Raw genomic sequence first — 288,358 nt, forward strand, 5'->3', positions numbered from 1 at the left:
TTGAGGGACTCCATGATGGTTTGGAGAGGTATATTTGTGAACCAACTGATTGAGTAAATCTAACTAAAGGTTTCACATGACCACCTAGCCCAAGAGCGGAGGTCTATAGTAGAGGAAAACATTCATAAAAGGCAGAGCCCCCACTCTTTCTGGAATCTCTTTGTGACTGGATCACTTATAAATAACTTATGGTATATATTTATTTAAAGGAAATGGTGCAGGGCGCTTTTTTATATAATTGCACATGCACTTATTTTTGATATTGTGTATAGTTTTGTAAGGAAAATCTTTAATTTCTGAGACCAAGGAGAGAAAATTTGTTTTTTTCTGATTTAACCTTGCTGGAGGCAATGCCTTATTTCTGATGTATATATCTGATACAATAAGCCTTTGCGGTTTACAACATTTCGTGGGGAATTCTTTTCTTTGGAAGAAATGTGTATTCTGCAACTGTTGGAAGAAAGGACTCATGCTAATCTCCTGTTAATTAGACCCTTTCATATGTGAGGGTCATAGGAAGATGTAATTAGACTTGCTGTCAGATGTCCACTGTGTCCAAATTAAGATGCAGGATATCACAGCAAGGTTTTAAGATATCATAAATAGAAATAATATTGTTACCTTTGCAATGCATGTAAATCTATGTTTTGGTAAACAGGTTACATCCTGATTTTAAAAATAGCTGGTAAGGCTGTGTCGAAAATAGTATAAAAAGGGAGCCCTTGTAAACTAAAATGTATCATTCTGATGTTCCATTTGACCTGACCACTGATACCTTTAATCAGTGGAACTGTCCTTGTCAGGACACTTGAGCAATAAACATCACTCAGCTTCAAGACCCTGCTTGACAACTTCTTTAATATTGCTGTAATCCTGTGACCTACAGATTAGACCCTAAATCTAATCCGTCCTCCGGCTGTGTTCTGAGGTTTGGACCCAGCTCTCCAGTACCACTGCTCTGGCCAGCAGCTGGCCAGTGTTATAGGCCAGGGGGATCCATCCACAGCACCGTGATCCTTACTAAGCTGTTAGGGGTACCAGCCCAAGTGTACCAGCATGGGAGTACACTAGCAGCGACAGTTACCCAGAAGGAACGTGGTTCTGGGCGTCATAAAGGAGCCCAGTGGTGGCAGCATTATAAGCCCCTCCTACTGCGGAAAGAGGGGCATATTCAGAATAACAAAAAGGGACGGTGGCAAAGTAAGCCCAGCATAGGTGGTGCATCCTGTAATACAGAATATAGTATTTCCTGTACCGTCCTGTAATACAGACTATAGTATTCCTTGTACCATCCTGTAATACAGAATATAGTATTCCCTGTACCATCGTATCCATCCTGTAATACAGAATGTAGTATTCCCTCTACCATCCTATCCATCCTATAATACAGAATATAGTATTCCCTGTACCATCCTGTAATACAGAATATAGTATTCCCTGTACATCCTGTAATACAGAATATAGTATTCCCTGTACATCCTGTAATACAGAATATAGTATTCCCTGTACCATCCTATAATACAGAATGTAGTATTCCCTGTACCATCCTGTACATCCTGTAATACAGAATATAGTATTCCCTGTACCATCCTATAATACAGAATGTAGTATTGCCTGTACCATCCTATCCATCCTATAATACAGAATATAGTATTCCCTGTACCATCCTATCCATCCTGTAATACAGAATATAGTATTCCCTGTACCATCCTATAATACAGAATGTAGTATTCCCTGTACCATCCTGTAATACAGAATATAGTATTCCCTGTACATCCTGTAATACAGAATATAGTATTCCCTGTACCATCCTATAATACAGAATGTAGTATTCCCTGTACCATCCTGTACATCCTGTAATACAGAATATAGTATTCCCTGTACCATCCTATAATACAGAATGTAGTATTGCCTGTACCATCCTATCCATCCTATAATACAGAATATAGTATTCCCTGTACCATCCTATCCATCCTGTAATACAGAATGTAGTATTCCCTGTACCATCCTATCCATCCTGTAATACAGAATGTAGTATTCCCTGTACCATCCTATCCATCCTGTAATACAGAATATAGTATTCCCCGTACCATCCTTTCCATCCTGTATTACAGAATGTAGTATTCCCTGTACCATCCTATCCATCCTGTAATACAGAATGTAGTATTCCCTGTACCATCCTATCCATCCTGTAATACAGAATGTAGTATTCCCTGTACCATCATATCCATCCAGTAATACAGAATATAGTATTCCCTGTACTATCCTATCCATTCTGTAATACAGAATATAGTATTCCCTGTACTATCCTATCCATCTTGTAATACAAAATATAGTATTCCCTGTACCATCCTATCCATCCTGTAATACAGAATATAGTATTCCCTGTACCATCCTGTAATCCAGAATATAGTATTCCCTGTACCATCCTATCCATCCTATAATACAGAATGTAGTATTCCATGTATCATCCTATCCATCCTGTAATACAGAATGTAGTATTCCCTGAACCATCCTATCCATCCTGTAATACAGAATAAAGTATTTCCTGTACCATAATGTACATCCTGTAATACAGAATATAGTATTCCCTGTACCATCCTGTAATACAGAATATAGTATTCCCTGTACCATCCTGTACATCCTGTAATACAGAATATAGTATTCCCTGTTCCATCCTATCCATCCTGTAATACAGAATATAGTATTCCCTGTACCATCCTATCCATCCTGTAATACAGAATATAGTATTCCCTGTACCATCCTGTAATACAGAATATAGTATTCCCTGTACCATCCTGTACATCCTGTAATACAGAATATAGTATTCCCTGTACCATCCTGTACATCCTGTAATACAGAATATAGTATTCCCTGTACCATCCTGTACATCCTGTAATACAGAATATAGTATTCCCTGTATCAACCTATCCATCCTGTAATACAGAATATAGCATTCCCTGTTCTATCCTATCCATCCTATAATACAGAATGTAGTATTCCCTGTATCATCCTATCCATCCTGTAATACAGAATGTAGTATTCCCTGTACCATCCTATCCATCCTATAATACAGAATGTAGTATTCCCTGTATCATCCTATCCATCCTGTAATACAGAATGTAGTATTCCCTGTACCATCCTATCCATCCTGTAATACAGAATATAGTATTCCCTGTACCATCCTATCCATCCTGTAATACAGAATATAGTATTCCCTGTACCATCCTGTAATACAGAATATAGTATTCCCTGTACCATCCTATCCATCCTATAATACAGAATGTAGTATTCCCTGTATCAACCTATCCATCCTGTAATACAGAATATAGCATTCCCTGTTCCATCCTATCCATCCTGTAATACAGAATATAGTATTCCCTGTACCATCCTGTAATACAGAATATAGTATTCCCTGTACCATCCTATCCATCCTATAATACAGAATGTAGTATTCCCTGTACCATCCTATCCATCCTGTAATACAGAATATAGTATTCCCTGTACCATCCTATCCATCCTGTAATACAGAATATAGTATTCCCTGTACCATCCTATCCATCCTGTAATACAGAATATAGTATTCCCTGTACCATCCTGTAATACAGAATATAGTATTCCCTGTACCATCCTATCCATCCTATAATACAGAATGTAGTATTCCCTGTATCATCCTATCCATCCTGTAATACAGAATGTAGTATTCCCTGTACCATCCTATCCATCCTGTAATACAGAATATAGTATTCCCTGTACCATCCTGTACATCCTGTAATACAGAATATAGTATTCCCTGTACCATCCTGTAATACAGAATATAGTAATCCCTGTACCATCCTGTAATACAGAATATAGTATTCCCTGTTCCATCCTATCCATCCTGTAATACAGAATATAGTATTCCCTGTACCATCCTGTACATCCTGTAATACAGAATGTAGTATTCCCTGTACCATCCTGTAATACAGAATATAGTATTCCCTGTACCATCCTATCCATCCTGTAATACAGAATATAGTATTCCCTGTACCATCCTATAATACAGAATGTAGTATTCCCTGTACCATCCTGTAATACAGAATATAGTATTCCCTGTACATCCTGTAATACAGAATATAGTATTCCCTGTACCATCCTATAATACAGAATGTAGTATTCCCTGTACCATCCTGTACATCCTGTAATACAGAATATAGTATTCCCTGTACCATCCTATAATACAGAATGTAGTATTGCCTGTACCATCCTATCCATCCTATAATACAGAATATAGTATTCCCTGTACCATCCTATCCATCCTGTAATACAGAATGTAGTATTCCCTGTACCATCCTATCCATCCTGTAATACAGAATGTAGTATTCCCTGTACCATCCTATCCATCCTGTAATACAGAATATAGTATTCCCCGTACCATCCTTTCCATCCTGTATTACAGAATGTAGTATTCCCTGTACCATCCTATCCATCCTGTAATACAGAATGTAGTATTCCCTGTACCATCCTATCCATCCTGTAATACAGAATGTAGTATTCCCTGTACCATCATATCCATCCAGTAATACAGAATATAGTATTCCCTGTACTATCCTATCCATTCTGTAATACAGAATATAGTATTCCCTGTACTATCCTATCCATCTTGTAATACAGAATATAGTATTCCCTGTACCATCCTATCCATCCTGTAATACAGAATATAGTATTCCCTGTACCATCCTGTAATCCAGAATATAGTATTCCCTGTACCATCCTATCCATCCTATAATACAGAATGTAGTATTCCATGTATCATCCTATCCATCCTGTAATACAGAATGTAGTATTCCCTGTACCATCCTATCCATCCTGTAATACAGAATAAAGTATTTCCTGTACCATAATGTACATCCTGTAATACAGAATATAGTATTCCCTGTACCATCCTGTAATACAGAATATAGTATTCCCTGTACCATCCTGTACATCCTGTAATACAGAATATAGTATTCCCTGTTCCATCCTATCCATCCTGTAATACAGAATATAGTATTCCCTGTACCATCCTATCCATCCTGTAATACAGAATATAGTATTCCCTGTACCATCCTGTAATACAGAATATAGTATTCCCTGTACCATCCTGTACATCCTGTAATACAGAATATAGTATTCCCTGTACCATCCTGTACATCCTGTAATACAGAATATAGTATTCCCTGTACCATCCTGTACATCCTGTAATACAGAATATAGTATTCCCTGTTCCATCCTATCCATTCTGTAATACAGAATATAGTATTCCCTGTACCATCCTATCCATCCTATAATACAGAATGTAGTATTCCCTGTATCAACCTATCCATCCTGTAATACAGAATATAGCATTCCCTGTTCTATCCTATCCATCCTATAATACAGAATGTAGTATTCCCTGTATCATCCTATCCATCCTGTAATACAGAATGTAGTATTCCCTGTACCATCCTATCCATCCTATAATACAGAATGTAGTATTCCCTGTATCATCCTATCCATCCTGTAATACAGAATGTAGTATTCCCTGTACCATCCTATCCATCCTGTAATACAGAATATAGTATTCCCTGTACCATCCTATCCATCCTGTAATACAGAATATAGTATTCCCTGTACCATCCTGTAATACAGAATATAGTATTCCCTGTACCATCCTATCCATCCTATAATACAGAATGTAGTATTCCCTGTATCAACCTATCCATCCTGTAATACAGAATATAGCATTCCCTGTTCCATCCTATCCATCCTGTAATACAGAATATAGTATTCCCTGTACCATCCTGTAATACAGAATATAGTATTCCCTGTACCATCCTATCCATCCTATAATACAGAATGTAGTATTCCCTGTACCATCCTATCCATCCTGTAATACAGAATATAGTATTCCCTGTACCATCCTATCCATCCTGTAATACAGAATATAGTATTCCCTGTACCATCCTATCCATCCTGTAATACAGAATATAGTATTCCCTGTACCATCCTGTAATACAGAATATAGTATTCCCTGTACCATCCTATCCATCCTATAATACAGAATGTAGTATTCCCTGTATCATCCTATCCATCCTGTAATACAGAATGTAGTATTCCCTGTACCATCCTATCCATCCTGTAATACAGAATATAGTATTCCCTGTACCATCCTGTACATCCTGTAATACAGAATATAGTATTCCCTGTACCATCCTGTAATACAGAATATAGTAATCCCTGTACCATCCTGTAATACAGAATATAGTATTCCCTGTTCCATCCTATCCATCCTGTAATACAGAATATAGTATTCCCTGTACCATCCTGTACATCCTGTAATACAGAATATAGTATTCCCTGTACCATCCTATCCATCCTGTAATACAGAATATAGTATTCCCTGTACCATTCTATACATACTGTAACACAGAATATAGTATTCCCTGTACCATCCTATCCATCCTGTAATACAGAATATAGTATTCCCTGTACCATCCTATCCATCCTGTAATACAGAATGTAGTATTCCCTGTACCATCCTATCCATCCTGTAATACAGAATATAGTATTCCCTGAACCATCCTATCCATCCTGTAATACAGAATATAGTATTCCCTGAACCATCCTATCCATCCTGTAATACAGAATATAGTATTCCCTGTACCATCCTGTAATACAGAATATAGTATTCCCTGTACTATCCTATCCATTCTGTAATACAGAATATAGTATTTCCTGTACCATCCTATCCATCCTGTAATACAGAATATAGTATTCCCTGTACCATCCTATCCATCCTGTAATACAGAATATAGTATTCCCTGTACCATCCTGTACATCCTGTAATACAGAATATAGTATTCCCTGTACCATCCTATCCATCCTGTAATACAGAATATAGTATTCCCTGTACCATCCTGTACATCCTGTAATACAGAATATAGTATTCCCTGTACCGTCCTATAATACAGAATATAGTATTCCCTGTACCGTCCTATAATACAGAATATAGTATTCCCTGTACCATCCTATCCACCCTATAATACAGAATATAGTATTCCCTGTACCATCCTATCCATCCTGTAATACAGAATATAGTATTCCCTGTACCATCCTATCCATCCTATAATACAGAATATAGTATTCCCTGTACCATCCTATCCATCCTGTAATACAGAATATAGTATTCCCTCTACCATCCTGTAATACAGAATATAGTATTCCCTGTACCATCCTATCCATCCTATAATACAGAATATAGTATTCCCTGTACCATCCTATCCATCCTGTAATACAGAATATAGTATTCCCTGTACCATCCTATCCATCCTGTAATACAGAATATAGTATTCCCTCTACCATCCTGTAATACAGAATATAGTATTCCCTGTACCATCCTATCCATCCTATAATACAGAATATAGTATTCCCTGTACCATCCTATCCATCCTATAATACAGAATATAGTATTCCCTGTACCATCCTATCCATCCTATAATACAGAATATAGTATTCCCTGTACCATCCTATCCATCCTGTAATACAGAATATAGTATTCCCTCTACCATCCTGTAATACAGAATATAGTATTCCCTGTACCATCCTATCCATCCTATAATACAGAATATAGTATTCCCCGTACCATCCTTTCCATCCTGTAATACAGAATGTAGTATTCCCTGTACCATCCTATCCATCCTGTAATACAGAATGTAGTATTCCCTGTACCATCCTATCCATCCTGTAATACAGAATGTAGTATTCCCTGTACCATCATATCCATCCAGTAATACAGAATATAGTATTCCCTGTACTATCCTATCCATTCTGTAATACAGAATATAGTATTCCCTGTACTATCCTATCCATCTTGTAATACAGAATATAGTATTCCCTGTACCATCCTATCCATCCTGTAATACAGAATATAGTATTCCCTGTACCATCCTGTAATACAGAATATAGTAATCCCTGTACCATCCTGTAATACAGAATATAGTATTCCCTGTTCCATCCTATCCATCCTGTAATACAGAATATAGTATTCCCTGTACCATCCTGTACATCCTGTAATACAGAATATAGTATTCCCTGTACCATCCTATCCATCCTGTAATACAGAATATAGTATTCCCTGTACCATTCTATACATACTGTAACACAGAATATAGTATTCCCTGTACCATCCTATCCATCCTGTAATACAGAATATAGTATTCCCTGTACCATCCTATCCATCCTGTAATACAGAATGTAGTATTCCCTGTACCATCCTATCCATCCTGTAATACAGAATATAGTATTCCCTGAACCATCCTATCCATCCTGTAATACAGAATATAGTATTCCCTGAACCATCCTATCCATCCTGTAATACAGAATATAGTATTCCCTGTACCATCCTGTAATACAGAATATAGTATTCCCTGTACTATCCTATCCATTCTGTAATACAGAATATAGTATTTCCTGTACCATCCTATCCATCCTGTAATACAGAATATAGTATTCCCTGTACCATCCTATCCATCCTGTAATACAGAATATAGTATTCCCTGTACCATCCTGTACATCCTGTAATACAGAATATAGTATTCCCTGTACCATCCTATCCATCCTGTAATACAGAATATAGTATTCCCTGTACCATCCTGTACATCCTGTAATACAGAATATAGTATTCCCTGTACCGTCCTATAATACAGAATATAGTATTCCCTGTACCGTCCTATAATACAGAATATAGTATTCCCTGTACCATCCTATCCATCCTATAATACAGAATATAGTATTCCCTGTACCATCCTATCCATCCTGTAATACAGAATATAGTATTCCCTGTACCATCCTATCCATCCTATAATACAGAATATAGTATTCCCTGTACCATCCTATCCATCCTGTAATACAGAATATAGTATTCCCTCTACCATCCTGTAATACAGAATATAGTATTCCCTGTACCATCCTATCCATCCTATAATACAGAATATAGTATTCCCTGTACCATCCTATCCATCCTGTAATACAGAATATAGTATTCCCTGTACCATCCTATCCATCCTGTAATACAGAATATAGTATTCCCTCTACCATCCTGTAATACAGAATATAGTATTCCCTGTACCATCCTATCCATCCTATAATACAGAATATAGTATTCCCTGTACCATCCTATCCATCCTATAATACAGAATATAGTATTCCCTGTACCATCCTATCCATCCTATAATACAGAATATAGTATTCCCTGTACCATCCTATCCATCCTGTAATACAGAATATAGTATTCCCTCTACCATCCTGTAATACAGAATATAGTATTCCCTGTACCATCCTATCCATCCTATAATACAGAATATAGTATTCCCCGTACCATCCTTTCCATCCTGTAATACAGAATGTAGTATTCCCTGTACCATCCTATCCATCCTGTAATACAGAATGTAGTATTCCCTGTACCATCCTATCCATCCTGTAATACAGAATGTAGTATTCCCTGTACCATCATATCCATCCAGTAATACAGAATATAGTATTCCCTGTACTATCCTATCCATTCTGTAATACAGAATATAGTATTCCCTGTACTATCCTATCCATCTTGTAATACAGAATATAGTATTCCCTGTACCATCCTATCCATCCTGTAATACAGAATATAGTATTCCCTGTACCATCCTGTAATCCAGAATATAGTATTCCCTGTACCATCCTATCCATCCTATAATACAGAATGTAGTATTCCATGTATCATCCTATCCATCCTGTAATACAGAATGTAGTATTCCCTGTACCATCCTATCCATCCTGTAATACAGAATAAAGTATTTCCTGTACCATAATGTACATCCTGTAATACAGAATATAGTATTCCCTGTACCATCCTGTAATACAGAATATAGTATTCCCTGTACCATCCTGTACATCCTGTAATACAGAATATAGTATTCCCTGTTCCATCCTATCCATCCTGTAATACAGAATATAGTATTCCCTGTACCATCCTATCCATCCTGTAATACAGAATATAGTATTCCCTGTACCATCCTGTAATACAGAATATAGTATTCCCTGTACCATCCTGTACATCCTGTAATACAGAATATAGTATTCCCTGTACCATCCTGTACATCCTGTAATACAGAATATAGTATTCCCTGTACCATCCTGTACATCCTGTAATACAGAATATAGTATTCCCTGTTCCATCCTATCCATTCTGTAATACAGAATATAGTATTCCCTGTACCATCCTATCCATCCTATAATACAGAATGTAGTATTCCCTGTATCAACCTATCCATCCTGTAATACAGAATATAGCATTCCCTGTTCTATCCTATCCATCCTATAATACAGAATGTAGTATTCCCTGTATCATCCTATCCATCCTGTAATACAGAATGTAGTATTCCCTGTACCATCCTATCCATCCTATAATACAGAATGTAGTATTCCCTGTATCATCCTATCCATCCTGTAATACAGAATGTAGTATTCCCTGTACCATCCTATCCATCCTGTAATACAGAATATAGTATTCCCTGTACCATCCTATCCATCCTGTAATACAGAATATAGTATTCCCTGTACCATCCTGTAATACAGAATATAGTATTCCCTGTACCATCCTATCCATCCTATAATACAGAATGTAGTATTCCCTGTATCAACCTATCCATCCTGTAATACAGAATATAGCATTCCCTGTTCCATCCTATCCATCCTGTAATACAGAATATAGTATTCCCTGTACCATCCTGTAATACAGAATATAGTATTCCCTGTACCATCCTATCCATCCTATAATACAGAATGTAGTATTCCCTGTACCATCCTATCCATCCTGTAATACAGAATATAGTATTCCCTGTACCATCCTATCCATCCTGTAATACAGAATATAGTGTTCCCTGTACCATCCTATCCATCCTGTAATACAGAATATAGTATTCCCTGTACCATCCTGTAATACAGAATATAGTATTCCCTGTACCATCCTATCCATCCTATAATACAGAATGTAGTATTCCCTGTATCATCCTATCCATCCTGTAATACAGAATGTAGTATTCCCTGTACCATCCTATCCATCCTGTAATACAGAATATAGTATTCCCTGTACCATCCTGTACATCCTGTAATACAGAATATAGTATTCCCTGTACCATCCTGTAATACAGAATATAGTAATCCCTGTACCATCCTGTAATACAGAATATAGTATTCCCTGTTCCATCCTATCCATCCTGTAATACAGAATATAGTATTCCCTGTACCATCCTGTACATCCTGTAATACAGAATATAGTATTCCCTGTACCATCCTATCCATCCTGTAATACAGAATGTAGTATTCCCTGTACCATCCTATCCATCCTGTAATACAGAATATAGTATTCCCTGAACCATCCTATCCATCCTGTAATACAGAATATAGTATTCCCTGAACCATCCTATCCATCCTGTAATACAGAATATAGTATTCCCTGTACCATCCTGTAATACAGAATATAGTATTCCCTGTACTATCCTATCCATTCTGTAATACAGAATATAGTATTTCCTGTACCATCCTATCCATCCTGTAATACAGAATATAGTATTCCCTGTACCATCCTATCCATCCTGTAATACAGAATATAGTATTCCCTGTACCATCCTGTACATCCTGTAATACAGAATATAGTATTCCCTGTACCATCCTATCCATCCTGTAATACAGAATATAGTATTCCCTGTACCATCCTGTACATCCTGTAATACAGAATATAGTATTCCCTGTACCGTCCTATAATACAGAATATAGTATTCCCTGTACCGTCCTATAATACAGAATATAGTATTCCCTGTACCATCCTATCCATCCTATAATACAGAATATAGTATTCCCTGTACCATCCTATCCATCCTGTAATACAGAATATAGTATTCCCTGTACCATCCTATCCATCCTATAATACAGAATATAGTATTCCCTGTACCATCCTATCCATCCTGTAATACAGAATATAGTATTCCCTCTACCATCCTGTAATACAGAATATAGTATTCCCTGTACCATCCTATCCATCCTATAATACAGAATATAGTATTCCCTGTACCATCCTATCCATCCTGTAATACAGAATATAGTATTCCCTGTACCATCCTATCCATCCTATAATACAGAATATAGTATTCCCTGTACCATCCTATCCATCCTGTAATACAGAATATAGTATTCCCTCTACCATCCTGTAATACAGAATATAGTATTCCCTGTACCATCCTATCCATCCTGTAATACAGAATATAGTATTCCCTGTACCATCCTATCCATCCTGTAATACAGAATATAGTATTCCCTGTACCATCCTGTAATACAGAATATAGTATTCCCTGTACCATCCTATCCATCCTATAATACAGAATATAGTATTCCCTGTACCATCCTATCCATCCTATAATACAGAATATAGTATTCCCTGTACCATCCTATCCATCCTGTAATACAGAATATAGTATTCCCTGTACCATCCTGTAATACAGACTATAGTATTCCCTGTACCATCCTATCCATCCTGTAATACAGAATATAGTATTCCCTGTACCATCCTGTAATACAGAATATAGTATTCCCTGTACCATCCTATTCATCCTATAATACAGAATATAGTATTCCCTGTACCATCCTATCCATCCTATAATACAGAATACAGTATTCCCTGTACCATCCTGTAATACAGAATATAGTATATAGTATATATTTATAACGTCTTACAGGCACAGTCCATGTGACTATGTAATATATTAGCAGATTTGGGGAGGGGTCGCTGGTTACACCCTTGGTGTTGGGTTACGGCAGAGCAGGGTGCACAGATCAGACCTCTGTGTAATATGAGTCAGTTAATGGATGATGTAGAATGAGGAAGCTGTTACTGGTGGGTTGTTCCCTCCTCTCCTCTGTGTCACCAGGAAGTACAGAGTGTAATATACAGAGGGAGAGATACATTGTATTACTCTGACACTATGCTGCCCCTGCGCCAACTGCTGGCCCACCGAGCCCAGGTAATACTGACCACACACACACACACACACACACACACACACACACACACACACTGACTGCACACACACAAACTGACTGCACACACACACACACACACACACTGACTGCACACACACACACACACACACACTGACTGCACACACACACACACACACACACACACACACACACACACACTGACTGCACACACACACACACACACACTGACTGCACACACACACACTGACTGCACACACACACACACACACACACACACACACACTGACTGCACACACACACACACACACACACACACACACACATATACACCATGTACCTACCTAGACCTGCCATATACAGCACTTAAGGCAAGAGATTGAGTTTAGTATTTTCTTCTTGAGCCAGAACAGTTTTACTTGTGATAAAGGTTTTGTGTCAGCTGTAAATCACATTTGCAACAATTTTATACATTTGATTAGTAATTATTGTCTGCAACACATATACATTATCCACAGGGCCTGCAGACTCTGAGGGATATAAGTGATGTAGGACACTTATAGATATATATGGATATAGGTGATGGAGAACACTTATAGATATATATAGATATAGGACACATATAGATATATATGGATATAGGTGATGTAGGACACATATAAATATATATGGATATAGGTGATGTAGGACACATATAGACATATATGGATATAGTTGATACAGGACACATTGATATATATGAATATAGGTGATGTAGGACACATAGATATATATATATATATATATATATATATATATATATATATATATATATATATATGGATATAGGTGATGTAGGACACATATAGATATATATGGATATAGGTGATGTAGGACACATATAGATATATATGGATATAGGTGATGTAGGACACATATAGACATATGGATATAGGTGATGTACGACACATATAGATATATATGGATATAGGTGATGTAGGACACATAGACATATGGATATAGGTGATGTAGGACACATATAGACATATGGATATAGGTGATGTACGACACATATAGATATATATGGATATAGGTGATGTAGGACACATATAGATATATATGGATATAGGTGATGTACGACACATATAGATATATATGGATATAGGTGATGGAGAACACTTATAGATATATATGGATATTAGGACACATATAGACATATATGGATACAGGACACACACATATATATATATATATATATATATATAATCACAGAGAACTGGGATAATCTGATACTCTGTCGTTCTAGGTCTCCCGTTTTATCCGTTATGTCTCCGATTCCCAGACTCCTTTCCGTATAAAACATCTGGATCATCTGGTGCTGACTGTGCACAGTATAGAGAAGACTGTCAGCTTCTATACACGCGTGCTGGGCATGGAGGTCATCACCTTCAAGGTATAGGCAGATCGCTGGGAATCTGTGTGACCTGATGGGATAAAATCTGTTGCTATTGTCTATGATTTGTCAGGAGGCTCAGTGCTCCAAGCGCCGGACAGCGGGCAAACCAGGACATACATAGAACAGGGACGTACACTCAGTGGTCACTTTATTAGTAGGTACACCTCTATAGTACTGGCTAGGACCCCCTCCCCCTAGAACAGGCTGAACTCTGTTAGTGGATTCAACAAGGAGCCATTCCCTAGAGATTTTGGTCCATGCTGACTTGTTACATCACACAGTTGCTGAGGATTCATTGGCACCATGTTCATCTGTGACTCTCCCGTTCCACTACACCCCAAACAAGCTCTAATGATTAGGATCTGGTGTCTGTGGAGGAGATTGGGGTACACTGAACTCATCCTCATGTTCATCTTGGGATGACGTGTGCTCTGTGACAATATGCGTTATCCTGTCGGAAGTAGCCGCTAGATGGTCAGACTATGGGCATAAAGGCATGCACATGGTCAGCAACAATGCTCAGGTAGGCTGTGGCATTTCAACAATGATTAATCGGTCTTAAGGGGCCTAATGTGTGCCACAAAAACATTCCCCGCACCATCACACCACCACCAGCATACACCGCTGACACAAGGCAAGAGGGATCCTTGGATTCACACTGTTTGCTCCAAATTCTGACCCTACCACCTGCATGTTACAGCAGAAATTGAAATTAGTCAGACCAGGTGACGTTTTCTCAATCTCAACTTTCCAGTTTTGGTGAGCCGGTGCCCACCATATCCTCAGTTTGACAGGAGTGGAGCCCGGTGTGGTCTTCTGCTGCTGTGGCCCATCCACATCATGATTCCATGTGCTGTGCATTCAAAGATGCTCTTCGGCGTACCACTGTTGTAAGACATGGTTATTTTAGTTACTGTCGCCTTCCTGTCTGCTTAAACTAATCTGGCCATTCTCCTCTGACACCTCTAATTAACAAGGCGTTTTCACCCACAGAACTGATGCTCACTGGATGTATTGTACTTTCCTCACTATTATCTGCAATCTCTGGAGACTTTTGTGCATTAATGTCCCAGGAGATCAGCAGTCTCTGAGATAATTTAAACCATCTTGTCTGGCCCCAACAATCACTCCACAGTCAAAGCCACTTACATTACAATTCTTCTACATTCTACTGATTGGTCTGAACAACAACTGAACCTCTTGACCATGTCTGCATGATATTATGCATTGATTTGCTGCCACATGATTGGCTGATTAGATATTTGCATTTTGCATGTTGTACCTAATAACGTGGCCACTGAGATTTGAAGGGGTGGTGTTGTTGTGGGTGAAGGTGAGAAATTTGAATTGGATTATGGAGGATACAGGAGAAAGTGTAGGTATTTTGTACAGTGATGTGGAGCGGTGGAAGAGAAAGATCAGTCGTGCAGCAGCATTTAGGATGGATTAAAACCATGATGGAAGGGTGATGGAGAGGTTAGGAGGGGGTGGCAGTAGTCTTTGTGGGAGACAATGAGAGAATGGTAAGAAAAGAGTATATTCTAGCAATATGTAGAAGGTAGAGTTGACAGGACTGGGAGAGAGACTGAATGTGAGGAATAAAGCAGTTGGTAGAGTCAAGGGTGACACAAAGGCTTGGGAGACTGAGAAAATGCTGGTGTTGATGGTGAGAGGGATTTGACGGGAGGTTGGAAGAGTAACCAGAGGTTGGATCAAGAGATGTTTTATGTTAGGTTTGGTGAGATGAGCACTTGTTTAAGGAGAATTGGAACACGAGGCATGCAGTGTGGGAGTAGCAGTGGAGAAGTGAGGTGGACAAGAGTCAAGGTGGCAGGTTGTAGGTTGAGATGATGGGATGAGTACAGAGACTACATCCTCAGTTACTGGGAAGAATAAACTGATGGGAGGATTGGGGAGTGTAAGAGAAGGTGGGTGGGGTATGCAGTATCTGGTATGAGGAAATATCTTCTCAGATGGTTAATTTTTTTCCTTTGAATTAGGTGGGAACAACATAGGCTGTAATGGAATTGATTGGGGGAGGTGCAGAGAAGCAAGCTGAAAGTGGCAGAGAGGTGTCTGGGGTTAGAAGACTGGTTGGATATTGTAGAAGTGAAGTATGTTTGACAAGTGACAGGGCCGTGTTGTAAGATGAAAGGATGAATTTATAGTAAGGGTTAGGAAGTCGGCTTTGGTGTGAAATTTCCTGCAGTGTTCCTCAGCAAATCGAGAGGACTTTTGATGTGTCATGGTTGAGGTTTGAATGTTGGAGACTATATGTTGTAGCTGGAGCTGCATTGTCTAGGGCTGAAGTGAATGTTTTGTTGTGGAATGTGGTAGCTAGATTGGGACAGGATAGTCATGGGAGAGAGTAGATTTAGAAAAATCAGAAGTGGATGGGGTTGAGAGTATTTTGGTATCATTATGTGTGTGTGTGTGGATTAGGGTACAAGGGATAAGTATGACGTAAGGTGTGGCTGAAGGAAGCTGGAGAAACGAGATGGAGCAGAAGCTGGATAAGACAAAGTCAAGGGAGTGTCCATCACTGTGGGTGGAAGATGAAGTCAACTGGGAGTGACAATGAAAAGGGGAATAAAATAAGTTTGGTGACAGCAGAGACATTGGGGTTGTCAATGGGAGCCAGACAGCATTGTTGTCAAGGAATTTGGAAAGCGGTCTTGGTGTGGGGGCAGTAAAGGTCACAACACGAAGGTGGAGAGGAGAGAATAGATGTATGATGTGGACTTCAACGGAACAAAGGAAGAGGAGTCCCTGGGGTCTGACTCGGCAGGTGCAGCATAAAGAAAGCAGGATGGGGTGGCTGCTCGGTCAGTTTGTTGGTTTCCAGGTTGGGGAGTGTGTCTAACGGGGGGGGTCTAGGAGGGGTATGTAGGGTAAAAGGTGGTAAACCAGGTTCTGTAATGACAAGGGGGTTATTCGAATTTAAATGTGGTGTTGTGAAAAGAAACATTCCAACATACAGGCACATGGTAGTCATGACTATATTTTATATTTGTATATGTACCTTGAGATATAGGGGCCACGGTCTGTGTGACTGATGGAGGGCGGTCTGTGCGCTGTGTGACTGATGGAGGGCGGTCTGTACGCTGTGTGACTGATGGAGGATGGACTGTGCGCTGTGTGACTGATGGAGGGTGGACTGTGCACTGTGTGACTGATGGAGGGTGGACTGTACGCTGTGTGACTGATGGAGGGCGGTCTGTGCGCTGTGTGACTGATGGAGGGCGGTCTGTGCGCTGTGTGACTGATGGAGGATGGACTGTGCGCTGTGTGACTGATGGAGGGTGGACTGTGTGCTGTGTGACTGATGGAGGGTGGTCTGTGCGCTGTGTGACTGATGGAGGATGGACTGTGCGCTGTGTGACTGATGGAGGGTGGACTGTGCACTGTGTGACTGATGGAGGGTGGACTGTACGCTGTGTGACTGATGGAGGGCGGTCTGTGCGCTGTGTGACTGATGGAGGGTGGTCTGTGCACTGTGTGACTGATGGAGGGCGGTCTGTGCACTGTGTGACTGATGGAGGGTGGTCTGTGCACTGTGTGACTGATGGAGGGTGGTCTGTGCACTGTGTGACTGATGGAGGGTGGTCTGTGCACTGTGTGACTGATGGAGGGTGGTCTGTGCACTGTGTGACTGATGGAGGGTGGTCTGTGCGCTGTGTGACTGATGGAGGGTGGTCTGTGCACTGTGTGACTGATGGAGGGTGGTCTGTGCACTGTGTGACTGATGGAGGGTGGACTGTGCGCTGTGTGACTGATGGAGGGCGGTCTGTGCGCTGTGTGACTGATGGAGGGTGGACTGTGCGCTGTGTGACTGATGGAGGGCGGTCTGTGCGCTGTGTGACTGATGGAGGGTGGACTGTGCACTGTGTGACTGATGGAGGGTGGTCTGTGCACTGTGTGACTGATGGAGGGTGGTCTGTGCACTGTGTGACTGATGGAGGGTGGACTGTGCGCTGTGTGACTGATGGAGGGCGGTCTGTGCGCTGTGTGACTGATGGAGGATGGACTGTGCACTGTGTGACTGATGGAGGGTGGACTGTGCGCTGTGTGACTGATGGAGGGCGGTCTGTGCGCTGTGTGACTGATGGAGGGTGGACTGTGCGCTGTGTGACTGATGGAGGGCGGTCTGTGCGCTGTGTGACTGATGGAGGGCGGTCTGTGCGCTGTGTGACTGATGGAGGATGGACTGTGCGCTGTGTGACTGATGGAGGGCGGTCTGTGCGCTGTGTGACTGATGGAGGATGGACTGTGCGCTGTGTGACTGATGGAGGGTGGACTGTGCACTGTGTGACTGATGGAGGGCGGTCTGTGCGCTGTGTGACTGATGGAGGGTGGACTGTGCGCTGTGTGACTGATGAAGGGCGGTCTGTGCGCTGTGTGACTGATGGAGGGCGGTCTGTGCGCTGTGTGACTGATGGAGGGTGGACTGTGCGCTGTGTGACTGATGGAGGGCGGTCTGTGCGCTGTGTGACTGATGGAGGGCGGTCTGTGCGCTGTGTGACTGATGGAGGATGGACTGTGCGCTGTGTGACTGATGGAGGGCGGTCTGTGCGCTGTGTGACTGATGGAGGATGGACTGTGCGCTGTGTGACTGATGGAGGATGGACTGTGCACTGTGTGACTGATGGAGGATGGACTGTGCGCTGTGTGACTGATGGAGGGTGGTCTGTGCGCTGTGTGACTGATGGAGGGCGGTCTGTGCGCTGTGTGACTGATGGAGGGCGGTCTGTGCACTGTGTGACTGATGGAGGGTGGTCTGTGCACTGTGTGACTGATGGAGGGTGGTCTGTGCGCTGTGTGACTGATGGAGGGCGGTCTGTACGCTGTGTGACTGATGGAGGGCGGTCTGTGCGCTGTGTGACTGATGGAGGGCGGTCTGTGCGCTGTGTGACTGATGGAGGGCGGTCTGTACGCTGTGTGACTGATGGAGGGCGGTCTGTGCGCTGTGTGACTGATGGAGGGCGGTCTGTGCACTGTGTGACTGATGGAGGATGGACTGTGCGCTGTGTGACTGATGGAGGATGGACTGTGCGCTGTGTGACTGATGGAGGGTGGACTGTGCGCTGTGTGACTGATGGAGGGTGGACTGTGCGCTGTGTGACTGATGGAGGATGGACTGTGCGCTGTGTGACTGATGGAGGGTGGTCTGTGCGCTGTGTGACTGATGGAGGGCGGTTTGTGCGCTGTGTGACTGATGGAGGGTGGTCTGTGCCCTCTGTGACTGATGGAGGGTGGTCTGTGCGCTGTGTGACTGATGGAGGGCGGTCTGTGCGCTGTGTGACTGATGGAGGGCGTTTTGTGCGCTGTGTGACTGATGGAGGGCGGTCTGTGTGACTGATGGAGGGCGTTTTGTGCGCTGTGTGACTGATGGAGGGTGGTCTGTACGCTGTGTGACTGATGGAGGGTGGTCTGTATGCTGTGTGACTGATGGAGGGTGGACTGTGCACTCTGTGACTGATGGAGGGTGGTCTGTGTGACTGATGGAGGGTGGTCTGTGCGCTGTGTGACTGATGGAGGGTGGACTGTGCACTGTGTGACTGATGGAGGGCGGTCTGTGTGACTGATGGAGGGTGGTCTGTGCGCTGTGTGACTGATGGAGGGTGGTCTGTGCGCTGTGTGACTGATGGAGGGTGGTCTGTGCGCTGTGTGACTGATGGAGGGTGGACTGTGTGCTGTGTGACTGATGGAGGGTGGTCTGTGCGCTGTGTGACTGATGGAGGATGGACTGTGCGCTGTGTGACTGATGGAGGGTGGACTGTGCACTGTGTGACTGATGGAGGGTGGACTGTACGCTGTGTGACTGATGGAGGGCGGTCTGTGCGCTGTGTGACTGATGGAGGATGGTCTGTGCACTGTGTGACTGATGGAGGGTGGTCTGTGCACTGTGTGACTGATGGAGGGTGGACTGTGCGCTGTGTGACTGATGGAGGGCGGTCTGTGCGCTGTGTGACTGATGGAGGGTGGACTGTGCGCTGTGTGACTGATGGAGGGCGGTCTGTGCGCTGTGTGACTGATGGAGGGTGGACTGTGCACTGTGTGACTGATGGAGGGTGGTCTGTGCACTGTGTGACTGATGGAGGGTGGTCTGTGCACTGTGTGACTGATGGAGGGTGGACTGTGCGCTGTGTGACTGATGGAGGGCGGTCTGTGCGCTGTGTGACTGATGGAGGATGGACTGTGCACTGTGTGACTGATGGAGGGTGGACTGTGCGCTGTGTGACTGATGGAGGGCGGTCTGTGCGCTGTGTGACTGATGGAGGGTGGACTGTGCGCTGTGTGACTGATGGAGGGCGGTCTGTGCGCTGTGTGACTGATGGAGGGCGGTCTGTGCGCTGTGTGACTGATGGAGGATGGACTGTGCGCTGTGTGACTGATGGAGGGCGGTCTGTGCGCTGTGTGACTGATGGAGGATGGACTGTGCGCTGTGTGACTGATGGAGGATGGACTGTGCGCTGTGTGACTGATGGAGGATGGACTGTGCGCTGTGTGACTGATGGAGGGTGGTCTGTGCGCTGTGTGACTGATGGAGGGCGGTCTGTACGCTGTGTGACTGATGGAGGGCGGTCTGTGTGACTGATGGAGGATGGACTGTGCGCTGTGTGACTGATGGAGGATGGACTGTGCGCTGTGTGACTGATGGAGGGTGGTCTGTGCGCTGTGTGACTGATGGAGGGCGGTCTGTGCACTGTGTGACTGATGGAGGGCGGTCTGTGCGCTGTGTGACTGATGGAGGGCGGTCTGTGCGCTGTGTGACTGATGGAGGGCGGTCTGTGCGCTGTGTGACTGATGGAGGGCGGTCTGTACGCTGTGTGACTGATGGAGGGCGGTCTGTGCGCTGTGTGACTGATGGAGGGCGGTCTGTGCGCTGTGTGACTGATGGAGGGCGGTCTGTGCGCTGTGTGACTGATGGAGGGTGGACTGTGCACTGTGTGACTTATGGAGGGCGGTCTGTGCGCTGTGTGACTGATGGAGGGCGGTTTGTGCGCTGTGTGACTGATGGAGGGTGGTCTGTGCGCTGTGTGACTGATGGAGGGCGGTCTGTGCGCTGTGTGACTGATGGAGGGTGGTCTGTGCGCTGTGTGACTGATGGAGGGTGGTCTGTGCACTCTGTGACTGATGGAGGGTGGTCTGTGCGCTGTGTGACTGATGGAGGGCGGTCTGTGCGCTGTGTGACTGATGGAGGGCGTTTTGTGCGCTGTGTGACTGATGGAGGGTGGTCTGTACGCTGTGTGACTGATGGAGGGTGGTCTGTATGCTGTGTGACTGATGGAGGGTGGACTGTGCGCTGTGTGACTGATGGAGGGCGGTCTGTGTGACTGATGGAGGGTGGTCTGTGCGCTGTGTGACTGATGGAGGGCGGTCTGTGTGACTGATGGAGGGTGGTCTGTGCGCTGTGTGACTGATGGAGGGTGGTCTGTGCACTGTGTGACTGATGGAGGGCGGTCTGTGTGACTGATGGAGGGTGGTCTGTGCGCTGTGTGACTGATGGAGGGTGGTCTGTGCGCTGTGTGACTGATGGAGGGTGGACTGTGCACTGTGTGACTGATGGAGGGCGGTCTGTGCGCTGTGTGACTGATGGAGGGCGGTCTGTGCGCTGTGTGACTGATGGAGGGTGGTCTGTACGCTGTGTGACTGATGGAGGGCGGTCTGTGCGCTGTGTGACTGATGGAGGATGGACTGTGCACTGTGTGACTGATGGAGGGTGGACTGTGCGCTGTGTGACTGATGGAGGGCGGTCTGTGCGCTGTGTGACTGATGGAGGGCGGTCTGTGCGCTGTGTGACTGATGGAGGGCGGTCTGTGCGCTGTGTGACTGATGGAGGGTGGTCTGTACGCTGTGTGACTGATGGAGGGCGGTCTGTGCGCTGTGTGACTGATGGAGGATGGACTGTGCACTGTGTGACTGATGGAGGGTGGACTGTGCGCTGTGTGACTGATGGAGGGCGGTCTGTGCGCTGTGTGACTGATGGAGGGCGGTCTGTGCGCTGTGTGACTGATGGAGGGTGGTCTGTGCGCTGTGTGACTGATGGAGGGCGGTTTGTGCGCTGTGTGACTGATGGAGGGCGGTCTGTGCCCTCTGTGACTGATGGAGGGTGGACTGTGCACTGTGTGACTGATGGAGGATGGACTGTGCGCTGTGTGACTGATGGAGGGTGGTCTGTGCGCTGTGTGACTGATGGAGGGCGGTCTGTGCCCTCTGTGACTGATGGAGGGTGGACTGTGCACTGTGTGACTGATGGAGGATGGACTGTGCGCTGTGTGACTGATGGAGGGTGGTCTGTGCGCTGTGTGACTGATGGAGGGCGTTTTGTGCGCTGTGTGACTGATGGAGGGTGGTCTGTGTGACTGATGGAGGGCGTTTTGTGCGCTGTGTGACTGATGGAGGGTGGTCTGTACGCTGTGTGACTGATGGAGGGTGGTCTGTGCGCTGTGTGACTGATGGAGGGTGGACTGTGCACTCTGTGACTGATGGAGGGTGGTCTGTGTGACTGATGGAGGGTGGTCTGTGCGCTGTGTGACTGATGGAGGGCGGTCTGTACGCTGTGTGACTGATGGAGGGTGGTCTGTGCGCTGTGTGACTGATGGAGGGTGGTCTGTACGCTGTGTGACTGATGGAGGGCGGTCTGTGCACTGTGTGACTGATGGAGGGTGGTCTGTGCGCTGTGTGACTGATGGAGGGCGGTCTGTGCGCTGTGTGACTGATGGAGGGTGGACTGTGCACTGTGTGACTGATGGAGGGTGGACTGTGCGCTGTGTGACTGATGGAGGGTGGTCTGTGCGCTGTGTGACTGATGGAGGGTGGACTGTGCGCTGTGTGACTGATGGAGGGTGGTCTGTGCACTGTGTGACTGATGGAGGATGGACTGTGCGCTGTGTGACTGATGGAGGGTGGTCTGTGCACTGTGTGACTGATGGAGGGTGGTCTGTGCGCTGTGTGACTGATGGAGGGCGGTCTGTGCGCTGTGTGACTGATGGAGGGTGGTCTGTGCTCTGTGTGACTGATGGAGGGCGGTCTGTACGCTGTGTGACTGATGGAGGGCGGTCTGTACGCTGTGTGACTGATGGAGGGCGGTCTGTACGCTGTGTGACTGATGGAGGGCGGTCTGTGCACTGTGTGACTGATGGAGGGTGGTCTGTGCACTGTGTGACTGATGGAGGGCGGTCTGTGCACTGTGTGACTGATGGAGGGTGGTCTGTGCACTGTGTGACTGATGGAGGGTGGACTGTGCACCGTGTGACTGATGGAGGGCGGTCTGTGCACTGTGTGACTGATGGAGGGCGGTCTGTGCGCTGTGTGACTGATGGAGGGCGGTCTGTACGCTGTGTGACTGATGGAGGGTGGACTGTGCACTCTGTGACTGATGGAGGGTGGTCTGTGTGACTGAAGGGAATGCTCTCTGTGCCAGGTGAATGAGGTAACAGCTTAATGACAGATAGATTGGGGAACATGATCATCTAGCCAGTTAATACCATCATGAAATAACGCTGTTGATATTTAATTCATTTCAGGGGGACAGAAAGGCCCTGAGCTTTGGAATACAGAAGATTAACCTCCATGAGGTTGGTAAGGAGTTTGAGCCCAAGGCCCGGCGTCCGTCGCCGGGGTCAGCTGACCTGTGTCTAATCACAGAGACCCCGCTGCAGACTGTCCTACAACACCTGCAGGTTTGTGCCCTTCCTGCATGCAGACAACGTGGTACATAATATTAATCTGCACACACAGTGTACTGGTGACATCACTATACTGTCTGCTATTCACTAAGCTATAGACACGGTCAGTGACTGCTGATAGTTGCAGTTCACCACCTTAAATTAGGCTAGTTAGAAATAAAACAAATATCTCCAAAATTTCGCTACAATATTCTTATTTTCCTTTACTTATGAAGCTGACATATTGCACAGCGCTGTACATTGAGGAGATTATAATACAAATAAATAATGTACAAAGACCTGAAACAGTCAGAGATGTGGGGAACACACAGGGGCTCAAAAACTGTTGTGTCATCGGCGCAAAAAGTATATCTTGATCCTCAATGTGCCGCTAATAAGTTCAGCAAATGGAAGCTATTCATGGGTAAATAGTCTGTTTTCAGTAGTAACATAATATCAAGGAATATAGGGAAAAAGTTGTTCCAGGAAATGTGGTCCAAAGCGTGTTAGAAGCCAGATGTAGAAGCCTTGATTGTAAAAGCAGTAATAGCCGCGGCTAACACAAGTGCGCACGCGACAATGCAGGGCTAGAAAAGCTGTTCACTGTTTCCAGGGTTAGAATGTCTCCATGGCAGCCGAACTGGCACTTTAAGAGAGTGTAAGTGTTGATACCAACGCGTTTCGCTGTGCAGCTTCGTCATTAATCATCTTAAAACATTTCCTGGAACAACTTTTTCCCTATAAGGATTATTCCTCGATATTCTGTTACTACTGAAAACAGACTATTTACCCATGAATAGCCTCCATTTATCAGTGGGACATTGAGGCGCTTGATAAACCTCTTGCCACTTTTTACCTATTCGAACTTTTGCAGTTATACTGATCTATATATCTGTGTATAAAGTACTGAACTATCTATGCAAAGATCTGAATAAGATATTATATATGCACATATGGGATATGGTCTATGAATGTCTACTTAGGCTGCTATCGCAATAGCTGTGTTGTATCCAAAATACACCACTACAAGTGCATTGTCATAATAAATTGTATTGATGGTTCATATCTCTAACTCATATGTTAATTAGACATAGATGACTGACAGAGAAAAGTTATGTAAATCTACTACGTTTCATTCTTCCACTCCGACATGGTGACTCCACTGAAGGAGGATTTTTGCCTTTTTAAAGTCAATACACTGAGTACTACAATGTACTGGACTAAATCCTTATACATGAAATTCTGTCTGAAATTGCCCCCTGAAAACTCAGAAACATGTATGCTGCGGTTTCATAGATGGCTTGTTAACAAGTGTTTATTGTTGGCAATTTATGGTACAATGAAAACAATCATTGCAGTCTACTGTTTTCATGGTTACCAGTGTTGGTATGGAAGGTCAGTTCTCCATAAAAGACGAGCAATCTACACCTTGGCAATCGAGTAATAATTTATTTAATTGAATCAATAATAAATTGATACTGTGATAAAGCAGGAAAAACATGTAAATATAACACTCTCACTCTGCAAAAGAACTTCAGTCTTATACCAACTCTAAGGCGGTCCTTGAGTCTGTACTGAGGCCCGTTCTGTGTCTCTGTGTTGTCCATCAGCAGAGAAGTGCAGTATCACAAAGCTTCAGCCACAGAACTATCCCTCATGTAATAGAGTCACAATGACCCCTCACGATCATGTTTAATTTAAGAAATATAAGAGACTTAACTGAGCTGTAGTTTACAAGAAAAGTTTAACTGAATAAAGGGATGGTGTGAAGGTCACAGGAGCTTACACTCAGACAACATAATCAGCCCAGCTTGGTGCGCTCCTACATTGTGGAGGTGGCTCTTAGAAGGGGGAAGGGGACGTGCGTGGAATATACTGCTGCATAACCAAAGCATTCTGCACAGCTCATCAGGCACACTTCGTAATGATCTCCAGTGTGGTTCCGAGTTTCCAAAAGATGATTTCAGGCAGACATCCTATTTCCAGAACCAATTTGTAACACCCAACGTGATTTTAATTTAGCAACACAACCTGGTCATATAGACTCAATAATCTCTGCATTAGAACTGGTAGTAACAGGCTGTGTCATCCTCCATGTGTCATTGTACTGCTGAGCTTACAGCTTTTTCTGCTTTCTCTCAGATCTGTGGCGTCCCAGTAGAAGAAGGACCGGTGCCTCGGACAGGAGCAGTGGGGGAGATACACTCGGTTTATTTCCGAGATCCAGACCACAATCTAATAGAAATTTCAAACTACTTAGCTGATCCCAGTAATAAACCCTAATGAGTTGTATCACTGATCATATATGTACAACTAGATAAACCCTAATCAGCTGCGTCACTGACGGTATACGTATGACTCGATAAACCCTAATCAGCTGCGTCACTGACGGTATACGTATGACTCGATAAACCCTAATCAGCTGCGTCACTGACGGTATACGTATGACTCGATAAAAAAAAAACAGACCCTCCTCCTATCTTGCACTGTAGACTGTAAAGGAAATTTATAGATTTGTAAATTTTTGCACGAGTTGTAAAAAAAATTGTTTTTAAAATTTTTTGAAAGAAATAACGGTGTCCTGCCTCATGTATACTCTCCATTCTAAGGTTATGTTACACGATATTGGTAAACTCAGAAGAGATCACAGTAAGGAGTCGGAAAGTCTTTACATGAAGTGCTCAGGATTAACAGGAGTCCTACATTCATTGCACCTAGATTGTGACCTGGGGGTAAACGTATCAATCAGCAGTTGTTTAAAACGACAATTAAAAGGCAAAATCCAATGGGCTTTAACAAATTGCCTTTTTTAAAAATGATGGCTAACGGCCGACTGATACATTGAGCTCCTGCTCTTCATCCAATGGCCACATTACCCAGCCCCATGTGGCTCAGCTCAGCATGTCTGTTCTGTTTGGCCACTTTTAGAAAAGCGGTGGGAATCGTTTTTACGATTACCACAGTTCCGATATGGACAATCCCTGCAAAAAGAGACTTACCTTCAATCCGACGCTGGAGATCACCGATGGGAGCACCATGCTGACAGCCAGTGATTCCCATTTGATCCAATTGACTTAAAGCAGCAATGTGGGGACCCCTAAGGTTAAGTGTTTAAACACTCAACCAGACATCGACGCTTTAAATTTGTATTGACAAACGCCGCGATGACATCAGTCTACAGCGCTGAACACTTCTCCAGTCGGCATCCCTGGCTGTCAGCATGGTGCTTCCATCAGAGATCTCCAGCGTCAGATTGAAGGTAAGTCCGTTTAATTTGCATTCAGTTTTTCACTATTTCGGATTCTTTTTGCAGGGATTGTCCATGTCGGAATTGTGGCAATAGGTAAAACGTTCCCAACCCTAGAAAAGGGTCCTGTTGCTCCGGATTTGGGCCAAGGAACAGAATTCGCTCTCAAAGCCCTGGAAATACAGAGCATCGGATTAAACAACTAGTGACCTGAAATTGTACTTTTCATGTCTATTATACACACTATGAGTAAGACCCTTCACTATACAATTAATACCTGGAATCTTTGGTTGGACCAGATACGTTTCTAATACAGATTGGTTGAAGTGAATTGTCGCTCTCAGAGGAACCTGCGCTCATCCATGGTCTGTGGTGGAAGTGTAGACGCACCTACAGCAGTCACAGCTCCCAGCGTCACCATACAGTATTCTGTGCATTGTAGAAGAGGCTCCATGTTATTTATTACTGTGTATGGAGTTCAACAGAGACATAAACGTGTGCAGAGTTCTCCAATGATTAGAACCAGAACAGTAACAGTGGAGGGCACTGAAAAACCTGTATGTGGCGCTGTATATAGATGTAGGAGAAGAACGCTGTGGTATCTTCATGATACATAATGTTTTACCTTTAGATCTGTTATGCCCAGGGGTATTTGTCCACATGTCCGTCCTCTGTTCCTTCTTCATGGTTTGCAGACATGTTGGGACATCAATGCAAAACGTCTTCCACAGCGCCCATCTGAACGGCGAACCACGGCCGCACTGTGCGCCACTTTCACCCATTGTTGGTGCATTAAAGGTTCTTTTTGTGTAAGGATTAATAATCCCTGTGCAGAGCTCCTGTATGTGTGTACTGAGTTTAGGAGAATGAGGATCTCCAGCTCGAGGGATATAACCCCGGCCAGAAACTGTAACACAGGGAAGACGGGGCAGCAGGAAGTCAGTGAGGAACATGGGGTGAGATTATATTCATCTACCCTGAAATATACCTACAACCTGTATCAGGAGATAACATGAAACATTGTAAATCATTTATTTATCCTTAGAAAGTCACATTGATGTGGTGTAATAGGCAGCGGAGGTTATCAGACATAAAACACCAGCTGGGAGCGTTGAGAGAGAACAGAATATTTAAAGTTTTTTCTCTAAAAAAAATGTTCTATGAATTCAGTGACACGTTTATTGTATGTCTGAGAATTGTGTTTAGTCCTCTCACATCCTCAGTCATTGTGGCCGAGACCTTCCATGTCAGACAATACATCTTACACTCCCTCCCCCCGATCTGCAGAACTGGGCACAGGTAGGCAAACCAACGGCCCTCCAGTCGCTGTGGGACTACAAGTTCCAGCAAACAGGTTGCTCTATTTCTCACACAGCAATTTGAAACTAATTGTCCTGGCAGAAGCCTTAGAAAAGAGGACACATCTCAGCTCATCATACACTTTGTATTGTACAACGCTGCTTGGTCCCAGCATTCAGCAGGAAGACGAAAAATAGAGATACAAAAAATCAGCTTCACAAAAGCGAGAACGATAAATGTGTATAAATACACCGTCTACCAGAACGTCCAGGGGGGCTGCCGCAGCTCGAAGGTGGGCATGCTGCTGACGTTGACCGGGATGGAGATGATGGCCCAGGGCAGCCCGTGTTGCTCCAGGGAACGCTGTATCATGTACCTGGATGGAGAGAGAAGGAAATGAAGCCACTGTCAGGGACAATACTGTTCAGATCTAAACCTAGAGACCAGGAAGTAATCACTGAGACTTCAACGTGAGTCACAAAGCCCAAACAGAGGACAGATTGCAGCAGATTCCACGGAGCAGAACGACATTGTGCTTAATGCACCACTGGGCTGACTGTTAAGGGATTGCCAGTCGGAGAACAATATTACAGTTTATGAAAGTTAAAGAGTAACAAGTAATGTGTAATCCACACTGCGCGGCTTGCAGTGATCCCACATAGTAGCTATACATGGGAGGGGTGTATTAGATGGGTGTCATTCTAAGTGCCTCACAGACAATAAGAGGACTAGTGAAGTGGTGTAAATGGGAGGAGGAATTAGCAGACAAGCTACAGAAGTACTGTGAGTTCAGGGAAGGTATATTCCAGGCAGGATAAAACTGTGGATAGCTCCATACAGTAAATATAGTACAGGAAGCCAGTACAAGGGCCGGTTATAAGTGTGGGAGACCTGTAGCTTCGTCTCTAAGTAATAATGGATACTATTCGGCACATTGTTATAAAAAACGAAAACCCATCAAATTCAGAACTTGTTTAAAATAAGAATAACTTGTTTCAGTCTAATGATCCCACTTCAGAAAGATGCTCATTGTACAGAACAGAAAGGTAAGGTAGATTTGTACCGCAGCATCGCATTGGGAACGGTAACATATGAAACACAAGTGCTTTGAGTGATGATTTGTGACACACATACAAGCTTCATTTTATATCTCTATAAGAGCCACCAGTGCCAAGCCTGCACGTACCCGTCTCTTCCGAGCAGGAAGAGGGCTGGGATTTCCGCCGTCCTCCCTGTGTTATCCTGGATCATCTCCACGTACATGCTGTCATTGTCCGATGCACTGTCAGCAATAATTACTGCTCTTCCGCCATGTTCTTGAATCACCCGCGTCTTGGACAGGAAGGAACAACCTCTATTAACAGACAATAAAAAGTAACTGAGCAAGGGGCCTGCGTGTGCAGAAGTATCCTATGGATCAAATCATACGGCTCTACTTATCTTTCCAGGGTAAGTGTACAAAAAGCGTTTAATAAACATCTTTGTGCTCCATGCATTGATATATGTTGGCAAGCTAAGAATGTCCCCCAAAGAACATTAATATATATGTAAGTTAGTGTATTACGGAGCTGAATAATATAATTATGAAAAATATAATATACAAAGTGAAATAACTGGAGTGATGTTTATAAGAAACTACACATGATCCTATGTGCTTTCTGAGCTGGGCGGAGTCATGTTAAGGGGGAGGAGCTTCTCGATCCTACCAGGCAGAGTGTGAGTGACAGCTAGACAGTAGTGCTGTGCAGAAATACACTGTGCTGATTGGGCGATTCAGTTGTAGGGGTTGGGGCTGGTCACTGTTGTGTATAACACTAGGCGACTGCAGAATCACTAGTGAGCGGAGTGGTCAGAAATCTCACCGGCTGAGACCAGAAAGGTTCTTGTAGCGATACAATGACCCTGCGTTCACAGGGATTCTACATCCATATGAGAGAAGGGCATCACCTGGTAACACTGACCACAGAACTCTGCCTATATCCAACTACAGAACATGAGGTGTTCATTGAAAGTACTAGCAGCTCTTAGGAATAAGGGTACGAGAGCTCTGAGGAAGCACAGACACCACTTTGGTCCTTTCTGAAAATGTCTGTGCGGCATCGGTCAGCCGCTGTGACCTCGTATGACCTCACAATAACTGTTCCCATACGGCTACAAATGTTACAGACATAAAACCTTCCAGATTGTCCCATATGGAGAACCGTTTGTCTGGTTAATTAAGCCATTGTCGTTAGCTGATGGGAAAGCACAGGAGTTAAAGCTTTGTATCCAGAATCTAATTATAAAAGCAGAAATGTTACACTTTCCCCAATTGTTCGGTTTCCATAGAGACAGGAAGAACGTGTAATGTCAGAACAACGGTCTAAAATGTCAAACGCTTCCTCTTAACCTGCTAAATGTTTATCATCGTTAGTTCATTGATATGACCTGAAAGAAACGGATTACAAACCATGGACTGGCTGTACGTGCGCTGTGTGATCAGCCAGCGATGAGGACTTACCCCCTCTCCACCAGTGCGATCTGCCCCTGGATAAATGCCCCATTACTCAGCTCACTGCAGGCCTCAGGGGGATCAGCAGGAACCAGGTGGATCTGGTCATATCTCTGACTCTAGGAGGAACAGACACATGGTGAGATCACAGATCTCTAGGGTCAGATCACTACCAGATCTACGTCTCGCCAGACAAAACTGCTCACCATAATCCCCTCGCTTACATTTATACTACGCCGAGACCCCCAAGAACCAGAGACAGGATAGGATCCCACAAATATAGTGGGGGAACTACTGTTACAGTGGTATAAACCAGACTGGATCCTGGCAATACGGCTCATTTACCAACATCGTGTCTAGGTGCAAAACATTGCACTAAACCACAGCAATCAGTCTGTTTTAATTGTGTAACTTGCACCAGACAGCTACAAGGTTACTGCTGATTGGCTGCTGTGGTTCAGGGCAAATTTGGCACCTAAATGCAATGTTATCAAATCTCTCAGGATAGTGCAAAGTATGTATTACTTCTGAGCTCTGATTTACTCCTTTATTAGGAACCTCGCTCTTCCCTGGTTATCAGCACATAAAGAACTAACCAAATATCAGCTATAACAGTGATACATGATGGAAGTACACACATAACAGCTATAATACATCATCAACATTTATTTATATAGCGCCAGCAGATTCCGTAGCACTTTACAATTGGGAACAAACAGTAATAAAACAATACTGAGTAATACAGACAGACAGAGGTAAGAGGGACCTGCTCAGAAGCTTACAATCTATGGGACAATGGTTTTATACACAAGGGTAACTGCTACATCATATTAAATATTTGTCCAGTTAGAATGCAAAGGTTACAAAGTATTTAGTGGGCTGTATGTTCAGTCACACAACTATGTTGGTCAGAGGGTTGTTGTCTTGTGTTAGCTGTGTAGAGGGTGGTAATAGGGTAACCTAGGGAGATTAAGAGGGTGGTAGAGGAATACTATAAGCTTGTCTGAAGAGGTGGGTTTTCCGAGAACGCTTGAAGGTTTGAAGACTAGAGGAAAGTCTTATTGTGCGAGGGCGGGAATTCCACAAAGTGGGTTAAGCCCGAAAAATGTCCTGTAACCGGGAATGGGAAAAAGTGATGAGAGTGGAAGAGAGTCGCAGATCTTGTGCAGAACGGAGGTGTCGAGTTGGGAGATATTTTGAGAGAACTGAGGAGATGTATGTCGGTGCAATTTTCTTGAGGGCCTTGTATGTTAGTAGAAGAATTTTATATTGGATTCGTTGAAAAACAGGCAACCAATGTAGAGACTGACAGAGTGACTCAGCAGATGTAAAATGATTTGCAAGGAAAATCAATCTAGCCACTGCGTGCAAAATAGATTGTAGGGGCTCGAGTCTGATTTTGGGAAGGAGGGAATAGTCGATGCGGGAGATGATGAGTGCAGGAATGAAAGTTTTTGCAGTGTCTTCTGTCAGATATGTGCGTATTCTGTAACTGTTTTTTAGATGTATGTAACATGATGTAAATATAGAGTTGATGTGGGGAACAAAGGATAGTTGCGAGTCAAGGATTACACCTTGGCAGCGAGCTTGCGTGGTGGGATTTATGGTCATGTTATCAACAGAAATAGAAATATCAGGCAGGATGCTTCTATTATCGGGTAGGAATATTAATAATTCTGTTTTTGAAAGATTGAGTTTGAGTTGGCGAGAAGACATCCAAGATGAAATGGCAGAAAGACAGTCAGTAACGGGAGACAACACAGATGGTGAAAGATCAGGAGAGGATAGATTTGTGTATCATCCGCATAGAGATAATACTGAAATCCAAAGGAGCTTATTAGTTTTCCAAGAGAAGTGGTGTAGATAGAGAATAGCAGAGGAACCTAGGACTGAGCCTTGTGGTCTCCAACTGATAAAGGAAGCGGAGCAGAGGTGGATCCAGAGAAATTAACACTGAAAGAGCGATTAGATAGGTAGGATGAGAACCAGGATAGGACAGTGTCTTGAAGACCTAGGGATTGTAGCGTCTATATGAGGAGAGAGTGGTCAACAGTGTTGAATGCAGCAGAGAGATCCAGGAGAATTAGAAGAGAGTAATCACCTTTAGTTTTAGCTGTGATCAGATCATTGACAAACTTGATCAGTGCAGTCTCTGTGGAGTGTTGAGAGAGAAAGCCTCATTGATGAGGATCCAAGAGGTTGTTTGCAGAAAGAAAACGTGTGATGCGAGTGTAGGCAATTCTCTAGAGAAGCTTGGAGGGGGACGGGAGCTGAGAGATGGGGCGGTAATTTGAGAGAGTGTTTAGGTCAGAATTTTGTTTTTTCAGAATAGGAGTAATCACTGCATGCTGAATAGTGATGGAAAGATACCAGTAGAGAGAGTGAGAGATTACAGATTTTAGTTGAAGGTGGAATGAGCACAGGAGACAGGGACCTACTAATTTGTGAGGGTATGGGATCAAGAGGACAGGAGGTAGAGTAGGAAAAAAAGAAGAGATTAGAAACTTCCTCTTCATTTGTGGGATCAAATGAAGAGAGAGTGTCAGGGGGAGCTGGGAAGGAATTGAGCCGATTGCTTGTCGAGGGAGATGATACCATTTCTATTCTGATCTTGTCAATCTTGTCCTTGAAATAGGAAGCAAGATCCTGGACACTAATGTTAGTCGGAGGGTTTGGGGTGGGAGGATTGTGAAGAGATTTAAATGTGTTAATGAGGCGTTTGGGGTTAGAAGCCTGAGCATAGATGAGAGAGTGGAAGTAGGTTTGTTTAGCAGTGTCCAGAGCATTTCGATAGGAGGGGTAGATAGAAGTATATGTAAAGAAGTCATTAGAGGTGCGAGATTTACGCCAGTGACGTTCAGCTTTACGAGAAAGTTTTTGTAGATTTCGTGTTACTGTAGTGTGCCACGGTTGACGGAGAAGTCTACATGGAGTATGAAGAGTCACTGAAGCCGCTTGATCAAGGGCAGTTGATAGGGTTTGGTGAAAATGAGGTACTGCCTGATCAGGGGAGGAGAATGTAGAAATTGGGGAGAGAAGGTGTTGGAGAGAAGTGGAAACTGTTGAAGATCAATAGAGTTGATATTCCTGCGGCTATGAGGAGGCTTGGAAGAGTTTGACAGCAGGGAGAGTAAAGAACTGGGAGTGAGTAACTAATAAGGTGATGATCCGAGAGGGGGAAAGAAGTGTTAAAGAAATTAGAAACTGAGCATAGTCTAGAGAAAACAAGATCAAGACAGTGGCCGTCCTGATAAATAGTGGATTCAATACATACCCACAACAGCACATAGTGACACATGGAAGAAGTACACATACACCCGCTATATACTGAAGACATTGCTTCCACCTTCATTAATAGGTAACAGAAGTGTGTATTGAATGACCTGTACTTACAAACACCCCTCCGAAGTCCTTGGCTGGGGTGGCAGTGAATATGTAGCTAATGTCACCGGGGCTCAGCACTTGGAAATACAGGTATTCCTGGAAACGGAGACCTGGGGATATATACAGGGGAAGCACATGTAAAGAAGCGCACACTGGTTCATCTACACCCACCTCCCTCCAAAACAACAGCAATAATCGAGGTTACAGTATGTTCATGTGTACACCCTTCCTGCCCCAGCATGGCTCCCAGCACTGTGCCAGCTGTTATACCTACCCCAGACCAGCAGGGGGAGTGACAGCAGCAGGGTCAGCAGGCAGCACCCCCACACTCTGCTTCCCATGGCTCCCAGCACTGTGCCAGCTGTTATACCTACCCCAGACCAGCAGGGGGTGTGACAGCAGCAGGGTCAGCAGGCAGCACCCCCACACTCTGCTCCCCATGGCTCCTAGCACTGTGCCAGCTGTTATACCTACCCCAGGCCAGCAGGGGGCGTGACAGCAGCAGGGTCAGCAGGCAGAGCCTCCACACTCTGCTCCCCATGGCTCCCAACACTGTGCCAGCTGTTATACCTACCCCAGACCAGCAGGGGGTGTGACAGCAGCAGGGTCAGCAGGCAGCACCCCCACACTCTGCTTCCCATGGCTCCCAGCACTGTGCCAGCTGTTATACCTACCCCAGACCAGCAGGGGGTGTGACAGCAGCAGGGTCAGCAGGCAGAGCCTCCACACTCTGCTCCCCATGGCTCCCAGCACTGTGCCAGCTTATACCTACCCCAGACCAGCAGGGGGTGTGACAGCAGGCAGCACCCCCACACTCTGCTCCCCATGGCTCCCAGCACTGTGCCAGCTGTTATACCTACCCCAGACCAGCAGGGGGTGTGACAGCAGCAGGGTCAGCAGGCAGAGCCTCCACACTCTGCTCCCCATGGCTCCCAGCACTGTGTGGACATCAGGACCCTCCTCAGTACCACTAGCAGCTGGCTCAGGAATCAGGTCCCTCCTCCCTGCCTTCTATTGGTGGAGAGTGTGATTGGCCCAATGCAGCGTCAATCATCCTTCTTTACCGTAGTAGTCTTAATAGAAGCGCAATTACCGCATTATACGCAAGCTGGATCCGACCTGTGTAATGAATGGAGAACAGAGATACTGGGAACCCTGTGTCTCTCTCAGTACCAGAGAGTAACGAGCTCGTACCCTTCACAGGAGCTTATAATACCGGCGTATCTCCACTTAGAGGCCCGTATTAAATTAATATTATGAAATGAATAACTGTACCAATATGGCGACCTACGGCTTCACTATAGTCTTTGTATCCAGCTGACCAATAGGAGAGAAGAGAGGTAACGTCATCTCCAATCAGAGGAGGGGGAGGAGTTATGGAGCGCAGGTCTGGTACTCCATAGTGACGGTTTATGGTAGCTGACCAATAGGAAGTGACAGATTAACTCAGTGACCAATCATTGATTCTCTCCTGGCATCGAGGCGTGACCCGCAGGGCCTTGTCTCCATGGTAACAGCGTATTGCTACGCCCAGCGTCAGTTGACGGTTGGAAGGTTCCGGAAGGTTCCTTGCGGTGCATTGTGGTGCATTGTGGGAGTTGTAGAGCCGGCTCTGATCCCAGACATCAGCCAAGATGATGGTGAGTGAGAGAATCCGCCGCCATCCTGCCGGTCCCCTCATCCCCCGGGCCCGGTGCACCCCCTACATCCTCCCCGGGCCTGTACTGGTGGTGTCTGGCTGGGAGAGGCCGCATCCGGGCTCTGGATGGGGGACACACGTGTGACCCTGGGAAGGCTGCACAATGCCGGATGCTGGACGGTACCCCCATGTTGGGGAGTCACCCCTGGTACTGTGTGCTGGGAGTACCCTCATATAGGGCGGTCACCCTGATACTGTGTGCTGGGGGTACCCTCATATAGGGCAGTCACCCTGGTACTGTTTGCTGGGGGTACCCTCATATAGGGCAGTCACCCCTGGTGCTGGGGGTACCCTCATATAGGGCAGTCACCCTGGTACTGTGTGCTGGGGGTACCCTCATATAGGGCAGTCACCCTGGTACTGTGTGCTGGGGGTACCCTCATATAGGGCGGTCACCCCTGGTGCTGGGGGTACCCTCATATAGGGCAGTCACCCCTGGTGCTGGGGGTACCCTCATATAGGGCAGTCACCCTGGTACTGTTTGCTGGGGGTACCCTCATATAGGGCAGTCACCCCTGGTGCTGGGGGTACCCTCATATAGGGCAGTCACCCTGGTACTGTGTGCTGGGGGTACCCTCATATAGGGCAGTCACCCTGGTACTGTGTGCTGGGGGTACCCTCATATAGGGCGGTCACCCTGATACTGTGTGCTGGGGGTACCCTCATATAGGGCAGTCACCCCTGGTGCTGGGGGTACCCTCATATAGGGCAGTCACCCCTGGTGCTGGGGGTACCCTCATATAGGGCAGTCACCCTGGTACTGTTTGCTGGGGGTACCCTCATATAGGGCAGTCACCCTGATACTGTGTGCTGGGGGTACCCTCATATAGGGCAGTCACCCCTGGTGCTGGGGGTACCCTCATATAGGGCAGTCACCCCTGGTGCTGGGGGTACCCTCATATAGGGCAGTCACCCCTGGTGCTGGGGGTACCCTCATATAGGGCAGTCACCCCTGGTGCTGGGGGTACCCTCATATAGGGCAGTCACCCTGGTACTGTGTGCTGGGGGTTCCCCCATATAGGGCAGTCACCCTGGTACTGTGTGCTGGGGGTACCCTCATATAGGGCAGTCACCCTGATACTGTGTGCTGGGGGTACCCTCATATAGGGCAGTCACCCCTGGTGCTGGGGGTACCCTCATATAGGGCAGTCACCCTGGTACTGTGTGCTGGGGGTACCCTCATATAGGGCAGTCACCCTGGTACTGTGTGCTGGGGGTACCCTCATATAGGGCAGTCACCCCTGGTGCTGGGGGTACCCTCATATAGGGCAGTCACCCTGGTACTGTGTGCACCCTCATATAGGGGAGTCACCCTGGTACTGTGTGCACCCTCATATAGGGGAGTCACCCTGGTACTGTGTGCACCCTCATATAGGGCAGTCACCCTGGTACTGTGTGCACCCTCATATAGGGCAGTCACCCTGGTACTGTGTGCACCCTCATATAGGGCAGTCACCCTGGTACTGTGTGCACCCTCATATAGGGCAGTCACCCTGGTACTGTGTGCACCCTCATATAGGGCATTCACCCTGGTACTGTGTGCCTGGGGTACCCCCATGTTGGGGAGTCACCCCTGGTACTGTGTGCTGGGGGTGCCCTCATATAGGGCGGTCACCCCTGGTGCTGGGGGTGCCCTCATATAGGGCGGTCACCCCTGGTACTGTGTGCTGGGGGTACCCTCATATAGGGCAGTCACCCTGATACTGTGTGCTGGGGGTACCCTCATGTTGGGGAGTCACCCTGGTACTGTGTGCTGGGGGTACCCTCATGTTGGGGAGTCACCCTGGTACTGTGTGCTGGGGGTACCCTCATATAGGGCAGTCACCCTGATACTGTGTGCTGGGGGTACCCTCATATAGGGCAGTCACCCTGATACTGTGTGCTGGGGGTACACTGTTATACTGGGGGATAGTTATCTCATAACGGCCCGTATTCTTTGTGTTACCCCCATTGTGTATACACTGCGACCCATCTTATACCCCATATAGGGGAGTCACCCCGATACCTTGTTACCCCTCTTGTGTATATACTGTGACATCTTACACACGATATAAGGAGGTGTTACCCTAATGCTATGTGTTGCCCGTATTGTGTATATACAATATGTATATACAATGCTTATACAGGGTGCCACCCTCCCTGGGTACAGTATGTGTGTATATATAATGCTTATTTTGGATAGGTACTTTCCAATTACAATATGTATATATGAAGGTTTTTGCAGGTTGTGCCCCCTCTCCCTGTTTATAAAGGATGTGTGTATATAGTGCATCTACCTGGTACTATGTGTGTTGGCGCGTGCATACTAATATCATCCGCAAACTTAAATGTATAGATGTAATAATCTGGTGCCATCGCTTTGATTCCATTCGGGACACTATGCGTATGAAGTTTGTACCCATGTTTGTGGGTTAAGGGGTAATGATAGTGGCAGGGTGATGATGATGATGAAGGGGATGTGTTGATAGAGGAGGAGGCTGATGGGTACGAGAGAGCATAGAGCATCGATTTGAAATGGGTTTAATGTCTGTAAGAGGGTTGAGCTGTGTGTTTAGGTGAGAGGGGTGTGTGATACACTATTTATTAATGGATACCATTTAAAAGAAAACAAACAGTCTTGTTTCTAAATTTGCTGGTTTGTACTTTGGGGTAATTCAATTGACCGCGTTACTGCACGAAAGTAACGTGGCCTGTGCACTATTATCGATACCATTAATACAGTAATTTCAATGCCAGGTTTTTGCTCGTGGCAAAGCAGTGTAAAAATTACCATATTAACGGTAATAGGTTTAGCGCGGGTTACTCTAGGGGAATTGAATTCCCCCCTTTAGGGGCATATTCAATTGTTGGCGTTACACAGAAAAGTAATGCGGCGTGCGCACTATTACCGTTATTATGGTACCTTTTTAATGCTGGATGTCAACTCGCAGCTCGGGGAGTTGCGAGCGGAAATCCGGCTTAAAATTACTGTAATAACGGTAATATTTTTAACGGCGCGGGAAACGCCAACAATTGAATATGCCCCTTAGAGTTTAAATAACTTAGTCATGCCCACGTCAGTGTTAATGGTCAAGAATTTAGATTGTAAGCTCCATGGGGCAGTAAATGATTGATTATTCTCTTGACAGCGTGGCATAATATGTTGACGCTAAATGACCATAATATAATTGTTTCAAGATCTTATCATCGTAGACCCTTTTCCTATGTACAGCAGACTATGAAAGGGGAGAGCAGGTATAAGCTTCCACATAGCAAATGGAACAACTTCAGTTCTCATGGCATAGAAACTTTTACAAATGTGTTTGACTGTGTGTAATGATGACAGATCCAGTGCATGGTATGTAATAGTGGCTGAGCTGTGTAGTTGGTAGATCTGATTAGTTTTCCTATCCCTTATTGATGTTTTATTTGCAGTCCACACCAGTTATCCTGCTCAAAGAGGGCACAGACACCTCTCAGGGGATCCCTCAGCTTGTGAGCAACATCAATGCTTGTCAGGTGATTGCAGAAGCCGTGCGCACGACCCTGGGTCCTCGCGGAATGGATAAACTGATCGTAGATGACAGAGGTCAGTGATATGTGTAATATATGTCTTATATGAGAGCTACTGCTAACAGCCAGGTCTGCAAAGTTCCCATAGCTGGAAAAGTGTGATGTGTGTGTACTTCATATAGAGCTGTGTTCCAACTCAATGTATACAACGACAGGAACTGGAAATCCCAACACACACACACACACTTGTATCTAGACTGAAAAGTTTGGATGATTACTGGAAAATCACACAGTGGTGTATACTGATCTGTCAGTTCAGGCTCTCGGTTAAAGAGGATAGATGGACACGCTTGGAACAAGTACGCTGCTGTACTCAGTAGATTAACATCTCTAACGCACTCTGTATAAGACAACACTTTGCCTATCAACAAGCAACTATATTTTTCTCTGTATAAATCTGTTATATGTATTAACTTCATGTCCTGTGGAATAATCTGTCTTGTAGCTCTTAACACGTGTAATGTTCTTTGATTGTAGGTAAAGCCACTATTTCAAATGACGGTGCCACCATTCTGAAGCTCCTCGATGTTGTACATCCTGCGGCAAAGACCTTGGTGGACATTGCGAAGTCTCAGGATGCAGAGGTAGAGCCTGAATGTGTATTTGTATAGCAGGAGCAGCCGTCTCCCTCTAGGATTACTTCCAGAGATTTGAGTGCTTTCAATTAAAATGAATCTGAATGGTTTGTCAGTCCTGCATGATGGTGTATGCTATGGAGTGCAAGTAGCAAATCGCTGTCCCAGCATGCACTGCTGCCAGACCACATAGGGTGGTACCGCACCCTGATCAGACTCTTCAGTGTCAGTGGTTAAATTATACACACTTACCTTTCCATTCGGAACCACTAAACTAGGGATATTTCTCCACTTACCCAGCTGTGAGTGGATGCCCCTAATACCCAGGGTTCTGCTATGGTTATGGGCTCTTGGGCAGATGAGATATACATGGATGTCTTGTCTTTCCAGGTGGGTGATGGAACCACCTCTGTAACGCTCCTTGCAGCTGAATTAATGAAACAGGTGAAGTCTTACGTGGAGGAAGGGGTTCATCCCCAGATCATCATCCGGGCTTTCTCCACCGCCACTCAACTTGTGAGTACCTGCACCACTATAGACTGTATCATGTAATGTGTCCTTTCTGCATACTCCTCACTCTAACCTACCCCCCCCCCCTCCTCAAAACACTGCTTGTATTGCATGCAGCCCAGGGTTTCATATCTCCTATTTATTTCCAGGCGGTCAGTAAAATTAAAGAAATTGCCGTCACAGTGAAGAAAGAGGATAAGGAGTGAGTATTGCTTATAATGCAGGTGTAAGAATCAGAGATATATGTGCTGCATCTTTATGTTTAATAATTGTTGCGTAGAGAACAGCGTGGTCTGCTGGTGAAGTGCGCGGCCACCGCCCTGAGCTCCAAGCTCATCGCTATGCAGAAAGACTTCTTCGCCAAGATGGTAGTGGATGCTGTGTGTATGTTAGATGATCTGCTGCAACTCAAGAATATTGGGATCAAGAAAGTCCAGGGAGGTGCTCTAGAGGTGAGTGCTGTCGGCCCCAGTGTATCTATGGTGCTCCTCTCACACCCGCGGCTGCTACTGACGCTCTTTCCCTGCAGGAATCTCACCTGGTGGCTGGAGTCGCCTTCAAGAAAACCTTCTCTTACGCTGGGTTTGAGATGCAGCCCAAGAAATACGAATCCCCTAAGATCGCTCTGCTGAATGTGGAGCTGGAGCTGAAGGCTGAGAAGGACAATGCGGAGGTCCGGGTCAACAACGTGACGGTGAGAAATAAATTCATCATTGTATATAATGTGTGTCCATCACAGGGTGTCCTAATATGTCTCTGCATCACAGGAGTATCAGGCCATCGTAGATGCCGAGTGGAACATCCTCTATGACAAACTTGAGAAGATTTCTAAGTCTGGCGCCAAAGTTGTTCTCTCCAAGCTGCCCATCGGGGATGTGGCCACACAGTTCTTTGCTGACCGGGACATGTTCTGTGCTGGCAGAGTACCTGAAGAAGACCTCAAGAGGACCATGATGGTAGGAAAGGAGTAATGTTATTGTGAGTTAGTATGGGCAGAGCTGGGGCAGGAGTTTGTCTGGTCCTATGGCACTAATTGTATGCACATGTTGTAGTGTAGGTCTCCAGTTTATTATCTGACCCTTTACATGCAGGTTGTGTGTTAGTGGTTTTCTATGTCATTATTATTATTTGTTTATTTTTATATTTTTAATGCAAGTTGTTAAACCCTTACCCATATAATAGTTGAATGTGTTCCCTTATCTATAAAGCCGCAGGGACACTTTGTGCACTTGAGTTCTGTAACTGTGCTGAACACATGATCAGTGTCGCTAAGTACTGTAATTTGTGTTACATGACTGGACGGTCCGGCCAAGGTATAATCTTGTGCAGAGTCCCTGATGTGTACATTTTTTCTTTTTGCAATATAAAAGAACGTGACTAAAGATGGCCATAAGCCACTGTGAGCACTGCCTGTACCCAGTTTTATTTGCGGTTTAAGCATAAAGTATGTGAATATAACTGACATATCCTGTAATGTGTTCGGCTGGTCACTTTGCTGTGTGTGTGGTTAATTCTTCCTGCTGTTCCTTCTCAGGCCTGCGGGGGCTCTATCCAGACCAGCGTTAACTCTCTGACCCATGATGTGCTGGGACAGTGCGCTGTCTTTGAGGAGAGCCAGGTTGGAGGAGAAAGGTGAGCTCTATAATGACATAACTAACATACATTGAGACTGGGCTTGTTCCTAAAATGGTGATAATCTCCTAATAGATGTTTTGGATGGGGGTTTGTCTTGGAGCAGCCAGTGTTTGACAACCCTTGTTGAGGGGATCTTGAAGGCTTTAAAGCAGTGGTTCCCAAACTGTGTGTCTGGGCTCCCTGGGGTGCCTCGGCAATCTCACAAGGGTGCCTCAGCCAGGGCCAGTGGTAAGCAAGACAGGGGACTACTTGGTAATTCTTTTGGCTTAGGGGTGCCTTGAAAAAATTATGGAGGCCCTAAGGGTGCCTTGAACTGAAAAACTTTGGCATCCACTGCTTTAAAGGAAATAATATTTCCTTTCTGCTGCTATTAAGTATGTTACCTTTCAGTATTAGGCTCCACCATCTCCTGTAAGGTATGGTGTCTGGCTGTTGGGGTCAGTCTGTTTCAGTGTTGACTTGTTCTTTATTTACTGCTCATTAAAGGGATTATCTCATACTAGTCAGGTGGTCAATTCTTCTTTTCTGTACTCCCTGCAGGTTTAACTTCTTTACTGGCTGCCCAAAGGCCAAGACCTGCACCATCATACTGCGAGGTGGTGCTGAGCAGTTCATGGAGGAGACTGAGCGATCTCTGCATGATGCCATCATGATTGTGCGGAGAGCCATCAAGGTATGACCGGTTCCTTCAAAAACTCATTCAGAATGCTGAATCTTGTTGGAAATGTGTGTTCCCAAATGGGTCCGATGATTTGCATTAACGCTGGATTTGTCTCTCTAGAACGACTCTGTTGTTGCCGGTGGTGGAGCCATAGAAATGGAACTTTCCAAGTACCTGAGGGATTACTCCAGGACAATCCCTGGCAAGCAGCAGCTTCTTATTGGCTCCTACGCAAAAGCCCTTGAGATCATCCCCAGGCAGCTCTGTGACAATGCTGGGTTCGATGCCACCAACATCCTGAACAAGCTGAGAGCGAAACATGCCCAGGTGAGCAGTGTGTCTCATGACTAGTTTCCCCCATGTTCTATCACACCCCTGTCACATGGTCTTCTGGCCAAACCAGATGACATAGCCTCCTGTGTGCTGGATAGCTGGACACCGCTGCACTCTACCCCACATCAGAGTGTGCAGCAGACATTGTATACTGTCCTGTGCGAGGTGTTTGTAACTGTTTTCTGAGGTTTATCTTTCTCTTCTCTGCTGGAGAACATTTAATGTGACCTCAGAAAGGACACACACATTACATGTGATTGGGGACATGGAGACCTTTTAGTTACACAGCAGCATTAGTCTAGCAGCAGACATCTGCTTGGTCATCTTTCCGTAGGCGATCTGCAAATCCATTACCCTTCTTTCTTGTCCAAAGATAGTCAGTGTAATGTGACTGGGAAAGCAGTAAAGTTGTAGACTGCACCGATAGACCTAATGTCCTCCTTGTGCCTCTGCTGTTTACCTCCCGGTGATAACCATATGTATCTACCATTCTAATGCTGGGAATGTTTTCAGGGTGGGACGTGGTATGGCGTGGATGTCAACAATGAAGACATAGCTGATAATTTTGAAGCCTTTGTGTGGGAACCGTCCATTGTGAGGATCAACGCTTTGACTGCAGCCTCAGAAGCCGCCTGTCTCATCCTGTCTGTAGATGAGACTATCAAGAACCCTCGCTCCACAGTAGATGGCGCTCCGGCTGGTCGGGGCAGGGGTAGACCGCACCAGCACTAAGCCAGCCTGACGTCGGGTCCTAACATGTTTTCGTCACTTGAGTACTGATGTAAGAGAAACTGTGGGGGGTGATCTGCAGCGGGGATTACACCATGACTGGGCTGTGTATTGAGTTTAGCGAGGGAAATACCCACAAAAGTCTGGGGATAATGGTCGCACTTTGCCAGTAATGACCATGATGACTACGGTTCAGATGCTGCTTCTTGTGAGTGAGGGTTAGAGGAGCGGACTGATCAGTGGTCTCCTCCAGCTGTAGGACCACGTCTTTACTGGTATCATCCTCGCACTGTGCTGTTGTTTTCCTGAAGGGGGGATGTCCCTGGTTTTGTTACTGTATTTATTTTCTCCGAACAAAAGCATCTAAACAACAATAAAACGCACTTCACTGAATGGACTGTGTTTATTGGTCGTCTGCTAGATAAAAAGCAGACGTCATATACTGGGATGGGGTTCGCTCTACCAACCCTCTTAGCTACTCGTTGGAATGTTATGTCTTGTATAGGTTACAGCAGAGCCCCAGTAGTCTTCCTAATACATTATATAGCATCATCTCTAGGATATTGTATAGAAGCTATTGTCTTCTACAGTGGCCCATTGTCCACTTTACCTCCCAGGGTACAGAAAACATACCCCTGCCCTCATAACTCATTCCCAGCCATCGCTGCTGAGTGTTGTGCAGATGTTCATTCAGTTTTCATTACAAAGAAATCTGTATGAACTACTCCTTATCCGTACTCGGCATCTACTCTGCTCGCTCTCATTATATGGGTATTTCTTAACCTTCAAAGGGAGCTGGTGTATTAGATAATATACAGGGAAATATTCACAAGAGAGAGCTGGTCTGGGTTTTCCCCGTGTATGAGTGGTGATCCCACACCATCTAGTATTGGGGAAAATAAAAGTACATAATTAGTGCCTAGTGTGATAAAATGCCCCACAGTTACATAACCAATAAGGAGATCATCAGCGTTTGTTGGTAAGGACACCACAGATCATCGTACAGATGTCCTACATGAATACAGTAAGCATACGAAGATGTGGGTACAATTAAGCATAAAATTGGAGAACTAAAAGAATGTGTGAGAACAATTTTACAGCTCGCACAGTTACAGGTGTGAGTAAACAGCATATCACAGATATAATTCAGCATAAGATATGATAGCCATAGGGTAGGAAGGCTGAGAGTGGGCTGCGAGGTATAGGGTAGGAAGGCTGAGAGTGGGCAGCGAGGTATAGGGTAGGAAGGCTGAGAGTGGGCTGCGAGGTATAGGGTAGGAAGGCTGAGAGTGGGCAGCGAGGTATAGGGTAGACCCTGCACATCAGCGCTTACATTCTAGAGGGAGGTAATAATGAGATTGGGAGAAATCTTGGACTGGAATGTATGCATACTAGAGGTGGGGGGAGCAAACAGACGATGGGGCAGGTAGAGGGTGAAGGGGAAGTCAATTGGGATGGGGTAGACAAATGGAACTTTTAAGGGAGCGCTTAATCTCAGTTGAATGGATTATCAGTGATGTGCTGAGAGAGAGCTGCTAAGTCCACTTGTGTGACTGCTAGTAAGGACATGGTTACATGTGTCGGACAGAGCCATGATAGGGGGAGGGGTGGAAGGTAACCGGAAAGTCTAAGGGGTAAATTTACTAAAACTCGTGTGTGATGGTCTAAAAACCACCAAACATCGCCGGTGGTTTAGTGCTTCATACCGGCGCATACATTATAGGACGGTTTAAGGCTGTGATGTAAAATGGGTGGCGGATTGCAAACATCTAAACCGCCATCAAAAAGACAGTGGGGTTTTTTAATGCCAGCTTCTCATTGGCTTGATAGCTCAAGGTGGCTGTTTGAGTCATCCTGCCAGTCAGAGCATAAGGGAAAGCACCATTCACATATAAATAATGGGGGTAATCATTGATAAAGGGTCAAAATTCATTTCTAATGAACTTATGGGGCAAATTTTATTTTTCTTTGTATGAAGTTAGTGTATTATATTATGGATGCACTATGTAATGCCACATTGTGCATCATAAATAATTATATTCACCAATCAAATAATATTGTCCAGTTAATATAATTATAGATTCATATTTCGCCTATGATATAATACAATAACAGAAAAAACCTGTCCGTTTCATCAAACCGCCCTTTAGTAAATCTATCCCTGAGAGTGATTATAGTGGGAGGAGCACAGAGTAGTGATGTAATGTTCTAATACATGTGTCAAATGCACCTTTTATATGATACAAAGTCATTGTACATCTATATTATTCCTGAAGGGTAGGTTTTGTGTGTCCTGAGACGTCCAGGAGGGTGTTTGGAGTAGTATTTTCACATTGCGCATGTAATTGTACATTGTGTGGGTTAGTGGGATTATTCGCTCACACATACAGGCAGCTAAATACTGCTGGAGGCAGGCTCTTATGTAGCTGGGAGTACCAAAGTGGGACACTTACTCTAATGAACATCTGTTGATGCACTTGACGGTGATAAATGGTTATCCTCTATATATGTAAACCAGCTGACTGTCAGGTGTAATAGGCTCTGTCTCTTATATAATGAGAGCAAACACAATTTTCTCGCACACCAGTTGGAGAACACTACTCACCTTGGGGTATAGAGGGTGCTGTGGGAGTAAAGGTACTAAAGACTTGTCTAGCCTGCTCTCCTCATCTCTATGCACCCTCCAGCCGGAAGTACTGGTTTTGTAAAGGTGCCTATGAGTATGGCACGATTTAGTCCAGCTCTTTATTATTATTATTATTTTTTTTTTGTAGGTTTTTAGCAGTTCGAGTGAATTTTACTGAGGCAATCGCCTACTAAACGGAGAGCGCCCATGGTGCTTTATTGCCACCTTCCCCTTAAAAAAATGTAGGGCTCTTGGAAAAAGGGTCACCTGGCACTATAAGTGTGCACAGAACCCAGCCACTTCCAGGGAGGGTGTAGCATGCTTCGGGAGCCCTTGTACCAGTGGAGGCAAAGCTTCCAGCGGTCGTTGTACAGCCTGTATTCCGGTATCGGGAGAAGTTTTGGGTGTCAGAAACAGGTAGTGAGGCATATGGCTGGTGGGGAGCTGTCACCGAAGCGCAGTCCCCACCAGCCTTCTGTGTGACTTGTGTCATTATGTGTTTTTACATCTGTTGGGCACCATTTACAGTGACACAGTGACAGGCACCGCAGGCTTACACAGCTTCCCTGGGAGTGAGAATTTATAGATATTGAGGAATTTGCATTTCTATATATCGATCAGTGTGATTGTGTTTTTTCATTAGTGTCCTACCTTTGAACACATAGCAGAGTACATTTAGTTTCCACATTATAGCCGATAGACAATCTTTTATACACTTTATGGTCAAAAGTATTTGGCCACAGCTGTTAATTATTGAATTGAGGTGTATGAAGCACCAGCCATGCAGTCTCCATTTGCAAACATTTGTGATACAAAATGGGTCGTTCTGAGCTCAGTGACTACAAGCGTGGTACTGTGATAGGATATCACCTTTACAATAAGATGGTTTGTCAAATTTCATATCTGCTTGATGTTCCACGGTCAACTGTAAGTAATATTAGAAAGTGGAAGCGTTTAGGAACAGCAACTCTAACAGCTAATGCGCATGGTACGTAAAAGCTGCCAAGCTGAAGAGTTCCGAGCATCCACTGGCACTAATTTAAGCACAAAAACGGTGTTGCGGGAGCTTAATAGAATGGGTTTACATGACCGCATACCAAGTCATGTTGGACAATACTATGCTTCCAACTTTGTGGCAACAGTTTGGGGAAGGCCGTTTTCTATTCCAACATGACTGTGCCCCAGTGCGCAAAGCCTACAAAGACATTGTTTGATGTGTTTGGTGTGGAAGAACTTGATTGGCCCCCACGGAGTGCTGACCTTAACCCCATTGACCACTTTTGGGATAACTGGAACGGAGATTGCGAGCCAGACCTTCTCGTCCAACATCAATCAGTGCCTGATTTCATAAATGCTCTACAGAATGAATGGGCACAAATTCCAACAGAAACACGCCAGCATCTTGTGGAGCCTTCCAAGAAGAGAGGAAGCTGTTATCGCCGCAAAAGGGGGACCAACTCTATATTAAAGTATATGTATTTGAATACAATGTCATTAAAGTCCCTGTTGGTGTAATGGTCATGTGTCCGAATACTTTTAATACTTTTGTCCATATATTGAGTAAATATAGTATAGGGGAAGGCAGGGTTGGATAGGACGCCGTTCTGCATCAATGCCAAACGAAAAACGAACCTCATAACGCTTTGCTTCCCCCACCGGACATGTCGGTGGTGAGAGCTCATCAGCTGCTCTTTTGGTAGCGGTGCGTCTGTTCGACCTCAGACCCCTGGGTAAAGGGTGTAGTGTCCAGGGGGGTATGTTCTGGACCTTGTGGGACGCCTCCAAGGTGCTTCATGTCTACACCTCCTCCCAGGAAGAGGGGGTCAGGAGGGAGCCTCTTCATGGATTTGTATAATCTCTTCGGGTTATAGTTCTGTTTACACAGGGGCAGAGAGGTCGGGGTTACTACTCTCATCTCTTCCTGGTGCAGAATCTGGTCATGTTCTTCAGGCCTATTCTAAACCTGAAGGCTTTTTACACCCACCTGAGGGTGCCCAGTTTTCGTCTGGAATCCATTCGTTCTGTGATCAACTCCATGGAAAGTGGGCGAGTTCCTAGCTTCATTGGACATCAAGGATGCATATATCCACATACCCATCTGGGTCACCAGAACCTTTTGTGGTAGGACAGGACCATTTTTAATTCAGGGATCTTTCCTTTGGCCTGGCCACTGCACTGAGGGTATTCACAAAGTTTATGGCAGTCATGGCAGCACAGTTACATCTACAGGGGGTGACAATCTTACCTTACCTGGACGATCTGGGAAACACGGAGTCGATATCTCTTCTCCAGTCTCATTTGCGCATGACCATGGACACCTTACAATCTCACTGCTGGGTAATGAACTTCAGGAAGTCACGTTTGGTACCTACCCAGCGCATTGTGTTCCTGGGGTTGTTCAACACCATTTCTGAATGGGTGTTTCTGCCTCCAGACAAGATTTGGAAACTTCAACATCAACATCAGGAGAGGACCTTACTGTTTCTCAAACACGTTTCAGTGCTTCAGTGTATAAAACTGATGGGACGCATGGTGTTGTCTTTTTGAAGCAGTTTAGTTTGCTCACTTTCATTTTCGCAAGTTCCAGTAGGAGATCCTTGCAAAGTGGTCCAGATTGGACCCTCGCTTGGCAGGTCAGTTCTTACGGTTGTCTGCTACACGCCTTTCCTTACTCTGGTGGCTGCGGATGGAAAACCTTAGCCAGGGACGTCCCATTTCGGTTTGGAATTGAACGGTGGTGACCACGGACAAGAGTCTCTCAGGCTGGGGTGCAGTCACTCTCCATCTCCGATGTGAAAGGACTTGGACATGGGCGGAAGCAAGGTTGCCCATAAATGTTCTGGAGCTGAGGGCAGTTTTCAGTGCTCTGCTTCAGGCACAGGCTTATCTACAACATTGGTTGATCCAAAATCAATCGGACAATGCCACGTCCGTAGCATACATAAATCATCAAGAAGGACCATGTTGTTCTCTTGACATGAAAGAAGTGTCTAAAATCATGAAATGGGCGGAACAGTAGGTTCAAGCCATTTCAGCTGTATTCATTCCAGTTGTGGAAAATTGGGAGGCCAACTACTTAATTCGGCATACCCTCCATACAGGAGAATGGTCTCTACACCTGGAGGTGTTCGCGCAGATAGTTCACTGGTGGGGTCAGCCAGAAATCAACATGATGGTGTCACGACTAGCAGGAACCTGAGGCCTACTTATTGGTATTTACACTGCTAAACAATGAGGCGCGGTGTTTAAACGTGTCTCTGGTCTTCGCCAGGGACCCCCGCAAGGGAGTTTGGAGTTAGCTGTAGACACACGCAGGTCGCGGCCCTCGTAGTTAGCCACCAGTGAAGTAATAGGTGAATAAGTGAGGACAAGCAATCCGAGGTCAGGCCGTGCAAACAGAAAGGTACAACAGGGTCAGACAGGAGCGTAGTCGGGAAGCCGTAGGTCAAGCCAGGAAATCTATAAATGCCAGAAGGAGATCCAAATGGGGAGGTCAGGGAAAGCCAAGTCTCGAGCAGTAGAGTCAGTCAGGATGCTTGGGAGCAAATAGGAACGCTGGAGCATAAGGAGACCTTGCTACTCTGGCACCAGAATGGCGCCAGAGCCTCCTTTAAATAGACAGTGCTGCTCTCTCATTGGTGGCAGTAAATAGGATGGCAGAACAGTTGATTGCCGAACAGCCAGTGTCCCATTGGCTAGCAACGACGGCGTTCACCAGGAAGAAGAGATGTGTCCATTTGCTAGGCAACGGGACGCAATGGCATTGCCACAGAGGAAGGCGTCTTTCCCTGGCATCGGGTAAATGTGCGGGGACGGCGCCTGACAGATGGCCTTTCAGCTGAACCACAAGGTAGACAAGTACTGTGCCAGGACCCAAGATCCTCAGGCGTTCTTAGTGGACGCCATGACTGTTCACTGGAACTTCAGGTTGGTATTCCTATTCCCTCCAACTGATGTTGCCCCGGGCATTGAAAAGGGTAAGGTGCGAAAATGTTCCAATGATTCTTTTAGCGCCAGAATGGCCGAGGAGGTCCTTGGTATACAGATCTTCTCGCCTTGTCCGTGGATCCACCTTGGCGTCTTTCTCTCAGGGAGAACCTTCTCGACCAAGGTCTGTTCTTCCATCAGGACCTGGCACGCTTGGCTTTGAAGGCTCGGAGGTTGAATCTTTGATTTTCCAGAAAAATCTTTTTCCGGAAAGTGTTATTCAAGCTATGATCAAGGCTAGAAAACCGACATCTTCCAACAATTATCATCATATTTGGAAGTCTTACAAGAAAAAGGTGTCAACCTCTTCCTTATGGTTGTCCAGTGTGTTTGCGTTGCTTCAGGACAAGCTGGGCAAGGTATTGTGTCTGGTGTCTCTTAAATTCCAGCTGTCAGCATTGTCTGTGCATTTCCAGAGGCGACTGGCTCTGTTTCAGACGTGCACATGTTTCTTCAGGGGGTCCTCCATGTTCAACCACCCTTTATTCCGCTGGTGGCAACAAGGGTTCTTAATTTGGTTCTCACGGCTCTTCAGAAGTCACCTTTTGAACCAATGGAATATGTTTTGTTAAAACTTCTTTCTTGGAAGGTATATTTTTTTGCTGGCTATTTCTTTGGCATGGCGTGTTTTGGGGTTGGAGGCTCTGTCCTGTCACTTCCCTTTTCTGGTCTTCCATGATGGCCGTGTGGTTCTCTGTACTAAGTCTTCCTTTCAACCGAAGGTGGTCTCTAAGTTCCACATTGAAATTGTTCTTTTTCGGTGTTATGACAGGATTAACATGCTAGCAGCCAGGATTCAGTTCTGTTGTTGAATGAGGTCAGAGATTTAAGAATTTATGTGAACCATACGGCTTCTGTTTGGAAGACGGACAGTCTTCTGGTGTTGTATGACGTTCGTAAGTGTGGCTGGCCAGCCACAAACCAAACGATAGCCAGGCCTATATCTCTGAAGCATCTCCAGTGCCTGAAGGCCTTACTGCTCAATCAGCCAGGTCAGTAAGCGCTTCCTGGGGAGCGCAACATGGGGCCTTGGTTGAGCAGTTGTGTAGGGCAGCTACTTGGTCTTCTGTCCATACATTCACCAGATTTTACCGTCTTCATGTCTGCACTTCCAAATACGCCAGTTTTGGTCGTAAATTTTATGGTGAGCAATGTTCCCCAACTGGTGTGATAGAGAAAATAAGATTTTTGTACTTACCGTAAAAACTCTTTCTTTGAACACAGTTGCGGGACACTGCGCTCCCACTCCTTTGTTGTTCTGTTGAATGTTCTGTTGGTTGTGTTTCGCCCTCTTGCAGCTTTGTCAGTTAAATAAACTGAGTACTTTTGGGCTATAGGGGGCATAGAGGCGAGAGGAGCAGGCTAGACAAGTCTTTAGTGACTTTACTCCCACAGCGCCCTCTAAACCCCAAGGTGAGCAGTGTCCCCCAACTGTGTTAAGAGAGAGAGATTTTTGGTACGTACAAAAATCCTATTATATCACTTTGAAAATGCTCTGATTTATGGAATACTTTTCAGCATTTGCTTACAATTTTCGTTTTTTGGTTCATTTAATTTGCTTTTTAGTTGATGTGGTTGTTCACGTTAAAATGTAACTGCAGGAGGAACCCTTCCCCTACACCCAAGTAACACTGCTCCATAGAGCTCTCTTGTAGTGTTATGGATGGGTGCAATAATGCTTATGTTGGGTTTTTACCCATCGTGCTCTAGGGCACAGTAAAAGGGGTGGGGTATGGGTTGCCGATGCTGACTATACCGACACAGAGGACACCTACAATAAAAAAAACATTGAATGAAAAAACGACAGCTAGAATGACAGAATTGCCTGAAAAACGACTGTGCAGATCTCCGGCACCACTGTGTGATGTCAGTGCGCCCTTCAATTTAAAGCGGCAATGTCGGGACCCCATTTTAAACAGTGTCCCTGCGAGGTTCCGACATTGCCTTTTTAAATTTAAAGGCATATGTATGTAAATTTCTAATGTCTGTACCTCTCCCACGTTTTGTGGTGTCCGTACGTCACTCAATTGGTAATTTGGTGCTTCTAACAGTAAAACAATAGTAGCTGTCTCCTGCATTGATGTGTTCTTTTTACCAACCTTCATATACTGTTCACACAGAACTTTAATGATAGCATCACAAATCTCGGGTATTATCAAAGCCAGAGCTTGAGGTGAAATTGCTGTGCTGTATTTGAGATCTGCCAGAAACCTTCCTGTGGCCAAAATTCAGAGGGTAGCAACCAGTCTCTACTCTGCAGATATCGGTCTCCTTAAATGGTTGTCCTCCTTCTGTGTTAGGCAGAGGAGTGAGTAGTTGGAGCAGTTCCTGGAATGTGGGTTCATTCATTCACATGAAATTCCTGAAGTCATCAGGGTCCCGTATCTCCTGCACCAGGGGCATCTGAGAGAGTGAGTCTCTCCTCTGGAACCAGTCTTTGGTCCAACAAGACCGATTCTTTCTCCTTTCCCTTTGGGTCTATACTTCAGTCTTCTTGCCATAGTGACTGGCAAAAGACCAGTAGCTTGCTGTTCTTCAACAGTATCCATAATAGTAAAATAAATTGTTGTGTGGTTGTGAGCAAATGTACACTGTACACAACTATGTGTTACAGAATGAATGAAGAAGATGTGTTTTCTTCTCCTTTTAAAGAGTTTTTGAGTGGTTCTTAATGAACATGTTTGGCCCATTATTTAAACTTCTTGGGGATATCACTGCAGGGATCACATATGTCGTTTCAGTGTGTACGTAATCCAAATCTTTTAACACGACAATATGGCAGTGAAAAGTCGCTGCCCAGACTGTCCGTCTTTCGTTATTCATTTAAAACGTGTCTAGTGTGTATGCATGAATCGCCCAAGCGATCAGACTACATTGGTCGAAAAAATTCTTCAGTGTGTACCTAGCCTCAAGGACATCCTAGATTAGTACAAACCCCACCAGGGTGCAAGATTCAAAGAACCCCAAGGACTTGGCAACACTGGGCAGTCTGCTGTTACTACTAACCAGGGTGTGATTGTCAGAGCTCTTGTTTATAAAAGAAATACGTTTTTATTCCATGACTTTCATTTAAGGAAAATACAAAGGGGGATATTGAATGATGTTGGATTTATGGAACCAGGGCATTCAAGGTTTAATACCCTTTGTTACATCATGAATGCAGTAGAGATATGGGGAGCTTTCTTACTTAAGTTGATCTCAAAGATGAATACCACTACCATTACATCAGAAATGTCTCAGGATCTTGCTATTCAACTATTATTTCCAATCAGTGAGTCTTCCTCTCAGACTGGCAACAGCTTTGAGAACCCTTAAGAAAGTACTGGTGGTAATTGCAAAGATAAGACAAGAATTGCTACTATGGCCCTATCTGTATGATATTCTGATAAAGGCAAGAACCAGACAGGAGGACTCCAAGCTACAGCATGGGTCATACAAGTTTATACCAGGAACAGCATGATTGGATTATTGATATAGAAAAGAGTCCTTTACAACCATCTCAGAAACTGAAATTTCTAGGAATTTGTCTAGATATATTTACTTTCTTGTCGTTAGAAAGAAGTCAAAGGTTGATTCAAGAGGTGTTGTTCCTGCAGGCTACTCCCTGCAGAAATGTTTACATAAAGCTTTGTGTAAGATGTCGAAGACATACATCAATTGATTCCATTGCGAAGGGAAGGAAGGTAAAATCTGCAATGGTGGTCGAGGAAAGACACACTGACCAGAACAAAAGTTTTTTCAGATCACCATCGGGTGATCATTACTACAGATGGCTGGTAGACCGGATGGGTCAGATGTGATCACCTGACAGCTTGTGGATTATGAACGGAACATACAGCCATGAAATAGCTGAGAAATGTTGGCAGTATGTCTTCAGTTCTAGGAAACCATTACAAGATAGGTCAGAATTCATTCAGACAAATCGGTCAGTAATCGCATATGTCATTCATCAATGATGGGAGTAGTCTGACCATTGTTATAAAGGGCAAAGAGTAGCCTGAAGGTATTACCAGCAGCCCACATAACCGACTTACACAATATCAAACAGATCAGAAAGGACAGAGTAAAAGTAATTGTTTTCTTGTCCATTTTGGCCAAAGAGACCATGGCTTGCAGAGGTAATTCAATGTCACAACCATGGTATCTCCCTTTGTGTCCTCGAACCTCCGTCAACACGGTTAAATATTACATCTGCCATCCTTGCAATTTATGACATGGTTACTGAACAGAGACTACGGGAGTGACAAGGTGTTTCAATCAAGGTAATCCCCACTTTATTAAAGACAGGAAAACAACCTACTTCCAAGGTGTATTGATCTGTTTGGACAATTTTCAGTAACTATCCTTACTTTGGAAGTTGTCTTCTTAGTTGCGATTACACCAGAATGCAGAGTGTCAGAACTGCAATCTCTATGGGCAGAAGAACATTTCCTTAAGATGTTGCAGGATAAGGTAGTTCTTAGGACAAATCCTGCTTTCCATCCCAAAGTACTATAAGACTTTCATGTACATCAGGATATTTTTCCTTCCCTTCTCCCAAGGTCAAAATGTCCACAAAGGAAGAGAGATTTCTTTGTCTGGGCTTTGTTATGGAAATACACTTTTATGGACTGGACTAAAGGGCATAGAAGGACAAAGCAACTCTTTATACTATGGGCTAAATTGTGTATCCAGGAGGCTTACATTGTCAGGAAGATTCAGATTCTATTACAGTACTGTTAGGACCCCTTCCAGTCGGTACAACACAACCCGGAGTCTACTCTGCCAGTCAGGTGTTCACTGGAGCCCCTAGTAGTGGGGACAGACTGGGCTGCAGACTGACAGAGGGTCGTGAAGTGTGTACCGGCTGGGGAGAACCCAGGTAAACGAAGTGAAGTCCAAGCAGAGGTCAAGGGCCGCCAGCAGATAGAAATTCCAATAAACAGGCCGAGGTCAAGGGTCACGAGCAGACAGGAAGGTCGGTAAACACGCCAGAGGTCAGGGTCACGAGATACACAGGCAAGGTCCAAATCCAGGCAAAGGGTCATACACGGGTAATCAGCAGAATATTCAACGGGCAGGAACAAGGCACAGAGCAGGTCAGCAGACTGGCAACAGCAGCTATAACCCGCAATGAGGCAGCAGACCTCACTGCCTTAAGTACCCAGATGGACCAATCAGGGCTTGCCCCTGGACAGTGCACACTTGCAGGCTAATTGCCTGCTACACTAGACACCAATCAGGGCTTAGCCCTGTCATACACACCTGAATCTAATAATTACAATATGCGCGTGCGCGCTGGAGTAGCGTCCGGCCGTTGTCCAGCAACGGTCGGGAGTTGAGGGGAAGTGATGTCCCGGTCGTCATGGGGACGCCGGGGAGGACAGGAAGCGAGCCGCGGCTCGTGACAAGTACATTGGACTAGAACAATGGCAGCATCTTGGGCAGTGATGACTCAAGTGAAAGGGAACATTAACCCCTTCTTATCTGATGCCATTGGAGGAAACACAAATAACAGTGAGAATTTGTCTGTCTTATCAGTATAGTAGTACTTGGTCTTGATCTCGCACAGGTGCCAGATTTTGGGACAGCATTGTGTACCTGTTCCTGCTAATTTCTTACTTTTGGATTTCTAATGAATGTGAACACATAGCCAGCTGTCCCAGAACAGAATTATATAGTAACGGATGTCTGTGTCATATGTTAGTTATTAGCCCAAAGTTCACCAAAAGAGCAAAGTGAATATGCCCATGGTTTTAGATAGTGTCACAGACTATGCTAGGGGCCTGATCGGCAAACAAACCTTTACATAGACCATTATCAACATCTGGCAAAAAGGTACATTGCTACGAGTAAATAAGATTTTACAGCATTCATTCATCAAGCGTTTCTCCCAATATTCTCCGCACATATTAAGACACTGTATGCACCACTTCAGTAAGCAGTTATTTGCTTGTCTGTATTTAACATGTACTCTTATTCAAAACCCAGGTACACTGAATTTTATAGCTCACTGATCAGACAAATGATCATGAAGTGGTTAGTTCAGCTACTGACCATACATTATGAGACTTTAGTTCCACAGCGGCTGGAGAGCCAGAGATTGCCTATGTCCACTGTAGATTGTCTTACACAGAGTCTTGGAGCAGTATGTGTACCTGTGGACTCCAGGTAGATGCATATTCCCTTGTGGGACATGTTAAGAGTAACAGTTGGGAGTTTAGTAATCTGTCTCCAGGCTGGGATAGTGCTCATCACTACACATCTGAATAGGACGTTCCTCTTCTTAATCTGTATAGTGCCATGTTCACATCTTATTAACCTGTATTCTCATGGGAAGAAGATGAACATAAATGTATCAACTTTTATTAAATTCAAGAAAACTTTTTATCAGAGGGGTTGACAATTCAGTGGATAGCTCTTGGAGGTACAAGAAATGAGCTACATCCTTGCAATGATTAATAGAACCTTAGTAATAATAATAATGTGCCATTGGTTATCAGCGTCACTCTGGATGCTTGAAGAAAACACTTGTCATAAGAATACAGCAATCATTTAACTTGTTCAAATATGAAAATGAGTACTTGGGACAGTAATACCTAGAATAATGTTGTCTTTTTGGCAATAAAAATAAAATGAGCCCATCACGTTAAATTAGCAAAGAAGTTGCACTCTCCCCTCCCCACTAAATACAGACTGCATCTGTTACCAGCCATGTGATCTACAATGGCACCACTAATATTATATAACTTTTCTTCCCTGGTACACTAAATATAACTAACAAGGTCATCTAGTTCTGTAGCTGTTATTCTCTGACTTGTTTATATGGAAGAGTCACCCAGCTCTTGATGAATAAATCCTTGCTTATTGGAGTAATTAGGGAGTCACACCAGTTGAAAATCTATAGTTCACTGCTTATTGACAAGAAGAGGGAGTAACTCCAGTTCTGGAGCTATGACTCGCTACTTATTGACAATATGAGGGAGTAACTCCAGTTCTGGAGCTATGACTCGCTGCTTATTGACAATATGAGGGAGTAACTCCAGTTCTGGAGCTATGACTCGCTGCTTATTGACAATATGAGGGAGTAACTCCAGTTCTGGAGCTATGACTCGCTACTTATTGACAATATGAGGGAGTAACTCCAGTTCTGGAGCTATGACTCGCTGCTTATTGACAATATGAGGGAGTAACTCCAGTTCTGGAGCTATGACTCGCTGCTTATTGACAATATGAGGGAGTAACTCCAGTTCTGGAGCTATGACTCACTGCTTATTGACAAGAAGAGGGAGTAACTCCAGTTCTGGAGCTATGACTCGCTACTTATTGACAATATGAGGGAGTAACTCCAGTTCTGGAGCTATGACTCGCTGCTTATTGACAATATGAGGGAGTAACTCCAGTTCTGGAGCTATGACTCGCTGCTTATTGACAAGAAGAGGGAGTAACTCCAGTTCTGGAGCTATGACTCACTGCTTATTGACAAGAAGAGGGAGTAACTCCAGTTCTGGAGCTATGACTCGCTGCTTATTGACAAGAAGAGGGAGTAACTCCAGTTCTGGAGCTATGACTCGCTACTTATTGACAATATGAGGGAGTAACTCCAGTTCTGGAGCTATGACTCGCTGCTTATTGACAAGAAGAGGGAGTAACTCCAGTTCTGGAGCTATGACTCACTGCTTATTGACAATATGAGGGAGTAACTCCAGTTCTGGAGCTATGACTCGCTACTTATTGACAATATGAGGGAGTAACTCCAGTTCTGGAGCTATGACTCGCTACTTATTGACAATATGAGGGAGTAAGTCCAGTTCTGGAGCTATGACTCGCTGCTTATTGACAATATGAGGGAGTAACTCCAGTTCTGGAGCTATGACTCGCTACTTATTGACAATATGAGGGAGTAACTCCAGTTCTGGAGCTATGACTTGCTGCTTATTGACAATATGAGGGAGTAACTCCAGTTCTGGAGCTATGACTCGCTACTTATTGACAATATGAGGGAGTAACTCCAGTTCTGGAGCTATGACTCGCTACTTATTGACAATATGAGGGAGTAACTCCAGTTCTGGAGCTATGACTTGCTGCTTATTGACAATATGAGGGAGTAACTCCAGTTCTGGAGCTATGACTCGCTACTTATTGACAATATGAGGGAGTAACTCCAGTTCTGGAGCTATGACTCGCTGCTTATTGACAAGAAGAGGGAGTAACTCCAGTTCTGGAGCTATGACTCGCTACTTATTGACAATATGAGGGAGTAACTCCAGTTCTGGAGCTATGACTCGCTACTTATTGACAATATGAGGGAGTAACTCCAGTTCTGGAGCTATGACTCGCTGCTTATTGACAATATGAGGGAGTAACTCTCTGCTTATTGAGATTAGAGGAGTTAATCCGAAATGTAGGTAAATTCTACAGCTCCCTACTTTTACAACAAATAATAAATATATGATCTTCAGTCTGTAAACTGGGGGACTCCTTTTTGTACCCCAGCTTCTTTGCCTTATCTAAAATATCTTTTGATTTGACATAGAGCACTCTATATAAAAATAAAGATAATATCCGCTATGTGACCTCTAATCTCTATATAGTAATATGTTTATAAATGATTTAGCTCTATAACTAGGGTAGTGCAGTAATAATGTGTGACTTGGAACTGTCTACTGTCTTAACTAAACCAAATGCTGACAACCCCCCCCCCACACCCACACACCCACACACTCACACCCACCCACACCCACACCCCCCCCCCCCCCCCCCACACACACACACACACACACACACACACACACACACACACACACACACACACACACACACACACACTAGGGCTCCCATTCTTAAACGGAAGTCTGGGACACTATTGTTACATGCAATATTCCCACGATTCTGCTAACTGCAGTATATCAGCTGCAGGAATTCATTCCCAATAACTTCTATGAGTCATAGTGATGACGACACCACTGTCGGTATCGTCAGACTTTTGTTTTCTCCTTTAGACAGATGCTATCACATGGCAATGGATTAGGAGGTAACTTGGACCCGCCGGCTTCACCCACAGGTTGTGGTGTAAAAGTGACTCCTCTACAGTGGTTGTTTTCTCATTTTAGTGTCTTTCAAAATATTATAATGGTCCCAAGAGGCTGAATCCTTAAAGGATTTGAGGCAACCATTGTTCCAGGTAGTCTAGGACTGTGGATTGTTACTGTTACAGGTCGCTTGGGAACTCCAAAAACATGGGAATACAATGGGGTCTTGGATATCTCTGATATGCAAAGTGAGACCTTAGCCCCAGTAAGATATATACTGGTCTACAATACCACAGACCCACAGAAAGGTGATCATTCCAAGGAAGCAAAAATAATATAACAGTAACCAATCTGGAGGCACAGGCACATTATTCCTGGAGCATTTATCAGTAGATACCTGCACCATCGTCCCACGGAGGAGCCCACAGTATAACCGCACACCCGGCAAAGCAAACAGTGCTAATGGGATTTCATTTAATACAGACTGAATTTGCCAAAATCAGATGTGCAATGAAAATGTGATTTTTAAGCATCAACTTTGGGAATTTCAACTCAAGTCCCTGCAGTATATCATAGAATGTTATCCCGCTCACACTCATCAGTCATGGCATGACATACGGGTTTTGGATTAATATTAAAGGGTATTTAACAGTATATTTTATCATTACATGACATACCCCTGACTACAGATGTATATGGTGCTGCCACTTTAAAGGGAATATTGTTCTTTGTACACTTCTCGCATGCTGTCCACCTACAGCCATTAATACCACGGTGAGCTGCCACTTAGTAGTAGGTTGATGGGATCAATTAATTATATGAGTTGAAACACAACCCAAACTCAGAAACAATACTGTATATATTGTATGTCAACTAAATCCCATTTTGTAATGTGCAAGTGGTGTTCACAGGAATGATGTGGCCCAGGGCCACAGATGTCACAAACCGCCCTTAACAAAACCCTCCATGAACAAGTTATGGATGTGCGTATAATGTGTTGAGATGTCTACAGCAAGGGAACGGGGATATAGTTACTATGGATTATAGCTCAGTTATGTGTAGACCAGTTATGAGAACTGTCCCCCATTATACAGAAAGACCAATCTCTGAGCAGTGCTGGAATATTACTGTACAGTCCAGGAATTAATTCCAGTGTAAGACAAGGGACCAAGCTTCTTTTACATTTCTACTCTAAGAGCCTAATAATTCTAATCATGTGCCAAGTTTACCATTTACCCGGTTCAAATCCTCACCGATACAATCTGTAGACTAGACTAATAGGGTCAATGTAGAGTCACATCATAAAAGACCAAGAATATTAAGGTTATTGGGTTAAAAAGTGCCATACAATTTCCAGTGTATGCTATTACATAACTTTAGACTCTTCCTACCCTCACATAACATTTCTCCTTTCATACAACACTTGACCATGGGAACTTTGGTCAAGGTCAATGAAGGTAGATGACAACTTGGTGGTAACCGAAGACTACCTTGGGGCCGACAAATAGACGAAACACATCTCTCATCCCCTTATACTCCAGTAACTGTTGGAAATAAAGTGCTTGTTATCTAGTGGTGCTGTCGCACCTCCGGCATAAACTAAAACTAATCCTATTTATGTGTTTGCCATTAACAAACCTGGGCATCCAGAGTCCATGGGTTTTATATAGAGAAAATAATGTGAATATAAAGAAAGATGTCAGTGGAGTATCAGTGTCTCTTATGGCAACCTGATTGAATGAGGTCCTTTCCATTCATGTCCGTGGACGAGATCTCGACAAAAGTCCTTATGGGACAATGCTCCGTAATGGCTTAACTGACACAGTCTGTAATGTAGCCGCCTACTCAAGGCTGGTGGCTCTTCGTGGACGTATCAATCTCTTGTGTGCGATATGTTGAATGAAATAACTGCCGACGTGCGTTATTGCCTTTCCAAAGACATTGTTGCTTATTCAAGGAACTTCACACGGTGAACAGAGAGGGCGATTCAGTCTTTACTTATCACCAATGACAAGAGTTCCTCGGTATATTACTCTGAACATAATTTAATAGTTTTACCTGTTGGCTTCCAATGATGCTGTATTTTTAAAATAATAGTATATATATATTTATCTTTAAAATATTGATATATATTAATTAAATATTAATATACAGATCTATATGCATATCTCACTTGACAGAAACACAAATATTAGGGTCCACACAGACATCCTATGCCGTGCTTCGTATTCTGGCGCAGCTCGGCAGACCACCAGGGCGGCATTTCTTGGCTATCGCAATGAATCCACATAGAACATAAAGAATAAGAAATTGAACAAAGAACCCTGGAGTTTGTTGTTACAGTCCGGCATTGATGGAGGGGCCCTGCTTTCCTCCATTTCGTTACCATTGTAAGGCCTTCCAGAAAAACTCTTGGATACGGATATTTGGCAATAGGTCTTGGTGGCACTTCCCATGGGGAGACGACACGGTTAAATCTGGGTATCGGACGAGACCTCAAGATCACAAAGAACAGTGTCTGGTTCATATAAAATGGGGTTAGCAGCCTTCCTCCACCTTAATGTGTAATATCTTGGAGAACCCTGGCCTCTTCTTAAGAGCCTGAAAAACAAGACATATCAGTCATGCTTGTACACCCCACAATATCGAGTGCCGTAAAGTGTTCTCCAGTAATGTCACCACAATGGATGGATATATTGTACCACCAGCTTCCTCATCAACTACCTGCCACCAGCATCAGGACATGGTAAAGCAGCTTCTAACCTAGTGATTAAGAGACAGAAGTCTTGTGCTTTTATCTGCAGATATCTGGTAAGACATCAACACTTACAAGGTGCTTCCGCTAATCGGAAGATACTAACTGTAAGCCGTGAGAGCGCCATTATAAACTGGCATTTACACTGCTCTGTGATACCATATGCTTGCATGTGAGATCTCTGGACTACAATATACTAATTACAATAACAAACTATTCCGCTATATATGTTCTGTGATACAATATGTCCTGCAGCACTATGTACTGGTCTGATATGCGATATGTAATATTTTTACCCCTGTATATTGCTCTGATATATACTTGGGTATAGGGGTGTTCTACTTACACCCTTATGCCCTTCCCTGAGACTTGTGATCACAGTGGTAATGGAGTAATCTGAATGAGACTTCTGAGCAGTACCTGTATATATAGAATTACACCTTATTTGTCCGTTAAAAAATACTGTTGGTATCAACAAACTATTTATGGTAAATATGGGACTCTGGGAATAGGATTCTGGGACTATAATGGTTCTGACCAATCTGATGGTCCGGTGGCCGGATATAAACATAAGAAGAGGCCGGACAGTTCTTTCAGACTCTGTCACTACCTCTGTGTCACCCGACACTTGCTGCACTTCACGTTTTCCACGTGTCGCCTGCTTGAGCCTATAGACAACCAGAGTGATTTACCGGACATTGCAATAATAAGAAATACGATACAATAACTACCTGCAGCTTATTGACCATTTCCTCAAACAGCTTCCGAGCCTCGGTGCTACTCGGGTCCTTAAAGTAATCTGCAATTCCAACCTGCACAACGATGGATTTCAGATTGCGACATACACCTATAGGAGAAGATACAGGGCCATGAAGCATGATTCCCATCCTTTATGTTAGCGAAACTGATGCCATTCCCACCTGAGAGCAATACTCACTGTTAAAATGCAGAAGAGCCTTTGGAGTCACCGGGGTGGACGTTAAAACCAACATCTCCAGCCCTTTCAGACCCTCCCGGCAGACCTCCGCTGCCACCTCCTGGTTGATCTCCGTCACGTGATCAAGCTCCAGCACCTGTAGCCGCATACAGTTCCGAGCTGTAGGGGGCACACAAATAGCAGTGAGAAGTGGGGATCCATACATGGAAACGTGCTACATATAGATCATCATCCATATTATGAAACTGGACTGTTGTGGGATGGACACAAAATCTGGTTGGGTATCTCCTACATTGTGGACCTTTATCTGCCATGTTCTTTCTGGAGCATTTATTCCATATAGTCTGTCGACATATAACAACATTATTGCATCACATGAAGGTCATGTGTGTCAATGTTACATAGATAAAAACATGGCTTCTGTAGAACCTGAATCACATCCCTAAGATCGAGGAGTAAATTATAGCTGTATCCTGAGCGTGAAGTGTATGACATGAGAGTGGTGCAACTCAGAGCAAATATTTATTAACATTTCCATTGGTTCGGATTTCCCTATCAGAGGGTGTCTTATATTATCAGATATTATGGAGAGAAGATCACAGATTGGTTAGGACACTAGTACAATATGTGCAAAATACAGATTTAATATCGTCATTGCCAGTTAGGACTTCACACTAATAGCCAGGTAATGTCTCTCTATCCAGACTGGACTGGACATGTGACAGACTTACATCACAGATAGCTCTTATGATGTCACTCACATTTACCAGCTGTCTAGTGAGCAAGTGTGTACTGTATATATTCACTGTCTATTTCTGCCACTGCTAGATCTAACATCACAGTCTAAGGTAAGATTCATTTATATCTCAATAATTATATTTATAACCAACTTCATAACATTTTGCAAGATATATGAAAAGATTTAAAGTTAACTGTGATGTTCATGCTTAAATTCTTCTATTGTCAAGGAGATAAACATAATCTGTTAGCAATATGATGAAACCAGAATGACATCCTAATAGTAATCTGGGTTGTTTTACATCAGAATTCACACTTGCAAAGCACGATGGGTGATTTGCAACAGTATCACTAAAAGTTCTTATAATAATATGAGATAGTCAATTATTAAAGATGTAAAATTACTAGTCTTATCTCATTTCTAATAACATTAATCATTTCTTTAAAATGTGGATAATTAAAGGACAATCCCATATCAAACAAACGTACGTATTGGATGTATAAACTTTGTTTCATACAGGAGTCAATCCTTCTACATGAGCAGCCTCTCTCTGTCTGTGTGTGTATGTGTGTTAGGGATTTAGACTGTAAGCTCCAGTGTGGCAGTGACTGATGTAAATGAGTACAATGCTGTGAAATTAGTGGCGCTATATAAATAGCTGATGATGATTATTATCCCAGATCTGATAATCTCTAACCTGTTATACAGTTGGGAGAATGTGGAATATTTAGCAACCAGTCCATTACCTAATGAAGAAAGCCCTTGCACCCCACAGCCAGCTCCCCCGACGCCCAGCGCCCTGAGGTGAGGCCAGCACCGTCCAATCATTTGCAGACAGCGGTTACTGAAACGCGTGGGCTGCTGGCTGTGAAGAGAGAGAATAGAACAGTGCAGGATTATTACTTGTTTCTATACCCAAAAAATGAGGATCTGACAGGGAAATGTAAGGTGATTTTCAATGCTTCTAGCAACCAAAGAGGATACCAATGGGATGTATATTAACCCGTCTTTAACAAGACAAGTACAAAATAAAAGCTCAATTTGAATTCAGTGGTGTTCTCAGGGTAGTTCTGCAGTCAACATGCTGCATATAATCTCTATAATCTGCAATGTGATAAAGGATTTATACTACTTTAACAACTGCCAACTCCATCATTTCTTCCAGTCTGTTAAACACAGTGCGCTGCATGAAGGATATATGATGGCATGATGAAACGGGAAATTCTGTATAGATCAAACCAGCATATTATATAATTGTAGATACATGCCACAATAATTATATACACCACACACAGCCCTCATTATGATGCTGTGGTTCAGACATAAGGCTGCATAGAAGGGGAATATAAGCAATGTGATCCCAGGCCGTTATATTGTGGGCAGATCTGTGTCATTACAATACTATGGTAGCAGCAGATACATTGTCAATTAGCAGGACCATCTCACATGTACGTTCAGATACAGCGATCTGTGCTCTCTTACCAAGGATGCAATGGTGCCACCTGGAGGGAGATGATGTCTCTGCAGCCAGCTCCGAGAGCCCATATGACTTCATGGCCCACAGGATCAGTTGCACTTCTATATGTGTCAAGAAGAAGATGGTTTATTAACCTTTATATAGTGCCTCCATATTATGTAGTGCTTAACAGAGAATATTACATCATTCACATTAGTCCCTTCCCCATTACAGCCGACGGTCTAAATTATCTTACACACAAAGACACACACATTCTAGGGCTGCGAGACAACAATGCTAACCACTGTGCCAGCCCATAACATAATATGTTATATGAGTAGAGCACAAGTCTAGTGTCACCACATAACATAATATGTTATACAAGTTAACCCGTGCATGATACTCATGCATTCTAGTCAAATCAAGCTACTTAAGGTGTTAAAAAAGGTTCTTGTCATGCATTTGGGCCTAGCCCAGGCCTCCTCAGGGGAAGAGCGTTACTTCCCGATGCAAGCGCCCTTTTTTAACGTGGTTTTGTCCACATGTCACCACCTCATCCTTTTTCTCCATCACCTCATCCATCATCTTCATCGCCACATCCTTCATCAAGCTACTTAAGGTGTTAAAAACTCCCCACTGTCATCCCCGGCAACCACCAACCACTCCCAACTGTCACTTCTCCTTCAAGAAATATACAGGTCAGTGTATAACTCTGCCCAGCAGGTGGCGCTGCAGCTTGGTTTTGTTTTTTTCCACACACGCCACTAGGCATTTATATAGTAGATGAGTAGAGCACAAGTCTAGTGTCACCACATAACATAATAGGTTATATGAGTAGAGCACAAGTCTAGTGTCACCATATAACATAATATGTTATATGAGTATAGCACAAGTCTAGTGTCATCACATAACATAATATGTTATATGAGTAGAGCACAAGTCTAGTGTCACCACATAACATAATAGGTTATATGAGTAGAGCACAAGTCTAGTGTCACCATATAACATAATATGTTATATGAGTATAGCACAAGTCTAGTGTCATCACATAACATAATATGTTATATGAGTAGAGCACAAGTCTAGTGTCACCATATAACATAATATGTTATATGAGTAGTGCACAAGTCTAGTGTCACCACGTAACATAATATGTTATATGAGTAGTACACAAGTCTAGTGTCACCACATAACATAATATGTTATATGAGTAGTACACAAGTCTAGTGTCACCATATAACATAATATGTTATACGAGTAGATCTGGCAGTGCGCAGTGTAATTGGTGCATTGCCCAGCAGTTATTCCATGATCCCCCACTGTTCACCATGCTGGCAGTACCTGTATGTTACAGCTTGCAGGGATCGGCAATAGCAGCTAGCCAGCCATAGGGATCGGTCAGTCAGGATGTTAGGACAGTGGGATATTCGCAGTATTAGCAGGTTCCTCCCTGTTGCTTTGAGTAGAGATTCCAGGCCGGCTTCAAGACAGCCCCTAGTTAGAAGACATAAATATATCTATGTAGAGTCTTATCATAGGGTACATACACTGTTACTCTGAGAAAAGGAAAAAATAATGAGTGGAAACTGAACTTTGCGATAACAAAGGTGCTCCCATCCCAAGTTTCATACAACAGTGCACTGACATATCGCATACATAAGGGAAGGGTGGGAGAGTTCACATTGCCAGACACACTCTATTACCCCAGATGTTATAAATACTTTATGTATGTTAATAATATACAGGTGGGTGGGAGTGCAGAGCGATTTCCAAATCATACACAGTATGAAATCTACTCCATGTAATATACTCCACTCAAAGCAGAATAACCTTACTAGGAAAACTCCAGGAATGGAGGATGGTGATTGTGGTGTTGGGGGGGTGAAGCGATGATACAATAATGATAACAGGAGGGAGGTGAAAGGCTGATGATGTGGAGGCCGCTCATGCTGAATGGAGAGAAGGGGTCCTGGTGTAAGTTTCAGAAATATGAAGATATTGGATGTAATAATGGTAGCTAGTCTTTCTTATAAAAGAAAGTATAGCAACCTGCAAGACAGTGAAGATGATAATAGACTATTAAGGAGGATGATGGATCTGGGAGAGGTTACAAAGTTAGGTAGAACAGGAAATGATGGATAAACAACAAGGCATGGGGCGGGATGGGTTACAATGTGGAATATGAAGATGAAGAAGGGTCTGGAAATCCATTCCAGGAGCAGGTGGTGGAACAGGGGTCTCACCTTGTGCTTTTCATGTACTCCTCCTTGGTTTCTTTCTTCCCTCTTTGCCGGGGTTTGAGGTTCTGCAGGGTCAGAGAATGAGTTTGTGTGCACCACTGTGATAGGGTGATCAGAAACTGCAGAGGAGAACAGGACAACATGAGCAAGGGGCAGCCAGTGGGGGACATGTAATGTCCAGGATCGGAGGTCCTGTAAATGTATTCAGACAATGGTCAGGACAGGCAGCTAGAATTATTGTCACAATAAGCTGGAAGTCAAACTTACTGGGCCCTCTGTGAAGTGAGGAATCTGGCATGGTCACTTTAAGAAATCAGTCCAGAACAAAAAAATTACAATAATTGTCCCCCCATAACAATTGGATTGTTAGGTCCAGGGTCAAATTTTGGTGGAAGCTCAGTATTAGGACTAATATCACGACTACTTAAGCAACAAGAAACTAATTTAAGCTTGAGGTTAGTTTGTTTCTGTTTTTGAATTAGACTCCGACCATCAGATCACCTTTGTAGAGCACCTCAAAGAGGAGGTTCTTCCTCGGACATCATAGGGCTAAGATGGAAGCTTTTTCTCCTTTCCTAACCATGAAGTCGAATTTTGGTCCTGGGACAAATGCCCCCTTTGTACTTGCTCTCGTGTAGACAGGTGGAAACAACTTAAGAGCAGGGATGTGTACAGATGCAAACAGTTAATCCTCCTCTGGAGATCAAGTGAGAATTCATGTTGATCCTTTCAGGGAGTCTGAAAGGTTTTGGTGTTAGAGGTTCCAGTGACATACACCGCATTGTTCTAGGTCAAGCCTTCATATAAAACAATTCAGGGGACATTATCTCAAAAAGGATGTGAAGACCCCCCCTAAATTAAAAGAGTATGCCGCTTCTCCAGGGCTAAGGATTACAGGGCTAAGTGACACATGGAAAAAATTCACCAATTATTTTCCACACGTAGTAAACTTCCATAATGAGTTAAAGCACACACGGTCCTCCAGGGCAGGTGAATAAGTTCTCATACTGGGAGATCCTGACTGTCAGTTTTAGGGTCACACAAAATGACATTTGCCCTGGGCCCACAATTTCAGAGGGGTCAAAGGACCAAGACTTCCTACTGCTCTTATAAAATGATTGACACATGAGCAGACAGCTGAGCTGTATATTCAAGGTGAGGCCAAAGTAAACTTTATTCTTTTAATACATCATAATATCCTGCTGGCTCTGACTTCAGCTTCCTGGCATTGCATGCTATTACTATGTCAATTATATGTGGATCTTTCTCCATCATAATAGGATTCCACCTAAGTTGTAAGCAGCATGTATATTTTAGCCCTAAATAATCCTACATTTAGCCATACTGCTGCCTAAATCCCTACATCCCATTGTGAGGATTGGACTCTATTACATCACATCATTTTGTGCCATATGGGAATACAAAGAAAACGCTAGTAATTCAAACTTCTGCATCATTTAGAAATAAAGTCCCAAGACAGAACCCCGGGTACATCACTTATAACCTTTATTCAGTTAGGATATGAACCATTGACAACTGCTCTATGGACACAATCTTTTAGCCAGTTTTCTATACAATTACATACAGTTGTATACAAATGTTTGGCACCTTGGTCAAACCCTAAATTTGAAGTTAACACAACCTCTGCAGGGTACACAATTAAACATGACACATTTTGGTAAATTCAGGGCACAATTACTATTTATTTGCTGCATCACTATTGTGATTTGTACCCAGAGTCTGGCTTGTGTGCCTGTTCTAGTGTTCCAGTTGCTTTTCTAGTCAAGGGTGGTATGAGTGCGAAACACAGTGTAACTTTGGGTAGAAAAGGTGGAAAGGGGGCAGCCCAAATAATACAGAATTGAATGCAAACTGGGCATGAGTCAGGAGCCTGCCCAAACCCCAAGAATGTGACTTGTATGGGGAGCAGGGAAAGCCTGCCAGTTCCACGCAGCTAAAGAAATCACAGGCAGTCTGCAATGGAGAAGATTGTCACCTTCGCTGGTAGAGATGTGCCACGTGTAGTGGGGGAGGTGCTGAAGGATGGGGTGCCGTTGAGAGGCAGCCACATATGGACACAAGCAGGTGAGACCCTGCTATCGGCTGGGCATCACCTTGGACTGAGTACAGTACAGGAAGTCCCACAAGCCCGTTACTTACAGCCCTGCAGATCCAACTGCTTCTGTAACATTGAATTGAGCTAGTCAGAAGATGAAGAGAAAAGGACGCAAGAGATGACTGATACTCTTCATGCTACCACCCATTCTTTATAGAAGAAGACAGCACAAAATACAAGTAACAGAGAACAGTTTCTCATCTCTAAGTACAATACTAATAAGTACAAAAACAAGTCCTAACAACCCAGCTGTGTACTCCCTGGGTTTGGAATTTTTAAGAAGAGGAGGAATGAAGAAATTTAGAAAATGTTGCCATTTTTTGGGGCTGTGGTGAAAAAGAGGACTTCAGGGGGGAAAAAATAAAGCAGAAGCTTGTGACATACTCCTTGCGAAATGTAAAGGAATCGCCAAAGTATTTCACACCTTTTACTACAAATTTATCAGAGCCACCCCTCCAGACTCTACATTTCAGGGCAAATTGCGTAATGATGCTAAGCTCCCCAAACTCATCTCTACCCAGAAAGACCTGCTTGAAACAAATATTACATTCCAAGAAATGAATGCCAGTATGTGCATGCTTATAAATACCCAGGTGGGATGGCCTTAGCTCTGAGTATTATAAGATTCTACAACAGATGTTGCTCCAACATTACTAACGCTCTACCATACAATCCACAGTTCTCGGTCATCTTGTCAAGCTTTATTGAGACATACATGATTATTAACCCAAACCCAGGTAAAGATCTTAAGTTAGCAACACAATGCCACCCAATCCGCTTCTCATCCTTGAATGGCAAAAGTTATGGCCACAATGCTCTGGTCTATTCTTATTGCTCTTCTCAACTGCATTTGATGCAGAAGTTATTGACTTTGTTAAATACCTTTGTTATACTCTCACCACTTCCTGATTGGTCAGTGGATGACTACAACCATGGTGGAGTTGACTAGAGGAACACATCAGGACTGCCCCATTTCGCTTTTTAACCTTGCATTGGACCTCATCAGTCATTTGTCAGTGTTATTCTTCTATACATCTGCAACCCAAAGTTGTCTCCCTTAAATGGTGAGGATTGAGGAGTTCGGTTTTATCTCAGGATTTTTTGTAAACTTTGATAAGTCTCTTGCAATGTTCCTGAAGAAAGGAATGCATGCATCCGTCCGGGCCAAAAGATGTCCCACTCAAGTGGGCTGTTATTATAATCAAGTCCATTCATACTATTACCAAGGAGCTAGGGGTCGTCTCCAGTTTTCCTATATGGGCAGGACAAATATTTTAATTGTTTAATTTCAAATGTTTCTATTAAATGCTAAGGGAGTTAACTCCCCCAACAAAAGACGGCTTGCCCTCTCCACCTTCCACAATGATAGAGTAGATGTGGTTGCGGTACAGGAAACACATATTTCCTCACAAGCTCCACCTCTCTTTAGAGACAGCAGATACACAACCTGCTATACTGCTAATGGTCCTTTTAAATGAAATGGTGTTGCCATTGTATTTCATGCAAAACTTTCCTTCCCCTTAAAAGCTAATATGGAGGATAAAAATGGTATTGTCACGGTCATCTGTATTTCTCGATCCGATTCTGGACCCTTTGGCCTAGCTGGAGCAGGACTGAAACAGAACCTAGCGGCCTGGATGATCTCTCTGCTCATGTAAAGTCCTCAGAGTAGCACAAGGAGTATAGGAATATAAGGACCGGAGTCTTTGCCTGAGTACTGGACTGGAACTGTTCGTGGGAACTCAATCCCGGCTCCTGTGGCCAAGCACATGGGACTGGAACACACTAATAAGAACTCGGATAGGAAACACACGGAAACTCAGAACAGAGTGAACTGGAACTGGAGACAGGGAATAGGAACTCAGAACCGTGACACGGAATGGCGAACTCAGGACTGTGTGGCAGGTACGGACCTGGAACCCATACACAGATACATGGAACTGGAAATAAGCCCTATAGACTAAGAACCAGCTGTAGCAACAGAACAGGTGATACTGGTAAAGCCACTGGTACTGCAGAATAGATACTGGATGGTGCAAAGTTCTTACTGAGGTGAATGTAGAATATTGCAGGAATATGAGCAGCTTGGAAGTGCAGAGTACTTGCAGAATGATGAACTCCGGATAATGCAGGATGCTTGGAAGAAGATATGCTCTTCAGAATGCAGGATATTTGCAAAGTGATATGTAGATGGTAAAGCAGGATGTACACTAAAGAGGATCACTTTGTAAACACAGGGAATCAGGAACAGTGCAGGAACAACTGGAACCTGCAGCCTAGAATTATCCTCAGGAGAGAAGTGTACTGTTCTGGCAAGGAACAGATCTCAGCAGCAGATTTAAATAGGGTGTCCCAAACAACTATTGGCTGCACAGTTCATGTGATCACAGCTGCTGAGTCTGGTTGGTCTGGAATGATCAACTGACTGCATCCAAGATGGCCACGCCCGTGCAGCAGAACAAACAGTATGTGTTTGTTTACAAACGGATATGTGATAGACAGGATCGCTGCAGGCGTCCAAGAGGGACCCGGGTAGCTGTGATATGACAGCGGCGGATGAGGTAAATGCGGCTAAGACCCTGATGTGTGACAGGTAGGTTCTTAATATTCACAGGCCCACTAGAGGACAAATGGGTGACCACCATATTGTTATATGCACCAACTTATAGACAAATTCTCTTTCTTAGACAAGTCTGTGAGAAAATAAAAAAGTTGAGGACAGGCAACTTAATCCTCTTTGGAGATTTAAATCTTGTCTTAGACCCGAAAATTGACAGATAACATTCCTCTAAAATTCAGACATCTAGCAATGAAACAGGCCCCTCCACAGCATTTTGGAAACTTTAAGCAGTATATGGCCTTTATGATGTTTAGTGGGTCTCTGCCCCTCAAGACTGATATTACACTTTTTTCTGTAGCTCCACAATTCTTATTCACGATTTGATCTCATCCTTTCTGACTAATGGATACTCCAACATACTAAATTTATTAAGATTCCCCGGATTACGTGGTAAGGCCACGTGCCTCTAGAGTGAATATGGGATCTTAAACAGTAAAATACCTCCACGGCCTAGGTGACTCCCAAATTATATACTAACTTCACCAGAGGCCAAAATGGCAATGAGTGAGGCTTTAACTTTATTTAAACCAACTAACCAATCTTTAATTATTGATGTTCCCTGAAGGCTGTACTAAGACGTATAGCTATACAAACTGCTTCCATATTGAAAAAACTCCATGCTAAAACACAAGCTGATCTAGAGGCCATACTCACTCAATCATTAAAGCCATTTAAATCTCTTAAATGAGAGACAAACTCAATCAGAAATCAGTGTTCTTGTCACACATGCAAGCAGCTTTAAATTGTCTACACCAAAAATTATTCCATGTCACAGGTAACTGGGCTAGGAGGTTATCAGCTTGTAAAATCAGGGGATGTTAAACCAAAAATAGGATAAAATATTTCATTAACCAACAAAGTACAAAATGTATAACCCATCAGACATCGACAACGCTTTTGCTAATTAATATGCCCAACTCTATTATCTAAGTCTTCCTATTGTCTACCTAGAATACCTAGACCTACCATCCCATGACACTATCTATGTACTCCTGAAAGACTTAAACTTTCCCATTCTAAACCAAGAGTGCCTTGAGTCACTAATGGATCCAGCAAGAAATCAAAGACATAATCAAAAGAACTCCCCAAAGACAAGGTCCTTGCCCAGATAGTTATATCAACAATTTCTATATCTTTATCACGTTTAGGGAAGAGCTTGCCCCAAATTTAACCAAACTTTTCCATAAAAAGGGTACCTTCCCAAAAAAAATGTTAGAGGCTCAAACACTCACAATACCAATTCCTCCGCCCAGACACCCATCCCACGATGACCTCTCTATTGTCGTCAACAACACCACCATCTCCTCTGTCACCCAACTTCGCTGCCTGGGTGTCACCCTCGACTCCTCTCTCTCTTTTGCCCCCCACATTCATTCCCTTGCCCAAGCCTGTCGCTTCCAACTACGCAACATCGCCCGCATCCGTCCTTTTCTCTCTCAGGATGCCACCAAAACTATCATCCACGCACTCATCATCTCCCGCCTTGATTATTGTAACCTCCTCCTCACTGGCCTCCCCCACACCCCCCTCTCCCCCCTCCGCTCTATACTCAATGCGGCCGCAAGACTCATCTTCCTCTCACGCTGCTCCTCCTCTGCCTCCCCTTTGCCTTGCCTTACACTGGCTCCCCTTCCCCTACAGAATCCTTTTCAAACTCCTCACCACCACTTACAAGGCTCTCTCCAACTCTACTGCCCCTTATATCTCTAACCTCCTCTCCATTCACACTCCTGCCAGCTCCCTGCACTCGGCCAACGACCGTCGCCTCTCCTCCACCCTTATCACCTCTTGCCACTCCAGAATCCAAGACTTTTCCCGTGCAGCCCCCCTTCTCTGGAACGACCTCCCTCGTTCCATCAGTCTCTCTCCTACTCTGTGCTCCTTCAAACGTGCACTCAAAACTCACCTCTTCCTCAAAGCCTACCAACCATCTACTTAACCCCCATATCCTCCCTTTGCTCGTCCTCCCTTCTCTCCTCTTGCCTCAACTGGCTCCTAATGTGCCTGGTCTGTTTATCCTCCCTTAGGATGTAAGCTCGTATGAGCAGGGCCCCCTCCCCTCCTGTCTCCATACCTGTTCTTCCGCTCCGTTTTTACTGCATATGACTAGCCGGAGTTTCTGAAGTATTGGTACTTTTTGTTCATTGTTCTGTATGGTTTGACCCTGTATAGTCTACTGTTAGTACTGTGTGCAGCGCTGAGGATACCTTGTGGCGCCTAACAAATAAATGATAATAATAATAATACCAAAACCTGGAAAGGACCCAGTATGACACAACTATTGCTTTTTTAACCACTGATGTAAAACTGCTTGCCATGTTGATAGGTAACCGACTAAGCCCCATTATTTCACAATTCATCCATCTGGACCAAGTAAGGTTCATATTAGGCCCACCGGCAGAGTCCTCAGTGTGGTGGAATTGTTCTAAAGGAATCGTGACAAGTTTATAGTGCATTCTCTTTCCGCTGAAAAAGCCTTTGATAGTCTGAACTGGAAATATATGCAAGAGGTTATTAGGTTTGGTGTTCAGGATGATATTTTGAGATCAATTATGGTTTTATATACCTTCTGCGAGTGTTTTAGCAACGGCTTCCTGTCTAGTTCATTACAAATTACAAATGGCACTAGACAGGGATGCCCTCCTTTTCCACTGTAATGTTTGTACTGGCTATTGAACCCCTTACCCAGAGAATTAGATCTTCCCACAGATTTACTATGTTACCCTGAAAGAAAACACGCACAAGTTATGTCTTTTTGCTGACGATGTCCTGTTATTTTTGACTAACCTGGAGACTTCACTGTCAGCCCTCCATGACATTCTAGATCGCTATAGTAGATTCTCTCTGTATAAATTAAATACCACCAAATCAGAAGGTCTCCTAAACATTATAAATACAGCTACCTTAACCTAACTTCAAACAAAATGTAATTATACATGGAAAAAAAGACTACCTCTCCTATATGGGCATTCAAATTCCAGCCACAATTGAACAAATATTTAAGGTCAACCTCACCCCAAACATCCTATTTTACTAATCTAACCATGACTGGCAGGGGAGGGCTGGCAGACTTCAGCCCGGGGTGCAAGCACACAGCACTGGCCCATAAGTAGCGGCCCATCCTTAAAGGGTGGTTTTTGGTACAATATATATTTATCTATATAAAAAGAGGCTATTGTAGTGTTGCTTAATCCATATATATATATTATGCCCAGGCCCAGAGCTGGATTAAGGCTCTGGGGGGCCTGGGCATTTTAACCCCCTATGATGTAGCATGGTTATCATTTTAGACACATACACAGGCAATACTGTGTGCACTACTGTTGGGTGCACACAGTTCTGCCTTCACGAGCAGTACACGGTGAAGTGGGACATACCTCCCAACTGTCCTAAGGGAAACAGTCACCCAGATTCTGGACTGTCCCACCAGATTCAGGACAGTTGGCAGACTGTCCTGCTCTCTCCTATCTGTCTTGTCACTGTCACCACTTGTGGCTGCTGGTTACTTTAGCTCATTTGCTGGTTGTCTGGATCCTGGAATGTTGGAGGCCCTATTTAGAAAAAAATGGGTACATAAAATTTATAAAACTCCAAATAGTCCCAGTGTTACATCAATAGCACCCACATTTTATAATTAGGCCTCCCTCCAGCCACAACATTAAAATAATATTCACATTTGCTAAATAGATCTCTTTCCCTCCAACCAACCCTGACATTAGATAGCACACACATTTAATATATAAATCTATTTCCCTCCCTCCAAACAGACCCAGCAATAATTTAAATAGCAATTACATTTAACAAATATTACCATTTCCCACAACAATCACAGGCATTAAAAATACATAATCACATTTAATAAATATACCTCATTTTCCACAAACAGTCCCACAATCAATAAATAGCTCCCAAACCACCCCAGCATTAAATTAAAGGTCTAATTACCCCATTATAAATTCATAGGCCCCACTATTAAATTAAAATGCCCCACCATCACCCCAAATAAAATAGCACCCAATAACTAGTCCCCACCTGCACTCCACAATTAAATTATTAGCCTACCTCCCACATTATATTAAGAACCTTCCCACACCCACTAACTACATTCATTTACTGACCCCCCCACACACAGTACATTCATTCACTGACCCCCCCACTACATTAATTTACTGCCCCCCCCCCACACACACTACATTCATTTACTGGCCCCTCACACACACACAATATATTGGCCCCTCACTCACACACACACACACACACACACAATATATTGGCCCATCACTCCCACAATATATTGACCCCTCACTCACACAATATATTGGCCCCTCACACACACAATATACTGGCCCCTCACTCACACACACAATATTTTGGCCCCTCACTCACACACGCAATATACTGGCCCCTCACTCACACAATATTTTGGCCCCTCAGTCACACACACAATATATTGGCCCCTCACTCACACACACAATATACTGACCCCTCACTCACACAATATATTGTCCCCTTACTCACACACACAATATATTGGCCCCTCACTCACACAATATATTGGCCCCTCACTCACACAATATATTGGCCCCTCACACACACAATATATTGGCCCCTCACACACACAATATATTGGCCCCATACTTTTATATATATATATATATATATATATATATATATATACACACACACACACACACACAATATGCAGGCTGACACACACACACACACACACGCTATACTGACACACACACAATATGCGGACACTGACACACACACAATATGCGGACACTGACACACACACAATATGCGGACACTGACACACACACAATATACAACCCCCCCCCCCCCGCAGTTACCTTATTCGAGCCGCGCCGCGCTCTGCAGTCTTCTGACATGGGACGGCACCTATCACGTGGTGCGCGTCCCAGGTCACGCACACAGCCAAGCCATTAGTGGAAGGGAGGGAGGACGATCGTCGGAGCTGCGGCATAACGAGAAGGTGGCTGGTGAAATTAGGCATCGGGCCGCCCCCCAAATAGTTTTTTTAGTCCGGCCCGGGGGACATGTGCCCCCCTGCCCCTTGGCCCAGCCTGCCCCTGATGACTGGTTAGATAATCATAACCCTAGACAATGCAGCTTCAGCTTCTACATATAGTCTCCGATAAGCCAAACCCTAGCTATGGCACAACAAAAAAGATCCGCTATCTACAAAGTGCTCCCGCACTGCAGAACGCCACTGGAGGAAATCTTGTTCCTATCCCGAGTTCCTCCACTATAAATTCATCCTTTCATCTTACAGCACTGCCCTTTCAATTGCCAAAGAAACATTCTTCAAATCTCTAATATCCACCCAGTTTTCTTACCCACGTTGCCTCTTTGCCATATTCAACTGCCCACCTGCACCTCCTCCTCCTTCCTCCCTCACTGCCCATGATTTTGCCACCTATTTCAAAGACAAAATTGACACCATTCTACAAGATATTTCCTCATGCCAAATTCCACTTACTCCACCCAACTTTACTTACACTCCCCAATCCACACTTAATTCATTCTCTCCAGTAACTGAAGACGAAGTCTCTGCACTCATCTTATCATCTCACCCTACAACCTGTCCCCTCGATCATATTCCCTCCCAACTACTCCGCTCCCTCTCCTCTACTGCATGCCCGCGTCTAACTCACTCTACACCCACTAACACATTCTTCAACCTGTTTCTCTCCACTGGCACATTTCCATCCTTTAAACATGCGCTCATCTCACCTATTCTAAAGAAACCATTTCTCGATTCAGCCTCTCTCTCCAACTACCGCCCTATTTCTCTCCTCCCCTTTCCCTCCAAACCACTTGAGCGATTAGTGTACAAACGTCTGTTTCACTTTCTCTCCTCTCATTCCATTCTCGACTCTCTGCAATCAAGCTTCCGCCCCCAACATTCCACTGAAACTGCTCTCAGAAAGTGACCAATGATCTACTTACTGCAAAATCTAATGGTAAATTCTCCATACTCATTCTCATCGACATCTCTGATGCTTTTGATACTGCTGATTATCCTCTTCTCCTACACACCCTTTACTCCATTGGCCTTTGTGACACAGTCCTTTCCTGGTTCACTTCCTACCTATTGAACCGCTCCTTTAGTGTTTCTACCTCTGTCATATCCTCCTCTCCACTCCCACTATTTGTTGGGGTCCCACAAGGCTCTGTTCTTGGCCCTTTACTTTTTTCATTGTACACCTCTTCTCTTGAGACACTAATTCGCTCATTCGGCCTTCAAGACCACCTCTAAATCAACGACACCCAAATCTATATTTCTTCCCCTGATCTCTCTCCTTCTATACTATCTCGTGTAACCAACTGTCTTTCTGCTATCTCCACATGGATGTCCTAACGCTACCTAGAGCTCAACATGTCCAAAACAGAACTTATTATCTTCCCTCCTGCCAGAATCACCAACTGCTGTTAGGAACTCCCTAGCCCGCACAGTGAAACTCGGAGTCTACTCCGAAAGCCTGGTGTTCGCTGGAGCCCCTAGTGGTGGGGACAGACTTGGCCGCAGGCTGATGGAGGGTCGAGAATCGTAAACCGGCTAAGGAGAACCCAGGAGTGCAATGATTGGCAGACAGCAGCGTGGGGATCCGGCAGGGAAAACCAAGGTCAGAGGTCACAAGCACAGGTTTGGAATCCAGGGACAAGCAAAAGATCAGGGGCACAGGCAAAGGAGCAAAATCCGGAATACAGGCAAATAGTCAGGGTCAGAAGCGTAGGTTCAAGGTCCAGGAACAAGCGAGGGTCATACACGGGAGGTCGGTCACAGGTTAAACACCAAACAGAGAGAGCACAAGCAGGCAGCAGAACTGTGAACAGGACGCTATAACCGGCAGTGAGGTTCAGTCCTCACTGCCTTAAATAGGACCAGGGGCCAATCAGAACAGAGCCCTACTAGCACTCACAGGAATAGCCTAATGCTAATTACTAATGGCCAATGAGGCTACAGGATATCCAGCAGGAATAATCAGCCGGGTGGCTGCATGATAAATTACTGGCATACAGCCAGTAGAAGTGTAGCAGGGCCTCCTCAATCAGCCACTATTGGCTGAGTACTATGCCCCCTGTGCGCATGCGCTCGGCTGTCTGACAGCTGGCCGGGCGCTGCGTGATGTAATCTCCGGCGTCCCGGTTGTTGCCTAGGCAACCGGGACGTCGGGACCGGAAGTGGCGTCCCGGTCGCCATAGCGATGGCCGGGACAGGAGCTGGGAGACAATGAGAGTCGCAGCGGTGCCCGCGGCCGCCGCGACTATTAACACCTGCCCTCAAATCTCACTCACTGTCAATAACACCACAATTTCGTTCTGACTCCCAAGCCCGCTGCCTTGGTGTCACACTTGACTCCGCTCTCTGCTTTATTCCTCACATCCAGACTCTCTCCTAGTCCTGTCAATTCCACCCTAAAAACATTGCCAGAATACACCCTTTTATTACTCAACATATTCTTATCCATTCTCTCATCATGTCCAGTCTTGACTATTGAACCCTTCTGCTATCTGGCATTCCTGACACCCATATATCCACACTTCAATCCATCCGCTCAACATCTGCTGCACCACTTTGCAAATCCCTGCACTGGCTCCCTGTGTCCTCCAGAATCAAATTCAAATTACTCACCATTACCTACAAAGTCCTCAACAACAACACCCCTGCATACATCTCAAAGCTCATATCAAAATACTCTCCCGCCGTCCTCTTAGATCTACCTCTGACCAGTGCCTTGTCTCGTCTCTGATTCATTTTGTCTGCCTTGTTTGTTCTTGTTTTACGTATGTCTTGTTTTATGTATGTCCTTTCTTAGAAAAAAACAACAACTATACCACACCAGGAAAATCCCAATATTCTAGAAGAAGGGATACCTGTATCAGAATAAGTTCTAAATTTATATTATGGTCCCATCATACTAGAAATGGTGCACCCACACAGAAGTACTGGATATACAATTTAGCAAAGAGCGAGCATGTGTTTATGGGGCACTCAAGGGATGAGAAAAATATAAAACCTTCAAATTTTATTGATATACATTAAAAATTATGAGTGCCCCATAAACACATGCTCACCCTTTGCTAAATTGTATATTATGTATGTCCTTGTCTTCCCTACTGTACGGTGCTGCGGAGCACTGTGGCGCCTTACTTATCTACTATAATAATAATAATAATAATAATCACAATAATAATAATGGCTGGGTTAACTATGAGGTATCCTCGTTAGGCCGCCTTGTGGCATTTAAATTATGTTACTAGCAAAATTAATGTATATTTCTTGCACTATCCCATACATTACCCCCAAAAGATATATAGACAACTCCATAAAGTAATGACCACATATATTTGGAATATATGCCTTGTATACAATCAGATAATCCTACCTAAGCAGCAATGAGGCTTAACTCTCCCAAACTTGACAAAATAGCAGGAGGCTTGTATCCTAACACAATTATGAGGTTGATCACTTCCGTCAGCCCACAAACCATGGGTTGACCTGGAAAGAGCCTCCCACCCAGATTACCCCATTGAAGATTTAATTTGGACCACCAAAACATTAAGACCGAACTTTAACACGAAGTTTACTGCAATCTCTGATTCCTTAAAAATTTGGGATAGGACAGTGGCATTGAACAAAGAAATAGTTTTGCCTAATTGTAACTTATCACTAAAAGCCCTAACTAAACTAATCCCAAGTTTAAACCTCTCAACCTGGTACTCTCAGGGAATTCCTACTTTTTCTAATTTATTCTCTGCTGAAACATTACTCCAATTTCACCAAATACAGGATCTATTTGGAATCCCATCCCAAGAATTACATAAATACTTATAAATTAGAAATGGAGGCTCAAGGTACCTTTTTCTTCCTCTGCCTCTTCTCCACTTATCAAATGGCAATGAGTACATTACAGGCGGGGAAGGCTCCTCTATTTTCTAGAGTAATATAAATATATATCCCCACCATTTAGCCTTAATGAGACTCCCCACACCTAAGTTATATCATAGTTGGCTAGCTTGTGTTAAGTTTTGTGTTGTATCTTGGATATGTTAGATATATTTTCAGTCTGTGTCCACTCCCCTATTTGTTACCCCTCTCTCTATTCCACGCTGTTTCTTTCCTTCCTCCCCTCTTTTTACTGTTTCCCCAATATTCCTGAAAAATTTTCAATAAAAACTATAGATGTTAAAGGTTATTTAATTTCTCAGACTAATGTACCCCCTTCAAACATCGCCACTGCACCTGACCTGCGAGGACTATTGGCTTGTCAATACCAGAGATAGAGATTGGCTCCAGGACATCTATGCCCACACCCTCCTAGAGAAGAACGTAAGCACTGAAAGAAGCGTAATCACTTTCCTTCACCTACATAACCAAGAGGTTCCAGCAAATATCCTGTACTAAGGTCCACACGTAAAATCTAGCACATACCATGACACAAATATAAACTTAACGCATATAAGTCTACATACTTGTCCTTACGTGTGTAGTACCTATTAACGATACTGACTACCCCCACATGGACTACGACGACATGAGGATTCCGAAGTACTACCAAGACCTGAAAAAAAACCGACTTACCATGATCCAGGTGACTTCATGTGACGACCCGATGTATTGCCGACTGTGGAAAATGACGCCACATGAAAACGCGACTCCTCTTAAAGCGGCGATGGTTGGACCCGGCTGTCATTTATCTAATGTAAGTATTATTTTAGGGTTTAGGGTTAGGGGTATTAGGGTTAGGGGTTAGAAATTAGGGTTAACCTTACCTTTATAAGCCGGACCCAGCTTGTAAAGGTAAGGTTAATCCTAACTCTAACTCCTAACCCTAACCCTAAAATAATACTTACATTAGATGAATGGCAGCCGGGTCGGTCCATCGTCACTTTTAGAGGAGTCGCGTTTTCGCATGACGTCATTTTCCACAGTTGGCAAGACATCGTATCGTCACATGAAGTCACCTGGATCATGGTGAGTTGTTTTTTTCAGGTCTTGGTAGTACTTCGGAATCCTCATGTCGTCCTAGTCCATGTCGGGGTAGTCAGTATTGTTAAACTGACTACCACCGGTCCTTACTACATAACCCAGAATTCCACTGTTTGGGACAAAGCAGGCCTCAAATCTATTAATAGTCTGTTACATAACAGTCCTAGAAAGTACAACTGTGGAAAGCGGAAGAGAAGCACAGAGTTATCTGGGCACTGGCTTACTGTTGTAAGATTTCTACAGTGACTGGTTCATGTTTTGTGTCTCTGCCTTCTACTATCTGTTGCTCCAGCCTTTCTAACTCATCGGTAGCTGCACAGAAATGCCAGTCTCCAAGGACTGCGTTATAGATGGAGGCTGAGAGTGTTGTTGCCTAACAACAGCCACTTTCCCCACCAGCAAACACAGTTCTTACTCGACTACCTTGTGTATCACGTGTTCCCCACACATATTAGATTGTAAGCTCATTTGGACAAAGTTATCTTTACCTTCTGATTCATATCATTGTATGTCATGTTTGTGTCATGTCATGATCCCCTCAATGTACAGCGTTTTGTAAATAAAAAGATTATAAATATAATAACCAGGGCCATTTAATTTGCCCTTTATCGGGCCCAACATTATGCCAGCCTCTAACTGTAATAACCCCTTAGATGCCATCCTCTCAGTCCCCCAAAATGTAAAGCAATATCTCTACAACTTTGTACATGACCAGCTTTCAATATGCAAAAACCAAACCTGGATTTATACAGTGACTGGATCAGTTCTCCTCTGTTACAGTCCCTGTCGGAATCTTTATGACTTCTTCCGACTTCTGGATCCAGCTTTGGAGATTTCTCCATTTACCATTTAGTTAACTATGTACTCGTGACCCGGGTTAGGTGATACTGGGTTTGATGGTATGCTATCAGCTGTTTCTGCAGCTACAAGGAAAAGCGCTCACTAAATGTTTATCCAGGATATTTATCTAATAACTTATGTAGGCAGGGGCAAACACAGGATTTGCAGAGGGGGTTTCCACACCACGCCGCCAGTGGGCGTGACCAGCATGCATTGGGGCATGGCTATAATATTAGACAGTGCTTGGCTGCTCTCCAGCTCTTCCTATCCCCATAATATACATGGGCAATGCTGCGTGCACTACTGTTAGGTACATGCAGCTCTCTCTTTTCGGGGTCCAGCCACTTCAATTACACAGTGCCCCAGGCTTGGAGGGGGGTTTCCAGGCACTTAAAAACTCCCCCTCGGTTTGCCTATGGTAGGGAAACATTTATATAATACCCACCTATACACACAAGAGCTGCTGATATATTTGTGGTCACTTTAGATGGGATGCGTTTCCTGTGGAGGTCTGCCCATGTCTCACCTGTGCTGCTGTTCTAGAATGATGGGGGGATGTCATTTTTCCTTCATAGCTCTAATTGCTGCTACGCTGATCACCAAGATATATGTTTCTATTGCTCATGTATGTCCCAAGATTTATACAAACTATTTTATATGATATGTGCAAAGAAGGATGGAAGATTTCCATTTGATTTTTAAAGGGAAAAATAACAGACGCTATTTAGTTTAACTTATTTTTTATTTAATGTAATTTTAATTTAATTTGTATTTATGTATGAATTTTATAACATATTACTTTCACATTTATTAATAACTCAAGACACTATTCTCTCTTGTGTATATGACACTTCATTACATTACTATATTGTGTACGAATAGGGTAATGTGACTGTCTATTCGCATCTGTACGTGTGCTGTCTCTGCTTCGTGGAACTTAAGTATACACTCCTGATGTACATCTGTTGCATATGCTATTGTTTTTGAGCGTCTGACTGAGCATATTTTCGTAAATATACTTTTTTTTTACATGCATCTCTTCCCTGCATATGTTTTGAGTGCAAATGCATCCACCTCTAAATGATGCCCCTTATTTATGTCAAATGTATTCAGTTTCTGGAAATTGAACATAGAAAAAAGGAATTAAAAAGAGTTTTCTATTTATAACTTTATAAGGGGGAAATTTGTGTTACCAGTGTGTTGGTTGCAGCCAGACCATTGTGCTAGGCAGCATGTTCAGGACACAACCAGACCAGTGTGTTCAGGACACAGGCAGACCGGCGTGTTCAGGTTACGGCCAAACCAGCGTGCTGGGCAGCATGTTCAGGACACAGCCAGACCAGTGTGTTCAGGACACAGCCAGACCAGCGTGCTGGGCAGCATGTTCAGGACACAGCCAGACCAGTGTGTTCAGGACACAGGCAGACCAGCGTGCTGGGCAGCATGTTCAGGACACAGCCAGACCAGCGTGCTGGGCAGCATGTTCAGGACACAGCCAGACCAGTGTGTTCAAGACACAGGCAGACCGGCGTGTTCAGGTTACAGCCAAACCAGCGTGCTGGGCAGCGTGTTCAGGACACAGCCAAACCAGTGTGTTCAGGGTTCAGGTTAGAGCTAGACCAGCATACTAGGCAGTTTTCGGGACACAGGCAGACTGGGGTGTTCAGGTTATGGCCAGACCAGCGTGCTGGGTAGTGTGTTCAGGTTACAACCAGACCAGCATACTAGGCAGCGTGTTCAGGACACAGGCAATTCAGTGTGTTCAGGTTACAGCCAGACCAACGTGCTGGGCAGCATATTCAGGACACAGCCAGACCAGCAGGCTCAGGTTACAGCCTGACTAACATGATGGACAATGTGTTCAGGCTACTGCCAGATAAGTGCTCAGCAGCAGGTTCAAGACACAGGCAGACCGGCGTGTTCAGGATACGGCCAAACCAGCGTGCTGGGCAGTGTGTTCAGGACACAGGCAGACCGGTGTGTTCAGGTTACAGCCAGACCAACGTGCTGGGCAGCATATTCAGGACACAGGCAGACCAGCAGGCTCAGGTTACAGCCAGACCAACGTGCTGGGCAGCATATTCAGGACACAGGCAGACCAGCAGGCTCAGGTTACAACCTGACCAACGTGATGGACAATGTGTTCAGGCTACTGCCAGATAAGTGCTCTGCAGCAGGTTCAACACAGGCAGACAAGTGTGCTCAGGATACTGCTAGACCAACATGCTGAACAACATGCTCAGGTTACAGCCAGACCAGCATTGGAACTTGTATTCCCTCATGTCAGTTACATCTCAGACAATCTTACTAAAGTGCTCTCAGAGTGACCGGTAATTGATATCCTTTTGTAAATGACACCCAGCATGAGTGTTGTTAATAGGAAGTTATTAGATGGATGGACAGATGAAGAGATAGCTGGAACATGGGAGACATGAAACCAACAAGCAGGAAGTGTAAAACAGAAGCAGGGATGTATCAAATTTATCTACATACTATAATGACTTTCTCATACCGTATAATCCCATACATAGGAAGCTTGTCATTAAGATGGAAAGAATTATACTCAATGACAGTGGCCATCCAGCAGAATCAGATAAGATTGTGCTCTTTGACTTATGGCTGGCGGATGAGGAGAGGGTTCAAACATTTGTACATAGCAGACAGACAGATCTCCCCCCCCACATTTCTCACCTTAGGAGTGACCCTCGCATTCTCAAGGAAAACCCGGGTCCAGACAGCCGGGTGCCGAGCCACAAACTTCCAATCCCTGCTGACCTCAGCAGCCCGCAGCAGAGTCTTGGTATCGAGGTAGGTGAATATACAGAACAACGCTGCCCTCATCTTCAGGATCTCCGGGCTGATGACTTCATTGGTACGTGACGGACTCCCCTTCTCTGGCCTCAGCAGCCTCCCATCACAGCGACCTATAGATTATAATGAAGATTTATATACTGGACAGAACGGATCATATTAATCGTATTGATATATTAAACATGAACTGCTATTAAACATCCTGAGAGATATGGATGTATTGGTCTTTCCTCCACCTTCCTCAGACAGACCACCCCAGCCGCAAAAAGTGGCTACGTCAGTTTATCTCTTATTTACACAATACTTGTGGTTTACATAGAATGTACCCTGCCTTCCATGCATGAATGGGTGGTATTACACACATTGGTCTGAGCCGGGGAAGGGTGGTTGGAGGGCAATTCTTTTACATGCATTTTTATGTAACAAGCAGATGCAGACATTGTATATGTCACCTATATGGTTGTGTCATTGTCCCACACCAACACTCACATAGCCGTAGAAGAAACAACAAGTACAGACATGGACCAGACTCACCCTTAGGCCGACAGCCTTCTGATGACCGGTTTGTGTTGAGGTCCGCAGATCCAATGCTCTCCTGTTCCCAGACCTCGGCCTCGGATTCCGTGGTCCTGGAACCTACATCTGAAATGTCTCCCTCTTCTCCTTCTGTGCTGTTCCTGTAAGGCCGACGGTGCCAGTTCTGGATGGCCTGCCTGCGGAGGCCTGAGCTACGGTTGTTGTTTCTCTCAAAGCTGCTGTCCCCTCCATGGTTGTTCCCTGTGTAAGCATGATCCTCCAAACAGTCATCCACAGCAACCTGCTCTGCTCCATCACTGTCATAGCAGCCAGAGCTCTGCGATACCGTCTTCACTCTTCCCGGGACTCTGCGAATGTAACAAAGGTCATGGTTTCAGAATCTAGTCCCAAACGTCCAAGCTCTAGTCCCAACTTATTCATTCTTTAGGGTAACTTCATAGTTTACTCTTCTATAGCGCATACAGTTTTATGTAGAACTGTACACCGCATTCCAACCATGACGCACAACTGGTAGCTGCACAGAGATGCCAGTGGCCAATGATGTCTTTATTACTGGAGGCTCCTTACAATAGCCACACTCAAATTCCTGACCTGCAGCTACTATTGTTATTACCTTATGTATCAAGTGTTACCCAACCCTCTTAGATTGGGCAGGGCCATCTTTACCTTCTGCTTCACGTCATTGTATGTAATTTGTCAACGCTTTATAAGTAATAGATACAAATACTACAGAGAGATTGCATTGTTAATGACCCACAAGGTGTCATGTCCAAGGTCACTAGAAGCTGGCACAGGTATTCACACTTGTTTCCATAACGTCTCTCAGTGTTACTCTGAACTAGCTCTAGCCACTAATAATTGGTTCTTCTCAGCCAGGTCATGTACCTACAGGAAGCCTCGTTCCTGTGAAATTGCAGCTTCTTCTCATCTTTTCTTATTCCAAACTGCATAGAGAAGTTTACAGTAGAACATATTGATGTTTATAACAACAGGTTATAAACAGTCAGAGAACAGTTGTTGCCGCTGTGACTTTGTACATGACAGAAGCCACTAACCTGTACCTGTGCACCAGTGAGAGCACAGTCTTGTCTATACAGTCAATGCTATTGTTTTATTATTCCAGCTGCACCAGTTATTGGTGTATATCGCTTTCTATTCCACTTATATTTCTGACCCTGTTGCATCTAATAATTATGGAAGAATAAACATTATTCTTCCTCAGAGTTTGCTACAGCCCATAGTTACATTGAGCTTTGCTTGTTGAGGAATAAAAGCAGATAGTATGATCTTATAGGAATAGCTTTGTGCTGTCTCCAGGTGTGTTGTCTAGATGGATATTACTTGACATCTTGGAACATACATTGACAAACATGATTTCTGTCTCCAGCTCAGAACTTCAGGGGTTAGCAAAGTCCCTGCATCAGACTATTATATTCTATTCTTGTAAGTAATTATTTATTACACTTGGCAAACTAAATGTATTCATTTGGATCTGCTTGCAAAGCTGCTGTTTATTCTTATACCTGGAGCAAGAAAAGGCGATAACTTACCCGACGCATGAGGATGAACGCTGGTTGGATACTGGGTATGATCCACGGGTGGTAGAGCCGGACCCCTGGTGCCTGTCTGCCCTCTAGAGGAAGGGAATGAAGGCGCAGTTCATTACTGTTATACTGACCATTCCTAGATATTCTAAGAGATATTGGACATCATCATTTATTTATATAGCGCCAACATATTCCGTAGCGCTTTACAATTGGGGACAAACATAGTAAACTAATAAACAAACTGGGTAAAACAGACAAAGAGGTGAGAAGGCCGCTGCTTGGACATCTAAAACTTCCTTTATGTCTGCAGCTTGAGTGATGAAGTGTTCAGCTGTGTCAAGGGGGGTTGTGTGGTGTTACCTATTGTGTTCTTTATCCCCTATGTCATGAGAATCGCGTAGCCCAAACAGAAGGGTAATCTATGGATGCCTTCACACATATATGTATATACAGTGGTGGAAGTGTTCTGGTATATGGTGGCACAACAAACCGCCACTTCTCCTACTGCTCTGAACTGCTCTGATTGTACCATTCCAGTGACTTACATTTCCTTAAACTATTATCATAGTATATTTACAAAGTGCCATAAAATTCTGCTGCTCCACATCGTAGAGAAGTAGAACATATAATAAAAGTGTAGAGGACTAACATGCAAAATACATTCAAGAAGCATAAATGCAATAATAACAGGGAATTACACATAATTTGTTTACATGACATAATCGGTAAGGTATATAACAAACCAGTGTTGTACAGAACACGCAAGAGGCATGATGCAGGGATGCACAGATGGTCAAGATGGGAGCAGACAAAAAGACAGGAGGAAAGAGGGCCCTGAGACAAGTGGGGTCAACACTGAGTAAGAATGGGTGCAGGGGGGGCTAGGTAGGCGACAGGAGACTGGTAGGCTCTGATGAACAGTTTGGTCTTAAAGGAGTGTTTAAAACTCTGGAGACTGCTGTATAGTCTGATTGACGTGAAGTGTATTCCACAAGTGGGGAACAGCACAGGAGAAATTTTGTAAGCAGGAGTGGTATGTGATTATCAGTGGGGAGATAAGGTGCTGCTCACTGACAGAGCAGCGCGGCCAGGAGGCATTTTGGAGTGAGATGAAGTCAGAGATATACGGGGGTGAGAATTGGCTTAGGGCTTTGCAAGTGAGGGTGAGGAGTTTAAGTTGGAAATGAGTTAGAGCTTTGCAGAGTTTGGAGGAGGAAACAGAGTGGCGGGAGAGGAAAATTAGTGTTGCTGCAAAGTAGAGAATGGATTGAAGGGAGCAGAGACAGGTGAGAATGAAACAGGGTTGCAATAGTCAAAATCTAAGATAATGAGATTGCAGATGAGAGATTTGAAAGGGTCTTATCCTGGTGATGCCTCAAAGATGGAAGCAACAGGTTTGACAGAGCAACCAGGTGTGGTTAGTGAAGGAGAGGGTAGAGGCATGGTTGAACATGAGCAACAGAAGAGAGTATAGTGTTGTCAATGGAGAGGGAGATGTGGGGCCGTTTGGAGACTAGAGAGAGGAAAGATAATCTTTGTTTTAGGCTGAACATCAGGCAACATTGGGCCATCCATGAGGAGATAGCAGAGAGACAGCTGGACACATGGGAAATGAGAGAAGGGAAGAAGTCAGGGCAGGATAGGTAGATTTGGATATTATCTGCATAGAGGTGAAGACTAAAGACGTTCATTAGTTCACCAAGAGAGAAGGTGTACAGTGAGAAGAGAAGAGGATCAAGGACTGAGCCTTGTGGGACACCAGAGTGTGAGCGTGAAATGAGGGAATAAATTGCTGGAAATAAAAAGTAGAAGGAGCAGTCGGAGAGGTAGGAAGTGTACCAATATAGAACAGTGCCAGGAAGATTTAATGAGTGAAATGTGTGCATGAGGAGCGGGCAGCAGAGAGGTCCAGGATGAGGAGGATGGAGGTGACCCTTAGATGTTGCAGAGAGAAAACCTGTTGACTATAGTGAAGGTAGACTCAATGGAGTGGAGGGAATGGAGGCCACCTTGGAGAGTGTCAAGGAGTGAGAGACAGGACAGGAAGATTGTGAAATGGTTATAGACAAGCTGCTTGTGTATGGGAGGAGATAAGTTGGGTGGTAGTTGGAGAGAAAGCATCATGAGAACGTTTTATGAGGATAGGTAAGACAAGAGCATGTTTAAAGGATAAGTGGAAGATGCCAATGGAGAGGAACAAGTTGAATAAGTAGACTAGGTGGAGGCTTTGGGAGAGATGGAGCAGAGAAGGTGAGGGCAAGGGGGCTTGTAGAGTGGGGAGAAGGTGACAGAAGAGCATGGAACACGTCCTCATAAAACAGAAGGTGTATTGGGTACGAGAGCAAAGTGGGTGGAGTTGGACAGGTGGAGATTTCTTGACAGATGGTGTCAATTGTGGCCTTGAAGTGAGTGGCAAAGTCTTGGGCTGTAAGAAGAGTGGAAGAAGGAGGTAGTTGAAGATGGCAAAGAGGCAACAGGTGTTGTTAAACTGGATGGAAATAGGATATTTGGTGAGAGAGAGGGCAATACTGTTAAACCAGAGAATCTCCAAATCTTTTCTGGGCTATGACTAGCCAGTTAGCCTGATCGTTACCAGGGTCTGTGTAACACAAAGAAAACAAAACAGAAAAAATAACTTTATTTACCTTAAATATATGACTGTCCACTGATCATCTCCTTATTTAATATCATTGTCTATGTAGAGTATAAACTATGTGTGGCCATATTTTCATGTAATGTCACTGCCTGCTGTCACTCAAAGGGGTGTTATAGCTAGAAATCCTGGTGGGTTTACCACCCTCCAGTGCAGTCTCATAAATCTGTCTGGGTCCTTGTAACTGGATCTCCTGGACCTTGTATCCGGGAACACTGCACCTCCCCAGGCTCCCATTAAGGGTTCCCCAACGTACCTGTCTAGGTCTTTATATTCGGGTCTCCTGGACCTTGTATCTGGGGACACTGCACCTCCCCAGGCTGCCATTAAGAGTACCTGTCTAGGTCTTTATATTCGGGTCTCCTGGATCTTGTATCCGGGGACACTGCACCTCCCCAGGCTGCCATTAAGGGTTCTCCCACGTACCTGTCTGGATCCTTGTATCCGGGACTCCTGGACCTTGTATCCGGGGACACTGCACCTCCCCAGGCTGCCATTAGGGGTACTCCCACAACTACTGATGATTTGCAACTGTTTCTCTGCCCTGTCCGCCCGGTCCAGAAGCTCCTCGATGAATTGCTGGAGACGCACCTTGGCATTGGCTTCTCGACTCGCTGTCTCCTTCAGGAATAAGTCAATTTCCACCACTTCCCTGCAGAACAAGTGAGATAGGAGCTGTGACTATCAGACTGTACACTGTACAACAGCATATTACACTGCTTTACAGAGATTGTTAATCATTCACATCAGCCCCTGTCCTGTGAAGCTTACAGTCTATAGTTCCCTACCACACACACACACTAACATTAGCCTTCAGTATGTTTTTGAAGTGTTGGAGTAAACACACGCAAACACGGGGAGAACATAGAAACTCCACACATAGTGCCCTGGTCGGAATAGAGCCAATGACCGTCAGCACTACATAATATTATATTTTACTTCTATTCATACGGACCTTTCCTATATGAATTATATGTACGTGTGGCTGGGTTCTTGTGAGACTGACCTACGGTATTAAAAACTAGAAAGAAACGTCTGTAACTAACATCATTCTTTTTGCTGAAATGACAATGTCCTTATTTAAACTATTAGATAAATTATTTATAAATAATAAATAAATAAGTGTTTATGGAACAGGTGACAGAACAGCATTTCTATGTGATTTGTGCTGTATTACTGAGCAGTCTGCAGTCCCAGCACTTGGACAGCTCCGGTGAGACAGACTCACGTATTATTATTGTTTAATTATATAGTGTCACAAAGCAGTGCTGTACAGAGGATATGTAATCATTCATCTCATTCTCTGTCCTATTGGAGCTTACATTCGGTATCCCTGAACATACAGACACACATATACCCACTACAGTCTATTCTGTCAGAAGCTAATTACCCTACCTGTTACTGTGTGGGAGGAAACCAACACAGACACGGGGAGAACATACAAACTCCAGACAGAGAGAGTCCTGGTGGGAATCAAACCCATGACCCCAGCACTGTGATGCAGCAATGCTAACCACTCAGCACATTTATAGGTGAACCTCAAACGTGAATCACATATCTAGGTAAACCTCACACGGGAATCACACATCTAGGTGAATCTCACACGGGAATCACATATCTAGGTGAAGACAGTGGCGGATCCATGGGGGGGGGGGGGCGGTCGGGGCAATGCTTGCTGCCGGCGGCTGCACATTATGTGCAGGTCCATTCAGCAGTGACAGGCAGGACCAGCGTGCTGCCCGTCCGCTCTGATTGTGTTTTAAACACAATCAGAGCATCCGGGCAGCACACTGTCCCTGCCTGTCACTGCTGAACGGACCTGCACATAGTATGCAGCCGCCGGCAGCCTCAGATGTCAAAAAGGGGGCGGGGCCTAAATCCCCCACCCCCCTACATCGCCCCGGGTAGCAGTATTCTCTAGATCCGCCCCTGGGTGAACATCACACGGGAATCACACATCTAGGTGAATCTCACACGGGAATCACATATCTAGGTGAACATCACACGGGAATCACACATCTAGGTGAACATCACACGGGAATCACACATCTAGGTGAATCTCACACGGGAATCACATATCTAGGTGAACATCACACAGGAATCACACATCTAGGTGAACATCACACGGGAATCACACATCTAGGTGAATCTCACACGGGAATCACATATCTAGGTGAACATCACACGGGAATCACACATCTAGGTGAATCTCACACGGGAATCACATATCTAGGTGAATCTCACACGGGAATCACATATCTAGGTGAACATCACACGGGAATCACATATCTAGGTGAATCTCACACGGGAATCACATATCTAGGTGAATCTCACACGGGAATCACATATCTAGGTGAACATCACACGGGAATCACATATCTAAGTGAACATCACACGGGAATCACACATCTAGGTGAATCTCACACGGGAATCACATATCTAGGTGAACCTCACACGGGAATCACATATCTAGGTGAATCTCACACGGGAATCACACATCTAGGTGAATCTCACACGGGAATCACATATCTAGGTGAATCTCACACGGGAATCACACATCTAGGTGAATCTCACACGGGAATCACATATCTAGGTGAATCTCACACGGGAATCACACATCTAGGTGAATCTCACACAGGAATCACATATCTAGGTGAACCTCACACGGGAATCACATATCTAGGTGAACCTCACACGGGAATCACATATCTAGGTGAACATCACACGGGAATCACATATCTAGGTGAACATCACACGGGAATCACACATCTAGGTGAACCTCACACGGAAATCACATATCTAGGTGAACATCACATGGGAATCACACATCTAGGTGAACATCACACGGGAATCACATATCTAGGTGAACATCACACGGGAATCACATATCTAGGTGAACATCACATGGGAATCACACATCTAGGTGAACATCACACGGGAATCACATATCTAGGTGAACCTCACACAGGAAGCAGATTTCTAGGTGAACTTTTTATGTATTGCACCTAAACATATATTAAAGTTGGTGAATTACTGCCAGGACAGATTATCAGTTTATATCTCTGGAGAGTCTGGATCCTGATCTTCCTGCTTGTCCCTATTTTCCAGCTAACTGCCAGTCTCTCCGAGGCTCCTGATATACAAGGACATTTTATAAAGGGGTATTTGCATTGTGCCCACCAATACATTTCCTAATAATATACACTGTATAATAAAAGAGAGCTCTGTCTTATCTCCATGTGTCCTAGGGGGAGATCCCTAGTGTCAAATACCAGGGCGTTCCCTTAAAGTGAGCTATTTATGCTAACGTCAGCAGCCTTAACACTAATGCCTTCATTGCTGTAAAATTAGCCCACAGATCTCGCCTGCCGTAGATCTAGGATGAGCAGGCGCCTCAACCCAAGTGTTAACCGTAACTCTAACTCAACTGAATCCATAATTACCAACTTTTCTTTCCTTCACTCTGGGGCGCCACAAATCACATCATTTGGGCCCCGCTCCCCGCGATGAACTGGCTCTTTCACATCATTTTGCGGAAGAAAGACACAATTATGCGATTTGCGACTAATTTGCGTCATGGAGCCCCACATCCTGCCCACTTCAGTGGACAGTGTGCAGGAGAATGGCTTTTTCTTCCGGGAGTCTGGGAGACCTACCCGCATTCGGGAGAGTGAGCAAGTATTCTTTAATCATGCCCGACAAGGGGGCCTGTGGATGTGGATGGAACCGTTACCACACACGTCTTCAATGCACGTAAAGAGACTAAGGAGTTAACACTTTGTCAAGTATTGCGTGTTTATTTTTAAACCCGTTTAACACACGTGTACAATGCAGAGCAGCGGGATGTGAGCGCTCACCTTTCTCTAAGTGTTTATTTTATTCCTACATAATGAGCCGGAATCCTGACTGAATGAAGGAACTCGGGATCACACGGAGCACATACAATGGCTGCAATGCTGGAGCGGACGGGGTGTGTGGAGCGGACAGGGTGTGTGGAGCGGACAATGGGGTCCTGGCGTTACTTCACAATACAAAGAAACAAACATTAAGTTTATTTAAGATACCACAGAGCAAATAGAAGCTTACTTAATTGTACCCTGAAATAATGACTGGAGCATCAGGATTACGGGGGACTATTCAATTACCCATTTCCATGTGTGATAATGCTTCATGTGCAAACTTCAATTCCTCCTATTTACACACAGATATGCTGGAATCCTACTGTTATGTATATTGCATCAAGTGCATGTAAATTCTAAAAATAAAACAACTTCATTATTTACAAAAAAAATTAAATATCCATTTCCTCAATTCCATCTCCATCTCCCCAGGCCAAGCTGTTCGGATGGAATATATTTAATTATAATACATAAATAATCTGTAACCAGCTCCAGGCTGTATAGTGGGAACCAACAACGGTCGAGATGAGCGTGTGATCCCCCCAGACGGAAACCAGACCCTAGTTAGCACAGAACTAAGGGGTGTGTGTGCTAAGGGGTGTGTGTGGGGGTGACCCCCATGTCCTCTTCCCGAAGACTGCTAGCCCCACACAGTACTGGGGAAACCTTAGTGTTCCTCTTTATTTTATATCGCACCTTCCTACCAATAGGACACTTCACATGGTTGTGGGGGGTGCGGCAGCCATTTTGGGATCGCTCATTGCTCTCCTATGTTATTATTCACATTGGTCACTGCCACAGTGCAGCTTACAGTCTTAACTTCCCTAACAGAACATAAACCTCCCGGTATGTTACTGGAGTATGGGAGGCAACGGAGCACCGGGGAATGCACGCATATACCGGGTTAAGCACACACTTATTTTTAAAATTAATTCTTATTGAAATAATAACTCACCCAAAACCCGTCATTCACCACTTAATTATATAAAAAAAAAGTGATTTTCTTTTTCCAATTTAATCCAAAAGCATTTTGATTGGCTGAGTGACTAATGACACTCCCAGTAACTTCAGGTGACAGACATACAGCACCTGGGCCCTTAGTGAGCTGTTGTGTAATTTTGGATAATTAGGAGAGAGGAATTTTCCAACTGGACACAATGGAAAGAAGAGAGTTGGTGAATTAGGAGTTTCAACAAGTCTTTTATTTCAATTACATTTTATTTTTACTTAAGTGTGTTTTTTTTTTTTGACCCCTGTCAATTTTTCTGGAACTACAACTATTGTGGAGCTCCAGCATCCACTAGCTGGAAGGGCATGCTGGTGCTTGTGGTTCAACAAAACTTTTCAGTGTGCGACCAACTGTCCTGCTCTCCAAACCCCACACGTTTCATGAGAGGTCCGGTGAACAGACATCTCCTTTGAATACTGAGATACTTGGGTGTAATAAGTGGAACTTTAAAAGCATTCACAGGGGTAAATGTATCAAGCTGTGAGTTTCCGGCGGGTTTGAAAAGTGGAGATGTTGCCTATAGCAACCAATCACATTCTAGTTATCATTTATTTAGTACATTATACAAAATGACAGCTAGAATCTGATTGGTTGCTATGGGCAACACCTCCACTTTTCAAACCCACCGGTAACTCGCAGCTTGATACATTTACCCCACAGAAACATCCATTTGTCACACTGCACTGAAGAAGCCCTTGGGGTTTACAATGCACCTGTTACTACGAATGAAAAGAGTTGTCTGGGCAGATGCAACATTGTGTTCATGGCAGATGTGATGTCTCAAATGTTCATTCCAAATATAAGCCACATGTCTTCCATTGTTTTTCCAGTAGGTGGGGTTGAGAATTGTACTGAGGGTGAATGCAGAGGTTCTGGAATCATTAATCTGTACAAAATAATTCCATAGTCCATGTACACAGTCATCTCTGAAAGTGGAGCACATTAAAGATCTGTGTGGTAGTACCTCCCATACCCAGTAGATGTCACTATTGCCATAGCTGATCAGGGACTCACACATGGCCTCCTGTATTTTATCAGACCAGGGAATGATTGGATCTGTTGGGGCACCCCACAAGCATGACAGATCTGGTGCTTGGAACAGCATTGGGACCAGTTTATTTGATTTTAGGCTAAAACCTCCCCATAGTTGGCACCAGGTAAGACAAGAGGAGCATCAGCAGATATGGACCAGAGAAATGAGGTCCACCTATAGACACTTCCTGCTGTTTATATGACACTTACACTGCGTCTGCTGCCGCTTTCCATCGTGTTTCTTTCATCAGTTACATACAAGCACTGTGAGTACGATCTTCCCATGTACCCACAGCTTTACTCGGACACTAACCCTGACCGCTGCAGCTGCTACTCAATAGATACTAAACATCTTTTTATATACAGCAAATTCTGCTTTAGGAATAATGACTGTCTGCTGTATACATACAACGGGCTGCTAACAGCAGGATGTTCCTGTGATGTGCGCTGGAATTTCTGCACATGGCTTCTCTCTGTACCTAATGCTTATAAAGCTCTGTGCCAGCGTTGTCCACAGCTGCTCTTCTGCATATGGGCAGTGCCCAGCGATGGCGCCACAGGGCCCTCAGCACCAGGCCTATCATGTGTGATTGTGGAAGGGTTCAGAGGAACCCTCAGCTGTGTGTGGAGAAGACGGCACCTGCAAGGACCACCAGGACTGCACCTGCCAGGACCACCAGGACCTCTCTGCCAGGACCACCTGGGCCGCTCTGCCAGGACCACCAGGACTGCACCTGCCAGGACCACCAGGACCTCTCTGCCAGGACCACCTGGACTGCTCTGCCAGGACCACCAGGACCGCACCTGTCAGGACCCCTGGGACCTGACTGCCAGGATCGGCAGAATCTCTCTACCAGGACCGCTCTGCCAGGACCACCAGGACCGCACCTGTCAGGACCACCAGGACCTCTCTGCCAGGACCACCAGGATCACTCTGCCAGGACCACCAGGACCTCTCAGCCAGGACCGCTCTGCCAGGACCGCACCTGCCAGGACCACCAGGACCTCTCTGCCAGGACCACCAGGACCGCTCTGCCAGGACCACCAGGACCTCTCTGCCAGGACCACCAGGACCGCTCGGTCAAACCACTGCTCCATCTGATTGTGGATCACATATCCTATATTAAAGCAATCCCTTCTGAATTGCATTACATAAGACCATGACCCTGAAACACTGCCCTCTCCTGTCAGGGTGAGATCATTTCTTCAAGAGAAACATTAGCTCCCGTCAAAAACTCACCTCAATATTTCCCAGGCTGCACAATATTTCTCTTCTTATTAAACTACTTTATAGAAGAGGTACACAGTCTGTGGGGTCCCAGAATCTGATTTTGGGGTCTGCAGAATGGCACACAGACAGTTGTGGTCCCAGCTAAAAAAAAAACGTTGAACGCCAAAGTATAATTCCATTGAAAACTTACAATTTAAGTTTGGGTGGAACCCACAGATTTGCTGACTTTAGGTGCAGCGATTCTATGTGTTGCGGAGAGTTCTTCTTTACAGAACAATGATTTTAATATGTTGTGTAAAATAAATAAAATAGTTTTTTGTGTAGGGATTGGTCCCTGTTCAAAGGTCACCATCCCTAGGGATTGGCATATGTCAGGATTATCTACTGCTGGCTGTGAATCAGGTCTCCGTGGTATTACAGATACACTTAATTCTCAGTATGGTTTAAGTTGCCAGCATTTCCCACCATCCATTAATGTCCGGGAGACTTGCAAATTTCAGGTAGGTATCCCGGACCCCTGGGAGTACTGGTCTTTCTCCTGGATCTCACCCATTTCCTAGTGAAGTGGGTGAAATGGGCTCCCTGACGCATTTCGCGGATGACAACAAGCCACGATCGTAGCCAACATGATACGTTTTGCTGTGTCATGCCCCCTTCTCTTGTCACCTGACCCCCCCCCCGTCTGGGACCTCCCGGGACACTGATGAAATTGACAAGTATGAGTACTGTGAAGATACGTGGTTCCCAAATCACTTGGACACGGTATTAGAGGAAAAAGAGAAGGATGATTTATTCTGCAGAACAGGATTAAATGCAGCACGGCCCCGTAATGATAGCAGGTCCAACAAGTGAGGAAATCAGTTCAAATAAATCTAGTAAGATATTCACATCACATCTCTGGCAGAGCATCACCTCTTGGCCAAAAGTTAGTCACACTCGTCCAGCTCCCAGGGTAGCCTCTTTTATCACCTCCTAATCCCACCTTGGGAACTGCCTGCCCAGGGGAGTTGTAAAAGGTCTCGATTGGTGGGCTGCTTACGCTATCCAGCCCCCTCCCCAGGTCACTTCCCTCACGTGACTCCTGCCGGGTCCGGGTCCTGGCTCTCTGTATAGCTCACTAGTGGACAATAGGGAGCAAACAGAAATAACAATGGTAGCTTAATTCACTTAACTTCTGAGTGTTCCATGTGGAGGTGGAATTTAACCCCTGAAGTACTTTTCCAAGGATATGTTATAGTTACCTCACTGATACTTCCTCATAACAACTTTCCTAAAAAGTGCAGTTCAGGTATGGGTTAGATTAAGGCAGTGGTTCCCAAACTTTTTCAGTTCGCGGCACCCTTAGAGTCTCCAAATTTTTTCAAGGCACCCCTTTGTATGCAAAAATGCCCCTCTGCATCCAGACACTCTGCCCCCTCTGCATCCAGGCACACTGCCCCCTCTGCAACCAGGCACACTACCCCCTCTGCAACCAGGCACACTGCCCCCTCTGCAACCAGGCACACTACCCCCTCTGCAGCCAGGCACACTGCCCCCTCTGCAACCAGGCACACTGCCCCCTCTGCATCCAGGCACACTGGCCCCTCTGCATCCAGGCACACTGCCCCCTCTGCATCCAGACACACTGCCCTCTCTCACATTGCCCCCTCTGCCACGCTGTCCCCCTCCCTCTGCCCTCTGTCACGCTGTCCCCCTCCTCTGCCCTCTCTCATGCTGTCCTCCTCCTCTGCCCTCTCTCACGCTGTCCCCCTCCTCTGCCCTCTCACGCTGTCCCCCTTCTCTGTCCTCTGTCCCCCTGTCCCCCTCCTCTGCTCTCTGTCCCCCTCCTCTGCCCTCTGTCCTCCTCCTCTGCTCTCTGTCCCCCTCCTCTGTCCTCTGTCATGCTGTCCCCCTCCTCTGCCCTCTGTCACGCTGTCCCCCTCCTTTGCCCTCTGTCACGCTGTCCCCCTTCTCTGCCCTCTGTCCCCCTATTCTGCTCTCTGTCACGCTGTCCCCCTCCTCTGCCCTGTGTCCCCCTCCTCTGCTCTGTCACGCTGTCCCCCTCCTCTGCTCTCTGTTCCCCTCCTCTGCCCTCTGTCCCCCTCCTCTGCCCTCTGTCCCCCTCCTCTGCTCTCTGTCACGCTGTCCCCCTCCTCTGCCCCCCTCCTCTGCTCTCTGTCACGCTGTCCCCCTCCTCTGCCCTCTTCCTCTGCTCTCTGTCCCCCTCCTCTGCCCTCTGTCCCCCTTGTCTGCCCTCTGTCCCCCTCCTCTGCCCTCCTCCTCTGCTCTCTGTCCCCCTCCTCTGCCCTCTGTCCCCCTTCTCTGCCCTCTGTCCCCCTCCTCTGCTCTCTGCCCCCCTCCTCTGCTCTCTGTCCCCCTCCTCTGCCCTCTGTCCCCCTCCTCTGCCCTCTGTCCTCCTCCTCTGCCCTCTGTCCCTCTCCTCTGCTCTCTGTCCCTCTCCTCTGCTCTCTGTCCCCCTCCTCTGCTCTCTGTCCCCCTCCTCTGCCCTCTGTCCCCCTCCTCTGCCCTCTGTCCTCCTCCTCTGCCCTCTGTCCTCCTCCTCTGCTACGATCCCTCTCACTCTGCCCCGCGCCAGGCGCGAGCAATAGAAAAAAGAAAGAAAACAGAAACGTACCAATCCGCGCGGCGCTGGGACCCAGCAGCCTCCTCTCTCCCACAGCTGTCACTGACGTCGATATTCAGTGACAGCTGCGGGAGAGAGGAGGCTGCTGGGTCCCGGCGCCGCGGGGATTGGTAAGTTTCTGTTTTCTTTCTTTTTTCTATGGCTGGCCTGCGGCAACGCAGTGATAGCGCCGCGGCACCCCTGGGAGCCGCGGCGCACACTTTGGGAACCGCCGGATTTAGGGGTTGTAACACCATACACGATGCCCGTTGCTTTACAAGTACCAGTCTCTAATTTATCCTATAGAGTGAATACACTACACTGACAAGTGAGGCTGAGTGTGAGCCACTGTTCCCTTTAGTCCTATATGGAAGAGGGATTCTATAGAATAGTTGTCTTGGAGTGAGATGGATTTCTCTATATAAATGTGTATATAATGTGCCTCATTGTGCCATCTGTCTGAGTGATACTCACTGTCTCTGTGACATTCATTCCATAAAGCACACACTTCAGTAGAGATCTATGTAAAGTCACCGCAATGATGGGCTGATTTGGAGGATGTTGTCCTTTTAGACAGAGCAACATTTACAGGGAAATACTAAGACAATCCGTGTGCTCAGTGTATTGTGTCTGTGCTGGGACATTGTGACTGGCACTAAATCTAGACTTTTGCAAAGAAAAGAAAATGTAAAATAGTTGCAGGTTCGTCACAAATAGCAGCATGATTATCATTATGAGCAATACCAAAGAGATTACAGCGAGAACACCCAGCCAGCAGTATTCACAGAGTGTAAGTACTGAGGACATATAGAAAACGTCTGGAGCCCCTAAACCTATTGTTGTGTCAGCCTGCACTTAGCTGTGCCACAGCCTTTATCAGCCTCTCATCCCAGAAACAGGGCTTCTCTCCAGGAAAGAGGCTTCTTAGACAGCACAACCAGACAGATGCCGTTTCTGGCCTGTTCTGAGCTCCTGCATGTAGATGTCTTCCGCTGGCTGGAAGGGGGTTAGAGATCCCTCCACTCTCTATATAAATATAGCTCTCTGCTGAAGTGAGACAATTAGCACCTTCCAGTCATCTGCATCATGCAGATCAGGTGCAATGACACTCGCTTCACGTGGGAAGAGGGGAAACGTCTGGCATGTGTTAACCATTTAGGGACAGCAGCGTCCAGTAAGGGGGTTATCTAAGGGTGAATAGCAGTGGTGGGTTATCATTCCTCAACCCATGGACACTGTCTTCACCTATTCAACATCTAATCACAATACATATCTGATAATCTGAGAATGTCTTCAATGTTTAACCTCACATGCCTTTAACTTTCATTCATTACAGCACAGAAGATCCACTCCCCAACTGTACCTGAATTCACGGCCAACCCCTTATAACCCACTGTTGGCCAGTAAATAATTGTGTCACAGAGTGGTTGTTAATAACTGCAGATACATAACGTCACATATCAGCATTGTCTGAAGGAATGATGAAAAAAAAACATTTTATATTTACAACTTTTTTACATCTATCAAACAGACAACAGTCCTGTAAGGCGGCTCCAGAGTTGGGAATAGACCTCATGACTTCCATCATTTTCTAACAGAAATCTGGGGCGCTCATCTGTCCTAACAGTAATTGTATCCATAACCCCTGCCCCATAGTTTCCTTATAGTTCCTGTATATCGTAAAATGTTCCCATAAATTCTGCTAATCTCAGTGCATTGGGATTCTGAGCTTCAGGAACACTAGCGTCCCTGGACAACCAAGGCGGGGGTCCTCGCCATGTGGTATTGACCAGGGGGGTCAGAGCAATATTTGAAACCTATAACTGAGCTCAGAAACAGTGAAGCCCCCATCATTAGTACTGAGCATTATGCCATATAACAGATGGGATATCACGTAAAGATATCAGAGCCTAAATACGAATCCCTGAAATGTAAATGAATAAAGTACTCTGCAGAATTTCATATGTTATGAAATCTCACATTTAACATTTAATATACACTATATCTTTCATTAATACCATGTTGGTATACATTTAATAGCATGGATTATATACAGATACTATTTGAGGACGGAGCTTCTTTCTTTTACAACAAAACACGGAATCAGAGACAAAGCCACTTGTATCACTAATAAAACACAGTGTGACTCAAACAATGTATTGTATATCTGAGACACAATATACTCCCAGCTCACAGACCATGTATTGTGTCAGAGCGCACAATCAGTGACTGGTGCCACCTTTCCCGGAGAGATATCATTGCTATGTGAGTATAATTGTGTTACTGTCACTGAGATTAGACACTCTGTGTGTTATGTACTTGTTATTCTGTTGTCATAAAGCTGCAGAAGAAACTTAGAATAGTGAATTAATGAAAGGACACTTCTTACATCTTCATGGCTGTGTCATGGTGACAGTTCTGAACCCATATTGCTTTGCATTAGGGATTTTGTCAATGCCACAACGAGGGTATAAACAGACCAAGAGCATATCGGTAGCCCACATGAGACCACTGACTACAAGAATAAAACGCTTACTGTTGTTTCTTGGTCAGCTCCTGCTCCTTCTGCACCAGGTCCTGTTTCAGAGAGGCCAACATCTCCACACTGACGTCCACCTGCCTTGTCAACTCAGAGGCCCTGTCCTCCAATTCCTGCTTCTCCTGACCAAGCCGTACGCTCTCCTGCTTGGCTTTCTCCAGCTCTGAACTCTTTCTTTCCAGCTCCACCTGCAGCCTTCCCACCTGTGTGGCGATCTTTTGTTCTACCTCCTCCGTCAGCTTCTCCAGCCGCTTGTCCACTTCCAGCTTCTCAAACGCTCTCACCTTCAACCTGGCCAGACCCTCCTCATAGGCAGCGTCCACAGCTGCAGATGCAGCGGCCGCTGCCGCCACCGCTGCTGGTGGAGTGGAGTGAGACGTCATAGTCGTCTTGGTAAATATCTCACCCAGAGGGATCTCCACCTCCTGGGTGTAACGAGAAGATGCTGGGCTGAAATCTTCTGCCTGAACTAGGTCCCGCGTGAACCTCTGCTCCTTGCCCTGGAAAGATGTGCTCTCAAAGACGTCCCTATGGTGGGCTGGGGTAAGCAAAGCAGCCTCACTGGTCAAGGGGAAGACGGTTGCATCACAAATGCTATTGGTTTTGGATAAGACATAGAGGGTCTCATAGGTGTGGTTGTATTCCAGGTGGGCCCTCAAAGAGGACAGACTCCTGAAACGTTTGTGCTCACCGCACCTTGGGCAACGATAGGGCAGGTCCAAAGAGGCCATCCCTTAGTTCATAAGTTGATACCTGTCTGTCAGCTCTAAACAGAGCAGGAAGGTGCTGACTGTCATGGTGTGCCAGGGACCCTAGATGGGTCAGAATCTTGGGTTAAACAGGACTTCAATAGTCTTTGCATACATGGGATCATTTCTGTGGCAGAAGACTGAGGAACCTCACTACACAAAACTCCAGATGTTGTTCTGTCTCTAAATCAAAGTGCCCACTTGTGAGACGGAATTTCCCAGAGGACCATTAGGCTGTGGAGAAAGGGAGAGAGAGAGAATAAGCCATGGTTAAATGCAATGAAGATGTCATTTATATACTCATACATATATTACAATGTACCTATGACAGATCTATTCATAGATGACTGCCTTGCTGGTTGTCTCAAAGGATCAGCTTAAATATCTCCCCAAATCATCTAATTGTTTCAGAGAAGCTGTCTATATAGCGTGTCACATGCTAACCAGAATCCAAAATCCTGTTAACCTTCTCTGATGAGTCCTAACAAGGGAAAAACAGGCTGTCTGTAGGTGGAAATACTGTCTCAGTCCTTCTCATGCCCTAAAAATTCCAGAGAGTAACAGCATTGAAGAAAGAACAGACATGTAACCTTATTAATAGATGACACCCTGAATGGTCAACTTTATAGGAAATCATTGCAGCTTCCCCACCACAGGAAATACAAATAGCAAAATCATTACAAGACAGATAATTCCTTTCAAAGTTGCTGCAGCATCACTGATCACCTAATGAGTGTGTATCCATCAATATGTACAGTAGATTTATGTTAACTAGGACGTAACAAGCCTGTCACTCAGGCTGTGGATTGTGTCCTGGATGCAGTGATACAAGATAAATAAAAGCTTCACACTTCTAAGCAAGATGGCAATGTGTCAGTATTTCAACTATATAATTAGCTTGGTAAGCTTTTATATATATATATTAATGCCCAATAATGGGTATAATGCCTCTTTAAAATATTAAGTCAATCATCTGCAATCTGCAAGGGAGCTGTTATATTAATTTAGGGCCTTCCAAGTTAGTACTGTCCAATTAGAGCAGATGACCCCTTGTTGTCAGAAAACAATTATCGCCTTAATTATTCTAAGGTCACGTATTTTATACACACTGGCTTTCTGCAGTCCGTGTGAGAGATAGATCTAAATACGTTACATGTTTAGCTGAGTGATTGACGCGTGTCCTGTGTTTTTAATGAGAATACACATATTCTAAAGAAATATTACCCAGAATGTCATAATACAGCACAATGACATCGTCAGCTACTGTAGCACATCCTGGGAACTGGCGTCCGGGGCCAGAGGGGGACAAGCGCTTGTAAATGGCTGTCATGGGAACATTTCATTTATCCTATATTGGATCACTGACAGACACTGAATAGAGAGTCTAATTATTATTTCAATGCAATGCAAACTGCAAGATAGGGAATGTCTCTCTCAGATCCCCCAGGAAACCTCCAGCTCAGCCTCCGGGCGTAGGATACGGACACGTGACTCATGCAAGTAGCACAGGGTCTCTGCGAGGGAATCTCTTCTCCCTTCCTCTATCAATTAGACAGAAACAAATATCACATCTACATTGCCTGCAGCAATTATAAGTGGATTCTCCCTTCAAAATCCACATATATACTACTGCGGCTTAACGATCCCTATGCTGGCATCCAAATCCTCCATTAATGTACCAAAGTGCAATTGACCACACTTGGACATTACAGAGAGAGAGAGCCCTTAAGGAGTCGCTCACTCCGGTCCATCCACTTGACCCAAGCACTGCACTGGAAACTGGATGGATCCCATCGGGCATCTCTAGTGTGGTCAGATGATGAGTTAGTTGTCTGACCTAATTATTACATCTGGACATTTCTGATTGGACGTTGAATCTGCAGTTGCTCTGCGCTCGCAGACCCTGCAATTTGTGGTCAGTTAGGTCAAAAATAACATCCCGCATGGGCATCTTTAACAGCAGAAAGGTGTTAGAAAGTTCTGGCCTTTGCTATCGAGACTACAGAAGTAGTAGATGATGTAGGCCATGCAGATGAGACAATCCCTACTTTCAAATAACACTTCTTCTCCTTCCTAATACTTCCCATTACAAACATTCCATCATATCAGAGAGCTAAATCAGAACAGCTAAGTCACATATGCTGGCTGAAGCCTGGGCCACACTCCTGTCATCCTCTTGTGCATCACAGCTCCTGGCACTCTATGCCAGAGAACAGCACACTGAGACTGGTGGCCCCTACATAAGAGGCGACGGTGGAGAGGTATAGTACAGTTCAGTAGTAACTCACCTGCCAACCACTCTTTAGTCCCTACTGGGCTAAGCTATCTCCCTCCTGCACATTGTCACTCTTGGTTCTCATGTTTAGCTTAGAGTGCTGACGTGTAGGGAGGAAGCAGCTCAGAAGTAGGGAGTGGCCCACTCACAGGGTGCACTCACCTTAGAACCCTGTACTTTAAAATGAAAACATAAAAGTCCAATGTAGCGAAAGATATTCTCTCATCCAGAGAGTGTGTCCAGGCTTCTGATTGAAGGGGGTGTAAAATGCTGGCTCATTGGTGAAAAAAGTGGGCTTGTTTCCTAAAGACCAACTCTGACTTGTGCTAGGAAACAGGTTGGACTGTCAGAGGTGAATATATTGGGCAGAGTTAAGTCAGCAATCCAGTAATGAAGAAGTGTCCAGACTATCCACAGTACATGACGGTGAAACCTGAGACTGCTAGTCAGTCACATATGTGACAGCTCCAGAAACGCTAGTCTAGAAGCATCTACAGCCCCTGAAGGTACTGTGAACTGCAACCATACAAGTGAAGTTGTACTGCACAATTCACCAAACATGCACATTTAAAATAAATACTAATAACTCTGCATACACAGCAAGGGGAGTAGAACATACGGATTAAAAACAAATAATTGACACTGTGCAAATGGTGAAAGAGAAGTGGTACTGTGCCGGTGTGTATACATCTAACCTATGGAAAGTTACTGAGAATTACACCCAGCACACATAATAACAGAAGTGGTACTGTGCCGGTGTGTATACATCTAACCTAAGGAGAGCTACTGAGAATTACACCTAATAAGGGAAGTGCTTGATGTATAATCATTATTTTAAAATGTCCTGGGACCAATCATTGAGCATGCATACAGTATAGCTGTCCTGGACCAATCACTGAGCATGCATACAGTATAGGTGTCCTGGACCAATCACTGAGCATGCATACAGTACAGCTGTCTGGACCAATCACTGAGCATGCATACAGTATAGGTGTCTGGACCAATCACTGAGCAGGCATACAGTATAGCTGTCCTGGACCAATCACTGAGCATGCATACAGTATAGCTGTCCTGGACCAATCACTGAGCATGCATACAGTATAGCTGCCCTGGACCAATCACTAAGCATGCATACAGTATAGCTGTCCTGGACCAATCATTGAGCATGCATACAGTATAGCTGTCCTGGACCAATCATTGAGCATGCATATAGTATAGCTGTCCTGGACCAATCACTGAGCAGGCATACAGTATACCTGTCTGGACCAATCACTGAGCATGCATACAGTATAGCTGTCCTGGACCAATCACTAAGCATGCATACAGTATAGCTGCCCTGGACCAATCATTGAGCATGCATACAGTATAGCTGTCCTGGACCAATCATTGAGCATGCATACAGTATAGCTGTCCTGGACCAATCATTGAGCATGCATACAGTATAGGTGTCTGGACCAATCACTGAGCAGGCATACAGTATAGCTGTCCTGGACCAATCACTGAGCAGGCATACAGTATAGCTGTCCTGGACCAATCACTGAGCATGCATACAGTATAGCTGTCCTGGACCAATCATTGAGCATGCATACAGTATAGCTGTCCTGGACCAATCATTGAGCATGCATATAGTATAGCTGTCCTGGACCAATCACTGAGCAGGCATACAGTATACCTGTCTGGACCAATCACTGAGCATGCATACAGTATAGCTGTCCTGGACCAATCATTGAGCATGCATACAGTATAGCTGTCCTGGACCAATCATTGAGCATGCATACAGTATAGCTGTCCTGGACCAATCACTGAGCAGGCATACAGTATAGCTGTCCTGGACCAATCATTGAGCATGCATACAGTCTAGCTGTCCTGGACCAATCATTGAGCATGCATATAGTATAGCTGTCCTGGACCAATCACTGAGCAGGCATACAGTATACCTGTCTGGACCAATCACTGAGCATGCATACAGTATAGCTGTCCTGGACCAATCATTGAGCATGCATACAGTATAGCTGTCCTGGACCAATCATTGAGCATGCATACAGTATAGCTGTCCTGGACCAATCATTGAGCATGCATACAGTCTAGCTGTCCTGGACCAATCATTGAGCATGCATATAGTATAGCTGTCCTGGACCAATCACTGAGCATGCATACAGTATAGCTGTCCTGGACCAATCACTGAGCATGCATACAGTATACCTGTCTGGACCAATCACTGAGCATGCATACAGTATAGCTGTCCTGGACCAATCATTGAGCATGCATACAGTATAGCTGTCCTGGACCAATCATTGAGCATGCATACAGTATAGCTTTCCTGGACCAATCATTGAGCATGCATACAGTCTAGCTGTCCTGGACCAATCATTGAGCATGCATATAGTATAGCTGTCCTGGACCAATCACTGAGCATGCATATAGCATAGCTGTCCTGGACCAATCACTGAGCATGCATACAGTATACCTGTCTGGACCAATCACTGAGCATGCATACAGTATAGCTGTCCTGGACCAATCATTGAGCATGCATACAGTATAGCTGTCCTGGACCAATCATTGAGCATGCATACAGTATAGCTGTCCTGGACCAATCATTGAGCATGCATACAGTATACCTGTCTGGACCAATCACTGAGCAGGCATACAGTATAGCTGTCCTGGACCAATCACTGAGCATGCATACAGTATAGCTGTCCTGGACCAATCATTGAGCATGCATACAGTATACCTGTCTGGACCAATCACTGAGCAGGCATACAGTATAGCTGTCTCTGTGTGCAGAGACAGCTATACGAGATCTGGGCTCTATCTCACGGTCAGGGTCTGTGCCATGTAAGAATGGGTCTTACATGAGGACTACAGACACCGGGAAGATGTAGCTCGGAGGGCACCTTTGTATTAGCTTAAATTAAGGCTGTCGGGGTTTATCTACCATTTCTAGTAATAACCTTTTGTGACTGGTGTACGGAGCGTGACGCGGTGGCCTTCAGGGAGATGAGATCCGGTGTGACAGGCAGGAAATAGACTGAACAGACTGCTGGGCTGCGCTCTCCCTCCTCACCAGCCACAGGGGGGTCCTGTCATCCCAATCACCCTGCTCCTGTCATGGCTGGGCTCAGCCTGAATAATCACAGCAGCTCCAACATGTATCTAACCCAGGGTCGGATTCATCCTGCTCACATTCACCATGTTATATATTATTATGTATATAGCACCAATCATATTACACAGCGCTGTACAGAGAATATGTAATCATTCACATCAGTATCTGCTCCATTGGAGCTTACAATCTACATTATCTACCACTAGGCTCCATTATGTCAGAAGTATGTTTACAGAATGTTTTTGGTGTGGCAAGAAACGGGAGCACACAGAGGAAACCAACACTAACACAGGAAGAACATACAAACTCCACACAGATAGAGTCCTGGCTGGAATTAAACTCATGACCTCAGCGCTGTGAGGCAGCAATGCTAACCACTGTGCCACAATTGTGCCTTGTATAGTTATATAGTTACTGGTGTTGGGGAGAGTACTTGCATTTCACCTCCTAGATTGTATTTGTTAAAAAACTATATTTGTTCCCAATCCGGTATGTTCTAGGCTGCACCATATTTATATAGGCGTTTGTTCGGTCCCAGCTACATGAGGCCTCTTTCCTCAGTTCTTCTAGCTGTACTTTAACATTTTCAACTTAGATTAAAAACAAGAGACATCATCTTCCAGCAAGTGACCCGCAAGGAGTTAATCCTGATAGCACCCAAACCTGACCTGCCTGACTTGTTGTGTACAAACTGTGCACAAATAGCTGACAAACACAATCTAGTGCACTGTGGGAGCACAATGACAGCACAACTACCCAATGTATTAGAGGAGAACCCCACCCGGAAACGATGAGGACAGGTTTAACCCAATATGTGGACACCAAGGATCAGGCAGCCCATTGGGCTTGGAGGTGCTGGCACAACAGGGGTTAAGTGATGGACAATGTGAGTCCTGTGACAGGTGCAAGTCGATCACCCAACTGTGCCCCTAACCCCCAGCCCAGCAGCGCACTCACCTCTCCACGATGACCGCAGCATCACCCGGCAGATGACTGCACAGAGGATCCACAGTATCAGTCTGCTTCTCCCAGGAGCTGCCTAAATCACTGATGACCTGTCAGTGCTGTACCACACAGCGGGGGCTACACCTGGTGCTGGAGCCACAAGTGTCCCTGTATCCCAGTGCTGAAGCCTTAGTCTGCAGGAGCTCCCATCAGGTACAATATCAGCTGTCACAACCTGTCCAGCAAGTCCTTGTACTTCCCTTGGCTCCAAACAATAGACTAGGGCCGTAACCAGGGCTGTGCGATAGGGTCAACTGCCCAGGGTGTAACGCTAAAGGGGGGCACAGTTTATTAATATTTGAGATTCATTTGGTTAAAATTGAGAGCTCGGGGGGCGACATCTTTGTTTCTCACCCCAGGCGCTAAAATTTTAAGTTACGGCTCTGCAATAGACAGAGCCAGTGTTTGTGTTGTCAGCACAGCATTGTCTTATTTATATATTTACACTGACCTGTGTGACTTTCTCTGTCCAAATCCACCCCCATAGTCACCCTGTGACTGCTCATAGTCACCCTGTGTCTGCCCACAGCCACCCCTATAGTCACCCTGTGACAGCCCATAGTCACCCTGTGTCTGCCCACAGCCATCCCCATAGTCACCCTGTGACTGCCCATAGTCACCCTGTGTCTGCCCACAGCCACCCCCATAGTCACCCTGTGACAGCCCATAGTCACCCTGTGTCTGCCCACAGCCACCCCTATAGTCACCCTGTGACAGCCCATAGTCACCCTGTGTCTGCCCACAGCCACCCCCATAGTCACCCTGTGACAGCCCATAGTCACCCTGTGTCTGCCCACAGCCACCCCTATAGTCACCCTGTGACAGCCCATAGTCACCCTGTGTCTGCCCACAGCCACCCCTATAGTCACCCTGTGACAGCCCATAGTCACCCTGTGTCTGCCCACAGCCACCCCCATAGTCACCCTGTGACAACCCATAGTCACCCTGTGTCTGCCCACAGCCACCCCCATATTCATATGTCTGCTCACAGGGGTGGGGTACATTAAAAGTGACTTGAAGCATGACGTCAGTCACCATGACGACAGGGTTATCAGTGCTGTTGATGTAATGTAAGTATGCGCCTATGTACAATGTAGAAGTCTTTGTAAACTACATTGTACATAGGCGCATACTTACATTACACAATTAACAGCACTGATAGCGTCCTGGTGACCGACGTCATGAAGAGCAGCACGCTTATTACGTCTTCGTCATTGCCTCAACTCGCTTCCAACAGTAGTCGTCAGCGAAGATCGTCGGAAAGGAGCCCTTCGGAATCATCATGATGTGGTACGTCTTGTCGGTGTAGTCGGCATCAATATGCTGACTACCACCGTCCACAGCCACCCCCATAGTTACCCTCTGTCTGCCCACTGCCACCCCCATAGTCACCCTGTGTCCTTCCAAAGCCACCCCCATAGTCACCCTGTGTCCTTCCAAAGCCACCCCCATAGTCACCCTGTGTCTGCCCACAGTCACCCTGTGTCTGACCACAGCCATCCCCATAGTCACCTTGTGTCTGCCCATATGTCTGCGCGTTGTGTGTGGGTATGGATGGTGGCGGGGGTACTTATGTAAAATGTGGGTATAGGGATGGCGGTGGTATTGATGTAATGTGTGGGTTTTGGGATGGCGGTGCTATTGAAGTAATGTGTGGGTTTTGGGATGGCGGTGCTATTGATGTAATGTGTGGGTATAGGGATGGTGGTGCTATTGGTGTAATGTGTGTGTATAAGGATGGTGGTGCTATTGGTGTACTGTGTGGGTACAGGTGGTGGTGGTGGTATTGGTGTAATGTGTGTGTATAAGGATGGCGGTGCTATTGGTGTACTGTGTGTGTATAAGGATGGTGGTGCTATTGGTGTACTGTGTGGGTACAGGTGTTGGTGGTGGTATTGGTGTAATGTGTGGGTATAGGGATGGTGGTGCGATTGGTGTACTGTGTGGGTACAGGTGGTGGCGGTGGTGTACTGTGTGGGTACAGGTGGTGGTATTGGTGTAATGTGTGGGTATAGGGATGGCGGTGCTATTGGTGTACTGTGTGGGTACAGGTGGTGGCGGTGGTATTGGTGTAATGTGTGGGTATAGGGATGGCGGTGGTATTGGTGTAATGTGTGGGTATAGGGACGTTGGTGCTATTGGTGTATTGTGTGGGTATAGGGATGGTGGTGCTATTGGTGTAATGTGTGTGTATAAGGATGGTGGTGCTATTGGTGTACTGTGTGGGTACAGGTGGTGGTGGTGGTATTGGTTTAATGTGTGGGTATAGGGATGGCGGTGCTATTGGTGTACTGTGTGGGTATAAGGATGGTGGTGCTATTGGTGTACTGTGTGGGTACAGGTGGTGGTGGTGGTATTGGTTTAATGTGTGGGTACAGGTGGTGGCGGTGGTATTGGTGTAATGTGTGGGTATAGGGATGGCGGTGCTATTGGTGTACTGTGTGGGTACAGGTGGTGGCGGTGGTATTGGTGTACTGTGTGGGTATAGGTGGTAGCGGTGGTATTGGTGTAATGTGTGGGTATCGGGATGGCGGTGTTATTAGTGTACTGTGTGGGCATAGGTGGTAGCGGTGGTATTGGTGTAATGTGTGGGTATAGGGATGGCGGTGGTATTGGTGTAATGTGTGGGTATAGGGACGTTGGTGCTATTGGTGTATTGTGTGGGTATAGGGATGGTGGTGCTATTGGTGTAATGTGTGTGTATAAGGATGGTGGTGCTATTGGTGTACTGTGTGGGTACAGGTGGTGGTGGTGGTATTGGTTTAATGTGTGGGTATAGGGATGGCGGTGCTATTGGTGTACTGTGTGGGTATAAGGATGGTGGTGCTATTGGTGTACTGTGTGGGTACAGATGGTGGTGGTGGTATTGGTTTAATGTGTGGGTACAGGTGGTGGCGGTGGTATTGGTGTAATGTGTGGGTATAGGGATGGCGGTGCTATTGGTGTACTGTGTGGGTACAGGTGGTGGCGGTGGTATTGGTGTACTGTGTGGGTATAGGTGGTAGCGGTGGTATTGGTGTAATGTGTGGGTATCGGGATGGCGGTGTTATTAGTGTACTGTGTGGGCATAGGTGGTAGCGGTGGTATTGGTGTAATGTGTGGGTATAGGGATGGTGGTGCTATTGGTGTACTGTGTGGGTACAGGTGGTGGCGGTGGTATTGGTGTAATGTGTGGGTATAGGGATGGTGGTGCTATTGGTGTAATGTGTGTGTATAAGGATGGTGGTGCTATTGGTGTACTGTGTGGGTACAGGTGGTGGTGGTGGTATTGGTTTAATGTGTGGGTATAGGGATGGCGGTGCTATTGGTGTACTGTGTGGGTATAAGGATGGTGGTGCTATTGGTGTACTGTGTGGGTACAGGTGGTGGTGGTGGTATTGGTTTAATGTGTGGGTATAGGGATGGCGGTGCTATTGGTGTACTGTGTGGGTACAGGTGGTGGTGGTGGTATTGGTTTAATGTGTGGGTATAGGGATGGCGGTGCTATTGGTGTACTGTGTGGGTACAGGTGGTGGCGGTGGTATTGGTGTAATGTGTGGGTATAGGGATGGCGGTGTTATTGGTGTACTGTGTGGGTATAGGGATGGTGGTGCTATTGGTGTACTGTGTGGGTATAGGGATGGCGGTGCTATTGGTGTACTGTGTGGGTACAGGTGGTGGCGGTGGTATTGGTGTAATGTGTGGGTATAGGGATGGCGGTGTTATTGGTGTACTGTGTGGGTATAGGGATGGTGGTGCTATTGGTGTACTGTGTGGGTATAGGGATGGCGGTGCTATTGGTGTACTGTGTGGGTACAGGTGGTGGCGGTGGTATTGGTGTAATGTGTGGGTACAGGTGGTGGTGGTTGTATTGGTTTAATGTGTGGGTATAGGGATGGCGGTGCTATTGGTGTACTGTGTGGGTACAGGTGGTGGCGGTGGTATTGGTGTAATGTGTGGGTATAGGGATGGTGGTGCTATTGGTGTACTGTGTGGGTACAGGTGGTGGCGGTGGTATTGGTGTACTGTGTGGGTATAGGGATGGCGGTGCTATTGGTGTAATGTGTGGGTACAGGTGGTGGTGGTTGTATTGGTTTAATGTGTGGGTATAGGGATGGCGGTGCTATTGGTGTACTGTGTGGGTACAGGTGGTGGTGGTTGTATTGGTTTAATGTGTGGGTATAGGGATGGCGGTGCTATTGGTGTACTGTGTGGGTATAAGGATGGTGGTGCTATTGGTGTACTGTGTGGGTACAGGTGGTGGCGGTGGTATTGGTGTAATGTGTGGGTATAGGGATGGTGGTGCTATTGGTGTACTGTGTGGGTACAGGTGGTGGCGGTGGTATTGGTGTACTGTGTGGGTATAGGGATGGTGGTGCTATTGGTGTACTGTGTGGGTACAGGTGGTGGCGGTGGTATTGGTGTACTGTGTGGGTATAAGGATGGTGGTGCTATTGGTGTACTGTGTGGGTACAGGTGGTGGCGGTGGTATTGGTGTACTGTGTGGGTATAGGGATGGCGGTGCTATTGGTGTACTGTGTGGGTACAGGTGGTGGCGGTGGTATTAGTGTACTGTGTGGGTATAGGGATGGCGGTGCTATTGGTGTAATGTGTGGGTACAGGTGGTGGCGGTGCTATTGGTGTACTGTGTGGGTATAAGGATGGTGGTGCTATTGGTGTACTGTGTGGGTACAGGTGGTGGCGGTGGTATTGGTGTACTGTGTGGGTATAAGGATGGTGGTGCTATTGGTGTAATGTGTGGGTACAGGTGGTGGCGGTGGTATTGGTGTACTGTGTGGGTATAGGGATGGCGGTGCTATTGGTGTACTGTGTGGGTATAAGGATGGTGGTGCTATTGGTGTACTGTGTGGGTACAGGTGGTGGCGGTGTTACTGGTGTAATGTGTGGGTATAGGGATGGCGGTGTTATTGGTGTACTGTGTGGGTACAGGTGGTGGCGGTGGTATTGGTGTACTGTGTGGGTATAGGGATGGCGGTGGTATTGGTGTAATGTGTGGGTATAAGGATGGTGGTGCTATTGGTGTAATGTGTGGGTACAGGTGGTGGCGGTGGTATTGGTGTACTGTGTGGGTATAGGGATGGCGGTGCTATTGGTGTACTGTGTGGGTATAAGGATGGTGGTGCTATTGGTGTACTGTGTGGGTACAGGTGGTGGCGGTGGTATTGGTGTAATGTGTGGGTATAGGGATGGCGGTGTTATTGGTGTAATGTGTGGGTATAGGGATGGCGGTGTTATTGGTGTAATGTGTGGGTACAGGTGGTGGCGGTGGTATTGGTGTAATGTGTGGGTATAGGGATGGCGGTGCTATTGGTGTACTGTGTGGGTATAAGGATGGTGGTGCTATTGGTGTACTGTGTGGGTACAGGTGGTGGCGGTGGTATTGGTGTAATGTGTGGGTATAGGGATGGCGGTGTTATTGGTGTAATGTGTGGGTATAGGGATGGCGGTGTTATTGGTGTAATGTGTGGGTATAGGGATGGCGGTGTTATTGGTGTAATGTGTGGGTATAGGGATGGCGGTGGTATTGGTGTACTGTGTGGGTATAGGGATGGCGGTGGTATTGGTGTAATGTGTGGGTATAGGGATGGCAGTGGTATTGGTGTACTGTGTGGGTATAGGGATGGCGGTGGTATTGGTGTAATGTGTGGGTATAGGGATGGTGGTGCTATTGGTGTATTGTGTGGGTATAGGGATGGTGGTGCTATTGGTGTACTGTGTGGGTACAGGTGGTGGTGGTGGTATTGGTTTAATGTGTGGGTATAGGGATGGCGGTGCTATTGGTGTACTGTGTGGGTACAGGTGGTGGCGGTGGTATTGGTGTAATGTGTGGGTATAGGGATGGCGGTGTTATTGGTGTAATGTGTGGGTATAGGGATGGCGGTGGTATTGGTGTACTGTGTGGGTACAGGTGGTGGCGGTGGTATTGGTGTAATGTGTGGGTACAGGTGGTGGCGGTGTTATTGGTGTAATGTGTGGGTATAGGGATGGCGGTGTTATTGGTGTAATGTGTGGGTATAGGGATGGCGGTGCTATTGGTGTAATGTGTGGGTATAGGGATGGCGGTGTTATTGGTGTAATGTGTGGGTACAGGTGGTGGCGGTGGTATTGGTGTAATGTGTGGGTATAAGGATGGCGGTGGTATTGGTGTAATGTGTGGGTATAGGGATGGCGGTGGTATTGGTGTAATGTGTGGGTATAGGGATGGCGGTGGTATTGGTGTAATGTGTGGGTATAGGGATGGCGGTGGTATTGGTGTAATGTGTGGGTATAAGGATGGCGGTGGTATTGGTGTAATGTGTGGGTATAGGGATGGCGGTGGTATTGGTGTAATGTGTGGGTATAGGGATGGCGGTGGTATTGGTGTAATGTGTGGGTATAGGGATGGCGGTGTTATTGGTGTAATGTGTGGGTATAGGGATGGCGGTGCTATTGGTGTAATGTGTGGGTATAGGGATGGCGGTGTTATTGGTGTACTGTGTGGGTGTAGGGATGGCGGTGGTATTGGTGTAATGTGTGGGTACAGGTGGTGGCAGTGGTATTGGTGTACTGTGTGGGTATAGGGATGGCGGTGGTATTGGTGTAATGTGTGGGTATAGGGATGGCGGTGCTATTGGTGTAATGTGTGGGTATAGGGATGGTGGTGCTATTGGTGTAATGTGTGGGTACAGGTGGTGGCGGTGGTATTGGTGTAATGTGTGGGTATAGGGATGGCGGTGTTATTGGTGTACTGTGTGGGTACAGGTGGTGGCAGTGGTATTGGTGTACTGTGTGGGTATAGGGATGGCGGTGGTATTGGTGTAATGTGTGGGTATAGGGATGGCGGTGCTATTGGTGTAATGTGTGGGTATAGGGATGGTGGTGCTATTGGTGTAATGTGTGGGTACAGGTGGTGGCGGTGGTATTGGTGTAATGTGTGGGTATAGGGATGGCGGTGTTATTGGTGTACTGTGTGGGTACAGGTGGTGGCGGTGGTATTGGTGTAATGTGTGGGTATAGGGATGGCGGTGGTATTGGTGTACTGTGTGGGTACAGGTGGTGGCGGTGGTATTGGTGTAATGTGTGGGTGTAGGGATGGCGGTGTTATTGGTGTACTGTGTGGGTACAGGTGATGGCGGTGGTATTGGTGTAATGTGTGGGTATAGGGATGGCGGTGGTATTGGTGTAATGTGTGGGTGTAGGGATGGCGGTGTTATTGGTGTACTGTGTGGGTACAGGTGATGGCGGTGGTATTGGTGTAATGTGTGGGTATAGGGATGGCGGTGGTATTGGTGTACTGTGTGGGTACAGGTGGTGGCGGTGGTATTGGTGTACTGTGTGGGTATAGGGATGGCGGTGGTATTGGTGTAATGTGTGGGTATAGGGATGGCGGTGGTATTGGTGTACTGTGTGGGTATAGGGATGGCGGTGGTATTGGTGTAATGTGTGGGTATAGGGATGGCGGTGGTATTGGTGTACTGTGTGGGTATAGGGATGGCGGTGGTATTGGTGTAATGTGTGGGTATAAGGATGGTGGTGGTATTGGTGTAATGTGTAGGGAGAGGGATGGCGGTGTTATTGGTGTAATGTGTGGGTATAGGGATGGCGGTGGTATTGGTGTAATGTGTGGGTGTAGGGATGGCGGTGTTATTGGTGTACTGTGTGGGTACAGGTGATGGCGGTGGTATTGGTGTAATGTGTGGGTATAGGGATGGCGGTGGTATTGGTGTACTGTGTGGGTACAGGTGGTGGCGGTGGTATTGGTGTACTGTGTGGGTATAGGGATGGCGGTGGTATTGGTGTAATGTGTGGGTATAGGGATGGCGGTGGTATTGGTGTACTGTGTGGGTATAGGGATGGCGGTGGTATTGGTGTAATGTGTGGGTATAGGGATGGCGGTGGTATTGGTGTAATGTGTTGGTATAGGGATGGCGGTGTTATTGGTGTAATGTGTGGGTATAAGGATGGTGGTGGTATTGGTGTACTGTGTGGGTACAGGTGGTGGCGGTGGTATTGGTGTAATGTGTGGGTATAAGGATGGTGGTGCTATTGGTGTACTGTGTGGGTACAGGTGGTGGCGGTGGTATTGGTGTACTGTGTGAGTATAGGGATGGCGGTGGTATTGGTGTAATGTGTAGGGAGAGGGATGGCGGTGTTATTGGTGTAATGTGTGGGTATAGGGATGGCGGTGGTATTGGTGTACTGTGTGGGTATAAGGATGGTGGTGGTATTGGTGTACTGTGTGGGTACAGGTGGTGGCGGTGGTATTGGTGTAATGTGTGGGTATAAGGATGGTGGTGCTATTGGTGTACTGTGTGGGTACAGGTGGTGGCGGTGTTATTGGTGTAATGTGTGGGTATAGGGATGGCGGTGGTATTGGTGTAATGTGTGGGTATAAGGATGGTGGTGCTATTGGTGTACTGTGTGGGTACAGGTGGTGGCGGTGCTATTGGTGTAATGTGTGGGTACAGGTGGTGGCGGTGGTATTGGTGTAATGTGTGGGTACAGGTGGTGGCGGTGGTATTGGTGTACTGTGTGGGTATAGGGATGGCGGTGCTATTGGTGTACTGTGTGGGTATAAGGATGGTGGTGCTATTGGTGTAATGTGTGGGTACAGGTGGTGGCGGTGGTATTGGTGTAATGTGTGGGTACAGGTGGTGGCGGTGGTATTGGTGTAATGTGTGGGTACAGGTGGTGGCGGTGGTATTGGTGTAATGTGTGGGTACAGGTGGTGGCGGTGGTATTGGTGTAATGTGTGGGTATAGGGATGGTGGTGGTATTGGTGTAATGTGTGGGTACAGGTGGTGGCGGTGGTATTGGTGTAATGTGTGGGTACAGGTGGTGGCGGTGGTATTGGTGTAATGTGTGGGTATAGGGATGGCGGTGGTATTGGTGTAATGTGTGGGTACAGGTGATGGCGGTGGTATTGGTGTAATGTGTGGGTACAGGTGGTGGCGGTGGTATTGGTGTACTGTGTAGGTATAGGGATGGTGGTGGTATTGGTGTAATGTGTGGGTACAGGTGGTGGCGGTGGTATTGGTGTACTGTGTGGGTATAGGGATGGTGGTGGTATTGGTGTAATGTGTGGGTACAGGTGGTGGCGGTGGTATTGGTGTAATGTGTAGGGAGAGGGATGTGGCTGTTGCCAGGTCATTGTCACAAGGTTTTTTTTTGCTTTGTTTTTAAAGCTAACATTTGGAACCACCCTCTCTAGAAATCACTGCCTTTTGCATCAGATATTAGTGAATTTGGACTGCAGCCTTACCTGCCAGCAAGGAGGAGGTAAGTGTGTGAGGGTGTGGGTATTTGGGGGGCTGTAGGTTGATCGTTTGCGTAGTGCGCAGAGAATCTTTGCTCCTCCCTGATGGGGTGTATGAACCATATCAGGAGAGTGGATTGGACATTCTACTCCTCTGTTATGCTCCATACACCCCATCCTTATCCACAGTTGCACTCTACAAACGGAAAAAGAACACCACAGAATCTTCAAACTCAAGCAAAAAGGCTTTTATAAGAGCTATAAAACATTTCCCTCATCCTGAGCATTGTGCTTTACCATGCAAGTGTCAACCACATTACGTACTGTGCTGTCCTGGGCATACTACTGATCTACATACAAAACTTACAGGCTTATAACATTGCACAGCACTCTGTGCGTTGGATAGATTGCCATAAACACCCCACTCTCATCACTTGTATAATTGGCTACAAACAAAACTGCTAATATAGAGATTACAACATCACAAGCTATAAACATTAGAGCTATATTTTTCCACTCTTATTAGACTAGGTCACCACACTTAGGGGTCTATTTACTAAGCTGCAATTAGCCAAAAATCAGAGAAAAAATTTGTCACAGGTGTTTTCTCCAGAAAATGTCCATCGCAGCTCTTCTTTTAATTTATCAATGGGTTAAAGTAGACAAAAATCAGAGATTGCCTTGACCAGGGTAACGCTGGTCAATGCGGTCCCTGTAGACTTCTATAGAGACAACAATGTGACCTAATTTATCAAGTGGTGTAAAGCACTGCCAGCCTTTAAAAACTAACGCCAAGATGCTTACCTTTGTAATGGAGTTCATAGGACGCCTTCGTTGTGGGAGAAGGCGCTTCTAATGCTTTGCTGTGTCCCTTCACTATGCACCTGCGCGACCTTAGCCACACATGCACAATAGCTGGATTAACAATGGGCTTGATGGGGCTGATGGGCTTGATGGGGGGATATGTGATAATAGGAGATATGTGACAACAGACCCAACAGGGGATATGTGACAACATGGGATATGTGACAACAGGAGATCTGTGGCAACAGGACCAACAGGGTATATGTGATAACAGGGGATATGTGACAACAGGAAATATGTGACAAGAGGACCAATGGGGGATATGTGACAACAGGACCAACAGGGGATATGTGACAATAGGGGATATGTGACAACAGGAGATATGTGAAAACAGGACCAACAAGGGATATGTGACAACAGGAGATATGTGACAACAGGGGATATGTGACAACAGGAAATATGTGACACCAGGACCAACAGGGGATATGTAACAACAGGTCCAACAGGGGATTTGTGACAACAGGAGATATGTGACAACAGGGGATATGTGACAACAGGGGATATGTGACTATAGAGGATATGTGACCACAGTTGATATGTGACCACAGGGGATATCTGACAACAGGGGATATGTGACAACAGGAGATATGTGACAACAGGGGATATGTGACAACAGGGGATATGTGACCACAGTTGATATGTGACCACAGGGGGTATGTGACAACAGGGGGTATGTGACCACAGGTGATTTGTGACAACAGGGGATATGTGACAACAGAGGATATGTGACAACAGGAGATATGGGACAACAGGACCAACAGGGGATATGTGACAACAGGACCAACAGCGGATATGTGATAACAGGGGATATGTGACAAAAGGATAAACAGGGAATATGTGACAACAGGGGATATGTGACAACAGGGGATATGTGACAACAGGAGATATGGGACAACAGGACCAACAAGGGATATGTGACAACAGGACCAACAGGGGATTTGTGACAACAGGGGATATGTGACAAAAGGACCAACAGGGGATATGTGACAACAGGGGATATGTGACAACAGGAGATATGGGACAACAGGACCTACAGGGGATATGTGACAACGGGATATGTGATAACAGGTGATATGTGACAACAGGAGATATGTGACAACAGGAGATATGGGACAACAGGTCCAACAGGGGATTTGTGACAACAGGACCAACAGGGGATTTGTGACAACAGGGGATATGTGACAACAGGTCCAAGAGGGGATATGTGACAACAAGGGATATGTGACAACAGACCCAACAGGGGATATGTGACAACAGGTCCAACAGGGGATATGTGACAACAGGAGATATGTGACAACAGGACCTACAGGGGATATGTGACAACAGGTGATATGGGACAACAGGGGATATGTGACAACAAGCCCAAAAGGGGATATGTGACAACAGGGCATACCGTGTGTGACAGGATGGACCGCCTATGCCACCCTGTCTGTTGCTGCTGGGAACCGGCTGGGTTTACTTTGCCACCGTTCCCTTTCGTTATCCCAAACACACCCTAGGAGGAGCTTACAAATGCTGCCACCACTGGACTCCTTTACCGGCATCCAGTACCGTGTTTTTTCTGGGTAACTGACGCTGTGAGGTACTCCTGACTTCTTCCTATGGATGTACCTTGGCTGGTACTCCTAACCTCTTCCTATGGATCGGGGTTGCTGTGGATGGATCCCCCTGGGCTATCACACTGGCCAGAGCTGCTGGGTAGGGGGCAAGAGCGGGCAGTCTGTTATTCAAACTCAATCAGCATGACAGAGTGATCTCCAGCCTTGTCCTCATCAACACTCTCACCTGTGTTAACAAGACAATCACTGACCTGATGTCATCTGGTCCTTTTGTGGCAGGGCTGAAATGAGGTGGAAATTTTGTTTTTGGGATAAACTTTACTGTCATGGCAAAGAGGGACTTTGAAATTCATTGCAATTCATCTGATCACTCTTTATGACATTGTGGAGTATATGCAAATTGCCATCATAAAAACTGAGGCAGCAGACTCTGTGAAAAATAATATGTGTCATTTTCATTGTGTCATTCTCAAAACTTTTGGCCATGACTGTACAGTGCTGTAAGTGGGGGGTATATGGGGTATTTCATACATCACTTCTCCTACTGCCTTCATTATAACACTATCACATTCCAGTCACTTACATTTTCCATACCACCACTTCTAAATTTCCACTTCGATCACTGGTTACAGAGTTAAATAGTTGCCTATTTAATAAATGCACACTCCTGGTGGCAAGATGGCACTAACAGAACAGGTATTACAGAATTAGTAGTACCGTAAGGTTCCCAATGCAGAAGTGATGCTTAACACCAGTGGGATATCGCTGGTGGTACACCTCTTAATATTTAGGACCAAGCGAAAAAAGCCCTATGACCAGCAAAATGCCCACTTTCAGTGGCTAAAGGTCCCTTTGTCCTCTGATAATCATAGTTGTTATATAGTTATGTAATATATAACTGCATAGTTATAATCTGTGTATGTTTCTGCAGCAAAAGGCATTTCCTCTTTGCCCTATATATGTGTTACTGCCTACTGATCTAGCAGCACTATTGTGGTATTAGCACTAAGTGGTATTACTATTGCTGCAATACTTCTGTTAGTATCAGGATGGCAATAACAGAAATAAAGAATTGAAGAAAGAATTTACTGATTAAATCATTTTTTTTCTATTCAAGAACAATTTGAAATGAGTGGAGCTATTGCCCTGCCCATCGGAAAGTAAATATGTGTACAATATAACTGGATATAACGTATGTATTATATCTGCAGAGTGTATTCTTATCTTATTTACCAGACTGATACGTGGAATAGTATCAATCGCTTTTGCAAACATCCACTTAGTAATGATATTTGTTAGACAGGCCAGGTCTTACATGAAATCACTGCATTATCATATTATTTTATACATTTCAGAATTGCTTCCTGCAGACTCCTCAAATAATTTACCCTCAGAAATCAGACTCACTGACTTGTAGTTTCCTGGGTCAGTTAATATTGTCATCATCTAGAGTACGTTATTATAACTGTTACACATGGTGAGTAGTGACATCTTTCCATCACTAATCAGTATAAATACATTGAGGAACGCCCTTGTTAAGATTGATTGTCCCCATGAAGTACAGGGCCGTGGCAACGTCCATCAATAACAGTTACAACGAGTTGGACGAGCGAGCTTCGTTTCATTTAGAGACACTATTTTTCTGTGCTCTTTTTTTATTTAAGAGTAATTTACTCCCATTTTCAAGCAACTCTGCACCAGCTTCTCTGTGCCTAACAAATCTGCTGGATGTCACTAATAATGTCACTAATAGTCCAGTTTCAGCACATTCTGCTCCAATTCAGGAGGATATCGGCTGCTCTGAGTCTGGTTACTTAAGTTTTAGACCGTATTAAAGGCTCTGTGTCCACGGTGTGGAGAGAAGAGATAAGGATTGTGGTACAGCTGATAATGATAAGTACCTTGTCACCACTTAAACCTGCCGCCAACTGCGGAGGCTGTCAGGATGTTCTAATATTACCTGTCAGCGCTGTCTACGGAAATCAAAGAAGACGGCTTTCTGCAGCTTAGTTTTGAGCTCCTGGTATATATTAACACAAGTCTCAGCACTATTGTGGCTGGATCACTTATATATAACTTGTTGTAGAAATGTATTTTAATTAGGGCTGATTTTTTTATATTGAAATGTATTGATTTCTGTGGCTGTATGCAATGTAGGAGGAAACTTGTTTTTGTGACTTGTAAAGGCAGGAAATCCCATGCTCATCTCAGAGTATATTTTTAGTCAAATGCACAGCAGGGGGTCGTTAGCTTTCTATCCTGTGTAGCTCTTTCAAGTGTCTTAGAACCTGTCTGAATAATGGAACAGCAAGTGTTTTGGAAATCACAGATTGATGTAAGTTTTGTTAAATGTAAATTGTGTTATCTACAAGTCTAGAGAATATATTACATCCTGAGGGTAAACATCAGATGTAATATCTCAGACTTTGTGGTGCCAGCTAGGATCAAGGGGGTCTGGGTTACACCCTGGAAACATATGTGTCAGAAACTGTATAAAAAGAGCCCTTTTTGACCATGCATTTTTTATACCATCTGAGCTTCTAGAGATCACTAGTCCCACTAACAAGTACGTAACTGTCCTTATTAGGACTACTTGAGCTAATAAATATCACTACTTCAAGATCCTGATTTTAGTTCCAACTTACCTGTTGTAATGAAGGAAGAGGTCAGGGGTACCAGCCCAGGTGCCCAGCAAGGACGTACACTAGCAGTGTGAGTTACCCAGAAGGAAGCAGTTCTAAGTGCCGGTGAAGGAGCCTAGTGGTGGCAGCAGAGCTCTTCCTACTGTGTTTAGAAGGTGCACAATTGGGCTAAAGAAAGGGGACGGTGGCAAGGCAAGTCCAGTCAGTTCGACTGGACTGTTCGACCTACATCGGGACAAGTGGGAGGTATATATAATGCAGCCCTCTCGACTACCAGCCCGGTGAGGAACATCATCTCTCCATTCATTGACATAGAACAATATGGAGCGCTCTGCTGTAAAGAAACAACTTTACAACCGCCGAGTCCCTCAATTTACGCAAGTGCACCTAGATTTCCATCATGGTGCAATATGGCCGCATATGCAAAGTAGGGGAGTTGCGCAGAGTACAGTCGTTGTTGGTGAAGAACGTAGTAGAGCCAGTCGGACCACTTCTGGCATCACTAGAACGTGGACACAGGACAATAGGTGTCATCTTCCGACCACTTTTATCAAGAAGCCCAAAAGCGATCTGATTGATCATTATTGGACTATCATCAGACATCTGGGTCATTTTGGAGCACACCTGTCAAGGAACCCTTTGGCTCTATAACAGGGGCCGGAAACTTGTGTGGTTTTCAGGTAGTTGTGGGACCATACGTTGTCTATCTCTGATTTCTAGCATAGACCTTATTAAAGACACATTTTACTTTATTTTTTACATATTTCCGCCTTCATATCTGTTGACTGTAAATATTAACATCTGAAATAGCAACATAATAATCTTCATGCTCCAAGATTTAAAGCTTTTATAAAAGCGTTAGTGAGTCTCCATACACTTATTTCTCAACACTGACACTGTATTTGTCTCGCTCCCATATCTCTCTTATCGCTTCCCAAAACCTTGACATATGATGATCCTGTCACAATACAACAACTTTTAGGTGCAACTTAGTGACAGGGGCAGGTCTTACATAAATAATGTAATGTCATTTGAGGACGTGGCCAGATCTACCGGTCTATCATAGGAGGAACGAGTGAGCTGTGGGCCCCGGTGCAGAGGAGGCAACCAGGGCCCCCCACTCTCTGTATCTGGCAGGCAACAGGCCCCATTATCTCCAAGGGCCCTGATGCACTGATCCTGCTGCACCAATGGTAGGTCTGCCACTGGTGTATATCTAAATGCCAGAAATCAGGCAATGAGGGGACAGAGTATCATAAAACTATGTATCGTATATACATTCCTTTCTAGTAGACACAGTGAAGCAATATTAGTTTTCTAGTCTATAAGTAACTGAACATGTCTGGGTTACAGTGACACATGCTATGTATTCTATATGTGTATATGTATGATATCACTTGAGGCATGTATCACAGCACCATTTAGGCATGAGGCAAGGCACCAGCAAGTCATGAGGCACAGCACCAGCAAGGCATGAAGCATGCCACCAATGAGGCATGGCACCAGCCAGGCATGAGGAATGGCACCAGTGAGGCATGAGGCACGGCACCAGTGAGGCATGAGGCACGGCGCCAGTGAGGCATGAGGCACGGCGCTAGTGAGGCATGAGGCACTTGGTCACTGCTTCCTGTTGAAATGATTGGCTGAATGCTGTTGACGACAGAGTTTTACAGCTGAATAATGAGTCCTGGTTAACCTTGCTTCTATGAGTAACTTATAAATATAAATACAATTCATCACAGTATTAGGAAGATAACTTATGTAAAACATCGGATTCTGGGATTTGACTTTTCACTGACTCTATGGAGACGGGCGCTGATCATTACCTCCTGAGCAAATTACACAACGTAATGCTGTAATAATGGAGGAAGGCAGTGATTCATATCACTCTTCTCAGTGTTCCTAATGAATGCTGTGTAAAATCACGCAGCAACAGGTTGTGGTCTGCGTTCTAACACTGCGTCATCTATGCTACATCGCACTGTGTTTAATACCCTACAAGCACCACCTTGCAGCAGGATCAATATATAACGCACAATTATCAGTAACTAATAGTTCCTTTAATCTTACATAAGAGTGCAGTAGTTGGACTAAGTCTCAAGTACAGTGATTCATCCGGCCGAACATTTACATGGGATCTGTCTCTGTGATGGGCAGATTGTAGCATGGACAGATGAATCACTGTATATATATATATATATAATAGGAGGAGATGAGGAGGCATGTGCTACAGTCTCATTTAGAGAAAATCCGAGCACCACAGATAGGATCAAAGAGCTCCGCGATAAGAGGAAGATGATAATGGGTTTTGACCGTGATTGCATTCAGGCTACGATAATCAATACAGGATCTTAAGGAACCATCCCTTTTTTTTAGACAAAGAAAAATCCTGCCCCCGTCAGGCGAAGATTTCCCGCTAAACGTTCTTAAATTATTAGATATATATTCAGACATAGCTTTGGTTTCTGCGATAGATACAGGTTAAACCCTACTCCTGGGAATGGTTTTGCCAGGAGCAGGATTGATGGGACAATGCCAAGGTCGATGTGGGGCAAATCTTTCAGATGCAGATTTACAAAATAGGTCCAGGAATTCTGTATAAGGTTCTGGGAGAACCACTTGGGATGAGAGAGAGAGACATGGAATTAGAGTATCAGGAGAAGAAACCTTAGAAAGACAATGGGCCTGATTCATTAAGGAAAGTTAAGCAAAAGTAAGCAAGTAAGGCAAAATCATGTTGCATTGGTGGGGGAGGTAAATTTAAAATGTGTTGGCAGATTTATATTTGGGGTAGGTTATGTCCTACATTAAATTTCAGTGTTCAAATAAGCTATCAAGTATTTGTGCTACATGAAAAAACATCCAGTATTTTCCTTATGTGCAAAATAATAAACTCATTTATACCCCTTACATTGCAACATGGTTTTGTCCAGAACACTTAAGTAAGAAAATGTACTAAATTTCTTGCTCAATTTTCCTTAATGAATCAGGCCCAATGTCTTTTGCAGCAAAGGTCCTGAGAGATGACTTGGGCCAGATTCCAGTCAAATTGCAGAGAATGAGTCCTTAGCCAAGATAACCCCAGAATGATCGGGTTAATGGTTTGAGGAAGAATTAGAAAGTTAATCCACTCCGTATGGAGAACTCCTACTTGCAACCATACTGGACTGGTGATCAGGTAATAAAACCATTGGATACATGATTACCATTGACTGCGGTCAGAATCAGGGGTTGCGGTAAGAAATGAAAAAGTGGATGGAGTTTGGAGGCTCGAGGGGCTCATATGAAGTTCCCGGTGGATCCAGAATCCGCAGGGAACAAGTGAGCTGTTATCCGGAAACTGGCATAAGGAAGTCAGCATTCTTTAGTGAGCAGGCAGTGTGAAAACTGGATCCTAGGTGACCCCCCTATTATTGCCTTGTATGTGGTGTTTCCCGGTCTTATTGCAAGAAGATAGCAAATGTCCAGCTTCACCACAGTAAAGTCAAAGATGATTTTAATGCGTCGCTCATGTTCTTCACGGGAGAGGTTCGAGTGGCCAATCTGCATGCGTTCCTGCACAGAAGAGATTGGACTTTGAAAGCTGGGAGCCAAGCATGGAGAGCAGCGAGTCTTCTCTAGAGAGCATTCTTGATGGTGGATGGACACCGTAATACTATGGGAATCGAGATCATCCAAATTAGCAAGTAGGTCCCAAGAAGTCAAATCATTTTTAATATGGTCAGATAACCCTTGCCAGAAGGTGGCTACTAGGGTCCATTGTTCCCCTTCAACTCAAAGGGTAGGGCCCTGAACTGAACCATGTACTGCCCTGCTGACAGAGACCCTTGATGAAGTTCTAGGTGACTAGATGCAGCAGAAGAAACACAGCCCGTTCGTCAAACACTTTCTGAAAGTTCTCGATGAAAACCAAGGAGTTGTGCAAAGTGATATCATCCTGTTCCCATTAGGGTAAGGCCCAGACGAGTGTTTGATAAGGAGGGAGATAATATAGGCTACCTTAAATATCTCTGAAGAAAAAACTACTGGGGCTAATTCAAACTGAATGAAGCATTGATTCAGGAAAACCCTGCAACCTTTAGGACTGCCATCATATTTCTCAGTAATAACAATACGCAGGCCCCTGGAAACCATGGTTTTAACAGTAGTGGTAAAAGCAGAAGAGGAGGCCATGATAGCAGGAACAGTCTGCTGAGTAGATAAAGATCCCTGAAGGGAATCTGGAGGGGAAACTACTCCCTGGATGTTTTGTAGTAGCTGTGCCTGATTGGAGTCTTGTTGACCCACGCGTTGAGACAAATGGAGCAGAAGATCACAGGCAGACGATTCACCATGTCCACCCATGGTGCCAGACACTCCTCTTTGTTATCATCATCACAATCATTATCATCAAGACTACTATCATCATCATCGTTATCATAATCACCCTTATCATAATAATCCTTACCTTCCTTCTCGTCATTACTCTTATCATCATTGCCATCATCATCGTATTTACGATCACCACCATTACCACCATCGTTGTCATCATCATTATCACCATTATCATCAAAGTTATCACCACCATAATCATCCTACTCCTCTTTCTTATCATAACTATCGTCATCATCATCATCATTCTCATCATCACCATCATGACCATCATACTCCTCTTTCTCATCAACATCATCATTAATATCTATAAGCTTCTGTTTCCACTCTGTCACATGCATCGAAAACATCCATGATGTTGGGCTGCAGGGTCATGATGGACAGTGCTTGCTGAAGTTCAGAGAAAGGGAGATCCTTAATGGGTGCTCCTTAATTCAGGGATGCAGGGTCATACGGCCTTAGTTCAGGGACATTACTGGTGAAAACTCCATGATCTAGAGTTAGATGGTCATTTTGGTTGTGTTCAGAGAGAGAGATGTTACTGACTAGGACTCTGTGATACAGGGCTGCAGGGTCATGCTGCACAGTGCTGGCTGTGATCAGAGATAGAGGGATCACTGACTAGGGCTCTGTAATACAGGGCTGCAGAGTCATGCTGGACAGTGCTGGCTGTGATCAAAGATAGAGAGGTCACTGACTAGGGCTCTGTGATACAGGGCTGCAGGGTCATGCTGGACAGTGCTGGCTGTGATCAGAGATAGAGGGGTCACTGACTAGGGCTATGTGATACAGGGCTGCAGGGTCATGCTGGACAGTGCTGGCTGTGATCAGAGATAGAGAGGTCACTGACTAGGGCTCTGTGATACAGGGCTGCAGGGTCATGCTGCACAGTGCTGGCTGTGATCAGAGATAGAGAGGTCACTGACTAGGGCTCTGTGATACAGGGCTGCATGGTCATGCTGGACAGTGCTGGCTGTGATCAGAGATAGAGGGGTCACTGACTAGGGCTCTGTGATACAGGGCTGCAGGGTCATGCTGCACAGTGCTGGCTGTGATCAGAGATAGAGAGATCACTGACTAGGACTCTGTGATACAGGGCTGCAGGGTCATGCTGGACAGTGCTGGCTGTGATCAGAGATAGAGAGGTCACTGACTAGGGCTCTGTGATACAGGGCTGCAGGGTCATGCTGGACAGTGCTGGCTGTGATCAGAGATAGAGGGATCACTGACTAGGGCTCTGTGATACAGGACTGCAGGGTCATGCTGGACAGTGCTGGCTGTGATCAGAGATAGAGGGATCACTGACTAGGGCTCTGTGATACAGGGCTGCAGGGTCATGCTGCACAGTGCTGGCTGTGATCAGAGATAGAGGGGTCACTGACTAGGGCTCTGTGATACAGGGCTGCAGGGTCATGCTGGACAGTGCTGGCTGTGATCAGAGATAGAGGGGTCACTGACTAAGGCTATGTGATACAGGGCTGCAGGGTCATGCTGGACAGTGCTGGCTGTAATCAGAGATAGAGAGATCACTGACTAGGGCTCTGTGATACAGGGCTGCAGGGTCATGCTGGACAGTGCTGGCTGTGATCAGAGATAGAGAGGTCACTGACTAGGGCTCTGTGATACAGGGCTGCAGGGTCATGCTGGACAGTGCTGGCTGTAATCAGAGATAGAGAGATCACTGACTAGGGCTCTGTGATACAGGGCTGCAGGGTCATGCTGGACAGTGCTGGCTGTGATCAGAGATAGAGGGATCACTGACTAGGGCTCTGTGATACAGGGCTGCAGGGTCATGCTGGACAGTGCTGGCTGTGATCAGAGATAGAGGGATCACTGACTAGGGCTCTGTGATACAGGGCTGCAGGGTCATGCTGCACAGTGCTGGCTGTGATCAGAGATAGAGGGATCACTGACTAGGGCTCTGTGATACAGGGCTGCAGGGTCATGCTGCACAGTGCTGGCTGTGATCAGAGATAGAGGGATCACTGACTAGGGCTATGTGATACAGGGCTGCAGGGTCATGCTGGACAGTGCTGGCTGTGATCAGAGATAGAGGGATTACTGACTAGGGTCTGTGATACAGGGCTGCAGGGTCATGCTGCACAGTGCTGGCTGTGATCAGAGATAGAGGGATCACTGACTAGGGCTCTGTGATACAGGGCTGCAGGGTCATGCTGGACAGTGCTGGCTGTGATCAGAGATAGAGGGATCACTGACTAGGGCTCTGTGATACAGGGCTGCAGGGTCATGCTGCACAGTGCTGGCTGTGATCAGAGATAGAGGGATCACTGACTAGGGCTCTGTGATACAGGGCTGCAGGGTCATGCTGCACAGTGCTGGCTGTGATCAGAGATAGAGGGATCACTGACTAGGGCTATGTGATACAGGGCTGCAGGGTCATGCTGGACAGTGCTGGCTGTGATCAGAGATAGAGGGATTACTGACTAGGGTCTGTGATACAGGGCTGCAGGGTCATGCTGCACAGTGCTGGCTGTGATCAGAGATAGAGAGGTCACTGACTAGGACTCTGTGATACAGGGCTGCAGGGTCATGCTGGACAGTGCTGGCTGTGATCAGAGATAGAGGGATCACTAACTAGGGTCTGTGATACAGGGCTGCAGGGTCATGCTGCACAGTGCTGGCTGTGATCAGAGATAGAGAGGTCACTGACTAGGACTCTGTGATACAGGGCTGCAGGGTCATGCTGGACAGTGCTGGCTGTAATCAGAGATAGAGAGGTCACTGACTAGGGCTCTGTGATACAGGGCTGCAGGGTCATGCTGGACAGTGCTGGCTGTAATCAGAGATAGAGGGATCACTGACTAGGGCTATGTGATACAGGGCTGCAGGGTCATGCTGGACAGTGCTGGCTGTGATCAGAGATAGAGAGGTCACTGACTAGGGCTCTGTGATACAGGGCTGCAGGGTCATGCTGGACAGTGCTGGCTGTGATCAGAGATAGAGGGATCACTGACTAGGGCTCTGTGATACAGGGCTGCAGGGTCATGCTGGACAGTGCTGGCTGTGATCAGAGATAGAGAGGTCACTGACTAGGGCTCTGTGATACAGGGCTGCAGGGTCATGCTGGACAGTGCTGGCTGTGATCAGAGATAGAGAGGTCACTGACTAGGACTCTGTGATACAGGACTGCAGGGTCATGCTGGACAGTGCTGGCTGTGATCAGAGATAGAGAGGTCACTGACTAGGACTCTGTGATATAGGGCTGCAGGGTCATGCTGGACAGTGCTGGCTGTGATCAGAGATATAGGGGTCACTGACTAGGGCTCTGTGATACAGGGCTGCAGGGTCATGCTGGACAGTGCTGGCTGTGATCAGAGATAGAGGGATCACTGACTATGGTCTGTGATACACAGCTGCAGGGTCATGCTGGACAGTGCTGGCTGTGATCAGAGATAGAGAGGTCACTGACTAGGGCTCTGTGATACAGGGCTGCAGGGTCATGCTGGACAGTGCTGGCTGTGATCAGAGATAGAGAGGTCACTGACTAGGGCTCTGTGATACAGGGCTGCAGGGTCATGCTGGACAGTGCTGGCTGTGATCAGAGATAGAGAGGTCACTGACTAGGGCTCTGTGATACAGGGCTGCAGGGTCATGCTGGACAGTGCTGGCTGTATTCTGGGAACAGGACAGCACTGATGGGGGTCCTGTGGTGCTGCCTGCACTGCACTATAATTAGTAAACAGCCTGTTGTGAGCACGTCAGTCTCAGCATCTGCTCGCACAAAGCTAACTCCAATAAAACTAGAAGGGAAGCTTTTAAGATCTCGACAGGTTCCAGCTATACAGCTGCCATGGTAACTATTGTACTGCCATGTTTACAAGATTTAACCCTCTCCACACCAGCCCCTCCTTGTTCCTTACACTGATGGGGTCCAGTAGAGACTAGCTGTATATGTGTAATCACAGTGCACTGACAGAAGCTCCTGGACTGCGGATATATTGCAGATTCTCCCCGTGTTGCATGTGTTTAATAATTAATCAGGACACAAGCTCTCACATCACACTGCTGATTGCAGGATACGCAGAGAGAAGATGTAGGTAGGTGTCAGACCTTTTATTAGGACGCTGGACACACACACACACACACACATACACACACACACACACACACACACACACACACACATACATACACACACACACACACACACATACACACACACACACACACACACACACACACATACACACACGTAGGAGAAAACATGTTTGCTCCATATAAGTGTCAACATTTGAATATCATCTCCAGGGACATTGTTGCCAGCCAGATGTATGTACACATGTTACACGTATGTGCTGCCAGCCAGATGTATGTACACATGTTACACGTATGTGCTGCCAGCCAGATGTATGTACACATGTTACACGTATGTGCTGCCAGCCAGATGTATGAATGCATGTTACATGCAGCACATCGAGGGACATTGAAGAACCACAACCCTAAGCATGACATGTTCATTAAGCATAGTTATAATCTCATTTACATTGTAAATGCTCATCCAAAATAAATATAAATAAGTAAAACACCGAACAGAAAGGGGAACTGCATCCTATATGCAGAATAAGGGAACTGCACTGTACAGTTAATTAGAAAGGAAAGTATTATCTCTTTGTAGTAATCATAACCACGTGGCCTCAGAATCCAAGTTATTCTATTTTATCCCTATATTAACCTACCAAATTTCACAGTATTCTCAGCTGGTCCAACAATAAATGTACAATCTGTGACTCTGCTATGCGTCTTAATGTGCCCTCACTTGTCCCCAGGTACATTTCCAGGGGGAAACACCTCCGCAAATTTAATGTGCACCTAGGTCTGTTGGTTGGACGATGATCCAGGAAATGCACAAGGTGATAACGCTACAAGCGTCTAATCAGAGTCCACTTCTACATTAGGACCAATACCTCTGTCACAGTTTGAGGGGACTGTTCCGCTGTCCCGCATATCAAGACTTCTGTCCAGGATACAGGACAACTGAGAGCTGTTCCCCGCTACGGGGTACTCATTCGATGCCAATCTCACCAGTGGCAGGTGTACATGGCATTCAATGGGACATTTTAGGGGAGTAGTGAAAGGCTATAAAAGCACTATGCACATGCTTTGATGTGACATGGCGATGCCCTTGTGTAGTGTCCCAATTCTTAAATATGTTACTCTTGAGCAGTATACCTTTATTCAAATACAATTATCTGTTTTTAGCAGAAACTATACTACTCAGTTTAGCTTAATTCATGGCTTAAATTATTTATCAGATTGAGGGGACATCAGTACTTTATTGCGAGTGAATTTTAGGACGTTGAAACGTTTTATTAAGCTGCTTGAAGCAGTTCTAGCAATGTGCTCTCCTCATCATCATTTACATATATTGGTGCCACTGGGTCTCCCGGACAATCACCCTACAGACATGACATACAGCATACCGATGTGACATACATGAATATAATGAACATAATAAAAGATACATGAATATAATTAGGCATAATGACACATACATGTACAGTCATAGGACAGCAGTTACAGCCGGCATGGATAGTGGTACAAATTCCAGGCTTCAGAGTGAACAAGCAGCAGAAGATTCAGCTTATGACATGACATCAGACGTAAGACATTGGATAGAGGGGTTACATTCTTGAGCAGAGGTGGGCAACAGGTGGACTGACAGGGTCCCACCGAGCCTCCCCAGGTGGCAGCTCGCTATCTTATCAGATCGGCGGGGAGCTGCCATCCAGGTCACATGATCTCTTCTGCACAGTGCAGGGAGGTCACGCATCATACCTGGAGGAGGAGGTAGTGCACTGTGCTCTTGCTCCATCCTCTGGACGGCCACTTTGAAGCCTGGAGAGTCACACATGACACCCTCCATCTCTTTCATGTTGGCTCTCACTGTTCTAGAGAATAAGGTAATGAGACACAGTAGGCCAAACAGGACACAAGTGGATGTGGTGGCTGGAGGAAATAAAGGGAGTGGACATGAGGGTCTAGAAGAGGGTAGCATTGGTAAGCATGAAGAGGTGAGTTTTGAGGAAGCATTTAAAGGATTATAGGTTGGGAGAGAGTCTGGTACTGTAAGGTAAGAAATTCCATAGATGGGAAGCAGCACAGGAGAAGTCTTGAAGATGGGAGTGGGAGGAGGTTGTATGGGGGGAAAAGAGTTGAAGGTCAGAGGTGGAGCAGAGTGGTCGAGGGAGTAACTTGTGATGAGGTCGTCTAAACCCACATCTATACATATTAAATGCAAGCATAATACAGCCTTTACTCTACATGTCTAGTGTACATCTTGTCATCATACATAGTTCATTCTGAGATTGTCCCTACCCATACACCTCTCATAGAGGCACCAGCCCCCTCAAAGAATAGCCTGGGGCACATTATCACTATAGAAGGGGTCCCCATACTCATTGTCCCCCTGCTTTAGTGGGAACCAGCACAAGCTGCCTAGTGCTGGGGCTGGTTGTGGAGTTTTGAGGTCTGATTCATTTCATTGGGGTATCTACACACTGGAATCCCTATTAAAATGATTGGCCTACTGAACTCAATGGGAAAAGATCAATGATGACTGCATTGTAGACGTGAATATCAACCATAGGTATAAGGCATATGAACCAAACATTGTAAACTCAAAGCCTTAAAGCCAAACACTAAGACGTACTATCCAGGCAGTGCTGGATCTCCCACAAAGCGTCTGCCTATGTCCCAGTGGAATCACTGTCAGTCTGCACATACATCACACCTGTCTTATGACAGCTTCAATTACACCCTCCCTCCAGGCGTCACGTGCTGTAAGAGATAATGTGCTGATTTCATACAGAATAAGAACAGATACCGAGAATGGCACCCAGCAGAGAAGTGCTACTGTGTTGCAATACATCGAGACACAGAATCTTTTTTTTTAAGCTACATGAAATAATATAAATAGTAGTTACATGATGCAAACTTGTTTTAACTACTAGAACTCAAACTCAATCCAGAAAAAAATACAAATAAGATTTTTTGGATATATAATAAGCAGCCCCGACAAAGTGGGAAGAGTGAGAGAACCTTATAGGTATGTTCCACTGTTTAGCTGAACGACCAGCACAATTTTCCCTTTGTGATCCTTACTCAAAACCAACAGAATGGAGATGGGAATGTAACACTCGCTAAGCTCAAGGAAACAGGAACAATATTAACATTCTATGGCATGAAAAAAAGGTGCCCCGATTCGAGGGCTGGGGGCAATGCCCACTGAAAATCCAGCCACCTATGTCCCACTCTCCATGACACTAACATGGATTAATTACACACAAACTGTGGAAGGAATGTAGGCTATAGTAGTGGGACGTGAGAAATTCCATCATTACATTGCTGGTCACAGAGCTGTGGGTAAAATAGACAACAAAACCACTGGAACAATATTTCATTAACTTCCAATGTCGACTCCACCACACCAGCAAAGGATGATGCCAAGGTTACAAAAGTACTAATTTAACGAAGGATGAAATGTTAAAGAACTGATACGAAAATGGGTGGGGCCAGTCAAATCCGTGCATACTTATGGCTGACTGATGCCTCAGTTTAGAATAGTGTTGACCAAGAGATGAAGCAGCCAAGCAGTATTCTGGACACACATAAATGAGGACATTTACAGCACATTGTCAAACATGTCCAGCAAATGAAAAGAGAAGCTGATGCCTTGAGAAATCACGGACAGGACGCTTTTCATTATAACACTTGTTCACATGGAATAAGGAGACTTTCCTAACTGTACTGGATTACCACAGCCAAGCAGGCACAGTAATATCACATCTCAAACCTATACTTGGAAGATGCAGTCCAAGAGTTGTTACAATGGTCCTCGATATATATCACAGGAGTTCAGAGACTTGAAATATTTAGCTACTGTAAAAAACACTCTCGCAAGTTACAAAGAAATGGGACAAGATCCACAGCTAGGACACCTACAGAAACACCAGTCAAAGGGAGGGTTTCCTCTGCTCAATTACTAACAGACAGAAGGTTCATGAGACACAGAGGAGACACAAAGAAAGTGCTCCAATAAAACTGCCAGGACTAGAAGAAGAGACGGCTACCGGAAACTGTAGCTCTCACCGACTAGCAAAAAATAAAAAAGATTTTTCAACACTATGTAATGTTAGATACGCTATAGTGAAGAGTGCATCTAACTCATTAAAGAATGTTACGTTTCATAAGTGATTATTTGAGTCTATTAGGTATCTATAAAACTAATTAGTAAACTACACACAAAAATGGACATTTCCTTTAGAGGAAAATCCTTTGGGGCCTAAAATAATTGCAAGTAAGTAGCCACGTGTGCCTTGATGGAGATCATGGTATGGGAAGGTTACAATATGTCTGTCATTGTAAGTGAACCTGTATTTTTATGTAAGTTTGCACACGGACAAATCCCACTTGGAGCCCCAGAAAAATGACTATATTTATTGAACACAGGTAAGAAAGGTGACTGCTCTGGATGTAGTCTGTCTAATCCATCCGATGGAGCGCGGTCTAAAGATGTGACTGCAAACAAACAGGCATCTATTATTTTCCCAGGTGTCTGACTGAACACTTGATGTGACTTTAGAGAAATGCTTTTTAATTATTCCTAAACAATATGTGTTGTTTGTTCTTTGCAGTAAACGGTCTATTTTTAGCATTTTTTAATTAAGTCTTGTGACATCCACAGTGTTGTTTCAATTTAAGGAACAGCACGGGAGACCCTATAACAATATCTATGCTCTGAGTCACTGCGCTCCCTCAATCCTGTCATCATCTGTACATGCAAGTACGGTGGATAAAGTTATGCATAAGTGGGGAGAACGGTGAACCGGCAGCACAATGTACAGCAGCCTGGTCACTACCTCTCCCGGCCTCGCTCTATATCATCTATATTTCAGGGTGGGTTCATGGAGGAATCAGTACAAGCCCCCAGTAGATGGAAAGAGCTGTCACTTCCACACACATGTATGCTATTAATAATGACCAGAGGACACAATCTCTGATCCTGTGAGGGTACTGTATTACTGCAACCTCAGTCCCAACCACACAACACCTCTCCACCTCAATGCCTCACTAATACCTCACTACTCTGGAACATCTCACTACCTCTCTACCTCAATACCTCACTAATACCTCACTACTCTGCAACACTTCACCACCTCGATACCTAACATCACTGGCTCATTTATGGCCATATCACAGTTATCACTCATCCAAATCCCTCACAATATGTCACTATATACAGTACATTGCTATTGTATCACTATTTATATATAGTACATCACTTTGTCACCAGCTCACTACCTCTATACTTTATCACTACTTCATTTAGACCAATCCAGTATTGTTACTGTGACAGGATGGACCTCCTATGCCCTATACCACCCTGTCCTTGAGTTGCTGGGCACCGGCTGGGCTTGCCTTGCCACCATCCCCTTTTCTTTATTCCAAATTCACCCTCTAACCGCAGTAGGAGGGGCTTTTGCTGCTGCCACCACTGGACTCCTTTGAAGCGTCCAGAACCACTTCCTTCAGGATAACTATCCCTGCTAGTGTACCCCCTTACTGAGCACCTGGGCTGGTACCCCGACCTCTTGTCCTCAGATCAGGGTTGCTGTGGATGCTTCCCCGTGGCCTATCACACTGGCTAGAGCTGCCAGTAGGGGGCAGAGCATTGGTACTGGATGTAGGGTCCCAACTTCAGAACAGCCAGATAACGGATTAGACTGGGTCTAATCTGTAGGTCACAGGAATTACAGCAAGTAAGTAGACTCCAAAACAGACTACTTAGGCAGTGATGTTTATTAGATCAGGAAGTTACAGGACAGTAACTCACTGGAAAGGTTCCCCAACTATTGGTAAGGACCTGAGGGGAGCACAAGCACTGGGGCTCCCAAGCCGCTGACACACCACACAGGACTTACAGTAGGCACAGATGTCATCCGACATTCCAGGCCAGAAAAAGTTCTGCGTCAGTTCACTTTAGTGTCTCTTCTATGGTGTACGCCATAGGGATTTTCTGGGCAACTGACATCAGCTGCACACGAAAGCTCCGTGGTACCACCAGTTGGACCTGTGTGAGGCGCCGTCTCTGCACTGACACTTGGTGTAGGGGACAGAAGCCTGCACCTTCTTGGCTTCCTGGTTCCCCTGCACGCTGTGCGTGCGCATGCTCCCTTCAGTCGCGTTCTGTTGCCAGGCAACTGGACGCTTTCTCTGCACACCTGTCGACGGTCAGCGTGTCTGACCACCGAATCTCGTGCACCCAATCAGGGTGCACCTTTTAATTTATATAGCGCCCTTTGACACCTGTTATTCCTACTCCAGCACTTCCTGAACTTCTGTGTTGTTCAGTTCTGACTTGTGTTACATTTTGTACTTCGCTACTGGGCTGGTCTGACTATCTGGCTTGACCAAACTTCTCTCTGGATCTTCCCTGTCTACAGCATCACTCGTTTGGCTTTGACCTGGACTGCCTGACTATGTCTGTCTACTACTGTCACTATACCGGTGAGTGCTGTCTTGGAGAACTGCGACCTGTGTACACTCTGCAGCAAGGCCCAAACACCCTTGCAGGAATACTCCGCACCTCCCTGTTCAGTTACGCTAATACCAAATAGTGGCCATCTCTGTAGTTTTGTGACAGTATACTCTGGCCATATGAGTGGACAGGACAAACCCTCAGCTCGTGACCTTCTGCTCCACCTAGCCTAGAGGGTTAAAACTCCAATCAGGCACAACTCTTGCAACGTCTACAAGGGGTTGCTTCTCGCTTAGACACCCTTCAGGGGTCTCTTCCAGTAAGCCAAGCGACCTTAGCAGTTACGGTTTCCACCGCAGCTACAACATCTACTGCTAGCACCCCTAGTTCCAGAGGTCTACGTATCCTACCATCGGAGAAATATGAAGGCGAACCCAAGAAAGTTTGAGCTTTCACCTCCGAGAGGAACAAGGTGGCTTATATAATTTCCCTCCTCTCTGGTCAAGCCTTGGCTTGGGCTTCTCCCCTCCGGGAACGCTCTGAGATTCTTTCACCTTCATTAAGAATTTTTGGCGGGGCATTGATGAGCCTGGCCGTGTCTCCTCCACCTCTGTTGTCCTATTAGCTCTCCGTCAGGACTCCCTCACTGCTGGGCAGTATGTTGTGCAGTTTTGTACACTGGCTTCAGAACTCCGCTGGTAGCCACCTCTTGGCAGGGGTTAAATGACTGCTTCAAGGACGACTTGGCCTCCTTGTGAGCTCCCGCCTAATCTTGACGACTTGGTCTCTACGTGTGTTAAGGTGGACATCCGCCACAGGGAACGTACTCAAGAACGAGAACGGACCCTGCGCCCCTTTCCTCGTCTGGCGCCTCAGTCCCAAGCTACAGCAATTGTTCCTGAGGAACCTATGCAAATAGGCCGCATTCGTCTGTCCCACGAGGAGAGTGGCAAACGCATCAAGAATCGCCAAGAGGCCGGGAAATGCCCCCTCCTAGGCGATGACAGGGGGGTCTTCCTAAGATCCAAGTCCCTCTCTCCCCACTCCTTGAAAAATTCTGAGTTTCTGATGCCTATTACGTTATTTTCTCCAGATAGCCCCAACAATTGGCAGCTTTTGTGGACTCTGGATCCGCTGTAGGCGCGCACACAGTTCCCTGGAAACACCCCCCCTCCAAGGATGACGAAAAAGCATGTATTAAAATGCAAAACACTAGGCAAGTGTACAGCACCGTGGACCCTTATCCGACAGCCTAGCGGGTGCTGTATATTCTAGCACTGCCAAAACGGAGCTGCTCGGCATGCACAGGTGCAGAAGCTTCTCCAAGAGAGCCTGTGATGTGCGGGGAGTGTGTGATACGGGAGTGGGGTTGGAAGGGTGTGATGATTTAGTGTGAAGCATGGCAAAAAATGTGATACAGGGGGGGGTGTGATGCAATGGGGGGGTGTGATTGGGGTGTGATGCAGAGGCACAGAGTGGCATGAGGGGCACAGTGTATATATAATGTATATACACATTGTGTACAGTCTTTATTGAAATTTCTCTTATGGCACTGAGATTATATATACACACACACATATATAAATACACATACACACACACACACACACACACATACATATATGGGCCTATTTACGTACACATTCATGGGAACTTCATTTCCGCTGTGTTGGCTTCTAAGCTTTTTCTCTCCATCCTTCCATTGCCACAGCCGCTGACACTTACCGCGATTAATGGTAATTGTATCAGCAACGATTCCATCGATCGCATAACCAATCCCTTACTGCTGTCGGTAGGAAGACTTCACTCTGAGTGGATAAGTTTCCTAATTCTTTCTCAGTTCATCAATCCTGTTATTCTGGGTCTTCCTTGGCTCAAGGCTCACAATCCGCAGTTCGATTCGTCTTCTGCCCAAGTCATTTCTTGGGAGTTCACCTACAAACAACATTGTTTGACTGCTGTACATCCTCCTAAGGCTTCAATCTCCTGTCTAGCCTCTAGTCCGCAGCTTGCTCTGTCTGAGCCCTATGCTGATTTTGTAGACATATTCAACAATGTTGCAGCCGAGTCCTTGCCACCTCATTGGCCCTGGGATTGCCCCATTGACCTCGTACCCAACAAGTCCATCCCTATGGACAGGGTCTATTCCCTATCTCCTAGATTCAAGCCATGTCTAAATACATTTCTGAGAATTTTGAACGTGGTTTTATCCGCAAGTTTTCTTCACTGGCGGTTGCAGGGATCTTTTTTGTCAAAAAGAAAAATGGACCCTTAGACCCTGTATCGACTACCGGAAGCTGAATGCTATTACAGTGAAAAAATATTACCCATTACCTCTCATATTGGAACTCTTTGATTGGATCTGTGGAGACAGATCACCAAGGTGAATCTTAGAGGGCCTTACAACCTTATTCGCATTCACCAAGATGGTACGAGTGGAAAACCGCCTTTAATACGAGAGACGGGCATTATGAGTACCTTGTGATGCCCTTTGAGCTCTGTAATGCCCCTGCGGTTTTTCAAGAATTCATCAGTGAAATATTCAGAGATCTTTTGTATCAATCTGTAGTCGTCTACCTTGATGATATCCTTGTCTTCTCCCGGAACATCACCTCTCATCGAGATTATGTCAAAGAAGTTCTGTCTTGCCTCTGTACCAATCACCTATACTATAAATTGGAGAAGTGCCTTTTTGAACAACATCAGGGGGTAAATGTATCAAGCTGAGAGTTTTCCAGCGGGTTTGAAAAGTGGAGATGTTGCCTATAGCAACCAATCAGATTCTAGCTGTCATTTTGTAGAATGTTCTAAATTAATGATAGCTAGAATCTGATTGGTTTTTCAAACCCGCCGAAAAACTCTCAGCTTGATACATTTAACCCCAGGTCCCCTTCCTCAGGTATAAAGTCTCTGATATGGGTCTTCAAATGGATCCTAAAAAGGTAGAATCTATCTATCTGAATTGGCCTCTCAACCCTTAAGGCTACTGAGCATTTTATTGGATTCTGCAACTATTACCGACAATTCATCAAATCTTCATATCGTTGATCTCGCCCATCACGTCACTTACCCATAAAGGTGGACTAGCCAAGGACTGGCCTCAGGAGGCAGTTTCAGCCTACAAAGTTCTGAAGGAAGCCTTCACCACCGCTCCTGTCTTGAGACAGCCCAAACAGTTACAACTGTTCTTTTTAGAGGTTGATGCTTCCTTGGTGGGTGTGGGGGCAGTTCTCTCTCAGAAGAATTCTGTTCGCTCTTTCACTCCATGTTGCTTTCTTTCCAGGAAATTTCTATTCAGTGTTGCCAACTATATCATCTGGGACAAGGAGCTCATGGCCATCAAGATAGCCTTAGAAGAATGGCGGTACCTGCTTGAAGGCGCTCTCCATCCTGTTACGGTATTCACAGATCATAAGAACTTCACCTATCTGGGATCTGCTCAGTGCCTTAACCCTCGTCAGACCCGCAGGTCACTATTTTTTTCTAGATTCCAGTTGATCCTGACTTATTGTGCTGGGTCAAAAAATTCCAGGGCCGATGCACTGTCTAGGTCTTTTGATCATTCGGATTCCTGTCATTCGGACGTCAGACCTATCATCAGTCCATTGAAGATTCTGGCCTTGACTAAATCCTCATATAAGACACCTCCTGTTGGACGCTCTTTTGTGGCGACTTACCTCCGTTACAGACAGTTGTCTTGGGCTCACGATTCCAGATTTGCTGGTCATGCTGGGGTTAAGAAGACCATTGTCCTTTTGTCCCGCAGCAATTGGTGGCCGTCCTTGAATGCTGACGTTCACAAGTCTGTTGCAGCTTGCGAAGTATGTGCTCGTCACAAGACACCCAGGCATCCTCCAGCTGGGCTTCTTCTTCCGCTCCCTGCCCCAGACTCTCCTTGGGAAAGCATTAGCATGGACTTTATTACTGACCTCCCCAATAGTCATGGCATTAATACTATTTGAGTGGTGGTCGATCGTTTCTCCAAATGGACAAATTTTGTTCCACTTAAGAAATTGCCATCTGCTGATGGTCTAGTCACTCTCTTCATTAAAAATATTTTTCGGATCCACGATTGCCCCATTGAGATCAACTCCTATAGAGGAGTTCAATTCACTTCAAGATTCTGGAGATACTTTTGCAACAATCTAGGAATCAAGCTAAAATTCTCCTTGTGATACCATCCCCAGACTAATGGTCAGACTGAGCGGGTCAACTAGGACTTGGAGACGTTCCTCCGTTGTTACTGCTCTGATCACCTATCCTCCTGAACCGATTATCTATCTTGGGCGGAGTTTTCACATAATATTCATCAACAGGAATCCTCTGAAACATCTTCTTTCTATACCATCTTTGGCAAATATCCCGTACTTCCCATCTTCTCAGAAGTCCCCAGTGCATTGGTACCGGCAGCTCAAGAGATGGTTAGTGACTCAGGTAAAATCTAAACTTTTACAGTCCTCGGAATGGCATAGTAACATGTACGTCTCCATAGGAAGATTCCAGTCCTTCATGTTGGGGACAAGGTTTGGCTGTCTACGCGCAATTTCAGACTCAAGTCACCATTAATGAAATTTGCTCCCCGATATATTGGTCCCTTTCACATTTCTCATATTATTAATGCAGTTACCTATAAGCTCCATCTACCTCCTGCACTCTGTGTGCATAATTAATTTACTGTTTCCTTATTAAAACCATTGGTTCTCAATGAATTCTCCAACCATCAGCCGCTGCCTCCTCCCATCAAGACGGCCTTGGGTGACGAATATGAGGTTGAACGCATCTTGAAATCCCAATCTATGTGCGGTAAGACTAAATTCCTCATCCACTGGAAGGGTTACGGCCCTGAAGAAAGGTCCTCGGTGGATAAGAAAGATCTACATGCTCCTGATCTGCTATCTAAGTTTTGTCTCTCCACCCTTCCAGTGCCACAGCCGCTAAGCCCAACAAAACAGACCACTGCTGCTAGATTTAGCCATCGCCAGCAACCACAGCTTTAGCCAGCCCAGAGGAAAAGTCTCAAGCTGATATTTCTTCAGGAACCAGCTTGCTCTTTGCCTCTGTATGGACTACGTCCCCTAGCAACGCAGAGGATGTTGTCTCCAGCCAAACTGATATTGTGGGGGTGCCCAGTGATGCTCCTGTCCCTAGCAGTATGCCAGCTCCAGCGGTGAGTATAGCTGACCACTGTGACCTCATTTTGAGTGACCCCACTTTGACTGACTGTAGTAACTTCAACATAGATCCCCACTGCAGAGTGCCCCCACTTAGACGATAGTGAGGAAAGCAGGAAACAGTTCAAGGCAGCTCAGCTCTCTGATCCCTCACTGACATGAGGTGCTAAGCTGGCAGCAGCCATTCAGGAATGGAGGTGGGGAGTGTGACCTGGCATAAAGGGTTTCTTTACCATGTAGCTAGGAAGGTAGATGGAGATAGAACATTTCGGGAACAAGTTCAACTGGTGGTCCCGTAGATCTTTCGCCAAAAACTGATGTCAGTTGCCCACGGAATTCCTATGGCTGGACACCAGGGGAGAGACCGAACACTGAAGCATCTAACACAAAACTTTTTGGAGTTCATGTGGTGAGAACAAGAGCTATCCATAGAGCTCCGTATATTTTCTGCATCTAGAGGAGGAGGATCCATGTCGGTTACACAGTACATAGTACAGAATAAGGTACTGGTCCTATAATACATCGCCAGAATTGGTAAGAGACCTTTGTTACCTTTTGACATTTCGTATTGGATTTCATCAGTTATTCCGGAGTTGGACCTCCCAAATACATCACTTTATTCTCCATTTAAATTCCCTGACAGGGTTTGGAAATTCCGTGAAAAATATATCGCAATCTCTATAATATTAGAGTGGAACGGTTTTTATACAGTTGCTGGACTAGTACATATAATATCTGGTTAAACGTGTAGGTGCACCTACCTCGCAACCAATTGTTTTGGCACAGATTATAGTCCTCATTGGTTGTACCTATTATGGTTTTTTATATGTTAGAATAAACATTTTATAAATATATACTTTGTGCATGAGTGCTTTTGTGGCAGACTCGGACATACCACCGCATACCTTGGTTGTTTAATTATCTACTTTTGGGGTGCAGATCCCCAGCGCTGGTACCGAGTCTGAGCAGTCATTTCAGTGCCGGACTAAGTTATATTTTGTTGATACAAAACTTTTTCTGCCCTGGACCGTCGGATGACGTCCGGGCCTACTGTAAGTCCTGTGTTGTGTATCAGTGGCTTGGGCGCCCCAGTGCTCGTGCTTTGCTCAGGTCCTTGCCAATAGTTGGGGAACCTTTTCCAGGCTGTGGACATTGTAGGTCCACTACCTCTGCTCAGTAGAAGAGGTACATCCTCGCCCTTGTTGATTACACTACCCAGAATCCAGAGGATGTGGCTCTTTCTGCCATTACTCCGGAAAGGTTAGAGGACAAGCTGCTTGGATTATTTAGTAGAGTCGGAATCCCTAGTGAAGTCCTAACTGATCAAAGGACACAGTTCATGAGTGAACTAGTTCAGCATCTCTGGGCAAAATGCAGAGTGTCGTATCTCCCCCTACCATTCCCAGACTAACAGGCTGTGAGTGGTTCAACGGCACTTTGAAGAAAATGCTATGGGCATTTGTAACTTCAGAGGGGGGGGGGATGGGAATGCTATCTGCCACACCTCCTGTTTGCTTATTGGGATGTGCCGCCTTTAAGTTACTATGTGCCCCCTTTCAGTTACTATATGGCTGTTACGACTCTGCCTATGTTTTGTATGTGGAAGCAGTACCTTTAATCATCCAGAGGTGCTGCTGTTCTGCTCCTGAGCTTGCACCATGCTTGAAGCCTTGCCTAATTAGAACTGCACCTGGCTCACAGCTTCTAATACCTGCCTCAACTTGTGCTCAGTGCAGTTCATCCGTATATACCTGGCTGCTGCTCGTGTCTACCTGTTTCAGTTTGGTTCGGCTGCTGCTTGATCTCCCGCTGTGACCTTGGCCTGTTTAACGTTGATGCTTGTTTGCTCGTGACCCCGAACTCTGCCTGGATACTGGATACTGCTTGAACTCTCATTGCCCAAAATCTCGGCCTGTTTAACGGTCTATGCTAGTTTGCTTGTGACCCTGTACTCTGCCTGGACTCTGGTTTTGCTTGTACTTGTGTTGCCCGGACCTCTGCCTGGTCACTAGACTCAACTCCTCTGTTTGCTTCCCTGGACAGACTCGTGCATCCTGGCAATAGGGTAACTCTATATTTGTTCCTCCATTTTAACTATATCTGTCATTTGCTTGGAACCTGTTGCTCTGTGAACTTTCCTGTCACACCTGTTCATATTTATGTTGGGAGTTATACCTGTTTATGCTGTTACATGAAAACCTGCATATTCCTTGAACTGAATCTTTGCTCATATATTTTGCCGGAATAAAGACATTTGTAATTATACTTCCGTGGCTGCTGCCTGAGTTTACTAGAAATCATAACAATGGCCGCAGAGTTCGGGGACCGTTGACCTCTTCTGGGAATCTTGGGAAGGGGAGCTACCCACCCAGGATATCTCTGCTGGGTAGTATGTTATCAAGCTCAGAGATCGGTTAGAGAATCTCATGAGGCTCATGCAAGCTAACCTGATCATACCAAGAAGACTTGGTCAGGGCCAGGGCCGGATTTACCACTAGGCAACCTAGGCAATTGCCTAGGGCCCAGAGGTCCCCAGAGGGCCATCCCAGGGCCGGCGGTGAGACTACCATTTAAAAATGGGCCGCTACTTATGGGCCAGTGCTATATGCTTGCCCCCCCTGGGCTAAAGTCTGCCAGCCAGCCCCTGATTAGGGGTATATGTTATGCTAAAAAACTATAGTGCTATGGATTTTTTCAGGGAGGGGGCCCCACACCAGTATCTTGCCTAGGGCCCCATGAGGTCTAAATCCGGCTCTGATCAGGGCACTCACGCCAGAGTATTTGAGGTAGGGCAGAAGGCCCTTGTTCTAATGCCCATGCATCAGAAAAAGCTCCAGGCTGCCTGGGCTGGACCGTACATGGTCACAAAATGCCTAAGTGACATCACCTACATGGTGTTTTTTGATAGCAACGGTAGGCGGCAGCGGACCTACCATGTGAATATGTTGAATGCATACCATGATCATGTAGAGTTGGTAGCTGTGTATTAATGCTTAGCTTGAATCAGTGCTGCTGCCCTTTGCAACACAGTTTAATAGGAATATACAAGAACCTCGGCGCTTGTCAGTATATGTAAAACATGCAGTTTTATTAAACAACACAGAATAATAATTCTGGCCAGAATATTGCAGAGTAGATAAACAAGTAAATAATGATAACCAAATGATTGCTGGTAAATCCCAAATACGCAATCTAACAGATGGTTATAAACAATATGGTAATAATTCACCTTTTAGTAACCTCCAAGTGTACAGTCTCACAAGAGAGACTCTTGAAAAGTCAATATAACAAAAGTCCACCTGTAACGGGCAGGGGCTTTTTCATACAACTGGGCTCGTGGAAGCATCAAGTAAATCCATCCATGGTGAACCTTGTTTCCTCAATAGCGATGTTCCAGCTCATTCATATGCAAATAGGCTTCAGTAAATGGGAATCGGTAACAGATCACATCAGCGGGTCTTGCAAGAATGTTGTGGCTGGCATGGCTGGATTGGATACTGTAAGCACTTGGGGGCACATTTATCATTTAACGTTGAAATAGAGAAATGGTTATCAATCCTTATCGGACAGATAAGTATTGATTCATTTCTCAAATTTATCAAAACCGGAGTACAGAAACAGCAGTCCCGATAATCTGCTGTTTCTGTGAAAAAAAAAATCATACTTACCTGCCTCTTCGGAAGCGCTGTCTTCGGGTCTTCTCCTTACTCTTCAATTGCGCATGTCCAGTTCCAAGAACTGGACATGCGCACACAGATCCCCTCTCTGTCTCTGCAACGATAGTTGCAGAGAGAGAGCTGTGAGTGACAGGGAGGGATCATGTGATTCCTCCACACATGCGCTGTCCAGCTCTGCTCTCCGCAGCAGAGCTGACAGCATTAGATTTCCTCATGTACGCCAGCTGCAGCTGGCGTACATTAACATGACAAGTTCCCGAAAAAACTTTTCGGGACTTGTTAGATTGCGGCCAGGAGCAGTCACCATTCTGTTGAATGTTGACTGCTCCCAAAAACGAAGAGGAATGCAAAGCAGCAGATATCCATGATATCTGCTGCGATGCCCCCTTAATAAATTTGCGGAGGACACTGTGGGACCTTAATTATCCGTTAAAAGCACTATCGTGCTTTATTAAATATGCCCCTTGACCACTATTTAAGGAACACCGGTATACACTCCTCTACATCCCTGAGGAAGCCCGCCAAGCGCGGGGGAAACGGGTTGGAATTCTGACACTAACATCCTGATTCATCTTTATTGTTTCAACTGTTTCATCGTTCTACATTCCATTCATTCCTTGCCGCTACAGCGCTGAAGAGTACTTGCAGCCTGCTTAGTGGGTTACAAGGAAACCAGCAACAGCCGGGACACCAGAAACCTCCTGTGCAGGCGTGCGACAAGAACAGAGACATCACCACTTCCACTCACTATTGGTACATCATAACGGACCTTGTGCACAAGGAAAGAAAAGGTGTTTCTCCTTCTCGAACCGTAAGTGGACAGACTTTTACTTATTGCTGCCAGCCGCAACATTCTTGCAAGACCCGCTGATGTGATCTGTTACCGATTACCATTTACTGAAGCCTATTTGCATATGAATGAGCTGGAACATCGCTATTGAGGAAACAAGGTTCACCATGGGTGGATTTACTTGATACTTCCACGAGCCCAGTTGTATGAAAAAGCCCCTGCCCGTTACAGGTGGACTTTTGTTATATTGACTTTTCAAGAGTCTCTCTTGTGAGACTGTACACTTGGAGGTTACTAAAAGGTGAATTATTACCATATTGTTTATAACCATCTGTTAGATTGCGTATTTGGTATTTACCAGCAATCCTTTGGTTATCATTATTTACTTGTTTATCTACTCTGCAATATTCTGGCCAGAATTATTATTCTGTGTTGTTTAATAAAACTGCATGTTTTACATATACTGACAAGCGCCGAGGTTCTTGTATATTTATCTGTATGTGTATAGGGATAGGGGTCCCCTATTTTCCTCTGGCAGCTTCACTTAATCCAGACTTGGTGCAGTATACTCTTTTTATATCTACAATTTAATAGGAAGCCCGTAAGGGCTTCATTGGTGATGCAACATGTTGACACTGGTGAGCATAGGCCAATTGGGCAACCCACTTATTGGGTCTCACCAGAGACAAAGGAGTGTATTACAGGGAGGAGCAGGAGATGCTTGAACTAGGTGTGATCCAGCCATCGCGATGTCCATGGCCATCCTCCATGGTATTGGTTCCTAAGAAGGACAAGACAACGCGATTTTGCGAAGATTACTGTTGATTGAACAAGGTGACCGTCATTGTCGCCTACCCCTTGTCCTGCATTGACACTCTGTTAGACGAGTTAGCTGGAGAAAAGTATATTTCAACCTTTGACTTGAGCAAGGGGTATTGACACCCCATTTGGCCTGTTTGAGTTTAAGTCCATGCCGTTGGGATTTCGGTCATTGAAGTACATTCAGATACCATAGTAAGAGTTGCACAAGAGTTGAACAAGAGAAGAATAGGAGGGGGTCCTTCTATCTGGAAACACTGCTACATGAGGACAACATTCAACAATCATCTGTGAGATGTGATATCCTCCACCTGCATTGTGCACTGCCTGGACACTCTCTGATCAACTGCTTCTCAAACCTAATTCTTACAGCAGCAGTGTTATTATGACTTGTTTGTTTCACTTATGCTATTGTTTGCATTCCCAGCTTCAAACCACACTTGCTTCCCTAATTATCCTGAATCTCTAACTGCCACCCTAGCTCCCCCCTGCCCAGTGATCATACATAGCCATCTCAGTCCACCTTCCACTATACCTAATGTTATATAATCCCTCTCCACTCCTGCCTAATGTCACTGTCTAATCTAACTGCTTTTTACACAGCCATCCCTTGTCACTACTGTCCTAACTACTTCCCGTTTCCCTTGCTGGACCTTACATCTTTTCTTCTTTTTGCTCTCCTACGACCGCAGCAACCTCTCACTTTACTGACCTATCCCGCTCTCACCATTTCCTCACCTCGCTTGTATCCTCTCACAGTCCTTTCTTTCTGTCATACTTTCAGTTGTCTTTTCCACGCTATCTCTAGCATTATTGGGCCTGAGTCATTAAGGAGAGCAAAGCCCAAAAAAATTTTGTGACTGGATCACTATTAAATAACTTTTGGAATAGATTTATTTAAAGGAAATAGCGCGGGGTGCTTATTTATATAATTGTATAGCCTGTTTCCAAATCTGTATAAAAGCACTGTCTTGTACACTGAAATGTATCTTTCTGATTTCATCTGACCTGAACGCTGGTACCTTCAACCAGTGTTTGACCAAATAAACATCACTTTGCTTCATAGACCTGCTTGAAAATATCTTCCATACTGAAAATCCTGTGACCTACAGATTAGACCCAAACTCTAATCCATTCTGTGGCTGATTCTGAGGTTGTATCCAGCTCTCCAGTACCACCGCTCTGCCTGCTACCCATGCAGCCCTGGTCAGTGTGATAGGCCAGGGGGGATCCATCCTCAGCAATCCTGATCCATAGTAAGAGGTCAGGAGTACCAGCCCAGGTACACCAGCAACGAGGTAAGTTAGCAGCATCAGTTACCCAGAAGGAACGTGGTTCTGAGTGCCATAAAGGAGCTCAGTCGTGGCAGCAGGCTCCTCCCACTGCGGCAGGAGGGGCGTTTTTGGAATAACAAAAGGGGACGGTGGCAAAGTAAGCCCAGCCGGTTCCCAGCAAACAACAAACAGGGTGGCATAGGCGGTCCATCCTGTCACAATTAGCAAGTTAGCACCTGAGTAAAACTATGTTGTATTGGAGTGGAGGTAAATTTAAAATGTGATGGCAGATTTATAGTAGGGGTAGGACATGTCCTAGATCAACTTTACATTTAAGTGTAAAAATAAAGCTATCAAGTATTTGTGTGCTAGATGAAAAAGCAGCCAGTCTTTTCCTTACATGCAAAACAGTAAACTAATTTGCACCCCTTGCATTGTAACATGGTTTGTCCAAGATCACATTTACTCCATTTTTTGCCTTGCTCTCCTTAATGACTCAGGCCCTTTATGTTTTGCTCCTCTCTCACTTCTATCCTCTACCTCTCTCCCCGTTTCCCTTATCCAACCTTCCTATATTCTCCCCTCTCTCCCTTCACGTCCTCCTTCCTATCCGTCACCTCTCTCCTCTGCTTCTGAGGGCCTGATCTGACCCACTGTCCCTTCCCCCAAATTTCCCTCTCTCCTCCTATCTCCCCCCCTCACCATCTTGTCCCCTTTGCTGCTCTTCTCGCAGCTTCCTTCTGATCCTACCTACCCCCTTCCTCTTCATCCCTCCAGAAATCTATTCCCTCGTGTCATTCTTTCCTTCTCCTGCGTCTCCCTCTCCCGTTCATAGTCCACCAAATCAGCCCCATCTCCTCTCTTCCCCACTGCTTGCTCCCTTCACCCTGTCCCCTGCCACTGAGGGGTCCCCTCCTATATCTGTTTCTTGTCCTATTCCAACAACCCCAACAACCTCACCCACATCTCTCCTCTTCCCTTTCTTCCACATGTGGTCTCTGGAGCACATCAAATAATACCACGTAGGTGATGTGGTCAGAGAGAGGAAAAGGTGAATGAGGGAGGTCGGAGATAGTACCGAGGTGTAAAAAAACCAGATCAAGGGTATGGCCACTGTGGTGGGAAGGAGAGGGAGAGATGTTTGGAAGAAGCAGGGCCTGAGGGATTGTCTATAGGGATATTAAAGTTCCCAAAGATGAGGATGGGAAGGTCAGAGCAGAGAAAGTGAGGGACCCAGGGGGCAATGTGTTCAAGAGATGTAGAGTCAGGACCAGGAGGACGGTAGATAACAACAACTTGGACGTGGGCTGTGTGAAAGAGGCGGACAGAGTGTACCTCAAAAGAGGAGAAAGAGAGGGAGGGTTCAGGGTGAAGAACCTGGAAAGAGCAGCATAGAAAGAGAAGTATGTCAATGCCACCACTTTGTCAATGCCCACGTCTGGGTGTGTGGGAGAAGGATAAATCTCCGAAGGAAAGAGCAGCAGTAGAGGTATTGTCCTCAGGGGACAGCCAGTTTTGAGTGGTGGCAAGCAAGCTGAAAGATCTAGGGATAAAGAGATCCTGGATAGAGGTCAGTTTGTTATAGACTGATGCTCCAGAAACCATCTCCTCTCTTTTAGAAACTCTCCACCCTCTCCCTTTCCCCGTCCCTAAGGTTACTCTCACCAGATGTAATCTTGACACCATTGATTCAACTATATTCTCCTCTACCTTGGTCTCACTCCTCTCTCCCATCACCACTCTTTCTTGCCCCGATGAGGCTGTCTCCTATAATCACACCCTTACCACCGTACTTGACTCTGTCGCCCCGTCTGTCACCATCAAGCTTTGTCGGTCCCTACCCCAACCGTGGCACTCAAAACTTACCCGCTATCTTCAAAAATGCTCCCACAGAGCAGAACGGCACTGGAGAAAGTCACGCACTCATGCTGACAATCTCCACTTCAAGTTCATATTTGTCTCTTACACTATCACTCTCTAAACAATACAACTTTAAGGCTATCATTTCTTCCCAATCCTCCAAACCGTTTCCGTTTTGCCAACTTCAACTCCCCCCTCTCATTTCCCCCACTCCCATGCTCGCGCTCTGCTATTGACTTTGCTACCCACTTCACCTCCAAAATTGAATCAATACATCATGACATCACCTCCCAGCAGTCCGTTCTTTCTCCACTGTGACAGGATGGACCTTCTATGCCACCCTGTCCATGTGTTGCTGGGGACCGGCTGGACTTGCTTTGCCACCGTCCCTTTATTTTATCCCAATTGCGCCCTGTAACCGCAGTAGGTTGCTGCTGCTACCCCTAGGCTCCTTCGCTGGCACTTAGAAGCGCGTCCTTCTGGGTAACTCTCACTGCTAGTGTAAGCCCTCACTGGGCACCTGTCACAGTACCTCTTACCTCTTCCTTTAAATCAGGGTTGCTGTTTATGGTTCCCCTTGGCCTATGACACTGGCCAGAGCTTCAAGGTAGCGGGCAGAGCACTGGTATGGGAATGCTGAGTTCCAACCTCACAACAGCTGGATTAGAATGGTCTGATCTGTAGGTCACAGGAATTTCCGCAGGTAATTTCCGCAGGTAAGTAGGCGCCAAATCAGGTTCTTGAAGCAGGGATGTTTTAATAGCTTGTGTCCTAATAAGGACAGTTAAAGTTACAAGGTACATATGGAATAATACATTACATGGTCAAACAGTCCTCCTTTTATACAGATTTACAAACATTTGTCAGGGAGTAGCCCAGTCACCTTATCTGCCCAGAAGACGAAACGTCTCATATCACATTAGATAGTTTAACATCAAGATATAATCTAATCTTGCATCTAATACAGCTTAACTTTTATACCAACCTGATTTCCTCAAATTTGCTGTCTATACTGTTAGGAGGTTGCCAGTGTATCTAACAAGACATGCAAACAAGTAACGACCCCCTGCCGAGCCTTCAGGCCAAAACAGGTTAATTTATGATTCACGTCCTCCTTTCTTACACAAGCACATTTCCTCCACCATGGCTAAAGTACATTCCAAATACATAAGTATAACACAGTATCAAAATCAGTACACTTGCAATTAAATAAATTGGTGCACTGTGCTAATAATTTAAATATATTTATAAAATAAGTTATTTATAAGTGATTCAGCCATCCTCTTACTTCACCTACGGCTCCTTTACAGTATCTACACATGACCCCCTCTTCCCTTACCTGTCGCGTTCCCCAAGGTTCCTGTGACAGGATGGACCACCTATGCCACCCTGTCTGTGTGTTGCTGGGTTCCCAAACTCAGAACACCCGGAAAACGGATTAGATTGATCTAATCTGTAGGTCAAAGGAATTATTGAAAGGAAGTAGGATACTGAAGCAGTGATGGAGCCTAGTGGTGGCAGCAGAGCCCCTCCTACTACATTTAGATGGGTGCAATTATTATAAAGAAAGGAAAAGGAGGAAAGGCAAGATCAGTTGGTCCCCAACACCGTGACAAGGTGGCATAGGAGGTACATCCTGTCACACTACCTACATACCTCACTACTATATAACTACCTTACTACCTACATACCTCACTACTATATAACTACCTTACTGCCTACGTACCTCACTACTATATAACTACCTTACTACCTACATACCTCACTACTATATAACTACCTTACTACCTACATACCTCACTACTATATAACTACCTTACTACCTACATACCTCACTACTATATAACTACCTTACTACCTACATACCACACTACTATATAACTAATTTACTACCTACATACCTCACTATTATATAACTACCTTACTACCTACACACCACACTACTATATAACTACTTTACTACCTACATACCTCACTACTATATAACTACCTTACTGCCTACGTACCTCACTACTATATAACTACCTTACTACCTACATACCTCACTACTATATAACTACCTTACTACCTACATACCTCACTACTATATAACTACCTTACTACCTACATACCTCACTACTATATAACTACCTTACTACCTACATACCTCACTACTATATAACTACCTTACTACCTACATACCACACTACTATATAACTAATTTACTACCTACATACCTCACTATTATATAACTACCTTACTACCTACATACCTCACTACTATATAACTACCTTACTGCCTACGTACCTCACTACTATATAACTACCTTACTGCCTACGTACATCACTACTATATAACTACCTTACTACCTACATACCTCACTACTATATAACTACCTTACTACCTACATACCTCACTATTATATAACTACCTTACTACCTACATACCTCACTACTATATAACTACCTTACTGCCTACGTACCTCACTACTATATAACTACCTTACTGCCTACATACATCACTACTATATAACTACCTTACTACCTACATACCTCACTACTATATAACTACCTTACTACCTACACACCTCACTACTATATAACTACCTAACTGCCTACATACCTCACTACTATATAACTACCTTACTACCTACATACCTCACTACTATATAACTACCTTATTACCTACATACCTCACTACTATATAACTACCTTACTGCCTACATACCTCACTACTATATAACTACCTAACTGCCTACATACCTCACTACTATATAACTACCTTACTACCTACATACCTCACTACTATATAACTACCTTACTACCTACATACCTCACTACTATATAACTACCTTACTGCCTACATACATCACTACTATATAACTACCTTACTACCTACACACCTCACTACTATATAACTACCTAACTGCCTACATACCTCACTACTATATAACTACCTTACTACCTACATACCTCACTACTATATAACTACCTTACTACCTACACACCTCACTACTATATAACTACCTAACTGCCTACATACCTCACTACTATATAACTACCTTACTACCTACATACCTCACTACTATATAACTACCTTATTACCTACATACCTCACTACTATATAACTACCTTACTGCCTACGTACCTCACTACTATATAACTACCTTACTACCTACATACCTCACTACTATATAACTACCTTACTACCTACATACCTCACTACTATATAACTACCTTACTACCTACATACCTCACTACTATATAACTACCTTACTACCTACATACCACACTACTATATAACTAATTTACTACCTACATACCTCACTATTATATAACTACCTTACTACCTACACACCACACTACTATATAACTACTTTACTACCTACATACCTCACTACTATATAACTACCTTACTGCCTACGTACCTCACTACTATATAACTACCTTACTACCTACATACCTCACTACTATATAACTACCTTACTACCTACATACCTCACTACTATATAACTACCTTACTACCTACATACCTCACTACTATATAACTACCTTACTACCTACATACCTCACTACTATATAACTACCTTACTACCTACATACCACACTACTATATAACTAATTTACTACCTACATACCTCACTATTATATAACTACCTTACTACCTACATACCTCACTACTATATAACTACCTTACTGCCTACGTACCTCACTACTATATAACTACCTTACTGCCTACGTACATCACTACTATATAACTACCTTACTACCTACATACCTCACTACTATATAACTACCTTACTACCTACATACCTCACTATTATATAACTACCTTACTACCTACATACCTCACTACTATATAACTACCTTACTGCCTACGTACCTCACTACTATATAACTACCTTACTGCCTACATACATCACTACTATATAACTACCTTACTACCTACATACCTCACTACTATATAACTACCTTACTACCTACACACCTCACTACTATATAACTACCTAACTGCCTACATACCTCACTACTATATAACTACCTTACTACCTACATACCTCACTACTATATAACTACCTTACTACCTACATACCTCACTACTATATAACTACCTTACTACCTACACACCACACTACTATATAACTACTTTACTACCTACATACCTCACTATTATATAACTACCTTACTACCTACATACCTCACTACTATATAACTACCTTACTGCCTACGTAACTCACTACTATATAACTACCTTACTGCCTACATACATCACTACTATATAATTAACTTACTACCTACATACCTCACTACTATATAACTACCTTACTACCTACATACCTCACTATTATATAACTACCTTACTACCTACATACCTCACTACTATATAACTACCTTACTGCCTACGTACCTCACTACTATATAACTACCTTACTGCCTACATACATCACTACTATATAACTACCTTACTACCTACATACCTCACTACTATATAACTACCTTACTACCTACACACCTCACTACTATATAACTACCTAACTGCCTACATACCGCACTACTATATAACTACCTTACTACCTACATACCTCACTACTATATAACTACCTTACTACCTACATACCTCACTACTATATAACTACCTTACTACCTACATACCTCACTACTATATAACTACCTTACTACCTACATACCTCACTACTATATAACTACCTTACTGCCTACGTACCTCACTACTATATAACTACCTTACTGCCTACATACATCACTACTATATAACTACCTTACTACCTACATACCTCACTACTATATAACTACCTTACTGCCTACATACCTCACTACTATATAACTACCTAACTGCCTACATACCTCACTACTATATAACTACCTTACTACCTACATACCTCACTACTATATAACTACCTTACTACCTACATACCTCACTACTATATAACTACCTTACTACCTACATACCTCACTACTATATAACTACCTTACTACCTACATACCTCACTACTATATAACTACCTTACTACCTACATACCTCACTACTATATAACTACCTTACTACCTACATACCTCACTACTATATAACTACCATACTGCCTACATACCTCACTACTATATAACTACCTTACTGCCTACATACCTCACTACTATATAACTACCTTACTGCCTACATACCTCACTACTATATAACTACCTTACTGCCTACATTCCTCAATACTATATAACTACCTTACTACCTACATACCTCACTATTATATAACTAACTTACTACCTACACAGCTCACTACTATATAACTACCTTACAGCCTACATACCTCCCTACTATATAACTACTTTACTACCTACATACCTCACTACTATATAACTACCTTACTGCCTACATACCTCCCTACTATATAACTACTTTACTACCTACATATCCTACTACTATTTAACTAGCTTATTACCTACATACCTCACTACTATATAACTACCTTACTGCCTACATACATCACTACTATATAACTACCTTACTGCCTACATACCTCACTACTATATAACTACCTTACTACCTACATACCTCACTACTATTTAACTACCTTATTACCTACATACCTCACTACTATATAACTACCTTACTGCCTACATACATCACTACTATATAACTACCTTACTACCTACATACCTCACTACTATATGACTACCTTACTACCTACATACCTCACTACTATTTTACTACCTTATTACCTACATACCTCACTACTATATAACTACCTCACTACCTACACACCTCACTACTATATAACTACCTAACTGCCTACATACCTCACTACTATATAAGTACCTTATTACCTACATACCTCACTACTATATAAGTACCTTATTACCTACATACCTCACTACTATATAACTACCTTACTACCTACATACCTCACTACTATATGACTACCTTACTACCTACATACCTCACTACAATTTTACTACCTTATTACCTACATACCTCACTACTATATAACTACCTTACTACCTACACACCACACTACTATATAACTACTTTACTACCTACATACCTCACTATTACATAACTACCTTACTACCTACATACCTCACTACTATATAACTACCTTACTGCCTACGTACCTCACTACTATATAACTACCTTACTGCCTACATACATCACTACTATATAACTACCTTACTACCTACATACCTCACTACTATATAACTACCTTAATACCTACATACCTCACTATTATATAACTACCTTACTACCTACATACCTCACTACTATATAACTACCTTACTGCCTACGTACCTCACTACTATATAACTACCTTACTGCCTACATACATCACTACTATATAACTACCTTACTACCTACATACCTCACTACTATATAACTACCTTACTACCTACACACCTCACTACTATATAACTACCTAACTGCCTACATACCTCACTACTATATAACTACCTTACTACCTACATACCTCACTACTATATAACTACCTTACTGCCTACGTACCTCACTACTATATAACTACCTTACTGCCTACATACATCACTACTATATAACTACCTTACTACCTACATACCTCACTACTATATAACTACCTTATTACCTACATACATCACTACTATATAACTACCTTACTGCCTACATACCTCACTACTATATAACTACCTTACTGCCTACATTCCTCAATACTATCTAACTACCTACATACCTCACTACTATATAACTACCTTACTACCTACATACCTCACTACTATATAACTACCTTACTACCTACATACCTCACTACTATATAACTACCATACTGCCTACATACCTCACTACTATATAACTACCTTACTGCCTACATACCTCACTACTATATAACTACCTTACTGCCTACATACCTCACTACTATATAACTACCTTACTGCCTACATTGCTCAATACTATATAACTACCTTACTACCTACATACCTCACTATTATATAACTAACTTACTACCTACACAGCTCACTACTATATAACTACCTTACTGCCTACATACCTCCCTACTATATAACTACTTTACTACCTACATATCCTACTACTATTTAACTAGCTTATTACCTACATACCTCACTACTATATAACTACCTTACTGCCTACATACATCACTACTATATAACTACCTTACTACCTACATACCTCACTACTATTTAACTACCTTATTACCTACATACCTCACTACTATATAACTACCTACATACCTCACGACTATATAACTGCCTTACTGCCTACATACCTCCCTACTATATAACTACCTTACTGCCTACATACCTCCCTACTATATAACTACCTACATACCTCACTACTATATAACTACCTTACTACCTATATACCTCACTACTATATAACTACCTACATGCCTCACTACAATATAAGTACCATATTACCTACATACCTCACTACTATATAACTACCTTACTACCTACATACCTCCCTACTATATAACTACCTTATTACCTACATACCTCACTACTATATAACTACCTTACTGCCTACATACCTCACTACTATATAACTACCTAACTGCCTACATACCTCACTACTATATAACTACCTTACTACCTACATACCTCACTACTATATAACTACCTTATTACCTACATACCTCACTACTATATAACTACCTTACTGCCTACATACCTCACTACTATATAACTACCTTACTACCTACATACCTCCCTACTATATAACTACCTTAATACCTACATATCTCACTACTATTTAACAACCTTATTACCTACATACCTCACTACTATATAACTAGCCTACTACCTACATATATCACTACTATATAACTACCTTACTGCATACATACCTCACTACTATAAAACTACCCTACTACCTACATACCTCACTACTATATAACTACCTTACTACCTACATACCTCACTACTATATAACTACCTTACTACCTACATACCTCACTACTATATAACTACCTTACTACCTACATACCTCACTACTATATTACTACCTTACTGCCTACATACCTCACTACTAAATAACTACCTTACTACCTACATACCTCACTACTATATAACTACCTTACTGCCTACATACCTCACTACTATATAACTACCCAACTGCCTACATACCTCACTACTATATAACTACCTTACTGCCTACATACCTCACTACTATATAACTACCTTACTACCTACATACCTCACTACTATTTAACTACCTTATTACCTACATACCTCACTACTATATAACTACCTTACTTCCTACATACCTCACTACTATATAACTACCTTACTACCTACATACCTCACTGCTATATAACTACCTTACTATCTACATACCTCACTACTATATAACTACCTTACTACCTACATAACTCACTACTATATAACTACCTTACTGCCTACATACCTCACTACTATATAACTACCTTACTGCCTACATACCTCACTACTATTTAACTACCTTATTACCTACATACCTCACTACTATATAACTACCTTACTGCCTACATACATCACTACTATATAACTACCTTACTACCTACATACCTCACTACTATATGACTACCTTACTACCTACATACCTCACTACTATTTTACTACCTTATTACCTACATACCTCACTACTATATAACTACCTTACTACCTACACACCTCACTACTATATAACTACCTAACTGCCTACATACCTCACTACTATATAAGTACCTTATTACCTACATACCTCACTACTATATAACTACCTTACTACCTACATACCTCACTACCATATAACTACCTTACTACCTACATACCTCACTACTATATAAGTACCTTATTACCTACATACCTCACTACTATATAACTACCTTACTACCTACATACCTCACTACTATATGACTACCTTACTACCTACATACCTCACTACAATTTTACTACCTTATTACCTACATACCTCACTACTATATAACTACCTTACTACCTACACACCACACTACTATATAACTACTTTACTACCTACATACCTCACTATTACATAACTACCTTACTACCTACATACCTCACTACTATATAACTACCTTACTGCCTACGTACCTCACTACTATATAACTACCTTACTGCCTACATACATCACTACTATATAACTACCTTACTACCTACATACCTCACTACTATATAACTACCTTACTACCTACACACCTCACTACTATATAACTACCTAACTGCCTACATACATCACTACTATATAACTACCTTACTACCTACATACCTCACTACTATATAACTACCTTACTGCCTACGTACCTCACTACTATATAACTACCTTACTGCCTACATACATCACTACTATATAACTACCTTACTACCTACATACCTCACTACTATATAACTACCTTATTACCTACATACCTCACTACTATATAACTACCTTACTGCCTACATACCTCACTACTATATAACTACCTTACTGCCTACATTCCTCAATACTATCTAACTACCTACATACCTCACTACTATATAACTACCTTACTACCTACATACCTCACTACTATATAACTACCTTACTACCTACATACCTCACTACTATATAACTACCTTACTACCTACATACCTCACTACTATATAACTACCATACTGCCTACATACCTCACTACTATATAACTACCTTACTGCCTACATACCTCACTACTATATAACTACCTTACTGCCTACATACCTCACTACTATATAACTACCTTACTGCCTACATTCCTCAATACTATATAACTACCTTACTACCTACATACCTCACTATTATATAACTAACTTACTACCTACACAGCTCACTACTATATAACTACCTTACTGCCTACATACCTCCCTACTATATAACTACTTTACTACCTACATATCCTACTACTATTTAACTAGCTTATTACCTACATACCTCACTACTATATAACTACCTTACTGCCTACATACATCACTACTATATAACTACCTTACTACCTACATACCTCACTACTATTTAACTACCTTATTACCTACATACCTCACTACTATATAACTACCTACATACCTCACGACTATATAACTGCCTTACTGCCTACATACCTCCCTACTATATAACTACCTTACTGCCTACATACCTCCCTACTATATAACTACCTACATACCTCACTACTATATAACTACCTTACTACCTATATACCTCACTACTATATAACTACCTACATGCCTCACTACAATATAAGTACCATATTACCTACATACCTCACTACTATATAACTACCTTACTACCTACATACCTCCCTACTATATAACTACCTTATTACCTACATACCTCACTACTATATAACTACCTTACTGCCTACATACCTCACTACTATATAACTACCTAACTGCCTACATACCTCACTACTATATAACTACCTTACTACCTACATACCTCACTACTATATAACTACCTTATTACCTACATACCTCACTACTATATAACTACCTTACTGCCTACATACCTCACTACTATATAACTACCTTACTACCTACATACCTCCCTACTATATAACTACCTTAATACCTACATATCTCACTACTATTTAACAACCTTATTACCTACATACCTCACTACTATATAACTAGCCTACTACCTACATATATCACTACTATATAACTACCTTACTGCATACATACCTCACTACTATAAAACTACCCTACTACCTACATACCTCACTACTATATACCTACCTTACTACCTACATACCTCACTACTATATAACTACCTTACTACCTACATACCTCACTACTATATAACTACCTTACTACCTACATACCTCACTACTATATTACTACCTTACTGCCTACATACCTCACTACTAAATAACTACCTTACTACCTACATACCTCACTACTATATAACTACCTTACTGCCTACATACCTCACTACTATATAACTACCCAACTGCCTACATACCTCACTACTAGATAACTACCTTACTGCCTACATACCTCACTACTATATAACTACCTTACTACCTACATACCTCACTACTATTTAACTACCTTATTACCTACATACCTCACTACTATATAACTACCTTACTTCCTACATACCTCACTACTATATAACTACCTTACTACCTACATACCTCACTGCTATATAACTACCTTACTATCTACATACCTCACTACTATATAACTACCTTACTACCTACATAACTCACTACTATATAACTACCTTACTGCCTACATACCTCACTACTATATAACTACCTTACTGCCTACATACCTCACTACTATTTAACTACCTTATTACCTGCATACCTCTCTACTATATAAATACCTACATACCTTACTACTATATGACTACCATACTACCTACATACCCCACTACAATATAAGTACCATATTACCTACATACATCACTACTATATAACTACCTTACTGCCTACATACCTCCCTACTATATAACTACTTTACTACCTACATACCTCACTACTATATAACTAGCTTATTACCTACATACCTCACTACTATATAACTACTTTACTACCTACATACCTCACTACTATATAACTACCTTACTACCTACATACCTCACTACTATATAACTACCTTACTGCCTACATACCTCCCTACTATATAACTACTTTACTACCTACATACCTCACTACTATATAACTAGCTTATTACCTACATACCTCACTACTATATAACTACCTAACTGCCTACATACCTCCCTACTATATAACTACTGTACTACCTACATACCTCACTACTATATAACTACCTTACTATCTACATACCTCACTACTATATAACTACCTTACTGCCTACATACCTCCCTACTATATAACTACTTTACTACCTACATACCTCACTATTATATAACTAGCTTATTACCTACATACCTCACTACTATATAACTACTTTACTACCTACATACCTCACTACTATATAACTACCTTACTACCTACATACCTCACTACTATATAACTACCTTACTAACTACATACCTTACTACTATATAACTACCTTACTACCTACATACCTCACTACTATATAACTACCTTACTGCCTACATACCTCACTACTATATAACTACCTTACTACCTACATACCTCACTACTATATAACTACCATACTACCTACATACCCCACTACTATATAACTACCTACATACCTCACTACTATATAACTACCTTACTACCTACATACCTCACTACTATATAAGTACCTTATTACCTACATACCTCACTACTATATAACTACCTTACTACCTACATACCTCACTACTATATAACTACCTTACTACCTACATACCTCACTACTATATAAGTACCTTATTACCTACATACCTCACTACTATATAACTACCTTACTACCTACATACCTCACTACTATATGACTACCTTACTACCTACATACCTCACTACTATTTTACTACCTTATTACCTACATACCTCACTACTATATAACTACCTTACTACCTACATACCTCACTACTATATAACTACCTTACTACCTACATACCTCACTACTATATAACTACCTAACTAACTACCTACATACCTCACTACTATATAACTACCTTACTACCTACATACCTCCCTACTATATAACTACCTTACTACCTACATACCTCACTACTATATAACTACCTAACTGCCTACATACCTCACTACTATATAACTACCTTACTACCTACATATCTCACTACTATATAACGACCTTACTACCTACATACCTCCATACTATATAACTACCTTACTACCGACATACCTCACTACTATATAACTACCTTACTACCTACATACCTCACTACTATATAACTACCTTACTACCTACATACCTCACTACTATATAACTACCTTACTACCTATATACCTCACTACTATATAACTACTTTACTACCTACATACCTCACTACTATATAACTACCTTACTACCTACATACCTCACTACTATATAACTACCATACTACCTACATACCCCACTACAATATAAGTACCATATTACCTACATACATCACTACTATATAACTACCTTACTGCCTACATACCTCACTACTATATAACTACCTTACTACCTACATACCTCACTACTATATAACTACCTTACTACCTACATACCTCACTACTATATAAGTACCTTACTACCTACATACCTCACTGCTATATAACTACCTTACTATCTACATACCTCACTACTATATAACTACCTTACTACCTACATAACTCACTACTATATAACTACCTTACTGCCTACATACCTCACTACTATATAACTACCTTACTGCCTACATACCTCACTACTATTTAACTACCTTATTACCTGCATACCTCTCTACTCTATAAATACCTACATACCTTACTACTATATGACTACCTTACTACCTACATACCTCACTACTATTTAACTACCTTATTACCTACATACCTCACTACTATATAACTACCTTACTGCCTACATACCTCCCTACTATATAACCACTTTACTACCTACATACCTCACTGCTATATAACTAGCTTATTACCTACATACCTCACTACTATATAACTACTTTACTACCTACATACCTCACTACTATATAACTACCTTACTACCTACATACCTCACTACTATATAACTACCTTACTGCCTACATACCTCCCTACTATATAACTACTTTACTACCTACATACCTCACTACTATATAACTAGCTTATTACCTACATACCTCACTACTATATAACTACCTAACTGCCTACATACCTCCCTACTATATAACTACTGTACTACCTACATACCTCACTACTATATAACTACCTTACTACCTACATACCTCACTACTATATAACTACCTTACTGCCTACATAGCTCCCTACTATATAACTACTTTACTACCTACATACCTCACTACTATATAACTACCTTACTACCTACATACCTCACTACTATATAACTACCTTACTACCTACATACCTCACTACTATATAAGTACCTTATTACCTACATACCTCACTACTATATAACTACCTTACTACCTACATACCTCACTACTATATAACTACCTTACTACCTACATACCTCACTACTATATAAGTACCTTATTACCTACATACCTCACTACTATATAACTACCTTACTACCTACATACCTCACTACTATATGACTACCTTACTACCTACATACCTCACTACTATTTTACTACCTTATTACCTACATACCTCACTACTATATAACTACCTTACTACCTACACACCTCACTACTATATAACTACCTAACTGCCTACATACCTCACTACTATATAAGTACCTTATTACCTACATACCTCACTACTATATAACTACCTTACTACCTACATACCTCACTACTATATAACTACCTTACTACCTACATACCTCACTACTATATAAGTACCTTATTACCTACATACCTCACTACTATATAACTACCTTACTACCTACATACCTCACTACTATATGACTACCTTACTACCTACATACCTCACTACTATTTTACTACCTTATTACCTACATACCTCACTACTATATAACTACCTTACTACCTACACACCACACTACTATATAACTACTTTACTACCTACATACCTCACTATTACATAACTACCTTACTACCTACATACCTCACTACTATATAACTACCTTACTGCCTACGTACCTCACTACTATATAACTACCTTACTGCCTACATACATCACTACTATATAACTACCTTACTACCTACATACCTCACTACTATATAACTACCTTAATACCTACATACCTCACTATTATATAACTACCTTACTACCTACATACCTCACTACTATATAACTACCTTACTGCCTACGTACCTCACTACTATATAACTACCTTACTGCCTACATACATCACTACTATATAACTACCTTACTACCTACATACCTCACTACTATATAACTACCTTACTACCTACACACCTCACTACTATATAACTACCTAACTGCCTACATACCTCACTACTATATAACTACCTTACTACCTACATACCTCACTACTATATAACTACCTTACTGCCTACGTACCTCACTACTATATAACTACCTTACTGCCTACATACATCACTACTATATAACCACTTTACTACCTACATACCTCACTGCTATATAACTAGCTTATTACCTACATACCTCACTACTATATAACTACTTTACTACCTACATACCTCACTACTATATAACTACCTTACTACCTACATACCTCACTACTATATAACTACCTTACTGCCTACATACCTCCCTACTATATAACTACTTTACTACCTACATACCTCACTACTATATAACTAGCTTATTACCTACATACCTCACTACTATATAACTACCTAACTGCCTACATACCTCCCTACTATATAACTACTGTACTACCTACATACCTCACTACTATATAACTACCTTACTACCTACATACCTCACTACTATATAACTACCTTACTGCCTACATAGCTCCCTACTATATAACTACTTTACTACCTACATACCTCACTACTATATAACTACCTTACTACCTACATACCTCACTACTATATAACTACCTTACTACCTACATACCTCACTACTATATAAGTACCTTATTACCTACATACCTCACTACTATATAACTACCTTACTACCTACATACCTCACTACTATATAACTACCTTACTACCTACATACCTCACTACTATATAAGTACCTTATTACCTACATACCTCACTACTATATAACTACCTTACTACCTACATACCTCACTACTATATGACTACCTTACTACCTACATACCTCACTACTATTTTACTACCTTATTACCTACATACCTCACTACTATATAACTACCTTACTACCTACACACCTCACTACTATATAACTACCTAACTGCCTACATACCTCACTACTATATAAGTACCTTATTACCTACATACCTCACTACTATATAACTACCTTACTACCTACATACCTCACTACTATATAACTACCTTACTACCTACATACCTCACTACTATATAAGTACCTTATTACCTACATACCTCACTACTATATAACTACCTTACTACCTACATACCTCACTACTATATGACTACCTTACTACCTACATACCTCACTACTATTTTACTACCTTATTACCTACATACCTCACTACTATATAACTACCTTACTACCTACACACCACACTACTATATAACTACTTTACTACCTACATACCTCACTATTACATAACTACCTTACTACCTACATACCTCACTACTATATAACTACCTTACTGCCTACGTACCTCACTACTATATAACTACCTTACTGCCTACATACATCACTACTATATAACTACCTTACTACCTACATACCTCACTACTATATAACTACCTTAATACCTACATACCTCACTAGTATATAACTACCTTACTACCTACATACCTCACTACTATATAACTACCTTACTGCCTACGTACCTCACTACTATATAACTACCTTACTGCCTACATACATCACTACTATATAACTACCTTACTACCTACATACCTCACTACTATATAACTACCTTACTACCTACACACCTCACTACTATATAACTACCTAACTGCCTACATACCTCACTACTATATAACTACCTTACTACCTACATACCTCACTACTATATAACTACCTTACTGCCTACGTACCTCACTACTATATAACTACCTTACTGCCTACATACATCACTACTATATAACTACCTTACTACCTACATACCTCACTACTATATAACTACCTTATTACCTACATACCTCACTACTATATAACTACCTTACTGCCTACATACCTCACTACTATATAACTACCTTACTGCCTACATTCCTCAATACTATCTAACTACCTACATACCTCACTACTATATAACTACCTTACTACCTACATACCTCACTACTATATAACTACCTTACTACCTACATACCTCACTACTATATAACTACCATACTGCCTACAAACCTCACTACTATATAACTACCTTACTACCTACATACCTCACTACTATATAACTACCTTACTACCTACATACCTCACTACTATATAACTACCATACTGCCTACATACCTCACTACTATATAACTACCTTACTGCCTACATACCTCACTACTATATAACTACCTTACTACCTACATACCTCACTACTATATAACTACCTTACTACCTACATACCTCTCTACTATATAACTACCATACTACCTACATACCTCACTACTATATAACTACCTTACTACCTACATACCTCACTACTATATAACTACCTTACTACCTACATACCTCACTACTATATAACTACCATACTGCCTACATACCTCACTACTATATAACTACCTTACTGCCTACATACCTCACTACTATATAACTACCTTACTGCCTACATACCTCACTACTATATAACTACCTTACTGCCTACATTCCTCAATACTATATAACTACCTTACTACCTACATACCTCACTATTATATAACTAACTTACTATCTACACAGCTCACTACTATATAACTACCTTACTGCCTACATACCTCCCTACTATATAACTACTTTACTACCTACATATCCTACTACTATTTAACTAGCTTATTACCTACATACCTCACTACTATATAACTACCTTACTGCCTACATACATCACTACTATATAACTACCTTACTACCTACATACCTCACTACTATTTAACTACCTTATTACCTACATACCTCACTACTATATAACTACCTACATACCTCACGACTATATAACTGCCTTACTGCCTACATACCTCCCTACTATATAACTACCTTACTGCCTACATACCTCCCTACTATATAACTACCTACATACCTCACTACTATATAACTACCTTACTACCTATATACCTCACTACTATATAACTACCTACATGCCTCACTACAATATAAGTACCATATTACCTACATACCTCACTACTATATAACTACCTTACTACCTACATACCTCCCTACTATATAACTACCTTATTACCTACATACCTCACTACTATATAACTACCTTACTGCCTACATACCTCACTACTATATAACTACCTAACTGCCTACATACCTCACTACTATATAACTACCTTACTACCTACATACCTCACTACTATATAACTACCTTATTACCTACATACCTCACTACTATATAACTACCTACATACCTCACGACTATATAACTGCCTTACTGCCTACATACCTCCCTACTATATAACTACCTTACTGCCTACATACCTCCCTACTATATAACTACCTACATACCTCACTACTATATAACTACCTTACTACCTATATACCTCACTACTATATAACTACCTACATGCCTCACTACAATATAAGTACCATATTACCTACATACCTCACTACTATATAACTACCTTACTACCTACATACCTCCCTACTATATAACTACCTTAATACCTACATATCTCACTACTATTTAACAACCTTATTACCTACATACCTCACTACTATATAACTAGCCTACTACCTACATATATCACTACTATATAACTACCTTACTGCATACATACCTCACTACTATAAAACTACCCTACTACCTACATACCTCACTACTATATAACTACCTTACTACCTACATACCTCACTACTATATAACTACCTTACTACCTACATACCTCACTACTATATAACTACCTTACTACCTACATACCTCACTACTATATTACTACCTTACTGCCTACATACCTCACTACTAAATAACTACCTTACTACCTACATACCTCACTACTATATAACTACCTTACTGCCTACATACCTCACTACTATATAACTACCCAACTGCCTACATACCTCACTACTATATAACTACCTTACTGCCTACATACCTCACTACTATATAACTACCTTACTACCTACATACCTCACTACTATTTAACTACCTTATTACCTACATACCTCACTACTATATAACTACCTTACTTCCTACATACCTCACTACTATATAACTACCTTACTACCTACATACCTCACTGCTATATAACTACCTTACTATCTACATACCTCACTACTATATAACTACCTTACTACCTACATAACTCACTACTATATAACTACCTTACTGCCTACATACCTCACTACTATATAACTACCTTACTGCCTACATACCTCACTACTATTTAACTACCTTATTACCTGCATACCTCTCTACTATATAAATACCTACATACCTTACTACTATATGACTACCTTACTACCTACATACCTCACTACTATTTAACTACCTTATTACCTACATACCTCACTACTATATAACTACCTTACTGCCTACATACCTCCCTACTATATAACTACTTTACTACCTACATACCTCACTACTATATAACTAGCTTATTACCTACATACCTCACTACTATATAACTACTTTACTACCTACATACCTCACTACTATATAACTACCTTACTACCTACATACCTCACTACTATATAACTACCTTACTGCCTACATACCTCCCTACTATATAACTACTTTACTACCTACATACCTCACTACTATATAACTAGCTTATTACCTACATACCTCACTACTATATAACTACCTAACTGCCTACATACCTCCCTACTATATAACTACTGTACTACCTACATACCTCACTACTATATAACTACCTTACTATCTACATACCTCACTACTATATAACTACCTTACTGCCTACATACCTCCCTACTATATAACTACTTTACTACCTACATACCTCACTATTATATAACTAGCTTATTACCTACATACCTCACTACTATATAACTACTTTACTACCTACATACCTCACTACTATATAACTACCTTACTACCTACATACCTCACTACTATATAACTACCTTACTAACTACATACCTTACTACTATATAACTACCTTACTACCTACATACCTCACTACTATATAACTACCTTACTGCCTACATACCTCACTACTATATAACTACCTTACTACCTACATACCTCACTACTATATAACTACCATACTACCTACATACCCCACTACTATATAACTACCTACATACCTCACTACTATATAACTACCTTACTACCTACATACCTCACTACTATATAAGTACCTTATTACCTACATACCTCACTACTATATAACTACCTTACTACCTACATACCTCACTACTATATAACTACCTTACTACCTACATACCTCACTACTATATAAGTACCTTATTACCTACATACCTCACTACTATATAACTACCTTACTACCTACATACCTCACTACTATATGACTACCTTACTACCTACATACCTCACTACTATTTTACTACCTTATTACCTACATACCTCACTACTATATAACTACCTTACTACCTACATACCTCACTACTATATAACTACCTTACTACCTACATACCTCACTACTATATAACTACCTAACTAACTACCTACATACCTCACTACTATATAACTACCTTACTACCTACATACCTCCCTACTATATAACTACCTTACTACCTACATACCTCACTACTATATAACTACCTAACTGCCTACATACCTCACTACTATATAACTACCTTACTACCTACATACCTCACTACTATATAAGTACCTTATTACCTACATACCTCACTACTATATAACTACCTTACTACCTACATACCTCACTACTATATAACTACCTTACTACCTACATACCTCACTACTATATAAGTACCTTATTACCTACATACCTCACTACTATATAACTACCTTACTACCTACATACCTCACTACTATATGACTACCTTACTACCTACATACCTCACTACTATTTTACTACCTTATTACCTACATACCTCACTACTATATAACTACCTTACTACCTACATACCTCACTACTATATAACTACCTTACTACCTACATACCTCACTACTATATAACTACCTAACTAACTACCTACATACCTCACTACTATATAACTACCTTACTACCTACATACCTCCCTACTATATAACTACCTTACTACCGACATACCTCACTACTATATAACTACCTTACTACCTACATACCTCACTACTATATAACTACCTTACTACCTACATACCTCACTACTATATAACTACCTTACTATCTATATACCTCACTACTATATAACTACTTTACTACCTACATACCTCACTACTATATAACTACCTTACTGCCTACATACCTCACTACGATAGATAGATAGATAGATAGATAGATAGATAGATAGATAGATAGATAGAAACATCAAAAGACAGATAAAAAGATAGATATGAGATACATAGATAGATAGATAGATATGAGATAGATAGATAGATAGATAGATAGATAGATAGATAGATATGAGATAGATAGATAGATAGATAGATGTTAAGTAAATTATACCGAAATATTTGTGGGACTCATGCAATACAATTTGTTTGGAAATATACAATGAGATCCCATATAGTTAGGATCTGAAAAATGTAAAATGGTCTCTTAATGATTATATTGTAGTATATATGGTTTAAGTCCCACATTTATAGACTATTTTTCAAAACAGTCAGCAGATCTGAGCAATAAAACCTGCTTTATGTTTGACATGTAATCTTACAGTGGATACAATCCTATAAATTTCCAACTGCATCGTGAAAAATTAGCAATGTGTGTTTTATGATTGGAAGATGACTGGTGCAATTAATGTGATTGAAAATACAAAGCTCATACTAATGGTGTTACAGCTAGATCTATGTAGAATTATAATCTTATACTTATATATATAGTAGATTTGTGTGGTTATTTCACAGACTCCCATAACACATAACACACAACCCCATGCATAATACTGGTCTGTGCAGCAGATCATATTGCAAAGTGTACTGAATCTTTAGTTGTTTCCATCTACCCTATATATTTCAATGACCCTGTTATATTACTGCTATACTCCAACCATCACACGTACCAGTATGTAAGGCGGGATGATGGATAAAGACATATATTACACATTAACCCCATGTTATAAATGGACACAATCTACCCCCAGTCACTAATCTGCAGTCCAGGTACAGTCCCTGGTGGGATTCTGCAGAAGAATGACATTTACATCCTACAGGCATGCTGCTATTCCTGAAGGTGTCATGTCTGTTCCACCATTGCAGACTGCTGGCACAGAGTGCTGTGTAATTTCTGCAATCCCTCCTCGTATATTTGGCACTCACCAGATCGTGCCAGGACCCCCCCCCCCCCCCCCTCCCCCTGCACTTATTAATCCATTTCTGATCAGCATTAGCAGTGATAACTGTCACCTACCTCCTGCATGTTCCTGTGCTGCAGTCTGTGATGGATAATGCAGGTCTCTCTCTATTTTCCAGTGATGAATTATAGAGGATTCACATCCACAGCCTCATCCTGTCTGAGCTGCCCCCTACAGATCTCCGAGTCACCCCCACCCCTGTAAAGGAGGACAGGTACAGGGTGTAAAGCTCAGTATTAGGAGGCACAAGAAGATGCTATACTGCTGGTGGCATGCAGCAGAAATATGTCCCTTCCAGTGCTAGCCACTAGGCTGGCACCCTGATATAAAATTGGGGGTGGGGATTGCAAATCAACCCCTTGGTACAGTGTGACAGTGGCACTGCCAATAAGAGGGCACAGCTGCCACTAGTGTGAGGTTACAGCATGTGTCCAAGCTGGATCCTGCCAAGTGCCCTTATTGGAAGCAATGTATAGGACAGACAGGGGGTAGATCTGCAGGGCAGACATGTCTGCAGGCTGTTCTCTCCTCCTCCCTTTGCCAGCCTGGCGTTGGCACGGGCATGCTGCCCTATGGTGGGCCCCTGCTTACCTCAGCTCTGCCAGCCCCCGAAATGCTGGGAGTCCCCCTCCCTCCTATAGATGCCCGCAGTGTCTCCGCTGCCCAGATGTGCACAACACTAAGGAACCGTCAGCAAACACACCCTCCCGTCTGCAGCCCTCATCCCCTCCACCCGCAGCCTTATCCCATCCTTCCCATCAAAACACGATTCTGCTGTCAGCATAACACGGCCAAACCCTGGTCAGATCCGCTCCTGCTGATAACAAGCATCTGCCAGGGGAAGGGATGGTGTCAACGCTTATTGTAGCCGTGGTCTATTTGTTTACTGTCCCCAGATCTGGTACTCCCTGCACTCTCCGTATCTTGCAAGATACTGTAATAATATTAAATGCTCTATTTCCAGTTCTCCCAGTAGTATGTACATTACTACCTCCTGCTATGTAATAATACCTCCAGAATTATATTACCCAACAGCAGCTGCCTGGGGCAACCACTCAATTACAGCCATACACTATTAATATTCACTTGTGATCATGGATCATTCGTCATCTTTAAACAAGATGCTGCCGGCTGCATGGCAAATGAGCAGCACTAATACGGTGCACAGCACTGTGTGAATCAAAAGCACACTATTAGTATTTATCATATGAGGCAACAAGTGCATGAGACGTCTGACCCACAGAGCTTACACTCCACCTGGTAAGCCATAGAGCACGTATTGTGTGTTTTACCATACTATTTATTGTGTGTTTTATATTGATTTATCTTGCACATATTGGGTCTCATTTACTACTTAGTTTATACCAGAGACTTAATTCACTTAAAAAATCCATGGTCAGAGCAGAAGATAGAAATGAGTTTTGTAATTACACCCCTACATTCAGGCCCTGCTTCATGTTTCAACATAAGTCCTTGTTTTGTAAGTTTGCTCCGCACATGTGTCAGAACGGGTCTTACGCCAATGGACGCATATGACACTAAAGACTGCCTATGACTTCAAGGGGTAAATGTATGTACTTCAGATTACTGCAAGTTTCCGGAGACTTTCGGAATTCAGAGGTTCATATATTTACCCCCAAGCGCGGAATGGAGGTGGAAAGTGGGGTACGAACATAGGCAACATACTCCAAGGACATGCCTAGAGTGTTCCGATGTAGATACGACCAATCCGACTTTATATTGTATAGATGCATTTGAAGGGCAGTGAATGCATCCCGGTGCTGGCTACTCTGGGGTTGGTTGTCATTATGGAAGAGAGACCCCATGCTGTTGGATTCCCTGCTATAGTACCCGTAGCCCAGACAGGCAAAGCCTAGTGCTGGTAATAGTGAATTCGGGGTGTATCCATGCTCTTTGTTTCCCTTCTTTTGCTAGTTCCTGTCTAGGCTGGCAGCTCTACAGTTGGTTAAGCTGTTTTTTTGGGGGGCACCATTTCTTAATTGTTTGTTTTGTTTGTTTTTTTTAACTTTATTGTCTGTATAAATGTAAGGATTTATGGCAATATTGTGACTGGATCCCATATGATGATAATGGCATAATGCAGAGTTCTGAAGTGTTAGATTAATTGAAACTCTCTGCAAAGTAGTGGCGGATCCAGGGGGGAGCGATCGGGGCGATTGCTCCCCCCTAGCAGGGGCTTGCTGCCGACAGCTGCACACTGTGCAGGTCCGTTCAGCAATGACAGTGTGCTGCCCGGCTGCTCTGATTGTGTTTTAAACACAATCAGAGCAGCCGGGCAGCACACTGTCACTGCCGAGCGGACCTGCACATACTGTGCAGCCGCCGGCAGCCTTAGAAGTCAAAAAGGGGCGGGGCCTAATCGCCCACCCCCTAAAATCGCCCCCCCCGCCTAAAATCGCCCCGAGTAGAACAATTGTCTAGATCCGCCCCTGCTGCAAAGGTTCATGTTATGCTAACCACAGTAGTAGCCAGAGGACTATATATATTTGGTGATGGGGGGATGGATAGTTGATTGGCAACAAACACTTATTAGACCCTGTGAAAGGATGGACTACCTATGCCACCCTGTCCGTGTTGCTGGAGACCGACTGGGCTGCTTTGAGGAAATGGGGTGCTACTGGAGTTTGTATTCATCACCCGTTTCTCACAGTTTAATGTACTTTCTAATCCTTGGCCCAGTCTAAGTATATACACCAGAGCATTGGTGTATTATGTGTATTATTATTTTATGTCATTAGGTACATTACCTGCAATATTGTATGTAGTATAAATATAAAGAATATTGCCATACTCTGTGAAACTAACAGGACAGCAGCAGTCATTTTGCTTGTGTTAACTAATGTAATTACCATTTGTCTCAAATGTCCATTGTTATGAGGTGCAGCTTAGATTTGGTTTGGAATCAGAACAATGTCTGAATTAACTAACTGGCAGCCCATGTTAATTAGCTAGGTCAACACCTAATCTGAGAGGTAATGAGGTTAGAACTTCTAAATGATATGCAATGTGCCTCCACAGTACTATATTGGGTGAAATAGCATTGGGAAATGTATCAATATGTATCAATATAAATATTATTGTATCAAAATGTATCACAGATTCATCTGTTGTGACACTGCTGATACAATGTGTCAAAAGTCTTATTGTTTCATGTAAGCGTGCAGTGTCATTCCCTGGTGTAATATTGTAACCCCATGTGTAGTGTATCCAGTCAAAATAGCTAATTGAGTTTAGCCATTATATTGTATAATCAAGGTAACATGGACTGTATGTCTAGCAGCTAAAGTGACCCTGCTATAAGGGGGAGATTTGAGAAATTTGACCCTACTTCCTGTGTATACAGGGAAGAATAGAGGAAGAGCAGAATGTCAAGAGAGGTATTCTAGCTTAGAGGATCCTGGTGTACAAGACATCAATGAAAAGGACTCTGAGCCAGGCATTGTGGTGTCGCTGGAGGACACAGGACCAGGACAGGGTCGGTGTGAGCCAGTAACCCAGGCTGGGCGACACCGTAACTGTTTTGCTAATCGCTAGTGGTAATATTGCGGGAGGATAAGACTATGAAAGAGACTGAGATTATTACTTTGGAGTGTTGACTGCAAGAGGCTGCTGGAGGGTACATGCTACCATTTACCCTGTAACTTGTGAACGTCTTGTGGTGTGCTGTCATAATAAAGTCTTATTTTGGATATATTCTGGTCTACCCAAGTGAGCTGAATCCTACAGAGGGTAACTGCCTTCCCAGCTAAGGGTGGTATCTTCACAGCTGCCTTGCCAACATCCCCTTTCTTTATCCCAAATGTAACCTTCCTGTCACACTCGGAGGAGCCTGCTGCCACCACTCTTAGAACTACTTCCTTCTGGGTAACTTTCGCTACTGGTGTATCCCCTCGCTGGGCACCTGGACTGGTACACCTGACCTCTTCCTTTATATCAGGGATGCTGTGGATAGTCCCCCCTGGCCTAACACGCTGGTCAGAGCTGCAAGGTATCGGGCAGAGCATTGGTACTGGAATGCTGGGTACCATCCTCAGAACAGCCGGATAACGGATTAGATTGCCCTAATCTGTAGGTCACAGGAACTGCCGCAGGTAAGTATGGATCAAAACAGGATCTTGAAGCAGTGAGGTTTATTAGCTCAAGTGTCCTAATAAGGACAGTTATATACACTAGTTTAAGTTACTACTGAGCTCCAGAAATACAGATGCTATAATAATACATTACATGGTCAACCAGTGCTCCTTTTATACACATGCTGACACCTTTTAGCAGGGGGGTAACACCGCCCTCTGATCATAGATGGCTCCGCAAAGACTGAGATATTATATCAGATATTTAGTATCAAGATGCAATATGTTTTCAAAATGTATATTCAAATGTAATGAAAAGTTAACAACATTTTCACCAGTCTGTCATCCTACATCCTACCCTGGCACTGTTTCAGAAATCAATTTCCTATACAGAATTACAATACAATATAAAAAAATCAGTACATTTGCATGCCATACAGCGGTGCCCTCCACCTCTATTTAAAATAGATATCTACAATAAGTTATTTCTAAATGATCCAGCCACAAATAAGTTATTTATAAGTGATCCAGTCACATTACTCCACTGGTCCAAATGGGCCACTAGAGGGCCATGTCCAAAAGATTTGGCTCGTGGTTCCGCAGTCTTTCGGGTTACCGGGGGTGTCACAGGAACACCGACTGTTCCTGCAGAGATAGTTCATCCGCATTGCTGTGAGCCTTTCCCTGCTTGTGAATGATGTGAAAGTCATAAACTTAAAGGGGAAGGCTCAACGCGAAGTCATCCATTTTCCCCTGAGGTGTGTTGTAGCCACTTTAAGGATAATTATCAGTCACCACAGTAAAATGTCGTCCATACAAATAAGGTTGTAGTTTTTCACTACCCAAACAATGGCCAAACATCTTTCTCAATTGTGGCATACACCACCTCCAAGTTTAGCAGTTTTCTGCTTAAATAGGCCACAGGGTGCTCCTGCCCATCAGGCTCCACCTGGCTAAGTACTGCTCCCAGTCCATACTGTGACACGTTAGTTTGCACAATAAAGTCCTTGTCATAGTTGGGTGGCAACAGTACTGGAGCACGAACCAGGGCTTCCTTTAATGACTGAAATGTCAGCTCACAAGCTGTCTAGTCAACTATTTTGGGTAGTTAAAAGGCTTAACGGCTGATATATTTACTTCTCTTACCTTGTTACACTTATTTAACTATTACCTTAAATAATTGACACAAGTCATGAGTGTGACAAAATTAAAATAATTTATTTATAAATGGTGGTGCAGAAAAAGAGCATAGTCAGTAAGACATCCGCCAGGCAGAATCAGAATGTCCCAGCTTAATCATGGGACCTCATCATCTGGGGGACAATCAATCACACTCCGAGTTCAAGTTTGGGACAATCAATCACCAGCGCACAAATTTACCTTAGCGGGACCGCGCCCGGGCTCTACAGAACCCGAAATCCTTCTAGGCTAAGCGGGACACAACCACAGGCTGACCTACGAGAGCGGTACTTGTACCGAGAATATAGCCAATTCAGTCGAAGAGAGGTGGGTTAAGCGTGCCCACTACTGTAATGTGCGCCCCAACCACTCGGCCATTGGGAAGGGAACGCCAACTCCTCCTTGGCAGTATATCAGACCAGCACATAAGAAGGCAAGGCCAGGAGGCATGAACCCATTCCAGATCGCCCTAAAGCAGTAAAATCAGGTCCACAGATTTAAAGTGACCCAAATCATTCCCCCTAGATGTATCACCAAAATATGCCCAGAAGTATGCCCAGCTGCCCTGTGCAAACCAGCCCAATGAACATACGAGTGTCCCAGCATCCAAATCCGCAGCGGGGTCCAATGGTCTGTAAGGCAGGGAAGAAACCAACACGTTAGTGCACCAAAGTGGCAGCAATAGCATATCAGCGAAATGAGCAGGAACTTCGAATGGAGCACCCTAAATAGGAAAATGAAAATAAATAAATAAATAAAGAGACAAGAGGAGAACCTCATACCTCAACCTGAACAGCAGCTCAACATACCAAGAGTGCACAGCTCATGAGGTAAAAGGAGAAACAAAGGGTGAGCAAATCAGGCCCACTTTTTAGAGGAAAAAATGGAGATATTCCTGCGCGCTTGGCCTTAAATGGCCACAAGCAGCCAAAACCCTGTGCCACCGCAGCAGTGTACAGAGTGAAGGTTCAGGTTAGAAGAGAAGCCCGCACATAACGTTTATACACATTCTTTTTCCACCTACCAAGCTCTTGGATAGCCAGCCCAGTGGAGCTAGCCACCGCTGCAGACGTGGCAGCCCCAATTCTAAAGGAGTGGGTGCCGAACTGGGCCCCGTCCAAACCTAGCTTGTCCAAAGTGCACTTGAACACCACTGAAAACTGCTACCTGGTGAGGGGATAACCATCACCGCACACCAGCCGCGGAACCGCAGACAGCGGCCACCGACGAGCAAACCCAGGAAGTATTACATCAGGGCAGACAGTGAAGCCTTCTTCTGGCACAATTGTAACCCAGCACCCCCTCCCTAACTGGACCAACTTGGATCTTCTGACTTTGCAGCACACGAAGGAAGCAATTACCACGTGTTGTGCTAACATTCCTGACAAGGGAGCGGACCTAGAAGACGATACTACCTTTCTCGCCCGAAAAGCCCTGAAGTAAAGCATCACAAAGGCAGCGCGAAAGAGAGCACTTTCATAAGCATCACGCGCAACTTTCTAAACAGCTTCCAGCATAATTTTTAGCATCACTAATAGGCCCCCTCCACTCTCTCGCCCAGCCCCTTAAAGCCCTGGATATAATGAAGCTGCTGGTGTAATCCGCCTCTCCGTGCAACCTGGAGAAGAAAGACATTTCTGCCAGGGACTCAGTCATAGCCGCTTTGGACTTACCGGCCTTGAACCCCTTCCACACAAAGGCTAGCATGCACTTATGCCACCTTCATCAGCGCCATAGACATGGCTCCGGAAAGCGCACCACTCCTGCCAAGCCATACAATAATTTATCCACGTCGCAGGAGCAAATGATGATTCATCCAGGCCCTCTATGTCGTCTTGACAATCTGCCAGACATAAGCGGGACAAGGTGAGCCTGTTAGGAATACCCTGGGAGCCAACGTTTTAAGCCTATTCCACTGGCCCCGTGACAATGCGTCTGCGATTGCATTCTCCACACCGGGAACATGCTGCGGCCGGAAGCAGATGTCATAAGACAAGCATTGCAAAATCAAGCTGCGCAACAGGGTAATCACAGGAGGGGAAATGGCCCTCTGTCTGTTAATAGCCTGCACCACTCCCAGGTTAATAAAGAAATGGAAGTTGCTCAAATCAATTTATAGGCTATAGCAGGTGCATGAAAGGGTGGGGTTATCCTGAAAGGAACAAACACACAGAGAGATCCCCCAGCACACTGCTATAGCCAGTAACATATCTGCCATTTTTACTGTAGATAAAAATGCAAAAGTCTTAGTTGCACACATTTGCAAATGTATGTTAAAGCCACCCACCACTCCACGGCGCTTTTGCTAATAGGGTGGTCCTAACTCTAAACAATGAGAGTCCCTTATATTTGGGCCACACATATGTGTTTTTAAATTGAGAGCTAACTTACCAAAGAGGTACCCCACAAGCCTCCAAATAGCAATCCTATGTCAGCACTCCCCCTCAGCTACTGACACCAACATGCCTCTCAGACAAATATAGAAATGGAAGTTGCTCAATCAATTTATAGACTATAGCAGGTGCTTGAAGGGGTGGGGTTATCCTGAAAGGAACAAACACACAGAGAGATCCCCCAGCACACTGCTATAGCCAGCAACAGATCTGCCATTTTTACTGTAGATAAAAATGCAAAAGTCTTAGTTGCACACATTTGCAAATATTGTCACACAAGAAAACTATCTGTTTTCCAACAAGCCTGGCTGCCCACAACTCCACTGCAACAACTATCGGGAAGATTTCTAGGAGAACCAAGTAAGCAGTCCAGCCGTACTACACCCACTCGCTGGGCCAGGGTGCAGCGCACCAATCCCCGGCGAAGTAAGCCCCAAAACCAACCCTGTTGGCTGCGTCCGTAAAGAGATGCAACTCCTGGCTAGACACAGGGGGAGCAGGCCACAATCGCACCCCACTGAAATCTTGCAGGAAGAGATCCCAAACTGGCAAATCCGCTTGGATCCTGGCAGAAAGCAGAATCAAACAGTGTGGAAGTTTGCGCCGTGCTGTCGCCCTTTCCAACTTCCGACAGAACACTTGACTCATTGGTATCACCCAGCAAACGAAATTGAAAAGCTCCAGTATGGAATGGGTCTGTTTAAAAGTCACTCCTGCAGACCCTAGCACCTCAGCTAAAAGCCTGCGCAGCTTCCTAGTCTTGTCCAGCGGGAGCCGACAGAGGCCCGAGACAGTATCAATCACGATGCCTAAGTACGACAGCCGTGCAGTAGGACCTTTCCGTCGTATCGTGCGCGACCGGGACACCCAGTGAATAGAAAAGGGTCACCACTGAAAACAAAATCTCCCTGCAGGTTGGGCCCAGGCTGTGACCAACCACAAGGAAATCATCAAGGTAAGGTACTACAACATTCAAAGACCGTGCAGGAAAACGTGTATCCCATGGGGAGGCATTTGTCCACGAAATATCCATTGTCCAGTTTGAAACCCATGTAGGGAAATGAATCCGGATGGAGTGGGAAAAAATTACAACTCAACTCAATGTCAACTTTCACCATAAGGGCCCCAGGCCCAAAACTCCTCACCATATGTAATGCCTCTTCGAAAGACTGGTACACCACATTGCAGAACTTCTCAGGGATCGCGTCATTTGCAGATGCCCCTTGTGGGAAGGAAAGGTGCTGAATCAGCTGGAACTTTCCCATAGCGTTCTTGGGAACCACCCCTACCTGGGAGAAGACCAAGTCCCAGTAAGGGGGCGGGATCTGAAAAGACCCTCTCATGCGACCAAGCACAATCTCTTTGCGCACGTTGGACACCAAAACTCCGGGGAATAAATTGGCAGATTTCAGGTTCGCTACCGCGGCTATCTTAACAGACCCCACAATAGGTAACCGGAACCCGTTAAGGAACCCATCCCTTAAAAACTCTGCTTCCTCCTTAAGTGGGTAGCAGTCAAGCCAGCGGCTCAGACCAATCACATTAATTAGGGATGCTACTTTCCACAGCACTGGCGGAGGGCTGGTTACCAGCTCCTCCCCCCCTGACAGGCCTATCACAAGATTTGTGAGGGTGGCTGCCCCCGCACCGCAGGCAGATGTGAGAGAACCTACACACCACTCTGCATAAGCAGCTGGTCTTACTAAAGGGGTAGCAGCGACTCCGTCCTGGAAAGGGTGCGCTAATCCTGCCGTGCCCCGGCTGCCGGTGCCACATTGCTTCAAAATGCTTACGCAAACTCTTAAGCAGCTTCTGGAGGCAGGCCTCAGATTCCACACTAGAGAGCAGTCGGATCAGGTTGTACATCATGTAAATCAAATATTTCATACTCACCTGTAAATACGGAACCACCCTCGGAGCTGCCCAGCTGACCTTCCACTCCAGACAGCGCCTGGAAATGGCCCCCACGGTCCAACGATCTAGCATCCCATTTATCAGCGGAAACACCGTCATCTGCTGGCAGAGATATGTTACTACCAGAAAAATAGGAGAGAGAACCACGAGATGCAGACCTCCTCTGTATGACGCCCGCTACCTGCGAACCCTGCACCGACCCGGTAGATCGCTCTCCCTGTTGTCTGTCCGCGCTATCACCACACTTAGACCTGCTCTGGTACTCTTTAGTTAAACAATTAACCCAAGAGAATAAATCCAGTTTAAAGATACAGTCTCGGCTTTTAATATTTCCTTCAAGCTTATTTCATCCCTCAGTTCTTATTCTTCTTAGTGAGATCAGACATGAGCTTCCTACAATACTAAAGTCTGGGACGAAACGTCTGTAGTTCCCCACGGTCCATAAGAAGACCAGTATTTGTCTTTGGGTTGTGGGCCAGGGCCACTCTCGGATTGCCTCTACCTGGTTATGGCCTAACCCTACCTCCCCACACACGATGTCCCAGGTACTGTACCTCTGACATCCCCATTTGACACTTGCCTGCCCTTACAGTCAGATCTGTCACCCAATCTTTCCTAATACCAGCCTTACTTGCTCCAGATTATCCTCCCAAATCTTACTGAAAATGGAAATGTCTTCTAGGTAAACATGTCCAGGAAATCTAACAAAGCGTTAATATAGTGTAAGGGGTAGGCATTAGACATGGTCACATTATTCAATCGGCTGTAGTATACTCAAAACAGCGTTGTCTTATCCTTCTTGGAAACCAATACACTGGAGGTTGTGGATGGACTGAGCAGTGGCTGGATCACACCTAACTCCAGCATCTATCGCATTTCTCTGTATATGCACTCCTTGGCCTCTGGTGAGACCCGATAATCGGGTTGCCTAATTGACCTATGATCACCTCATGGTGCATCACCAAGGAAGTCTGGCTGGGCTATCAACTAAACTAAGTCACAAAGAACTACAACAATGCATCAAGCTGCTCCCTCTTGCGGGCACTCAACTGCTCATCTCAGCCTACTTCCACTACAGTACCTTCACCTCTGGCATCCATGTGGAGGTCAGGTAGTGGATCACTTTCTGGTTCCTCGTTCAATAGGCAGCAAACCACTGCTACTAACTCCACACGCTCGTGGTATGCCTTTAACATATTCACGTGACAAGTCCACTGCTGCCTACCATCGTTACCAAATGGTACAACATAGGTGATGTCACTCAGGTATTTCCAGACTGTGTACGGTCAAGCCCAGGCAGCCTGGAGCTTGTTCTGATATGTGGGCATAAGAACAAGGACCTTATAAAATACATCATATACTCTGGCACGCGTGCCCTGATCGTACCAAGTCTTCTGTTTTGCCTGCACTTCCGCTAGGTTAACCTGCGCAAGCCCCTTGAGATCTTCTAACTGATCTCTGAGCCTTAACACATACTCCACAACAGAGACATCCTGGGTGGGTAGCTCCCCTTCCCAAGACTCCTGAAACAGGTCAGGAGGTCAACGCTAGTTTGAGAATGATAGGGGGCAGTACAAAGTTGCCGCGCTCCGCACTTTGCCTAGAGACACTGGACCAGTTCACTCATGAACTATGTCCCTTGATTGGTTAGGATCTCACTAGGGAACCCTACCCTACTAAATATTCCTAGCAGCGTGTCTGCTACCTTTTCCGCAGTGATGGAGGACAGAGCTACAGCCTCTGGATACCAGGTATCGTAGTCCACCACGGTGAGGATGTACCTCTTCCCTGATCTACGGGGCACAGGCGGGGTTCTACTATGTCCACAGCCACTCGCTGGAAAGGCTCCCCAATTATTGCAAGGACCTGAGGGGAGCACAGGCACTGGGATGCCCAAGATGCTGGCACACATCACAGGATTTACAGTAGGCCTGGCCATCATCAGACATTCCAAGTCAGAAAAGTTCTGTGTCAGGCGCTTCAGTGTTCGGTCTCTTCCCTGGTGTCCAGCCAAAGGGATTTCGTGGGCAACTGACATCAGTTGCACATGAAAGCTCTGTGGTACCATCAGTGGAACTTGTTCCTGGACTGGTCTATCCCTGTTTACCTTCCTAGCTACATAGTACAACAACCCTTTATGCCAGGTCACAATCTTCACCTCCATCCCTGGCTTGGCGCCTTCCAGTGAGGGATAAGAGAGTTGAGCTGCCCTCACTATCATCTAAGTCAGTACACTGTGCAATTGGGTTTAAATAGCAGCTTGAGACTTTTCCTCTGGGCTGTCTGAACCTGTGGTTGCTGGTGATGGCTGTTGTCTAGAAGCTGTGGTGTTTTCCCTCTCCAACCCAAATGCATTCTTTTGGGCCAAACCCATTTTTGCAACAACATAATTTATCACTATGAGACTCTTTTTTTTCAAGACACATCTGCCTACCCCCCAGCAACCTTTTTCTCCCAACCCCCTCTGCCCACCACCAAGCTGCCTCTGCCTACCCCCCCCCCCCAGTTACTTCTGCCCACTGTCCATCCTCTGCACACCCTCCAGCCACTTCTGCCCCTACATTGTCTGTCACACCGTCACTCTCTGCTGCCCCAATGACCTCTGCTTCTTTTTCACTGTTTCCTGCCACATCATGGGTAACCAGAAACCATGTTCAACATATAGGCCAATGTGAAACAAGGGGCAAGAAGTGCCGCAAAAAAATAAATTAATTAGTTATGTTCAGTTTGCTTCATATGTGTTTTGTGTGGATTTATTATTTCACTTTTTTTCTGAAATTCGAAACTCAAGTCTCTGGTGTTTATGTTCCTTTACTTAAAACTTTACATTTATGCACAATTTCAAAATGTGCTTACAGGAAAATTAGGGAAAATATAGGAATTTTTGTATTCGGCTGCACTCTGGTTCCTGATCCTTGGCATAGAATTCAGCTGCTCTCTGTTTCCTGATCCCTGGTATAGTATTCAGCTGTTCTCTGGATCCTGATCCCTGGCTTAGTATTTGGCTACACTCTGGTTTCTGATCCATGGCATAGTATTCAGCTGTTCTCTGGTTCCTGATCCCTGGTATAGTATTCAGCTGTTCTCTGGTTCCTGATCCATGGCTTAGTATTCAGCTGCACTCTGGTTCCTGATCTCTGGCATAGTATTCAGCTGCACTCTGGTTCCTGATCTCTGGCATAGTATTCAGCTGCACTCTGGTTCCTGATCTCTGGCATAGTATTCAGCTGCACTCTGGTTCCTGATCTCTGGCATAGTATTCAGCTGCACTCTGGTTCCTGATCTCTGGCATAGTATTCAGCTGTTCTCTGGTTCCTGATCTCTGGCATAGTATTCAGCTGCACTCTGGTTCCTGATCCCTGGTGTAGTATTCAGCTGCACTCTGGTTCCTGATCCCTGGTGTAGTATTCAGCTGCACTCTGGTTCTTGTTTCACTTCTTACTGGACAGGCGTACACCTTGGCATCACCTCTCTGGGAATGCAATGATAAGATGCTGCAAAATTCCGCTTCTTTCATCAAAACCTTCCTGAAGGTTTTTGACAAACCTGGATGCGTATCCTCTGTTGCTTCCATTCTGCTGATTTTACTGTGGGTCAGTATGCCGTCCATCATTCTGGGGCTACCTTGGGTAAGAACTGGTCTATCTATCTATCTATCTATCTATCTATCTATCTATCTATCTATCTATTATTCCCCTCAGTTCGATTGACATCTTGCACAAGTTACTTCCTGGGGACCTCTCTGCAGTAAGCAGTGTCTCTGGTATGTCCCTCTGAGTCTTGTGTATCCTGTCATACCCTCACCTCAAGCCTATCCTTCCATTGCCCTATTCTTCCTTTCAAGATGTATTCAGCAAGTCTGCATACGAGAGGTTACTGTCTCATCTTCCTTGGGATCGACCGTGTTCTGGGTAAGATCGTTCCTAGAGGATCCATTATCCTTGCCTGAATCTCAAGCCATGTCGGGATATATCTCTGAAAACCTTCAACTAGTTTTCATTAGCAAATCTTCCTCTCCCACTGGAATAGGATTATTTTTTATGAGAAAAAGAGACGGTTCTTTGAGGCCCTGTATTGACTATCAACAACTGAAGACTATTACAGTCACCCATTACCTCTCATCTCAGAGCTGTCTGATCAGATCCGAGGGGCCAAGATCTGCTCAAAACTCGATCTTAGGGAAGCCTATAACCTCATCCGCATCCACCAGGGTGATGAGTGAAAGACTGCCTTTAATACCCGGGATCAGCATTATGTGTACCAGGTGATGCCCTTCGGTTTGTATGATGTCCCAACAGTCTTTCAAGGCTTAGTCAATAAGATATTTTGGGATCTACTTTATGACTCTGTAGTGGTATACATTGATGATATCTTAATCATCTCACAAGCTTTATCTTCCCATTGAATACATGTGAAGGACGTGCTCACTCGCTTACGCCAGAACCGTCTCTACTGAAAGCTGGAGAAGTGCCTCTTTTAACATCCCCAGTGCCCTTACTCAGGTACTTGGTATCGAGTACCAGAGTCAAGGATTTCACTCTGTATTATCACACAGAAACAATGGTTATGGTGAACTAAAGTAGTGTTTATTGTTACTACAAGCAGGGTAGGATCTCATTGGCTGAAGGGCCAGTCAAGACAGGCAACAAAACTCCAGAATCAACATGCATAGACAAAGTCCTTTAAACTTGCCAGAGTCAGAATACCAGAAATGTCGAATTGGTCAGGGTACCAGAAAGTCAGGAGCATTGTCAGGAATAGTCGAGGTCAAAAGCCAGGTAACAAGGAGGGTATTGCTAAATAGTAAGGTGCTGGAATACAGGAACCAGGAAAAGCAATGATCCAGAGCTGCACAGTACGAAACGCAAACAATGATCCAGCAAGGTCGATGCAAGAGGTCAGTATAATTAGGCTAGTCATCAGCCTTACCAGCTACAGCTGAGTGAATCAGCTCACCTGCTTCTAGGACACATGAAGCCCCATAGTGGCCACTGGTGGTGGAAATGCAGAACTGCACCAGCAAAGAATCAGAACGTTACAACTGATCTACAGATGGACCCAGAGAAGGTGGAGGCGAATATTAATTGGCCACAACCCATGGGTTTGAAAGCAATCTAGTGCCTTATTGGCTTCGCCAATTATTATCGCCAGTTGGTTAGAGGATTCTCTACCCTCATAGCACTTATCACCACTTTGATGCGGAAAGAGCTCATCCAAAGTTTTGGACCACTGAGGCAATTATTGCCTTCAGCACCTTAAAGAAATCCTTCTCCTCGGATCTGGTACAGCCTGACCGACTCAAGTCTTCTTCCTGGAGGTAGATGGCTCCTTAGTGGGAGCTGAGCAGTTCTTTCTCGAAAGTCTTCCTCTGCAGGTTCTTCTCTAAAATGTTTTCTCCCAATGAGACGAATTATGGTATCGGGTACAAGGAACTCCTTGCAGTCAAGAGAGCCCTGGGTGGGTGGCATAATTTTCTGGAGGTAACCAAATACCCAGTCATGATTTTCACTGACCACAAGAACCCTAATTACCTCCAAACAGAACAGTGGCTCAACCACGTCAGGCTTGGTAGTCATTATGAACTAAAAGCAACATAATTATAGGGCAATATTGCGCTGGTGAAGCACATATAATAGTGAATAAACGTTTGTTTTCTTATAAAGGCATGTAATTTCTTCTTATATTGTGTGTTATTCTTTATTACTCCTGTGAGAGCATGCAAAAAAACATAAAACACAAATCATAGTGTAACCTGTATATGAACAACATTCAAATTACATTCTGGTATGGAAATAACTGTTGTAATGGAAAAAATCCTCTTAAACTATCTGAGAATTAAGTACTCAGTCTAATTTAGACAAATATCCTGGACACCAAGTCTTGTATATTTACTGACTGATGGAAATAAGTAGTAATTTACACATCAAAAACTGTTTTTGAAAACGTCAATTATCAAAATTGATGATAGAAGGTATATTCTTTATTACCAGATATTTATCTGGATTCAGTCGTATCAAACATGTTCATTACGTTTTGTTATAGGGAGGCATTATTATAGAGTTGTTTGCTGCAGGTGATGGAGAGCGCAGGTGACTTTAGATTCTTTTGTCGGTAGTCATTATGTTTTTCACGCCTATAATTGACATTGACCTTCCAACCAGGTACCAAGAATTTCAGGGCCGACGTTCTCTTTCAGTCATTCGCTAACTCAGACCTCTTCTCTACTTCTGAGCTGAAACCTATTATTAATTCAACCCTCAGTGAAGATGCCTCCCCCTGGTTGCACTTTTATGACTTCTCATCTCTGCAGTAAAGTCCTAATGTGGTCATTCTGGGGTCAAAAAGACCATTGCACTTCTATCCCAGTACTATTGGTGGCCCATATTCTGTTTTGAGGTATTCAAATATGTCCAAGCCTGTGACAACTGTGCCCAACACAAGATACCAGTCATCTTCGGGTCAGCTTCTCCCTCTCCCCATTCCTGTCTCTCCCTGTTCCTGTATCTCAATGGACTACATCTCATAACTGCCTGTGAGTCATGGTTTCAATACCATTTGTGTTTGGGTAGACTGGTTCTCTAAGATGGCTCACTTTTTCCCCTTAAAAGGATTGCCATTCGCCTCCGAACTTGCCTTCCTTCTCATTAAAGATATCTTCCATCTCCATGAGTCCAATTTATATCGAAGTTCTGTGAAATCCTAGGACTCAATCTAAAATTCTCCTTGGGATACCATCCCCAGGCCAATGATCAAAACGAATGATCCAACCAAGACCTTGAATTGTTCCTATGATATTATTCTTTGGAGAACTAGTCCTCTTGCAGTTATTCCCTTCCTTGGACAAAATTCATCCATAACAATCATCTCCACAAGTCCACTAGAACTACACCATTCTTTACTATCTATGGAATGCATCCCATTTTTGCCTGACTTCTCATTTTTCTCCAACTGTTCCAGCAGCAAATTCGGTCACACATGACTTCTGACATATCTTGTCTCAAACCAAAACCAAAGTTACTGAGACCTCACTGCTTTACAAGCAAGCTGCTCCATGTTGGAAATTATGGCTATCCACCCAAAACTTGAATCTCCTAGTACCCTTCATGAAATTGGCTCCTCATTTTATTGGTCCCTTCCGCATTTCCCAAGTCATCAACCACTTCTCTTACAAACTTCATTTGCCCTCATCTCTCAAAATCTATAATTCCTTTCATTTTTTCTAGTAAAACATTTGGTCCTCAATCAGTTCTTAAAATAAACTTCCTTTCCTTCTTGTAGGACGTACACTGGAGATGAATATGAGGTAGAACAAATCCTGAATTTTCGAATCTTCCTGAGAAAACCTCAATATCTGGTCCACTGGAGAGGTTTTGATCCAGAGGAAAGATGTTGGGTTGAGGAAGAAGAACTTCAGACCCCGCGTCTCCTAGCTAACATCAAGAAAATATTTTGAAATTCCCTCCAGACGAGGAGAAAGGGAAGGACTACTCTCAGGCGCTGTCCCTGTGCATTCCCCACTGCATAGGGATGGACGCCTCTCCCTATCAGTTGGGGTTGCGTCCAATTGTTTAGCAATGGGATGTGACATTCCCCCCAGCTGTTCCTGGCTCTTCTGCGCATGCATTCTGTGGTGGCGGTCAGTGATGTCCCTGACCGCAGAGACAGTCCAATTCAGCCCCTATATCAGGGAAACTCTGGCACACTTAGGTCCAAACTAGCTCCAGTATATATACAGTCTCCCACTGCCTGGACTCGCCTGCTGTCTCCTGCCGTCTTCCCCATCCATCCTCTACACGTGGCTCCTCTCTGACCGCCGCCGCCGTCTCTGGTACCGCTTCCTGCTCACCCTTATCCGTCCGCTGTCTCCTGCCGCCTGAGCTGCCTGTGTCTCCTGGTCATCGCCTGGTCACCGCCGCCTGGTCTTCCTGACAAGTTCCCCTGGACACCCACAGCCTTGGCCTGCCTTCCACGCTGCCTGCTGCCCGCTGCCGTTCCTGATCTCTGGCCCTCCTGAGGAATACAGCGACCTGTGGTAATCGGCCCTGCACTCCTCTGGACACCCGCTGCCTGAAGCTCCTGCTTCTAAGTCTCCTGGCAATCACAGACGTCGCAGACTTTCTTCCAGCGACTTTGTCTCATCTCAGACTTCACAGAATTTCTCCCAGTGACTTTGTCTCATCTCCCGGGTTTGTTCTCATTCTCATTCTCCTGTTTTCACCCTAGTCCATATTGTACTGTATTTATTGTTCTCGGCTTCCTTTGTAGGCCTTATTTTTTATTTTTTTCCACTTGTATTTCTTTATTTATTATATTTTTATATTTATTTTCTCCATTCTTTATTTTTATTTTTCGCTCTCTATTTTTATTGCATTTACTGTACTTATTTTTATTTTTCGCTCTCTGTTTGTATTGCATTTACTGTATTTATCTCTATTTGCATTTCTTATTTACTTATTTACTGTATTTAATTATTTCTATTTGCTTCTCTTATTTAATGTATTTAATTATAATTTAATTATTTCTATTTGCATTTCTTAATCTATTCCAACAGCATTTTATTTCTCCCTTGGTACTCCTCTGCTCTCCGTCTATTGGCCTTTCTTGTCTCTTTGTTCCCCGTTCACGCCTCTCTGTCTCATTTATCATGGCTTGCCTTGCCTAGCCTCTTTGCCACACCTCTCCCCACCATCATTGTCATTGTTGGCTATTACTTTATTTAACCCACTTATCTCATTTCCTCTTTTCTACCTTCTGACTCCCCCTGTCCATTGTCATTGTTGGCTATTACTTTATTTAACTCACTTATCTCAAGTCCTCTTGTCTACCTTCTGACTCCCCCTGTCCTCCTCTCCCGCCCCTCTGCTTCAGACGATTCTTCGGTCCCCCCTACTTCTTCCACTCCTCCCCCACCTCACCATGCCTCCCTGTTCACTTGCCATACCCATACTCTCACCTCGCCCAACTTCACGCTCCTGTCCCCGCACTCCCCCGCGCACCGCTAACCTTGCCAACCTTATCCCCATCTCCCCTCCCTCCCTTTCTCCTGTGCCCTCTGGAATGCTAGATCCGTCCGCAACAAACTCCCCTCTATCCAAGACCTCTTCTTATCTAACTCTCTTAACCTTCTTGCCATTACCGAAACCTGGCTCACCGATTCCGACACTGCCTCCCCTGCCACTCTCTCCTATGGCGGCCTCTCCTTCACCCACTCCGCCAGACCTGGAGACCACCCAGGCGGAGGAGTGGGCATTCTCCTATCCTCCACCTGTACTTTCAGACTCATTCCTCCTGAACCCTCTCTTCTACCCCATCCATCTCCGCGTCTCTGTCATATACCGCCCCCCTGGGCCCTCCTCCCTTTTCCTTGACAACTTTGCTGCCTGGCTCCCACACCAATTCTCCTCTGACATCCCCTCCATTATCCTTGGCGACTTCAATATCCCTATTGACAACCCCACCGACCCTGCTTCCGTCAAACTCCTTGCCCTTTCTTCCTCCCTTGGCCTCTCCCAATGGACCTCCTCTTCTACCCACTGCCTTGGTCACTCCCTTGACCTTGTCTTCTCCCACCGTTGCAGTCTGTCCGACTTCTCTATCTCCCCCTTTGCACTCTCGGACCACCATCTCCTCTCATTCTCTCTCTCCTCTACTCCTGCACCCCTCCCCCCACCCAAATCTACCCGGTTCAGGCGCGATCTCGACACCCTTGATCCTGCTATTTTATCCTCTTCTCTCGAAACTCTCCTCTCTCCCCTTTCCACCCTGTCCTGCTATAATCAGGCGGCCTCCCTCTATAACCAAACCCTCTCCTCCGCCCTTGATGCGGTTGCCCCTGCCCAGCCCATCCACCTTCGCTGCTCCAATCCCCAACCCTGGCACTCTAAACTTACCCGTTTCCTCCAAAAATGCTCTCGTACTGCCGAACGCCACTGGAGAAAATTTTGCTCCCTGGCTGATTTTCTCCACTTCAAGTTTATCCTCTCCTCCTACAGCTCTGCCCTCTCACTCGCTAAGCAATCCTTCTTTAAATCCCTCATCTCCTCCCAGTCCTCCAACCCCCGCCGCCTCTTCGCTACCTTTAACACTCTCCTGTCTCCCCCACCTCCCCCCCTCCCTTCCTCCTTATCTGCCACTGACTTCACCTCCTTTTTCTCCTCTAAAATCGCGGCCATCAGACTTGAAATCTCCTCCTCCACCCACTCTTCCGCCACCCCCTCTCGCCCTTCCTCCCCCCTCCACTCTCCCCCCCTCTCCCCCCAGCCACCAACTCCTTCTCTCCTTCCGCCCCACCTCGGGTGAGGAAGTCTCATTTCTTCTTCCCCCCCTTCTACCTGCCCCCAGGACCCCATCCCTTCTCACCTTCTTTGCTCCCTTTCCACCTCCACCTGCTCCCACCTCTCTCACCTCTTTAATCTGTCCCTCTCCACCGGCATCTTCCCCTCCACCTTTAAACATGCTCTCGTCTCACCCATTCTCAAGAAACCCAATCTTGACCCCACCTCACTCTCTAATTACCGCCCCATTTCCCTTCTCCCATTTGCCTCCAAAATACTCGAGAGACTTTTCTGCAACCGTCTCTCCACCTACCTCTCTGAACACTCCCTCCTTGACCCTCTCCAATCAGGCTTCCGCCCCCTCCATTCCACTGAAACTGCCCTGGCTCAAGTTACGAACGATCTCCTCTCGGCTAAAGCCATGGGCCACTACTCCCTCCTGATTCTCCTCGACCTCTCAGCGGCCTTTGACACCGTTGACCACCCCCTCCTGCTTCACACCCTTCAATCCATTGGCCTCTCCGGTACCGTCCTCTCCTGGTTCACCTCTTACCTTGCCGACCGTTCCTTCTCTGTTTCCACCTCTGATTCTCTCTCCCCTTCTTCCTCCCTTCCAGTCGGGGTCCCTCAGGGCTCTGTCCTTGGACCCTTACTATTCTCACTATACACCTCTTCTCTGGGTGCACTCATCAGCTCCTTCGGCCTCAAGTACCACCTTTATGCTGATGACACTCAACTCTACCTTTCCTCTCCTGATCTCTCTCCCTCCCTTCTTTCCAGGGTATCCGCATGCCTCTCTGCCATCTCCTCCTGGATATCCTCTAGATTTCTTAAACTCAATCTTGCTAAAACTGAACTCATTGTCTTTCCTCCCTCTCGTACCTCCTTCCCCTCTGACCTCTCCATCACTGTTGACAACTCATCTATCTCCCCTGTTCCCCAACTCCGCTGCCTAGGTGTCATCCTCGACTCCTCTCTCTCCTTTGCCCATCACATTCACTCTCTCGCCAAATCCTGCCGTTTCCAGCTTCGCAACATTGCCCGCATTCGGCCCTTTCTCTCCCAGGATGCCACCAAATCTCTCGTCCACTCTCTGATTATCTCCCGCTTGGACTACTGCAACCTTCTCCTTATCGGCCTCCCCCTCTCTCATCTCGCTCCCCTTAGATCTGTACTTAACGCCGCTGCTAGGCTTATTTTCCTCTCTCGCCGTTCCACCTCTGTATCCCCACTCTACCAAGCCCTTCACTGGCTACCCTTCCCCTACAGAATCCTTTTCAAGCTCCTCACTCTGATTTACAAGGCCCTCGCCAACTCCACTGCTCCCTACATCTCTAACCTTATCTCTATTCACACTCCCTCCCGCTCACTGCGATCGTCCAACGATCGTCGCCTCTCTTCCCCTCTGATTACCTCCTCTCACGCACGTATCCAGGACTTCTCCCGCGCCGCTCCCCTCCATTGGAACAAGCTCCCCCGCTCCATCAGAACTTCCCCTAATCTGTTCTCTTTCAAACGAACATTAAAAACCCACCTTTTCCTTAAAGCCTTCCAGTCTCATGCCTAAACTCCCACCGGTCGGCTACCTCTCTTTCTCATCCCTTCTTCCCTTCTCCCCCTTCCTCCCGTCTCTCCATCTCATCCATGTGTCTGTCTGTCTTCCCCTTCCTTTAGATTGTTCGCTCCTTTGAGCAGGGCTCTCCTACCTTCTGTTTCCATCACTTTTAACTGCGCTCTCCAGCTACTCAGCTCACCTCCTCTCAGTCCCTCTGCCCTCTGTCTCCTCTCGCTTCTCTCCGCTCCCCTCAGTGACTCTCAACCTGTCATCCGTGCCCACCCTCTTGGGCCCAAGTTACCTGCCTGTACTGACTTTTCCCCTCCCTCCCTCTCTTTCATGCTGTGCCTGAGCCCCCAGAGTTATAGTGCTTACTGTTACTTGTACTGTGTACTGATACCCACTTCCTTCCTTGGTGTGTCTTGTAGGATGCTAATACCCACTTCCTTCCTTGGTGTGTCTTGTAGGATGCTAATACCCACTTCCTTCCTTGGTGTGTCTTGTATGATCCCGATACCAACTTTTCTCCTCAGTTTGTCTTGTAGGATGTTGACATCCACTTTCCCCCTTAGTGTATCTTATAGGATACCTATACGCACCTCCCTCCTCGGTGTGTCTTGTAGTATGCTGATACCCACTTCTTTCCTCTGTGTGTGTCTTGTAGGATGCTAATATCCGCTTCTCTCCTCAGTGTTGCAGAATACTGATACCCACTCCCCTCCTCAGTGTCTTGTAGGATGCTGATACCCACTCCCCTCCTCAGTGTCTTGTAGGATGCTGATACCCACTCCCCTCCTCAATGTCTTGTAGGATGCTGATACCCACTCCCCTCCTCAGTGTCTTGTAGGATGCTGATACCCACTCCCCTCCTCAGTGTCTTGTAGGATGCTGATACCCACTCCCCTCCTCAGTGTCTTGTAGGATGCTGATACCCACTCCCCTCCTCAGTGTCTTGTAGGATGCTGATACCCACTCCCCTCCTCAGTGTCTTGTAGGATGCTGATATCTACTTCCCTCTTCTGTGTCTTGTAGGATGATGATACCCACTTCCCTCCTCAGTGTCTTGTAGGGTGCTGATACCCACTCCCCTCCTCAGTGTCTTGTAGGATGCTGATATCTACTTCCCTCTTCTGTGTCTTGTAGGATGATGATACCCACTTCCTTCGTTGCTGTGTCTTGTAGGATGCTGATACCCACTCCCCTCCTCAGTGTCTTGTAGGAGGGTAATATTCACTTCCCTATTCTGTGTCTTGTAGGATGCTGATACCCACTTCCTTCCTTGGTGTGTCTTGTAGGGTGCTGATACCCACTTCCTTCCTTGGTGTGTCTTGTAGGGTGCTGATACCCACTTCCTTCCTTGGTGTGTCTTGTAGGGTGCTCATACCCACTTCTTTCCTTGGTGTGTCTTGTAGGATGCTGATACCCACTTCCTTCCTTGGTGTGTCTTGTAGGGTGCTGATACCCACTTCCTTCCTTGGTGTGTCTTGTAGGGTGCTCATACCCACTTCCCTTCTCAGGGTCTTGTAGGGTGCTGATACCCACTTCCCTCCTCAGTGACTTGTAGAACATATAGTAAAGTTCCTTGGATCTGGACAGTGGGAACCCCTTTTTTTTTGTCATTCCCAAAATCTTAAAATCGACTCTCTCTTGATCATTGGTGAGTTTTTATAGGTATGGAGTCCTGAAAAAATACCTGTTATAGCAGAGACATTGGCGAACTTTCTTGAGTGTTTTAGCCCTTTAGAAATATATTTTATACTAGAAACATTGGTCAGGATTCCTGGTTGGTAGCCCAGAGAAATGGCTTTTACAGCACATATGGTGTTGAGTTTTTCTGGGTGTGAAGTGTATCACCATGTGACGTAGCAGCACCGTGTTTAATGTCTCAATCTTAGGATGTACCCACTCGAACTTGGTGTAGACCTAATGTGGGCAGTGTTCACATTTAGACCTACCCTAAGCTGGCAAATGTCATATAAGGACATGTAAGGAGACACATTAAATGGAAAAACACCAGGATCAGAGCATTAGAACTCTTGGTGTGAACCCATGCTCCTGGTTAGAGAAAGATGAGGTAGCAGCGTGTAATTTTAGCACAAAGACAGTCATAATGATTTATACTGAGTCTCTATATAGCAAGAGTAAAAATGATGGGGAGTGTGACAGGGTGGACCGCCTATGCCACCCTGTCTGATGTTACTGGGAACCAGCTGGGAATACTTTGCCACCGTCCACTTTTGTTATTCTGAATACGCCCCTCCTGTCACAGTAGGAGGAGCCTGCTGCCACCACTGGACTCCTTTATGGCATCCAGAACCACGTTCCTTCTGGGTAACTGTCGCTGCTAGTGTACTCCCATGCTGGTACATCTTGGCTAGCACCCCTGACCTCTTACTATGGATCAGGGTGCTGTGGATGGATCCTCCTGGCCTATCACACTCACCAGAGCTGCTGGGTAGCGGCAGAGCGGTGGAGCTGTAGAGCTGGGTCCGAGCCACAGACAGCTGGAAACGGATTAGATTTTGGGTCTAATCTGTATGTCACAGGATTGTCAGCATAGAGAAGTTTTCAAGCAGGTCTTTGAAGCAAGTGATGTTTATTTGCTCTCACACTGGTTGAAGGTACTAGTGGTCAGGTCAGATTGAACATCAGAATGATACATTACATGTTCAAACAGCTCACCTTTTATACAGTTCTGACATAACTCCTGGCAGGGGGTAAACCAGCCCCTTGGACCTAGCTGGTTCCAACCTGTCTAGAATATTCCCTCAGATCTCAGGATGTAATCTAATTTTGCATCTACCAATTGAACTTCCATATCAACTTGATTTCCTCAGATTTCCATCAGATCTCAGGATGTAATCTAGTTTTGCATCTAGCATAATTAAACTTCCACATCACCCTGATTTCTTCAGATGTGCTGTCTTCATTGTTTAGAGCTCCTGTCTGTCTAACACGACCTGCATTCAGGTAACGGCCCCCTGTTGTGCGTTCAAGTGTTGGTCACTCACATTGAATAGACTTTATTAGCCTTTATGAGGACATCCTCTAGACTACTCAACAGACTTACAAAATCACACATATACCGTAAACATGAAAGCATTTCCTCTGGCAAGGTTACAAACAGAAGCAAATCCCTTTCCTGGCCAATACATTTCCTACTAAAAAAGTGCAATACAATATCAAGCATAAGTACATTTGCAATTATATACATAAGCACCCTGCGCTATTTCCTTTAAATAAATTTCTATCATAAGTTACTTATAAGTGATCCAGTCACAGGGAGTAATAATCACAACTATGATAACTATATGACGTAGAAGATGTTAATCTTTAACCCCATTGCTAGTATGCAGTCTTATGTAGCAGTCTAACACACCTGGTACGTCTGTGGGTATCAACAGAGAGCAGGTTTGTGTTTAAGGGCATTTAAAGGATATCGGAATAAATTTAAAAAATAAAAACAAAATTTTGTTTTTATTCTTCTTATAAATAGGAAGGATATTCTGACAAATATGTGAAATTATTTGTTGTTTTCCTGTCACACAAAACACAGAACCTTCTAGCAGCCTCACAGACTGGACTTTTCAGGGTCTTAAAGTTTCTCCAGTATCCTGCTGTGAGACAGTCCTGTTTCACTGGGTCCTAGTGCCCAACAGTTTCTGGGTATCACATGCCTCCCCAATGAAATCTTGCGTGTCCTTACACAATAGTGAGCCGTAAAAGTTCATATAATATAATCAGTTCAAAAAGTATTAACAGTAAAATAACTTATTAACTTCAACACTGAAGGTATATACAATAGATAACAGTTTACTCCCTATAACAGGCAGGTAACACACCTTTGTTACATCTTTTTGACAGTCTAAGGGTTAGTTCTGTTACATTACTCTGAGAGGAGTTAGGAGTAGGGACATTGGTGTTGTCTACCTCGGTCTCCACATACATTACTGACCCTGGAGCTGTTCTGTTGCGTGCTCTGGGGGTAATTGGCCCACACATAAAAGTGATTAAATCAATAAGGTGATTAAAGGGATTACACCCCGGGGTCCCTAACTCTCTGCTGTGGGTGAATCTTCTACCGGTGGTCTTGGATTAGCAGCAGTACACGACTTGATCTGATTTCTAGGTACGACACTCAACTTCCCGTCATCCTCTTGTCGTATTCGGTATGTATGAACTTCTGAAGTAGAGATACTTATTATTTCATAAGGAACATCTTCCCACATATCATCCAGTTTACTGTGGCGATGGGTCTTTTTCTTCTATACTCTATCTCCCACTTGTAAGGACATATCTTTTGCATTGATGTTGTAGTTAGAATTACAACGGTACCAGTTTTGAGGTAACTGATGACTCTGGGGTCCATCTCCCTGAGTTTCTCTGTCTTTTTTGTTTCCGTCTTTTCTGGGATGCCTTAGATGAGGTTGTCCTCTGTGAACGCTGGAACTGAAACTTCTATACATGTTCTTTCGCAGTAGTCTATCTTGCTCTACTGCACCTTAGCTGTCTGGTCCCTCCACCACTTCATCCTGTACTGAGACATTGGGATACTGTAGTCTGTGCCCATATGGTGGGTTGCGAAACCCCTGATTAGCACCCTCTTCTTTAGCCGTCCTTTCAACTTCTAGTTTTGCTGGTAGGTACGTGGAGGACCTCTGCAATGTGGAAAGCACCGATAGAGATTGCGATCTGCTGCATATTTGCTGCCTTGGACTGAAGCACTACCAGGACTGGTTACATTAGTTGCCTCTGTACCCTTCCTCCCTTCTATCACATCAACCTCAACAGTTTCTCCATCTTCCACACTGTGAAGATTTTTCTTTGGGTTGTTCTTCTTAATGGTGGTCTGGTGTGCAAACACATCTTCCTTGGCATCATTCTGATTTATAAATTCATATTTATTACGCACATTAAACCATTTGACAGTGTCCAAAACCATTACATGGGAAACAAGGAACTTTTGATGACCCTGTAGGAGTCGAACAGTATGTTGAAAGGCTTGCTATGCTGGCAACACCACTGTCTGAGATTTACTTTTGAGGGCTTCTATTAATTATTCTGGACAATTATGAAGAACATTCATTCCAGTAATTACCGGAGGTACACCATGTTCTTGGACATTGGTGATAACAAATCCCTGCTAGAGTAAAGTGCTCTTCCCTATCTGCATGTCGGCCTACCAGCAGCCAAACTGTTGACCATTGCTAGCCAGAAATTGTGGCCAAGTGATAGGTGTAGATATACTTACTTGTTCCTCACAATGGTGTAGAAACTCAGACAGTTTTATTCTTGTCACCTGGGAGGCCGTGTCCAACAATGCAGACAGTTATATTCCTTTTATTCGGACCTTCAGGTGGGGGCATTCTCCAATGTAACAAGGCCACTCCTCTTGTGCAGATGGACCTAATGTCGTGGTTCCTCCAGAGGATCGGTCCTCCTCCTCGTTGTCTCGTTGTTTAATTGCTCACTTTGTTGGCAATTACCTTCTATATGCCCACTCTGCTTGCAACGATGAAATGTGGGCCTAACTTGAGAGTTGAATCGATCTGAACTCTTCTTTCTGAGTTCTGAGGACTATCCCATCTTGAATTGTTCTGTAGGCCGCTATCAGCCATTCCCTATGCCTAGAGGAAATCCGCTCCTCTTTTAGGTCATTCAATTCCTGACACACTTCCAATTGACCCTGCTTGAGCTCTTCAATATGACTTTTTAAAGGCCCCATTGAATCAGGACAAGCGGACATCTGGACCTGCTGCCCAATCGATTCCTTAATAGCTAAGGTATCTGGTCTCATTCCATGGTTGCCTTCGTAGGGACTTTTTGCCGCAAAATGTTCCTCGGGCGAAAAGAAGTTTCGGTTGAGTGTGTAATGTCTCCCCAGAAGCTCCTTCAATTAATTGGCTACTCAAGGTCTAATCTTCTTGTGGAATCTCATTAGGACTGTGATTCTGAATTGCTTTAAGTAATTCCTGCAGACTCAGCATAAACTTCCTTAATGACTCTTTTGGCAGTTGCGTCCTCGCATACAACTGTCTTTTAAGTTTGGATATGGTTCTGGAATCAAATATAGTGGATAATCTCTCAAATATGTCTTCCACTGCTGTCCGGTGTCTTTCCAGCCATGAATTGACGTCCCGTAGAGCTAGACTTTTAACTGTCCGATGAGTATCTCAGTTTTCTGAGGTTCACTGAGCGGATATAATCTAAACATGGATTGTAACTTGTATTTGAATTCTTGGAACGTGCTGGTACCCGGCATACGCGCTTCACCTGAGTAGGTTGGTAACCATGGTGCTTCCAAAAAGTATGGCATGGTTATTGGTGACATAAATGTCATGAATGAAGGTCCTTGGCCAGACCCTTCTCCGTGGCCTGAACTTGTTGTGACAATCTCGGGATACTCTCATTTTAAGTGACATCAAGATGCACTATTGGGATTTCCACTCTTCGGAATTTAGGTGAAAGCTGTCGGCTATGTTGTGTGTCTGTTTCAAGGTCGGTCTATATTTATTTATTATCGGACATGTAAGTGTAGGTATAGCAACTGTCGGCATTATTTTAATTAGGCAAATGTACCCAACCTGTTTAAATAGCTGAGCTGATGAATAGGGTGGGACTCTGATTAGCAGTTACATGACCACATGTTCAGAGCTCTTAAAGGGCAAAATCCGGCCTTCTGGAATAAATCAGGACACTGCAAACAAGTGGAACCATCCCATACTCCCTCTGGACCGTATCTGGACTCCGTCTGGACCGTATCTGGACTTCTTCTGGACTATATCTGGACTACTTTTGAACCTTAGGATTGAACCTGGACTTCCTCTGGATTTGACCTGAACCCCTCTAGCTTTCACTGTGACACTTGGAGACCTCTTGTTTCTTCTGGCTGCCCATTTTTAGCAAATTGTTAACTCTCTGTGTTAGACTGGCAGCCCTCCTTATTTCATTCAGTCTCTCTATAATGGCATTGCCCTCTCTGCCTGTCTGACTATGCCTCCCCCTGCGGCTTCTTTCCACAATGCACACTCTCCTAGCGGATTTTGTTCTCACAGGCGAATTTTAGCTGCTGTGTCTATCCTCCACCATTGGCTCCTGCCAGTTAGGCTGTGGTACTGAGAATGGCCGCACTTTATTCTTCCCTGACTACATTCCCATCCCTCTCCTCTCTCTCTGGGTCCACACTCCCCACAAGTGGTGGGCTCTGACGTCACTCCCATGCCTCTCCTCTCTCTCTGGGTCCACACTCCCCACAAGTGGTGGGCTCTGACGTCACTCCCATGCCTCTCCTCTCTCTCTGGGTCCACACTCCCCACAAGTGGTGGGCTCTGACATCACTTCCTGCCTCTCCTCTCTCTCTGGGTCCACACTCCCCACAAGTGGTGGGCTCTGACATCACTCCCATGCCTCTCCTCTCTCTCTGGGTCCACACTCCCCACAAGTGGTGGGCTCTGACGTCACTTCCTGCCTCTCCTCTCTCTCTGGGTCCACACTCCCCACAAGTGGTGGGCTCTGACATCACTTCCTGCCTCTCCTCTCTCTCTGGGTCCACACTCCCCACAAGTGGTGGGCTCTGACGTCACTCCCATGCCTCTCCTCTCTCTCTGGGTCCACACTCCCCACAAGTGGTGGGCTCTGACGTCACTCCCATGCCTCTCCTCTCTCTCTGGGTCCACACTCCCCACAAGTGGTGGGCTCTGACGTCACTCCCATGCCTCTCCTCTCTCTCTGGGTCCACACTCCCCACAAGTGGTGGGTTCTGACATCACTTCCTGCCTCTCCTCTCTCTCTGGGTCCACACTCCCCACAAGTGGTGGGCTCTGACATCACTCCCATGCCTCTCCTCTCTCTCTGGGTCCACACTCCCCACAAGTGGTGGGCTCTGACGTCACTCCCATGCCTCTCCTCTCTCTCTCTGGGTCCACACTCCCCACAAGTGGTGGGCTCTGACATCACTCCCATGCCTCTCCTCTCTCTCTGGGTCCACACTCCCCACAAGTGGTGGGCTCTGACATCACTCCCATGCCTCTCCTCTCTCAATGGGTCCACACTCCCCACAAGTGGTGGGCTCTGACATCACTCCCATGCCTCTCCTCTCTCTCTGGTTCCACACTCCCCACAAAAGGTGGGCTCTGACGTCACTCCCATGCCTCTCCTCTCTCTCTGGGTCCACACTCCCCACAAGTGGTGGGCTCTGACGTCACTCCCATGCCTCTCCTCTCTCTCTGGGTCCACACTGCCCACAAGTGGTGGGCTCTGACGTCACTCCCATGTCTCTCCTCTCTCTCTGGGTCCACACTCCCCACAAGTGGTGGGTTCTGACATCACTTCCTGCCTCCTCTCTCTCTGGGTCCACACTCCCCACAAGTGGTGGGCTCTGACATCACTTCCTGCCTCTCCTCTCTCTCTGGGTCCACACTCCCCACAAGTGGTGGGCTCTGACGTCACTCCCATGCTTCTCCTCTCTCTCTGGGTCCACACTACCCACAAGTGGTGGGCTTTGACATCACTCCCATGCCTCTCCTCTCTCTCTGGGTCCACACTCCCCACAAGTGGTGGGCTCTGACATCACTCCCATGCCTCTCCTCTCTCTTTGGGTCCACACTCCCCACAAGTGGTGGGCTCTGACATCACTCCCATGCCTCTCCTCTCTCTCTGGGTCCACACTCCCGACAAGTGGTGGGCTCTGACGTCACTCCCATGCCTCTCCTCTCTCTCTCTGGGTCCACACTCCCCACAAGTGGTGGGCTCTAACATCACTCCCATGCCTCTCCTCTCTCTCTGGGTCCACACTCCCCACAAGTGGTGGGCTCTGACATCACTCCCATGCCTCTCCTCTCTCTCTGGGTCCACACTCCCCACAAGTTGTGGGCTCTGACGTCACTCCCATGCCTCTCCTCTCTCTCTGGGTCCACACCCCCCACAAGTTGTGGGCTCTGACGTTACTCCCATGCCTCTCCTCTCTCTCTGGGTCCACACTCCCCATAAGTGGTGGGCTCTGACGTCACTCCCATGCCTCTCCTCTCTCTCTGGGTCCACACTCCCCACAAGTGGTGGGCTCTGACATCACTTCCTGCCTCTCCTCTCTCTCTGGGTCCACACTCCCCACAAGTGGTGGGCTCTGACGTCACTCCCATGCCTCTCCTCTCTCTCTCTGGGTCCACACTCCCCACAAGTGGTGGGCTCTGACGTCACTCCCATGCCTCTCCTCTCTCTCTGGGTCCACACTCCCCACAAGTGGTGGGCTCTGACATCACTTCCTGCCTCTCCTCTCTCTCTGGGTCCACACTCCCCACAAGTGGTGGGCTCTGACATCACTCCCATGCCTCTCCTCTCTCTCTGGGTCCACACTCCCCACAAGTGGTGGGCTCTGACGTCACTTCCTGCCTCTCCTCTCTCTCTGGGTCCACACTCCCCACAAGTGGTGGGCTCTGACATCACTTCCTGCCTCTCCTCTCTCTCTGGGTCCACACTCCCCACAAGTGGTGGGCTCTGACGTCACTCCCATGCCTCTCCTCTCTCTCTGGGTCCACACTCCCCACAAGTGGTGGGCTCTGACGTCACTCCCATGCCTCTCCTCTCTCTCTGGGTCCACACTCCCCACAAGTGGTGGGCTCTGACATCACTCCCATGCCTCTCCTCTCTCTCTGGGTCCACACTCCCCACAAGTGGTGGGTTCTGACATCACTTCCTGCCTCTCCTCTCTCTCTGGGTCCACACTCCCCACAAGTGGTGGGCTCTGACATCACTCCCATGCCTCTCCTCTCTCTCTGGGTCCACACTCCCCACAAGTGGTGGGCTCTGACGTCACTCCCATGCCTCTCCTCTCTCTCTCTGGGTCCACACTCCCCACAAGTGGTGGGCTCTGACATCACTCCCATGCCTCTCCTCTCTCTCTGGGTCCACACTCCCCACAAGTGGTGGGCTCTGACATCACTCCCATGCCTCTCCTCTCTCAATGGGTCCACACTCCCCACAAGTGGTGGGCTCTGACATCACTCCCATGCCTCTCCTCTCTCTCTGGTTCCACACTCCCCACAAAAGGTGGGCTCTGACGTCACTCCCATGCCTCTCCTCTCTCTCTGGGTCCACACTCCCCACAAGTGGTGGGCTCTGACGTCACTCCCATGCCTCTCCTCTCTCTCTGGGTCCACACTGCCCACAAGTGGTGGGCTCTGACGTCACTCCCATGTCTCTCCTCTCTCTCTGGGTCCACACTCCCCACAAGTGGTGGGTTCTGACATCACTTCCTGCCTCCTCTCTCTCTGGGTCCACACTCCCCACAAGTGGTGGGCTCTGACATCACTCCCATGCTTCTCCTCTCTCTCTGGGTCCACACTACCCACAAGTGGTGGGCTTTGACATCACTCCCATGCCTCTCCTCTCTCTCTGGGTCCACACTCCCCACAAGTGGTGGGCTCTGACATCACTCCCATGCCTCTCCTCTCTCTTTGGGTCCACACTCCCCACAAGTGGTGGGCTCTGACATCACTCCCATGCCTCTCCTCTCTCTCTGGGTCCACACTCCCGACAAGTGGTGGGCTCTGACGTCACTCCCATGCCTCTCCTCTCTCTCTCTGGGTCCACACTCCAAACAAGTGGTGGGCTCTAACATCACTCCCATGCCTCTCCTCTCTCTCTGGGTCCACACTCCCCACAAGTGGTGGGCTCTGACATCACTCCCATGCCTCTCCTCTCTCTCTGGGTCCACACTCCCCACAAGTTGTGGGCTCTGACGTCACTCCCATGCCTCTCCTCTCTCTCTGGGTCCACACTCCCCACAAGTTGTGGGCTCTGACGTTACTCCCATGCCTCTCCTCTCTCTCTGGGTCACACTCCCCATAAGTGGTGGGCTCTGACGTCACTCCCATGCCTCTCCTCTCTCTCTGGGTCCACACTCCCCACAAGTGGTGGGCTCTGACATCACTTCCTGCCTCTCCTCTCTCTCTGGGTCCACACTCCCCACAAGTGGTGGGCTCTGACGTCACTCCCATGCCTCTCCTCTCTCTCTCTGGGTCCACACTCCCCACAAGTGGTGGGCTCTGACGTCACTCCCATGCCTCTCCTCTCTCTCTGGGTCCACACTCCCCACAAGTGGTGGGCTCTGACATCACTTCCTGCCTCTCCTCTCTCTCTGGGTCTACACTCCCCACAAGTGGTGGGCTCTGACATCACTCCCATGCCTCTCCTCTCTCTCTGGGTCCACACTCCCCACAAGTGGTGGGCTCTGACATCACTTTCTGCCTCTCCTCTTTCTCTGGGTCCACACTCCCCACAAGTGGTGGGCTCTGACATCACTTCCTGCCTCTCCTCTCTCTCTGGGTCCACATTCCCCACAAGTGGTGGGCTCTGACATCACTTCCTGCCTCTCCTCTCTCTCTAGGTCCACACTCCCCACAAGTGGTGGGCTCTGACATCACTTCCTGCCTCTCCTCTCTCTCTGGGTCCACACTCCCCACAAGTGGTGGGCTCTGACGTCACTCCCATGCCTCTCCTCTCTCTCTGGGTCCACACTCCCCACAAGTGGTGGGCTCTGACATCACTCCCATGCCTCTCCTCTCTCTCTGGGTCCACACTCCCCACAAGTGGTGGGCTCTGACATCACTCCCATGCCTCTCCTCTCTCTCTGGGTCCACACTCCCCACAAGTGGAGGGCTCTGACATCACTCCCATGCCTCTCCTCTCTCTCTTGGTCCACACTCCCCACAAGTGGTGGGCTCTGACATCACTTCCTGCTTCTCCTCTCTCTCTGGGTCCACACTCCCCACAAGTGGTGGGCTCTGACATCACTTCCTGCCTCTCCTCTCTCTCTGGGTCCACACTGCCCACAAGTGGTCAGCTCTGACGTCACTTCCTGCCTCTCCTCTCTCTCTGGGTCCACACTCCCCACAAGTGGTGGGCTCTGACATCACTTCCTGCCTCTCCTCTCTCTCTGGGTCCACACTCCCCACAAGTGGTGGGCTCTGACATCACTCCCATGCCTCTCCTCTCTCTCTGGGTCCACACTCCCCACAAGTGGTGGGCTCTGACATCACTCCCATGCCTCTCCTCTCTCTCTGGGTCCACACTCCCCACAAGTGGTGGGCTCTGACATCACTTCCTGCCTCTCCTCTCTCTCTGGGTCCACACTTCCCACAAGTGGTGGGCTCTGACGTCACTCCCATGCCTCTCCTCTCTCTCTGGGTCCACACTCCCCACAAGTGGTGGGCTCTGACGTCACTCCCATGCCTCTCCTCTCTCTCTGGGTCCACACTCCCCACAAGTGGTGGGCTCTGACATCACTTCCTGCCTCTTCTCTCTCTCTGGGTCCACACTCCCCACAAGTGGTGGGCTCTAACATCACTTCCTGCCTCTCCTCTCTTTCTTGGTCCACACTGCCCACAAGTGGTGGGCTCTAACATCACTTCCTGCCTCTCCTCTTTCTCTGGGTCCACACTCCCCACAAGTGGTGGGCTCTGACATCACTTCCTGCCTCTTCTCTCTCTCTGGGTCCACACTCCCCACAAGTGGTGGGCTCTAACATCACTTCCTGCCTCTCCTCTCTTTCTTGGTCCACACTGCCCACAAGTGGTGGGCTCTAACATCACTTCCTGCCTCTCCTCTCTTTCTTGGTCCACACTGCCCACAAGTGGTGAGCTCTGACGTCACTTCCTGCCTCTCCTCTCTCTCTGGGTCCACACTCCCTACAAGTGGTGGGCTCTGACGTCACTCCCATGCTTCTCCTCTCTCTCTGGGTCCACACTGCCCACAAGTGGTGGGCTCTGACGTCACTTCCTGCCTCTCCTCTCTCTCTGGGTCCACACTCCCCACAAGTGGTGAGCTCTGACGTCACTTCCTGCCTCTCCTCTCTCTCTGGGTCCACACTCCCCACAAGTGGTGGGCTCTGACGTCACTCCCATGCCTCTCCTCTCTCTCTGGGTCCACACTCCCCACAAGTGGTGGGCTCTGACATCACTTCCTGCCTCTTCTCTCTCTCTGGGTCCACACTCCCCACAAGTGGTGGGCTCTAACATCACTTCCTGCCTCTCCTCTCTTTCTTGGTCCACACTGCCCACAAGTGGTGGGCTCTAACATCACTTCCTGCCTCTCCTCTTTCTCTGGGTCCACACTCCCCACAAGTGGTGGGCTCTGACATCACTTCCTGCCTCTTCTCTCTCTCTGGGTCCACACTCCCCACAAGTGGTGGGCTCTAACATCACTTCCTGCCTCTCCTCTCTTTCTTGGTCCACACTGCCCACAAGTGGTGGGCTCTAACATCACTTCCTGCCTCTCCTCTCTTTCTTGGTCCACACTGCCCACAAGTGGTGAGCTCTGACGTCACTTCCTGCCTCTCCTCTCTCTCTGGGTCCACACTCCCTACAAGTGGTGGGCTCTGACGTCACTCCCATGCTTCTCCTCTCTCTCTGAGTCCACACTGCCCACAAGTGGTGGGCTCTGACGTCACTTCCTGCCTCTCCTCTCTCTCTGGGTCCACACTCCCCACAAGTGGTGAGCTCTGACGTCACTTCCTGCCTCTCCTCTCTCTCTGGGTCCACATGCCCCACAAGTGGTGGGCTCTGATGTCACTCCCATGCCTCTCCTCTCTCTTTGGGTCCACACTGCCCACAAGTGGTGGGCTCTGACGTCACTTTCTGCCTCTCTGATCCTTGGCCATGCTGACGTGTGCAGTTTCCAGCACCTGAGGAAGCATTGGACTAATCACAGCCAGTGATTCCTTCTCGCCAGTGTCTATACTGCTGGGACCTGGCCTCACTGGACAAGTGAACTCTGCGTTTATGACTTACACAAAGAGCAGTTGTGCCACTAGTAACTCTCAGATCACCTCATTGGCTCTAGCTGCTTCCATACAGCTTAGCTAGGACCATTATATAGAATTTCTTGGGTAGAGAGTATCTGTCCGTAGGACTTTTCCAACCAGGTATAATCTCACTACATAACTCACTGTGAAACATATCTGTGTGTAGGTGAAAAGAGAACTAAAAGATTAAAGATCCTGCACATGAGGTTGAAGGAATTAATAGCTCAGAACCAACAAGCACAAAGTCACCAACTGTCCCTATTGTCCAGGAACAGTCCCTAGTCCTAGGAATTAGTCCCTGATTCTAGGGATTAGTTTTCAATATTGATCAACCTCCCAATAAAAGTTCTCTTTTATTATTTGCAATTATTGCCATCTACTCCCTGGACTTTATAGGCCGGATTCAATAAGAAAAGTAGAGCAAAATAAGGACTAAATTTGCTCCTGGACAAACCATGTTACAAGTGGTGCAACTTAGTTTATTAATTTGCACGTTGTGGAAAATTGTCTGTTTTTCTTTTATGTAGGACACAAATACTTGATGGCTTCATTTTTACACAAATTTAAAGCTGATCTAGGACATGTCCTACCCCAACTATAAATCTGTCTCCATATTTTAAATTTATTTCCCCCTCCAATACAACATGGTTTTGCCAAGGTGCAAAGTTACTCATTTTTTTTTCTTTACTTTCGTTAATGAATCAGGTCCAGAGAGTCTTTGCTGCTGCTTCTTGCAGTTATATAAAATAGGCAGTAGGTGGCACTGCATCATTTATATAGAGAGAGAGAGAAAGGTGGGTTTTAAATGGGGCTGAAAATGATTATATGTTTCATGGTTCCCTTTTTGCTGTGTTCATTCCATTTACTTCTTTCTGTCTTTACACACAGAGATGCACATTGAGCTTTTTGGAACTGATGCTTAAAATTACTCTACTTTTGAGGATTGAGGGAAGGGAAATACATATGTGTTGTGACAACGAGTGATATGTGCCAGACCTTTCCTGCATAGGGACAGGTGAGGACCCGGGGTATCTTCAGAGAAAGGCTGCACACAGGGTTATATCCTTGCAGAGTCAGACTCCGAGCCTGCACACACACAAGTTGTATAATGAGGTAATGAGACTTGTGTATTTAATCCTGAATTGTGCACTTGTTAGAGGTGACTGGTGCTGAACTAGTTGGCCAGTCAGTAGCTGGAACTATGTTTAGTTAGCATTAGGGTCACCAGGAGGAGTAAGCAAAGGGTATTGCTTACTGGTGTCATCCTGACAAGAAGTGTTACAGTTTATTGTGATGCGAACAATAAATGTATGTTTGATTTACAACAAGAAGTTGTCCGTGTTGCTGATGTCTGCAGGGCGCTCCTGCAATAAGTGGTGTCAGAAAGTGTCAAAAGTGTTACAGGAAGGGCGCTTTTGTTACAGTGTGTAATATAGCTCAGCAGCATCAATACCAGCAAGTAGCCTTCAGCTTTGGCAAGAATTCATGACAATGGGCATGTATGACTTCCAATGGCACCGGGTCACTGGGTCACTGGTGATGATGTGATAGAAGCAGCTGGATGAATTCTGGTGTTTATAGGGATAATCTGTCTGCTCAGATTCAGCCAAACTCGGCAGTTGATTGGACGGCGCTTCACAGTACAGATAGACAATGACCCAAAACATAGTGCGAAGCAGCACGAGAGTTGTCTAAGGCAAAGAGGTGGAATATTCGGCAATGGCCGAGCCAATCACCTGATCTCAACCCGATCCAGCATTTCACTTGCTGAAGACAAAACTAAAGACCGAAAGACCCACAAACAAACCACAACTGAAGACAGCTGCAGTAAAGGCCGAGCAAAGCATTACACAGGAGGAAACCCAGCATTAGGTGATGTCCGTGGCATTCAGACTTCAGTCATTGTCTGCAAAGGATTTGTGACAAAGTATTAAAAATGAACATTTTATGATTATGTGAATTTGTCCAATTACATTTTTGCCCTAGAAAGTAGGAGTCTGTGTATAAAAATAGTTGCAATTCCTAAATGTTTCATACAATATTTTTGTTCAACCCCTGGAATAAAAGCTGAAAGCTGGATCTCCATTGTTTAATGTCAAATTCACTGTGGCAGCGTACAGAGCAAAAATTCTGAAAATTGTATCTCTATCCAAATATTTCCTGACCTAGCTGTACTTTTTAGGAACCTGGCGATGCCGCTGTGGTCTCCCTGGGACCCACTCTGTTCTCAAAGACCAGACTGACGCCAACTTCTGCGCTTGTGCTCTCAGGTGCATGCTCCTATTGCACATGAAGCGGCCTCCACTCTGTTCTTTTGCTGGTGGGGGCCTTGGGGCAGAACGGGGACAACTGAGGGGCTGGGACTGCTGGTCACTTCCGGGACCCATAGGGGCCACACTCTGTGCACTCCTTACAGATCCACCCTTGCTTGTACCGGTTGGGACCCTTTCACATTATATGCAGGTGTAAGAAGGTCACTAACTATTCTAGATTTAAGAAAATGCCCATATGGCATTAAATATGAGCTCCAGCCCACTCACACGTACTGCACACGTACTTCATGTGTATTTCATGTGTATTTATAAAACATGGCTTTAGGCTAAATCCCCTTTTTTTAGGGCACGTGAGGTCCTATAGCCTCTCTCACTGTCTCCTCTAAATTCCACTGGAAAAGCTCATCTCCTTCCTCCTCTAAGGAGATAAATGATTTGATATTGTACTTGCCTTGGCAGACATAATGCAACACAGCGAGAGATGTTATAATGAATAATTAACATGTTTTACTATTAAATATGACTGAAATAGGATCCGCATCTCTCCAGCAAATTACCAGGATTGTGTTGTGGGAACATTTTATCAGTTTGCAATCAGGAGAATAAACAAACAAAACTGAACACAGAGAACAATCCACAATCTGTAATGATGCAGACATATTGCTGGCACATGTACCTTATAGATCGGGGCTCACAAATCTGTGGTCGTGGAGCCATTTAGGTGGCTGGATCGGTGGCTGGGTCTCCAAAATTCTATCTATGTAATCCTGGTACACACCTCACACAATTCCTGATTGTATAAGTGGAATGAATTAAGCCACACCTACAATCATCTAAACCACACCCAAATCCGTTTCCCATGAGACCACACCCCTTTCAGGTAGTCTATGACCCCTATGTTCTGCGTGTACAAGGACTCTTAGGGGGTATGGTGTTATGTACTACTTACTAATGCAATACCTACCAATCATGTTTATTATTATTATCCTTCCAATAACCTATTTATGTTATTTTTGTCAATTATTTACTTCACTCTTATGCAACAATAAAGTAATTAAAGAGCAGCAGGGTGCAGTATAACACAGCTCTGGCTGCTAAAAGCTGCAGTTCCCCAGCCCCTGACATCAGATCCCACCAAGAATTGTGGCTTTGGTGACACAATCACAGGAAGAGAAGGAGACATGCAGGAGATGGCAGAGGAGGAGGATGGCATCGAGCTTGCACAAGGGAGAGAGACGCACAGCAAGAGAGCGGCTGCATGTCTGGGGGTCCTGAAGCCGCGCAGAGGAGCAGAGAGTCTGCACAGCGCTGTGTGAGCGCTGTACAGTGACACTATAAATACAGAGTCTCAGAGTTGGACCTCCTTTTGCCACCCTGTCTGTGCTGCTGGGGACCGGCTGGGATGCCTTACCACAGTCCCCTTTATTTATCCCAAATTGCACCCCTCTAAATGCAGTAGGAGGGGCTTGCTGGTGTCACCACCACTACTCCTTCACCGGCACCTAGAACTGGTTCCTTCTGGGTAACTCTCACTGTTGGTGTACCTGGGCTGGTACTCCTGACCGCTTCTTTTAGATCAAGGTTGCTGTGTATGTTTCCCCTGGAAAGTAGCTGCAAAGTAGCGAATAGAGCGTTGGTACTGGAATGCTGGGTCCCAACCTCAGAACACCTGGATAGCGGATTAGATTGGTCTAATCTATTGGTCACAGGAATTGCCTCTGGTAAGTATGTGTCAAAGCAGGGTCTTGAAGCAGTGATGTTTATTAGCTCAAGTAGTCCTTATAAGGACAGTCACACTAGTTTGTGATACTAGTGATCTCAGAGGGTACAGAAGGTATAATACTGATACATGGTAAAACAGTTTTTTATACAGATTACTCAGATACCCTGGCAGGAGGTAATCCAGCCTCCTGCCCCTCTAACCAATGCAGGTGCTTCTTGCAGCCTGCACATAAATCAGCCTGGAGAGGTTTTAACAACTTTTTATATTGCAGCTAGCGGCACCACAATGTCTGAGGTTTTATATCGAGTGTTTAACATCAGGATATAACATTTTCTCTAATCTTGCATTTAACGTAATTTAACTTGCAAAATTCACATTAATCTGTGATCACTTGCATCCTGAGTCTTACAAACATTGGAAGTCTACCAGCAAGTCTAATTACCCCTCCTGTTCTTTCAGGCTCAACAGACGTGTTGATCACTCAGCGATGAAAAGGTCTAATTAACATGAGATTACCTGTCTCCAGACAGTTATAAAACACATCCCCTCCACACATATGCCTACTTTGGATTTCCTCTAGCAAAATTACAAAACCCAAACATGATATACTGTCTCAGAAAAATCAATACATTTCCATATAAAACACATGCCAATATAAGAAATCAGTACATTTCAAATTATATGAATTGTCACCTGTGCCACTAATTGCAATTCATTTGCACAATAACTGAATTCTACGTGATACAGCCACACCATCCCAGAGGAAAGGTGAAAGCAGACATCAGCACAGAGAGTCAGTGACAACTCCAAGAGATCCAGGGAGAGTCCATGAGTGCTCCAGTTATCTGCTGTTTGTCCTGTTTCTTGGCTGTTACACTAGGTCCCTACTGTTGATATTGCTCCCTTCACATTGCCATATGGTAAGGAAAGTCACTACAGGGCATTCCTGTGCTTTGATTCATGTTCAGAGAACCCTTCAACTTTCCACAGATGGTCAGTGTGAGCCGCATGTATGAGGGATCGGCCTTCTACTGTACCACATCCTGAGGTGCTACCTTACATCGCCGTACCCTGCTGGGACTTCTACCCCCTCACCGACCCTGTCATACACTTAGTAGTAACTCCTCCACCCCTCATCATTACACCAGTTGTGGAAAAGTACCTTGTCCTCACCTCACACTGACTCAAACTGGGACGACAACTATTGTTTTCCTCGTCTTGTCAGGTCTAGGTGAAGCAGCGACATTCCTAGAGATTGCACTGTTTATCCCAACCCATTACTATTCCTTACCTACTACTGCACAGCAGTCTGCAGCAGTGAAGCCGGCTTTGTTCCAGAAAGTAAAGTTGCTCAGTTGTGTAATACCACAGACCAATTTCATCTCTGTTATACTGTAGATTCAGGGTGTTAATCCATAGCTATATACAGAGTCTAAACCCTCTGTATTACAATGTGATGATGCTTCAAAGTATTAAGGGTCTATTTATTAAGCTGCAAGAAGCCAAGAATGGCTATTGCAGCTCTTTTCTCAATACAACAAGGAAGTACCAGAGCTTTACTCTGCCTTAACCTGTTTTTCGCTGGTTACTGCAGTCCCCATAGATCTCTACAGTGACTGCAGTTTGGTCCAATTTAACAACTGGCAACAAGCTTGGCTTATCTCTGGAAGTCTTAAAAAACTAACGTCATCTCAAGTCAGCCGTGCACGCGCAATAACTACAGAGGGCTAGGCTGCCAGGGAAAGGGTTTTTGCTCAGGGGGGATTTCACCAGGGTTCACCAATGAGGCAAAGGAAACAGTGTAGTATAGTTGAGTCGCTTGGCCTTGTTTCCACGTTGAATATGGCTTTTTGGTCGCACTTTTTTCAAGAAGACCACTTCTGGCCAGACTTCTCCGAACAGTAGATGGGTGTACCTGGGTTCCACTGTTTTTCCCCAGATCTGAGCTGATGGCACTGCTGGAAATCTTCCGATTTTGAAGGGAAGTAAGAATGATGTGTCATTCATCTGATGCACTAAGTTTCCTTGTCCGACCACTGTGTATACGGTCCTCAACTTTGCCTATTACTTTATGCTTCTTCAAAAGAGCTTGAGCGCACATCTTGAAGCCCCAGGTATAACTATCTTGTGTCTTGTTGCTGGGCTCAGTCTTGCCCTGGTGTATGACCTGTTACATGAAACTGTCTTCCACAACCTCATCTTTGTAGCAGACATCGTCTGTTCTTCACACAGTTTTAATCGTCCTACACAACTGTTTCTGTTTCAGTTAATGACTGTGTTTCAACCTACATATGTAAATGATGATCATTATCACCTGTTTGGTGTGATTGGTTAATTATACACCTGACTATAATCCTACAAATTCCCTGACTTTGTGCAAGTGTACCCAGAATAATTGATGCAACTTTGAAGGCAAAGGGTGGTGACACCAAGTATTGATTTGATTTAGATTTCTCCTCCGTTCATTCACTTTGCATTTTGTTAATTAATAAAAATAAAGTTTTAACACTTTTATTTTTGAAAGAATTCTTACTGCATTTTTTCTACACCTGCCTAAAACTTTTAGACAGTATCATATATATATATATATATATATATTAGATCACAATAAAATACTGTATACTCTTTTGAAAATACTACTTAATTACAATTAGAAGAAATATTAACTAGTTGATGTTATAATACACATTAAACTTCACAGTTCTCAATATAGATTCTTGCCATATTCCTACCTTCCAGGCTAGTCTGTCCCTGATGCACTCATCATACAGTCGGTAGCTAATTCTCAATTATTTCTAGTTATATCTCACTTTCACCATCTTTGTATTAGTATCTGAATTCCATATCTTTAAAGATACAGATGATTTAATTACTTGCTCCATGACTCAGTCTCTGAAATAAGTTTTTATAATGATGTTGGATATATAGTGAACGGATATAGATATAGACCTCAGTCTTTATTCATGACACAGGTGTTAATCATATAGTTTCCTCTCAATGTATGATATTAGCAACGCCTGGCACAGCTTCTAGATGTACTCACTATCCTGATGTAATGAATGATGCTAATTTATCCTTTTATCATTATAGATATTTCTCCTGACGTGGATTTTATCATCATATATGTGTTCTTATCACAGATCGGTCTCAATACATTTCAGTTTCATCCCATGTATTAGTCTCTCATCACTATGCTGTACACTTCTAGAAATGATATCTGTGATATCTTCCAGGATTAGGTAACAGAAGTACTCTGTCTCTCGTCCTTTCTTTTCTCCAGTAACTCTGTAAATCACTTTCTGTAATTCTCTAATATCTATATCCCCAGTGAGACCACTTCCGGATTGTCAGGGAACAACTAGTGTCTCTATAGGGGGGTGAACAGTGTGGCCCTTATTAATGTGTTGCTGTTCCTGACCCCCCCTGAGCTGTGGGGGCTCTGGTAATGAACACTATCCTGAACCCAGGCCCAGCGCTCCCATTAGGCAAGGTTAGGCACTTGCCTAGGGCGCCGGGCTCTGGAGGGCGCCTGTAGGGCGCCACAGAATGGTAAATGACTTTAAAACTGTGCGGCGACCGCTGACCATACCTGTCACGGCCGCCGCACAGCATTCAGATGCACAGGAAGGGGGGAAGAGGCTATTGCTCACTACCGCCGCCTCTCTGCTCCGTCTCCTCCCCTCCACTCACTAGTGTCAGTGAGTGGAGGGGAGGAGACGGAGCAGAGAGGCGGCGGTGGTGAGACAAGGTAAGGAAAGACGGGGGGAGGGGGGAGGAGGGCGCCGATTTTTGCGGGGGGGGGGGGGGGGGCGCCGATTTTGTAAAAATGCCTAGGGCGCCATGGACCCTAGCACCGGCCCTGCCTGAACCCAATTATTTATTCATATAAAGTTCATTTCAAAATTCTGATTGTGGGGATCTTTTACTTGTTGGTATAATGACTATGGGACTTTGTAATCCCCACCCATCATACTGGCTCTACAGGGGTCCTAATCTTGATTACTACACCAGCCCCAGTGTGAAGTTGGGGATCCCTGAGAAGGAGGGCCTGCTTCTTATGTAACCCCCCCTCCCCCTAGGAGAACCATCCCTGTTCCCAACTTTTGCTGTTATCACTATGGACGGTGGAGTTTTTTATACTTTTAATGTAAACAACAGGACAGGATTTCTGGAACCAGAGTCATTTTAATTTTTTCTTAAAACCCTGTCTGGTTGATTATCTCCATGTCACAAAACTTATCTTGATATATAACAACATTTGTGAATAAAATCCATTTAGCAATGGACAGCATTTCAGAGCTTCCATAAACATCTGCATATGGATTGCATTACCCAACTAACTAACTAATACCACTTTCACATTGCCGCCCTAATTTTGCAGAGTCTCCGAGCATCGCAGCTCAGAGACCCCGTTCACAAAGCACCTTGGACCTGGGAATTTCCCTGGTCGATCCCGTTCATACTGAACACGGGTCTATCCCGGAAATAAAGTGTCAGTCATCACAAGAGGAGCTTTGATTGGCTGAAAAATGGTGAGGCAGAAATCCAAGTTCATGAATAGGGTGCAGATACCAGGATACATCATCGTGGATGCAGCTTAGCCCTTTGTGGTGATGGTGGATAAGGGCTTCACACAGCAACATCCACTTTCTGTGCAACAAATTCAATTCACCCATACCCTCAGCTGTGCTTGGATGGAGGTTTAAAATGCCTTTGGACGATTGAAAGAACATTGGCGTTGTTTATTGAAGTGCAATGACATTGATACCAAACTTGTGCCCCATGTGTAGTACCGAGAGAGCAGTGTCTACCAGAGTGGACCGCACAGAACTATATGTGCTGTCGGTGGATTCTACTAGTTATGGGGGAGAACGTACAATTACCTCTGCAGAACTCGCACCACCATCACCGTTATGGGGCGTAGCCGAGTACTCAGGGTTTTTTTTAGTTGCCTTGTACTCAGGGTTATGAGGAGTAGCCGAGTACCCTGAAGTATGGGGAGTAGCCAGGTACACAGGGTTATGGGGAGTAGCCGAGTACCCTGGGTTATGTGTAGTAGATGGATACTCAGTGTTATGGGGAGTAGCCAGGTACTCTGGGTTATGGGGAGTAGCCGAGTACCCTGGGTTATTTGTAGTAGATGGATACTCAGTGTTATAGGGAGTAGCCAGGTACTCAGTGTTATGGGGAGTAGCCAGGTACTCTGGGTTATGGGGTGTACCCAGGTACTCAGGGTTTTGTGTAGAGCCGGGTACTCAAGGTTATGGGGAATAACCGGGTACTTAGGGGTATGGGGAGTAGATTGATACACTGGGTTATGGGGAGTAGCCGGGTCCTCAGGGTTATGGGGAGTAGATGGATACTCAGGGTTATGGGGAGTAGCCGGGTCCTCAGGGTTATGGGGCGTAGATGGATACTCAGTGTTTTGGGGAGTAGCCAGGTACTCTGGGTTATGGGGAGTAGCCGAGTACCCTGGGTTGTGTGTAGTAGATGGATACTCAGTGTTATGGGGAGTAGCCTGGTACTCATGGTTATGGGGAGTAGCCGAGTACCCTGGGTTATGTGTAGTAGATGGATACTCAGTGTTATGGGGAGTAGCCAGGTACTCTGGGTTATGGGGTGTACCCGGGTACTCAGGGTTTTGTGTAGAGCCGGGTACTCAAGGTTATGGGGAGTAGCCGGGTACTTAGGGGTATGGGGAGTAGATTGATACACTGGGTTATGGGGAGTAGCCGGGTCCTCAGGCTTATGGGGAGTAGATAGATACTCAGGGTTATGGGGAGTAGCCGGGTCCTCAGGGTTATGGGGAGTAGATGGATACTCAGGGTTATGGGGAGTAGCCGGGTACTCAGGGTTATGGGGAGTAGCCGGGTACTCTTGGTTTTGGGGAGTAGCCGGGTACTCAGGGTTATGTGTACTAGACGGATACTCTGGGTTATGGGGAGTAGTTGGGCACTCAGGTTATATGGAGCTATTTGTGGAGGATGATGTGGGGTGATTAATGGCCTGAATTAGGGGGAAAATATTTGTTGCCCTCTGTTATATAAAGGGTAAGGGCCATCAATGTGGTAAGGAGGTTGTGGTTGAGGTTGTGCAGGTCCTTGCAGACTTGGCATCAGGCCATCTAGGTAAGCCATCATGAATTCACGGTTCTCCCTCAGAATCCGCTCCTGCATACCAATTGTTTGCGTTATGAAAGAGTCCTGCAACTCACGCTCATTGTCCATGAACCGTTGGAGACGAGCGTCTTCTTGGGCCGCCATAGCCATATCTATTTCCTTGAGCTGCTCTACCATGACTGTGGTCATGACTTTTGTTGCTTGTTCCTTCTTATTCAGCTTCTTCTTCCTTTTAGGTACATTGTAAACTTCAAATGGGGAAAAGAAAGGAAATACATTAGGGCCACTGAGGATGAATAAATATTGCTGCAAAATTAAATACCAGTGTTGTAAGCTGATATGTGCTTGAGGCCTCCTCTCTCCTGCACACTAGCTTCATGCTGAAACATATACGTGTTCATGTTTTATTATGTTTTTACGTTTAATCTGGAGTTTGGTTTAGTTTTTAGTTTAGCAATGTTAAACTTTCATATATTTATTTCATTTACTTTAAAAATGTTAACATTAATAAACTTACTGTTTGTACGTAATGTCGGGTTCTGCTCCGATGTCGAAGGTGGTGTCTCTTGCAACGCTTGGGTGTCTGGTGAAGGTTGTGTCTCTTGCAACGCTTGGGTGTCTGGTGAAGGTTGTGTCTCTTGCAACGCTTGGGTGTCTGGTGAAGGTTGTGTCTCTTGCAACGCTTGGGTGTCTGGTGAAGGTGGTGTCTCTTGCAACGCTTGGGTGTCTGGTGAAGGTGGTGTCTCTTGCAACGCTTGGGTGTCTGGTGAAGATTGTGTCTCTTGCAACGCTTGGGTGTCTGGTGAAGGTGGTGTCTCTTGCAACGCTTGGGTGTCTGGTGAAGGTTGTGTCTCTTGCAACGCTTGGGTGTCTGGTGAAGGTTGTGTCTCTTGCAACGCTTGGGTGTCTGGTGAAGGCTGTGTCTCTTGCAACGCTTGGGTGTCTGGTGAAGGTGGTGTCTCTTGCAACGCTTGAGTGTCTGGTGAAGGTGGTGTCTCTTGCAACGCTTGGGTGTCTGGTGAAGGTTGTGTCTCTTGCAACGCTTGGGTGTCTGGTGAAGGTTGTGTCTCTTGCAACGCTTGGGTGTCTGGTGAAGGCTGTGTCTCTTGCAACGCTTGGGTGTCTGGTGAAGGTGGTGTCTCTTGCAACGCTTGAGTGTCTGGTGAAGGTGGTGTCTCTTGCAACGCTTGGGTGTCTGGTGAAGGTTGTGTCTCTTGCAACGCTTGGGTGTCTGGTGAAGGTTGTGCAGCAGGCAAAGGTTGTGAGTCTGCAAATTCCTCTGTTAATGGTTTCTTCTGTCACATTTGAACACTCCACATCTCCATGTTCTTCAAGCGAATCAGCGCTAATCATCAGTGATGGCACGCATGGCTGGCTGCTTTCAGCTGTTGGACTGTGAGCATCAGCTTGATGATGACAGAGCGATGAGATTTGCCAGGGCAAAGTTGCCAAATACCACGTCACATTGATCATAAAATTGCCATCCCATGCGGACAGCACCACACTGTCTTCGGCCATGGACTTTGGACTATTGTTTGCAAAGTGACTTCAATTTATTTACCTTCTGTTGCTGACTGCGCCTTATCCCACTCTGTGTAAGTATTGTTGATATGTTATAGTACATTGTTGCATCCTGTACAGAGCCTGTGATCTGTTTCTTTATCTCCTGTGTGTCATGTTTGCTCCTATTTCTCTTCTCTGCAACATTGAAATCACGTCATCCTCCAGCGTCCCTAATCCCCCCAATCATCCTCTTTATGTGAGACCTGGGCTGAATAACCCGGGTCGCACCGTTCACACTGCAGGTGACCCGCGACTGGCATCAGACCAGGGGTTTTACACTGACCCCCTATCACACTGAGCCCTGACCTGGGTCATCAGAGCTCGCTCCTGCAAAGACCCAGGTTTTTTAGGCAGTGTGAATGGGGTATAATACATCAGAAAAAACTGCCCTGGGCTGGATTCTCATAAATATTGGATTATGCCACAATATGGCTGTGGTCGCTGTCATTGGGTGATGTGCGCACTTTATACTGGTCATTCCAGGTACCAGCCACCACATTGCCTCAATGACATCAGCGATTCCTATTGGAATGACAGAATATTGATTGTGGCGGCCTCCATGGGGTATAGTGGAACAGGTAAACGTTAGGACGCTGAAACGGCCACTTCTGTGTATCTGTTAACACCTTACCGTCCCCTCACATGAGGACAGCCCGGTCTACCTATAACGTGTAACACACATGAATACCAGAGGCCAGGGGCCTACATGCATGTCTTAGAGCCCTCTACAGGCAGACGTTACATGCCTGACAGGTGCTGAAGTCCCAGACATATGATGTAAGCTCTGTGTAAATGTAGGTCATTGGGTCTCACCAGACGGAGCATTAATGGTCGTGGTCCTTCCTATTAGCACTCTCCTCAAGAAATCAGTAAAAGGTGACTCAGCGAATGGCAGATTAATAAGCAGATTGGTACATTGTGTACTGGATAACCGAGGAGTACACTGTAATTGTCTCATCCGGCAGAGTACACAGCACAGAAAACATTGCGTCTGTGTGAATGGCTCATCCCCCCCCCCAGGTGATGTAACCTGCCTGATCCTCCACAACCGTCAGTAAAAAAATAAGTAACATTTTTACCCATCAGTAAAAAATTTATTGTGATCAGAATCTGCTGGCTGTAAACTATAAAGCAACGAATCCATTATAGGCAATAACAGCAGAGGATGGGAGACTGTACGCTATTATGCATAACATATATAAACAGTAGAAGACACTAATAACATCATCAAAAATATAAATAATATTTGTAAAAATAATTAAGTTACAAAAACCTGACTTACAAAATCCTTCAGTTTTTTTCTTACAATTCACAGCAATACAAAAATGATCACATCACACACATTGGCTAAACATCTCCATCTGCCAGCGTTCGTTTATTAATAGAATCATATTCTCAAACCCTGTAATATCATATATGACGCAAATGGACATCAGTCAATAATAAACTGTTGTTTCTCAACAATTCGTGTTATAAGAGAAAGCGTGTTATAATCCATACGCACAAATTCAACCATCCAGCGATGATATAAACATCTGAGGTTCCTTAATATTGGAATTCACTGCTCTTTAGGAACTTAGCTTAGCGCCAATAACTTTTTGGCATGTATATAATATTCAGAGAAAAGCTGTAGGGGACATTAATCTCCCTGTCCATAAAGTTCCTTGATAATAGTTATAGGAATTAGTGGCGCTATATAAATAAATGATGATGATGATGATGATGGTCCAGGCTTCCCAGCCAAAAACTGTGTGTATATCTTAAATTAAATAGTCATTTATAATCTCATGGCTTCATCTGTGATCCAGCCATACATGTAAATTCTTCTCTGCTCTATGTTAGAGCTGTAGAAATAAATATGGTGTCTCATTAATCCACTATAAAAATCAATAGCCTGACGCGTTTCATCACAGATTAGTGATTTCCCCAGAGGCGTGCATACTACTGACTCTAGGCAGCTGCTCGTTATTACTCCATATTACATATATAATATGTCAGGAATACATTGCAGTAATCATTTTTTCTAGATTGTCAGTGAAGAAGGTTTTCGGAGGCTGACAACAGCACTGACTTGAGCCAGCTCCCTTTCAAGTAATGACTTCCATTGCAAAGGGCTTCAGAAACCTTGGATTGGATTGTGAGCTTTGAGTGCGATACTGAGTACATAGTGCTCATATTACAGTAATAAAGATGCTTTTTGTGTCTGAAAAGGCAGAAATGTGCTACTTTTCTTCACATGTAATCTTCATTTAATGATTTTTACAGTGACAAAGTGTAAATAATGTTAAACGGTCAACAGCTCAGTCATTATGAGGCCTTAAAGCTGATCCAGCATCCTTGACAAGCTTGATAAGACACTCAAGGGAAAAACACAAGGTCAAAGCATGCAATCAATAGCACCTAAAAGTTACATTGATAACACAAAGAAGCAGACAAGAGAGATGTTGCACGACATATAATGTTTCCTTCCCAAACGTAGCACAGAGATTGCCAGTGGCTGCTTTATAATCGGTGGCTGATAATGCTTCCTGCAGATCGTCGCGCAACATTCAAGATCCTGCTCCAGGGCTTCCCAGCCTCTTCAGGACCTCAGCACAACTACTCTCCTGCAGATCACTACACTCCTGTGTACTCCTGTTTCACCACCTCATACCAGCCCTTCAGTATACTCCTGCAGACTGTCACACCTTCTACAAGATCCTGCTTCAGAGCTTCTCAGTTCTTCAGGACCAAACTAATACATCACTCTGCAGACTACTGCACCTCAGTGCCCCCCAGACCTCCTTAACCACGTACCTAGTTATCCTTGCTCCTCTCTCTTACTGTAATATCACTGCAGCCAAATAATCCTATCCCACCGGCCTTAGCTTCGGGGCTCTGCACCTGGTCTCGCTTGTCACTCCCTAGAGCAGGGGTACGGGAACTTTTTTACCTTTTACCCCCAAATATATTTAGATACGCCGACGTTACCCCCTTGATTTGAAGGGAAGGAAATCATATTTTATTAATTATTGGAATTCAAAATTTTATTGAATCTATTCAAAATTTCTTTCAAAGCTTCAACTTCAAAAAACTTCAGGTTTTGGAGAAATGATGTTGCTTCATTTTTGATACGAGAACATCAATATTGGGGCATTTTGATGTCAGAGCAATTTGGATACAGTCTTCAGCGTCCAATCGATTTCTCTGCTCTGTTTTTATGTTCGTTAGAGTGGAAAATTCTTGTTCGCAAAGGCAGGTTGTTGCAAAAGGCAGCAACCTTTTGACTGCCTCCTCATGTGCAATTTTGAATGCCTTTGCAGCTGTTGACATCCAAAAATATGACAGATCTGCTTTGTTTTCAAATGAAATCTGTGCTTCATTATTGCATCGAAGCTCAAGAAGTGCCTCTGCCAACCCTTGAGGCTCTTCTGGTACAACAGCAGTTTCACATTTAAAGGAGTCTACAATCCAACGGAGAGCATGTGAATCAGCAGCATTACCCCTGTTCCCTGACCGCTGCACTAGAGGACCGTGACTTTCGGCTACCTCGTCTTGGGGACTGGTCTCCAAATGGACCCTCAGAAGGTAGACTCCATCCTCAATTGGCCACAACCTTGTGGTCTTAAAGCCACCCAGCGGTTTATCGGATATGCAAACTACTACCATCGATTTCTTCAGAGGGTTCTTGTCTCTTATCGCTCCTATGACAGCCTTGACACGTAAAGCAGCCTGTTGTAAAGTCTGGCTGTAGGATGCCGTCTCTACTTTCAAATCTCTTAAGGAGGCCTTTATTTCTGCTCCGGTACTCAAACAACCTGACCAAGGGAGACCCTTTTTTCTGGAGGAAGACGCCTCGTCTGTCAGAATAGGGGCTGTCTTATCTCAAAAGTCCTTTTCTGGATCCTTTGAACCCAGTGGGTTTCTCTCCCAAAAATTCTCTGCCTGTGAGAGGAATTATGGTATAGGCGATAAAGAGCTCCTAGCCATTAAGATCGCTCTGGAGAGGTGTTGTTACCTTTAAGAGGGGGCTCAACATCCTGTGATGGTGATGACTGACCACAAGAATTTAACTTATCGGCAAGAAGCACAATGTCTCAATACCCACCAGGCCCATTGGTCACTTTTTATTTTCAGGATTCAGTTAATCCTTACTTACTGTCCTGGTTCTAAAATTTCAGAGCGAATGCCTTATCCAGATCCTTTGACAATTTCGACTCCCTAGTGCATCTGGATTGTAAGCCCATCCTCAGTCCTGTTCAAGTTGGGGCTCTAACCAACTCTTCTGTGAAGTCTCCTCCCCCTGGACGTTCTTTTATGAATCCTCATCTCTGCTCCAAGTTAAGTTAGACCCATGATTCCAAATTCGCTGGTTACCCAGGCTACAAGAAGACGGTGTCATTCCTCTCCAGATATTGTTGGTGGCCTTCGATGGGTTTGGATGTCCGCAAGTATGTACAGGCTTGCAGCACTTGTGCGCGTCACAAGATCCCCAGGCTATGCCCTCCTGGTCTTCTCCTTCCTCTTCCGACTCCCCCTGGACCAGTATCACCATGGACTTTATAACAGATTTACCCCAAAGTCATTGTTACAACATTATCTTGGTTGTTGTAGATAGATTTTCCAAAATGGCTCATTTCACTCTCTGTAAAGGTTTACCTTCGATTTCTGAACTTGCACAATTATTTCTGAAAAACATCTTCCGTCTCCACGGCTGCCCTCAAGAATTAATCTCTGATTGTGGAGTTCAATTTGTGGCAAAATTTTGGAGAGCCTTCTGTGGGAACCTTGGATTTAAGTTCAAGTTCTCCTCTGGATATCATCTTCAAACAAATGGGCAGACTGAATGGGTTAATCAGGATTTGGAGTGTTTTCTGCGATGTTTCTCTTCTGAGCATCAATCTTCCTGGAGTAACCTTCTCTGTTGGACGGAATTTGCGCATAATAACTTAGTACACTCTTCTACAAGGTTTTCCCCATTCTTTACGGTCTATGGTCGGCATACTACACCTCCCTCCCTGCAAGAGGTTCCAGTCTCATCTGTTCCTGCTGAAGATTCGTTAACTCCTCATCTTGCACAAATCTGGTCCCACACTCAAGCAAGACTTTCAGAGGCCTCTTCATATTACAAGAACGATGTCAATCCCCATCGCAGGAATCTTCCTGTTCTAAAGGTTGGAGATCGGGTACTCGCAACCTTAGACTTCGTGTCTCATCCATGAAATTGGCTCCATGCTTCACTGGTCCCTTTTCCATTTCTCAAGTTATTAATCCTGTTTCTTATAAACTTTCCTTACCGCCTTCCCTTAAGATCTGTATCTTCTTACTAAAACCTCTGGTCCTTAACAAATTCTTCAAGGAGCCAGTCACTCCTCCCCCATCAAGACTTCTCTTGGAGTCGAATATGAAGTGGAGCGAATCCTGGAGGTTTGCTCTTTACATGGCAAGACCCAGTTCCTCATACATCGGGAGAGGTTTTGGTCCAGAGGAGAGATCTTGGGTTGATGAAGTTGATCTCCATGCTTCTTGTCTCCTTACTGAATTTCTGGATAAGACCAATCCTTCTTTGTGGAAGAAAGGGAGAGGGGGTACTGTCAGGCACCGTCCCCGCTGTCTCCCTGTGAAGCGGGTACAGCCGCCTGGTACTGCCTGCTGGGGGTAACCCATTGCCAGGCAACAGGTGCACAGCGCCCCCGGCCATCCTCGCACCGTCAGGCGCATGCGCATTGACGCGTCCCGTTGCAAGGCAATGGGACGCTTCCATGTGCTGCGTTCAGCGTGGCTGACCGCCGCTCACCTCTTCTCCTCCTATCCCAGGGCCGCAGTCTATATTTAGACCTGGCTCTGGCACCATTAGGGTCCCAGATTATCAGGTCTTCTGTTCTCCAGCTATTTGGTTCCTGCTCCTGTGTTTTGGTTCTGACCCGGCTTTCCTGACTTCCCTTCTGGGGGTACTGTCAGACACCATCCCTGCTGTCTCCCTGTGAAGCGGGGACAGCCGCCTGGTTCTGCCTGCCGGGGGTATCCCATTGCCAGGCAACAGGCACACAGCCTGTTGTCTGTTGTGACCCCGGCTAGTTTTGACTATTCTTCTGGATTCCACTACTTATCCTTCCGGTTTGACCCCGGCCTATCTGACTTCTCTGTGGATCTCCTCTTGGTACCGCCTGTCTCCGTTTGGCTTCTGAACTAGACCGTTCTGACCATTCTCTATCACTACACTGGTAACTGTCCAGGAGGACAGCGACCTGCGTATCTTGTGCAGCGAAGCCCAAACTTCCTTGCGGGGGTCCCTGGTGAACACCAGGGGTATGTTAGACTCCGCACCTCCTGGTTCAGTGGCGCTAATACAGGCTAGTGGCTTCTCTACATCGAGTCTACGCTCCCTGAAGCCTGACAAACAATCAGCTGTAGATGACCTTTGTGGTCTCTCAAAATAGGATAAAATAGTGAATCATACATATATTATTCAGACAGAAAAATCGATGAAAGAGTTTGATCCACTGGAGGATGCAGATTGTGAGCAAGCACTGATCATGCCCTATACAGCCTCCATCAATGCCAGGAACAGACTGGCAGCGTTACATTACTTACACAGAGTTTATTACCCACCTCAGAGGCTGTGTAAACTGGGATAAGAGATAACTCCTTATGTGGAAACTGTGGATCCGTGTTGGGCAATTCCAGATTATCTTTGAAGAGATGTCTACACTATGCTGCACGCTAATATGTATTCCCATATATAAATATATATATAGTCAGAATCTCTGCCAGAGAAACCCATGTGAAAAAGTCTCTGCGTTGCTCTACCAGATCCAGAAGTGAGAGCCCAGACAGGAATTTACTGAACATGTCACTCAGAGATGCTAAAACTATCGGCCCATTGTCAATGCTCTGCGAGTGAAATCTAATTTCTCCAACAGTAACTGAAATTGATGGTGTCATTTTCTTAGCGGTCAATGCATAAAGCACCCAATTATGCATACGCTTATTTTTCCATTGGAACAGTCTTGGTACAGGGAGTCAATTTCCATTCTCAAAAGTCTGATCATCATAGATGGACCCTCCATTCTCTCTATGACCAGCTTAACCCCAAACTATGTAAAACAGTGCACCGGACTTGAAGTTTGGCAGATGTCACTGAATTTGGAGGACTCTCACAAAGGAAACCATCCAGGTAACGTATTTCTGCAAGAAAGTCTGATTCTTTCTGAATGACCCACTCCAAAATCAAGTTGACGACCTCAAAGTAAGTAAAAGATATAGGGCCTGATTAAGCCAGGTGCGGCTTCTGAGCGCAACCCGCGTTTACCATTATACGCATGTATCTAGGCTTTGCGTACTCCTGAATTCACCAAGGCTGGGCTCTCTAGATACGTGCGCTGTTGGAATCGGGGTCAGGTCTGCTGTGATCTACTACACAAGAAGCTGCAGGATACGTCCAATACCTATGTAAGATATAAATTTGCAAAAGAGCGCAGAGGAAAGAAAATATTGAAATAATGTCACCTTTTATTAATATAGGCATTAATCATAAAAGAGTTATTCGTTTTTTTTGTTTTTTTTTTACAGGAAATACATTTATTAGACTGTTTTTAATGTCTACTAAGCATAAAATACATTTTTACAGTTGCACGTGATGAAAGCAAACACATGTTCTAGCATACATATGATACTGACATCACTAGGACTCAGGACTTAGACTAGCTCTGTAGCTGGAGCAAGAGATACGGCAGAAAAACAAATATCTTTGAGACGCCCAGAGCTTGAACTGGAGGTGGATGCGTGTGCCTGAGATTGGCCCTTACTGTACACTGACTACGGAATATGCCCCTCCTCCGCCCCGTTCATTCCCTGAAATCGTAGGCTCTAATATGTGTCCTTTGCGTTCGCCGAAAGATTCAAGACCACATCTCCTGGTTCTAGGCAGGCGCAGTGTGATTTTGCGTATGATACACTCGCAATCAGCAGATACGTTTCCAATGAATCAGCCCATACAGTAAAACCTTTATGGCATTCCATAAGATATAATAATTCCATCTATCAATGTACACCTGTCACTCAAAAGCACATCCATAGACAAATGGAAAAGTCCTAGTGGACAGGAAGGAGTTAAAACATCTACAAAACATCAACTTGAGCCATCGATGTTTCATTTCCTGCCCTACACACCAACGTAATTACCTTGTCAAAAGATGCGTAACATCCCTTAGCCAAATCTTCCTCTATATCATCAGTAACTGACAATGCCTTTGGGAATAACAAATGTAAAGAAAGTGATTTGGACTTGTCAGTATTCGGGTGACTACTTAACCATAGAAACATTTCTTGTAGCTTCTCTGGGGTCATCTCATTGGCGGCTTTCATTAAACCAGTCAACAGCTCTATTTCATGGAAAAAGAGTGCTGAGGGGTGATTGCTGCTCTCTCTACTGCAGATCCCAATGCAGAACCTGCTGCAGCTGTAATTTTATCCTGAATTCAACACTCACCCTGAGACTTGAGCGTAAGCAAAGTCAGTAACTGTTCCACAGGAGAAGCCATTATTAGTTTGGAGAACTTCAGACTGCACAGGCTGCACTTATACTTTACTTCTAGCAAAATGGCCTATTTACTACAATCATCATAGCTGTGCTGAACGCTTTGTGCTGCATCGTTGTCTGTCTCAGAGTACAGGTTCATACAGTTATTTAATTCCCTGATTCACAGTGTTTTCCATGTCACTGTTACCCAGTTTAGGGTGTGTGTCTGTAGGTCTAGATATGGTTATTGTCCCTCTAGACCCACCCTTAGGGCTCACTGGTAACAATGCTAAACCCTTGATAGCCTGAGCTGATACAGATGTCATCAATGTTTATGCTGTTTGTGATCAATGCACTAAAGACCATCAACAGTGAATTTATTAACGAGTTATACAACTGTGTTTTACTATTACAGTCACTTAAGTCACTTCACATTATCTGAGGGAAAGTTCCTCTTTCTTTACTCGGTGTCCATTGATTTACTGGCAATCCAGTGTGCCAAGTGGCTTTCCCTTTGTTCCTGGTGTGTGTCAGTCATCACAAGTCCTTTACTATGAGTCGAGCAACCGCTCGTAGAACCTTCCCAAGATCTACAACACGGAAAAGAACCCCAGTCAGGTGAGACACTCGTTTAGAGAAGAGAAGAGATGTATCTAACTGTGCAGGGCAGGGACTACACTTATATAGGAGATTACAAATCTGTCTGGGCAACCTCTATGGGTAAACATTAGTTTCTTATACGGGCGACCCCATATCTGTCTGGGCAACCTCTCTTGTTATATATAATTATATGTGAGTAACGTCACCTGTTACCAAGACAGGCACTAGTGATAAAACAGAGCAAAAAAGTGTTTCTGTTATTAATTTCTTTCCCATGAAATACATTTATTAGGATGCTCTTAATGTCTACTGAATATAAAATACATTTTTACAGTTGCTCCTGATTGCAAACACATGTTATAGCATGTATAAGAGACTGTCATCACTACTGATCAGGACTACGGCAGAAAAACAAGTAACTTTGAGATGTCCGGAGCTGGATTTGGACATAACAGTGCGCTCGAGTTTGACACACCCTTACTGTACATTGACTACGTCCAAACGCCCCTTCTCTGCCCCATTCCTTCCCTGAATTGTAGGTTGCAGTAAGTGTCCTTTACGCTCAAGGACTCAGTGGATAGAGCAGCATTTACTGGCGTATGGTCTGGTTCTGCGCACGCGCACAGTGATTTCATGTACAATGCATTAAAGATCCGCAGATACGAGCCTTGATAAATTAGGCCCACATCTCATTTTACAAAAATGTTAAACATGTTTTTTTAGTGTAGTTTTATTTTAAAATGAAAGGTATTTTTAATTTATGCCATAAAAATGGGATGTGAAGACTTTCACCTATATAGACCGTGAGCCTGCAAGCAGCGCCCCCTGACCTCAGCGCCCTCTGACCTCAGCGCCCTCTGACCTCTTTGTCTATAATAAAAGTTAATAATAATAATTCTGAACAAGTAGCAAATACTGCTACAAAACATCTGTGGTGTAACTGCAATTCCTCTGAAATTGGCTAGAGGGTGCTATTGAATAGGTTCAGAGAAGCCCACAGCAGCTCATCCCTGTAGAGTGTCAGTGTGACATGGTTAATAGATAACACAGCATCTCCAATCCATCTCTGTGATACTCCATGGCTGCCAATGCTAATCCCTCCAGAGGTTTCTGTATTCGGGGATTAATGGTTAACCAGAGCTCTGTTCCCAAGTATTTCCTGCTCTCAATGGCTGTCTCCTTCAATAACAATTCCAAGTCTCTGATATATCAAATCTGTATTTACCCCTCTCCCTGGGCAGTGGGGGTCTGACCACGAGCTGCCTGTCACATGATACCATTAATGGATATGTCTTCTGATCAGTATTAACAGAACTGTTCTATTCCAGGCATTAAGCATCCTGTGGAAGTGTTGAACTACAAGTCCCAGCATGCACTACCAGCATCTGATGAGCATCTTGCCAATGCAATTTATAATAAGCTTTAATCATATCATTAGACAGTGACAAAACTAAAACACTAGTAGATTATAGTCAATATGAACAGAAACTGTACAAACATTTCAGTCATTCTTCTACTAATTATCACTTTATAAATGTAGAGTAGTTGTTATAATCAATGTTATAAAACTAAAATGTCCAGCTCCAGTCTCTCTGCCCTCTGGGATCACTGTCTCTCTACAGGAGCTGTGTACCTTCGCGGACTCTTTGCTGGGGATAACTTTTGCTCCATTCTCTGCCTAGACTGCAGACAACACTATGGGCTGTATTTAAAGATCGGAGTAAATCTATCTGGGAAATGCAACTTTTCACCTGGAGAGAACCTGTTGCACTTGGGGGGTTTATAATGTGTTTGGGGATTTTGATCTTGGGGGGGGGGGGGCTCAACTCTAAACTGCTTACAAACAAAACTGCCCAATATCATACCTCTGTACTTATAGAGTGCATAGAAGAGGGGAGCGCGGTCATGTAATAGAGGGCTCCCCCTTTGCAGGCAGCCCTATACTACAGGTACATTGTCATTGTACTTCATACCTACTTCTTCCTCTGAGAATCTGTTATTAAACTTGTGCAAGAGCGATGTTTCTGTAACAAACTCTTGCGCTGAAACAGTGTAAAACTACAACATACACAGTATAATAATAATAATAATAATAATAATAATAATAATAATAATATAATAACACACAGTATAATAATTATATACAGTATAATAATAATAATAATAATAATAATAATAATAATAATAATATAATAACACACAGTATAATAATTATATACAGTATAATAATAATAATAATAATAATAATAATAATAATAATATAATAACACACAGTATAATAATTATATACAGTATAATAATAATAATAATAATAATAATAATAATATAATAACACACAGTATAATAATTATATACAGTATAATAATAATAATAATAATAATAATAATAATAATAATAATAATATAATAACACACAGTATAATAATAATATACAGTATAATAATAATATAATAACACACAGTATAATAATAATATACAGTATAGTAATAATATAATAACATACAGTATAATAATAATAATAGTAATAATAATAATATAATAACACACAGTATAATAATAATATACAGTATAGTAATAATATAATAACATACAGTATAATAATACACAGTACAATAACACAGCTATGATATTACAGTAATCACCGAAACATAAACTATACTGAGCGCTCAGCCACACAACCACCAAGCCTGCTGCTGCGAGCAGAAAGCCGGGTTAATATTACCGTAATATTGGTAATATGGTTAACGCGGCGGTACTTTGGGGGGAATTGAATTCCCCACTGAAGCGTATAATAAATAGCACTCCTGTATAACTCACTCACAGGCCTGGTTTAGAGTTGGACGTACAGGAAATATTTCCACATAAGTCATTCTGTATGTCCTCTTACTTATGGTTGTCTCCTTACACCTGGGGAGGCAGACGGGGGCGGACAACCCTGAGGACCGTCACGTCCTCCTCTCATACAATTACATGTGGACACATCCGCAGATACTCCTTATAGGTGACGTACACAATGGTGATCAGCGACACGATCTATCCTCTTCTGATTGGCTGATTGTGGACTGACCCCTCCAGCTGATAGCACTTCATTCATTATCCTGGTGACTGTATCATTCGAAGGCACAGATATCTATTTGCATTACTTAATTAACATTTCTGTTTGGAGTGCTGCAGAATAGAAGATTGCCGTATGATTTTAAAGGGGTAAAAACCAGATGTGGACGTGTTTAGACTTTATTATGTGGAAAATGCAACTTCCGTATGTACTAATAATTGTCAAAATTTGACACTTCATTACATTATTATACTGTGTATAAATAGGTGAGGCGACCAGTAATATTGTCTAAGCTACAACCATTTGCACATGAGGTGTTAGAGTACAAGCTTGACGTACATTATGTAGCATAGACTAGATTGTCAGCTCTTTGGGTTATGTTCATACTATAACACTTGTAATTATTTTCAGTCTGGTAAATCTGTCTGATACCTGTCAGTATGTACAGTATAACTTACACAATGTGTCAATGTTATGACATCACCTAATAATAATAATGTCATTTTGCTAAATATTTTATGAAAACACTGTCTTTAATGACACAATTAGATTGTGAGCTCTTTGGATTCACCTATCATTTCCTAATCTTTTACTCTTAGGACTAGATTTACTAAACTGCGGGTTTGGAAAAGTGGGGATGTTGCCTATAGCAACCAATCAGATTCTAGCTTTCATTTATTTAGTACATTCTACAAAATTGCAGCTAGAATCTGATTGGTTGCTATAGGCAACATCTCCACTTTTTCAAACCCGCTGTTTAGTAAATATACCCCTTAGTGTATGTCTGTCGCTGTATGTACCATTTCATGTTGTACACCAGCTGCAACGTGTATTTCATGTAGTTAATGGATACTTACCTGGTTCTAATCCCATTGTCACATTAAATAAATCACTTCGTTTTCTGTGTGTCAGGAACCAAAATCATTACATTGTAAGTTTGTTTGGGCACGAAATGGTGCATAGATTATACTGCAAACTTACAACTGTATTGTGTTTGCAGTAATATAGTATATGACATATACGTTATAAAACATAAATATTGTCTCTGTCATTTATAATGTAGAAAACTCTAATTTACACATTTGCAGCAAAATTGGGATTTTTTAAATGAAGTCCCCACATTTTGCTTCTTACACCCCAGCTCAAAAACTGCCTCCTCGTTGTGCACAAACCAGCGCAGGTGACTGCTTAGGGGAACATCTTACGGGTGATCCTTATGTCCTTATAACTAATAGCGTTTATCCACCACCTACATTAAACTCATTACACAATTTAGTCCTCTTTATGTTTTCTTCTACAAGTTTAGATACTTGGAACCACATGTGGGAACGAGACGGCCTCCGCTAGTGGAACATAAGTTCAATTCTATATTTACTCCTATCTTTCTGTGGACGTCAGTATTTATACCGTATCTGAATATTCTAATTGGATCTCTTATTATTTCCATGTATCTGGGGGTATTTAGCGTTGTCGGGCAGAGTTAATGGTTACCTCTCCCTTGTCCTCTGTGTACAGAACTGTACTAGACTTCCATAAGTATTTGTGCTGTCTTTGATCCCCTCCTTGTGTGTTGCTGGGCCCCCCACCGTCTATACACAAACACACAGGGGCCCCTCTGGAGGGCAGTGAACTGTCAGTTCCTGTGACCATCTTTCCTCCTTTGTAGTGAGATGTTCCTCAGACGTGCACCAGCTGTATTAGTGTTAATGATGAATAGCTGCTCATCTCTCAATTAGTAACAATGCCTCATTTACATCTCTCTGCAGCCTCTAGCTGGGGCCCATTCAGTGTGGTGCCGGCAGGGGGCTCCCGGGACACACAGATCTCAGCCCCCCCACTGCACAGAGCACTATACACACTACCAGGTATAACATCTAACACATAACTGTGTACAATAGGGGCGGAGTCGTGCAGCCATGTGCAGCCGTCACGTGTAAGCGTCACAAGCGCAGAGTACATGTACCTGTCCCCTGTACGCAGCGCGGGCAGACATTTTGGATGGCTAACGTTCATAAGAAGACTGCCTATCGTTTCACAAGGAGGCACAAGGAGACATCACAGAGGCACTAGGCACGGCAGTGCAGGAGCCACTTTGCAACGTTTTCCTTCTGATTTTGGGCAAACGCGGCACTGATAGGATAGAGGAAAGTTACAAGAATGAGAGGAGCTGGTTGGATCAGGGCGTTTCCCTCTGAATGTGGGGTACACGAGCGACTGCACCCCGTAACAACAGTCTAAAACAAGAATTCAATTTGCAGGATGAGATATCCAAGGGGTGGTTAGTGGGTGGGTGCAGAGGACGGGATTATTACAGGGTGGTCTGGGGGTGACAAAACTCAAGTCATCCTGTAATATCACAGTGACGCGTTGTGTTCAATGTACGTATGATAGATAGATAGATAGCTAGATATGAGATAGATAGATAGATATGAGATAGATATGAGATAGATAGATAGATAGATAGATAGATAGATATGAGATAGATAGATAGATAGATAGATAGATAGATAGATAGATAGATAGATAGATATGAGATAGATAGATAGATAGATAGATAGATATGAGATAGATAATAGATAGATAGATAGATAGATAGATATGAGATAGATAGATAGATAGATAGATAGATAGATAGATAGATAGATAGATAGATAGATATGAGATAGATAGATAGATAGATAGATATGAGATAGATAGATATGAGATAGATAGATAGATATGAGATAGATAGATAGATAGATAGATAGATAGATAGATAGATAGATAGATATGAGATAGATAATAGATAGATAGATAGATATGAGATAGATAATAGATAGATAGATAGATATGAGATAGATAGATAGATAGATAGATAGATAGATAGATAGATAGATATGAGATAGATATTAGATAGATCGATAGATCGATAGTTAGATATGAGATAGATAGATAGATGGATAGATAGATAGATAGATAGATAGATAGATAGATAGATATGAGATATATAGATAGATAGATATGAGATAGATAGATATGAGATAGATAGATAGATATGAGATTAGATAGATAGATAGATAGATAGATAGATAGATAGATAAATAGATAGAAATGAGATAGATAGATAGATAGATAGATACATAGATAGATATGAGATAGATAGATAGATAGATAGATAGATAGATAGATAGATAGAGAGAAATGAAATAGATATTAGATAGATAGATATGAGATAGATAGATAGATCGATAGATAGAGAGATATGAGATAGATAGATATTAGATAGATAGATGATAGATAGATATGAGATATATAGATAGATAGATAGATAGATAGATAGATAGATATGAGATAGATAGATAGATAGATAGATAGATAGATAGATCGATAGATAGAGAGATATGAGATAGATAGAGAGATATGAGATAGAGAGATAGACAGATAGATAGATAGATAGATATTAGATAGATAGAGAGAGAGATATGAGATAGATATGAGATAGATAGATAGATAGATAGATAGATAGATAGATAGAGAGATATGAGATAGATATGAGATAGATATTAGATAGATCGATAGATAGATAGAGAGATATGAGATAGATAGATAGATAGATAGATAGATAGATAGATAGATAGATATGAGATAGATAGATAGATCGATAGATAGAGAGATATGAGATAGAGAGATAGATAGATAGATAGATAGATAGATAGATAGATATTAGATAGATAGATATGAGATAGACATGAGATAGATAGATAGATAGATAGATAGATAGATAGATAGATAGAGAGATATGAGATAGATATGAGATATATATTAGATAGATAGATAGAGAGATATGAGATAGATAGATAGATAAATAGATATATAGATAGATAGATAGATAGATATGAGATAGATAGATAGATAGATAGATATGAGATAGATAATAGATAGATATATAGATAGATAGATAGATAGATAGATAGATAGATAGATAGATAGATAGATATGAGATAGATAGATAGATAGATAGATAGATAGATATGAGATAGATAGATAAATAGATAGAGAGATATGAGATAGATAGATATTAGATAGATAGATAGAGAGAGAGATATGAGATAGATATTAGATAAATAGATAGATAGATAGATAGATAGATAGATAGATAGATAGATAGATAGATAGATAGATAGAGAGATATGAGATAGATAGATAGATAGATATGAGATAGATATTAGATAGATAGATAGATAGATAGATAGATAGATAGATAGATAGATAGATATCAGATAGACAGATAGATAGATATAGTTATATTACATGATTTCATGGTGCTATATTCCACTACATTAACATCCACCGGAGGTTCCCCTTATGTTGATGAATCCTACAATTAACACTAATCCATCTTCCTTACACCTTGTTCTCTCCCATCAGACCAGTGTCACATCCCAAAGTGCCCGAGTTAATCTTTAATCTTCCTCCTATCCATCTCCCCTAATACTGGGAGCTGAGCTCCGGGGACTGAGATCTGGGGTTAATGGTTAACGTGGGGATCACTCACTGTAACTGGAGAAATTCCTCATCATTCTCTGAGAAATCAATCTTCCTCTTGTGATAAAGCTGGAGGCACAGTCATTGTGAAATTAAATGCCCCCAGCGCACCCAGTATGTTAAATAATTCAATGGGATTTGGGACTTTTTAGATAAATTTAGAATTCATTTGCAAATGTACAGAAGGTCCTTGTTGTGGTCTGAGGACAATGATAATTATTGCATGAAAGTCACCGTTCAGTACATACCGATAGATGTAGTTGGGGATTCATTGGTCCAGTGAATCCTTCATGTTCTAGTAAAGTATTAGTATCTATATTTGTAGTGAGAAGATATATGACAAAGGGCGGTCAGTCAGGTGGACAATGTGCTGGGTAATTATTTATAGGACCCTTACTTGTTGCTCTCACTAATTACTAGGAGGTGACAGCAGACACGAGACCAGACACTAATGTTAGACCTCTCCATAGACGATGAGGATCATAAATCTACTGGCACCATGTACTGTCTCCTCGTGCAACAGTTTAACTAGAGACCAAAGCTGGAGGACCTGCTGCAACCAGACGACCCCCTCACACATAAACACACACCTCCACACAACAAACATAGATTTAGTGTGACTGGTCCTTAAAAGGCAGTGATCTCCGTACACATAGCGGAGGCAGACATTTTGTGGGCTGAGAGCTCAGCCTATCAAATCACAACAAAATGATGACGCTTCATTAGAAACCAGGGACATCACTGAGGTGTCAACATGACATCACCGGTCCTTATCAAACTGATAGGATCCAAACTGGATATAATAACATCTAGAGCAGCAATTACTCCATTTTCCATTGATTTAATGGTATAAGCCTGGTTCACGTTTCTAGCAGGACACTGCAACTCCCCAGTACTAAAAACCACAGTCCCCCCCCCCCCCCCCCCCATATATACATTGTGGTGGTAAGAAAAGGAGAGTGACCCACTTTGAAGGAAAACTATAATTTTGCACAGGGTTTTGTTTATAATGGAGAACCATTAATGGGAATTATACCACCAAAGCAAATACAGAAATGTTCTTCAGAATATTCTTCTATAAGACACCTATAAAGGACACATTCCGGCTATAGGACACATTGCTTTTACCTGTACATAATGTTCTGTATGTGATAGGTCATTTCCTGTGTGAACATTCTATCATTGTATAGAAAGATGGACAATGGAAACCTGGTCGTAATACCTGTACATGTGGCTGATCCTGAGACACACAACCTTGTGTCTGTACACTTATATTTCTACGGTATTTTCAGTTACACTTATCTTGAGATCTGTGCAGGTTTAAATGTAGCATATTTATTAATCCTCAGCTCTGGCCCATGGGACATTCAAAGATACTCCTCCTAAAAAGCGGAGCATAAAGATATGTGTAAATGTCCCAATTATTATTATTATAAATTTTTATTTATAGGGGGCCACAAGGTGTCCGTGGCGCCGTACAGGGACAAAAACTAATTACAATACAAGGTGAGACAGCACAGTACAGTAAACATAAAGCACAGTAACTCAGTAAGCTCAATGCACAGCTAGTGAGGGTGGGGGGAGTATCCGCAAATGACAGGGCCCAAAAGGAGGGCGCGGAAGACAGGGAGACCCCCAGAGGGGGGAGGAGGGCCCTCGAGGAGGAGGGCAAAGTAGCTTGAGAGCAGAATTAGAAGTGGTGGAAAAGGGAGGAGAGATGGCCCTGCTCAGAGGAGTGTACAATCTAAGGGGAGGGGTGGACAGACGGAGAAACGCAGGGGAGAGAGGGAGAGTAGAGGGACGGAGGCAGGGAAGGGGAAAGAAGGGGGAAAGGCAGAGGATAAGGTAGGTAGTTAAGTGGGAGACTGGAAGGCTTTAAGAAAAAGGTGGGTTTTTAAAGCCCGTTTGAAACTGGACAGGTATGGGTAAGTCCTGATGGAGGGAGGGAGCTTGTTCCAGTGGAGGGGGGCAGCGCGGGCAAAGTCTTGGATACGCGCATGGGAGGAGGTGATGAGGGGGGAAGATAGGCGACGGTCATTGGCAGATCGGAGAGGACGGGATGGAGCATGAATAGATAGGAGTGTGGAGATGTAGGGTGCAGTGGCGTTGGCGAGGGCCTTGTATGTAAGAGTGAGGAGCTTGAACAGAGTTCTGTAGGGGAAGGGGAGCCAGTGGAGAGATTGGTAGAGGGGGGAGACAGAAGAGGAGCGGTGAGAAAGGAAGATAAGCCTAGCGGCTGTGTTAAGTACAGATCGAAGGGGATCGAGATGAGAGAGGGGGAGGCCAGTAAGGAGGAGGTTGCAGTAGTCCAAGCGGGAGATGATCAGAGAGTGAATAAGGCATTTGGTGGCAGCTTGGGAGAGGAAGGGCCGGATGCGAGCAATGTTACGCAGCTGGAAGCGGCAGGATTTAGCAAGAGAGAGGATATGGGGTCCAAAGGAGAGAGAGGAGTCGAGGGTGACACCAAGGCAGCGAAGTTGGGGGACAGAGGAGATAAGTTAAGAGGAGTCCCAAAATAGTTATCTTGAGTCTCCTCGCCCCTACTGTACTGAACTAACAAGTGACCGTCCCTAACCCATCTCTCCAAGCACAAGTGTAAGACAAGCTCGGCTGAAGTATGTGTGTGTACAAAGTGCTACAAAGTCTATGCAAGTCTAATTTTTACATGTCTCAACTGGATTTCCATCCAACCCTACATGAGGCCCTATCTTATCAATATCACAAGTAGGTATCAGAAGTCGCAGTTATTCCAGAAACCAGGTGAGATGACGGCCAACATATATTAAAGGGCAAGCGTTCGTTAGTAATGTGTGAGTGAGTTTCAGCAAACCTGACTGGATGGGATGATTTAAGAAGGAGGACCGAAATGTTGAGAAATCCTCTTCCCCATTGTACATAGGACAGGAGGATGTCCACTATTTTAGATGTGCAGTGGATGAGACCATATCTAATTTCTTCCGTTTGTTTGGTACTAGAGAGAGGATGAGGTGGATCAGTAGTTAAGGACACAAAAAAAGATTTGCAAAATCATATATGCGCAGTGCGTTTGTGGCTGTTGAAATTATCCCATTTATCCCACTGGGGTGTAAATCTAGGTACATCCACCATTTACTTGCGCAGACTTATTAGCTTCATATAAAAACACATTGGTACAAAGGATGGAGCATGATGTCACAAAACAGCAAGTCTGGGGTTCATATCCCAGTCAGAGCCCCCTGTGATCAGTTACCCCCCCCCCCCCCCCCGTCTCCCCATCACTAACTCCATTTGTGAGCCCACAAATTCTGTGTACAATACATGGCAGGAACAGGATTGGTGCTAAAAACGAATGTGCCAATAGGACAATTGCTCTACTGCTGGCTAGAGAGATCCGCTCCATCCCAAAGCTACACCCAGCACGTCTTACCAACATGGCCCAGTAATTACATGGGCTGCTGCCTTAAAATGTCCATAGGCATCAGAATAAGGGACAATGACTGGTATCTTGGGCCCTATCCTGCTGGGATACACGATAACTTATCTTTTGGTTCTTCATTCATGAAACTTATCTCATAGCATTCATTACAAATGGAATGTTAGCCCCTTAATAATGTTTGTGTGATTTGGTTCATGTTGAAAGTCAAGATCACTATATCATGGGCAGACACCGTGTCATTGGAAACAGAGCCACAATCTCCTCTATCGTTGACGCTCTTTGTCATGTAGTAAATGGTTAACACGACCACCATCCTGATGGACATTTAGTTAAAGACCCTTAACAGGAGAAGTGACACAGTCATTACATGACGTTTTATGGTATTAGAGACACAAGTACATCAAGCTCTTTGTTTACCCGGTGTCTGGAGTGTCTATGAGTGATTTACAAGCACCGGGCAGGAGCTCTACAGGAAATGTTACATGTGTGTTACAATGGCAGACATCTACAATGATCCACAAGGTATAGTGCTACCAGCACACTGTTTTGTGTCTGTACCAGTAATTATACAGATGACATTGTCACATTGGTGGATGATTGTCCTGTAGATTGGGAGGAACCAGTCACCTCTTCTGCTTCTGTGTACATTAAATATTATTTTCCATGACAAATTAGACAGCACTTTGTTCAATTACTTCATGGAGGTGTATATTAGCAAATTAAAGATGAAGCAAAACATTGATAGCTTTTTACTCTAACCTTCCTCTTATGTACATTAAATATGGGGGTACCTCCTTCCTGGGGTCTCTCTGTTCAGTGATGAGATGTCTCAGTTCAGGGATGGGGTCTCTGTGTTCAGTGATGGGGCCTCTCTATTCAGTGATGGGGTCTCTTTGTTGAATGATGGGGTGTCTCTGTTCAGTGATGGGATGTCTCTGTTCAGGGATGGGGTCTCTGTGTTCAGTGATGGGATGTCTCTGTTCAGTGATGGGGTGGGTGTCTCTCTGTTCAGTGATGGGGTCTCTCTGTTCAGTGATGAGATGTCTCAGTTCAGGGATGGGGTCTCTGTGTTCAGTGATGGGATGTCTCTGTTCAGTGATGGGGCCTTTCTATTCAGTGATGGGGTCTCTCTGTTGAGTGATGGGGTTTCTTTGCTAAGTGATGGGGTCTCTGTTGAATGATGGGGTGTCTCTGTTCAGTGATGGGATGTCTCTGTTCAGTGATGGGGTCTCTGTGTTCAGTGATGGGATGTCTTTGTTCAGTGATGGGGTGGGTGTCTCTCTGTTCAGTGATGGGGTCTCTCTGTTCAGTGATGGGGTCTCTTTGTTCAGTGATGGGATGTCTCTGTTCAGGGATGGGGTCTCTGTTCAGTGATGGGATGTCTCTAATCAGTGATGGGGTGGGTGTCTCTCTGTTCAGTGATGGGGTCTCTCTGTTCAGTGATGGGGTCTGTTTGTTCAGTGATGGGGTGTCTCGGTTCACTGATGGGGTGAATATCTCTGTCCAGTGATGGGTTCTCTCTGTTCAGTAATGGGGTCTCTTTGTTAAGTGATGGGGTCTCTTTGTTCAGTGATGGGGTCTCTTTGTTCAGTGATGGGGTGTCTCGGTTCAGTGATGGGGTGTCTCGGTTCAGTGATGGGGTCTCTCTATTCAGTGATGGGGTGTCTCTGTTCAGTGATGGGGTCTCTCTGTTCAGTGATGGGGTGTCTCTGTTCAGTGATGGGGCCTTTCTTTTTAGTGATGGGGTCTCTCTGTTGAGTGATGGGGTTTCTTTGCTAAGTCATGGGGTCTCTCTGTTGAATGATGGGGTGTCTCTGTTCAGTGATGGGATGTCTCTGTTCAGTGATGGGGTCTCTTTGTTCAGTGATGGGATGTCTCTGTTCAGGGATGGGGTCTCTGTGTTCAGTGATGGGATGTCTCTGTTCAGTGATGGGGTGGGTGTCTCTCTGTTCAGTGATGCGGTCTCTCTGTTCAGTGATGGGGCCTGTTTGTTCAGTGATGGGATGTCTCTGTTCAGTGATGGGGTCTTTTTGTTCAGTGATGGGATGTCTCTGTTCAGGGATGGGGTCTCTGTTCAGTGATGGGATGTCTCTGTTCAGTGATGGGGTGGGTGTCTCTCTGTTCAGTGATGGGGTCTCTCTGTTCAGTGATGGGGTCTCTTTGTTCAGTGATGGGGTGTCTTGGTTCAGTGATGGGTGGATGTCTTTGGTCAGTGATGGGATATTTCTGTTCAGTGATGGGGTCTCTTTGTTCAGTGATGGGGTATCTCAGTTCAGTGATGGGGTCTCTCTGTTCAGTGATGGGGTGTCTCTTCAGTGATGGGGTGTCTCGGTTCACTGATGGGGTGGATATCTCTGTTCAGTGATGGGGTCTCTCTGTTCAGTAATGGGGTCTCTTTGTTAAGTTATGGGGTGTCTCGGTTCAGTGATGGGGTCTCTCTGTTCAGTGATGGGGTGTCTCTGTTCAGTGATGGGGTGTCTCGGTTCAGTGATGGGGTCTCTCTGTTCAGTGATGGGGTCTCTCTGTTCAGTGATGGGGTGTCTCGGTTCAGTGATGGGGTCTCTCTGTTCAGTGATGGGGTGTCTCGGTTCAGTGATGGGGTGGATGTCTCTGTGCACCCGGCCTGCACAAATACGCTTTATTACCAAAATTATTATAATATTAGCCACAATGGGGGAAAGGAGGGAGGAAAATTTTATTTTATTGGGGCAGATATTTTGCATAAACCATAGAAGTTCAGTAGATGTATACCTTTACTGTAAGAGTAATCAATGCTGTAATTATGTACATTGACACCCATAGTACAGATCCTCAATGCCTGTATGTTGATGAATCCTACAATTACCACTAATCCATCTTCCTTACACCTTGTTCTCTCCCATCAGGGCCAGTGTCACATCCCAAAGTGCCCGAGTTAATCTTTAATCCTCCTCTAATCCATCTCCCCTAATACTGGGAGCTGAGCTCCGGGGACTGAGATCTGGGGTTAATGGTTAACGTGGGGATCACTCAGTGTGACTGGAGAAATTCCTCATCATTCTCTGAGAAATCAATCTTCCTCTTGTGATAAATCTGCTCCCAGGGAAACAGCTCTGACAGTTATTATCGGATGTTTCAGGACTCTTTGTTTATGTGCTATCTTTAGACATATTGTTATTCCATGGTGTATAAAATGAGATGTTTCTTATGCTTTCTGCACAGTAAAATAAATCTTGGCACTACTGGTATTAATGCACAATAAACATAGTACTATGTAGCAGTGTGATGGTGCACAGCATTGTATCTGGGTCAGATACTATAACAGGAAACTTCTAAACTTAAAGAAGTGGCCATTTCTACAATGTAACTTTATCAGTTCTAATATCTTTATATTAAATTTGAACACAATATTCTATTTAATATTCTATTATACTTTTAATGTCCTTGTAACAATTACTGATTATTTGCTTTCATATATTTCATTGCTTACGTTATTCTCATCTAAACCTCGCTCATGTTTGTAACTCTTTCTCTCTTTTCTAAAAGTTTTAACGATATTTATTAAACTCCCCGTGCATGACATTATTGAAAATGTGATTATATGACACAATCTAGCCAGGCAACATTCACATTTAGCAGGAAACAAACAGATATAAATTGTGTTGCTTATCATCCGATAAAGACCGTGTGATATCTTTCATTTATTTATTTTATTGACAAAAGTTACAGATAAGTTGAAATGTGATGTTTAATGCATTTAAAATGATTGGTTTTCACACAGAATTTTCCAAATGTGGCAATCTCAAGGCCAAATATCAATCAACCGAAATTACTTATTGAATTATTAATTGAATGGTTAATTTCACCAATATTCTAATGGTCCTTTGTTATGATGCCTTTTGTAATGAACATTATGAAGTGAGATGACACAAATCAACAAAATGTTCCCATTTTCTTCAATATTACCCGTATAAAACGAAACTCTTGTTTGCCGTCGAAATTTCACAGCTATCTAGATATATTTACAGAATTGTCGACATTGTTGTCCAACTAACAGCCCATGGGCCAGATATGGCCCTCTGAGGCTTTTTGTGGCCCCTGGCTTCCATGCAGGTCTCAATTGTATGACATCATTTCTTGCAGTGCTATTTGATTATTTGTCCCATGAGTACAAATCTAGATCATATCCAGGCGCCCGCATTGTACAGGTTTCATCATTCTAACAATAAAATGTCACTTGATCGACGTGAAAGCATTAGTTTATTTGCATGAGGTTTACTGCAATATGTCTTCTGTCACCAGCGGCAAAGAACTTAATATAAGTTTAACTGATGAGAGATCATGTGACTATATTCTGATTAGTGATAGGAGCAGCAAAGATGGAGCATATTATATGTGAGAGAGGATGAGGCCACCAGTGGCTGTGAGCTCACAGCTTCCAGGTATATAAATCCAGCTTCTAGTCTTCATCTTCCCATAACCAGAACCTAACTCCTATCTGGTCATTGTAACAATAACCTAATGAACAGTTTTCTTGTAAATGTGGAGGAAGATATTACTGGGGATTTACTCAACACTAGTTCCGTCTTGTGTGAACCAATTAAAAAAACGTTGAAATTGTGTCTCTCTTCCTGCACATGAGTCTATCCGTCCAGGGCGACCGTGTTACCGGATTATCACTTACCGTCACCCTCCTCCTTGCCCTCCTCCAGGGTCTCCTACTGGGGCTCCTCCAGGGCCACCGCCTGGGCCTCCTCCTAGGGCTCCTCCAGGGCCTCCGCCTGGGCCTCCTCATGGGGCTCCTCCATAGCCCCTTCATTCTGGCAGAATAGTCGGCGGTCTGAGGTGTTCTGTTGGAATAACTATGACACATTCAAATGTAATAAATGTTACCTCTGTCCACATACGTAGATACATAAATATAATGCTGTAACAGAAGAACAAGCAGGGCGCCTCTGAGTGTAATATCAAATATACAACGTGGAATTGAGCAATAGCATGCGTACCGTGAGGTTGACAGCGATGGGTCTTTAGGAGGTAGTGGAGTAGTCTTTGCTGTACTTGTAGTCCTCCAGATCTCCACCGATCAGTACAACAATGCGGAAAAAGCGGACATAGTATAACACTGTGATATTCTTAGTAAGGGCAATATCACCAAACTCCCCACAAACCTATGGGGTGTCTGGGATTGGTGTCCCAGATTACTAATTATAGGACACCCATATGAGTGCAAAAAGAAACATCAAAATCTGCGTACCAGATAACATGAAGTGTCCCACTTCTGAAGAAAATTTAAAACGTGTGCAACACGCTCAGACCAGGTTCAGACCAGCAAGTGAATGCAGGAAGAGGGAAAACAGGCATTTTCGCCATCTGGATGAGGTTGTGACTGTGAAGGACCACCACAGACATGCTAGGGGCACCGGCAGGGGTTGGGTATGATCTGTCGACGGTGAAGCTGTCAACAGTCAGACATGTTCAGTATGCCAACATGGTTAAAATAGCAACATTATGACTGCCGACAATTGCTAAAGTCAACAGTCACAATGTCGACATTGAAATGGCAATGGCACAACCCAGACGATGGAACTGATGTCACAACCCAGACGATGGAACTGATGGCACAACCCAGACGATGGAACTGATGGCACAACCCAGACGATGGAACTGATGTCACAACACAGACGACAGACCTGATGACACAACACAGGTCGTGATGACTGTCAACTTTAGCAGCTGTCAGAATGTTGTGATTTTAACCAAGTCGATATTCTGAACCTGTCGACAGTCGGTCTGTTGACATTTTGGTGTCGACATCCAGACTGTCGACACCAAAATGTCAACAGTTTCACCATCGACAGATTGACTATCTCCCAACCAGCAGTGGTCCCATGGCCTCCTTGGACCTCAGTCTCCTGGAGACCATGGCATTGATCTGCATAGATGACCAGTTAGTGCATGGTGGGGGCTGCATCAACAGCTGCGAGAGCCTCCCCTAACCACACCACTATCGCCCAGAGATCACAAAACATATATTAACAATTCAAATGACTAATATTTTGTTAACAGAAATATAAACACACCCAACAACAATCTAATTTTAAAAGCTTCCATTTTTCTCAATTGTCAATTTGGAATTAACACCAAAATACTTTGGCCTTATACAGCAACCTCGCCAGGCTATCGTTCAATCTGGGAATGTTCTTCAAGATTACTGTGTATTTTCAGTGAAGAACCCTTAGAGATTTTAAATAGATGGCTCACTAAAATTCCCATCAAGCCAAAGATCTGTTAGGTTGTTTTTAGGATTGTACAATCATTTGGTGTAGTTTTTGCTATATAGGACCCCCCATATACACACAGATCTCCCAAAAAAGAGAAAAAACTTTCAAAACATTGCTATGAAACCTACTAATTTGATACAAAAATGTGGATGTTGTGGACCCAACACATAATGCTTATGTTGTGTTTGTTATATCCACTATGCTAGCTGGATGCAGATACCGAGGATGAAGATGATGGAGGACACCCGTGTGGTTGCTGATGTACAACTTTCTGAAACCTACACACTACCTTAGACCATCTCACCAACCTCATTGCCCCCCTATGACACATGTTTTCACTTGAACTTGAGCAGGTGCAAACCTTACATCTGAAAACAGCGTCCTTCTGCTGTGCGCTGGAGCTTGGATCGCACATATCTGCTGGGGAACACCCTTACTATACATTGACTACATACATGCGCCTCTTCCCCTCCCCGTTCCGCTCCTGTATCATAGGTTGTCCTAAGGGTCCTTTGTGCTCAATGATGACTAGGACGTTGCTGCGTTCACTGGAGGAATGGTCTGGTTCTTATCATGCGCTGTGCGATTTTACACAGAATACGGCACGTGGCGGTGTTTGCGTTTGTTAATGAATCAGCAATTACATTTTGCAGAAGTTATGGTCTAGGCAGAGAGGACAGCGGCCGGTTCACCCTGTTGTTGGCTGTACTAGGGGTAGGATTGGGAAATGTCAAAAGTACATCAGCAAATTGTGCAACATTTTGTGGCTAATGTGGAACAAGGTGAATAATTTGCAGAACAGTTTTCATTTTTTCCACAAATAAGCAGAACAAAAACATTAAACAATAAGATAAAGATAAGTTTTTTAATGCAAAAATTGAATATATACATTATCATCTATCCATAGTACCAACATTCAGAAGTAATTTCCATTACTCTGACCATATATATTATATATCATAGTCCTCATTGTGACATGCTCTGATCATATATATTATTTACTATAATATAAGATTGTACTTATAATGATGTGTTTTCCCGTATATAATACATACTATAATTTACTATAGTACCCATCACAATGTTTTCTGACCGTATATATATATATATATATATATATATATATATATATATATATATGTATATATATATATATTATATTCTATAATATACTATAGTACTCATCGCAAAGTGTTTGACTGTATATATTATATACTATAATATAATATAGTACTCATCACATATATATATATAATAATATAATAATCTATCATTTACTATAGAACTCATCACTATGTTTTCTGACAGTATATATATTATAATCTATAATATACTATAGTACTCATCACATATATATAATAATATAATAATCTATAATATACTATAGTACTCATCACATATATATAATAATATAATAATCTATAATATACTATAGTACTCATTGTGAAGTGTTCTGACTGCACTTGGTTATGATGTAATAGATTATATGTGAAGCAGCCGACTGAATGCTGTTTAACTTATTAATAACAGAGAATAATAAGTGTGTGAGAATTGTTTCCATTACATGGAATAAAATAAACTCTTTTGTACAGTCAGTTAGGTTTGAAAAATAGGGACAAGTCTTTAAAAACTGTTTCTGGAAATCAGGAATAGTTGGTAACTTTATCTTTCCTAAGATCTGGGGGTAAATGTATCAAGCTGAGAGTTTTCTGGCGGGTTTGAAAAGTGGAGATGTTGCCTATAGCAACCAATCAGATTCTAGCTGTCATTTTGTAGAATGTACTAAATAAATGATAACTAGAATCTGATTGGTTTTTCAAACCCGCCGGAAAACTCTCAGCTTGATACATTTACTCCCTGATGATGCTCTAATTCACTGCAGTCCCATACACAGATCAGAGGTACAAACCAACAGATCACAGCCCCGTCACGCACGGCCAATGCTATTATTTGTCATTTCCAATCATCAGATCCCATCCAACGCCAGTTATCTACCAGTTTGACCAAATAAACCAACACATTTTCCAATAAATAATAATAAAATGGTCACATTGACATCATGCGCGGCTGTATCGCAGTGCTGCGTCAAATGACGTCCTACTCGTTTCTCGTACATCCCCACACAGTCATCTTCCTGAAGGCTTTATAATAGGAACACCTGGATTTGCAGAAACAACATATATGGAGGTGACAGGTTAACACGCGTTTCACCATCTTATAACTACTCCTTTATTTTATCTGCTTGGGAGCATGAAATAAATCACGATTTTAATTACAGGTAAAATACATTCATCTATTTACTTCACGTGGTATCTGGGACAGCCATATAACACACACTGCTAGGGACCGGGGGATGGGAGACTGCACAGCAGAAAGGGCCTGGGGCAAACATCTTAACACCAGGCCTGATAATGGAGCAACTTGTGTCTCTCTGTTTAGTTTGTCCCTTTCACCACCAGAGAAGCTTCTTATTCAGACAATGGCAGAAGATCATTCCCTACAAATAGCTGTCCTTCCCACCCTGCTGCCCCAGACAATGGCCTCATTATACCCTGTCCGACACTTGACCTCTGCCCATCGGATAGATTGTTATAGCCCAGCTGAATAAATTACCCATAAATAAACGTTTAATCCTTATTTATGTAACATGTCAATAATTGTTAAATCAGGATCTAACTAGAGTCATATAATTCTTTTAGAGAAATAATAAACATCTGCTTATTTAATTGGGCCTCATTTATAAAGTGCCCCCCTTACCATATTCACTTCCTCTGGCGTTCTGTAGAACTTTAGGGACAGGGCTGCACTTTCTAAAACAGGTGGATCGGTGGCGTGTATGAGTCAATACACAGTACTGTCTGCGCTAACCTTAGTACCTTCACCACGTTCATTTTTCCTTGTTTCACTCTCTTTTTATTACAATATTTCACAGCTGTTTTTATATTATATAATGAATATATGGGCATGTTCCGTGCGTGTGTGGGTTTCTTCCAAGTGCTTAAATTTTCTCCCACAGTCCAAAAACCATGGACCTGATCCTTAAGGAACGCAAAACGGAAAAAACTATGACTGAAGAAAACAAAATGTTTGTCATGGACATTTAAAATATAATTTATTGTGGATTTTCGTTTTTTTGAACTACGCCTGGACTTGGAATGTTATTTTTTTTGGACAGCTACAGGACCTTTGGGGATCTTATAGTTTGTTTTGAGTATGGTTGCAAACATTATTGGATTTCAAGCTTACAAGGATCCCATACAAATGAAAACAGATGGTAAGTATCTGGGGTTTTATTATTTTTATTAAACTAATGTGGTGTGAAAATGTTGTGTTTTATTTAATATTTTACTTTGTGGAACTACAGGTCACAGCAGTCCCTGGCTGCCATGGGTAGGCTGATGCCTATAGTTCAACAAGCACCAGCATGCCCAGACTGTTAATAGCAGCCCGGGCTGGCTGGGACTTGTAGTTCCACAAACTAAAAAAGGTGTTTTTAACTTTTTCATACATTCCACACACTTTATTACCCTACACCCACCGCCCCAGGGGTGTAGGAACGAGCCCTAGTGCTTGCAGCATGGGGCGGGTTCCTAGAGCTGGGCCCGCACAATTTGTTTGTGGACTCCGCTCCCTAGGAAATCCAGCCGCGTGCTGAACAGCCTGGGGGTGGTTTGTCATTATGGCCGGGGACCCTCTGACGCGTGTCCCCCTGCTATAGTGCCTCCAACACCGGCTGGTTTGCCTAGTACTGGTTTTCAAAAAATTTGTGGGACCTCGCGCTCCCCCCCATTTTTACGGAAACCAGCAGTAGGCTGGCAGCACTAGGGTTAATAGTGTTTATAGGGGGGAACCGAACACTTTTTTTTTTTTAAATTGTTCTATTTTAACAGTATACAGCTGCCGAACCCGCTCGCATTGCCGTCTTAATGTCGGTATTGTGAATGTCGGCATTTTCACTGTCAGCAATCATACTGTCAGTATTTTATTTGTGTCAGGATTTCTTTCATGTAGGTATTTAGGCTGTTGGTATTTCTTGCCTATCAGTGTTTACAACCTCAGGTATTTCCTACTTGTCAGTATTTTAAATGTCGGCATTTTAGTGTCAGTATTATTTGTGTCGATTTTATTTGCATAGGAAATTCGTACCCAACCCCTTACGTCGCAGTCCATAGTGTTATGAAATGCCCACTTACTGTCCTTTTACGTCAGATTTGCTTGTTCTGTAACATTAAACATCATGTTGCACCAATGCATAACGAGGTATTGACATTTGTTTATCCGATGCACTGTGTGTCATTTTCATAAATAACCTCTGTGGTTTTGTATTGTGGAACTACAAGTCCCAGAATGTCCCAAGTATTGGGGATGTCATGAGTCGCTCTACACTCAGGCCTGTGTATCCACTATTAGTACAGGAGATTGAATGCAGTGTGCTGGCTGCTCAGTAATATATTTTCTTAGAAAAACACAGTTCACTATTCAGCTGTGAAATGTGCTATTCAGACAGCTGGCTATTAATAGTAATGATTAATAAAGCTCAGTGCTGGTTATATAACGAGACATCACTACCAATCCGGATTCCAGAGCAGGAGGAGCTGATACCTGATATACAAATGACATCATCAATCTGGCTTCTTATAATCAGTAGAGATGTACAAAGCCCATTACTCTACCTCCATTGTCATCAGTTCCATTTCCATGTTAGAGTATATTGGATGTTATTTCCCAGCATATATTTAGGTTGTTACAGTATATTATACATGTTACATTATACCAGATGGCACTGTCACAATTTAGCTATTATATGCTGTTTCTCACTGCTCTTTCACTATCCTTTATTGTTTCACCACTTTGGTTTGATACATCTCTGCTGACTGTTCGCTCAGTATCCTCTAGCTGATGTTGACTACTTTACACTTTCTCCCCTCTGTCCGCTGCCCCCTCCATTCTCCCTAAAACATCCTCTCGCCTGGTGTCTCCACCAACTAGTCCACCCAGCACCCTCCATCCCTCTTTCCCTCTCACTATAGCTTCCTGTGTCATTCCCTCTTCCCATCTCACCCGTGTGCACCTGTAACCTCGTAAATCTTATCCACATTTCACCATTTCCCAAACTTTCTTTCTCCTGTGCCCTTTGAAATGTCAGATCCATCTGCAATAAACTGCCCTCTGACTACGACTTCTTCTTATCCAACTATCTATACCTTCTTGCACTCACTGCAATCTGGCTCTCCTCCTCCGATACCACTTCCGCTGCTGCTTTCCCCTATGGCGGCCTTTCCTTCTCCCACACCGTCAGGCCCCGGGACCGTCCTGGACGCGGTGTGAGTATCCTCCGTTCCCCAACTTGTACCTTTTGTGTTATCCCTCCTGAGCCTTCCCTTACGTTCTCCTCCTTTGAGGTCCACTCCCTCCTTCTCTTCTACCCTATTCAACTTCGCATCGCAGTTAATTATCACCCCCTGGCCCCACCTTCCTATTCCTCGACAACTTTGCGGCCTGGCCCCCACACTGCCTCTCATTAGATCTCCACTCCATCATTCTGGGTGACTTTAAAATGCCCATCAACAACCTCTCTGACCCAGATTCAATCAAACTTCTTGCTTTCTCCTCATCCTTTGGCTTATCCCAATGGACCTCCTCCCCAACCCACTCTCTTGGCCACTCACGTGACCTTGTTTTCTCCCACCTTTGCAATCTTCATGACTTCTCCATTTCTTCATTCCCTCTTTCTGACCATCGCCCAATCTCCTTCACCCTTTCCTCATCTACCTCACCTTCCCTCTCACCTAAACACATGCTCACTCCTCATAATCTTGACGCCCTTGACACTGCTTGTTTTCCTCCTCCCTTGACACTCTCCTCTCCCTCTTAACCACCCTGACCTGTCCCAACCTGGCGACCTACCGCTATAACAACACCCTCTGTTCTGCCCTTGATGCTGTCTGACCTGTCACCTCTGTTTCCCTCTGCCGCTCCAACACCAACCTTGGCACTCTAAACTCACACGCTTCCTTAAATAATGTTCATGTACTGCTGAATGACGCAGGGGAAAATCTCGCTCCCTTGCAGATTTTCTTTACTTCAAGTTCATCCTTTCCTCCTACAGCTCTGCCTTCTCCCTAGCCAAACAATCCTATTTCAAGTCTCTCATCTTATCTCAGTCATCCAACCCCCGTCGTTTCTTTGCTACTTTCAACTATTTACTCTCCCCTCCCCTGTCCTTCTACCCTCCGTCTCTGCCACAAACTTTGCCACGTTCTTCTCCACCAAAATAGATTCCATCAGAAACTAAATCTCCTCCAACTTCTCTCATAGCACCCCAGCCTCACCCCCTCTCTGTTGCCCTCCTTTGTGCTCCTCCACCCCACCTTGGGTTAAGAAGAACATTCTCTACTCACATCCTCTCCTCTCTTCTTCAACTTATCCCTCTCCTCTGGTATCTTCACATCTTCCTTTAAAAATGAACTTTTCCCCGGAGGCGCCAAGTTAAGACATGAAGACGGTGACCGTGGCAGGGAGCCCTTGTAAGGGCTAGGTGCAACCCTGCCACAAGAAGACATTGGAAGAAGCACTCGCCGGACAGAAGAAAGAAGACACAGGATCAAGAAAAAGAAGATATCAATGGCAGGAAGCACTTGTAAGGGTTAAGAGCGATCCCGCCAAGAAGACAGCAAAGAGCAGCGCGACAAAGAGGAGAAGAGGCACTGTCGATTGGATGTTCTGGAAGACCCAAAGATGCCAGGGCTGGCAAGTTGAGTATTCTGAGAAATTATTCCTGTAGGTCAGGCACAAGGGCCATGGGCTCAAGTCAGACACTAGGTCCATTAGTAAGTAGAAGACACAAGGCCTAGCCCCATTAGGAAGCAGGTAGGTTTAGCTGGGCATGAGGCCAATTGACGCACTTGGGCATAAGGCCCATAGGCACAGCTGGGCACTAGGCTCTTGAGGTTAATAGTCGAGCACTAAGCCCCTTGAGTTCAGTTGGGCACAAGGCCATAGGTTGATTGGGACGCAAGGCCCAATAGGTTAGTAGAGGGCATAAGGCCCTTACTCTCTAGGTAGCTGGGCGCAAGGCCCATAGTTAGGCAGGGCGAAAGGCCCATAGTAGATGTTGGGCAGAAGGCCCTTTGAGCTTAGCCAGGGCACAAGACCCTAGGAACATCAGGGTGGAAGGCCCTGAAAGGTAGGAAGGAACCAGGTCTCTTAGTTTAATAGGGTGAAAGGCCCCCGATAGTTTGAGAGGGCGCTAGGCCCTGGTAGAGGAGAAAGACATTAGGTCCTTGCAGTTAGAGGGACATTAGGCCCATGTTGCTAGCAGGACACAAGTCCCTCGGTTGAGCAGGGCACTGGGCCCTTTGTATTGAACAAGATACTAGGTCCTGATTGGTTAGCAAGGCACTTGGCCCTTGAAATAGTGAGACATTTGGACCCTTTGTGAGTGTAGATATTAGACTGTGAGAGTGGCATACAGTGCCCCTTCATCCGGTCTGGAAGGATACCAGCAAAGTCCTGAGTTCCTAAAGTACAAGGATAGAGGCAGGGGTTCCAGGTGGTGGGAGATCTAGGTGACCAATAGTGAGGTGGTCATTGGCAGGGAACACACCTAACTGTTTGTTATTTTGTATGTAATTGCCTTTCTTTTCGGTAACTTCCCCTGTAGGAACCAAAAGCCGGGCTCCAGCAACAGCGAACACGTTACGGCGATCAGATGCGAGATGCGGTTCCAGAGTTGCTGTTGAGAAGGGCACAGTGTGTCTGGTAGTTGTCCCTCAGGGTCGGATCAGTACCTGGGGTGTAGGGAAGGGGATTGCAGTTTGTGTGACTTTGTCCCCCTAAGCACCCGTTACAGTAGTAGTAGTGAAGTAGTGGTAATAGGAGCAATTATTTTTAGTAGAAATAGTAAGAGTTACAATAGTAGTAGTAGAAATAATAGTTGTTGTAGTAGTAGTAAGAGTACAGTAGTAGCAGTTATAGTAGTTATAGCAATAGTAGTAATAGTAGCAGTAGTAGAAAAAAGAGTCTATGTTTGTGCAGCCACCTTATAAACTCCCCCTATACACACAACCAATAGTTTCTACTTTCAGATTAGTTCACTGACCTTTCTAGAGGAAATAACCGACCATAAGTAGATAAAACAGCTAAAAATAAACATATCTTATAGATCCATGAAGACACAATCATACTGGATTAAGCTCTACCAAGATATAATAATACCACAATTAATTAACATCACTAAAGACAAATTCACAAAACACCCTAAAAATATTTGTGCAACATAATTTTATGGCATATTTTAGTTTTCCTGATTTCTGCCTACTATGTGGACATCTTTAGGTGGAGGTACTGTCCGGTATGGTCCTATAGAGGCCTTAGATCTCTGCAGGCTTTTTGGGTGAGCTCCTCCTTGTCTCCTAATTTGCCTGACTACCACCAGGTAATTTCCACCTTATCAGAGAACACAAGGATCTTTGTATATCTCTAACCTAACTCTAGCCGACCTATGGCAGGCCATGTTTGTTTGTTGATCATTGCTGCTGGCCCCCCCATAGGGGTAGAAGGTAGGTGGATGTTTTAGTTTTACCAGAATATTTAACTCTACTCTGGACCAGTCAGGACTTGTAATGTTAGGAAGGGGATAAGGCTGGAGAGAATGCAAATATGTAAATATAATCTTTAAAGTAGAGACCTTGAATAGACCTTCCCTAGAGAGAGGCTCTGTGATTTAGGCGATTAACATGCTAATCGATGTGACTAATATGCTAAACACTCCGTCCGGCAATGCTAATCCTGGCCATTGCCGTACTCCAGGGAAGTGGGGGCTTTTGGAGGAATGTAGCGCGCTGTTCAGTATACTATTACCATACTGTGTGCATTTTCTATCGGTCCCTCTCTCAGCAAAACGAAGGTAGGGAGGGGAATTATATTTCTCCTACAGACTTTAAACGTTTTTACTTAATAGCAAAGATGAGAGGTCCTGTTTTTTGTATTTGGAGCAGGTTTGTTCTGTACGAATAAGTGGCAACACTAAGGTCACTCTATCAGCTGCTATTTCCTTTCAAGTCTGAACATTTGCCTAAAATTGCAAGATAAGGAAACAGCTTATTGCTATAAACTGGACTCCTGTTACCGGCACCATATATTGGAGAAAAGTGCACTCAGTATGCTGTCTCCTCTTATGCTCTCTCTGTTGGTCCTCTAGTGCCAAATGGTATAGGGAGAGGTAATTAATGACATCAGCATCCTACTGCTGTATGACCCTATGACCTTAACTGCATTCTATAACTGTTACAACTGCTGCAGACATTAACCTTGTGTATATCTGCATCACTGCTGTTGTTCCTGTTCTCAAATAAACCAACAACTTGATTAAATTTAAGGCTGTGTGGACTAACATCCCTGTCCGACACTGCTGAGACCTTACAGACACCAAAAGTTTCTGCCAATATTATTACGATAAAAGCATTACATAAACAATACTGTGCCTAGTTCTCTATACTTAAACACTAGATACAATTTGCCTGGGGCTCCCTAAATTAATAGAACTCATGAAGGTCAATGACATCTCACTTACTAGTGAACATTATATACTTACCTATGTATAGTCCCTCTTATCATGCTGTTGTTCTCCAAAAAGACACTGCCCATACCCCCCCCCCCCCTCCCCCCCAGACAGGGTATCTTTTCATGGACTTGTGAACCAATGGCCTAGCTAGGCACGTATCAGTTCTCACAATACATTTAATCAAGGTTAAAAATACACTTTTTCACTTGTTAACCCGATAGCCCAACTATCCCCCCCTACTGGGGGTCCTGTTCCCCAGGCTAAAATTAATTATCTCTCAGTGACTGTGGGACATTTGGTAGTAACTTGTCTTACTGCAGTCATGCAATGGTTAACTGACAACCCAAGAAAACTCTCTCTTTCTAATTTTTCTCTCCTTGTTGTCATGGTGATTTGATTTAAGCTGAGCGTTTACACTTCCCATGATTTAAATGACTTGTTAAAGACTCTTCCGCAGTATACAGAACTCTCTGGCACCTCCCTCTGTCTCTGATACGTCTTCTCCTTCCTAATACAGGGTCATCTCCCAAGACAGACAGTAATGCATTCATTCCTCTCCCCTCGCTATTGCATAACACAATCTTTAACCTTTTCATAAACACTCGTTCTGCAAACACTTGGAATATGCCTTGTTAGATTGGGAATCCAAGGACACCCAATCCCGATCAATCAGGGATCATACTTCAGCCTGAACTTTATTACAACAGACTTGACAAAAACTATCACATATGATAAGTCTGGAGCCACTTGGAGCATAAGTGTTCAGTAACTTTTGATTGCTGTCTCATTCAGGCCTGTGGCATAGTACAATTCTGGATACCTACAAATGCCAAATTACTATTTTAGAATTACTTATCTCATATCAATCCCACCTCCCAACAGACCCAAATTTCAGTGGGACAGTCTAGTTTTGAGAGGACAGAGACTCCAGCCCACTGCTTATTGGTCCAGCCAGATTTCTATGGTTAAAGTGCTTAGCAGGCTGTACGATCCACACGCAATGTTGATTTGAGGGTCAGAGCGTTGTATAGGATCAACAATAGCGATATCAGGTAGGCGGCTTCTGATGAGTGATGGAAATACTATTAGCTTGTTTTTTAAAAGATTGAGATTAATGTGGCGATAAGGCTTTCAAGATGAAATGGCAAAAATACATTCAACAATGTGGACCAAAACAGAAGGTGAGAGATCAGGAGAGAGTAGATTAAGTTGGTTTTTATCTGCATAGAGATGATACTGAAATCCAAAGGAGCTTATTAGTTTTACAAGATGAGGTATAGATAGAGAACAGCAGAGGACCTAGGACTGCGCCTTGTGGTCTCCAACTGATAAAGAAGTGGAGCAGAGATTGATCCAGAGAAACGAACACTGAAAGAGCGATTTCATAAATAGGGTAAGGTCCAGTATAGGACAATGTCCTCCAGATCTTAGGGTATGCAACGTTTGGATGAAAACTAAGAGGATAACAGTGTGTCACTCACCGGACTGTGAGTGCTTCTTCCCGGACATTTAGGAACCGTGGCCGTCCTCCATCCTGAGGGACTGCGCATGCGCAGCCCTTTCTAAACCTTCAGTGTATGTTCCTTTAACTTAATTGGCAGATCAGGCAACACTCCCTATATTAAGCACCTGTGGTCAACACCACGTTGCCTGATCTTGGAGTCTCATTCCCCATGAGTCTCTGAAGGTGTTCCTGTGTTTCCTCGTTTATTCAGCCCAGCTGATTCCTGTGGTTTCCAAACCACTTCTACCCCTGTGGTTTCCAAACCACTTCTACCTCTGTGGTTTCCAAACCACTTCTACGACTGTGGTTCCCATACCACAGCTACCCTTCTGTGTATCATCGTGACTGTGAGCTGATGCCTATCCACTGCCTCCGTGCACTACAGTCTTCCATCCACATCCACTCACCTGTTCATCATCGTGACTGTTAGCTGATTCCTATCCGCTGCCTCCGTGCACTACAGTCTTCAACCTGCAACTCGTCTGTGTTTCATCATCGTGACTGTTAGCTGATTCCTATCCGCTGCCTCCGTGCACTACAGTCTTCAACCTGCAACCCGTCTGTGTTTCATCGTGACTGTTTGGCTGATTTCTATCCGCTGTCTCTGTGTGCTTCAGTCTTCAGTTCTTGTCAACTCTCCCGTGTTTCCTTGAGACTGCTGCCACTATTGCTATCCGCTACTCTCCGTGATCAACAGTTCCAGTTCAACTCTGCTCTCCCGTGTCCCATCGTTACTGCACCTGCTGGTTGCTATTGGCTACCTCCGTGTTTCCGCAGAGACCCGCTGCTGCTACTCCTCAGCGCTACTCATCCATCTACTGCTGATACGCTTTCCTGTGTTCCCTGCTGGTCTACCTACCTGTGCGCTGCACCTACTAGACCACCGCTTCACCCATCCAGGGACTTTGCATCCTGCCGGCCTCCTGCCGTTCAGGTATCTCTGCGCTCCTGTCTGACTGCCTGCTTCTGAACCACGGTATGCATACTTCTCATTGACTGTGCTGTGTATTGCATACCTTGCTGGACTGTGTTGGTTCTCCTCTGGAGTTTGCTATCCGCTGAGTCTATTGCCATCATTGACTGTGTTATCTCGTGCTGGATTACTTCAAGAGACTTTCTATATTGGCAGTGCTGTTCAGTCATATATACATATATATTGTGCATATTACTGTGGATCAGAGTTAAGGTGCCCGTGTATATCTTGTGTTGCAGTCTCTCCCCGTGCACCTCCTCACATATATATTCAGTGGTACAACTTGCTAGTGGCAGACCACTGATCCCTGTTGCCAGTTTCACCTGTTCCAGTATCCTCTCACATAGCAGTGGTACAACTTGCTAACGCAGACCACTGACTCCCCGGATACCTCCACTTGGATTCCATTCCTTCACTCTGACAGCGGTACAACTTGCTATCCGCAGACCGCTGACTCTCATCACCTCCTCGTTTCTGTTGGACATTCCTCCTCACTATAGCAGTGGTACAACTTGCTACCGCAGACCACTGACTACCTTCACGTGTCCTTTGTCCATACAGTTCCTCGTGTATTATTACCATCATATTGCCAGTGCTGCTAGTCATAGACTTTCCTGAGCATCTCATCATCTGCTATTTCCTGTTCCGTGATCACCCTGCTACCAGAGTACCATATTACCACCTATACTGCTCTGGTAGGCCTATCACCTGGTGATCCCTGGGTAAAGACTCCTAGTGCCCGTGACAGTAAGATCAGGCCATGACAGACCCAGATACGGAACCTACCGCTAAAGAGATGCTGCAGCATCTGGTCAGCCGTGTGGAGCAACAGGATGCTCGCCAACAGCTGTTACTTCAATGTTACCAATCGTTAACCTCCCAAGGAACATCTGGACAGACTGTTACAGCTAATATTGAAGCTCCTGTGCTTTCCTCCGTTTCCCCAGTGCCATCCCAGGTGTCTACAGCTCCTACGCTTCACCTGCCTACTCCGTCAAAATATGACGGGGACCCCAAAACTTGTAGAGGTTTCCTTAACCAATGTTCAGTCCATTTTGAGCTCCAACCTCAAAATTTTTCTACCCATCGTTCCAGAGTGGCCTATCTTATCTCATTGTTTTCTGGACAAGCCCTGGCTTGGGCCTCCCCTCTGTGGGAAAGAAACGATCCAATTCTACAAGATAGTGCCAAATTCATTTCCACGTTCCGAAGTGTGTTCGATGAACCAGGTCGTGTGACCTCCGCTGCTTCCAGCATTCTTCGTTTGCGACAAAGCTCCCATACAGTAGGCCAGTATGTCATTCAATTTAGGATCTTAGCCTCTGAACTTCAGTGGAACACTGAAGCATTAGTTGCCGCCTTCTGGCAGGGGCTCTCCGATAAAATTAAAGATGCACTGACTACCCAAGAGCTTCCTTCGTCACTAGAAGATTTGATCTCTCTTTGCCATCGTGTAGATATGAGATTTCGTGAAAGAGAGTCTGAGAAAACAACGGCTGTCAAAGCACCTCTTCGTTCAACCCCTCAATTTCGTCCAGCTCCACCCTCTGTGATTCCCATGGAGATAGGACGTTCCAAATTATCTTCAGAGGAGAGGAAACGAAGAGTAAAGAATAGACTCTGTATCTATTGTGCTGATTCCACGCATATGCTCAGCTCTTGCCCTAAGAGATCGGGAAATGCCAGGCCCTAACTAGTTCTGGAGAGGTGAAGTTAGGGTCCCTGGAGTCCTCTCCATCGTCTATGAAATCTAAAGTCTGCGCTTTTGATGTTACGATTTCCTTTGCTACCAAATCCTTTGAGTCACAGGCATTGATTGATTCCGGAGCAGCAGGAAATTTCATGTCTAAATCACTAGTGAATGAATGGTCCCTACCGGTGATTACTTTAAAAACACCCATTACTGTGACGGCTATAGATGGATCACGTCTCATCAATGGTCTCATCACCCATAGTACGTCTCCAGTAACTCTTCAGATTGGTGTACTACACCATGAAGAAATTTCGTTTTTAATTCTTCTAGTTACGACAAGTCCGATTGTCTTAGGCCTTCCATGGCTTCAGTGTCACTCTCCCCAGATTGACTGGCGCACCCCTCAAGTTACGTCTTGGGGGTCTGAATGTCACCATCGTTGCCTTTCCCAAGTTATTCCTCTTAAAGTACAGCAATCTTCCATCTCATCTTCCTCCCCGGGACTCCCTCCTCAGTATGCTTCATTTGCCGATGTGTTTGATAAAGCTCAGTCTGAACGTCTTCCTCCTCATCGTTCTTGGGATTGTCCGATCGACCTTCTACCTGGCAAGACTCCTCCCAGGGGTCGGGTCTATCCTCTCTCGTTACCTGAGACTCAAGCCACATCTGAGTACATACAGGAGAATCTCCAGCGTGGGTTTATTCGACCTTCCACCTCTCCCGCTGGAGCTGGGTTCTTCTTCGTCAAAAAGAAGGATGGATCATTACGCCCTTGTATAGATTTTCGTGGACTCAACGCCATTACTATCAAGAATCGGTATCCCATTCCGCTGATCACTGAGCTATTCGATCGCATCAAGGGAGCTCGGATATTTACTAAGTTGGATCTTCGTGGTGCCTACAATTTAATTAGAATCCGTTCCGGTGACGAATGGAAGACCGCGTTCAACACCAGAGATGGGCATTACGAATATTTAGTAATGCCCTTCGGGCTGTGTAATGCCCCCGCTGTTTTCCAAGGCTTCATCAATGAGATCTTTCGGGACTTATTATATGTATGTGTCGTTGTCTACCTGGACGACATATTGATCTTTTCACAGGACCTGCCTTCTCATCACCAACATGTGGCAGAGGTCCTCTCCAGACTACGGAAAAATTCATTGTTCTGTAAATTGGAAAAATGTTCATTCGAGTTACCCCAGATTCCATTCTTGGGGTATATAGTTTCCGGAGTTGGCCTGAAGATGGATCCAGACAAAGTAAATGCTGTATTACATTGGCCTCAGCCAACTACTCTTCGTGCCATCCAGCGTTTTTTAGGTTTTGCCAATTACTATAGACGCTTCATTCAAGACTTTTCATCCATTGCATCTCCTATTGTGGCCCTGACTCGGAAAGGGGCTAATACTAAGCAATGGTCATCTGAGGCTCTCCAAGCCTTTCAAATTCTCAAAGAGTCCTTCTCGTCTGCTCCCATTCTTCGACAGCCTGATGTGACACTCCCCTTCTTCCTAGAAGTAGATGCCTCTAATGTGGGCTTAGGAGCCATTCTCTCCCAACGCTCGGAGCAACAAAAATTACATCCTTGTGCCTTCTACTCTCGGGGTCTTCTGCCCGCAGAGAAAAATTATACTATCGGGGACAAGGAGTTGCTGGCCATCAAAGTTGCATTAGAGGAATGGAGATACTTGTTGGAAGGAGCTCGCCATCCGGTGACGATCTTCACGGATCATAAGAACTTGTCATATTTGCAATCTGCCCAATGCTTGAACCCTCGTCAAGCAAGATGGTCTCTTTTCTTTTCCCGTTTTGAATTAATTATAACCTTCAAACCAGCCGCTAAGAACAAGAAAGCTGACGCTCTATCTCGAGCTTTTGTGACGTCCTCTGATGTAGAAGAGGTTCCCAACCATGCTATTCTAGACCCCAAATGTATTTCTCTGGCTGCTTCATCCACCAAAATGCTACCATTTGGGAAGACCCTCGTGCCTCCTACTCTGAGGAGGAAAATCCTTTCGTGGTTCCATGCCTCTCGTTTTTCTGGACACGCCGGTGAACACAAGACCTTTGAGATTCTCTCTCGAAGTTACTGGTGGCCTTCAATGAGGAGAGACGTCAAAGAGTTTATTGCTTCCTGTGATTTATGTTCTCAGTTCAAATCCTCCCGCAGAACTCCAGCAGGGTTGCTGCGACCACTACCCATTCCGTCCAAGCCTTGGACCCATATTAGTATGGATTTCGTTACTGATTTGCCACCAAGTAAGAATCACAATACTATTTGGGTAGTGGTAGACAGATTTTCGAAGATGGCTCATTTCGTCCCTCTGTCCGGTTTACCTTCCTCGTCTACTCTGGCTGAACATTTCATTAAAGAAATCTTCCGCATCCATGGATGTCCGTCTGAGATTGTGTCAGATAGAGGAGTACAATTCGTTTCCAGATTCTGGCGGGCCCTTTGTAAAACCTTGGGCATACGATTAGCACTCTCATCTTCTTACCATCCGCAATCTAACGGACAAACGGAACGAGTCAATCAAGATCTTGAGACTTTTATAAGGATGTTCTCTTCAGCCAACCAAGACAACTGGGTAGAATTGCTTCCTTGGGCTGAATTCGCCCATAACAACATGTACCATGAGTAATCATCCAAAACTCCATTCTTTGTGGTCTACGGTCACCATCCGTCTTTTCCGGAATTTCCTGCCCTCCCGCCCACCCAAGTTCCTGCTGTGGAGACTGCTTGTCAGACCTTCAAAAATATCTGGTCTCAGGTCAAAACCTGTTTAAAGAAGACATCTAACAAATATAAGTCTTTCGCAGATAAGAAGAGGCGGGCTATTCCACCACTAAAAATTGGAGATCGTGTCTGGTTATCTACCAAAAATATTCGTTTGAAGGTTCCATCTATGAAATTCGCCCCTCGTTTTATTGGTCCATATAGGATCATTCAAGTTATCAATCCAGTATGTGTTAAACTTCTTCTTCCTAAGAATCTTCGGATTTCCAATGCCTTCCATGTGTCCTTGCTCAAACCTCTCATCATCAACCGTTTCTCGACTCCTCCCTCAGTACCGCAGCCAGTTCAAGTTCATCAGGAGGAGGATTTCGAGATTACTGAGGTATTGGATGCAAAAATTTCGCGAGGAGTTCTCCGTTTCCTCGTTCATTGGAAGGGCTTTGGTCCTGAAGAGCGCTCATGGATCAAAGCTGAAGACCTTAGTGCTCCTGCCCTTCTGAAGAAGTTTTATTCCAAAAATCCGGACAAGCCCGGTTCCAGGCGTTCTGTGCCCACCTTTAAAAGGGGGGGTACTGTCACTCACCGGACTGTGAGTGCTTCTTCCCGGACATTTAGGAACCGTGGCCGTCCTCCATCCTGAGGGACTGCGCATGCGCAGCCCTTTCTAAACCTTCAGTGTATGTTCCTTTAACTTAATTGGCAGATCAGGCAACACTCCCTATATTAAGCACCTGTGGTCAACACCACGTTGCCTGATCTTGGAGTCTCATTCCCCATGAGTCTCTGAAGGTGTTCCTGTGTTTCCTCGTTTATTCAGCCCAGCTGATTCCTGTGGTTTCCAAACCACTTCTACCCCTGTGGTTTCCAAACCACTTCTACTACTGTGGTTCCCATACCACAGCTACCCTTCTGTGTATCATCGTGACTGTGAGCTGATTCCTATCCGCTGCCTCCGTGCACTACAGTCTTCTAACCACTTCAACTCTACCATGTATTATTGGGACTGTTAGCTGATGCCTATCCGCTGCCTCCGTGCACTACAGTCTTCCATCCACATCCACTCACCTGTTCATCATCGTGACTGTTAGCTGATTCCTATCCGCTGCCTCCGTGCACTACAGTCTTCAACCTGCAACTCGTCTGTGTTTCATCATCGTGACTGTTAGCTGATTCCTATCCGCTGCCTCCGTTCACTACAGTCTTCAACCTGCAACTCGTCTGTGTTTCATCATCGTGACTGTTAGCTGATTCCTATCCGCTGCCTCCATGCACTACAGTCTTCAACCTGCAACCCGTCTGTGTTTCATCGTGACTGTTTGGCTGATTTCTATCCGCTGTCTCTGTGCGCTTCAGTCTTCAGTTCTTGTCAACTCTCCCGTGTTTCCTTGAGACTGCTGCCACTATTGCTATCCGCTACTCTCCGTGATCAACAGTTCCAGTTTAACTCTGCTCTCCCGTGTCCCATCGTTACTGCACCTGCTGGTTGCTATTGGCTACCTCCGTGTTTCCGCAGAGACCCGCTGCTGCTACTCCTCAGCGCTACTCATCCATCTACTGCTGATCCGCTCTCCATGCTTTCCTGTGTTCCCTGCTGGTCTACCTACCTGTGCGCTGCACCTACTAGACCACCGCTTCACCCATCCAGGGACTTTGCATCCTGCCGGCCTCCTGCCGTTCAGGTATCTCTGCACTCCTGTCTGACTGCCTGCTTCTGAACCACGGTATGCATACTTCTCATTGACTGTGCTGTGTATTGCATACCTTGCTGGACTGTGTTGGTTCTCCTCTGGAGTTTGCTATCCGCTGAGTCTATTGCCATCATTGACTGTGTTATCTCGTGCTGGATTACTTCAAGAGACTTTCTATATTGGCAGTGCTGTTCAGTCATATATACATATATATTGTGCATATTACTGTGGATCAGAGTTAAGGTGCCCGTGTATATCTTGTGTTGCAGTCTCTCCCCGTGCACCTCCTCACATATATATTCAGTGGTACAACTTGCTAGTGGCAGACCACTGATCCCTGTTGCCAGTTTCACCTGTTCCAGTATCCTCTCACATAGCAGTGGTACAACTTGCTAACGCAGACCACTGACTCCCCGGATACCTCCACTTGGATTCCATTCCTTCACTCTGACAGCGGTACAACTTGCTATCCGCAGACCGCTGACTCTCATCACCTCCTCGTTTCTGTTGGACATTCCTCCTCACTATAGCAGTGGTACAACTTGCTACCGCAGACCACTGACTACCTTCACGTGTCCTTTGTCCATACAGTTCCTCGTGTATTATTACCATCATATTGCCAGTGCTGCTAGTCATAGACTTTCCTGAGCATCTCATCATCTGCTATTTCCTGTTCCGTGATCACCCTGCTACCAGAGTACCATATTACCACCTATACTGCTCTGGTAGGCCTATCACCTGGTGATCCCTGGGTAAAGACTCCTAGTGCCCGTGACACAGTGTAGAATGCAGCAGAGAGGTCTAAGGTCTAAGAGAATTGGAAGAGAGGATTTATCTTTCTAGAATAATGTTATAAAGATACCAGTGAATAGAGGGAGAGAAATTACATATATTAAAGCTGGGATCAGCACAGAAGACAAAGATTGAGCGATTAATGAGCGTGTACGGTCAAGTGGACAGGTAGTAGATGGAGGAGATGAGGGTAGATGACTCATCTTCATTTGTGGGATGAAATGAAGAGAAGGTACCAGAGGGTGCAGGAAGGAATTGAGAAGGCTGTTGGCCATGGACGAGGATAGCATTTCATGTCATGTCTTGCCAATCTTCTCCTTAAAGTGAAAAGCAAGATCTTGAACATTGATAGTGGTTGAAGGAGTTGGTTCGGGAGTGTTGAAAAGATATTTAAATGTATTAAAATGGCATTTGGGGATAGAGGAATGAGCATAAATGAGAGACTGGAAGGATGTTTGATTGGCACAGCATTATTTAGTATTGGTATATAACAATATACATGAGGAAGTCATTAGGAGTATTTTTGCCTTTGTTATTTTACTTTGCACGAATGTTTTTGAAGGCATCTTATTTCTTTAGCGTGCGAGATCATGGTCAATGATGAGAGAGTAAACAGTAGCTGGAGCCACTTCATCAAGTGCTGTTGCTGGGACTGGTTAAGATGTGACACCGTCAGATCAGAACATGAGAATGTGGAAATTAGGGAGAGAAATTGCTGCAGAGAGGTGAAAAGATTGAGGTTTCTGTGAGTGTCAGGAGGATGGTTAGAGGTCAACAGCAGAGCTTGTTCTCTCTCTCAAATCTCCCTCTCATCAACTCTTTCCCTCTCTCATCTCTCTCTCATCTCACTTATCTCTCTCTCCCACTCACCTCTCTCTCTTCTTTCTCTCTCTCATTTCTCTCTCTCTCTCCCCCTTTCTCATCACACTCTCATCTCTCTCATCTCTCCCTCGTCTCTCTCTCATCTCTCTCTCATCTCTCTCATCTCTCTCTCATCTCTCTCATCTCTCTCTCTCATCTCTCCCTCGTCTCTCTCTGATCTCTCTCTCTCATCACACTCTCATCTCTCTCATCTCTCTCTCTCATCTCTCCCTCGTCTCTCTCTGATCTCTCTCTCTCTCATTACACTCTCATCTCTCTCATCTCTCCCTCGTCTCTCTCTCATCTCTCTCTCTCATCTCTCTCATCTCTCTCTCATCTCTCTCATCTCTCTCTCTCATCTCTCCCTCGTCTCTCTCTCATCTCTCTCTCTCATCACACTCTCATCTCTCTCATCTCTCCCTCGTCTCTCTCTCATCTCTCTCTCATCTCTCTCTCTCATCTCTCTCATATCTCTCTCATCTCTCTCATCTCTCTCTCATCTCTCTCATCTCTCTCTCATCTCTCTCATCTCTCTCTCTCATCTCTCCCTCGTCTCTCTCTCATCTCTCTCTCTCATCACACTCTCATCTCTCTCATCTCTCCCTCGTCTCTCTCATCTCTCTCTCATCTCTCTCATCTCTCTCTCATCTCTCTCTCATCTCTCTCATCTCTCTCTCTCATCTCTCCCTCGTCTCTCTCTGATCTCTCTCTCTCATCACACTCTCATCTCTCTCTCTCATCTCTCTCTCATCTCTCTCATCTCTCTCTCATCTCTCTCATCTCTCTCTCTCATCTCTCCCTCGTCTCTCTCTGATCTCTCTCATCTCTCTCATCTCTCTCTCATCTCTCTCATCTCTCTCTCTCATCTCTCCCTCGTCTCTCTCTCTCATCACACTCTCATCTCTCTCATCTCTCTCTCATCTCTCTCATATCTCTCTCATCTCTCTCATCTCTCTCATCTCTCTCTCATCTCTCTCATCTCTCCCTCGTCTCTCTCTCATCACACTCTCATCTCTCTCATCTCTCTCTCATCTCTCTCATCTCTCTCTCATCTCTCCCTCGTCTCTCTCTCATCTCTCTCTCATCTCTCTCATCTCTCTCTCATCTCTCCCTCGTCTCTCTCTCATCTCTCTCTCATCTCTCTCTTTCACGCATCTCTCTCTCATCTCAAGCTCTTTCTCTCTCTCTGACCTCTCTCTCATCTCTCTCTCATCTCTATGTCTCTCTTTCATCTCTCTCTCCCTCTCTCTCTCGTCTCACTCATCTTTATCACTCTGTCATGATTCTCTCTCATCTCTCTGATATCACTCTCCAATCTCTCTCTCATCCTGTTTCTCTACCATCTCTCTCTCATCCATCTCTCATCTCTCTCTCCCGCTCTATCTCGTCTCTCATCTTTATCACTCTCTCATCACTCTCTCTTGCTCTCCTTTTTCTCACTCTCATCTCTTTCTTATCTCACTCTCTCTCATCTCTCTCTATCATTTCTCTCTCTCTCTCTCTCTCTCTCTCTGTCTCATATCTTTCTCACTCTCTCTCATTTCTCACTCTCTCCCCCTCTCCCTCTTTCATCACTCTCTCTCATCTCTCTATATCACCTCTCTCTCATCTCTCTCTCTTTCTCATCTCATCTCTCTCATCTCACACTCTTTCTCTCATCTCTCTCTATCGTTTCTCTCTCTCCCTCTATCTCATATCTCTCTATCTCTCTCTCTCATAACTAGTAGGTTAATTGGCTGCTATCAAAATTGACCCTAGTCTCTCTCTCTGTCTGTCTGTCTGTGTGTATATTAGGGAATTTAGACTGTAAGCTCCAATGGGGCAGTGACTGATGTGAGTGAGTTCTCTGTACAGCGCTGCGGAATCAGTTGCGCTATATAAATAGCTGATGGTGATAATGATGATGATCTGTCTCTCACATCTCACTCTCTCCCCCCTTTTCTCATCTCTCTCTCTCTCCCCCTCCCCTTCTCTCATCTCTCTCTCCCCCCCCTTCTCTCACCTCTCTTTCATTTCTCTCTCCCCCCCCTTCTCTCACCTCTCTTTCATTTCTCTCTCTCCCCCCTTCTCTCATCTCTCTCTCTCTCTCTCTCTCTCCCCCTCCCCTTCTCTCATCTCTCTCTCTCTCCCCCCTTCTCTCATCTCTCTCTCCCCCCCTTCTCTCACCTCTCTTTCATTTCTCTCTCTCCCCCTTCTCTCATCTCTCTCTCTCTCCCCCCCTTCTCTCATCTATCTCTCCCCCCCCTTCTCTCACCTCTCTTTCATTTCTCTCTCTCTCCCCTTCTCTCATCTTTCTCTCTCCCCCCTTCTCTCATCTCTCTCCCCCCCCCCTTCTCTCATCTCTCTCTCCCTCCCCCCCTTCTCTCACCTCTCTTTCATTTCTCTCTCTCCCCCTTCTCTCATCTCTCTCTCTCTCTCTCTCTCTCTCTCTCCACCCTTCTCTCATCTCTCTCTCTCCCTTCTCTCACCTCTCTTTCATTTCTCTCTCTCCTCCCTTCTCTCATCTCTCTCTCTCTCCCCTTCTCTCATCTCTCTCTCTCTCCCCCCCTTCTCTCATCTCTCTCTCTCCCCCCCTTCTCTCATCTCTCTCTCTCTCCCCCCTTCTCTCATCTCTCTCTCTCCCCCCCTTCTCTCATCTCTCTCTCTCCCCCCCTTCTCTCATCTCTCTCTCTCTCCCCCCTTCTCTCATCTCTCTCTCTCCCCCCTTCTCTCATCTCTCTCTCTCTCCCCCCTTCTCTCATCTCTCTCTCCCCCCCCCTTCTCTCATCTCTCTCTCATCTCTCTCTATCATCTTTCTTATCTCTCTCTTTCTCTTCCTTATGTCTCTCTCATCCCTCTCTATCTCTCTTGTGCATGGTTTGTCAGGTTACCATGTATTGCAGAATGTGGAACTAAAATTCCCTGTTTGTAATACACAATACAGCTTGAAGTATCTAGAGCAGCATGTATAATGTTTTGATGAGTTGAGGGGATCAAGGTGTTTTATTGTTATATCTGGAATCGCAGTATAAACATCGGCGGTGGTTAATTATGGGAGCAGTCATTTACGGGGATCAGCATTAATACGTAAGTGGCAGAAGGAATTGCGGTCACCTTGTTAAGATGCAGTGTGAACTGATGACAAGGGAATGCAATTTAAATAGGATGCATCCCAGGGGCGCACGCGGGATTGTTAGGGGGGGGGGGGTTTCCACCCACCCAAAAAAAAAAGCTCAGTTTCGGCAGCACTGTACTATACAGCAGCCGCGGCACTGTCAAAGAAGCGCCCGCGGTGGTGCGTGCTGTATACAATACTGCACCGCCGCGGCTGCTGTATAGTACAGTGCCGCTATATGGGGAACTTAGTTAGCTGAGGGGAGGGGTTTCTGGGGACCCCCCCTGCGTGCGCCCCTGCATCCTCCAGAAGCCAGCCCTCCCTGCTTGTGTCTGCAGCTACATCCAATCACTGACTCTCATCTCACTGAAACACAGTAGCAGCATCTACATGCAACAATTTTTAGAAATACATTTTTATATATATTTTTTTTATATATTTTTTTATTTAAGTGATGGCTTTCAGTCCCATTGTGCATGTGTGCTCCAGCAAGACTGGGTAATGCATGCGCACATGCAAGGGAAACTTTCTGGCGAAATGGCGTTTTTGTGCAAAATCACTCAGCATGTGCCCAGAACCAGACAATACGGCACAGAACGCAACCACGTTCAATTCAGATTGGAGCACAAAGGACACTCACTACAGTCTATGATTTCAGGGAAGGATCAGGGCGGGAAGGTGCGTTTTGCCATTCAATTTACAATAGGGACGTACCGAACTCAAGCACACGCCGCCACAACCAAATCAAATTCTGGGCATGGCAAAGTTACTTGTTTTTCTGCCGTATCTCTTGCTCCAGCTACAGGGCTGATCTAAGGGGTATATTTACTAAACTGCTGCTTTGAAAAAGTGGAGATGTTGCCTATAGCAACCAATCAGATTCTATCTTTTATTTTTTTTGTGCATTCTACAAAATGACAGCTAGAATCTGATTGGTTGCTATAGGCAGCATCTCCACTTTTTCAAACCTGCAGTTTAGTAAATCTAGCCCCAAGTCTTGATCAGTAGTGATAACAGTCTCGTATGCATGCTATAACATGTGTTTGCAGTCACAAACAACTGTATAAATGTATTTTATGTACAATAGACATTAACAACATCCCAATAATGTAGTTAACAGAAAAAATAAAATTATAAAAACACTTTAACAGTGACATTAATTCAATAAATTGTTTTTTTCCCTGTACGTTCTTCTGCGACTTTATAATCCACATAAATATTAGTCGTATCCTGCAGGGTCTTGTGTATTAGAGCACAGGAGACCTGCCCGCCGATTTCAACAGTCCAGGTATCTTGAGAGCTGGGCCTTGATGTATTCAGGAGTATGCAAAGCCTAAATACTGATACTAAATGATTCATATATGGATACTGTGTATCACACTGCAAACTAGAATCCTGAATTCTAAGATCCTGGAGTTCTGGACCCCGTCAAGCAGGATAGAAAGGGAATGGCGTCTACCACAGACAGCGATTAGATCTACAATCCGACCTGTCCAGCTGAGATCATTCCTGTGTCACCTAGAATTATAAGAAGTGAATCCATTTTTTTACTGAGCAAATACTTTAAAAAGAAAAACAAATAAGCAAAATCAACATAAAAACATTTCCAAGCCTCTGTTCCCTGATCAGTGAGTGGTTCCCTAGGCAGGGGCCTGGTTGGCTCTGCCCATAACCCTACACGAGTCCTGGTGGATGGTGTTTGGGTCCTGAGGCTGCGTTCAGGGGCATCAGCCACAGACCTCCATATATTATTTAAATACACAACTACAGAACACTGTTTATTCTCAGTATATGGAGAACAAAACCACCAACCTTTACATAACACCTAATAAAATGTTCTTAAAGTCCCTACGGACATGATCTACGCATACTTCTACACAAGTCTCCCTCCCCTGTACTTTTCATCAATATCAAAAACATAGATTGACGCAAAAAAGACACTTTGACACAATGATTTCCATCGTCATCTCTCCTCAATGAAAGGTTATTCAGAAGGTAGGTTTCCTTGACTGGAGAAATAATTGAAAAGAAACAATGATTTTTCTTCCTTTGTTAAAACAAAACTCTTATATTTTAAAACAAAACTCTTGTATATGTATTTTCTAAACGGCAATAATAAGGTAATGTCATTTCAGTGCCAAAAAGCTCCTGTGCTCGGCCGTCACATCAGTGGAAGCTGATTGTTGATAAGTGTGGGTGATAAATCCAGTACATTAACATAATTATATAAGGGCGTCCTTGTACAGGATAGGATGTAATCTCTCTTACTCTGGCTGTAAGATTTGCATTTACATCTAAGAAAAAGTGTTTAAGTATTTTTCAGTGAATAACCTTCCTACACAGAACCCCCACCCGTGCATCTATCTCACAGGCAGCCAATGGGGAGGGGAGAATTCAAAGCCATTCATTATACTAAACAGGGAGGATGTAAATTACAATACAAATGACATCAGCAATAGGCAGAGATCAGTAAAACACAATGATTAGATCACTCACAAGTGTACAGCAGCGATGAAGAATGAAATCTTATATATTGCAAATATCTGGCTTATTGTTTGACGATGACAAAGTTTAGTTAAACAGATGTAACAAGTTATTTGTCATCAGATGTGCAAACATAACAGTTGCAGGAAGCCTCTATGTGTGGTTTTAGGACACTAAGTTGTGATAAATACAATATTTAAAGGAAAACTAAAGTACCTACTTAGTATTCCAATCAGGAAACAGCACACATATTAATAACTATTATATTTGCTTATTTAATAAACTCCAAATTAGTTCACTGGCTACAGCATTATACCATTATATATCATTTTGAAGGTGTCTTTATTTTCAGAATTCTCCGAAGAGGGGTGAAGAATATGGACTTTTGTGTCCCTTCTATTTATCACTGTAACAGCAATCCACACACACACTCTTATTCTCTATAGTCAGTGAGTTATAGTACTGTACTGTGAATAACCCCAGACCCACACTCCACTCCACTGTCCTCTTACTCCCTGCACCTAATTACCCCCAGACTCACACTCCACTCCACTGTCCTCTTACTCCCTGCATCTAACTACCCCCAGACCCACACTCCACTCCACTGTCCTCTTACTCCCTGCACCTAATTACCCCCAGACCCACACTCTAGTCCACTGTCCTCTTACTCCCTGCACCTAACTACCCCCAGACCCACACTCCACTTCACTGTCCTCTTACTCACTGCACCTAACTACCCCAAAACCCACACTCCACTCCACTGTCCTCTTACTCCCTGCACCTAACTACCCCCAGACCCACACTCCACTCCACTGTCCTCTTATTCCCTGCACCTAATTACCCCCAGACTCACACTCCACTTCACTGTCCTCTTACTCCCTGCACCTAATTACCCCCAAACCCACACTCCACTCCACTGTCCTCTTACTCACTGCACCTAACTACCCCCAGACCCACACTCCACTCCACTGTCCTCTTACTCCCCGCACCTAACTAACCCCAGACCCACACTCCACTCCACTGTCCTCTTACTCAGTGCACCTAACTACCCCAAGACCAACACTCCACTCCACTGTCCTCTTACTCACTGCACCCATTTACCCCCAGACCCACACTCCACTCCACTGTCCTCTTACTCACTGCACCTAACTACCCCCAGACCCACAATCCACTCCACTGTCCTCTTACTCCCAGCTCCTAACTACCCCCAGACCCACACTCCACTCCACTGTCCTCTTACTCCCTGCACCTAACTACCCCAGACCCACACTCTACTCCACTGTCCTCTTACTCCTTGCACCTAACTAACCCAGACCCACATTCCACTCCACTGTCCTCTTACTGCCTGCACCTAACTACCCCCAGACCCACACTCCACTCCACTCCACTGTCCTCTTACTCCCTGCACCTAACTACCCAAGACCAACACTCCACTCCACTGTCCTCTTACTCACTGCACCTAACTACCCCCAGACCCACACTCCACTGTCCTCTTACTCACTGCACCTAACTACCCCCAGACCCACACTCCACTCCACTGTCCTCTTACTCCCTGCACCTAACTACCCCCAGACCCACACTCCACTCCACTGTGCTCTTACTCCCTGCTCCTAACTACCCCAAGACCCACACTTTACTCCACTGTCCTCTTACTCCCTGCACCTAACTACCTCCAGACCAACACTCCTCTCCACTGTCCTCTTACTCACTGCACCTAACTATCCCCAGATCCACACTCCACTCCACTGTCCTCTTACTCCCTGCTCCTAACTACCCCCAGACCCACACTCCACTCCACTGTCCTAATACTCCCTGCACCTAACTACTGCCAGACCCAAACTCCACTCCACTGTCCTCTTACTCCCTGCACCTAACTACCCCCAGACCCACACTCCACACCACTGTCCTCTTACTCACTGCACCTAACTACCCCCAGACCCAAACTCCACTCCACTGTCCTCTTACTCCCTGCACCTAACTACCCCCAGACCCACACTCCACTCCACTGTCCTCTTACTCCCTGCTCCTAACTACCCCCAGACCCACACTTCACTCCACTGTCCTCTTACTCCCTGCACCTAACTATCCTTAGACCCACACTCCACTCCACTGTCCTCTTACTCACTGCACCTAACTACCCCCAGACCCACACTCCACTCCATTGCTCTCTTACTCCTTGCACCTAACTACCCCCAGACCCAATCTCTACTCCACTCTCCTCTTACTCCCTGCACCTAATTACCGCTAGACCCACTCTCTACTCCACTGTCCTCTTACTGCCTGCACTTAACTACCCCCAGACCCACACTCCACTCCACTCCACTGTCTTCTTACTCCATGCACCTAACTACCCCCAGTCCCACACTCCACTCCACTGTCTTCTTACTCACTGTACCAAACTATCCCCAGACCCACACTTCACTCCACTGTCCTCTTACTCACTGCACCTAACTACCCCAGACCCACACTCCACTCCACTGTCCTCTTACTCACTGCACCTAACTACCCCAGACCCACAGTCCACTCCACTGTCCTCTTACTCACTGCACCTAACTACCCCCAGACCCACACTCCACTCCGCTGTCCTCTTTCTCACTGCACCAAACTATCCCCAGACCCACACTCCACTCCACTGTCCTCTTACTCACTGCACCTAACTACCCCCAGACCCACACTCCACTGTCCTCTTACTCACTGCACCTAACTACCCCCAGACCCACACTCCACTCCACTGTCCTCTTACTCCCTGCACCTAACTACCCACAGACCCACACTCCACTCCACTGTCCTCTTACTCCCTGCTCCTAACTACCCCCAGACCCACACTCCACTCCACTGTCCTATTACTCCCTGCACCTAACTACCCCCAGACAGAGCCGGATTTACACCTCATGGGGCCCTAGGCAAGATATCGGTTTGGGCCCCCCCCCCCCCCCTCTTCACACACAAAGTGGCCCCTCACACACACACAGTGGCCCCTCACACACACACACAGTGGCCCCTCACACACACACACACACACACAGTGGCCCCTCACACACACATAATACACGCACGCAATGGCCCCTCACGAACGCATAATACACGCACGCAGTGGGGACACACACACATAATAGACGGACGCAGTGGGGACACACACACATAATAGAAGGACGCAGTGGGGACACACACACATAATAGAAGGACGCAGTGGGAACACACACAAATAATACACGGACGCAGTGGAGACACACACACATAAAACACGGACGCAGTGGGGACACACACATAATACACGGACGCAGTGGGGACACACACACATAATACACGGACGCAGTGGGGACAAACACACATAATACACGGACGCAGTGGGGACACACACACATAATACACGGACGCAGTGGGGACACACACACATAATACACGGACGCAGTGGGGACACACACACATAATACACGGACGCAGTGGGGACACACACACATAATACACGGACGCAGTGGGGACACACACACATAATACACGGACGCAGTGGGGACACACACACATAATACACGGACGCAGTGGGGACACACACACACATAATACACGCACGCAGAGGGGACACACACACACATAATACCAGGACGCAGTGGGGACACACACACAATACATGGACACAGTGGGGACACACACACACACACACAATACCAGGACGCAGTGGGGACACACACGCACAATACCAGGACGCAGTGGGGACACACACACACACTTAATATACTACCCCACCCCTCCCCCAACTTACCTTTTTCCTTGTAGGAGCTGTGGAGTATTCATCCCCTTCACACATGGGACGGCACTTGTGATGTAGTGCATGTCCCATGTGACACACAGCAGGCCACACAGAGGAGGGAGGGAGGAGACCAGTCACCACACCATGTGGCCCCTCCCCCGACTCGCGGCACCCGACCCCCCCCCCCTCCCCCGATTCGCGGCACTTCCCCACCGCAATTTTTTGCAATTGCTCCTGTCCCCCCCAGCTGTGCCCCCCGAGAGCCGCTAGGCCCTAGAAAGGTGCCTAGGTTGCCTAGCGGTAAATCCGGCCCTGCCCCCAGGCCCACACTCCACTCCACTGTCCTCTTACTGCCTGTACCTAAATCTCTCCATTTGGAGCACTGGCTGAGTGTACAGACCCAACAATGTATTATTAGCATAGAAACAAATAGCAATAGATACAAATTGTAACACTCACAACATTAAAATATAAACATTTGCCATCTTGTAGATGGTATTTTGTGACTTCTATAAACAATCCAAGTTTTCTATATAACTAACAACAAATGATGTAAATAAATACAGATTTTACCATTTACAAGATTAAATATTTGCCATCAGTTTTGAATTTGAGTAATGTTGTTACCCAGAGGTTATACACTGATGATAATAGCAACAAGTGTTGTACATAGATATAAATAGCAACATTTACAGCATTTAGAATTAAACATCAGCCAAAATTCGTATAATCTAGTATCGATGATAAACAAATGACAAAATAACAAAAAAGATTACATGTTAAAAGTATGTTGTATCAGGCTTATACAAAACCTATATATGGATTAATTAGGAAAAAAACATTTGAAATCAAGGTCAATAGTTAAATAAGAAATCAGGTTTCTATGTTTTTTAATGCAGAAAATCTTTTTAGTGAAAAAAATATCTATGAATTTTATTAAATTTGCTGACAAATGAAGAGTTTCTCCGTTCCCAAAGCCTTAAACCCTTTGGCGTTACGTGAAGGTGCTTCTTTGAAGGGTTTAAATTCACTATATGACTTGTACCCTATTTTTCTGTTTCCAATATTTTTTTTATCCTGGTGCTAATTTTCTGTTTGATGCGTCCCACATACTGTAGCTTCATCTACGCTCCATAAAGTTCATCACCGAGTAGTCTCATAATTAATAGTTATTTTGTGTTCCACTAAATCAGGGTATAATTCATTTTTAAGACTAAAACCGTTTTAATAGATTACAACTGGCTTAGACTTTAGAAGAGATTGTAGAGCAAGATCATGTTCTTAGATACTGCTTTTGTTATTCATCACCTGATTAATCTTTTTGTGTCAATGGTTCATTTCTTTATTTTAAAGATCTTATTATTATTTACAAAATAAAGTTCTTGTACTTTTACATATTCCTAAGATCCTTTTTTCTCATTTTAATATTTAGTATTTAAACAGAGGTTTCCACTCTATAACATCTCTGTGAATTCTCTTGGTATCGAATAGTTATTGCTTTGCTAATTGTTCTCTTTAAACAGCCTTTTGACATCAGAGAGCTAATAGGCAGCTAGTATACTAATCCGCTAATTCACTAATATCATGGTTTGTGCACAATTTAAATTATGCACTTTTGCTGTACTGAGTACTACACAATTATAGCACTAATGCTTATTACTCCCCCTAATTCGTATTTAAAAATCACGTTATTTTTAGGCTTCAAAGCAAACTAAAATTACCAATTCTAACATGAACTTTTCCAGGGCAATTTATCAAATTAATTCAGGTTTGTTTAAACCACGTAGATTGTAATAAAATTTATAATATTGTGTCCCTAAGCTATAATCTATAAAACATAACTGAAGCTAAAGTGAAAGCTGATCTTTTTAATAAAAAAATAACACCAGAAAAACAGATTGTGTAGCAATATTCTACTTACATCATTAATCTTACTGGTCTGAGGGGGTACAGCTACACCTAAACAAGATTAAGCCAGATAAAACATCTGGAGATGGAATACACCCATGTGTGCTAAGGAAACTAAGATCAGTATTCGGTAATTGATTGACCACTATTTCTCTTCAAGATGGAAACAAAATTGTAACAAGAAAAGTATAGACCTGTGAGGCTGACTTATGTTGTGGGTAAATTATTTAAAGTAATCCTGAGGGATGCAATTCTGAAGTATATTGTAGAATAATGCGATAACACTTTCAGCATGGTTACATGATGGACTGGTCATGCCTATCAAATATAATTAGTTTAAAAAGAGGGAGAAGTGTACATGATGCAAACGCAGCGGGTCTGATTCTTCTGCTGACATTGGCCACGTTGCGTTACGTACCTTTCGTGTAATTGTCCTACGTGGGCTCAGAAACTGATTTTACACCAATGAGCGCAGCTCTATGCAATTCATGTCGAAAGGCAACGACCGTGCCGAGATCGAGTGCACGCACATACATGTAGGTGACGACCGATAGTGATGGCTACATGAATGTGTACCAGAACATGCGTTTGCCAGTAAGAGACGCTGTAAGAATGCGTATTATGTACAGAAGGCAATAAGCACATCCTGATAAATATATTTCATGTTGGAAAAAAAATTCTAAATGTATTTTTATTATTATAGTATTAAAAATTGTTAATGTATTAACATTTACTCCAAGCGTTCTGTTAGGACTATATTGCACATATGCATTGTGGGCATCCTACAGTGTGTCCTGTCTGTCTATATACAGCAAGTACCGTATACTTATACCCAGATTCAAATGGAAATGTTTCTTGAAATCTACTTGTACTAGAACAAGGACCTACGTGCCAGCAATTTATGTCCAATTTTAAAAAAACACAAATTACGCTCACATTCTGCTCCAAGGTGAGACCGGCCCAGTATCACCATTATATAAGTCAGTAGTTAGATCACAGTTAGATCACATCTTGAGGATAGAGAATAGTTTTGGGCACCTCACTGTAAGAAGGATAAAGTAGATGTTTAGAGAAGGCAAACTAGGTTAGGGTTATTTACAAGGTGCCTTAGAGATGACCTTATTAATATGTAAAAATATATTAGAGTTTATTAGATATATTTGTCTAATGAACTTTTGGTGCCGAGGACCATACAGAGGACATCAGTTGTGAATGCAAATAAGATGGTTTCATCATCAGCATGGGAAGGATTCTTTACTGTAAGGGTGGTTAAAATGTGGAATTCCTTACTACATGAGCTGGTGATGGCAAACTCACTAACAGAACGTGAAAATGCATTGAAGCCTTTCTTACAATTATGCATGTGAATAATCCAGGGATTTTATCTGACTGACGTCTTTGGGGTGATGAAGGCATTTTTTTAACCCCCTGTGAGGCAACTGTTACTCTAGAGGGTTGTTTTTTCTTCCTCTGGATTAAAAAATGTTTAATTTTTGTCAGGTAGAAATTGATGAACCTGGGTCTTGTTTTAGCCTTAGTAATATGTAAGCTCATAAGTCAAATTTAAATAAATTAAAAAGGGGTGCAGCACTAACTGTTCACATAGAAAGAGGAATGACAGAAACAATCTCTAGAGTATTAATATTGTACCAGGTGAAGTGTATAATTAATAAACCAAGTTTTAGATAATATTTAAAGTTATAAGATAAAGATCATCAAGCAGCTCGTTAGCAAGCTAGTTCATCCTCTTTAATTATCACATCATTTTTGTTTACAAGGAAGTTGACCATCGTTAATTATCTTATAGCATTTCATATCATTTAATACCAGGGTTTAGTATTTAGTCGCTTGTCCATCTGCTAAAATATCAATGCCCAAGATATTTATTTTATCGTATGATGCAGTTCTTTGTGAACACTTAGTGCTAATCAACAGTTATATTTAGTTTGATTGTTTATTTGTGGGGGTGGAAGTACCCCACAGAACAGCTGCTAATCACATTTTTGAGGGAGGAGGGTGGAGACCTCTGACCTCTAAATAAAGGATGTAGTGATGTTAGTGTCTATGATGGGGACAGTAGAAAAGAGACGGGCCTCACAGCTAGGTACAGAAGACATGGTGGTGTTAGTATCTACAGCAATGAAACATTCAGTCTGCTGCAATTACAGTGCCCACTGTTTATAACACCAGCCTGAAATACAGACAGCATTTGGTGTTATAGAGAGAGTGGCATTAAATGGAAGGTGGCATGTAATAGACAGACAAACCGACAAGGGTTAATTCAGCAGTACTAACTTTCCAAGCATCATATCCGTAACATAATTACTAAATACAGCTGTAACATTAAGTGTGAATAGAGACCTTGTTCTTGTGCTATAGAAATTCCCAATGGGAAAATCTCACTCTAGTTCTGCTTACAGTGACCAGTTTCTATAGTATATCACACTGTGTATGATATCACCATGTGATGTTACATATGAGGCTATCGCCATTGTATACACAAGGATGTACTTTATAATATTCCCAGTTATGTAGCATAGTTAAAATAACACCATGAGTTTTGTGGGACATTACCAGCTTTATTTCCTTGAAAAAATAAACAATTTGTCATTTTGGTTTCATTTGAACATAATCATTTTTCATTATCTTTTTTTTTCTTTTTTTGTTTCATACAAAAATTCAAATAAACGGAAACTGACATAGAAAGTCCAGGATCAGCAGTGTATACAAAGAAAATACAGACTTTTATAACAGTTCTCATCTGATCTAAAAATATGTTAAAACCATCTGTGTGCACTGTACAAATCTCAGCAGCAAAGAGGAAAATAATACATATTAAAATCAGTTTTGTACTATAGCAGCATAAACACACACTGGAATCCATCTCACTAAGTGCCTGACAACACGAATAGTCCATGTCGACTACAAATGCTTCCTACAATAGTGTATTTATAAATATATATATTTATATAATCTGTGACGTCCAAGGTCGTTTCATACATCTTCCTAGATTCAGAGAACTTAATATGTCCATTCATGAAACAGCCTCAATAATAATAACATCTCTCCTTATCCATTGGCAAATACTGCAGGCGAGGTCGGAGCTGTTCACAGCCTTGGTGCTGAACCAAACTCCATGTGCAGCCCCTATCCAGTTCACATGTAGTCACTAGTGCTAGCTAGTAAGGAGCGCTTGTATGATAAGTATACATTGGTCTAACAGTTGTGTATACATCACATGGTAAAGATAACAGAAGACTGAGCCATGCAGGTGACAGCCGAGCAACAAGTCAGACTTGATCCCCCCACTGATCATGGGGCTAGCTGACAGACCTGTTGGAGGTCATCCCTCCAAGGTGACAAGTGACAGACCAAACACGGATCTGGTTATTCACATGGTGTTGAAGGACAAACCCATGGTGTAGAACCCGAGCCCCTTCAGTTTCTCCTCAGTCCTGGCCTTCTGCTTCATGTGGACCTTCCCGTGTCTCTTCTTCTCATCACTCCTGGCAAACCTCCTGCCACACAGGTCACAAGAGAAGGGCTTCTCCCCGGTGTGGGTCCTGATGTGGGTGGTGAGGTGGTCGCTGCGGCTGAAGTTCCTCAGGCAGATCCTGCACTGGAAGGGCTTGTGCCCAGTGTGGATCCTCAGATGCCTGTTGAGCTCGTCAGACCTGGCAAAGCTCCTGATGCAGCTCTCCACCGGGCAGGCGAAGGCCTTCTCGTGGGGCTTGGGGCGAAAGCACTTGGCCGGGAATTTATTCCTGCGATATTTCTTCCTGGGCTCTGCCAGGGGGTTGCCGGCATTGGGTGAAAGTATGTTGTCAGCTGTTGGAGAAAGACCCAGAAAGTCTGTGGTGATGGCTGGTGGGGACTGGTGGTGAATGAGCTCATCCTGGGTCATTAGCCCGGGCATTGACACTTGGTGGCTCAGTGGGTACTTGGCATCAGGTAAAAGTTGGGATTTTAAGTCAACCTTTGTTTTAGTGAAGTCGCAGTGAGAGGTCTGGAAGGTGTCTGACTGGCAAGTAAAGTCCATGTTGTTGTAGACAGCAGAGTCCTCTGCCATGTTGGTCATGTGTGGCTGGCAACAAGCAGACATCAGGTTCTCCACCTTAGTCTCTAAAGGGTGAAAGACAGGAGAGGAGTTATCAGGGGGCAAGTATCCATCTGAGGGATAGGAAGCTGGGCCAAAGCTCTGAGGTGTCTGGGTGTCCCACTGCGAATGAAAGGAGTCCAGGGTGGGAGAGATGGGGGACACCTCCATGTCCTGCTTGCTTGGCAAAGCTGAAGAGTCGAAGAAACACTGGGTAGAGCAGGAACTCCCCAAGTTGGGTGAGCTGGGCACCTGGTGGATGTCCTCAGTGCTACTGAACGCAGAGTACAGCTGGCCAGGGAACTCTTGCTGCACCGAGATGTTGAGGTTAGGCTGGGAGTAAAGGTCCATGTGGTTCTGGATGGCCTCCGGAACCGAGTACAGCGCCTCCTGTCGGTTCAGCCGCTGGGGTGCAGAGAAAGGCGAGAGGCCAAGGATCCCAGACATGATATTAAACAGGACTTCCTGATCATGTTCTGCGGCTGACTCAATGAAGAAGCTCCCGGAGTAGTTGAGTGGGAGTGGTGGGGAGGGCTGGCTGCTCAGATAGAAGTAGTCAGGTGTGTCCTGGTGGGAAGGGCTCATGAAGACACCTTAGGAAGGAAGAGACTTGGGGTGAGTTCACTGCTTGCAGGATCCCACTATACACACATGTATCACACATACATTGCATTACACCCACCCCCACCCCAATATCTTAGATCTCAGAATGTGCAGCAATATCAACAGAAGCCCCTACACCAAAGGGTTAATATGATGCCAGCACACAGTGTCCCTGGGTACATGTGGAGTTATACAGAGGAGGCTGCAAGTCCCTGACCCTCTGCTGCACCGTTATATATAATATTATACATAATAAAGACACATCTTACCTTCAGTGAGCTGAGCTGCTAGATCCTCCTGAGACTCTGCAGGCTGCTCTCCCGCTGACCCCAGTCCCTGCTCCCTCTCCTCCTTCAGGTCACAGTCCTCCTGGTATTTGGGATAGATGTGACAGGGGAGATCCATAATACTCAGCTGCATAGGCTGGAGGCAGAGGCTGGAGTACAAGTGCTAATGTCTGTCCGTGTGTGAGTGATGAGGAGTCTGAGTGTAACCATGCTCCAGCTCTGCAGCCCCTTATATATGCAGCAGGAGCTGCCTCTGATCTTCCGCTGCCTGGGATCACTCCATTTCAGGAGTCTCCAGTGATGCTGCTGTGACGTAAATGCCCATATATGGAGACAGGATGTAGGATGGGGAGTCCCAAAAAGGAGATCTGTTATTGTGACGCCTCTCGCTTCTCATGTTGTTGTTTTCTTTTAATAAAACCTGTGCAGGGAAGTTGTGAAGTCTCCGTGTTTGCAGCACTGTACCTGTATATAGCACTGTACCTGTATATAGCACTGTACCTGCATACAGCACTGTACCTGTATATAGCACTGTACCTGTATATAGCACTGTACATATACACAGCACTGTACCTATACACAGCACTGTACCTATACACAGCACTGTGCCTGTATACAGCACTGTACCTGTATATAGCACTGTACATATACACAGCACTGTACCTATACACAGCACTGTGCATCTCCCATTATTATGTACACAAGCCTCTTCTGTCAGTAGGTATTTATATATGTAAGTATTTATGCATGCATGTACATATGTATGTGTGTATGTATGTATGTATGTATGTATGTATGCATGTATGTATGTATGTCTGTCTGTGTGTATTTATGTATGTATGTATGTATGTATGTATGTATGTATGTCTGTGTGTATTTATGTATGTATGTATGTATGTCTGTGTGTATTTATGTATGCATGTATGTATGTATGTATGTATGTAAGTAAGTGGGTATTTATGTATGTATGTATGTATGTCTGTGTGTATTTATGTATGTACGTATGTATATATGTATGTGTATGTATGTATGTATGCATGTCTGTGTGTATTTATGTATGTATGCATGTATGTATGTATGTATGTATGTATGTATGTATGTATGTGGATATTTATGTATGTGTGTATTTTTGTATGTATGTATGTATGTATGTATGTCTGTGTGTATTTATGTATGTATGTATGTATGTATGTGTGTATTTATGTATGTATGCATGTATGTATGTATGTAAGTGGGTTTATGTATGTGTGTATTTTTGTATGTATGTACATAGGTATTTATGCATCTATGTATGTATGTATGTATGTATGCATGTCTGTGTGTATTTATGTATGTATGTATGTATGTATGTATGTATGTATGTATGTATGTGTGTGTGTATTTATGTATGTATGCATGTATGTATGTATGTAAGTAAGTGGGTTTATGTATGTGTGTATTTTTGTATGTATGTACATAGGTATTTATGCATCTATGTATGTATGTATGTATGTATGCATGTCTGTGTGTATTTATGTATGTATGTATGTATGTATGTATGTGTGTGTGTATTTATGTATGTATGCATGTATGTATGTATGTAAGTAAGTGGGTTTATGTATGTGTGTATTTTTGTATGTATGTACATAGGTATTTATGCATCTATGTATGCATGTACGTACGTATGTGTGTGTGTATTTATGTATGTATTTATTTATGCATCTATGTATGCATGTATGTATGTGGGTATTTATGCGTGTATGTATGTATGCATTTACGTATATAGGTATGGTTTTTATGTACTTATGTATGTATATGTACATGTATGTAGATATTTATTGATGTATATATGTATGTCTCTTTAAAAAAAAAAAAAATCTGAATGGGCATCTCCATACAAGCTCTCTCTCGGCGAGTTTTCAAAAATGTCCCCCAATTTCTTGGTAGATTCAATCTTGGTTACTTCTGTGTGTGGTTAGAGCCACTATTAGTTTTTTGGTAGCCTTTGGATATTTGATGTGCATAGGAAAAATACTTCCATGTGATGGCTTAATATTATCATCATCATCATGACCATTTATTTATATAGCGCCACTAATTCCGCAGCGCTGTACAGAGAACTCACTCACATCTTAATATCACAATTTCAGGAGGAGTCCTGAGAGTGTTCCATCTATATTATATTATGACTTATACGCACCTAAAGTAACTTGCATTATGTTCAGTGGTGAATAGGACAAGAGCACAGAGCTGCCTGTCTCCCCCTCTACTCGCAGTCTGCGTGTTGGAGGTGTCGCTGCAGTATATGTGGGCGGTATGGAACGCGGAAAACTCTGCCAAGGACTCAGCACTTTGTTGGTTCATTTCAATGTTCAGGATTCATTTAGGAAATCCCAGCTGAGATCCACTCAAAATCAATTCACTCATCACTATCAGAAAATATTCTGTATGTAATGAGATTTACTGGCTAAGTCTGATGAAATTTCACTGAGAATTGCCCTTGTGAGGAATGTTACATACAAATATTGAGAGGAGTGAGGGACGCTGCCGTTACTATACACCGATCTCTTTATTAGAGTATATTCCGCCTCTCATGGGTCAGTATAGAGGCTTTGTCTCTGTATAAGAGGTTTCACCTCTGTGATAGCTCAATAGACGTTGCAGATCGAACTGACCGTGATGATCAGGTACATTTTCTTTTGTAGACCACGACTGATGGCCCGAAGACTTGGCGTGGCCCTCAGTTGTGGCTCTCAGAGGCTGATTATAGCGCACAGGCTGGATGTGGCCCTCAGAGACTAGATGTGGCCCCTACTGAAGGCCTCATAACATTTTCTGCCATCATATTTGATGTCATTTGGCCCCGGACCATGTAGTATAAGGTATATGTAACACTCCATGTAAGTATTTGGTAAGTACTGATGTGTTTAGAATCACATTAACAGTATGAGAGAGTTACACTGCAACAAGGGGCTGATTTATAATGGATTGATTTATTAATGTTGCATTTTGAACTCAGACTTCATTATAATTAACAATATGTAAAGATGCTGGCTAATTAAAACTAATCTGCGTAATAATGGCATTCAAATGTCTGACATTATCCACCATATAATTTACAGAAATTAGCTCTAAAAAGGAGTAAAGCATTTTGCATTAAATACTGTTTAATTCCTATTCCCAGGTATCAGTGTTCTCAATGATAGACATAGTTATACACCAACATAACTTCACATTGAAAAGAAATAATTCTCATTTGGACTTGTAGTGATACAGAATAGGAGACTGATCGCCCCCTGGTGGGTGAAAGGGGCATCTACATGCTGAGGTTCTAATAATAAAATCTATTCAGACCATTGGACTAATATACCAAGTCTATACCAAGTCCAATAGTGCATTTTTGTTAATGTTTCTACTAATCCGCCTTGTTCATAGGCGCATATCCACTCTCGGGTTTTAGATGTGCCCGCATACAACTAATCATCGCTAACTTTTGTGGGAATGAAGGTCCTGCCGGAAACGTAAAAAGAGACAACAGAAAAAAAGTGGAAGCTGCCAAACTGCATCCTCAATAGATAGAGATATAGATGCAGAAATACAACACTGCCCCCCTGTGGCTGTCCTGGTACATTAACATT

General features: G+C 44.4%; 5 protein-coding genes and 1 pseudogene across 11 annotated transcripts; 2 read left to right on the top strand and 4 right to left on the bottom strand.

The window, feature by feature from the left end:
* The first annotated feature begins 12,902 nt into the window (after window positions 1-12,902).
* GLOD5 (glyoxalase domain containing 5) lies at window positions 12,903-26,709 on the top strand. Its single transcript, XM_075184600.1, has 4 exons — window positions 12,903-13,052; window positions 14,315-14,461; window positions 23,995-24,150; window positions 26,278-26,709. The coding sequence occupies exons 1-4, from the start codon at window positions 13,014-13,016 to the stop codon at window positions 26,416-26,418; spliced, it is 483 nt and encodes a 160-aa protein (XP_075040701.1). The 5' UTR covers window positions 12,903-13,013; the 3' UTR covers window positions 26,419-26,709.
* A 1,688-nt stretch (window positions 26,710-28,397) lies between these two features.
* Window positions 28,398-35,574, bottom strand: PRADC1 (protease associated domain containing 1). Of its 5 annotated transcripts, none has more exons than XM_075184478.1 (6): window positions 35,364-35,574; window positions 35,231-35,277; window positions 34,566-34,666; window positions 31,182-31,291; window positions 29,868-30,035; window positions 28,398-29,057 (listed from the first exon to the last, which is right to left on the bottom strand). In XM_075184478.1, exons 1-6 carry the CDS (start codon window positions 35,381-35,383, stop codon window positions 28,937-28,939), a joined length of 567 nt encoding a protein of 188 aa, XP_075040579.1. In that variant the 5' UTR covers window positions 35,384-35,574; the 3' UTR covers window positions 28,398-28,936. The 5 variants fall into 5 exon arrangements, with proteins under 5 accessions (XP_075040579.1, XP_075040414.1, XP_075040493.1 ...); XM_075184313.1 differs by having other exon boundaries at window positions 34,931-35,277; window positions 35,364-35,573; XM_075184392.1 differs by lacking the exon at window positions 35,364-35,574 and having other exon boundaries at window positions 35,231-35,353.
* Window positions 35,575-36,091: 517 nt separating this feature from the next.
* CCT7 (chaperonin containing TCP1 subunit 7) lies at window positions 36,092-44,643 on the top strand. Its single transcript, XM_075184221.1, has 12 exons — window positions 36,092-36,196; window positions 39,670-39,823; window positions 40,285-40,391; window positions 40,773-40,898; window positions 41,042-41,094; window positions 41,173-41,344; window positions 41,422-41,586; window positions 41,660-41,848; window positions 42,427-42,524; window positions 43,068-43,200; window positions 43,309-43,515; window positions 44,035-44,643. Exons 1-12 carry the CDS (start codon window positions 36,191-36,193, stop codon window positions 44,251-44,253), a joined length of 1,629 nt encoding a protein of 542 aa, XP_075040322.1. The 5' UTR covers window positions 36,092-36,190; the 3' UTR covers window positions 44,254-44,643.
* A 16,878-nt stretch (window positions 44,644-61,521) lies between these two features.
* Window positions 61,522-176,306, bottom strand: FBXO41 (F-box protein 41). Of its 3 annotated transcripts, XM_075186489.1 has the most exons (14): window positions 175,527-176,052; window positions 153,890-154,121; window positions 103,453-104,438; window positions 91,570-91,795; window positions 88,494-88,576; window positions 86,941-87,290; window positions 86,287-86,519; window positions 68,005-68,120; window positions 67,103-67,255; window positions 65,788-65,883; window positions 65,052-65,170; window positions 63,567-63,725; window positions 63,361-63,476; window positions 61,522-62,475 (listed from the first exon to the last, which is right to left on the bottom strand). In XM_075186489.1, the coding sequence occupies exons 3-14, from the start codon at window positions 104,184-104,186 to the stop codon at window positions 62,413-62,415; spliced, it is 2,448 nt and encodes an 815-aa protein (XP_075042590.1). In that variant the 5' UTR covers window positions 104,187-104,438; window positions 153,890-154,121; window positions 175,527-176,052; the 3' UTR covers window positions 61,522-62,412. The 3 variants fall into 3 exon arrangements, with proteins under 3 accessions (XP_075042590.1, XP_075042665.1, XP_075042503.1); XM_075186564.1 differs by lacking the exons at window positions 153,890-154,121; window positions 175,527-176,052 and adding an exon at window positions 176,062-176,306; XM_075186402.1 differs by lacking the exon at window positions 153,890-154,121.
* Window positions 176,307-201,141: 24,835 nt separating this feature from the next.
* On the bottom strand, window positions 201,142-201,818 carry LOC142110886 (B box-binding protein-like; annotated as a pseudogene).
* Window positions 201,819-282,347: 80,529 nt separating this feature from the next.
* Window positions 282,348-284,971, bottom strand: EGR4 (early growth response 4). Its single transcript, XM_075187950.1, has 2 exons — window positions 284,724-284,971; window positions 282,348-284,444 (listed from the first exon to the last, which is right to left on the bottom strand). The coding sequence occupies exons 1-2, from the start codon at window positions 284,872-284,874 to the stop codon at window positions 283,147-283,149; spliced, it is 1,449 nt and encodes a 482-aa protein (XP_075044051.1). The 5' UTR covers window positions 284,875-284,971; the 3' UTR covers window positions 282,348-283,146.
* Window positions 284,972-288,358: the final 3,387 nt, after the last annotated feature.

Source organism: Mixophyes fleayi, chromosome 1 (genome assembly GCF_038048845.1).
Source record: "Mixophyes fleayi isolate aMixFle1 chromosome 1, aMixFle1.hap1, whole genome shotgun sequence".
NCBI lineage: Eukaryota > Metazoa > Chordata > Amphibia > Anura > Limnodynastidae > Mixophyes > Mixophyes fleayi.

Coding starts and splice junctions, on each gene's coding strand:
- GLOD5 (XM_075184600.1), top strand. CDS start 13,014: ATGCTGCCCCTGCGCCAACTGCTGGCCCACCGAGCCCAG. Junction 14,462..23,994: donor TGGAGGTCATCACCTTCAAG/GTATAGGCAGAT, acceptor AATTCATTTCAG/GGGGACAGAAAGGCCCTGAG. Junction 24,151..26,277: donor CTGTCCTACAACACCTGCAG/GTTTGTGCCCTT, acceptor GCTTTCTCTCAG/ATCTGTGGCGTCCCAGTAGA.
- PRADC1 (XM_075184478.1), bottom strand. CDS start 35,383: ATGGGGAGCAGAGTGTGGGG. Junction 31,292..34,565: donor AGGACTTCGGAGGGGTGTTT/GTAAGTACAGGT, acceptor TGTTCCTCCTAG/AGTCAGAGATATGACCAGAT. Junction 29,058..29,867: donor TTCCTGCTCGGAAGAGACGG/GTACGTGCAGGC, acceptor CTCTCCATCCAG/GTACATGATACAGCGTTCCC.
- CCT7 (XM_075184221.1), top strand. Junction 41,587..41,659: donor TCCGGGTCAACAACGTGACG/GTGAGAAATAAA, acceptor TCTGCATCACAG/GAGTATCAGGCCATCGTAGA. Junction 41,849..42,426: donor ACCTCAAGAGGACCATGATG/GTAGGAAAGGAG, acceptor GTTCCTTCTCAG/GCCTGCGGGGGCTCTATCCA.
- FBXO41 (XM_075186564.1), bottom strand. CDS start 104,186: ATGGCCTCTTTGGACCTGCCCTATCGTTGCCCAAGGTGCGGTGAGCAC. Junction 91,796..103,452: donor GAGCTGACCAAGAAACAACA/GTAAGCGTTTTA, acceptor CTTGTTCTGCAG/GGAAGTGGTGGAAATTGACT. Junction 88,577..91,569: donor GGATACAAGGATCCAGACAG/GTACGTGGGAGA, acceptor CCCTTCCTCTAG/AGGGCAGACAGGCACCAGGG.
- EGR4 (XM_075187950.1), bottom strand. CDS start 284,874: ATGCAGCTGAGTATTATGGATCTCCCCTGTCACATCTATCCCAAATAC. Junction 284,445..284,723: donor AGCAGCTCAGCTCACTGAAG/GTAAGATGTGTC, acceptor TTCCTTCCTAAG/GTGTCTTCATGAGCCCTTCC.